The sequence below is a fragment of the Sinohyriopsis cumingii genome, chromosome 5, assembly GCF_028554795.1.
Source record: "Sinohyriopsis cumingii isolate HCF-2022 chromosome 5, ASM2855479v2, whole genome shotgun sequence".
NCBI lineage: Eukaryota > Metazoa > Mollusca > Bivalvia > Unionida > Unionidae > Sinohyriopsis > Sinohyriopsis cumingii.
In genome coordinates this window covers 24,138,642-24,426,999 of record NC_142965.1, presented here as the reverse complement: position 1 = coordinate 24,426,999, position 288,358 = coordinate 24,138,642, and the positions used below count along the sequence as shown (strand labels likewise).

Sequence of the window (288,358 nt, the reverse complement as noted above, 5' to 3'; positions counted from 1 at the left end):
TGGGATTACCAAAGTTTTCCCATGATCTCAGCCAATCAGTAAAGAGAATACTGCACAATAATTGCATGTGTTTATTTGGACCAATCAGAATCACATAAAGTGATATGTTAACATGTATAATATCAAAAATATGAAACTGCACGCACTGTAGGCAACGTGTGGCGACTATGTGATAAACGCATATCTGAAATAAATGACACATATGTCATGATAACAAATATACGCATACCTGAAATACAGGTCATAGATGTGATGAAACAAATACACGTATATTTGAAGTACATCACATACGATGTGATGAAAACAAATACACAAATATCTGAAATGAGGGACATAGATGTGATGATAACAAACACACACGCATATCTGAAAAGAATAGAAGTATCCTTCTTACTTACGATAGCTTTGTCTCAATTGGCGAGTAGGATGAAATCAGTACTAATCGTATGTTTCTTTTCTCTATGACCATGATGACATACTGTGATCCTCTCAGTGTCCCATGTCCACCTATCGTAGTACGAGCAAAGACACACAAACATTTTTATTTATTAACTGAGCGCATAATTTGTTTTGAAGGAATTCATTTCGAATCTTTGGCCGCCCACACCATTCCGTACGGATCTGGGTTACAAAAGAGAGATTGTTAGCGAAGGTGTGTGGTATTTCCATGCATATATGTTAGTACATGTGTTCAAGCCTATTCGAATGAATGCAAAAAGATCCTGTTAGCGTGTCTTGCGCCATATCTTTCCACATGACTCCTTTTGAGAAATACTAATGTATATGAGTTATTTTCCTTACGACGCTATGATCTTAATATATGTAATGGAAAGAACCAAAATCAACAATTTTCTTAAAATTCAACACATTATTTAATTTTCAAAATACAAACTGAAAATTTAAGAGGAAGTTACAGTATTGTGAATTAAATCCCAAATAATACTATATGTTCTATCACAAGTCCAAAAATATAGAATTTTCCTAATGAATTCCAATAATCGTCTTGAATGAGTTGATGTACAAGAGTCTTGAATGTCTTGATGTACCACAATGATATAATCCAGAATTTCTTTGAATGAGTCCTTAATAATCCCAATGTAGTTTTTGGTTCAAAACGACAGTGAGCACTTTTTAATTCCAATGAATAAGTCAATTAAATGACTCCTCTCAAATTATATATAAACACAACTCAGTATGATTCAATATATCAAGAATGGCACACCATTATAATCAGAGACTAGTAACGAAGCGGCGACGACGACTTAATTCTGTATCGCTTGAGAGCGTTACAAAAATTATGGCACATATGCATCGTAGCGATTTTGACGAAGTATGTAATTGTGTTTGTGTCTGCATCTGAGGATGTACCTGATAATAAAAGAGGAATTAATATTTTGTTTATCAAATCGCATGTAATATAATTTTACTTGACCTGAGACACAATATAATTTCCTAGGGACTCAAATTCAAGTAAGCATTTAGTAAACCTCTTAAAACCATGAAGAAAAGTCAGGTTGGCATTTCCTATATCAGGGACACAATTAAAGCAGACAAGATAGATATACATAAAAGCTTTGATACAGTGAAAATATATTAAGGTCCAGATCAACGGGGAATGTAAATGGTGTGTATAAATGGTAATTAGATAATGAAAGATAAATTAGGGTAATTAACAGTACAATTTTTTATTAAAATACTCAGAGAAAATAGGATTACATACAGGTTATATTTTGAAATCAGTGTTAACTTCCTGCAAGAAATTTAAAATACAAGACACATTTACCTATTAAAATGTTCATTCATATGCTGAAAATTGTAGTAACGATTATGTGGTGAAAATTGTAGTAACGATCATGCGCTGAACATTGTTGTTGTAAGGTTTAACGCCATTTTTCAGCACACATGGCGGCCAGTATTAATAGTGGAGGAAGAACCCGGGAAAAGCCCGGAAAGAACCACCGACCCACGAGAAGCTATTGGCAAGCTTTCTTACATACCCACATTGGCTGAATCCGAGACTCGAACCCCACGCAGACAGAGGTGAGATGGCAGTGATCCGTAGCGGACAGCGCTTTAGACCACTCGGCCACTCGGGGCCCCCTGAACATTGTAACAACGATCATGTGCTGAACATTTTAGCAACGATCATATGTTATGTATATTTGATTTACTTGTGTCTGATTTAATATATATTTATTTCAATTTAATTGTTTGTCAGTTTTAATTTTTTATTTTTCATTACATGATATTGTAATGTAAATTTATTTACTAGAGACGATACATTTTTCAGAAAATAGTTTGACCGTGACTGTTAGCATTAAACATCAGAAGTTGATCTAAATCCTGACCTTGTTTCAAAATTTGTAGCAACCATCGTAAACAAGTTCTATTTTATTTTAAAATGATTGGTTGTTGTCGAGGACATGATTGGATGTCGGGTTTAAGATGTAAACAATTTTTTTAATGTTTTATTCCATTGAGTAAAATGATTGGTTTTCGTCAGGGTCACACTGGGTGTACGGTACCTTTAGCAGGTACATGGTTTCTATAAGAAGATGATCACGTGACCCCTTGTTTACGGTTTTGAAGACCATATAGCCTCTACTTTGGAAAATTATTTTCAGTAGAAGCTGGGCTGTTAAACTGTTAGTTGTATGTTGTGCTGTTTGGAGTTATTTCAAATTACGTGGGTTAATTCTGTTATTTTTTCTGGAAAATACGTGTGCTCGTGTAATATTGTGGAACAAGAACAGTTTTTTGCAAAAATTTATTCAGCTTTCAGAAATCGGAGTAATAATTCTTGTTTCTACAAGGAACTGTAGACTTCAACACTACAGGTTGCAGTGTACGTCATTGTCTTTCATGTTGGATTCTTTGTCGGGATTCGAACGCGAAATCATTAGAACATTTTGAAATCTTAGTGAAATCGGCAAGCTTTTTCTAAAATGTCATCAAAAGTATAAATTTTTCTTTCAAATCCTATCCAGGAACAATTAGATCTTTTCAAAAAAGATGATTTGATTCAACTTGCCAGAAAATACGATCTTTCTAAAGTAAAGGCTTCCTTAACGAAGCAAGAAATAAGAAATAGTTTGGTTCAGTGTTTGGTAGAAACTGATGGAATTAGAATTATAATACACGATGGGATTGGAGCTTAGGAAGCTGGAGCTTCAGAAAGATAAAGAAGAAAAACAAATGCAAATGCAGTTGCAATTTGAAAAAGAAAAAAAATAAATGAACTTGGAGAAAGAGAAAGAACATATGAAATTGGAGATAAAAGAAAATAAATGCAATTGCAAGAAAAACTAATGCAGTTACAATATGAGAAAGAAGAGACAGAGACAGGAAAAAGAGAAATAAAAACAAATGCATTTACAAGCAGAAGAAAAATAGAAAAAAAGACAAATGCAGATACAAAAATAACAAATGCAAATGGAAGAAAGAGAGAAAGAGAGGTAATACCAATGTAAAATAAAGGAAATATACTGGAAAGTAAACAGCACATTCATACTTCAAATCCAAATTTAAGTTTTGGCCTTGCAAAGAATATTAGATTAGTGCCCCCTTTCAGAGAAAAGAAGTAGACAAATATTTTACCCGTTTTGAAAACGTTGCTGAAAATTTGAAGTGGCCAAGGGAGCATTGAACTCAGTTATTACAATGTGTACTCACTGGTAAGGTTAATGATATTTACAATTCACTGTCAGTTCACCAAAGTGGTAACTATGACGTGGTTAAAGAATGCATCCTAAGGAGTTATGAGTTAGTCCCTGAAGTTTATCGGCAAAAATTCAGAAACTATAGAAAAGACGCTGGACAGACTCATGCCGAATTTGTTAGAGATAAAGAGCGGTTATTTGATAGATGGTGCTTCGCGAAGAATGTTGAGCGAGATTATGAAAGTCTCAAACGACTTTTATTACTTGAAGATTTTAACAACTGTGTCCATAGTGACATTAAGTCTTATCTTGACAAACATCAGATTGAAACCTTGGAAAATGCTGCTTGAGCTGCTGATGCTTATTCTTTAACTCATAAAGTTCCTTTTGTAAATAAGACTTCTACTCAACAGTCTTTTGGCAGAAAAGTATTTCAGACTTATACAAGCCCTTCTAGAACTCAAACTGGCACAACTTCTAAAAAGCAAATTTCAGAGAAGCTTGATTCAAGATCCTTGTCTCTTCCTACGTGTACCTATTGCAAGAAAAAAGAACACGTTATTTATGATTGCTACAAATTGAAAGATAGGCATCAGAATCAAGCCAGACCTGTTCCAAATGCTCTTATTTCTAAGAGGTCAAGGTCGCGGTCAGGTATTGAAAGCAATACATTTGTTGGGTCTAATAAATCCCAGTCTGATTTGATTATAGAGAATTATGAACCATTCATATCGAAGGGTTCTATATCACCCTTGGATGATTCGGCCAATCCTATCCCTATTAAAATTTTAATGGAAACAGGAGCTTATCAGGGTCTCTTATTGTCAGGCACTCTGCTTTTTTCTGAGAAGTCTTCTTCTAATTACAGTGTTCTTAATCAGGGAGTAGAGTGCGCCTTTGTTACTGTTCCTCTTCATTGTGTAAATTTGTCATCAGACTTAGTCTCAGGACCCGTGACAGTCGGAACAGTCTGTTTTACCCGTTGAGGGCATTTATTTATTACTAGGCAACGATCTAGCTAGAGACAAGGTTGTGATTAATCCACTTCTAGCTGACAAATCTTGCTTGGATCAGAAAGTCGATCCAGTTTAAAAATAATTCCCTGATGTATTTCCAGATTGTGCCGTTACCAGAGCTCTGGCAAAGAAAGCTCTTGAGAATGATGTTGATAAGGAACGTATTCCTTTAGCTGACACGTGTATTGGTCAGGCTTTTGATGAGGTCACTATGACTCATTGTTTGGATCAATTAGGAGGTATTGATCAGTCATCCTTTTTTAAAGACTCATTCTCTTTATTCTAATCAGGGTGATAAACGACAATCACTTGTTGTTGAACAGGAAAAAGATCCCGATATGTCCTGTTTGTTTCAAAAGGCCATTTGTGAAACTGAAGCTACTAATGGAATTCTTATGAGAAAATGGAGACCTCCCGAGGTACCTGCTGATGACGAATGGCCAGTGAACTATCAAATTGTAGTTCCGAAACCTTACAGATAGAAAATACTTAGTCTGGCCCATAACACTCCATTGGCTGGTCATTTAGGGATCAATAAAACTTATCACAAGATCTTAACTTCCTTCTATTGGCAAAATATCAAAAGTTATGTTGTTAAATACTGTAGATCTTTTTATACCTGTGAAATGGTAGGAACACCAAATCAGAAAATTTCCAAAGCTCATCTACAACCTATTCCTGCCTTTGACGAACCATTCAGTAGAATTATGGTAGATTGTGTTGGTCCCTTACCTAAGACCATGTCAGGTAACCAATACCTGTTGACCATTATGTGTGCGTCAACAAGGTTTCCAGAGGCAATGCCCTTGAGGAATATAAAATCTAAAATAATAGTATAAGCTTTGATAAAGTCTTTTACTCAATTTTTGCGTTTCTAACTCTTTCCAATTGGGTCAAAGGTTAAATTGTAAGTCTGGAACTTTCCAGCCAATAATGGTTGTGATTTAACATTCAGCAATTCAAATCAAAAGCGAAGTTATGGTTTGACAAAACTTTAATGGAGAGAACTTTTGGGTTTTGTAATAATGGAGTTGTGTCTCTCTTGCTCATTCTTCAAATTTTACTTCAGATTAGATATTACGGCCCTTACAAGGTTAAGAAGAAAATGAATGAATTAAATTATAATATTAGTGCTCCTGGGATCTGAATAAATGATAGGAGTACCAGTATATTCAAAGAGATATCCAGGTTAAACATGCAATTAATTTAGTTGTACCTGTCCCACTCATTGAAGATTTCAGTGAAGGAGTATCATCAGATTCTACTGACATTGGAGTGACAAATCTTCAGAAGTCAGAAATTAGGAACGGTCTGGACCAGAAACTTTCACATTTGCAAGAGCAAGAAAGAAATGAACTTAAACGATTATTATTTGAATATGAGCACTTATTTCCAGATGTTCCTACAAGTACAAACAAAAGTTTCCATAACGTTGAGATTGTAAATTCCAAACCTGAGAAACAACACCCGTACAGGATGAACCCTCTCAAACAGGAATACTTGAAAAAAGAAAGTCAATATTTGCTGGAGAATGATTTTATAGAGCCCAGTAAAAGTGATTGGAGTTCACCATGCATACTTGTTCCAAAACCAGATAAAACTTTCCATATGTGTTCTGATTATCGAAAGGTGAATAGTGTGACGAAAACAGATTCATTCCCATTACCAAGAATAGATGACTGTATTGATAAGATCGGGAATGCCAAGTATGTCACCAAATTTGACCTTCTGAAAGGATTTTGGCAGATTCCACTAACGGAAAGAGAAAAGGAAATCTCGACATTCGTGACTCCAGATGTACTTTACCAATACAAAGTAATGCCGTTTGGGATGAAAGGGTCGCCAAGTACATTTCAACGTCTCATGAATATGATTACTTTCTGGTCTAGATAATTGTGATGCTTACATCGATGATATCATCATCTACAAAACACCTGGAAAGAACATTTAGCAACAATTTGGAAATTCTTTGACAGAATCTCTGATGCATGCTTGACAATTAATTTGTCTCAAATTGAGTTCTGTCGTGATAGTGTAACTTTCCTAGCACATATCGTGGGACACGGACAAGTTAAACCTATAGATGCTAATTCAAGGCTATCTCTGAATTCCCCGTGCCTGTTAAAAAAAGCAACTGATGCGATTTTTGGGTATGGCCGGATACTATCGAAAATTTTGTTCCAATTTTTCTATAATTGCTGAACTCCTGACAAATTTACTGAATAAGAAAAACAAGTTCCTTTAGACTGAAAAATGTCAGGAGGCTTTTGACAAGTTGAAAGCCATACTTAAAAACTTGCCAGTTCTTAAAACTCCAAATTCCAGCCAATCTTTTAAACTGTCTGTTGATGCAAGTGATGTTGGGTTTGGAGCAGTTTTGATTCAAGACAATGAAAGTTGTATCATCCAGTGTGCTATTTTTCTAAGAAATTAAATAAGCACCGAAGGAATTATTCAACAATTGAGAAGGAATATTTGGCTTTGATATTGGCATTACAACATTTTGAAGTTTACCTTAGTTCAGCTCCTTCCTCAATTATTGTATTTAGTGACCATAATCCCACTTACTTTCATCGGCAAGATGAAGATAAAGATCAGAGACTACTAAGGTAGAGTTTGTTGTTACAAGAATATAATCTTGACATCAGGCACATCAAGGGAAAATATAATTTGATAGCAGAAGCACTTTCTCGTATATAACAATGTATTAATTCATGTGCACTGTGTAATTTATATGAGTTCTTTTTAACTTCATTTATAATTAGGCTGTGGTAAAAGAAAGCTTTATGTATAAATCTTTCTTTTTCTTTATGGTGGAAGTGTTATGTATATTTTATTTACTTGCATCTGATTTAATATATTTACATATAAATATTTCAATTTAATTGTTTTAAAAAAAAATTGTTTCATTACATGATATTGTAATGTAAATTTATTCACTAGAGATGGTACTTTTTTCCGAAAATAGTTCGACTGTTAGTTTATAAACACTAGGTGTTGATCTAAATCCTGCCCTTGTTTCAAAATTTGTAGCAACCATTGTAAACAAGTTCTATTTTATTTTAAAATGATTGGTTGTTGTCGAGGTCATGAAGGGATGTTGGGTTTAAGATGTAAACAATCTGATTATTTTTCGTTAGGGTCACACTGGGTGTACGTGATCTTTAGCAGGTACATGGTTTCTATAACCTTCGTGAAAATGTTCTCGTGACCCTTTGTTTACGTTTTTGAAGACCATATAGCTGGAAAATTATTTTCAGTAGAAGCTGGGCTATTAAACTGTTAGTTGTATGTTGTGCTGTTTGGAGTTATTTCAAATTACTTGGTTTGGAGTTTTTTTAAATTACTTGGATTCAAAAGTATTAATTCTGTTATTTTTCTGGAAAATACGTGTGTTCATGTAATATTGTGGAAAATGAACAGTTTTTGTAGATTGCAGCACACGTCATCGTCTTCCATCCTGGATTCTTCGTCGGGATTCGAACGTGAAATCAGTAGAACATTCTGCTGTTAGGACTACAAAAATGTTATTCTTGGATTATTCTTGGATTGTTTTTGGATTTGTAAGTTCATATTTTTTCATTTTTACAGAATTTTTCCAGGAATATAAATTATTGTATTTTTTCAAAGCTTGTTGTTTTCACTCTTTCTTGTGTTACTGTTTTTTCGAGCTTAAACAAGTCACATAAGATATATGCTGTATTGTGTAGGTTGTAAATCGAAACACTCGATCATAGAGTGCTAGACGGTGAAGGGTTCATTGCAGGTAATGCACACAGATGGGTCTGCGCCCTTTAATATCTAGGAATGGACTATATAAGTGTGACCAATTCAAATTCTTGCAATGACTACCTCATCCCTACGGACGGTTTATTAGCAGGCCGTTCGCCTAAAGTAGGTTTGATCATGTGGGACTTGTTATTCTGGGAAATGGTGTGAAATCGGGACACAGTAAGTTAAACACACTTTTTTTCGCTGTAGTAATAGGATCTTTTCTTATCGAATCCAAGTAAAAGGAACAAATGTTGACTTTTAGTATTTTTATGTTATCCTTGCACCCAAAGTTTCACTTCCACTAGATTCTTATTCGAATTGTGAAGAAAGATGGCTGGGGTTGGGTTGTTGGCGCTGGCGATCGACAAATCTATTGTTGGTCTTATGAACAAAGATTGCTGTACAAAATTGGCGATTGACAAATCAATTGGAAGGTAGGGATTCGGCATTTAATTACTATGTTCCTGTAGCGCACATTTTATAATCGTAGAGAATGGGTGTGGCACAATATAAATATATATTGGCACTCCACTATATAACCAGAGGAAATATTATAAAGCGGATCTACTGAGTACAGAATACAATTAATACACTGATCAAAGTGGACAAAGAAAGGGCGGGTCTTGCGTATATCAACGAGTATAGTGGTTTTTTTTTTTTAAATGTCTAATATATGTAGGGATGACTTTATTCTAACCAACTGAATACAACAATAATAAAACAACACATAAGCGACAAAAATGTATACATTTTAATCACAATGTGTGCATATATATATATATATATATATATATATATATATATATATATATATATATATATATAGCCAATGCTCAAGAGAAACAAGCCATCTATCGGTATGTGGTTTGTAGTGGCACCAGACATTTCATATTCTCAGTGGCCTTTCGTATCAGCTGGCTGAAAAATGTAGTATCCGTGCGGAAAATATCTAGAAGAAACTCTCCACACGTGTCATCATTCATCCTTCTTATGCACTTCATATTTAGGGACTGCATATTGAGAGTATTTGATGCTGTATCAAAGTGGACACACTTACCTGTAAAATAAAGTTGTTTATGAATAAATTATTTTATATAAAGTCATTATGTAATAAAATCATATATCGGAAAATTAATAATGGAATAGAAATCCGGAGGTAATGATTATAATCCAAACTTATAACAGATTGAGGAAAATCATCTCCTCATTGAGAAGTTTCGTCGAAAACCTGGTGTCATTGACTACCGAATAATTAACAAATAAAGAGTTCCGATGAAAGAAATTGATGTGTTTCATGCAAAGGTCATATCAAGTCATCTCACCTTTGCCGAAAATCGTGTTTCCTATAATAAATAAATTGAAGTCCAACAATAAATATATTGAAGTCTTTCAATAAAATAGTAAAGTCATATAATAAATGTACTGAAGTCCTATCTTAAATATATTGAAAGTCCTATAATAATTGTATTGAAGTCCTATAATAAGTATATTGAAATCCTATAATAAATATATTGAAGTCCAACAATAAATATATTGAAGTCATTTAATAACATATTAAAGTCCTAGAATAAATATATTGAAGTCTTTTAATAAAATATTAAAGTCCTATAATAAATATATTAAAGTCATATACTAAATGTATTGAAGTCCTATCTTAAATATATCGAAAGTCCTATAATAAATGTATTGAAGTCCTATAATAAATATATTGAAGTCCAACAATAAATATATCGAAGTCTTTTAATAAAATATTAAAGTCCTATAATAAATATATTAAAGTCCTATACTAAATATATTGAAGTCCTATCTTACATATATTCAAAGTCCTATAATAAATGTACTGAAGTACTGTATTAAATGTATTGAAGTCATATATTAAATATATTGAAATTACTGTGATAAATGTACTGAAGTCCTATAATAAATATATTGAAAGTACTATAATAAATGTATTTAAGTTCTATATTAAATATATTGAAGTACTATATTAAATATATTGAAAGTACTATGATAAATGTATTGAAATCCTATATTAAATATATTGAAAGTACTATAATAAATGTATTGAAGTCCTATATTAAATATATTGAAGTACTATATTAAATATATTGAAAGTACTATGATAAATGTATTGAAATCCTATATTAAATATATTGAAAGTACTATAATAAATGTATTGAAGTCCTGTATTAAATATATTGAAAGTACTATGATAAATGTATTGAAATCCTATATTAAATATATTGAAAGTACTATGATAAATGTATTGAAATCCTGTATTAAATATATTGAAAGTACTATGATAAATGTATTGAAATCCTATAATATATTGAATTTTCATCGACAGCCAGTTTATCTCATGATTTAAAAGAAGACAAAAACGTGATAAAAAGAACCACAAATGTACTTATTCATTTTCAATGGAAGACTATTTACTTTGTTTTTGAACTAGATAAGATTTTTTCCGTTTAGAAAAGCGTACAAATACAATTGTTTATTCCAGCAGAAGATTCTGCACTCTCTCTAATGAGACAATGAAATGCATCATTAAATTTGATATCATGCCACTTTCTTTATCATTATTATTATTATTATTAGTAGTAGTAGTAGTAGTAGTAGTAGTAATAGTAGTAGTAGTAGTAGCAGTAGTAGTAGTAGTAGTACATACGGGCTATCTTTCTTTGCAATATGTTAGAGTTCATTTGGTTCTTTTTAAAAATGCATATCCTCCATGGTTTTCTTTTGAATGTGTAAGAAAAACAATCACGTATGCACAAAATATGCACGGGTTCAGTCTTATTTCATAAAAAAAATATAAACTTTTAAGAATCCCACCCAAAATTATACCCATGAAAAGTAAACTTAGTCAAAGTAGTTTTCGAAGTGTCGATACGTGAATCGAACATGTAAAAAATTGAGCCTACTAATCGATCATTTTTATTTTAGTTGCTAATGGACGTTTCCGCTTCTTTTGTTCAGTAAGAAAAAAATTGAAATGCATTTTACTTCTATTTGACAATACAAAAGGAATTTATCATTAAAATACATCATTAAATTTGATAGATTTCAAAAGAGCGGTTCAAGTGCGTGTTCTGCGTCATCCTCGTTTTACTACTTGTAATCTTGAGCCACCAACGACAACTCAAATAATATTATTTTTAGAGGCTATCCTGTCACAAAAAAGCAAAAGACGGAACTGGGGAGGGGATATATTTTTAACATTTTTGACTTGTTGAAAATACGGATTGCATTTGTAACTATAGTTGAATTTAATGTTACAAGTGCAAAAAAATGTCTAGAAATATTAGCTGAAATTGTTTTTTAACCACCAGTTGTATCAACTACTCACTGTAAATTAGGTTAAGTGTAGTCTTGTGAAATGTCTTTTAAAATGATACAAATTTCAGTGCGATAAATGAACTGGTGCAAATATTTAACTCAGTCACATGTCGTCTACCGACTGAATGCCCTTGTGTCTTTTATCAGCTAAGTGCGGAGGTGACGTAAGTGTCGATTGAAAGTACCCGTAAAATGACCGTTCTTTGGCAATAAATGAAATGTAAAAAGGAAAGATTTTTCGTGTTTTATTTTCACAAGAATATCAATAAATGTGGAAAACAAGTGTAATATTTGTGTATCAGATTGCTTCCAATCGCAAAATCGTAGGATTTTCAATCGATGAAATTGCAAACAACAAACCAAAACTGCAACAGACTGCGCTAAAAGCTCGTCAACAGTCTATCCTTTACGCTTAATTATAGTTTCATATAGATGTGAGCACATCACTCAATGAGATCACGACACGACATTTTGATATATTTATGAGCACATCACTCAATGAGATCACGACACGACATACATTAGAAAGAGGTTATTATGTTTACTTTATTTGAAGACAACTTTTAATTTTATATCTACACTGTCTGATCGAGCTTGACAGCTGGCAGGTTCATAAATCTCAGGTATATTTGTATTACCTGTAATATTTTATTACCTGTAATATTTTGTATTACTTCAATATTTTGTTACCTGTAATGTTTTTATTACCTGTAATATTTTTATTACTTATAATATTTGCATTGCCGGCAACATTTTTATTACCTGTAATATATTTTTTACCTGTAATATTTTTATTACCTGTAATATGTTTATTACCTGTAATATGTTTGCTTCTCAAGCATATATTTATCACCCATTAATCAACAAAATAAAAACAACAAAAATGAATTTCTTTTAAAACTCGATTTTTATGCAGAAAGAAAAAAGTCGTAGGTAATTTGTGTTTCAATTTCATGTATGCTTATTATACGATTAATTTCAAAACCTGGTATTAAATTTTATGTGGATTTTTTTTAACCACAGCCATAGACTGAGCTTCTGCTGTGAAATAAATTATTTTATCTTTATGTTATTACTTCCATTTTCAAGACAAAGCGTGATGAACACAAATGATAACACAAATGATAACGCCATTTTTCAGCACACGATAGGCTATGCATGGCGGCCAGTATTAATGGTGGAGGAAGAACTCGGGAAAACGCCGGGAAGAACCACCGACCCACCAGAAGCTACTGGCAAGATTTCTCACATACCCACATTGGCCGAGATATGAGGAGACAAATGGACAACAACAAAAATCAGTAATTTCTATGGCAGGCAATTCAGGGACATACTTTGATTTTGGAACCAGAAATGCTTTACACCCGGTTAGATTAAAGAAACGTCTTCACTTCGAGACACTATAGCTTTAATCCAACATGAATATTTCTCCAAACTGCCTTTTATAGTTAGCAACCCAAGCGACTGCCGAATTTCTTACAGACAGTGTGTATCTCGCGCCTAATACCAAAAGTTGTTTGCTTACGAACCATTCTGGCAGCTCATGCGGATTATTACATTTCTTATCCAAGTTTGTAGTACTATATAGCTTGGTTCCAGGTCCGTATATGTAGCTACCGTACTTTTGTAGCTTTAGCCAATAGTACCGTTAGGTGGGGCCCGTCTAAGTACTATATGCGGGCTCTGTACAGATATGACTAACTTTGGAGAGAGTAACAGGTATAAGGTTAAAAGTTGTTTACATTTGCAACACGCACACTGGAGAGAATGTTGACGAACCTCTATGTTGCTTTCATGTACTGTCGCTGAAGTTTCTTTGGATATTGTACTTGTAGAAATTGTATATGATATAAGCACACAGCCAACTAAATTGGCCGCTCCTGTGCAGTTCGAAAATCAACCTGAACACTACTAAAGTACTCTATCAGTTATTAAATTAGGGACAACAAATTGTTCCATATTAGACAATACCAGCTACTCAAAGAACAATGAATGAATTATACAAAATATACAGAAGTAAAAACGTTTTCAGCTTTTATTTTTATAATTTTTAAGTCTTTTTTTTTTACAATTTACATCTGAAGTCCAGAAAGTGAAAACGGCCAAGCGGAGCTAGCAGTTTTGGAGAGATACACCTCTGAAGTAAGACCAATCTTTACACTCTATAACCCAAATGACACCCATCAATCATATAACAAAGTAAAGGGAATTAAACGTTCTTTTAGCAATACCTAATATATTCAAGGTTTTCTTTACATAGCCAAAACAACTAGTGAATAAAATCTGGGAAATCATTTTCTTTAAAAATCTAACCCTATGCAAAATACAAAACTGTAGAGCGCCACCTATAGCTTTGCATGAAACGTCAAAATCTAAATTTCATCGCGAATCAAATGATGACGTCTTCGCCGCAGTAGATGGGTTAATGGAACTGTCAAGAGATGATTCAATTAACAGCAAAACACAAAAAATTATACTAAATCACTGATGCATGTCACTATATATTACCTCGATACAACATAGACTCCATTATTGTCTTGTCCCCGTCTTTATGGATAAGGAAAAACCGTTCGTCGGGAGAATTTTTCAAATTTTCATCAATGTCTGGAAGTTGCTGCAAAAGCAAAGAAATTCGAACATTTTATTTCAATATATATTTCATATATCGATGGGCAAACTGAAACACGCTTGTGCCTTTCCGTTTCTGCCGACGATCGAAAAAAAAATACACCTCAGAAATATTACATAAGCCACCATTGCATAATTTATACATCTTTTTCTTCCTTTATGTTCTACCAAAACTGACTGACTAATGTCATCAAAACTTCCATTACAATGGTATATGGAATGAGATGATTTCATGGACACAAGAGTCTCTAGTTTATTTTCAACAAGTTTGAACTTACTGGGCAAAGTTCCTTTACTTAACCTCCTTGAATAATTTCATACAGGTTTCTTATTTTTTTCTTTTAGTATGGTAGAGTACCGCAGCGATTAACTGTGTTCTCCGTCATTTTCAGGCGATTCCGCCGTGATTAAGAATTAATTATTGGTTGTTTTATAGATGAATTGTCATGAAAAGATAGATAAATTTACTACGACAGCAAGAGAACTGCTAGCCTAAGCTTTACATTTTATAGGCTCTCTCCTGTTGTTGGCATTTTGTCGAAAGCAAGGTTAAATTGATGAAAAGCCTATTTGCAAATTTCTAGCACACTGCAGCTTGCGTTGGCTGCATAATTGTCCAAGAAGTACGAGGAGGTGACCCACTGCAAGGAATATGCAAAAGTAAATCTCTTTTGGCTTGACATACACAAAATCTCATGCTCAAACTCTCTGGTGAGAGCCTGGGAAGAAAACGAAATGAAATTAAAACAATGCGTCATTTTTGACGTAATGCACATTATGATGTCTTAATCTCCATGGTATTAACAACTACTAGAGGTACTCGAGAGACTGGATCAAAATGTATTCGTTTGATACATAAGGGGGCGCCATTTTGGTTCTATATTCCTCAGACTGATACCTGAAAATTTTGTCTTTGGTTATTTCATTTATTGTCAAGGGATGGTCCATGTTATTTGAATTCAGAAAAAAGTTCATAAGTGACGGTGATTCATTGGTGTGAAGTGAAGTAAACAAACGACTTAATTTTCATTATGAATGTTCGTGCATTTTCAGGTACGCTGCAAGAGCACTGTTGTTCCCCATCGAGCGGCAACACTGCAAGAAGGTGTCTATCCTGTCTGACTTCGGCACGTCGTGACAATGGCTCATTTCAATGACAAGGAATGGAACACGGACCCAGCCGCTCCCCCGAAACTGTCAATAAAGCTGACTTGTCCCATTTGTTTACTTGAAATAATTCTGCTGAAAGTTGAGTTCTAAACCAATCACAATAATGGATAGTTCCGACCTGTCAATCAAACTGGGTACATTGACCAATCAAAAACAGGCATCGAGCACACTGCGTAGTTACGCGTTGCTATGTACCGTATTTGCTCACAAATGTAACATCCCACTTGATTACTTTCTTATTATATTGCAGAGGAATTTGAAAGATTACGCAGAAAATCGCTGACAATTTATCCCAGAAATGGTTCGCCGTTGTGCTTGAAGTATATTGCAATGCAGATTGTCGTTATTATGAGCGGATTAAAGAGGTATGTTTTTTTTAATCTCCCAGTGAATCTGTTGCTGATGCTACCGGATCAGCCATTTTCACTGTACTTAGTGAGCAATAGTAACTAAGTGGGCGGAGATTATCGTTCAAAATCGGACCTAAGATATAGAAGACCAAATAAACTAGAGATGTTCCGGGTGATATTTTAACTGTGGCATACTATTGATGTTACGATTGTTCTGATTGGCTACTTGGAATAAAAACACTGGTGGGGCTTCTATGGGGATATTGATATGCAGTGGAAAGCTATTTTAATCTGAAAAAAAAAACACAAGGTATGAAAAATCATTATGAAGATTGTTAGAGAAGAAATACATCACACTCATCAGGTGTGTATTATTGCAGACATTTATCGGTTTTATGAGACCAATAGGTTACTGAGCTTTTGGAGTAAGCCCCATTTTGACATCTGACAAAGCCTTGTTAATCTGGGACAATCGATATCTGATGGGTAGGAATTATGTATTAAATACATTAAGCTGATTCAAAATGAGAGAATAGTCGGCATTCAGTTTGGTAAAAATTATCAGTAGACCGAAAAGTTGTTCTCCGCCAGTTTAAGGGGGGGGGGGGCACATTTCTGACATTACCGGCCGTGGCGGAAACTATGCAAAAGGAGATTCATTGGAGGACGATCGTACCCTTAAAAATTCTTGACTTGTGCGGCTCACATCAAATTAATTTAGTTATGCATAGGCTGGACTTTGTACCCAGAAGACAAGTTGAATCCCTCTTCTATCGATCCGCTGCATCACAGGTATTTGAAATTGTACGAATTAGAACACGCTAAAAACAAATAGGAAAAGGACAAACCTATATAGAGGCATCTCTGTTTTGGGTTGTCCTTTTTCTGATTTTCTTTTCTTCAAATATTTATATATTTTTATGTTATGCATATAACAGTTTAAAGGCATGTCATTGCATTTAAACTGTTTCAAACACTCCCCGTTTATTATGAATCCCTCTTAAAATCGATCATCTAGTAGTTCACGGGTTTTTATACTCCTTTGCTAAGGTATCTGTGCATCTTGTCCGCCATTTAACACCTGTTTTGCTCCTAAACGGAAGTCAGAACAGTTTCCGATGACATGAATCAATAGTTTTTAATAAATGTAAGTGCAGTAGAAAATTCGACTTAAATACCAGTGAGTATAAAGTATAAAATAACCAACCAAAGCAATGTCATTTATAAATGATCAAGACCTGAATATATCATCTCAAAACATGACTTGTGTTATGCATATTTAATTGTGTGCTTAACTTTTGTCCATGATTGTAAGTTGTACTTTACATAATATAAACAAATTGTTTACATAGCTAACTTTTGTCTATGAGTGTAAGTTGTAGATAGGATGTTTACATAGCATTTGAGTTCGGAATATTCCATACTCAGTCCTGGTTACAATTGAACTTGAATTTTCCGTTTGAACTATTCGCATCTAGATCAAGTGAAAATGTGTGTAAATAGGGATTTGATAAACAAATAATTCACTCCTGTTTTAGATCAGTCTGTGGAAATAGATTTCAATCAGATTTTACAGTCGTGTTCAGATATAATTCGAGAGGAATTATTTATTTAAAATATTCACTAGAATTACTAAAGTGCTCATGAAAGAACACAAATATTTTGCTTAGCCCTGCCACATGCTTTTTGAATTATAACGTTGAAGAGAAATAAACACAGAACAGAGTTTAAACAGTGATAATTAAACTAAAAATTAAGATAACTGATCATAAGAAGTTTGCATTTCAGTATAGAATGTGTTTAATATGGTTTAGCAATTTTGATCAGAACGGCCAATACATACAACGAATATGTTTGTCTTTTGTTAAAGCTTATAGTCTTAAATAAATTAAAATCAAGATTATTCAAATTTTACTTACCCTAAATACTAATCTATTACTGCCGTTGTTAAGGCAACTTGTCATGTACATAGTGACACCGCCGACGTCAAGATGTATTATGTACCCAAAAACCCATCGCACGTCAGGCATCGCACTGTCGTCATATCCTTGGAATGGCGTGATGTAAAATTTGGATATTCCTGTGAGCGAAAATATTGTATTTGTAAGAGCCCGTATTAACGATATAGACCTTTCAATGAAGTGCCTTTACTTGGCATGATATTATGAGAACTGTGTGCTTAGAAAACGATTGAAAATTATGAAACTATCGCGCCACCCTGCTTAAAAATGGAGAGTTTTGCACAATTGGATGTCATTAATAATTACGTCAAAGAATTTTTCCGGGGGCGGGGAGGGGGGTCTAATACGAATGATTTTAGATCAAGACTTTACTTACTCTGAGAGCCACTATCGTTTTTATCTAACAGTCCGACGATTATGCTCCCTTTGTCGCTCGCCAAAAGATAAGACCCTTCGGATGCCAGCACTTTGATGCAGGCATTTCCAGGAGGCTCGAACTTAATGTTGATGACGTTACCCTTCGGCAATGCCTGTTCATTCTCTTTCGCCTCTTTCTTTCTTCGAACAGTGCTCCCACCACTTCCTAAATCGTAACGAAAATGGTATCAGTGATGAGGATAATAGTTGTGCTAGAAACTCACATTCAGCATATGCACAGTTTGGTATGTATGTACGTCTTTTGCATTCGAAAGAAAGAGCAACTTCAAAATGTCGCTTTGAAGCAAACATAAAAGTCTTAAGACCGACATTTATTTTAATTTCAACGCTTTATCAAATAAAGTCCATAAATTAATGTGAGTTTGTTTTTAAAGCCTGCACTATCGAAACACTTATCATTGAAATTATGAATGTTTGCAGTGGAAATACAGATTCAATAAAGTTACGCAATAAATGAGGATATGATAATGACAAATCTTCGTTCAAGTAAAGGTGTAACGATTCCACATCATGTGACTTGTTAATATAACACTCACGTGCTTTATCTCTCTATGCGCGTTCAAGCATCGAGTTATTAAGCGTTTGTAATAATCGCCATTAGAACATAAAGTTACTAAGTTTTTGTTATCGCCGAACACGAGGTTCATACATAAGAATCATCTATTCTGAAATAAACGTCAGAAATTAATCAGATCTCGTGTCGACATTTGCAGTGATTGACTGAATGTCAGTCTTCTGTTATCATTCATAACAGCAATGATGCACAAGTCTAAGATCTCCAAATATTAGGTAAAGGCTGTCATAATCGGTGTCAGTCTGCTGTTATCATTCATAACAGCAATGATGCACAAGCCAAAGATCTCCAAATATTAGGTAAATCTTTCATAATCGGTGTTAGTCTGTATTCCGTGTATACTGATAGCTTTAATGGTTGGATAAAAATAATCGGGATAATTTGTTTTTCTCCATAAGTAAATAATCAAACTTTCTCTTTGTTTTACCCTTATCTCCTGCTGGTTGCAGCTGTAAATCTAGACGGATTGTAGCTATTGTTGATCGCACAGGACCAGTATTTTGATCTTTCCATAATGATCGCACAGGACCAGTATTTTTGTTTTTACAACATAACTGCACAGAGCCATTATTTTCATCTTTCCAACGCCGAAATTCCTGAAAACATTGAATCTGCATTTTAATTACAGTTGGAGATAATATTTTTAAGCATTATTTTTTTTGCAGTATTAATTATGTCCGTGTATCTTTAAAAAAAAGAAATATGCCTTGAAAGCCACTCTGTTGTTATAAGAACACTTACTTTGTTTTATGCACGGACAACAACGACAACAAAACATTTAATCTCTGCCAAGCCGTTTAGAAAAGATAACTGTGAAAGGATTTTGCCTCTTAGCATCCCCCTTCCTCGATGATAGGGTTGGACACAATGATCAAAGACAGTTGCATATACAAAATTTGTCTTTTCATGTCCAGTAAGTCTCTCTCTCTCTCTCTCTCTCTCTCTCTCTCTCTCTCTCTCTCTCTCGTACCGATTTAATAGTTTATATATCATGACCCAGCAGTAAAGTCTGATGGGATATAAAATGTCTCCATGGCATCAACTGGGGTCAAAGTCTGTCATATGTTTACACTTGGATCATTTATTCTACATGCCATGTTTCAAACATGTACGATGCGCAACTCTGGAATTTTTTTGTAAGGTATGTTAAATCACCCCTTCCATTCTAACCACCCAGGGGCGTAATTAAAACTCCAGAAGTCTTGGCACAATCGCAAATTATTGGCAGTGAATCTTACCAGTTTCAGATCGATAAGACCGCTCGGATTAGGTTTGATCTCCTTCACTAGTTTAATGACGACTTTCTGTTTCATGCCTTCCAGCTGAACTCCATTGACAGATATTATTTCATCATGAGGTCTGCAAAACAATGTTACATACAATGTGTTTGATGAAAAGGTAACATGAGAGAAATAATCCCTGTGTCTTGTATAAGGGAATATGAGAGAAATCGCCCGTGTATTGTGTAAGGGAACATGAGAGAAATCGCACGTGTATTGTATAAAGTTAACATGAGAGAAGTAATCCGTGTATTGTATAAAGGTAACATGAGAAAAATAAGCCTTGTAAGTTTATAAAGGTAACATGAGAAAAACAATCCCTGTGTATTGTATCAAGGCAACATTAGAGAAATAGCCCGTGCGTTGTATAAAAGGTAACATAAAAGAAATAACCTCTGTGCATTGTATAAAGGTAACATGAGAGGAATAACCCGTGTATTATATAATGGCAACATGAGAGAAATAGCCTCTGTATATTGTATAAAGGTAACATGAGAGAAATAATCCGTGTATGGTATAAAGGTAACATGGGAGAAATAATCCGGTGTATTGTATAAATTCAGCAAGAGACAATAACCCCCTGTGTATTGTATAAGGATAAAATGAGAGAAATAGTCGCTTTTAGTATATGTAGATAGCTGCATTTCCGTTATATTCACCGTAACGTTTGCACTGCACGCGGTAAAATTCAATTATTTTACCATTTTTATGTAGCTCAGTTAAAGAACACTTGTCAGATACAAGGAAAATGTTGCATACAAAAATATAAATTATATAATATACTGTAAATCAAAACTCAAAAGTTAAACTGACCAACAAAATATTTGTTTATCATCCTTTGTACGTATACAATACATAAGTATCCGTTCACAAGCAGTGTATACAGTGGCTTTGAATGGAAGAGTTGTACCTCCTATCCATGACAAAATTTCGTACCACCAAGGATAACTTAAATTAGTTTTCTCAGTTTCTTTGTTTTATCATTATTTTATTATATATTAAGTTTGTATTTTGTTGTCTATTAATTTTATGTTGTTTTGTAATTATTTTCATTTTTATTATATATTAATTTCCTATTTTATTGTGTATTTTTATTATATATTAATTTCCTTGCGTAGTACGCAGATCAAGATTCCTTTGCAAAGTTACAAGCGAATAATTCAACCGTAATCATCACACACTGATAAGGATACTCATATTTACCGGAGTCCCATGTCTCCCGTGATGTCTGTCGATCCTTCGATTCGAATTATGTAATGTTGTTTGATCTTCTTATCTTTATAATAGTAAGTGAAGGTCTTGATCTTACATACTCTTGTATTATCGTTGATGTAAAGCTGTTTTTTACGCCTTTTAATTTTGAGTGGTCTTTCCCATTGTTTCTCTCTGCGTTTGTCATCATCCTGAAAATATAAACGAACTGCCATTGTTGAATATAGAACTGTAATTGTATGATATAGAATTGTCGTTGCATACTATAGAACCGTTCTTGTAAGATAGAGAATAGTCGTTGTTGAATAAAAAAAACTGTCATTTTAGAATACAGAACTGGCATTGTAGAATATATCTCAGAATCTGCAATTACTCGGCTAGTAATAATTCCAGTTTGGAAAAAGCTTCCGTGGGTACAGGTATTGCGTAGCTGGTTGTTGTTGTAGGATTTAACGCCATTTTTCAGCACAAGATATACTATACATGGCGGCCAGTATTAATGGTAGAGGAAGAGCCCCGGAAAACCCCGGAAAGAACCACCGACCCACGAGAAGCTACTGTTCAGACACTTATTTTGAAGACGCTTTTGTGTAGGTGTGTGCAGCAATTCATGTGTATCACCTTAACTCCTATACATGTTTTTCTTTAACGATAAAAGCTTTCTTCGCAACACACAGCAGCGCCCAAATCTGCAAATATCGTGCTAATCGAACACCTACATGAGCGTGGCTTGATATTCCATTGTTTCGCCAGTGTCCAATGACCTCAAGACATCAGTCGCTCTCAGCTAAAAACTTTCTAAAAGAGCAAACATTACAAATAAATACTCTAATCACCTAATGACCACACGTCACGAATATCTAATACTAGCACACTTGCATCGTGTTTCTTTGACTTTTTAAAATCTTTCTAAGCTGAATATTAATACTTCATAAAATGCGACACAAAACAAGACCGAAACAATCATTTATATCTCAAACATGTATACATAAATAACAAGAGAATCCCCTCAATAAAGAAATTATGGATAGTCCATTTTACGAAACTAATCCATGTTGTCATACAGTCTCATGAATATTGTACATTATGATGTCTGCTCCGATATATTGGCTAATTACTCGGTTGAGAAATATCTTTCCAACATCGACTCTTCATAATCATCAAAACAATCACGGACTCCCCATAGCCAACAAAACAATCACGGACTCCCCATAACCAACAAAACAATCACGGACTCCCATAACCAACAAAACAATCACTGAACTCTGATTGTCTGAATTGTTATACTTCTCATGTACAGCCTGAAATCTCTTACGCGTTTTGTCGGCTGAGCTCGGCACAATGCCAGAAAGAAATCCATAACCGTGTAAAACGACATCAATGTGTTCGACTCGGTTCTACTTTGATCTCACCTCATAGATAACGTTTCTTTATTCAGTTTCCACGATGGGATTGTAGAATAACTTTATGACAACATATAATGCAGATTTTGGCAACATCTTACAACTACTTCAGCTGTATATAAGATGTACTTTGTATAATTACAAATGAATAGAACATGAATACATCTCATTGAAAACCTGTATGGAGTCCTTACTGCAGCTGCGTGTGTGTGTGTGTGTTGTGCAGAAATTTAGCATCTTTGTTTTATATTTTATCTTTTACTGAATTTTACATTTTTGTAAGGATTTAACTTCCATCATATAAGTACAATTAATCTTTACATTTTTCAAACTAAACTCTTTGTGCGCACTGCATATCTCCGCCTTTGTGATGACGTGCCATAAAACAATACTACATACATTCTTATACATACTATTGTCTCGACCGTTTTCAAGGTATGACATTTAAATCGTTTTATGTGGTTGGGGTGGGTTGGTGAAATTTGCCATGTTAAAAGACTCGCACAACATACCATAGGCTACCTTATCGTTACCTTGTTGTAATTAAAAAATAATGATAAAAAGAAAATCTTACGAACTATAAAATAGACAAGTCTGCTAATAGTGTACGCAAGGGTGGATTCCACAACCAAATATAAAATATTACAAAGAAACTCCATTTTTGTTTTAATATATTTAATCACAAAAAATGAGTTAACTTCCCATATTCCCCTCCCTGACACTTTAACCTAATCCCAGTTTTCCGATCGATTCTTCTAAAAACTTACACTTACGTAGAACATATACTGGAAGTACTCAGTGCATTCAAGTAAGTGTAGAATATCGTATTCGTGTACACGCGCTTCCACAATTTGGAAGTCTACATAACTACATTACGTCATTGGGATGTAAGTCACGTGATCACGTCATTTACTGTTATGCATATACAGATGTAATTAACATCCGCTAAGTCCACTAGTAGTGGCAGTATCAGCTGATGTTTCTTTGTCTCTTTTTCTTGACTCTTAAATTAGTGAAACTCTTTTGGCCGTTCCTGATTAACCAGAGAAATACCCAACTCTCCATAACCCAACCCCTCCATAACCATTAGCCAATGATTTATGTCACATACTCATGATATACGTACTTCTTTCCAGCTATCACCCAATGATTGTATCAGTCATCAGATACCCTACTATTCCCAGCTGTCACTCAATGATTTTATCAGTCATAAGATACACTACTATTCCCAGCTATCACTCAAAGATTGTATCAGTCATAAGATACAGTACTACTCCAGCTATCTCCCAATGATTGTATCAGTCATCAGATACACCACTATACCCAGATATCACCCAATAATATGTATTAGTCATCAGATACACGACTATTCCCAGCTATCACTCAATGATTGTATCAGTCAACAGATACACTACTATTCACAGCTTTCACCCAATGATTGTATCAATCAGAAACACTACTATTCCTAGCTATTACTCAATGATTTTATCAGTCATCAGATACTCCACCACCATCCCCAGCAATCAACCAATGATTGTATCAATCATATAATACAACACTACCATCTCCAGCTACCATCCAATGATTTTGCTCTAATGTTTTACACATCCACCCTTCTCAAGCATTTTAAAAGTCACAAATATAACAGTCTACAGTAGTGCAAATAAACAAAAATGAGTTTATCCGTATGAAGATTCACAAGCCCAACAAAAAAGGTGGTGATGTGTTTAATCCCAGTAATGTACCAATTCGGTTTTGAGAACATGTACTTAATAACTAAATGTAAATTCTGAATGGAATAGATCTTTCTCCAAAATACACTGAGACATGATAGAAAATAGCTAAAGCGAAGAAGAAACCGGAAATAAAAACAAAAGACATTTAGACAAAGTGTAAGTAGATATGTATAAGCACAGTTTACCGAGTAATCACTCGACGATGACGATGATGGAAACGACGATAACGATTCATCATCCTGGGAAGCTCGTGGATTAGGTCCATCGGGGTACTCCTGGTCATTTGGTGTATTTTCTGAACGAGTTTTTGGACGGAGCAATGAGGTGTTAGCTGGCTTTCTACCCACTTCAGACACAATTGTTTTTTCAACTACATCATATATTGGACCATCCACTTCGTCCATATTTGACTCTAAGGTTCCAACACAGTGTTGAATTCTTTGTTGGTGAGACTTTTTGTTGCGTCAAATATCTTCTTCGGCTATCTTGTTTGTAACGTAGGCTGACGATACAGGCTACATTAAAGGAGCAAAACTGGATTATACGCTATTCTTATTTATAACAGATGCCGTGAGTGTTTATTAATAGTGTCTGGGGAAAACCCTAGAAATGAGTAGTATATTTAAATCTGTGGATCCCTTTACCATTCTGCTCATTCTGACTGGATAGTAGAGGCAAGGGCGGTGACATTAGGTAACAATATACCTAAAATATACAATCATATATAATTACACAACATAAGAACTACAAAAGAACGGTCACCGGTGCACATAACAGCAATAGGGAAGTGAAACAAATTCCTCAATACTCAGTGTTTCTCTATATCGCTCTTTGTAAAATTCCGTGGGTATTTTTGGCGCTGTTAATTATTGTTTGCGTGTGTTTGGTGATGTTGCTGAAGTTGATTACTATAAAGTATTATACTTATCATTACAGTAAAAGAAATGTCTAAAATATTTTTTTAAATGTTACAAAGTGGCGGACAAATAAATGAAAACCTGTTAGGTTTCCAGAAGAAAAAGTACACTTCAAATCGTATATTTATCCTCAACGCAATTGTTTCCAATGTGATTCATTCTAGTAAATACGATTATACTGCCCATCCATTGATTGGTGCTTCATTCTGGACAATACAATAATAATACGCATCCATTGATTGGTGCTTCATTCTGGACAATGCAATGATAATACGCATCCACTGATTAAAGTGTTGGATAAAATCAAACGCAATTTGGAATGGGAAAATAAAAACGTAACGGGATTATTTCAGTGATGGTAGAGACTATGCGTGCTATTTTTAATTCCTTAAAATATGGAGTAAGATACAATAATAGTAACTCAGATATTCTTATTCACAATGTGACCTGAGAAAAAGAGAATCTGTTCAGCCATTATTGTTTGCATTCTTTATATGCGATATTCGAATACGATTTTATACCAGATGATACTTTACAATGTGTATTTGGAATGATATTGATTATGGAAACGATGCTTTTACATTACCGAGAAATAATAGAGCTGACCAGTGTAATACAGTTGGAATATCCCTGATAGATATGTATAGTGTATACGACATGCATGTTTTGAATGGCAGATTGTATGATGATGTTGCCGGCAATTTTACATGCATAACTTTCAATGGGAAAAGTGTAGTGGAGTATACTTTATGTTCTACAAATGTATTTGATTTTGTGACAATATTTAGAGTTGGGGAGCAAGATTACTCTTCACATTTTCCATTGTACTGCTCGATGAAAGCGTCAATAACAGAGGCTAATGAGGAAACATTGCATCGATTTGAGCTAGATAGTGTGTACAGTTGGAGCTTTCTTAAAAAATGAGCATGGGGAAGCTTTTAAACAACCATCTAAGGAAAACTTGCGGATGACGAAGGAACATATAACTAATCTGCTAAATACAAATATCGATGATTCTTTAAAACAATTTACATCTTTGTATCAAGATGCGCTTTCCCACGCTATGAAGCAAACAGTAAGAAAAGTAAATTCCAACCTAAAACGTAAATGAAACCACCAAGGTATGACAGAGAATGAGAAAAATCTAAACATGAAACATATGTACGATTGACTAGTTCCAGGACTGATCTGAGGATTACAGAGAGTGCAAGAAACGTTTCAGATCATTGTGTAGGTTAAAGGAGAAACTACTATCAGATAGGTCAAAGGTAGAAACTAATAAAGTACGGAATAGACTCACATTTTTTTCTGGAAAGATTTGAAAACAACTACCTTCAAAAAGGTCACATACATTATCTAAAAAGGACGATTTGGCACCAGCATTTTAAAAAGCTTCTACAAAAGAAAAACTCAATGAAGAGTAATCTTGGGAGTGATGGTGATGATACTGTCGCATCGGAAACTGACATTAACTTAGATGACGTGATAACGGATCAAGAGATCATAACCAGTTTAAATTTGATGAAAAAAAAAACATCTGAACAGATATTTAAATTTTAAATCATGGAATTTACCCTATCCATTATTCCAAGGCTCATTGCGTTTTGCCATTCACAGGCTATAAAGTGAAACAAAAGCTATATCGTGACAATATCTTGTAAGAGTTTAACAAATCTCTCACTCTCTCTCTCTCTCTCTCTCTCTCACACACACACACACACACCGCAAGCGCGCGCTCGTGATCCACAAGTCTCGACATTAATACATGGGCCAGCCCGTGTCAGCTGACTCGATATGTCCTTGACAAAGGAACTTAGCTCCAATTTCCTCCGAATGATATAGCATCATGTGTCTGAAGGACCGTTAAAATCAACAAACAAAAGTTCTGGATGTTTACAAGGACTCGGACATAAATCTGGTTTTTTTTTAATATAATTATTTTATTAAATTACCAGGTATTTGTTTTTATTTGCCACCATATTCAATAGTTTGCTTACATTTTACAAGACATTTCTGCATGCTATGTTTGAACGATCTTATGAGTTTAACGTATCTAATGGCATGACTTGTTTAAATTGTGACTGTAGCAGCTCGTGTATCGACTATTTCAGCTATCAATCTCAATTTTGTAAATTGGATTACAAATACTTTCGAATGACGACTCAGTTTATTTCGTCAATCAGTACTTGTAACATTATTACATAAATGATCTGGAAATAATCTGACGAAATCAATTTTTAAAAAAGAGGCCAATTTTTGTCGAGGCCTAACAAGAAGGGTGATCCAACAACAGTCTAATTAAAATTAGATCTCTACTGTTCAAGTGAATATCTGACAGCGACCTCTTAAGGGTCATATTCTGATGACCCATGCTGTTACCATAATCGCTAATTTTATCAGCCAATCAATAGTCTTATATCTACGCGCTTGGAAGACTTAACACTATAACTGAAAACCATCAATGTGTGCCGAAAGATTTAATTCACTTTCAAATTTCCGAAAGCTGCCATTTCCATGTGCTAAGTCAAAGCTCACCAGAACATGACCCCTAAGCGGTTCCGTCAGATCTATACGTAGAACAACGGAGATATGATTTTAATCAGATTGCCTCAAGATGGACTTCGTGACATCAATATGATTGAAAGTTAGCGTGACTATACAATCACGCGTATATTTACTGATTTTATTTCTTTCCAGTAGCGTAAAAGTTTATAAGACTTGCTTTTCGGGATCCACTAAAAGTAGCGGACTCTTTAACTCTTTAAAGTTATCGAAGTAAACTTGTTTGTAGATCAGATATGAACGTCTTCTTTGCGATCCACATTGCGACCTTTACCTTGAGATGATATATGCCTTTAGAAGCGTCCTTGAGCCGCCAAACAGTGGTACGGCAAGATCCACGATTGATAAAATAGTATATATATATATATATATATATATATATATATATATATATATATATATATATATCAATATGGCTAGACTTTTTTGGTATTTCGTACTTTGTGTTTATCTAGACTTTTTGAATGTTTCGAACGGCAAATGTAATTAGGGCCTTTAAACTGAATGTGTTATACTTTAAGGAAATGTTTGGTAAAGCATGTTGCTGATATCGGGATTAATTTATGTCTGTCATGACAGTGAACGAAAACAGCCTTTTTAAAGAATCTCATTGACCGAAGCATAATCACCACTTTATAAAAATGTGGTTCAAGAGAATACAATGAACATTATATCATACAATGTGGATCGAAAGCAAGCCAATGATTATTATATTATTAAATGTGGCTCAAAAGCAAGACAATGATGACTGTATTATACTGTGGTTCAAAAGCAAGCCAATGATGAATATATTATACAATGTGGCTCAAAAGTAAGCCAATGATCATTATATCATAAAATGTGGCTCAAAAGCAAGACAATGATGATTGTATTTTACTGTGGCTCAAAAGCAAGCACATGATCACTATAGTATAAAATGTGGCTCAAAAGCGAGCCAGTGATCAATATATCATAAAATGTGGTTCGAAAGCAAGCCAGTGATCATAATATTATAAAATGTGGCTCAAAAGCATGCCAGTAATCATTATATTATAAAATGTGGCTCAAAAGCAAGCCAATGATGAATATATTATACAATGTGGCTCAAAAGCAAGTTAATGATCATTATATTATAAAATCTGACTCAAACGCAAGCCAGTGATCACTAAACTTGATTGCGTGGCTCAAAAGCAAGCCAATGAAGATTATATTATAAAATATGGCTCAAAGCAAGCCAATGATGATTGTATTATACTGTGGCTCAAAAGCAAGCCAGTGATCATTATATCATAAAACGTGGTTCGAACGCAAGCTAATGATCATTATATTATAAAATCTGGCTCAAACGCAAGCCAATGATTACTATATTATAAAATGTGGCTCAAAAGCAAGCCAGTGATCATTAAATTATAAAATGTGGCTCAAAAGCAAGCCAGTGATCACTAAATTATAAAATATGGCTCACAAGCAAGCCAATGATCATTATATTATAACATGTGGCTCAAATTGATGTCAATGATCACTGTTATATTGAACGTGGCATCACTGAAATTTCTCCTTTCTATTAAAATGAACATGTTTGAAGAATCATCTTTTAATGGTCGAAGAGGCCGTATCTCTAAATCGAAGAAAATTAGCAAGTTGCAGACCTCATATCTAATCACGTTTTCTCTAGTTGTATATATGGAACTCGTTTCTAATAATTTTCCCTGTCGTTTTCTATTATTTAGAAATCGTATGTAATCATTGTCCCTCTTGTTTTATAATAGTATTATCTTATGATATATATTAGTCTTTCTAAGGTAAGATGTATTATATATTAAAGCCTAGGTACCAGAATTACAACACACAACATAGTCTACATCGTGATATATATATATATATATATATATATATATATATATATATATATATATATATATATATATATATATATATATATATATATATATATAATCTAGATCAGTATTCGCAAACATTAGTTTTCAAAAGATAAGAAAAGGAAAACAAAAACACTAGTAAAGAAGCAAAAGTGACAGCGAAATGAATGCCCAAATAGGAAAGCATGTAGAACTATATTCTGCTGTTAATGTTTCATCAAGTGTATTGACATTAAGAAACGTGATTACCGGTTGAGATTAGTATTTAGACATTAAGAGACACGATTACATGTTGGGATTAGTATTTAGACATTAAGAGACATGATTACATGTTGGGATTAGCATTTCGACATTAAGAGACATGATTACCGGTTGAGTTTAGTATTTCGACAGTAAGATACATGATTACCGGTTGAGTTTAGTATTTCGAAATTAAGATACATGATTACCGGTTGAGTTTAGTATTTAGACATCAAGAGACATGATTACATGTTGGGATTAGTATTTCGACATTAAGAGACATGATTACCGGTTGAGTTTAGCATTTCGACATTAAGAGACATGATTACCCGTTAGGATTAGTAGCAATCATTGCTGACTGAAAAGTGGTACCAAATTAGGCAAGCTAAGTACTGTAACTGTATTAATCTTTACTGAACTTAGTTGCATTTTCTTCGCAGGGTAGGATAATGTCACTATTTAAAATCGCAATTAAATGACTATTTCGTTTTATAAAATATATGAACAACTAGAAGTGCTTAATATGTTACTTCTATTTTAGACAAAATCATGCGCTCAAAATGAAACATTTCGAATGAGTATGCAATTGGCCTGGATGACAAAGCATTTCGAATGAGTATGCAATTGACCTTGATGACAAAACCTTTCGAATGAGTATGCAATTGACCTTGATGACAAAACCTTTCGAATGAATATGTAATTGACCTTGATGACAAAACCTTTCGAATGAATATGTAATTGACCTTGATGACAAAACCTTTCGAATGAGTATGCAATTGACTTTGATGACAAAACCTTTCGAATGAGTAAACAATTGACCTTGATGACAAAACTTTTTGAATGTGTATGCAATTGACCTTGATGACAAAACCTTTCGAATGAGTATGCAATTGACCTTGATGACAAAACCTTTTGAAAGAGTATGCAATTGACCTTGATGACAAAACCTTTTGAACGAGTAAGCCATTGACCTTGATGATGTAAGGTGACTATGATACATTTCCGATTCGAATATAAGAGGGTCAGAAACTGATTTTAAAGGAGGTGAGGGTTTACAGTGGATGGGGAACTAATTTTAAAGTGATTGTTCCAAACAGATAAACGGTTTGCTACAAGGAGTCCCGTATATAATCTATATTATTCATTATGAATCGCCAAAATAATTAAATGGCTTGAAAATTACATCAAATATCACGCTAATTTAAACCAAATGACACGTACGAACTCGTGCAAATTTTAAATTGCAAGTTTTTTTTTTTAAACGTTCTTTGTTATCATTTTACATGCATCTATTAGATAATAAAGAAGAGCCAGAAACAAGGGGGTTACACTGTCCAATAATAGAATATACGTTCTGAGTGTGGGGAACTCGATCAATGGTTAAAGCCAGAATAAGGGTCCAATATATATATATATATATATATATATATATATATATATATATATATATATATATATATACACCAAAAGCAGTACAATCAACTGTACAACAACTGTGTGCATTCCTCAAAATTCAAAGTATTTTAATTTGAACAATCACAGTATCAAGCACAATTTAAAACTATGCCTCAAAAATTTCTGAAAAGAAACGTATTGCGGAGTTATTGAATGGACAAACTAGTTCACAACTATGTGGAAAGTAACATTTTTAAACAAATGGAATTTTATGGATAATCAGGGGGCACCAAGCAAGCTAAATATTGTCACCACCAACGTTTATCAGCAATGAAAGATTTCATTTTTGAGAAAAAAAATTGTATTTTTGTTGTTGTTATTGTTGTTTTAAAATGTTCATTGCGCAATCATAACTATAACTATTGGCTTGTACATTAAACAACTTAATTACACGATAGAAAACTCATCGAACTCACCTCATTGCTGATTCAGTAAGATTCACCGGAGAAACAGATTTGTTTACAAATTTTTTACTTATTCACAAGTGAATAATGTACCTGTTATACTTACGGATTCATAGAAAAGGAAAGCGATAGTTGGAAGGAGTAAGCAGCGTTAAAACAGACCTTGCTTCATTAAATTTATCAGTGTGCTATTTATAGAGTGTGACTAGCTTGTAACGGGAATGTTTCCAAATATAGCCTACACAGGTATTTGTATCGTTTGCGACACATCCAGACATGGTGTAATGATATCTTTAGTATTATGTAGGTTTCCAAAAATATCCTACATGTGTATTTGTATCGTTCACAGATGGATCGAGGTTTAAAAAAAGTCTTGTTTTATTAAGCTGGTTCAGAAATTTAACTGTGGTGATGACATTTTAAAAAAACAAAAACAACCCACCGTGAAATCATATTATTTTTTACATACATTTTCCCTGAGAGTTATTGGAATAAATTACAAGACTGGCGCAGAGCACAAGAATTATTATGAATTCGTACCTGCCAAAATGTTAAGAATCTCACAGCTGCAGGATCCGTTTTACAACAACAACAACAACAACATAATACTAATCAGTACGATTATCAATCACTTCATGCATTAAACATTTTGATCTATCACAACTTGTTTTGCTGTTTTTTCCCTGTTTCTTTCCGAACGTACAGCTAAGGCGTTGTTCGTACCAAAGGACACAAAAAACATGCTACAAAGGTACCAAGTAGTCCTGTAATGTGTAATAAGCTTAGTTTACCACGGTATATTATATTGTTTTGGAGACAGACAGAGGAATGACAAATACTTGTGTTATATATGATTTTACAAGGTCTCCTTATACCCCTACATACTGCGTTTTCCTTTGCGCCGTAACACAAAGGGAGGCATTGAACGTATATTACTTGTACAGTGAACCTTTTTAAAGCGGCTCCTCTCTTCCTTGTTTACCGGCCTCCTCTGTAAACCGGCTTATCAGTAAGCAGGCAGGATCTGCAGACTGGTTGTATAAATTAATCCCAGTATGTGTTTTGTAATGCAAATTAAACAGTCATAAAGTGTCGCCTGCAATGAAGCAGCCAAAAATATTGTATTGGGCAGGAAATTTAGCCTTGAAATATTATTTTGTTTATAATTCACAAATTAAGTTCATTAATCGTAATCCTGAAAAGCAAACAAAAAATACCATGCCACAACTTAATCAAACGAAAACGAACAGTAGAAATTAACATAAATATACTTATGTGATACAATAAATACGAACCGATAATTACAAATTACCATTTCGCCCAGAACAATCAATGACTGGAATTCATTGCCACAAATATTAATCTCAACTACCAAATCCTCAGAAACCTAATCTGAAAACATTTCAAACTTATTACGGACAAACTATTTTATAAAATAAGCTTTTGTTGTAAACGTTGACGCCGCACTGTGCAAACAGATCAGGATCTAATTTAAATCTAAATTTAATAATAATATTATTATTAACAATATCGATCAATCAATTGCTTGATCGATCGATCGAAAACAATACACCGTCATCATAATCATGCAAATAATGTGGTTATTTTACATTTCGCGTTTATTTGTTATTCTGTTATGAATTATGCTAGTTGTGTCTTTCGTTGTGTAAACTGTAGTATTTTCCTCGACGCCATCTTAAATCTGCCTATGTTCGGAGCTAAACTGGGCAAAGAAAATGAATTGAAATGTGATCAATCTGTTACAAGATTGGTGTATGAACTGATTCGCGATTATGATGACGATGTTCACGATTGGTAGTAGTAGTAGTAGTAGTAGTTGCTGTTGTTTATGCAAATATGATTAGCAGAAGCAAAGTGTATTAATCATAGTCCCCTCTTTCTCCTTCTTTAACTTCCTTCTTCTCCTTCTCATCGTGCTATTACCACCAGCATAAACAACAATAACACCAGTACTTGCACTCGTCCAGCACCGGAGAGAAAAAAAAAATCTGCCATGCCTTTAAATTCCTGATAATTCTTGAGTTTGTTTTCTCCTCCTTTAAATGTATTCCTATTACTTTGGGGAGTAGAAAAGTATATCAAAACATACGACTTCGCGGTGTAATTTTGTTCTGCCATCAAACAATAATAGTCAATGAGTCAGTGTAATCTTAAAAGTAATTTTATATATTGATTCGTTTGTAAGCAAAAGTAGAGACACATGTATATACGCCGCATAACACATGAGTGTCCTATTTTTGGAAACATGACTCAAATAAAGGGTGTCGTGTATTAAAATAGCACAAGGAGAAATCTTTATTCAAAGCTAATGTAATAGTTGTCGCGTTGCTTAGTTCATCGAGTTCCCGCTTTCCGTTAGATGAATATATATCTGTATATATAGATGGAAGATCGTTCACTTGTTAAAAGTAAAGCATTGAGTAAATATCTTGGTTTATATCGTGAATTTTACTGAGCCATCCTTGAGGTAGGTTAAATTAAGTTCTCGATAATTTTATTAATTTCTCTAAAATTTAATGTATATTCCAAATCTTCAAGCAAAAGTGCTTAGCATTACGATCACATAATGAAAAATATTCTTAATAAACTACACAAAAGTTAAAAAATGAAAAAAAAAAAAACGATTATTGATATACTTGGGGAAAGGCTGAATTGGGGTGACAGTGGTGTCCCATGACTTGCCATAACATTCAGTTATCATACAATTTGCCATAATCATCAACATTATCGTCATCATCATCAGCTATAAAATGTAACCAGTTGTCATAAGATTTTTTAACAAATACTTGTCAAAATGTTATTTTCCACGACATTGTGAGCTAACTTTGATGTCTAGTTATCTCTGAACAAACTGCTGAATTTTTTAAAGGAAATTTTAAGCTATAGTTTAGATTTTTAGCCTAGTACTGTTGTGATTAAAATTTAAGACTTTCGAGGAATTTAGTACGCATGTGGTTGAGTAAGAGTTAAAAGCTTCAGGTCCATTGTGATTGGCTGCTACCCAGGATAAATCTGTCCTGACGTGCATTTGGACCATTGATGTCAATGCCTACTACCCATGATTAATGTCATGACATGCATTTGAAATGTTGGTGTGAATGTCTACTACCCAGGATTAATATGTCATGACGTGCATTTGGACCACTGGTGTGAATGGCTACTACCCAGGATTAATCTGTCATGACGTGCATTTGGACCATTGGTGTGAATGTCTACTTCCCAGGATTAATCTGTCATGACGTGCATTTGGACCGCTGGTGTGAATGGCTACTACACAGGATTAATCTGTCCTGACGTGCATTTGGACCATTGATGTCAATGGCTACTACCCATGATTAATGTCATGACATGCATTTGAAATGTTGGTGTGAATGTCTACTACCCAGGATTAATCTGTCATGACGTGCATTTGGACCACTGGTGTGAATGGCTACTACCCAGGATTAATCTGTCATGACGTGCATTTGGACCACTGGTGTGAATGGCTACTACCCAGGATTAATCTGTCATGACGTGCATTTGGACCACTGGTGTGAATGGCTACTACCCAGGATTAATCTGTCATGGCGTGCATTTGGACTTTTGGTGTGAATGTCTACTACCCAGGATTAATCTGTCATGGCGTGCATTTGGACCACTGGTGTGAATGGCTACTACCCAGGATTAATCTGTCATGGCGTGCATTTGGACTTTTGGTGTGAATGTCTACTACCCAGGATTAATCTGTCATGGCGTGCATTTGGACAATTGGTGTCAATGGCTGCTAACAAAGATTAATCTGTCCTGACGTGCATTTGGACCGTTGGTCTGAGTGGCTACTGCCCAGAATTAATCTGTCATGACGTGCATTTGGACCATTGGTGTCAATGGCTACTACCCAGGATTAATCTGTCATGACATGCATTTGGACCGTTGATCTGAGTGGCTACTGCCCAGAATTAATCTGTCATGACGTGCATTTGGACCACTGGTGTGCTGGTATGAATGGCCACTACCCAGGATTAATCTGTCATGACGTGTATTTGGACAATTTGTGTGAATGGCAACTATCCAGGATTAATCTGTCATGGCGTGCATTTGGACCACTGTTGTGAATGGCTGCTAACAAGGATTAATCTGTCCTGACGTGCATTTGGACCACTGTTGTGCTGGTGTGAATGACTACTAGGATTAATCTGTCATGACGTGCATTTGGACCACTGGTGTGCTTGTGTGAATGGCTGTTACCCAGGATTAATTTGTTATGACGTGTATTTGGACCATTTGTATGAATGGCTACTACCCAGGGTTAATCTGTCATGACGTGCATTGGGACCATTGGTCTGAGTGGCTACTATCCAGGATTATTCTGTCATGACGTGCATTTGGACCATTGGTGTGCTGGTCTGAATGACTACATCCCAGGATTAATCTGTCAAGACAAGCCGCCCCTAACTATTACAGCCTTTTTTATCTACAGTCACCACATGGCTTCTATTATTAAACTCGATAAACCTTGTTATCGGCTGTTCCTTACGTAAGTTAGGAATTCATATTTAAGTAGAACGGCTTTTGTGTAGGCGAATGTGTGAGAGTTATACTTAAAGAAAGATGAAAGACGTGCAATTAGTAATGACTATGCATGTGACCACATCAATAGGCTCTGTATGTGTGTATGTGTGTGGGACGACGAAAACCAGTTTCAAGTGCATTTATGGCAACTCGTTGTAATTTCCATATTGGGTACATCAATTGAGAGGATAAATCCAGTTACACACTGCAGTATAGATTTCGTACCACAACTATGTTTCACATAGATAAAGCTTCCAAATATAGCACGACCAGTATAAAGGAAGTTAGTCACGCCCTCTACACTATAACACGAGCTCACACGCCTATTTAAATCTGTATATTTACATGTAGTGTTTGACTTCATATGTGTATATATTTACCATTTCAGACTCGTACTCATACAGAAAGAATGGATTGTAGAGCAAAGACACAAATAATCTTTTTAATTTTCAACGTGACAGCGTGCCAGTCTAGAATATGTCCGAGAGTCAGAAGCGAGACAGACGGTAAGGTTACATTACAGCGAGGGGCGGTAGAGGACTCGTTTTTAAGAATGAATTCATATAGTGAAAGACAGAAATTCACCATGAAATTTCCGATCGGAATAAAAATTGAACATTAAGAAAATAAAATACAACTGAGAGGGGGATGTTTAGGAATAGCGAAGAGGTACATATTGTAGTATAAACTGTTAGTGTTTTTAATTTTTACAAATTTTATAAATCCTATTTAGTACATACCGATATATATGATCTGCTCTTTGGAAAGACGTGTATTGGGAAACAAATATATGCTGGTCCTATTGTTATGCTAAATATTATTTTATTGTTTTTAATGAGATCCTGAAAACTTGTAACTATTTTCTGATTTGTATTGCTTGATTTGGGGAGATTGTATTTTTCATGTTGTTTTTGATCGTCAGTCGAATTTCATACTCTTGCGAGAGAGAGAGAGAGAGAGAGAGAGAGAGAGAGAGAGATAATGCAATGAACCAGTTTTTAAATGTTCACTGAATTTTAATTTCTTGATTAAATTTTCATATAATTTGCACTCACATTTAAAAAGTAGTTAGGACAGACTTACAGAAATAAAGTAAGTAAGGAGTTAAAGATTTATCATCTTCCTTTTTCTCTTACTTGAGAGGACATCTTACAAATGCATTTTTTTTGTGCATAGTACGCCATCGTGCTTGTCATCTATGACGTAATGCTGCCAATATGTTACTCTTAATCACCAAAGATGGCATTCTCAACAAAATGATAGCTATCGCCTTTGAATCATTCGGAATCATTCGTTATTCGTCGTTTCTTTTCATACAATATCAGCGAAAGTGAGACACTGTGCCCCTTAGACGAGCGCAATAAATTTCACGAATCTCAATATTTTCATCGCTAGATAACAAAGTAATTTTGAATGAATGCATAGTTTGCATTAGTTATTAACAAAGACCAGAGAAAAGTCTTTCTTTCGGTATTCTGTTAATTACAATAGCTTGATTTAATTACTTAAGTACGCTAACTTGCGGTAATTACATTATCTTGTTGATTCATTAGACCAGAAGATGCTCGCATCTAACGACGTTCTGATGGAGTATGTCAGAATTGGGCACTACTTGACATTAGAATGCTGCAGTTCAAACTACGACATTATCACGTGGTACAGATGGAATCAATCAGCAGGCATATGGATGGATTACCTCCCCTGTAATGATGATGCACAGTGTAGCGAGTACAAGCCAGATATTATAGAAGATGGCCAAGTGCTGGAGATCAAAGAGGCAGACATTTCTGATCAGACTTCTTATAGGTGTATAGTTAAAAGCAGCAATGGCTTCATACAGCGAAATTTTCAAGTTAATGTGGTTGGTGAGTATAAAAAAGAAACAAAACAACAACATCAAAAAGTGTTACGACTCTATGTAGCAGAAGGAAGCGAAATAAACATGTTCAGTAAAATCAGCAAACTATTTATTTCCCTTGACTGCAAAGTGAAAATTCAAAAGACATTTACGGTATTGTGAATTAAATCCCAAGTAATCCTAAATGTTTCATCACAACGTCAAAAGGTCCGCGGGCCGCCAAGCCGTATGATGTGGCCTGCAAAATGATTGGCATCACAAGGTATCATGAGAGGAACAAAGGTAGCGCGGCCGTTAGGGTGGTTTTAGTTTGAGACCCCTGGTCTAAGTAATAAATTGATCTTCCAGCTAAAAATGGAGCAGCGGTGTGTGATTCACGTGCTTTTAAGGGAAGTCTCCTTCGTTTTTAGAACCAAAAAGTAAAATGAGAAGCTTATTAAAACATAATCGATTATGAGTGTCATCAAAAACTATCAAAGTGAAATATTCTTAAGAATAGACTTCCATTTTGAATACGGAGTCTGATTGGATGAGCTCGACACACAGAAAAAGCTCAATGTCATAAAAATGCTCATGTTTGAAAAGGAGAGATTTAAACAACTTGGTAAATTAGACTGCAATTTTGTTGCTCTGTCAGCAATATAGGATCGCTTCGTAACCTGGAGCTATCAAGGTTTCATTTGAGGCTACGATATCGTTAAGTTGGGTACTTTCGATGTGCACGATTGTGTACAAAGAAGAATAAAAGTAACTTTAGCTAATTTGTAAGCTTTCTGTTTACTTCAGCGTGTGATGAGCTTGCCAGAGGTCCATTCGCGATATACCCAAACCCTGAAGATCTGTACATCAAGTCTTTTGGAGAAGATGTCACCTTTCCATGCGTTGGTTATTTTGGGTGCAACGATGGCGACTTTGGTTTTGTGAAATGGTTTGTCCGGGATGACAACTCTGAGAACTGGATTGACGCTTCTTCCATTGGTGATAACCGGTACAACGTGACATTTTTCACAAGGTATGTATCTCAATGTAATTTATAGACATGATTTGTATGATGTATACATATCAGCTCTGTGCGCGTGGGTTCAAGTCTCGGGCTTGGCCTATATGGATATGTGCGAAAGCTTGCCAGTAGCTTCCAGTGGGTCGGTGGTTCTTACCGAGGTTTTCCCGTTTCTTCCTCCACCAGTTACACGGGCCACCATATATTGTCCATCTTGTGCTAAGAAATGGCGTTAAACCCAAAACAGCAATAGCAAGAAGGCGTTGATGAGGTTTTAGCCCAAAATGTTGTGTCCCTTGCTGTCAATGTAGTTATTTGAAACTAATTGGCATCATTGTATATAGGTTATATTATCTCACAACTGAATACAAACCGCAACTCGGAAATTCATGACAAATGCAATCTTCCCAATATTACAAATTAGGTATGTGTAAATCTTATTTTGCACAGCTTTAGGCAATAATTTCCGTCTTAGTTTGCACGCCAAGAGAAGAAATTAGATACAGTCTTAATGCAAAGATTTCCATCTTGGTGTGCACGCAAGGAAGATTTCCGTCTTGATATACACGCAAGGATATGAAATCTGAAACAAACTTAAGGTAAAGACTTCCGTTTCATTTTGCAAAGCAATAATAGAAAATTACATTCAAATGTAGGCTTCCGTATTAGTTCTCAATGCAATGGTACAAAGTTAGATACAAATTTCAAGCAAAGATATATATCAGATAGTTAAATATTTATCTCAGTGCCATTTTGCTCCTTTACGGATATATATATATATATATATATATATATATATATATATATATATATATATATATATATATATATATATATATATATATATATATATATATGTGTGTGTGTGTGTGTGTGTGTGTGTGTGTGTGTGTAACAATGGCGTCTTTGGTCTGGTGGAATGGTTTATCCGGGATAACAACTCATATCCCGTCTCCAATTTATGATCTTCCAGAGCAAACAATATACAATAATGACATATTTACATTTTAAGGTCAGGAGGTTCCATCAGTGGTGCAAATCTTTCAATCTCTAAGGTACAGAAAATAGATTTGCGCAGAAAGTTCAGATGTGTGCTCGCCAATGCCCAAGTCATTGAAGGACAGACAAGTATAGACGTACAAATACAGATGATAAGTAAGTAATCACCCTGGTTTTTTCCCTCTATCTCTCTCTCTCTTTGGACTATTTTCGATACAGAGTGTGTGTATATATATATATATATATATATATATATATATATATATATATATATATATATATATAGGACAATAGTCTCTGCACCAAATAATGTTTCATCAAAATTGATCATTCTATAAATATAAAAGGTACAACAAATAATAAATTTCTTACAAGATCACGTTTATTTAAGTATGAAAATTATAACCTCGTTCAGGCAATTGAAAAGTTTGTTAATTTCTCTCATGTTTGCTCTGTGTTAATTATTGGAATCAAAATTAATCGCTTTTTATTGGGATTTCCGTCCAAGTGTTCTCATAATTTTTCAGAATTAAGAGAATCAGTAGCAGTGATCGTATATCCTTTCTTACAGAATCCTGAAGGCATTGTAAGACTATTGTTAAAACAGCAGTGAATCAGCGCAAATAAAATCGCTGTGGTCTAATTTTTATATTCTTTCATTATTTCAGACTCTACGGACCCTGACAAAAAAGAACTCGTGGTCGCTGTATATACATTATCCACCATGCTTGTGTTCATAATCCTCCTTTTGTGTGTTACCCTTGTTATTCGCTTTTGTCATAGGAGAAAGGAAAACACAAGAAAAGGCGAGTAAACCTGAAGTTAGGTTAATATTTTTAACTCCAACAAACTCGGCTCGGTCCTCTGATGGGCACATACTTGAAGTGCCTTATTCCAGGTTTAGAGTAAATAAACGAAAAATAAATAAAGTTTGGGTTGCAGATAATGACGGAATGCTGTTAGCCTGATTTAAAACTGGTAATTCCAACAAAGGCATAATACCTTCACGCAATCATTATTACATTATAGCTTTTCTTTAAACATTATATCGTAATTAACTGGTAAAGGAAATATGTAAACGTGTCCTTTATTTTATATTTTGTATAATGTTGTTTCTTCTTAACCTTGTAACATACATTTGCAAGATAGGTTCCGATGATGCAAGGCGAAAACCTATAGCTTATAAATTGACCCATTTTGTATGCTTCAATTTTTAGCCAGTCTCCAGTATAGTTCCAGTCTTGTTTATCACCCCAAAAAAGTAAAAATGGTTTTGGATGGGAAATCAGAGGAAACGGGAAGTGCAGACATTTTGAACAACAACACTGCTACATCTAAGACGGGAACGGTCGAACAGCTGCATTCGTTGTTGAGCTACGAACCAAAGTCGATATCGCCTGTTTGAAATCGCAGAGACTTCTAAAACATTTCATTGACTTGTTCAGTTCTAAGTAATCTAGTTCTTCGTATTATCTGTTAGTACTGACAGAAGTATCTTAATACCGCGCTGACAGCGACAGTACGCTCATGGTCTGTATGAAGCATACTGTACGTTCCCATGTAGTACACCCTCAGTACCGATAGCCATTATTTGTACATGCCCGCCACTTGTGACCAGCCGTGGAAATAACAAAACAGGCACGCGTTATACGCAACTGTTATGTGGCGAGGGTAGCCGGGTGTTGTCAGTTGAACGTTTAAAAATTCAGCCGCTGTACCCTCATCCCAAAGCTATTGTTTGTATTTTATGCCACTCGTCAGTCAATTTACAAACGCGCACGTAGGGAGATTGAGAAAGAGATACTGTATGAATGGCATACATTGATTTTCTATGTTGCTACGTACTAGTAAATTTCCATGACACTGTCAATACGTGCCACTACAGTACATATATTACAAGACACTATAACAGTAGGAGACTGCAATGTAGTCAGGCACGTTAATAACGGGAGTGATCTATCCAGGTTTATTAAAATGATGTCTTATATCGATTGGAGCAACTAAAGCAAACATGTGCAGTGTTTAAAGAATGAACGTCACTTTTCTGCTAGGAAACCGTTTGTGTTACACATCATTGTGACCGTCTGAGAGAGAGAGAGAGAGATCTATTTGTTTTGTAGCAATAAAAGAGATGCATCAAATGCCTGGATATTGTTCATAAATACTCACAGAAATGTCATTGTATAAACTCGTAAAATGTACTGACACAGAAAATTGCTCAGGGTAACAATTTTATATTTGTTGTATGGTAAAGTTAATTTAAAAAAATTATTGTTAGCTTGTTCAAATATGAATGTTTTGATGTGTCTTATTAAATTTTGTCATCTTTCCTCCTTGTCGATTCGGTGTTAATTACTTACCCCACCCCTACCCACCGCCATCCGTCGTCATAATTGAGCGTCGATATTGTGGTTGTCAGGGAATTGTATTAATCCTTTTATTTATTAAATACATGTATTGGGGTTTCGCTTTTGTGTACAACGATACCCGAGGGTGATTTATGTACATTGTACAAAGATTTCGAAATAGTGAGTTCGGTTCATCCTATGTCGCACGTGCGAAGTGCTTTCGATGGGAAGAACCGAATACTTCCAGCGCACTGATATGTACTGCGGCATCGCCTGTGTATAAATGTCTCACCGTAAGACAAAATCTTTACATTACGGAACGTTTTGTCAGTGAGCGGTCTACTTTAAGGACTTGCTACATGCAGACGACTGCACAAACTCCACCAGAGACAACTTACTCTTTTAAGCATTTACGATATGAATTCACACAATTTGGAAAATCCTCTGGGTCAGCAATTAATCATGATAAGACAGAAATATTACTGATAGGCAACTGGAGAAGTAATCTCACTGGACCATCTCCCCACTTAATTAAAAAGTATATAAGAGTATTAAGAATATTATATGGGAGGAACTCTACTGATCTCAGCTACCGTGAACTACTAACCAAGATAGAACAGAAGGTTGAAATTTGGTCACACACAACACTCAATATAATGGAGTGTATTCAGGTTGCTAAAACTTACATGTGTAATCAACTCAGCTATATTATGAATGCAGTGCACATAACCGAAGCAATGACGAAGGTCATAGAATGAAAGATTATAGACTTTATATGGAAAAATGAAATGCATTATTTAATTTATATATATATATATATATATATATATATATATATATATATATATATATAAAGAGAAAGGAGGATTAAACGTACCAAACATAAGTGTTAAACAAAAGGCAAATATTTTAAATAAAATAAAATATAAATAGCTCACCCATGGTCCCCTAGGAAGCTATATATATATATATATATATATATATATATATATATATATATATATATATATATATATGGCTATTTGTGCCGGTTTAACGATTCTATTTTTATAAATAATATACGTTCAAAGTTACTGGAACAACCAAGTTGTGGTCAAATAACAGGAGATTTAATATATACGTACAGAGACAATAGTGAAATTTGGATTGGAGATAAAAACATATATAACATACTATACGATAAAATATTCAAAGTGAAACATGAGAGAACTACGGCAACCAAATTTAAACTGGGGGAATATATGGAATAAATGGGCAGTTATACGATCGACCTCCATACAAAGAAGGATGTTCCTATACCTGCATGACAAATGGGTGACTGGAGAGGTGGCCTTCAACAGACACCTAATAAAAACTATACCACCATGCAGGCTGTGTAACAACCATATAGATTCTTTATTTAAAAAATCATTATTTTAAGATGTATCCAAACTTCTACAAACAGGTATAGAATCACGAATAAGATGTGAGATAAATACGGGGGAGTGCAATCTAACCAATTACTATATCCAAGTGACATCACAGATAAGAAAAATATACTCTGAACTGAAACACTTTATTAATAAAATTTGGAAAACCTGTAGAAATGATACGTAGACCTTAAAGTAATTCTTTTTTTTATAAATATGATATATAAACAGAAACAAACACGACACGATAGGTATAAACTCTTCTGTAGAATCTATCTTAAAGGAGCTTCTCTGCATATTTTTGTGATTGTAATCTTGAACTATATTCTTATATCCAGATTATATACTTTTAAAACATATTCCGAATAAAGGAAAACAATAAATTCATTTAATATGATATACAAACAGAAACAGACTTAATGCGAGAGGTTTATCCTAAACGAGCTTCTCTGTATCTTTTTTTGCAACTGTAATTTTTATATTCTCTATCAACATAAATGCTGAATTTAATACTAATAAAATAACATAATAATAAAAACACTTAAGCCCTCGTAGAAACTAATGCAGCAATAACATCAATAGGTACAAAGAGAAACAGTGGGACAGGGATTGGCCTTACTGATTAAGGAAACAGTGGGACAGTGATTGGCCTTACTGATTAAGGAAACAGTGGGACAGGGATTGGCCTTACTGATCAAGGAAACAGTGGGACAGGGATTGGCCTTACTGATTAAGGAGCATATGATGTTACGATGTCTAGGCTACGTGGCTCACGCGAGGTAGCACATATATTATCGGATCTCCCCAAAGGTGAGGTAAAATTATAGAACACTATGAAAACAAACAAGCGGGGTACATATACAATCTACTAAAACTACGAATGATAAAATGCACAACATATACGCAATCACCAATAAAAATATTCGCTTTTCTTTCTCCTCTTGATTATTTTATTCTCAAACTTATACTTTCCCTTTCCATTCAACACAAATCACTTTCACATTAGATAAGGACTCAAAGCATGTGGGCCGCTCCAGTGGCCTAGCGGTTAGAATGTCAACCAAGGATGCCGGAGGTCGTGGGTTCGATCCCCGGCCGAGTCATATCAAAGACTTATAAAAATCGTCCTAATAGCTGCCTCGCTTGGCGCTCAGCATTAAGAGGTTAGTGTTAGGACTGGTCAGCCTGGTGTCAGGATAATGCGACTGGGTGGGACATCATGCTACATGTCTGCAGCATGATGCCCCAGTGCTAGACATCACTATAAACTACCACACTGCATACATCTTAGCGATATGAATGAAAAATTGTTGTTGTTGTTGTTGTTGTTCTTGGGTTTAACGCCATTTTTCAGCACAAGATAGGCTATACATGGCGGCCAGTATAACTGATGGAGGAAGAACACTGGAATACCCAGGAAAGAAACCACCGACCCACGAGAAGCTACTGGCAGGCTTTCCCACGTACCCACGCTAGCCGAGCCTTGGACTCGAACCCACGCAGACAGATGAAAAATTGTTAAAACTACGATAAAAATCCAAATCACACACATACACAAAGCATGGGAATGAAGGTATTGGCCTCTGTCGCGGAAACGTGTGAACAAAACTGAGTCACGTGCCGCCGCAACATGCTAATACCGGACCTCCCTAGTTGGAATTATTTTTTACAAAAAGGAAATCCTCATAACTAAAGACAACTCTAAATGTGATTATAGAGCCAGTCCATACAAAAAGAAGAAAAAGAAAAAAAAAAGAATTTTTGTGTGCATACAGTACATATGGCATACGCATATAACATACACTGGACAACATGGATCCCTGGCAAGGATCACTAAGGTAATTAAAGCTCAGAAACCAGGAGCTATATAAACACTAGGGTAGGACGGTGTACAAAACCCTAATCCAGATTAATAAATCTGTCAAAATTATATTTGAATACACACGCACTACATAAACTATGGGGCAACAAAACACATATACTCATTCAAATGTCGGCACTAGGGGTCCTCTCTATGATGAAGAGGGACCATACCAATACAATTTAAGGACTTGCACATCTTCAGCTGTAGAGGTATGTGAATTATTTAATAATTTCTTGTGTATAAGTTATAACTATTGTACTACCACGTTTAGTTTTGTATATTTTCTATGTAGCTTCGGCTTACGTAGTATCATGCAAATATTCTATATTCTTGTTTGTGACGTAGCAAGAGATTTATATTAGCACTATATAAAGTTGCATTTTTAAGAAAAGTACTGTAGGATTCTTGTCGGGCACTGGTGGGTTTACTTCTGAACTTGTCCATTTTTTGGCAGTTATTGTGCCGATAATGTAATCTTTGTAGCTTACCGTATATAACGTCATTACGTTTTATCGTATATGCCCGTGTCATGCATAGTACACGATGTTAGATGTATTTTGAGCTGACCAGAGTGTTCGGACTGACCGGAGTGATCAGAGTTATCGGAGTGATCGGATTCGTCGTGGTACAAGCTGTAGAGCTAACCATAGGAATTTACCTTAGCAGCTGTGAAGCTGAACCATAGCAGCCGTAGAGCTGAGTAAACAGTGTTACTGGTCGAGTAGCAGGTGATCGGCCGTTCCTGATCGAGATTGGTGGACGCTGATTGCTTGATTGACCAACCTGGAATACATGTACCGACTGCTTGATTGACCAGTGCGACTGGTAGCCAAGTGTGCTGGTGACGGAGTGTGTAAGTCCATACATGTAATATTTTAGCCTTGGGCTAATCTTTGGGGTTTGTAATACCCAATGTTTTTTTGGGACTGTAAAGATATTTTGTAACTATGTCCCTTTGTTTTCATCATTTTTCACTATTTAAGTGCATACATTTTTACTATATGAGTAAAATACCAGTTGTTATTATTTTAGTAAAACACATCATTCTTTCATTGTGTAATCACTGTGAATCATTCACCCCTTGGGGTTGTACTGTGTAAAGTCATTTATTTGTATTTTCATTATTTAATTCGTGTGGATTATGTTAATTGATCCAATATTTGGATATTATACGTACGTATTAATCATAATTCTTTTTTCATTCATCATTAAACATTGCATTTGTATCCCCATCAAAAGTGTTATGTTGTAAATCCGAAATCCCACCCGGTTATCTTGTCATATTGGTGCATAATAAAAAAAATTGTACAACTTGTACGTTGTAATATTTTTTGTTGGTTTATTTTTTAATCGGAATAAATATCAGCTGCGAACAAAGAGACTATGTAATGACATTTGCCATAAGAAACTCGGGTTTGTTTTGACATTTAATATCGCGCGCGCGCGCGCGCGCACACACACACACACACACTTAAACAAAATGAATGTTACAACTATATTGTCTTAAACTAAGCAAAATAAAAAGCAAAACCAGTTTAGTAAAATTCAACAAATTATTTGATTCTCTTGCTTTTAAAGTGAAACTTTTAGACGAACGTACAGTATTATGTATTAAATCCGAAAAGTTCTATCACAAACCAAGACATATAGATTATTCCGAATGAATTCCTGTCTAGAATGTGCTTAAGTGCCAATAACCTTGGACCAATAGTCTTGCTGCATCACAAATATACAATCCAGAATGTCTTCAGATAATTCACAATAGTTCCAAAATAGTGTTTTAGTCCAAAAGCCAATAAACACACTGTAATTCCAATTGAATCATTAAAATAAATAAATCATTTCAAATTATAACTGGACATAATTAAAACTGATTCCACAAAGAATGACGTTAGTTAGGAACCATGAATTTTGATATTAATATCATCATCATTATGTATAGTCACACTTGACCTATTTCGAATAAGCTTTAGTAAACAAAACTCCAACATATTAACGAAGACTTACCCCAAACTGTGAAAACGGTCGAATATAGTCACTTAAATATTTAGAGAATCAACCTGATAAACACATGGTAGATAATGTCCTGAACTCACGTAGAAGTAAACATGGTCATTATATTAAATATAATCTAAAATTATGAACAAAAATTAGCTATGTGATATGTTATTTATAAATGATGATTTAAATCTTCTATCATGGACAAAAGTTAAACGCACAATACATACATACATACATATATATATATATATATATATATATATATATATATATATATATATATATATATATATATATATAGCTAGATAGACAGACAGACAGACAGATAGATACATACATACATACATACATACATACATGCATGCATAGATAGATAGATAGACAGATAGATAGATAGATAGGTAGATAGCACGTGCCTTACATAATAACAAAGAAAAAAAATCGAGATGTTTTGAATATGGACAATATTCATTTATCATCGAAAATAAAAAAATATACATCCATTACTTACTCGTTCGTATGTACGTAGTTTCATTTTGCGTAATGTTGTTTATTTGATAAAATAGAACTCAGAACACACTTGAAACATTTCTTTTAATATAGGCAACTTCAAAAGAATTCATATTTGTTTCAATTTCACATATTGCCTAGTGGTAAACACTTCGTCAGATCAATGCGAAAACTATAACAGATATGTCCTAAAATGGCTTTCCAGTCAAAGGATAATTTATTTCCAGCTCTCATCCAAAACCACACATACGAGGATTTTAAACTTCAACTCGAATTCCACTTGATGCTGTCTTTAAAGTGAACACGCTGACTACCTCTCCAAGGCATTTTCTGAAGTGGTGGCTTACTCTTATCAATATGTTAAGATCAACACTAATAACGACTGATTACGATATTCTACAAAGTCGGGCCGTGGTACAAAGCCTGAGTAGCATCAATTGCCAGTATGTATAAATAAACGTGCCCGAAATGCCCACAAGAAAGCATAAACTAAATTGAGTTTTGGAAAACGGCCAATATCGTTTTCAGCAAAGGACCTCCGAATACTAAATAACGTGACGATTTCTTTTCTGAACCTTGCGTGGAAACAACGTGCAGCGTTTCTTTTCAGCAGCGGATCAGACTATGCATTGCAACTAATATTATTATTGTTTAGCTTCTTTTACAAACCTTTTCACTGAAAAGAGAGCACTTACTAGTTCCTATATATGTGTGTGATTCAGGTAGTAAAAAATATCTACCTATCCAGTATATATATATATATATATATATATATATATATATATATATATATATATATATATATATATATATATACACGGACGCATAATCAATGTATATTTCCAATATATACAAATCATATATTTTGTATTAAAGCTTCCGGGTTGTTTAATAACGTCTAAAGAAGGACAAAAATGGAATATTTGTATACTATTTGAATAATGTGTCTCAAAATCTATCATAAACATTTTGTTATGCAGAGAGCAACACATAAACAAGCAAACGCGATAGATGGCTAAAATATTTATTTATCAAAAAGTCTCACTATGACAAACAGCCATTTCTTCATAACGGAAAAGCCCTTCCTTTAAATAAAACATTTTATTAAATATAATTGTATGCATGTTTGTTCATAAAAATACTTTGCCTCCGGCAAATTGTTTCGATTTTCAGGATTAATTGTTTACACTTTGAATGATTACTTGGATGGAGAATTTCGTTTATCCAAGGTATCTTTTAACCGTTGCAAAACGAACAAATACTTGACACTCTTAAGCAACGTTCATTTCGCTGTCAGGAATGGAATAGAGAAGAAAACATTGCAACAACATGTTATTTCTTGATTATTAATACTACTTCAAGATAAATGGTGTCATCATCTTAATATTGGTGAAATATTAACTAAAACAATTAAGAAGTTACCAATGATTCTTTTTTTTTAAATCATTGGAGTTAAAGTTCCTTCTTTAATTACTTAGACAAATGCTTCATTGCTGAAATTGATCATTTCTTCAACAAAACTATGTAATGTTTAAGATAAATAAAGAATGGCTATTAATTATTTTTCTGTTGTGTGGATATACATATATAAGATCTCGTATGGTGCATATCAAGTGTCTTCTTGGCATCCGTCCGTCTACGGGAGACGATGGCGTAGCTCCAAAGTAAGCTTTTGTTTATCCTTCTTTCTAGCTCTCTTTTCAGCTTGTTTTATTTTTCTCTCTTCCTCTGCGTTTTGAACTCCCTGGCTGACAGCTAGACGCCAGCTGGAACGGTTGTTGGCACAGCTCTCCCAGTCGTTGACATTGATGTTTGCCGTCTTCATATTCTTCTTGCAAACATCTTTGTAGCGCAGATGTGGTCGTCCAGTTGGTCGTGCACCTTCTGCTAACACCCCATATAACAGGTCCTTGGAAATGCGCCCTGGGTCCATTCTCTTGACATGGCCAAGCCAGCGAAGGCAACTCTCGCTGAGTATGGAGAACATGCTGTTCATGTTGGCGCGTTCTAGAACCTCTGTGTTGGGTACTTTGTCCTGCCACTGGATGTGCAGAATACGCCGCAGACATCTCAGGTGGAAGCTGTTGAGTTTCCTCTCGTGTCTTGCATAGGTGGTCCATGTTTCGCTGCTGTAGAGAAGTGAGCTGAGCACGCAGGCTTGGTAGACACCAAGTTTGGTCTTCGATGAGGTTGGGGTTGTTCCAGACTCTCTGGTTAAGTCTGGCCATCACTGCTGCTGCCTTGGCAATCCTGCCGTTCACCTCAGAATCAATGGAGAGTGAGCTGGTGATATTAGACCCGAGGTATGTGAAGTTCTCGACAACTTCCAAGTTGTACCCATCGATGGTGACAGAGGGAGGGGAGTCTGCGTCCTGCGCCATGACATTCGTTTTCTTCAAACTGATGGTCAGTCCAAATTCCTTACAAGCATGGGAGAGGCGGCATACCAGTTGATGAAGTCCATCTTCCATGTGTGATGTCAAGGCTGCATCGTCGGCAAAGAGCAATTCACGGATGAGTACCTATGTGACTTTAGTCTTAGCACGGAGACGGGCGATGTTGAACAGCTTGCCGTCAGCCCTGGTATAGATGTACACTCCCTCGCTGAAGTCCTTGAATGCGCACTGGAGAAGCATGGAGAAGAAGATGGCAAAGAGCGTCGGCGCAAGGACACATCCTTGTTTGACTCCGCTGATGACTGGGAATGCTTCAGATGCTGCGCCATTGAAGCACACTGTGCTGTGCATGTTCTCGTGGAACGACATGATGACAGCAAGCAGACGTGGGGGGACAGCCAATCTTCTGCAGGAGTCTGAAGAGTCCACTCCGACTAACCAGGTCAAACGCCTTCGTCAGGTCTATGAAGGCAATGTAGAGGGGCATGTCTACAGTTGACCTGCCGGCTCGAAATCCACACTGGGACTCTGGGTAGACGCGGGAGGCTAGGATCTGCAAGCGCGTCAAGGCAACACGGGCGAAAGCCTTTCCGACGATGCTGAGGAGGGAGATGCCCCGGTAGTTGTTGCAGTCGCTACGGTATCCTTTGTTTTTGTACAAAGTGACGATGTTGGCGTCACGCATGTCCTGTAGGATGTATCCCTGTTCCCAGCAAATGCAGAGGAGTATGTGTAGGGGCTGGAGCAGTGCTGATTTTCCACTCTTGATCACTTCAGGCGGAATGCCATCGCTTCCAGGAGCCTTCCCACAGGCAAGGCAATCAATGGCTTTCCCGAGCTCTTCCCGGGTGGGCTGTGTTTTAGCTCCTCCATGACAGGCAGGTCTGAAATGGCGTCCAGGGCAGTTCCGGTGACATTGTTTTGGGTTGCATATAGCTCGAGATAGTGCTCAACCCATCGCTGCAGTTGTTTCCCCTGGTCTTTGATGACTTCGCCCGTCTTGGACGTGAGGGGAGCGGTCTTGTAGCTGTGGGGGGCTGTCGCCTTTTTGATACCTTCGAACATTCCTCTTGCATCCCCGGTGTCGGCAGCTGTCTGTATACTGTTGCAAAGGTTCAGCCAATAGGTGTTGGTACAGCGAAGGGCGGTCTTCTGGGCGTCGTTCCTTGCAATCCTGAGGGCTTGTAGTGTTCTGGCGCTAGGTGCAGCCATGTATGCCAGGAGGGCTTTCCTCTTTGCCTCAGTCACGGGCTCCATCTCCTCCCAGTTTACCTCATACCAGTCGACATTCTTTCGCTCCCTCTTCCCGTAAGCTGTGATGGCTGAATTGTACACAGAGTCACGGATATGGGACCACTTAGAGTCAATGGTATCATCACGTGTCACTTTGGTGAGGGCTTCCTTCAGTTTGTTGATGAACTGCTGTGTTTTCTCTGGGTTGCTTGCACAGCAGGTGTTGATGCGTGGGTGACCCTTCTTCTTGGCGTGGTGCAGCTTCTTGGTAATATTCGCACCTTGCTGCCCACGATCAAAATGGTCTGTGTCGCAATCGGCACTGTGGTAGCTCCGGGTGAGGAGGACACTGGCCAATTCTGCACGCCTGGTGATGACGAGGTCTAGCTGGTGCCAGTAGCGTGAACGCGGGTGTCTCCACGACACTTGGTGGATTTCCTTGCATTTGAAGAAAGTGTTGATCACACATAGGCTGTGGGAGCAACACATCTCCAGCAGTCGCTGACCATTCTCGTTGATCTTGTCCCATCCGTAAAAGCCGAGACAGGTGGACCAGGCCTCATGGTCAGCTCCCACTCTAGCATTGAAGTCTCCTAGTAAGTAAAGGCTTTCATTGTTGGGGATACTGGATATTGCCTGATCCAGAGCCTCATAAAGCTTGTCTTTCTCCTCGTGCGTGGAGCAGAGGGTTGGGGCGTACACGCTGAAGATGTTGACCGGGCCTAAGGATGTTGACAGCCGGAGGGCAAGGATTCTCTCAGTACCTGATGATGGAGGTTCAATGAAGGCGATTAGCGTGTTCTTTGCGGCAAATCCTACACCATGCTGCCTAGGTTCATCCGAGGGCTTCCCCTGCCAAAAGAACGTGCAATTGGCTTCCCTGATGGTGCCTCTGTCAGCCAGTCGGGTGTCCTCTAGGCAGGCAATGTCGATGTTCAGTCGGGAGAGTTCTCTGTCAATGACGGCAGTCTTTCGTGCATCGTCGATCTGCTGTAGGTCAGCGGTCAATCCAGGACACATGGTCCTGATGTTCCAGGTTGCAAAACGAAGAGTTGGAGTCTTTTTATTTCTTCTTTTAGTCTTTCCTGGTGCAGAGTTTTGTGGCCCACTTGTCGAGATGGTTCTCTAAGCTCCACGCACCCAGTGAAGCAGGCAGGCCATGGCGGGCAGCACCTTACTGACTGGGGGCTGCCCAGCTTGAGGCGGGCGGTAGCTGTCCAGTGAGACCTGGTGATCTCTCCCACCGTCAGAAGTAACCCCTGGCGCCAAGCTTGACGCCAATCGAGCTTTGACTTAGAACCGGTAAAATGCTACTTCTCATGTTGTGCCGACGCCGTACGACGACGCTGGAGTGTCCTCTCCAGTGGAGCTATGAAACCTGGGCAGGGTGGTATGGAGAATCAGTTGTTGTCCATGCAGCAGATCCCCCTCTCCACGCAGCTGGTGGGTCCAAGGGAACGACGAAGGCCGATACAGCTTGGCACCAACTGCGTCGCAGGAGTTCCCGAAATGACCTTGAAGTCAATGTCAGACCGCCTTAGGGACTCCGTCTCCGGATTTTCTGTCGGGGATTACTCGCTTAGCCTTTCCCATGAGTCGGTATAGCCACAAGGCAGCCTAGGTTTGGAATCGGAGTTTTCCATCTCCTAGATGAGCTACCATCCAAAGTTTACGAGTCCCATCTACCCGAAGCAACTGGTTTTAAGGCGCCAGTGGCCCGCCTTCACCCCTTCTCCTGTTAGTGGAAAAAGTGGTCTGCCGGACTTCAAATCTAAGCCACTCGCGAAGGCCAGGAGCTGGATTTTAGTTGACAGAGGCAATCAGAGACGCAAGCCGTATGGGGCATTTTTGGAGGATTGGGGTTCTTGTCTCCCACTCCCACCCCGGGCAATGTTAACCTTCGACCACATATCAAGTGTACTGTGCTGGAAATACAGTTGTATTATTTGGCTTATTACAGTCAATTTCCAACGCATGGCGTTACTTACATGCATCATCGTGTGCACATCCATTGAAATGACTTTTAATGGTAGCAGTTTTTAAAGATTTACCAGGATGTAGGAAGCAAATACGTGGATAACATAAATATCTTTTCATCAAGACATACATTCTTCTAATCCGGCTTAAACATTTTTGCACATTTTCTGTTCTGATTAGCTACCTAAGACCTCTGTCGAATTCTATTGACATTTAGTATCTAGCGGTATATACCTGTTGTGTTTAGTTTCGATATCGCGTCATAGCTCAAACGGGTCATTAAGTTAAATATTCGACTTTATATTATTGCATTGCGACGTCAGATAGGAAGGAAACAAATCTTGAGCCTAATAAAGAATATTCGATTGTAAACAGTTATGATTGGGAGGTGGTGTTAATGGCGACCCAGTTATGGACCAAATCACTGTGGTTAGACAGATACCTGTGCAGATCTTGAAATATCTGTTCCATAACTGAATCCAGTGGATGTTGAAAAGAATCTCCGCTTCATAAAGATCCTCGTACAGGATAACACTGAGTTAATGCCAGTAAAACTAGGATGTATGATATCCACTAGCCTATTTCGGGAAGCCAACATTAGTCAATCTGTAACACCAATCAGACTATTTACGCTAAAATAAAGCGATGAATTGTTTGTTTCTCTTCATTACCACATAACCCTTGCAACTTAACATCTTAATGTATCAAAGAAAACTGTACAATACAGTGTTTTAGAAAAGACACTAATACCATATTTATTTTCTTATCTCCATCAAGATATACAAATATCTCGATCAATATATACAAATATCTCCATCAAGACATACAAATATCTCCATCAATATATACAAATATCTGCATCAATATGTACGAATATCTCTATCAAGACATACAAATGTCTCTATCAATATATACAAATATCTCCATCAATATATACAAATATCTCCATCAATATATTCAAATATCTCCATCAAGACATACAAATATCTCCATCAATATATACAAATATCTCCATCAAGACATACAAATATCTCCATCACGATATACAAATATCTCCATCAATATATACAAATATCTCCACCAAGATGTTACAAATATCTCCACCAAGATGTACAAATATCTCCATCAAGACACAAAGATCTCCAGCAAAATGTACGAATATATCCATCATGATATACAAACACATTCTACAAAGTTAAGTTGAGAGAACTGAGTTCAACTAACTTTTAGCTTGAAAATAGCTGGCAATGACAATGACTCCACTATTATATATATATATATATATATATATATATATATATATATATATATATATATATATATATATATATATATATATATATATATATATATATATATATATGTATATATGTATATGTATATATATGCATATATATATATATATATATATATATATATATATATATATATATATATATATATATATATATAATTTGCATTGTTTGTGAATTTTTTTAAAAAATGTATTATATATTATGGATACTTGCAATTTGGCCTTGACCTTGTCCAAAATCAAGTTCATGTTGTTCCTGACTAGACACGATGATGGTGTTTTCATTTTGTAAACAAATAATCTTTACTTACTATTTCGTGACCAGAGACCTCACCCCTCATGCTACAGACCGCTCCCATAACAGCAGCCGACAGACCAAAATGGTGCTCCCTTGCTGTCGCCTCAAGCACCAGACGGCGCAGAGAGGATTGATTGATTGAATATTTCGTAATATTAATGTTACACACTACAAATAGTTCGCAAGCAGGAAGATGAGGTATTAGTTCTTACCAAGACGAAAAATAAATTTTGTCTGTATGCAATGCAAACAATTTCGTTGCATGAACTGGCAAAGAGAAACATGGAGAGGAATGTCAAAGGAGGAGACAATTGTGTGAATGTTTTTCAAAAACATCATATCATCACGTCTAGCTCTGTCGATGGAATTGATTAAACAAAATAACACTTTTGATTAGAGTTTTGTCAATTGCCCATTCTTTTGTTAATGAAAATACCGAGCCTTACAAGTTTCAATTTTACAGTCAAGCTAAACACGCTGTTTGTTAGTCAACCAGCTAATCACACTGTTTGTTACAATCAACCAGCTAGTCGCACTGTTTGTTACAGTCAAACAGCTAGTCACACTGTTTGATACAGGCAGTCAGCTAGTCACACTGTTTGTTACAGTCAGACAGCTAGCCACACTAATTTGTGACAGTCAACAATCTAGTCGCACTGATTGTTACAATCAACCAGCTAGTCACACTGTTTGTTACAGTCACGCAGCTAGTCACAATGCTTGTTACAGTCAACCAGCTACTCAAACTGTTTGTTACAGTCAAATAGCTAGTCAAACTGTTTGTTACAAATAGCTAGTCACACTCTTTGTTACAGACAACCAGCTAGTCACACTGTTTCTTACAGTCAGTCAGCTAGTCACACTGTTTGTTACACTCAGCCAGCTTAGTCGTACTGTTTGACAGAGGAAGTGTGTAGTAATCAGGAAGTACTCGTTTCATGATTTCATCAAAATGCATCAATGGCGTAAAAGACAGGATTTTAAATTCGTAAGAGAGTATATATATATATATATATATATATATATATATATATATATATATATATATATATATATATATATATATGTGTGTGTGTGTGTGTGTGTGTGTGTGTGTGTGTATTGGTGAACAAGCTGACCATATTTACCATATTTACAAAATACATATTACATAATAATAAATACACTCTAGAAAAACGATCATACCTTTCAGATCAAACATCATCACTGTCTCATTTACAAACTGTTCTGTCTGCTAGGCAATATTGGGGATTATTGTGGACTGTGTCCTATTTTTTATGAAAAGGTATCAGCAATAGAGCTCATTTACTCGTATTAGACCAAATATAGGCCTAGAATCAATCAGGCTTACGACTCTGTATACATCTGCTGAAGGGTGCATACATTACGATAATATGTAAAATACACTTATTCAGTTCTTCGAGGTCTATATGTTTGTGGCGTCCGGAAAAGTGATCAAAATCAAGTTTGTCAAGTACGATCTTGAGTGTAATGAACCAATACAAGTCTCTTGTTTATTCGTTTTGCTGAATGATAGCAAAAGTCAAAGTTCAATGCTTGCCTGTAACAGTAGCATGCGCAGAGAGCCCGACTATTAAGAGCTGATTTTGTTCCGCAGGGTCAGTTTGGATTATAGCTGAGCATGTTGACAAATGATCTGGGATTTGAGTTTCTGACGTTGGTCCTTGGGACCGTACTACTTACTGAAGGGGCCCCTGTATCGTGTAAGTATATACGTAACTGAAAGCTTAAACTAATATTTTTTTTCTCACACCTTTACATATGTTATAACAAGACAATGCTAATAATAATTAACATGTTACTATGTATGCCATAACACGCCATTGTTAATAATAATTATTACTTTACATAAGGATGCAGTATAAAAAATATGCTCTGTTTCTGGCCTGAACATGACCTATGTATCATGTCTGTGAGACAGGTCGATATTAAGGTAAGTGCTGACCATATCCCCTTTTTGAGACAGGAACATGCATTTTTTGCTGGTCCAAATATGCCACGAGAACAGGCACACGGGCCAGTGTAACTGTATTTCCCACTGAGTTTCTCCTTTATATAAAAACGCGTGTAATTTCCCTCTACAATTCGGATGTATCTTGACATAGGCAATATGTAGAAAAGGTATAACAGTTTTGAATGTGTGCGTAGATATGGAGCAAAATTGTGTGTTACTCGTGCTTTCTCAGAGAAACAAAACTTTAACTTCAAGTAGTCATACATATATATATATATATATATATATATATATATATATATATATATATATATATATATGTGTGTGTGTGTGTGTGTGTGTGTGTGTGTGTGTGTGTGTGTGTGTGAAATGATAAGACTTAAACCTGATACAATTAATTTAGATAACCATGTGAAATGATGGAACTCAAACCTGACACAAGTAATTTAGGTAACCATGTGAAATGATGAAGCTCAAACCTCATACAAGAATTGAGACAACCATTAAAATTGATAAGATTCAAACAGATACAACTATTTGCGGCGGCCAGGAGAATTATAGGACTCAAACCTGATACAAGTGATTGAGACACTCGTGAGGAATGATAAAACGCTAACAGATACAACTAAGTGAGACACTCATGAGAAATGATAAAACTGTAACCTGATAAAATTTTAGTTAGGACACTCATGAGAAATGATAAGACTCGAACCTGATACAATTAATTGCGACAGTCATGAGAAATGATAAGACTTAAATAGACACAATTATTTGAGACATTCATGCGAAATGATAAGACTCGAACCTCAAATAATTGATACAGTGTCGAGAAATGATAAGTTCTAAACAGAAACAATTAACTGAGACAGTAAAGGAAATTGTTGACACTCAAACCTGATACAATTGATTGAGACACTCACGAGAAATGATAAGACTGAAAACTGATACAATTAATTAAGACAGCCACGGGAAATGATACGACCCAGACTGATAATTAACCCAGGCACTCACGAAAAATGATAAAACTCAAACCTGATAAAATTGATTGAAACAGTCATGAGAAATTTTGCATATTCGCCTGAATTGGAATTGTTTAATTTAAATGCAACTTTTGTTTAAAATATTCACGTACTGTTTCCTTTCCTTCATAATTTTCATTATTTAGATTTAGGAATCATACTTAGCTTGTTTTAGTCAAGTTTGCATTATTCGTGAATTTAAATATATAATTCAATTAATTATTCAAAACACTTAAACACGACTAACTTTTGTAGCAGATAATTCTCATTAACTTTTGTTCCACCTTCAGTTGTTTACGATTTTCGAGTGTTCATGTAAATTTATAGTTATTAACTTAATAAATGATAAATGCGCATGAAGACTGCACCCTTACACCCTGCCAAACTCATTGGTGGGCACTGAGAACATGGGCAATCATTGCTTAAATCCGGTTAAACTCCATGGCGGACACTGAGTTCTCGGGAGATACTTGTTCAAATCTGGTTTAACTCTCTGGCGGACACTTAGATCTCGCGTGATACTTGCTTAGATCCGATCATCGCTATGGCGGACACTGATATCTCGCGTGATACTTGCTTAGAACCGGTTATCTCTATGGCGGACACTGAGATCTTGGAAGATACTTGTTCAGATCTGGTTTAACTTTCTGGCGTACACTGATATCACGCGTGATACTTTCTTCGATCCGGTTATCTCAATGGCGGACACTGAGATCTCGCGTGATACTTGTTTTTAAATCCGGTTTAACTCTATGGCGGACACTGAGATCTCGCATGATACTTTGAGATCTCGCGTGATACTTGCTAAGATCCGATCAAGCTTTATGGTCGACACTGGGGTCTCAGGCAGTGTCTTTGTTATTGCCTATTTACCGCTGTTAGTGTATATTTTCCTGCTGTTTATGATTTCGCTGTTTCTGATTAGCTTAATAATACCGTTTAATCGAATCAATTAGTACGCTGACAGCAAAATGGACTCGTTATTTTGTTTCAGCTCATTAGGTTGCATTTTGCCTCCACATATTTCTTATTGCGGCAAAACTATAAGACTGGATGTTGAAAAAATATTTGATTTTTTCACGAAAAACGACACCTACGTTGTGACAAAGAGCATGTTCTATTACAAATATATTAGTTTGAAATTAGTCGAGTCAGAAATTTCTCCATTTTATTAATATGCTTATGTAATTCACTCAACTTTCTGAGCAAATGATTTGATTTCTCTCTCGTTTTATTTTTTTGTTATAAAAGTACTAACCACCTTGGTTCCGTGTTTTCATGCAGCAGATTTGCAACACGTGTGTTATTAAAGATTATGTGAGCCAATCAATACCACTATTATAAATTCAGACAGCGTGTATTGACATAAGTTTGAATCCGTTTCAGTCGCATGCCCAGAAAAATGGGAATATGGACAACTGCTGAAGATATCCGGTTGTGTTCGTGAAATCTCTGATAAGTTTTCTCAGTATGACTGTCTAGAGGGTGGCTGTCTAATTGGTCAGAAGGAAGAAGAAGACGAAGGAGTAGATGAGCTTATTTGTATCCAAGGTAGGCGTTGGTTAAATGTCTCTTGCTTCCGAAGATTGTTTCGTCAGTTTATAAAACTACACATACATATACTTATTTCCAAAATAACTTCGTTTACATCCAGTTTTTTTAATAATGTTTTTCTTATTTTTAAAAGCTTTATTAATTAATCATGAAAGCTGATAGCCAATAAAAATACCCGAGAGCTTATTCAGGAAAACCAACGTAAGACATTTCAGAAATATTTGCAAAATTAGTTGCTTCAAGTCTTTTTTTTTAAAGTTTTGTGGTTGTATCCTAAAGACACGCGGACTTAGAGCTCGATGTTGCTTACAATTTGTGAATCAATAAAAAACAATCGTGCGTTTTACTTACATATTTGCCTCGTTATATCTAAGCATAATATGGCATGACTGTATTCAAATAGGTACACCATCGTCTAAGTATGAGTAAGTCATATATTAGGTACACCATTGTCTAAATAGGAGTAAGTGATATATTAGGTGCACCATTGTCTAAATAGGAGTAAGTCTTAGATTAGGTACACCATCGTCTAAATAGGAGTAAGTCATATATTAGATACACCATTGTCTAAATAGGAGTAAGTGATATATTAGGTGCACCATTGTCTAAATAGGAGTAAGTCTTAGATTAGGTACACCATCGTCTAAATAGGAGTAAGTCATATATTAGATACACCATTGCCTAAATAAGGGTAATTCGTAGGTTAGGTACACCATCGTCTAAATAGGAGCAAGTCGTAGATTAGGTACACCATCCTCAAAATAGGAGTAAGTCATATATTAGGTACACCAGAGTCTAAATTTTCGCCGTTTTTAGTTTGGACTTTGTACTCAGGTCTGTTACTAACACAACTTTCTTGAGATACTTACTCTGCATTTCATTTATAATAAGTATACTCCATTCTTAGAAAAGCAGGTCCTTAAAGTCTGCAAGGTGATGAGTCAGGTTTATTCTTTTGCATTTTGACGAATATGTGTTCGTTGGGTCTTGAAATATGCGAATGAGAACTGAACAAAATAGACAGATAAAACACTGCGGGATCCTGCCCCAGGCAACACAAATATTGTTACTTACCTGTTTGTGGCTAATGACGAGCTAAGCTTATTGAAGACTCGTTAGTTCCTTGAGCCTACGGTTCGTGTTATTTCTATGCGCAAACAAATGAAGAAACCTCAGCTTGATCGACCAAGAAAGGAATTTCGAGAGGGTGGCAACGATCAGCCCATATTTTTCTCCCAGTGGTTTTTTTTTCAACTCACAGTTTGTATGGGATAGTCCGGACTTTCATGCAAATCTTTGCATGCTCAGTGCATTTCTGGGTTACTATATGGATGTGCTTGGTTAACGTCGATTAAAAACCAATCCAGACTTGTCTTACGAGGGACTGGAAGTTTGCTAGCATTTGCCACGCGTGCTTTTTGAAGACAAGTTTTGGGAGATGTGTTGCGACAATGCAGCAGATGTTTGGCTGCACAAGTGGCTCCCACCTGGCGTTGTTATTGACATTCATGGCATACGGTCTGCAGGTTGGAACCTAAGCGATGCAATATATGCATCAGTGCAAGAGGCGTGGTACTGTTGTTTGTACCTGTGTTGCAGAACAGCCATGTTTGTGTTGTGAATAAGGACCTTTAGGCAGCTTTAAATCAATAAGCATGGTTTTGGCACTTAGCGTACGGTTAGCTATAGTAGAAAAAGATAGCTGCCTTTATTCCTCAGACAGCGTATATCGCATGAAGGCATGGGTTCACAATGTTCGACATAGTACGGATGAATAGCAAGCAGGAGATAATGTGCTGGTCTCAGTTATGTCAGGCTGGTGTACTTTTCAATTTTACAACTGCCTATCCAGGCGTTTGAATTCTGCGATGGCTAAAATGTTGAGCTCCAGCTGCGAAGATATACCAATGATGCTGAAGCTCACCCACTTATTAGTGGCCTAGGTCAACCTGCCATAGGCGTTAAACGTCAAGCAGAAGGACAGGTGGGCTGAAAAGAAACGGACTGGTACTGTGACATATAATCATTTTGGGGAACACCGCTTTAATGATTAAATTCCAAACCCAGCCACAACTATTACAAAGTTGACAAAAGCAGAATACATTAACCTGTAAGCATCAGAAGCACATATGATCCATAATACTACTAAATGTATAATTTTAAACGATTTAATAACTTAATTTAAATGTTTTTGATGCGCCTATATGCTGAGCACATGGAACTATGCGAGGAAGCTCTAGTAGTGCGTTGGCAACGTGTTTATAACGAGTATGGGTAGCTGAGAACCCGGTAGCCAAGTAAAACATATGTTAGGTGCAGCAGTTTGGAAAAAAAAGTACTTTTAGACGCACCAAAAGACAACGCTTGAATAGTACAGCGTTTGGAAAACTCGGAGACGCTGGTCTAATAAAGAATTTCTAGCAACAGTTAGAAGTGCTGACAAAGAAAACAAAGAAACGTTAGCAATGCATATTGGCATAACTTTAAAATATTACTGGTGTGCCATTCGGGACCCGCCCGTTTCCCTGTTTATTTCCTAAGCCAGCGTATGCCACACGCGAACTCATAACACATGCCATTTTTTTATATATGCCACGACAAACACACGAGAAGGAGGCACCGCGATGTATTCTGGCCGCATGCAGTACTCGCAGAAATTTGGCTGGTGGTCTGGGGAAGACAAAGTGGCTTCTAAATATCCGTACATGCTAGACGTTTTTTTTTTCTTCTTCTGTTTCCGTTTATGTGACTTCAGACACTCTGTAAACATTTAGACGGGCAGATTTCACTACACAATAAGAACGAAATTATCAAACCGAGTTAAGAGTAACCGACCTGTAGAATCAAAAATCGGCTTTGCTTTTGAATTTAACACTATACAGATTATTTGTTTCAAAGCGGAGTACTATTTTGAACTATTAGTAAGTTAAACTTATATTTATAATTAATGGCAAGAATTTTGGGATTCGTTCATTTATTGTGGTATTTTACTATTGCAAAGTGTTTTTTATTATCTCATAGTTAAGGGCACGTCTGCTTTGTGTTTCTCTTTAACTGTTCCCGATGATCTTGCATTAACACATATCTCTTAATACTGTTACAGTGATACAGATGCAGTCAATGCAAAGGGAGGATGTTCCATTGCCGACAAAGTCAATGCAGGATTTGAAATCACAATCGGGGCAAAAGGAACAGCCTCAAATTCATCCAAAGCCAAACGAAGATAATGTAATATCCTCGACGGTAATGACTACGCTGGTTGATAGACAAGATGGTGGCCAAGGTACTCGCCTGACAAACGTTGCATCTCTTGCCAGTCCCTATGCCTTTGGTGTAGCCGTGCTGCCACCACCACGCAAAAATGGCAGATAACATATCCAGCTTGTCTGTGAAACTCGCACAACTTTTTTGTCATGGTGCCTACCATCATCCCGCGGTGGAAGTAAGGAAGTTTAAACCAGAGGACCCTTTCATGCTGGAGGTCTCTGAGACAAAACCTAAAGAGAAGAGTGGAAAGAAGAATAACTCTATTATTATGTGTTGTAGTTAGAGAACTTTTACTAAATAAGAACTTGACGCCGTTGGCCATCCCGTACTTTTCAAAAGTACCAGTTTTACTTACAATATTCATTACTTTTACGTCAAACCCACATGTCTTGTATTTACCTTGTTGGCTTTTTGTTTAAAGTAAAATAGTTTAAAGATACAAAAAGCGTAGTTATTTTCACTATAATATTTTTTGTTTTCATAAATAAAATATATTCATATTTTCTTCTCTGCTTTCATTTTATTACATTGAAGATGGCAATCATTCTACGGCGTAGATGGAAACTTATGCAAACTTTTTCACATATACCCCATTCACAGCCAATGAACGCAAATGCAAATAAGATCTAATGACAGGCGTGTTCGATTGGCGAAAGCCTGATTTGCAAACAGTGGGAAACACTAGTCTGGAAACTCCTTCAACTGCGTGTAAACATCTAGTTTGGTGAAAACACACAGAAGTGTTGATTTTCACGTAAAAGGTATACTTCTGTAGCTTTAATTTACAGTTCCATTTTTACGAAGTAGGATTTTTACATTACAAATAATATAAATTATCGTTTTATATCCTTGTTAATCTGTAATATTGAAAATTCAGCAAAAGACCGAGCCCGTTTATAATTTTAGCTGCAAACCAGAGTAAAAGGAGCAACACAATTTTTGCATTGATGTCAGATTAAAAATCGAAAAGGATAGGCGTGGATTCCTATATTTGTATTAAAATACACACACAAGGCAAATTTCCTTTCCAGAACAATAAACCAAAGGCTTCACAGAAATATTAGTGAAGAATGGATTAAGGTTTTTAAAACAATTAATTTACTTGACACTTGATATATTTCATTTCTAAGGGATATTTTAAAATTGTAACACATATTTCATTCACTTGCTACTCTCTACTTTTTACGTACGTCCATTGAGTTTGTTGTCAATTTCAGCAGACATGAACGCCAGCAACAACGCTGTTTGTCAAATATCTTATCTTCATTAAAAAGAAGTCTCCCGACATTTTACATGTGTTTAACTACAATGAAGTCTTGAGAATGATGAATCGCTGTAAATGTGTGCCTTAGAAATTCAAGACGTATATTGATTTCTGATAAATGTAAAGGTCAATGACAACAACAACAGATAATTCGCTTTTATCAAAACCAAAATAATTTGGCTCGATGACGTTGAGAGCATGCAAATGACTTGCCGGGCTAAATTTAGTGTCGTGTTGTGATTTTAGAATTTAATATCTCCACCCTTTTTGTGTCTTGGTATAAGTACTAAACTGTCAAAATAATTGATACTGCTAATTATATCAGAACAATTAATTACACGTATTACATATATAATATAGTAATTACATGCCAAGTTAAGAATTTCTACGTACGTGACTATAAATCACTCTAACTGAAAATAGTGTATTGTTGTCCGCGTTGTCAAGCTTTCTGTGACACACAAAAGGCTAATAATATGTTTATTGAAAAGGAAACTTGATCCACTCCAGAATAATACCCTCTGTAGCAGCTAAGAGTCGACGTCAATTGATTCTAAAAATAGTCCTCTTGAATCCCTAAATCCTTTGAACTCTTGATGTACAGTCTAGTCGGACGATTTGAAAGTCGAGGTAATAACGGGATAATTATCATCTCATAAAGACAATCATTTTTCCTTCTGCTCTTTGAGAAATTGAAAAGCAGAGACACTTGACTTGATGCCATTCATAAATATAATCCCAAGAATCAATGACGTTTACATTCAATGGCATAGCCAGGGCCTGAATTTAACAAAGTTTCTTACATGTATTTGTCCTCAAGTTGAGAACAAAAATTACCTAGCTGTGAATTCAAATTGCAATTTATTTCACATGGTTATATATGAAATAATTATGAATTATATTTCTCATCAACTAGCGGAGAGGGTGAACAGACAACTTGCTAGAAGGTCCATTTTTGAAAAATAAAGCTTCCTACGAAAATGAAAAGTAGGTCAATGACGTCAAACCGAAGCCTCTAACCAAAACCGAGAGTTTCTCTAATTGGGTTAGTTAATTTTTGTTACTTCATTTTTGTCGTTCGTGTTTTTCTAAATTTTAATGCGCGTTTTTGTTTACCCGTCGGACACTCATTTTTGGTTGAACCCTCTATGCTGCTGTATTATGTGAGTTATTAAATCATTACCTTATCAATCTCTCAACCAACGATTTTATCAAGACCTATACGATGTCGTGATCGGGGATCATGCAAATGTATCGTGATAAATCAGTGTGGGGTAGATTGTGCTTTTGAAAAGAAGAATTTGAACTTAATCATGACTATGTCCCCACTACACCGAGTCTGATGAATATTTTGCAGAGTATGTGTATCGACTCCATTAAACACAACTAAAATATTGCAGTTATCTTTGATCACTTTGGGTATGTGTGTATATCGCTGAGTAACATAAATTACAGCTGTGTTTTTTTTTGTCTGCCTCGAGAAAATATCCGAGCTGGATTTGATCGTTTGTCCAGCATTACATCATCGTATACTACGAGATTATTAATAAATCCATCGAGGTCATCTACAGATGGGGCTTCATCAATATCGGTGATAAAATTAATAATATCATTGCCGTTCTCATCCAACAATTTTGCATTTTCATTAAAATCTTTAAGCACATCGTAGCATATATGATCATCTACGTATGGTGCCACTAAATATAACTTAACCCACTCGAGCCATTTTATTATCAGATTAAGCAGTAATTGTGTTTTACCCGATCCGGATGGACCTATTATTATCATTATGATGGAATTCGGTAATGCTGAAATATGTTTTACTGGCTCTTGCTTTCGTATCGCTGAGACATCAATGACATCCATGTTATACAAATATAATAACTAATATGGATTTATAGTGTGTTCGATGCAGAGCATTCACCCCCACCAGTGGATAAACAACAATAATAACGGAAAATAAAAAGTGTGCACTTACCGGTAAATGTGTAAAACGTGGTACAAAAATTATAAATTTATTTCGTCTCGTACGAAAACTGGTGCTGATATTGCCGCTTCATTATGAAAATTACCAGGAGCTCCATGGGCTAAGTATCCAGGAGAAACACATCTTCCCGGATATAATTATTGTGGTCATGAAACTGGATTTGATATCCGACTTGACGAACTAGATAAACCAAGACCTGGAGAGTATCCAGTATGTGCAATTGATCAAGCATGTAACGTCCATGATGTAGCATATAAAATTAAGGATCTGCAACAAGAACATATTGCAGACGTGAAGTTGAAATTCCATAAGAAATAAATCTTTCAGAGAATCATTAGCTCATTGGTTGATAAGATCTGCGATGAAAGGTAAACTAGTAATATGGGCCGGTAATTAATCAACCAATTATTAAAATAATGGAATCGATTTATTATAGCCCAATATGACATTGGAAGGTAGAGCAGCGATTAGTAAACTCGATGATGCATCAAATGTTACACGTTCTGTTGCTGCATATTGGTTAGCACTACAGGCAATATGGCAAATGTGGCTACCACCACCTAAACAAATTCAGCATGCATATTTTGATGTCAGCACTCCTAATGGAGTTCATCAGGCAGATATTTTATTTTTGCCGCACGATACTATTACAATTAGTAGACGTCATTCACGTACATACAAATAAGCGCTAACCGTCGTTGACGTTGCAAGTAGATATAAAGACGCAGAACCACTATCAACTAAAGCAGCAACTGAAGATGCATCTGTATTTGAACGAATTTATCAAAAAGGACCCTTGCGATGGCAACAACTATTACAGGTTGATCCTGGCAAAAAATTTCTTGGTGCAGTATCATCTCTGATGGAAAAAAACATAATGTCAAAATCACTAACTATCTTTCTATTTGCAACTATCAAAGCATCTGGTCTCCATAAATTCCAAAAATTGTTGATATCAGTTTCTGAAATTATTTCACGCATTATTTCACACTGAATTTGATTTGGTTGTAGTCTGAATAATTTCCTAAAATTTCTTAATTCTGGATCAAGCGCTGTATGATCATCAGTTATTTCTTCATAATAATCAAAACAATTCTTCTACCTTTCTCGTGGAGACAATCCAACAAAAGGTGGTGGTTGACCATGATCGCCCCACATTATTACTGCAGTATTTTTTGTCAGTAACCAATCAAGAAATATGCTTAATGTTTCTAGCGGAGCTGTACATATTTCATCCCAAAAAATAATCTTTGGAATATATTTTTTCCCCATTCGTTCTCGAGTCCATATATCACCCTTCCACCGAAAGAAGCTATGATAAGTATGAGATTTAACTTCTCGTTCGTTCATTTCTCTGGCGATTATGTGTCTAAGTGTTAAAACAACCATATCAACAAAGTTTGAAGAACTCAGAAGAAATAATTTGATCACACGTGTTGTTTTATCATAACCTCCCAATCCATTAAGATTATCAGTCTTATGTATAGCTACAGGATCATATACCGATGGTGCTGATGATAATTTTGATATTTGATTATTTTTGCAATAAATATTTTTTATTTCAACGTCGGCAGATTCAGAATAACTATCTTTTCTCGTTTTATTCTCCATTTGCTCCATGATGCATAAGTGCCTATACGTAATTGCTCTAACATTCCTGCATGTTTTTTATTGATATAAAATGAATCCGTAGAGACCCGTATGGCAAATTCAGAAAATCTGTTTATCATCGATAATAAATGTATCGAAACATCCACAATCATTAAAGATCTTAAGTGAGTATACTGCAGTGACTCGCCATCATTATAATTCACAATTGTACCTAATTTAGTTCCATTTGGCAAAAAAACTGTTTCTCGACTTATAAGTATGTTTCTCTTCGTTGTATCAGTGATTGTAAAATCTAGTTCAGCATCATCTATAATCAATCTTGCACAATGTCTTTTATGATCATCTCGTGCTGGATGTCCAAATCATTAAAAATATTTAGAACACTCTCCCATTCCAAGAAATCTTTCGGGACAACATGCAACCATATCAACCGAGATAACATCTTCATAATCGTATCTGGTATTCCATAATCCACCGTGTCCGTATTCGACACATCTCGATAGTATATCATCGAGAAAATCAAACTTCGTAGGCTTCCACGAATTTTTCTCTCTAGCAAAATGAGCCGCGATTGATGGAATCGCAAAGCAATTACTGAGCAACTTTTTATGGATGACATCGTCATGGGTATTTTCAAGCGCAAGATTTTTCATTTCTTCGTGGAGAGATTCTGTTCGATAAATCTCTCCATTATTTCTTACAATCTGATCAAACTTATTTTTTTTTTTGATACAGATACTTCCATCAGGTTTTATTAATTCGTTGTGATTTTCTTCAGAACTCTGAAATAATCATACTGATACAGGATCACGTTTTCTTATTTCGTTAATAAAATTAAATGTATCTCCGTGGTAAAATTTAACAGTTCCATCTTGTGGAAATATTGTTACTGCAGATGTCCACGCATGCTCATTATGATCAATAATATTTATCGGAGCTCCTTTTGATTTATATTATATTTCGATTCGTACAAAATGTCTTCTGTTGTTGTTTTCACTATTATTGGGAATTTTAATTTCTTTCCTAATTCAGCAACATCATTTATTGCAGATTCTTTACCCTTGACTGATTCAGCCCAATCATTTTTTACGTCTTAAATCCATTAAACTATTTAAAAATGTTCTATTACTCGTTCGGATACACAATCTATATACACAATCTATGTTCGAAATTTTCATTGGTTTTTGATCATGAACGCTGGGTTTTTCACCCAGCGGATATAGTGCATAAATAACTTCGGTCACAGGATACTCTCTTTCATAATACGGTTTGTCAATACCAGTCAACATTCCTGGTTGTGAATTTTTATTTAATTTTACAGTATCTCCAATGCCGTGGTATAATAGAACAGGGTCACGTTTGTCACTGATAAGTCAAGTATCTTCTGATTCCTTAATAATTTTTACTCTGAAAAAATATGTTTGATTGTCGAGATATTAATAATCGTCGCCGCTCGTAGGTCGTTCATTGTAGCATCGTCGATATCGTTATTGTTAATAATTCTAAATGTTGACCACACATGAGATGTGCCATCGATGCGAAATTCTTCGTTAGCATCAGTGATAATTTTAATTAACTAGTATGTGCTGGTCTAGCTAAAGCTCGTCTTCGTGGGTCAGGGGTTCTTCTATGAAGATCAAATCTAGATTTAGAAGATTCAATTGCAGATAATCTTTCAAACTCCATATTACAATTAAGACAAATATATATTTAAATTAAAATATAATTTTATATATAATGATTCAAACAAAAAATAAATGCAAATAGCTTATGATAGGTTCTACTACTCCTTGTAACAAAAGCTTGCGTAGGGAATTCTGTGGACATGTTTGAAGTGTGGTGTTGGGGTTAAAGGAGAAATGCTGTTGTGTGTGCAATGTTTTGGTAAAAAATATAGAGAACGGAAAAGATATTATGATAAAAAAAAATAACTCCGACAATAATGATAAAGTTATAAAAAACGCTGAAGTTTATCTAGAAAGATTTCCAAAATAATCCTTTAGACAAATAATATTATATACAAATGAAACAAAATGAATTTGTAAAGCATCCTATTAAGAATTATGAAGCATCTCGTGATGGTATGATCAGACACTGTCGACTAAAAATCTAATTGGTAATGTAAATTATAATGGCTATCTCAAATTCAGTACAGAAGGAAAATGTATCGCTGTCACAGGTTTGTGTACGAATGTTATCACGGAGTAATCGAGAAAGGTCTCGTGATCGATCATATTGATTGAAATCCAAAAATAATTCCCTGCATAAGTTGTCACAAAAAGTCAAAATTGCAAATTTGGTAAAACTGGTTGTACCCAGCATAAAAAATAGTTCACTTACCTCTGCTCACTCCCGAATGTACCTCCAGACTGACTGGAAGAAAGAAGTTATGTGCCTTTTGCAATCTACACAGAATGTTTCAGAAATGACTGGGATTTCCAGAATAATTCAATAACGGGATTTCCTGGAATATTCTGCGTGGGTGTATTCATGACTATAAAACACACATAATGCTTCGATAAATTACGGAGATGTCCAGAATAACTCAGTCACGTGATATTCTGGAATATTCTGCGTGGACGTATTCATGACTATAAAAGACGGCCAGAGTTCTCTCTCCCAGTCAGCCTGGAAGTTCAATCAGGAGTGAACTGAGGTAAGTGAAATATTTATTTAGTAATCTATAGGTAGTGTTTGTGCTATGCTACATAATTGTATATCGTCTTGGTTGAGAAATATAATTTTAATATATATTTATAATATAATGAACTACGAAAACATCGATGATATTATTTCTGCAATTAAATGATTAAAACAGGAAAATATAACAATATTTGATGAACTAAATCCTGAAAAAATTATTTGCGATTTTGAATCATTGCTACAACGAAAATTTGAAGATAGATATACACAATCAGCAGAATATAGGTCCATTAAGCTCATTCAGCAAAATATGTTCCAATCCTTGGCTAGAGTGAAAGATTCAGAAGTTAGATCAGGATTAGCTAACGAATACCAAACAAAAAATTTATTAACACACGTGTGAGGCAATTGATTAAGATTATGTCTGATTGTGAAAATGAAAGTGTCAGTAATTGGGAAAGTGAAAGATAGAGCAGCGATCGTTTCAACTTTTTCTGATAATAATATTTATTTATTTTTATTTCTGATAATAACATTTATTCTCATTCATCCTCATAATTATTATTTTAAGTACCATATAACCCATCAAATTATAAAATCAGTCCAATAATTATTATATCTTTTATCAAACAAATTTTATTATCAATGAAGAATAAGATTCTTATTTTTATTCTGATAATAATATTTATTTATAGTTTATTTCTGATAATATTTATCCTGATTCAGATTTATTTCTGAAAATATTTATTCTGATTCTGAAAACAATATTTTTTTTCTTCGGATTATAATATTTATCCTGATAATATTTTTAAAATCTGATAATAACATTTATTAATGATGCTGAGTTTCTTATAAAAATCTGAGATTCTGATCAAAATGTATCGTTTGTTTTATTCATTTTAGTCGATTTGTTAGTAGAAAATCCGTTAAATTACTGACTTTTGAAGGGTCAAACCACATGCAGTGCTCTTAGTGATTTTAGGATTTATTGATAATTTTGTTAATTTTGTTCATTTTTTTTTTGTAGAAATTTAATCAGAATCAGATAAAAAGTTTTAGTTCAGACTGTGTTTCATGATAATTTATCAACAAATCATCAAAATCTATTAGAGAACTGCTTGCGGTTTCAGCCTTCGTAAGTCAGTAGTTTAACGCATTTGCAAAGATCATTCGATGATAATAATAATAATAATAATAATAATAATGATAATAATAATAAAAATAATAATAATATTTATTCTGATAATGATATTTATTCTGTAATTTCTGTTTTTAGTAGGATTTTCAGTATTGTAAGTACCATTCACGTTATCAAATTTGAGAATCAGTGAAGAACAAGATTATAATATTTATTCGGATATTAATATTTCTTCTGAATATATAATTTATTTTGATTCTGATAATAATATTTTGTTATTCTGATAATACAAGTTTTATGTAATTTTCTGTTTGCGATGAGATTTTTATCATTTTAAGTAGCATTCACCCATAAATTTGATGAAATTGTTCGATAATCTGAAAAATTACGGGTAATATACACATCAATTTCATGAAATTGTTTGATAATCTGACATAATATTAAGAAAGATAAAATCAATAATAAAATTATTCAGCATAAAATAGTTAATGAAATTAACTAATAATCTGAAACAATGTGGGTAATAAACCCATCAATTGGATGAAATTATTTGATAATCTGATTTATTCGTGTAATACAGATTCAAATTCAAAATTTCATTTCGTAGCTCAAGTAACCGTCCGGATTGGTCAGTAAGTTCGAAATGTATCCTTGATAATAGCGGATTATAACATCGCAAATAGACCAGATTAATGGGTTCTTGTACGATCAAATATCCAGGAGATACTTGGGGTGTAAATGTGTATATAATATATCCTTGGCTGAACCTGTTTTGATTTTTTTTTCAAGATCGATTTGATAGCTGCCGTCAGTTGCATCACATACAAGATTGACTGCGATCGTTGATGTCATGTTAATGATTCCCGGTGAAATATGTCGGCCTTCACCGTAAGGATCATTGTTATGTTTGATAATACCTACCGGTGGATTTATTCTTTTCCATGGAAAATATTCATTGATAATATCATTACCACATACTTTTATTTCGTCAGTTTCACATTCTGGTATTATAAATGTCGCTATATCTGATTCGGTTATTTTATAATGATTGAGAAATATTTCTTTATAACCAATTTCTTTTATGATGTACTAAAATTGTTGCATTACGTTTTATAATATCAGCGGTTGCTTTATTAATATACGCAAGGTCTGAAGTAATTTGATTTAAATGTTGTATTGTTTCAATGATTTTCATTTTTAGATTTGTCATTAGGATAGTCCAGAATATAATTTTTAAATAACCGTTATAGTGCTGCTGAGATGATTGCATGTTCATCTTTATTTTACTAGATGATGATTTGAATATTCTTTCATGAACAAAATAGAGATTCTTCTTCTCGTTATTGTGGTTCATTTGTATAAAAAAATCGTTAATGGAGAAATCATCTCGTTGAGGTTCTGGCGGTCTTTTCTATTCTGGTGCTATTTCTGGCCATCCTAACACCGATCGGATTGATGAATTATATATATATATATATATATATATATATATATATATATATATATATATATATATATATATATATATATATATATATATATATATATATATACACACAGCATAATCTAGAGAGTGTACTTATATCGCAGTTGTTAATGTTGGTTCATGAACCGTAATAGTGCTTTTGGACTCTTTTTTTTTCTCATAGTAGATTTAATCTGCGATAGAATTAATCGTTGATTTGTTCAGTTTGATAAGTGCCTGTGGGAATTCCAATAACTTGCCAATCGGGAGTTTCATCTGTTTTTTTTTAATCTGCAAATACCAAAGAATTGTTGCCTGGCAATCCACCGAATAAATTTGATCTAATATTTGGCCAACTATGATATACTCGTAATCATCCTAGTGCTATTTCTTTCGCTGGAATTTCAGTTGGAAAATTAACACTGAATTCAAGATTGGTTGAGCTTACTGAACTCATCGTAGTTTTTGACGGAATTGTATTAACGACAATCTGCTGTAATAACTCGTTCTGGTTGAGATTTTCATTATTATTATTATTATTATTATTATTATTATTATTATTGATATTATTATCATCATTATTATTTAAATCAGACGTGGATTCTATCACAGCCATTACTTCTTTGTAAATCTTAATCATCTCCTTGAAGACAGTATCTGATGTTTTTCCATCACTAAGACTTTTGATGATATCAACGAAGATAATTTGAAGTATGCTAGCGTCGCTGTATGTAATTTTATTATATAATCATGTAATTTTGTGTTTGTACACGTGCATATTTTTTGCGATGATATTAAGAACACCAGCAATTGTTGTTGCAGCTGAAACACAAATTGTTACAACTGCTGATGATGTCATTGTATTGGTGATAACAATACGCCAGTTCCAGTGATAACAGCAGACGCCGAATACACAATTATGTCAACGACAACTATACGTCTGCGATATTACTTTTTACTTTTACTGTATACTCGTCAGCGATATTTTTAGTTTTGTTTGCCATTCACGTGCTTGATTGTATCTGTAATGTTGAACGTCGATTGGGGAGCTCATTATAATTTAAGTAGGTGGTAGTTTAGAAACTAATTCAAAACACCAATAATAAATCAAGCCGAGTTTTTTTCTTCGGGTTCCACCACAAACGTTTCCTCGTCGTTTTGCTCCAACATAACTAAAATATATACAGAGGATCCAGTTAGTGGATAACGCCGTGAAATTGTGGAAGATATCGTAAATGTTGTAACGCCAAGTGCTGAGAGCCTGTATATACCGGCAACCTCAGCGCGATGTTTAATGGATTTATTGACGGGTCACCATAATGCTTGTCCAGGATCTACTGTATATACTTCACTGTCGGTAATTTTTTGTGTCAGAGAGATTAATGTCAATAACCGCTGGACATCCAAAAAAATCATCAATAGTTCTATTTGTGTTTCTACGAAAATTTGTAAACGCTTGTACATGATTAGAATATTCAGATCTAAATGTGCTATTCCATCATTGATTGTCATTAACGAGTTCATCATCGGAATGGTGCTATCATCGACATATATCTTCGTTGCAGCGTCATCGCTTGATTTTCGTTCTCCAAGACCAGTAATTTTATCGTTAGTCATATTGACAGAACAACTCAATGTATCATTTGTGTTTAATAAACGATCATTGATCTCAGTTCTGATCATGTTGTTGTTGCTGTCTACATATCTTTTTGTTACCACTTCATCATCTGATTTTAGTTCTCTCACATTAACAATTGTATTTGTACTCATATTGAGATCGCCGTACATAATATCGCCAATTCTTCTGATATGTCCAGCAATTTCTCCCATGATTGATAGAACTGATTTCTCCGAGTTCTTGATTTTTACCTTGTTTAATAAAACCAACTAAATTATATTCTGTTGCATCCGGAACCCGCAGAATAATATCTGTCAACGGTATGTTACTCGTCTTTAGTCGTCCTTGTTTATCCTGAAAAACAATGACTTCAAATTGGTCCACATTTGCAAGACTCTAAAGATTAGAGACTTCATACTTGACCTCATCAAGGGTTGCATATTTAAATAGGTCGCCTTGAGGTTTCCCCTGAGTCTTACTCAGAGAAGATCTTCCGTAAAAAGAAACCATTATGCCTTAAGATCTGTTTAAAATGTTGGACCGTCTGCTTATATATGCGTGCACGACTTTATGAGGTGGTATTAGGGACTTTGACACAGCGTCCAGTACAGCAATTTCTTCGCGGCCTCATATTGGCGGATCTGTTATTGTCTGTGTTGGTAATGTTGAATACCAGACTGGAGTTTTTATTATGTTTACGTAATTTAAAAATTCTTTTAGTGGCGCTAATCTATACGAATCAAAATAAACAATTCCACGTGGATCAGATGCGTATACCACCCAATGAGTACCTGGACCGGAACTTTTATCGAAATTAATAATACCTGTTTCAATATTGTTTGATTGTTTCGGTAATTGATCACGCATAAAAACACCTCTGAAACTTTTGATATTTAATTTTTAGCAGCATCGAGTAAATCAAAATCTGACATAGAAAGAATAACCGAAGTATTCCTGGAAGTCTCGGTCCTTTTCCGTACCAATGAGGTGTTCCTGGCAATCTTTGACACTTCCCTTTTATTTAGAAGTCTTTATTCATTTTCTTGTTGGTTTCTTTAATATCATTCCAGAAGCAGTTTCAACATCACGAAGTGCAGCTGCTTTTGTAACAGCTGGAGCCGCAGTGGCTATTAACACTGGTATAGCTGCAACAAGTGGAAATATACCGCCTGTTTTAAATACGTCTTTGATGGCTTCCGCACAAAGATCAAATTTAACACCGGTATTTGATCGTTTGGCGTTGAGTTGACGTTCCGTCATTGATAGTTCATTTTGACCACCTCTGGTCTGAACTTTTTTGAGTGTTATTTTTGTTCCATAATTCTCTTTTGATACTGATTGAAGCTTCTTCATCTGACCAGGAGTCAGACTGATACTAACAGGATGATATAATATTTATAATATCATGAGCGATTTAATTACATGTTTTCTATTGGAACATCAGTGACTCTCATTCGTCCACCAACACCCTCAAGTAACATTGTTTCATCGCTGAGTATAACAGCGATTGCTCTGTAACAACCAGCGGGTAGTCGAGATACAAGAGCTCGGAAGTGTATATCAACGACTGATTGTCTGAACAAATCCAAATGTTCCAACGAAAAGTAATTGATTGGATATAATGTTGTGAAAACCCGCTGAGATATCTACAAACCAGAATCAACATTCTGGTCACGTCCCATGAATGTTACCAACCAATGATAAGCACATGCAACATGATTTTGATCAAAATTTTGCAAAACTTCTTCAGAAGTTTCCTGATGTTCGTTTATCCTCAAAGCAACTTCAGAAACTCCAAGCGTGTCAAATAGCATTGGATTTCGTTCCTGCGAATCTATTCTAGCATTTTCCTGAAATGCGATGAATATATGTCGTGGTGCTGACACTCCCTGCTGTGATGCTATCTGCCATGTGAATAACCCAGCAGCATTACGTTGAACGCTATTTGTAGTCATTGTCAACCATGACAATTTTGATTTACTTATGAAAGAAAGTATCCGTTGTTCTTCGTCGATCGATGGAGTCATTACTGGCATCCACAGTGACAGTTTTGCTAGTATTGCCTTACCTGCCTCAACTGCGTTGGATCGCTAGATTGTATGATTGTCGGTAGCTTTTCTGACAAGTACCACAGTGTGTTTAGCGCCAAATATAACTTTCCTAACATTTCTACAAAATCCAAATATATGTGATAGTGAATCGCACATGAAAAATTTTCTTCTCAATTTAACATTTATCTACGTTCTGCAAAACCCAAGTTGAAATTGTCATTCATCGATGCATCTGCATCCCTGGCTGCATTTAGTCTCACGTTGCATCTCTCGGGATGATCAGTGGTATCCTTTGCAAACATAATTGATGGACCCGCTGACCTCGAGTAACCTTCATCTGTATCTTGCCAGACCAAATATCGTCGTAGGAATGTCAACATTTACGAGACACGATTCAATATTTGTTCCCTCAATCATGTATATGACTGTTAAATAATGCCATAATACCATTATTAACAACATCGGGTCGATCTAAATGTCCGTATGATGTATCATCTGCATTCAAAGATTTGCCTACTACTTCAATAAATGAATCAGCGGGTAAGAAATATTTACTGGTATCCTGAACTTGCAACTCAATTCTTCCTCGTGCGTTAGGTACACGTGCGTCATAAGAATAATACTGATCATCGCGCATAGATTCACCTTTGAGAACTGGCGCATCCATGTCAAATGCGGGTTCAGATACACGTTTGAACATTTTATTATAATTGTTATCGTCTAACACGAAAACCACTTCCTGCTATTAAACTTGCCGTTATTTTTATTTCTTTTTCTGACATGGGTACACCAGCCAACTCTGCTAATTTTTAATTTGTAGCTTGATCTATTAGTTCGCTAACATTTGCAGGCATAACTTCAGTGTTGGGTAATTTTACTGGTTGTGGTTTTCGTCGTATTAATTGCTCTAATCTATCCTAGATTGCCGAGAACGCTTTACTAGCAACAACACCAATCCCTTTATCACGAACAACGTCAATAGCTTTCACTGATAATTGTTTTGCAATCGGTATATATTTTGGGGCTATCCTTCTAAATAGACCCTGAACAACATCACCAAGTCCTTCTCCGTAGGTACCTTTATATGTTGGTAATTGCGAATTTATCACCCTGACCATTAAAGGTTTAAGATCAGCATTGTGTACGATCATCTTATGTTCTTGTCACTGATCTAACTGTATACCTCAGTCACTGTGGTAATCATCAACTATCTCATCAATGACAGACCGATTAATATTATTGTCCATGATACGGCTTGTAAATAATCGTTGACAAATATCAGCTGCTTCATTCAATATTTCTGGGGAATTATTACCAGCTCGTTTTCCGCCAATGGGAATTTCTAATCGTTCAACATCGGCAAGGACATTATTGGGACATAGAGTAACAAGACCACTTCCGGTTGCTCTTTCTACCTCGCTTGTTGTTTCTTCTGCTTCTTTCTTACTTGGTGAATAATATAATTCCTTCTATCGTCTAATTTCTTCAAATTGCAAATCTTCTTTCTATATTTGTTTCCTTTCTCGTTCAATCTCCTTATGTTTCGACTTCATTTCTTTTTCCCTTTGTTTCATTTCTTGTTTTGCTTTTTCAAATTGCAACTTCATTACTTCTTCTTTTTGTCTCCTTTCCAGAATTGATCGTCTAATACGCTCATTTCCTGTCTGGTTAAAAATGTTAAAATTATTAACATCTTCCTCAGATCTGATTTGTTGAGTATTAGTAGCGATGCGATATATATCCCTAATCCAATCAGCATTTTTTAAGATATTAGTATACTTTGGTTTTACATAGTTTTCTCTTTCACGATATCCATATTCGGCAATATCAAGTATTTTGTTTGGGTCTTTGGTAACGGCAATACCTCCAGGCGTGAATTTATTTGAAATGTTAGTTCTAACTCTTAGCAGAGGTTGTGGTTGAATTTCAGGTTGTGGTTGAGGAGGTTGCTGAGATGGTGGTTGAGCTGCTTGAAGACGGCCAGCAATATCAACAGGCAATATCTCAAGAGTTTTTTGAACCACCTCAGTTGCTGTAACACTTTTCTTTGTTGGTTCGACAATTGGTTTAACAAATTGTTCTGCACATTCTGCAAAATTCACCCGAGACTCCTGACGTGCATGTAGTTGCTGCTTGACAGCATCACTTACAGGGATATATTTCTTAATTTCATATAATAATGATTTAATTACCACACATTACAGCAGCAGAGAAGGTGCAACGAAAAATGACTTTCCAACGGGTAAACAAAAACACGCATTAAAATTTAGGAAAAAAACGAACTTCAAAAATGAAGTAACAAAACAACTAACCCAATTAGATAAACTCTCTGTTTTGGTTAGAGGCTTCGGTTTGACGTTATTGACCTATTTTTCATTTTCGTAGGAAGCTTTATTTTTCAAAAATGGACCTTCCAGCAAGTGGTCTGTTCACCCTCTCTGCTGCTCAACAATTTCAACTTTCAAACGTAATTTATAGAATGTTTAACCGATCAGCCGAAGACTGTTTCTTGGGTGCATGATAAACTTAAAAATAGCAACAGGAAGAATGGCTCATATTGTCATAGAATAGGACAGGAGACACAGCCTGTATTTACCAGTTCAGGCTACATTTGTCATATATATATATATATATATATATATATATATATATATATATATCGAGAGAGAGAGAGAGAGAGAGAGAGAGAGTTTTAAATAGAAAAGCGTTTCTGAGCTAAATCTTTATGCCACCTAATTATTGCAGAAGTACATAATGTTTTTAAAATTAGGAACAAATATGTAACCATAAAAGAAAACTGATAAACATGTTATATTAAGTTCGTCTTTGTATTTTATTTAGCAGATCTGATAGCACCATTCCACGTCATCGTCAATCTGCCGCTCACCTTAATCTATACAACTGCGATCACGAGGTACAATGACAGGAGGTGCTCTAGCTTCATACTAATAACCACTAGCAGCCAATATTTCAAGGGTTGCGAAAAGAAGCTAAGGAAAACATAAAAATGTTAGGCTTGAAACATCAACTTTAGCACCCTTATTGTTAACTTTTCATGGGGAAGGTGGAGAATGCCACGATAAGCCTATCACCGTTTGTAACAGTAGACGGTACTACATGTAATTGTTGACTTAGAGTGACAGTTACACCTGGATCCCGTTGTAAAGCCCTTTCTCGTGTATCCGACGGCCGAGAATATAATTTCATCTCTGTCTCTGAAGGCAGATTGCAAGAGCTGTTTGGACAGCGCAGTACACGATCCCAGGTGCGGTGAGAACTGATGGCTGTCCACTACATCCTAACTTGTCTCTAGACGTATTGACGTGGTCATGCCACTGGTTTCAGGCAGACCTGGAAGGGAATGTGCGGGCGACTCTGCGCAACTTTCCCTCACTATAATCCAACTTACTCGCAAAATATATTACTAAACAACACACCCAATACTTTCAAATCCTGTGGCGATGGGTGAGCAGTAAAACAGCAGGCCTGAATACACTAGGAGTTATAACTGCAATACCTGCACACAAGCAATTCGGGGCATATGGTCGTTTTTCAATGGCCCGAACCAGTAGTAGACTCAGTGGCAGCGCTTTTTAGGATCACACTGCACATCGCCGTAACACGAGGTGAGATGCACCATCCGAATTTACCACTGGAGTCAAAGCAAGTCTTTATGTCGGCCCCAATTGTTTTCAGTACGATGTTCCAGCGGCCTGCTTAATGGCACCTTCCATGATGATGATACTATGGTCGACCTTAGATAACAGGCTGACGGCAAGAACGTCAATCATAGAAGATTACAGACAGTTGAAGCACCAACCTGCAACTGGAAAGCCTTAAATAGAGCCTGCCATCATAGTAAAAGTCCAAGCCATCGTGGCAGTGGACAAGTTCGCCTATCTCGGCAGCACAATGTTACAGGCAATCCACATCGATGAAACCAACACCAGAATTGCTAAAGCAAATGCAGTCTTTGACACAATACGTGTAAATTAATATGTGGGAGCTCAGAGGCACCAGTCTTCAAATAAAACGTAATGTCTACAAAGCGATTTCTTTGTCGACCCTGCTGTATGCTTGCAAAGCCAGAACAGTGTACAAACGCTATGCCAAGAAGATGGATCATTTCGTATGGGCTGCCTGGCAAACTGTTGTGGATAAAATGGCAGGACAGGGTCCCAGACACCAAAGTTCTCATACGGGGAGGCATTTCAATCATCCACATTCTGCTGCTAAAATCATAGTTGAGATATGGAAGGGCCACGTCACCTTCATGTCAGAAGAGCGACTATCATGGACGATCTTCTACGACAAGTTGAACGAGGGAAAGCGATCTCTGAATTGTTAGAAGAAACGCTTCAATGATTCAGTTTAGTCATCCGGAAAATGTCAACATTGATCTTAAGTCGTGGGAAGATCTCGCGCATAATCGCTCCACCTGGCGGAGTCTCCTCCATACTATAGATACAGATATTGAACGGGTAAATTGCAGAGGCAGTGCAAAATCGCGAGCAGTGTAAATCTCAGAACTGCAGGACATGCCCTATAGAAAGACCAAAGACGGTTCAGAGCACAAAATTGGTCTAATCAGTCTAATCAACCGCTCGCTTACTCAGAGAAATCAGGTTAATATGCTAAAATGTTTTTCAGCTTGAACAAACAATCTACGTATAATATATAAAGGCGGTTGGGCGGTTTCGAGTACATGTGTCTAGTGGGTTAATGTATTTAGTGTTACAGATAAAAAAAGAAAGAAAAAAAATACCTGATGCAACTATTTCAGCTATACGTATTGCATGTGGTAATCTGAGCAATATAATCTGTAATATAAATACACAGTCATATTTGTAAAGATAATAAGCATGTGAAGTTAAACAACCACCATTTAAAAAATCAAATAAATTCCTATTTTCAAAGTTATCATGTTTTTGCACGCCGCCATTTTGTTCCAAGTTCACACTACATAACAAAAATGTACTTGTGAGTTCTCGCCAAGAAACGCATTCCGGGTACCATGTTCAAGGTGATCGAGAAATGAGAACACCGCTAAAACGTCTACAGGTGTCATTTCGGTCCAAACTAAATTTAATATGCAATCGTCTGTTTTTGTGCTTTCGATACCACCCCAGGCCAGCCCGTGTCTGCTACCTTATTATTTACTTCGGAAAGGCACTTAGCTTCAATTTACACGGTATAGCCAATAGTGCGTTAAAAGCGCTTTTAAAACCATTCTTCCTTGCCCCCGTCCATCTTTCCGCCCAGAAGGCATGTATTTTTAATTTTCCTTCTTGTTAATATTAAGATATTAATCCAGGTGGGCTAACAATTAGCAAGAAACATAGCCTCGATTCCATTGAAAGAAATTACGAAATTTCAATAAAATTTAAATTTTGCATTGGTCTCTCGTTTGACACAATTTCAAAATTTGCTTGTTTCATCATCACGATACTAAACTGAAATGTTACTTATATCAACTGATCTTTGGTCTTACCATTGGCGTGAAAGAGCCCTAACGACATGTATGCATGCGTAATCCGTATCTGTTTTCTACTGGGTTGATTTTAAGAATACTAAACCTGTATGAAATGTTAAAATATAAGTGTATCACTCGGGTGTTTTATAAATTCGAAGACAGGATCAATCATTTTCATTTGAATATAGGCTTCTGACGATATATGACTTCTCTATCATTTTAAATTGAAAACCTTTTTCGACGCAAAATATCATACGCATAGGGTTTGATCGGTTTCTAAGCATTCTGCTTTCTTTGAAATGCGTTCTACAGAAATGGGTGCACGGAGACGCTCGCTGTGAAATATGCATTTCACTTGTGTAAAGCTTAGCCGACACTGCACTGAATTAGAATCGATAACGAGACAATAAAGTGAAAGGCTGTATGTCGCGAGTGCGATTATGATAATTGGTTTACTACAATTTCATTTCAAAATCACACACACACACACACACACACACACACACACACATTTATTTACAAATATAAACCAATGTTTGTTTGGCTTTAATATCCTGAATAGCGACACGATAACATTTAAAATCAAAGTTGAAAATCACTAGACCAGCACTAATTGGGGATATTTTAAACATCAACAAAATATTACTATACCAGTCACAATGATGTATAAGTAATTAAGGTGTTGTCTGCTAGGACATGGACTTGACTCCTCGACATATTAACCGGCAAGAAATTTAATTTCATGTCACTTATAAATGACAGATTAATTGTTCTGGCTGTTTCAAGGCATTATTTCATTGTATAAACATTCTGCTTGAGCCTTTGGAGTGAACCATTTACAATGTCAAAAATAAGAAACGTTTTAACAGCAACTGTTTTGAAATCGGAGTATCATAAATGAGAATAAATTTGGTTCCCATGCTTACAAAACTTAATCACTTAAAGTGAATCTCTACAGGAGACTACTAATGAGAACTTGAATGAAGTTCTCCGTTGGGATAAGTCTGCCAACATGCAGGTAATTTTCACAGGGTTAGCAAGTAAGACTGGCCTTATTGATGTATTGGGTCTAATTTTAAAGTGAGACGTATGCAGTTAGAATCTTGCCCAAGAACAAAATTACTATATACAAATTCAGAAACATCTTAATATATACAGACTGATCACTAGATATAAAGCATATCAAATACACTTCATGACAGAAATAAGCTCCGCGAGCAGGAAAGGCTTTAAAACAGGGCATACAAAAATATCTTATAAATTTGCATTGTGTGGCCAATGGACAAGAATCACGTGACATATTTACTATGTTTATTCAATACATGAACCGCAAAATATATTCTCGAAGGTAGTTATAATATCTGCTATAAAAATATGCCCACATACTCCCTCCAGCGGCTGGTAAGTCGTGTAGTTCTGATATATCTACTCCATAGTAGTTTGTATATATGTATTATAAAGGTCAAATATTAAAAAATTGAAATCCATCAAAACTGGAAACATATGAGATCCTAACAAATCAGTTTCAAGAAGTTTTCTGTTTACTGAGGTTTTCATAGATGTGAAAAATTCAGTCTTCTAAGCGCTTATGTAACGAGTGAGAAAGATTACATGTTACAGCGCCTAAGGTCAGAATATGTTTGGTCTTTGCTTGGCAAGACGATTGCCGCACAAGCTCATTCAGTGTATCAAATTTTCAGGTAATGTTGAAACGATGATTGTCTACAGCACTTTGTGTCCAGAATTCAATTTCCTTTCTCAAACAGTAGACACCCATACTCTGGTCTTTTCACTAGTTTCGTCAGTGTAGTTTTTGACACAAACTTATACAGGACACTAATTTTATCTTGTACGAATAGTTCAATTCTGCAAGACTTAGCTGGATGTTCAGACTTCTTGACATGAGAGTAAAAATAAATGACAATGACGGCTACTTAAATACATGTACGTAATGAATTTTCTCCATTGAAGATCATTGTAGTGAATCTGGCTTTTGAAATACTGTTTTGTCGGTCTCCTGATCAAAGCATCAAAAGCGAGGCCACGTGCCTGGTTAATAAAGCTCCGGTGTGTAATAAAATCAACACAAAAAAAATGTCATATTGATCCGTAAATGGGTATGAAATATTGGAATGTGTAGACTGGATAAAATCAGCTGACACAAACCACACATTAGTGGGCATTTACTGTGAATGTGTGCTGATGACATCATTCTTGGACGCATTATTGGGCATTTGTTGTGAATGTGTGCTGATGGTATAACCTTCTAACACATTATTGGGCATTTTTTGTGAATGTGTGCTGATGGTATAAAATTTTGACACATTATTGGGCATTCGTTGTGAATGTGTACTAATGGTATACAATTTTGACACATTATTGGGCATTTTTGTGAATGTGCTGATGGTATACAATTTTGACACATTATTGGGCATTTTTGTGAATGTGCTGATGGTATAAAATTTTGACACATTATTGGGCATTCGTTGTGAATGTGTACTAATGGTATACAATTTTGACACATTATTGGGCATTTTTGTGAATGTGCTGATGGTATAATCCTTTGACACATTATTGGGCATTTGTTGTGAATGTGTGCGGATGGTATAGCCCTTGGATACATTATTGGGTATAGATTCTGTCCTAAAGATGCATTATTAAAATACCCAAATGTTATATTATGAACAAAGATGTTCTCATATTTCCTCTGAATGTTTAATACGCTTATGCATTTAAATTAGATTATTTTACTGTGGAATATTACGATAGTGTGTATTTCTGCTTTTCGTGCTCTTAATGGAAGCATTTCATGCATCAACCACTCATTACTTTCACAAAAAATGTCATTCTAGCTTCAAGCAGCCATTATATGTACCATACAACATGAGACTGTGTCACTTCTAGCTTCAAGTAGGCCATTACAGGCCGTAAGTAGTTAAGTGGGACGGTTTAGCGTGGGGGAGGGGGTGGGGTCGTCTGACTTCTGGACCGTAGATGAGAACTCGCTTTAGACACCCTTGTCTCTCCAGATAGATTCTTCTGTTCTGATGATGTGACATACACAGGAAAGTCCGTACTGAACAGCATCGACGAGAGTAAATGATTCAGCTTTAGTCCGCATCTTGTGATGAGAACAGGTGACGGGAATGAAGTGAACCGTGATTATTTATAGTGGAAGAGCGGATCGAAACGGATTGAGTTTTTTCACTAATCCCAATACGTGTTACGAAATTCAGTCACAGGGCGGAGTCTGCTTCCAATCCGAAGAGAGCTCACATTCCCTATACCGACGTACTAGAGTCCGTGCACAGTGAATCAGTGCGACAAAGTTTTCAAACATGACGGAAACGAAGAAGACGATGAATTACGGTGCACTGGCCGTGGAGACGAGAAACGATGGCATAGCAGCAGCTTGAAAAGCGACACTATTCATGACCCAGATTTCTCTTCCCAATGGGACCGGACAACGCAGAAAAGTGTTATTGGTGGACGACCTTCGTAGCACCAAATAGAGCCTCATCCAAGTTAACAATCCTCAAGACAAATTTGTGTTTATCCCGTGTCATCATGGTGGGACCAACGTATGCCGACAAGAACGACACTGTATAATGGTAAAGAGCCTGGAAAACTGTTCAACAATCGGAACGAGCCAAACAAGATAGAGAAGCAGAACTCCCATTACAGCAAGCGGGTCAATCCAAAGACACACCCTGTGGCATTCCTGAAATGCAAAAATTACAAGACGTCTTAGCTCCACTCTACACCTTGAAAGTACAACCTCAAGAAGTGCGTGGATCTCTGTTGTTTCGAGGCAAAGATTTCAAAGACGGAAAATACATTCACATCTATCGTCACGATGAACATTTTGATACCTTTACCAGTATCACTGGATTCCTGGGATAAATATATTACTGTGAGAAATGTGACTATGACTATAGCAAGAGAGTAACACAAGCATTGTGGATCGAAATGCTCAGAATTTTTGGCCTCTAAAACCTGCCTTGACGAAGGACAAGAACGATGCATTGCCCAGCTTGTTAGCGCACTTTTGTCAGCCCTGCGTTACCAGCATCTGAAGACGCTAGTTTCACAGCAGAAAAGTGCTTGTCAATTCCTGAAATTGTGTCCTATTTATGGACAAGGCATACGTACCAATAGTGTCAAAGCTCACGTTTGTCCAAGAAAGAAACGATGTCACATTTGTTGCCAAATCGTGGACTTGGAACATGAATGCTTCATTCAAAAATATCATTCCAAACAAGAGTAAAAAGATGACCGGAAGAAAGGCAATTTCATCTTTTTCAATTTCGAATGCACGCAAGAGACTGTCATTCACATTCTTAATTTCTGCGTGGCTCACCAAGCGTGCGAGAAGTGCACCCAAAAACCTATCTTTAGTCATTGCCCTCACTGTGGCAAGATTACTGTAAGACGTGAAAAAATCTTTTGGAGACCAAACACACTGACCGATTTTGCCCAATGGACATAAGACCCCATCGACGAAACTCAGAGTCAAGAGGACATCGAACTTCACGGAGATTGTCATCGTTATGCCACGGTGATGGCTCACAATTTCTCGGGAAACTATGGATAGTTTCTTTTCTTACGGGGCAAAGTACCGAACGTCTAAAAGTGACTTTGAACTGAGCCAAACTCATTTCCATGTAAGTGGGATAAGTGCAGTTTAAAGATTCGATGAGTTACTTGGCCATGCCATCGAGCCGAATGCCTTAAACCTTTGGAATGACAGAAATAGCCAAAGGCTATTTGCCGCAATTTTTAATACCGAAGCCAATCAACACGCCGTTGTACCTCATCATACGACCCCGACAACATTCGCACCGATACACGAGAAGCTTCCCACGCTTGGTATCACACTCACGCCTCGGTTACCTTCGACTTTCAGGAAGAAATGTTAAAGTATTGTCTTTTTGGCGTGGACATTTTACGGCGTTGCTGTGGAAAATTTTGACAATTACTCATGGAGCACGTAGGGATCGATCCTTTGAAAGAAACCTGCACCTATGCCAAAGTGTCTTCCTTATTGTACCGCCAACGATTCATACCCGAAAATACCCTGGCTGTCAATATTCGGTCAAAGACCAACGCTGGCTACATTACTTGTGCAACAAGGAAAACAAATGGAGCCAACACGCCCGAAACTTAGGAGGCGAAAAGTCCATCGGAACGTATTCGGTGGATGCCTGGCGACTTAGAAAACCCCAAGATCGTGTATGAGTTTAACGGATGCTTATTTCAGGGATGTCCGAGCAGTTACCCTCAACGTGGCACTAAAAATCAGTTTTCACAACGTACCATGGAAGACTTGTACTAGGCCACTTGTCAGCGACGCTTTAAATCAAAACAGCAAGGATACCAAGTGGTGGATATGTAGAAACACGAGAACGACCACCATAAGCGCATCGTGGAAAGTTACAAGTTGGTGGACCCACGGGATAGTTTGTACGGAGGACGGAGGAATGCCACCTGTTTGCTGTAAAAAGCCGACGAGGAGAACGGGGAAGAAATCAAACATAGAGACGTGTGTTTGCTGTAGTCTTACGTGTGTAAATAGTGTCACTTTTTCGCAGGACACCCGCAATTGCTGATGGAACATATCAGTCTGGACAACGTGAAGGATTGATCAAGTGCAAAGTCTTGCCTCCCACGGACTTGTAGCATCCCGTTTTAACTCACCATTGCCAAGGAAAACTGATATTTCCCTTGTGCCGTACTTGTGCCGAAACGTTTAACCAAGACCGACCTTGTCAGCTCACCCAGGTAGAGCGCGCCTCGACGGAAACGTGGATCAGCGTGGAACTGTTTAAGGCTCTGGACCTGGGATACAACTGTTAGAAGTGTACGAAATTTACCACCTTCCTAAGACAGAAGAATACCACAAGGGTGACGAGACTCAGAAAGATATTTTCGCAGACTACGTGGATACCTTTTTGTCATTCATCACCAACAACTTGGATTTTGAGACGTATTTTAGATCACCTGTAGAAATGAACCAAAGACTGAATAATTTTTTTTGTGTACTCTGATGTGTTGGAGTACAATGTGGTGGGACATCTCCGTACCGTTACTGCGAGTCGTTCCTTTCAAAGTGGATTCTGGCACGACCACTGACGAGAAAGGTGGAAACACCTACCACGTTCACCGCAAATTTGTACACCCCCAAGGAGTCGCTCGACAACGAGGAAATGGTTTAGGAGATATTTTGACACGAAGATTGCACGCCTTGAAAAATGGCGCTTTGATGCAAGTCAAGGAATTTCTGCAAAATGTCATTATCGACAAACAAGATCCCAAAGAAGCTTTCTTGAGAGCAGGCAAAAATGTCTTGTTTCAAAAGGCAAAGACATTTTGAGCCGACGAGAAACTTCTATAAATGACGTGGACGCTACCGAGTCAGGCATTCCTGCTTCCCTGACCCACAGCAAGGACAAGGCAGAAAGAGACGACGAAGACACCCCTCCAGATGACTTCGTGCCATCTGAGCACGAAAGACCAAAAATAGAAGAACCGACTGAACCTTAGACGCTTTTGATAATTAAATGACAGAGAGAGAAAAATAATGCACTTAGAATCTTGTGCCTGTTCCAAGTCGGAACTGGATCTGTTTGCCATACCACCCAGCATGATGACGATGCAAGAATCCCATTGGATAGAATTTCATCCCGTCTCCTTTTTGACGGATTCAGCTCCCATTGAGTTTGAAATCAATGCACAGCCCGAAGATTACATCGATCTGTCAGTGAATAGCAGTTACCTGTACCTGAAAGTCAAAGTGCTCAAACGGACGACACCGCTCCAGAAGCTGATTCATTCATTCCTTGTTCAGTGAAGTGGATTTGTAACAAACTCGTCAGCAGTAGCATGAATACTTTCCTTACTGAGCGTACCTGGAAAATCTCTTGAACTACGGAAAAGAAACCAAGAACACTCATCTGGATGATTGCGCGGTATAGAAATCTGACACAGCAGGCGATGACAAGTTTAACGACACAGTCGTGACAGCAGATGACGATCCTCACAATGTATGCTTTAGCGACCGTCAAAAGAAAATCATGCAAGGACGTAGTTTAGAACTGATGGATCGTTTGCATTTGGACATGTGGTTGCAAGACAAGTATTTGATGAACGAAGTGGATATCCGCCTGAGACTGAATCGCAGAAGTACCGTTTTCCATTTGATGACTCATGCCAACGAGTACAAAATCATTATCCAAGAAGTCAGACGTTACGTGCGTTGTGTGGAAGTATTATCTAAAGTGGGAAACATCAGTCACACTTTGAGCAGAACGACTGCCGAGTATCCGATACGACGCGTGGAAGTGAAAATTTTCACCATTGCCTTGGACTGCGATCCAAGATCGAAGATCGTCTGTTCCAAGGACAGTTACCCAAACGATTAATCGTTGACATCATTAGCAATGCAGCCCTCAAAAGGAGCACACGATCAAAATCCCTTCCAGTTTAAGCACTACATAGTGTCCAAAATAGAAGTCAGTCGTGATGGCAAGACCTTGTATACCAGACTTTTCAAATTAACTTTGGCCAGGAGAATTACTTGAGGCCATACTTGTCCCTGTACAAATCCACGGGACAGTTAGTGACCAACACCAGTCACGGCATTTCGTACGAAGATCATGCAGGAGGTTACACTTTGTTGGCCTTTAATTTCACTCCAGACAAAGGCAGCAACGTGGAACATTTCTACCCCATAAAATCAGATCAACTGCATGTGGAACTTCAGTTTGAAGAAGCTCTACCCCACACAGAGAAAGTCATCTTGTATGCCGAAGTCGACAATACGATAGAAATCAAACTTAACTGCATGTGGAACTTCAGTTTGAAAAAGCTCTACCCCACACGGAGAAAGTCATCTTGCATGCCGAAGTCGACAATACGATAAAAATCAAACTTAAGTCATTCTAGACTATTAGAAGCTATGGAAGACATGTATCCCTCTTTGAATGACGGGGACTCTTTGGAAACAGAATGGGAGCATATCGTGAAAGTGGTAGAAGACAAAGGAACCATGGAGGACATAGTGATGAGGTCCAGATGGCCAGAAGAACAACATATATTCTCCTTTTTGGCCAAACACCTGGCATACAAAAAACAGGACTGATCAAGAAAGATGATATGGATGTCAAAATGATCATCCCAGTGAAATTCAACACGATAAATGTCTGATGACAAGTCAAGAAGAAAAATTGGACGAGTATCTGGAGGACGCTTGGGGTCTCATCTTGGAAGAAGCAGTGTTGCATCAGTGGCATAAATACTTGAATGATTCCTCTCCTCCACTGATTGCTTTAGAGATCCATCACATTGAAGCTCTCTTGGCTAAGAGTGGGGTGATGGTTACTTGTCAGATATTTTCAAACAAAAAGTCATGATTGAATAAATGATTTTTCATTACCGGTGAAAAAAACAAATAAAAAAACAAAGAATGAAACAAAAAATGGATTTGTGGGAACATTATTACCTTTTGAACAACAGTTTGTACATTGCTTCTTGGAATCCTGTTGTATATGCTAAAGAGGAACTGCCTCATCACATACCTCATGACCACCAAGCTTATGTCATCAATATGGACGACAGTCATCTCCCAGGAACAAACTGGGTAGCCGACTACTTCCCTAAAGTGGGTTGTGCGGAGCATTTTGATTCGTATGGATTACCACCTTTGGAAGATGACATCATCGACATTATAAGAAATGCTCAGACGACACGATTCAATAATGTGAAATTACAAGGCACAGATTCCATGGTGTGCAAATATTCATTGGTATTTTCTTCATCAACGCAGTCTTGGATATCCATTAGAATATTTAGTGACTTACTTTGAACATTAACTCTTCTAGAAACGAAGACAAAGTACATCGATGGTTTTGTGACCATTATGGATATCTCTTGTCTTTAGATAGGAAACGTAGCGTACATCAATGGCCAAATTACATCCATCTGTGGAAGTCTAACTTGACTTTACAACGTTGTCAACCTTGTCAAAAATGTGTTATTTGAAAAAAATGTGTTAATGTTATATCATGTGTTGGTTAATTGTTGTTTGAATAAAAATGTTAACAAAAATTATTGTTGGTGGTTTGTTTTCAAGCTTTTTTTTATCTCTATGTGTTTTGACTTCTCTCTTTCCCTCACCATGAGATAAGCTATAATGTTCCTACCCAAAAATCGTAGGGATGTTTTCTATTGTGTCCATACTTGAGACATATAAAGTGAGTCAGTCTCCGGTCTGACCAACCATTGTTAATGCGTCAACCTGTGAAGATGTTTTCAAGACTAGCAAAACTGAATGAAGCTCACATGAATTTGCATCATGTCAGACAAAACCTGACACCTAAGCCTGAAGAGATAGAGAATGTCAGGATGATAAAAGTGGCCCAAGACCTGAAAGAAGAGGTCTTCAAAGATGAAATCAAGAAGGAGCAAGAAGAATGGACCTAGAAGTACAGACTTCATAAACAGCAGCAGTAGCAACAACAGCAGCAGGAGCCAGACAGAGGTTTTGTGGACTGTCGAGTAGATACCAAGGAGTTCTCCTTCTCCTTCTGAAGAAGCAGACCTTATCCTGTTGGAAAGCCTGCAGCCAGATGGGGTCACAATCTAAAACAATAAGATATTGCCACAACCCCAAACAAAACAGCCTTTTTCAGGGCTACCCCAACAATCTAGAAAAGAGATAGTAGTCAAATTGCCAAAATTTGTCTGTACTGGTAGGTCAAAAAAACAGAAGTCTGACTATAAAAACTTTGTTTCCATGGCTTGTAAGATAGTATGTGTTTTTTTATATGCATGAGTGGAAATAAAGTGTGTTTGTTGGTAAAAAGTGAATGTGAGTCAGTGTTTTAGGTCCGCGCGTTCCATGTTTTGACGGTGATGTGGGTATTGTTAGTTTTTGTGTAAGGGGGTGTTTTCATTCATGTCCGTGCTTCAGGCATGTAAAGTGAAGCATTCGTCAGTCTGGCCACCCACTGACGAGAGAACATCAAAGAAAATGAGCAGAATCATAAAACTGTTGGAGCTCCAGATGCATCTGGAATATGCTGGGTGACTACTGGACGATCCAGCCATGGAGGCTAATCCAGGAAGAAGCTAGAATTGAAGAGGAAAAGGACAGACAGACAGTCAGAAAAGGGAATTCTGAAATAGCTTCAGATTGAAGAGAGAGAGATGAAAGAAGTTTAGGCAGAAGAAACTGATCCGAAAAATTAAACATAGCCAAGAACAGAACCATGTTAACTTACTTTTAATAATGTTTTAATATTCTGTCACATTTTTCTTTATCTACTTGTAAGATTTGTTTGTTGAAACTTTATCATGTTTACTTTATAAACATTTCAGACTTTTGTGAAAACTTCATCAGGTTTACTTTATCTACATTTTAGATTTGTTTGTGGAAACATTATCCATACCTGTCATACCCTGATGTACCACATGAAGAACATGATTTTTACTTGGAAACCTGCAACATGGTCATGTTTTAAATAACATGATTTTTACTTGGAAACCTGCAACATGGTCATGTTTTGAATAACATGATTTTTACTTGGAAACCTGCAACATGGTCATGTTTTGAATAACATGACTTTTACTTGGAAACCTGCAACATGGTCATGTTTTGAATAACATGATTTTTACTTGGAAACTTCCAACACGGTCATGTTTCAAATAAAACAATTTTCAGTAATGTGAGAGGAAAAAACAAATTAAAAAAGACTTTTTTGATTCCAACTGTATTTGTCTCCAGAATGTAGTCTGTATAAATTGTTAACAGCTCCACTTGGAGCACATGTAAAACTATACAACAGATTGTCATAGAGACAATTAAATAGTAAGATGATCACAGACTACATATATGGTCGAGTGTAATTTAGGTGAAGCCATGTTTGATCCTTTGCTGACTGCTGTGGGAAACCCCATTAGGCTAATTTCCATAGGTAAAATGGAACAACCCTATTTGTTTGAAATTATAGGTAAACCAAAGTGATGCATACCTTAAAGGAGACTGATTATCCTATCTTTATTAAAGATTATTGGGAAGTTCATAATAAGCAACGTTTCTTTGAACTCTGATTTCACTCCATATATAAAATGCAAAACATGATTATTCTGGTAGTCATAATCGTGAACAAGTTGATTCATTTTTTTAAGACAAAGTGAGCAGAACCCAGAAAAACTAAATTTCAGAACTCTAGGTTGATCGAGTTTGACTTTGTAAAGCACAGCGGCAAATGGGAGCATTTGATATTTTGCACACACTGCAAACGTCACAATGATCAGTCATTCTGGAGTGTTCAACATATGTTGACACAGCAATATCACGTAGCATAACTGACACTCTCTCACATTAATGCAAAAAGATCATTTTCGATGCATAGTGAAATTAAACAAGATCTTCGTGTTCAATGTCAGTATGGCTGCTATTAACTGAGTGCTGACATTTGTGTTTGGTGCTGGTATTGGGCAAAGCTAAATTTATGAACAATATTTTTGTTGGTAAGTGTATTAAATGCTTCAAAGAAAAGAGACAGTATTTACTTTTTTAATCTAATATAAATTTCCAGTAATTTTCTGTAAGCTTGTATGAATGATTCTCAACTGGAAAATGTACCTTTTGTGGATCCTCTGCACTGATGCCACCCCACCCCCTTCTCGACTTAAAAACACATTTCTCAAGTCTCTAAAACCCCACAAATACTATTTGGGAATGTGGCGGGTTTGTTCACCATATTTCATTTTATTTGCACTAGCAGACTCATCTCTTCAACTACATCAACAATAATGGAAGCTGTTCTTTATGCAACAATCTATTTATACTCAAAATGATTTAAGAACACTTATACTTAACAATAATCCCCTAGTCACCTTGAAATCAGTGACATGCATTAAAACAATCTATGACAAGTGGACCTTTTAGAATGAATTGAGAACACCTAATTATTTGCCAAACTGTAAGTATGCATTGGCCTCAAGTAATTATGAAGTTAAACAACAAAAGATAAATACTGCTTGTGTGTACTTGAGAAAAGTACATCAATTACACATTGAAAGGTATCCAAAGGTCAAATCATTTAAGTCAAGAGCCTCTTATTTCCAGAAACACTTGTCTAAGAAATCAATACACATGTCAAAGAAATCAATCACATGTAAGAAATCGATATACATGTCAAAGAAATCAATACACATATCAAAGAAATAAATACACATGTAAGAAATCAATATACATGTCAAAGACATCAATACACATGTCAAAGAAATCAATACACATGTCAAAGAAATCAATATTCATGTCAATGAAATCAATACACATGTAATAAATCAATACACGTGTCAAAGAAATCAATACACATGTCAATGAAATCAATTCACATGTCAAAGAAAGCAATACACATGTAAGAAATCAATACACATGTCAAAGAAACCAATACACATGAAAAAATCAATATTCATGTCAAACAAATCAATACACATGTCAAATAAATCAATACACATGTAAGAAATCAATATACATGTCAAAGAAATTAATACACAAGTCAAAGAAATCAATATCCATGTCAAAATATCAATAAACATGTCTAATAAATCAAAACACATCTCAAAGAAATCAACATACATGTCAAAGAAACCAATAAACATGCCAAATAAATCAATACACATGTCAAAGAGATCAATATACGTGTCATCCCCAGACTAATGTGATCAACAATAATCACCCAGTCACTTTGAAATTGTTGACATGCATCAAGAAAATTGCTGAAAATCTGACCAAAAGAGAATGGGCAAGCTTGGCAGATTTTGGAGCCTCCTTTCAAATTGCCCATGTCAAAGTTAGGACTTGTAAGTTGGTGAATTCAGTATATTTAGAAAAATTTTGATTAAAATGTAATTGATAAATATAAATATGTATTCTTTATTGGTCAAAACTTATTTCAAATAGTACATATTCAGAATAAAATGTCTGACACTAACAACAAAATGGAAACGAGAGACCCGGAAAGTGAATCAAGTGAAATAAATGACGATGCTAAAATATTTAAATATAAGGGAAATCTTTGTTATTTAATACCACTGAAAAAAATCAACAACAAAAAATTGACAACATGTGTAGATATGGTAATTTTTGCATTAATTTTACAAGAAACTGTTGCAAGAAAACAGACAGGATTCTTGAAAGTGATACCACTTGTCATAGATTCATTCTAATTTGATACACTATATATGTAGTGGACCAGCCTAAACTGAAAATAAATGGTGCCAGATATCTTTAAAAAAAACGGGCTGTATTGATGTGACTGGTGGATGTTATATGACTGAAAAATGTTAGAGGAGAGGGATTTTGTTAAAGTTAAAAACATGTTGCACCGGACCGTTGTTAAGGGACAAACCATGACAAGTCAAGGACACCACAACAATCATCATTTGTAGACTTTACGACTGACTTTTTGCAAAAGTTACTGTGGACATATTGACTAGTTAAAATGAGTATTATGCATAAATAATTTATCAATTTCCTTTGTATCTGTACTCTTGTTAATAACTATTAATCCATATGGATTTAGCCGATTTGTGACAAAAAAATTTAACTGCAGATCCAGGCAAGTAGTAAAAATAAATGTACATTATATAAAATAAATATGTACGTTTCTCATAGTTTTCTGTAATTATTGCATGTAATATATAGATTGCTCTTTTTATGCTCAGATTATGCTTTTTGCATTATATTAGTAATAAATTACGCTTATACCTTTTGTAGGGGTTGGCATGTGTGAACCTACAACAAAGCAGTTCAGGTTCACATTTATTACAATTTCCCTTTGACTGGGCACCTGGGTAACTGATCATTACAATTGATGGATGCCTGGTAGAAATGTCCCAAAATTTTGACATTTCTAAACATGACCCCTCCCACACTTTCTCAATTTTGTGACTTTCCCAAAGACAATTATATTATAAGCCTGAGCTTGTCCCTGTCACTGTTTAAATAGATTCGTAGTGCTCCACCTGAAGTCAAAGCAGTACATGGCACAATCTGCTTCATACAGTACTGACGAAGAAAATATCACAAAATTTCAACTCAGATAGACTGAAAAGAAAAAAAATTAAAGAAAAAAAAGGTAATCTTGACCACTATTTGATCAGGGAGCACAGTTTCTCTAACATCAACATACCAACAGTGAAGACAGTGGTTGTTGTTTCTTGCGTCCCGAAACAATGTTTTTTCCGTTTTGGTCCCAAAGCGGGTGCATGCACGTGACCAAAATTGACAATTGATAATAAGTTATCTATACAAGTCTGTATAAAATGACTGGAAATTCAACTGCTAATAAAGAAAGTAAAACACTAATTTTTTTTTTAGAACCTAATACATTTTCAAACAAAACTTGTTGGAAAGCACATAAACATACACATATGCATTTGCAATTGATATTAATGAAATGAGATATTTGTTCATGGAACATAAATGTCCTGCAGCAATGTCTAAAATGACCTAAACACAAAATGTGACCAATGTGTGAGTGATGGATAGACAACTGTAACACCATATGCGATTACAAATGTTGTGGGACATAAATATACACTATGTTTCAGTCTTTAATACCCTTTATCAATCAAAATCTGAATTCAGTTAACATCCACTATGCATTATTTATGATTAGTAATGAATTACTCAAAAGTTTTGTGATATATTATTGTGCATGGCATTAGCTGGTTGATACAGGCTTTACTACTTTCATTAACACTTGCCCAAAGGTATTGCTGAGTTTTTGTAAGCAATAAAAATTAATGTTTTGCTTTACTGTGAGGGAGAATCAAAATGCATAATGATCACACCAGTTATCATGTCAAATCTTGCCATTATGGTGAGGGAGTCAAAATACATAATGATCACACCAGTTATCATGTCAAAATCTTGCCATTACTGTGAGGGAGAGTCAAAATACATAATGATCACACCAGTTATCATGTCAAATCTTGCCATTACTGTGAGGGAGAGTCTAAATACATAATGATCACACCAGTTATCATGTCAAATCTTGCCATTACTGTGAGGGAGAGTCTAAATACATAATGATCACACCAGTTATCATGTCAAATCTTGCCATTACTGTGAGGGAGAGTCTAAATACATAATGATCACACCAGTTATCATGTCAAATCTTGCCATTACTGAGACTTTATTATAGCATTGTGTTATGAAAAAGAAACATCACTCTATATGACTCCAAATTTGCAACGAAGGAGTTATCAAATAAACATCAACTGCATCATGTCAAATCTTCGCATTGCTGGCAGTAAAGGAATTGCCTTGAAAATGAAATGCCATTTTGTCACCTAATTCAACTATTCCAACTGCTGAAACAATCAATGCTGTGTACTTCATGTAGAAAGTAATCTTACCAACTGATCAAAAACTAACCAATAATCTTTAACAGAGATGAATATCACTGTCTCACACAAAGTCAATAATGTTTAAAGGAGATGAATATCATGGTCTCATACAAAGCCAATAATCTTTAACAAAGATGAATATCACTGTCTCGCACAAAGTAAAAAATCTCTAATGGAGGTAAATATCACTGTCTGATACAAAGCTAATAATCTTAAAGGGATATAAATATCACTGCCTCACACAAAGCCAATAACTTTTAACAGAGATAAATATCACTGTCTGAAACAAAGCCAATAATCTTTAATGGAAATAAACATCAGTATGAATAGCACAAATACCTATATATACCTCTATATACCTAACTTCAAATGAATTGGGTTGTTCTACTTTGTTTTCTTTACCTATGCAAAAGCCTAATGGGCACTCCCACAGCAGGACTATCGATACAAAAACATTGTGCCCACTGTCAAAACTAAAAAGGAATTTGTGCAATGGTGGTTGTTTATATCGGACTGATATTACTTTTTAATTGCCTCTATAACAATTAGCTGCATAAGCTGTTGCGGGGTGAACATGAAGCATAAATACCATGCAAATCATTACAGGTCAAGTTTATGGAGGTTACAGGTTACAGGCATATAACACAGCATCCAATATGGTCTCTCTCACTCTTTTTTATAAGATCATGTTTTTATGAATATGACCAAGTCAGGAGAGGTTTAGAGTTTTTAAAAAATCTTGTGTGACATGACAGGTGTCGAGGGTGCACAAGAAATTATCACTGTGCTCTCTTAGAACTCTTTAAATGCAAAAGGACCAAACTGGGTGAATGTTACTTGTGAGCATCCAAGTATAGTTTCTGACCCACTGGCATCAGGACTGTACAGCACAAATGAAACATAATATTAGGTTAAACATACAAAAACAATGTAACGTATTACAGATTAGCCTTAGTCACTCAAAAATGTGTCTTGCACAAGGACCAAATATACGATATTCAATTTCTCTTTGATGCTTGTCGTATATCATGCCAGAATTTCATCACATGCTGCCTTTTATTCCAAATCCAGTTTTGGCCATACCTCATGTACCAAAGTCCAAACAGTAGTCCGCCAAGATGGGCTGCATGGTCAAAATATTTCCAGCCAAAAAGCATACCTGCTGTTTCCACAGCAAGCAAGGCATACAAGGCTGACTTGGAACTGAATGAAAAGTCAAAAACTTCACCTATAACTGCCAATGTAACTCTGCTATCTGGCATCATGTAGCAAGTAGCTGCCAATACGGCATACACTGCACCCGAGGCTCCCAGCGATGGTATTAATAGTCCTCTTCTCACTTTGTTGATACAACTTACAAGGGAAGAAACTGTCCCAGCACTCAGGAAGAATGCAAGAAACTCTTCTTTGCTCAGAAACATCTGGATAGGTTTTGAAAAGGACCATAGCACATACATGTTTGCTGCCAAATGAAAACTCCCGACATGGCTGAAGGTGGAGAAAATCATGGAGGTCAGAGAATGAGCTGAAAATTTAAAGAAAAAAATACGTTATTGAAGAATTCAATGGGCTATAATGTGTGTGTGTGTGTGTGTGTGTGTATATATATATATATATATATATATATATATATATGTGTCAATGGATACTTTTATACAATGTTTCACTCCAATCTAGGGTAATACAAGATTTTCAGATAATTAACAGGTTGTTTTGCAAATAACTAAAATTATTCATTTCCTGTAAGTTTGACTTCTACATACAGCAGTCACCACACTATAAGGCACGCAAGCATATGTCACCTCAGATTAATGTACACCAACAAAAAAATAATAATAACAGAGTAAGGATTTAGTACAGCACCTAAACTTTAGAAGATCTAAGCACTTTACAATACATAATAACACATACAAACTTATAGAAGATTACAAAAACAAACACCATGAAATTACAAAACAAAAAATTGCTGACAATTTAAGTAAAAATTATTTACCCTTTAAACTTCTTGCAGTCGAAATAAGTGAGTTTTCATATCACGTTTAAAAACCTGTACCTCCTATATGAAGTACCTATTTAAGTATAAGATACCTCCTATACAAAATACCAAAGTGTAATATACCCCACAATACCTCAGCATAATGCACCCCAATATAAAGCACCTCAGCATAATGTACCCCAATACAAAATACCCCAATGCAATGCATCTCAGTGTAATAATCCTCAATATAACTTAAATCAACATAACATACAGCCCATAAAAATACTTCGGCATAATAAAGCCTTACATAATACTACAGTATAATATACTCCAATATAAAGCACCTCAGCATTATCTACCTAATACAAAATACCTCAGTGTCATGCATCTCAATATAAAATACCTCAGTGAAATGTTCCCCAATATAAAATACATCAGTATAATGTACTCCAATATAAAATACCTAACATCATGCCATAGACATGTAACATGATGTCCCATCCAGTCACATTATCCTGACACCTGGCCAACTAACCTCTTAATACTGAGTGCCAAGCTAGGCCACTGTTAGTACCATTTTTATAAGTCTTTGGTATGACTTGGCCGGGGATAATATCCACGACCTCCCACATCTGAGGCAGACAGACTAACTACTTAGGCCACCGTAGTGGTCCCCGACTTGCATGATAGTTGTATTCCCAAGAGTGGTATGTAAATCAAAATTGAGTAACTAAAAATTTCTAGTTTCAGTGCTTTTGATATTTTCATTGAAAAGTAAGTAATTCTAATAAATTAAATACCATTCATTTTAGCCATTTACAAATCTTAATTTTTATTTTTATTTTAAGCAAATAATTTCATTTTTTGGGGTCTTCCATAAAAATAATGAACTATAACATGAAATTAATCATTATTTCATGTTATGAAATTTTTTAATGAAAATATCTTTCTAATGGATTCTTTTCACTTATGCGCAAGTGATGCATAACTTCAGTACATTGTTTCTTTAGAATATATAATAAGTATATTATTGTTGTAGAACCTATAATGAGGAGAAACTGTACAGCGGCTTACAAACTTAAAACAATATTTCTCTGAAATCAAATCTTCTTTGTCTGTTGACAAACAAATTTTCGGAGCTAAATTATGAAGTTCAGAAACGGTTTACCAGCAGTATTGGTAAATGAGCCTATTATATTGTTTAACTTGTGGTACACTCAATTCTCAGCACCTTTAGCTTTTTCCTATTCATGCCATATTACAATATAAAAATCAGTCATACTTTAAGAAAAGAATAAGTGAAAAAGCGCACAATTTGGTCCTCTTGAACAGAACAGTCCGACATTCTACACACTTGTTTTGATATGGCTCAAAATTTCAAAATATGTCAGTGCCTACTGCAAAGAAAATTTTAACAAGTTCTGACAAAAAGGCACCATCATTGGAGCAACACCAAAGTTAACAGTGTTCGTTTTTTCAATGGTACGTTTTGGCAGACACCATGCATAATGTACACAAGGCTGTTCAACTGAAATGGCTAGACAATATAAGGACCTAACCTATATTAAAGCTAAATCCTTGTGGAAAATGTTGCTCTCTTTCAGAAATATCTATGCATTACATGAAGTTACAGAAAAATAGTTTACCTTTGGTTGGTGCACACTGAAAATATCTCATCATCACTTGCCAAGGTACAACTTTCCAGAGAAGGAAGATTCCACAGTTAACACCAATTATATGAAAAACCAGTTTTCTCCCTGAAGACAGGCTAGTATACCAGTTGATCAACTGCAAGTAAAGGGAAATAACCATTTTACCAGCCCACAACTTGTGTCACCTGGCTCACTTCACCTTTCACTGTTATGCAATGGAAAGCCAAATGAGGCCCTTAGTAAAAAGTGAATGAGAATGAAAATGAGGCAGCCCGAATTCTGGTGTTGCTAGGTAGCACCCTGACTAATGACAAAGGTAAATTATGCATAATAAAGAAAACAAGAGTCCCTCAATGGGACTGATGCTCTAATGACTGTATAAAAGTTCCACAAGTCTGCAATACATGTACAACCAATTCTTCTGTTCTTATATTAAACTGCTGAGTATTCTAACCACCTCTTATACACTTTAGAAACTCCAACATCTGGTAACAGAATATTTCTTACGTGTGCGAGTTAACTTACTGACGGCATATCTGTAACTGCAATATACAAATCTGTCATGACCTCTGACCTTCAGCATGATACGGCACTTGTTTCAGACAATGTCAAGATATATCTATTTACTAATTTAATTAATCATTGCAATGCAATTAAATGCAAAGTCAAAATTCATTTGTATGTGTACTAGTCACTGAAATAATTGTATCATTTTTATGTAGGACAAACTACATATAGTAAAAAGTGAAAACCACAGTCAAAAATAAGACCATCCCTTAAAGCGAATTGGTGACAGCGAGACAATGCTTTTGAAATGGTTTTCTGCACTTTTACCCTTAAACTTTGAAAATAATATTGTTTATGAGAGAGTATGGCATATGTTTTTAAAGGCACGGAAATTTGTACACTGTATTATTTGTTTCACTCTATCAGTGGCCATTCAAGCCATGAACAAAGAGATATCAATGAAGAATACCAAGTTATTTATGTTTTCACTTTTTTCTTGAAATCTACATGCATAGCCAGGCACTGTCTTAAGGAGTGTCTTACTGTGAAGTCAGCCGCTATGCTTGTTACTGCAGCTTCCGGCATCCAGTCAACATCAGTCAGTCAGGCCAGTTCACACATGTACAAGCAGTCAGTCAGGACAGTTCACACATGAACAGGGGCCCCAAGTGGCCGAATGGTCTAAAGCGCTCTCCGTTACAGATCACTGCCATCTCACCTCTGTCTGCGTGGGTTCGAGTCTTGGATTCGGCCAATGTTGGTATGTGAGAAAGCTTGCCAGTAGTTTCTCGTGGGTCAGTGGTTCTTTCCGGGCTTTTCCCGGGTTCTTCCTCCACCATTAATACTGGCCGCCATGTATAGCCTATCGTGTGCTGAAAAATGGCGTTAAACCCCACAACAACAACAAGAACAACAACACACATGTACAAGCAGTCAGTCAGGACAGTTCACACATGTACTAACAGTCAGTCAGGACAGTTCACACATGTACAAGCTACTGTTCAGTGTCAAGCTGGTGCTTTGAAGTTTCAAGATGTACATGAACTATTGAAAGAAAATATCACAAAACCACACAACTAAAGAGATGTTAGTTTGTAAATAAAAGAAACAAGTCTGGACCCAGAAATGCACTTAATGCTATTTTCTCATATTATAATGTAAAAATGGTTATATGAAAAACTAAATTTCATTATTGTTTACTTTCCCAATAGGAGACTAGCCATATTACTTAATTCAGAAAAATAAGTCTAATGGGTTTGATACACACCTAAACTTTGCAGTACTCAAATATCTTTACCCATAGACATATAATACACAAGGCATTATTGATAGATATGATGTGCTCAGAGTAAAAATTTAGCAGGGTGGGGTGGGGGGAGATATGCACAGAAGAAATTCCACTAAGATACAGCTTTAAAAAAAAAAACAGACATACAAAACAGGTGGATTTATGTACAGTAAATACAATCATATCTATCGCAGTTACCAGTTTCACAACTAAGTTTGCATAACAGAAGGCATTTCAGAAGAATTGCAAATGATGAAATGATGTACATGTATGCACTGGAAGAATTGCAAAATATGATGAAATGATGTACATGTATGCACTGGAAGAATTGCAAAATATGATGAAATGATGTACATGTATGCACTGGAAGAATTGCAAAAGATGATGAAATGATGTACATGTATGCACTGGAAGAATTGCAAAAGATGATAAAATGATGTACATGTATGCACTGGAAGAATTGCAAAAGATGATGAAATGATGTACATGTATGCACTAGAAGAATTGCAAAAGATGATGAAATGATGTACATGTATGCACTAGAAGAATTGCAAAAGATGATGAAATGATGTACACGTATGCACTGGAAGAATTGCAAAAGATGATGAAATGATGTACACGTATGCACTGGAAGAACTGCAAAAGATGATGAAATGATGTTCACGTATGCACTAGAAGAACTGCAAAATATGATGAAATGATGTACACGTATGCACTGGAAGAACTGCAAAATATGATGTAATCATGTACACGTATGCACTGGAAGAACTGCAAAATATGACGAAATGATGTACACGTATGCACTGGAAGAATTGCAAAAGATGATGAAATGATGTACATGTATGCACTGGAAGAACTGCAAAAGATGATGAAATGATGTACATGTATGCACTGGAAGAACTGCAAAAGATGATGAAATGATGTACACGTATGCACTGGAAGAATTGCAAAATATGATGAAATGATGTACATGTATGCAATGGAAGAATGGCAAAAGATGATGAAATGATGTACATGTATGCAATGGAAGAATGGCAAAAGATGATGAAATGATGTACATCTATGCAATGGAAGAATGGCAGAAGATGATGAAATGATGTACATGTACGCAATGGAAGAATGGCAAAAGATGATGAAATGATGTACATGTACGCACTGGAAGAATTGCAAAATATGATGAAATGATGTACATGTATGCACTAGAAGAATTGCAAAATATGATGAAATGATGTACATGTATGCACTGGAAGAATTGCAAAAGATGATGAAATGATGTACATGTATGCACTGGAAGAATTGCAAAAGATGATGAAATGATGTACATGTATGCACTGGAAGAATTGCAAAAGATGATGAAATGATGTACATGTATGCAATGGAAGAATTGCAAAAGATCATGAAATGATGTACATGCATGCACTGGAAGAACTGCAAAAGATGATGAAATGATGTACATGCATGCAATGGAAGAATGGCAAAAGATGATGAAATGATGTACATGTATGCAATGGAAGAATGGCAAAAGATGATGAAATGATGTACATGTATGCAATGGAAGAATTGCAAAAGATGATGAAATGATGTACATGCATGCACTGGAAGAACTGCAAAAGATGATGAAATGATGTACATGCATGCAATGGAAGAATGGCAAAAGATGATGAAATGATGTACATGCATGCAATGGAAGAATGGCAAAAGATGATGAAATGATGTACATGTATGCAATGGAAGAATGGCAAAAGATGATGAAATGATGTACATGTACGCACTGGAAGAATTGCAAAAGATGATGAAATGATGTACATGTACGCACTGGAAGAATTGCAAAAGATGATGAAATGATGTACATGTATGCAATGGAAGAATTGCAAAAGATGATGAAATGATGTACATGTATGCACTGGAAGAATTGCAAAATATGATGAAATGATGTACATGTATGCACTGGAAGAATTGCAAAAGATGATGAAATGATGTACATGTATGCACTGGAAGAATTGCAAAAGATGATGAAATGATGTACATGTATGCACTAGAAGAATTGCAAAAGATGATAAAATGTTGTACATGTATGCACTGGAAGAATTGCAAAAGATGATGAAATGATGTACATGTATGCACTAGAAGAATTGCAAAATATGATGAAATGATGTACATGTATGCACTGGAAGAATTGCAAAAGATGATGAAATGATGTACATGTATTCACTAGAAGAATTGCAAATGATGATGAAATGATGTACATGTATGCAATGGAAGAATTGCAAAAGATCATGAAATGATGTACATGCATGCACTGGAAGAACTGCAAAAGATGATGAAATGATGTACATGCATGCAATGGTTGTTGTTGTTGTTGTGGGATTTAACGCCATTTTTCAGCACACGATAGGCCATATATGGCGGCCAGTATTAATGGTGGAGGAAGAAACCGGGAAAACCCCGGAAAGAACCACCGACCCACGAGAAGCTACTGGCATGCTTTCTCACATATCTACATTGGCTGAATCTGAGACTCGAACCGGCGCAGACAGAGGTGAGATGGCAGTGATCTGTAACGGCGAACGCTTTAGACCACTCGGCCACTTGGGGCCCCTGCATGCAATGGAAGAATGGCAAAAGATGATGAAATGATTTACATGTATGCAATGGAAGAATGGCAAAAGATGATGAAATGATGTACATGTATGCAATGGAAGAATGGCAAAAGATGATGAAATAATGTACATGTATGCAATGGAAGAATGGCAAAAGATGATGAAATGATGTACATGTATGCAATGGAAGAATGGCAAAAGATGATGAAATGATGTACATGTATGCAATGGAAGAATGGCAAAAGATGATGAAATGATGTACATGTACGCAATGGAAGAATGGCAAAAGATGATGAAATGATGTACATGTATGCACTAGAAGAATTGCAAAATATGATGAAATGATGTACATGTATGCACTGGAAGAACTGCAAAAGATGATGAAATGATGTACATGTATGCACTAGAAGAATTGCAAAATATGATGAAATGATGTACATGTATGCACTGGAAGAATTGCAAAAGATGATGAAATGATGTACATGTATGCACTGGAAGAATTGCAAAAGATGATGAAATGATGTACATGTATGCAATGGAAGAATTGCAAAAGATGACGAAATGATGTACATGCATGCACTGGAAGAACTGCAAAAGATGATGAAATGATGTACATGCATGCAATGGAAGAATGGCAAAAGATGATGAAATGATGTACATGCATGCAATGGAAGAATGGCAAAAGATGATGAAATGATGTACATGTATGCAATGGAAGAATGGCAAAAGATGATGAAATGATGTACATGTACGCACTGGAAGAATTGCAAAAGATGATGAAATGATGTACATGTACGCACTGGAAGAATTGCAAAAGATGATGAAATGATGTACATGTATGCACTAGAAGAATTGCAAAATATGATGAAATGATGTACATGTATGCACTGGAAGAATTGCAAAAGATGATGAAATGATGTACATGTATGCACTGGAAGAATTGCAAAATATGATGAAATGATGTACATGTATGCAATGGAAGAATTGCAAAAGATGATGAAATGATGTACATGTATGCACTAGAAGAATTGCAAAAGATGATGAAATGATGTACATGTATGCACTAGAAGAATTGCAAAAGATGATAAAATGATGTACATGTATGCACTGGAAGAATTGCAAAAGATGATGAAATGATGTACATGTATGCACTAGAAGAATTGCAAAATATGATGAAATGATGTACATGTATGCACTGGAAGAATTGCAAAAGATGATGAAATGATGTACATGTATGCACTAGAAGAATTGCAAATGATGATGAAATGATGTACATGTATGCACTAGAAGAATTGCAAAAGATGATAAAATGATGTACATGTATGCACTGGAAGAACTGCAAAATATGACGAAATGATGTACATGCATGCAATGGAAGAATTGCAAAAGATGATGAAATGATGTACATGTATGCAATGGAAGAATGGCAAAAGATGATGAAATGATGTACATGTATGCAATGGAAGAATGGCAAAAGATGATGAAATGATGTACATGTACGCACTGGAAGAATTGCAAAATATGATGAAATGATGTACATGTATGCACTGGAAGAATTGCAAAAGATGATGAAATGATGTACATGTAAGCACTGGAAGAACTGCAAAAGATGATGAAATGATGTACATGTATGCACTAGAAGAATTGCAAAATATGATGAAATGATGCACATGTATGCACTGGAAGAATTGCAAAAGATGATGAAATGATGTACATGTATGCACTAGAAGAATTGCAAAAGATGATAAAGTGATGTACATGTATGCACTGTAAGAATTGCAAAAGATGATGAAATGATGTACATGTATTCACTAGAAGAATTGCAAAAGATGATAAAATGATGTACATGTATGCACTAGAAGAATTGCAAAAGGTGATGAAATGATGTACATGTATGCACTAGAAGAATTGCAAATGATGATGAAATGATGTACATGTATGCACTAGAAGAATTGCAAAAGATGATAAAATGATGTACATGTATGCACTGGAAGAACTGCAAAATATGACGAAATGATGTACATGCATGCAATGGAAGAATTGCAAAAGATGATGAAATGATGTACATGTATGCAATGGAAGAATGGCAAAAGATGATGAAATGATGTACATGTATGCAATGGAAGAATGGCAAAAGATGATGAAATGATGTACATGTACGCACTGGAAGAATTGCAAAATATAATGAAATGATGTACATGTATGCACTGGAAGAATTGCAAAAGATGATGAAATGATGTACATGTAAGCACTGGAAGAACTGCAAAAGATGATGAAATGATGTACATGTATGCACTAGAAGAATTGCAAAATATGATGAAATGATGTACATGTATGCACTGGAAGAATTGCAAAAGATGATGAAATGATGTACATGTATGCACTAGAAGAATTGCAAAAGATGATAAAATGATGTACATGTATGCACTGGAAGAATTGCAAAAGATGATGAAATGATGTACATGTATGCACTAGAAGAATTGCAAAAGATGATAAAATGATGTACATGTATGCACTAGAAGAATTGCAAAAGGTGATGAAATGATGTACATGTATGCACTGGAAGAATTGCAAAAGATGATGAAATGATGTACATGTATGCACTAGAAGAATTGCAAGAGATGATGAAATGAAGTACATGTATGCACTAGAAGAATTGCAAGAGATGATGAAATGATGTACATGTATGCACTAGAAGAATTGCAAAAGATGATGAAATGATGTACATGTATTGCAGTAATTGTCATGTAGGTTGAAAGAATGTAATGTACCAAATTTTCATCTGAATTATCTGAAAATAATACCAAGTTTACCTCCTAATGAAAACATTTCTCTTTTTCATTACTTTCACCAGTCCATTTTGTAATATTACATGTAAACTCTTCATCCAACAAAACCAGCAATTCTAAGTATATTTATTAAGCTGTTGGTTATAGAATGCAGCATCACATGGTTCATAGAGTCTGTGTAAAAACAGTAGGTCAACGGTAAAATTAAACTCATGTCTAGTTCCTGAGAAAATGTGTCACATAGACAAGAATAACTGGGTCACAAGTACTAAAGATGTGTCACATGGACAAGCATAACTGGGTCACAAGTACTAAAATGTGTCACGTGGACAAGCATAACTGGGTCACAAGTACTAAAGATGTGTCACATGGACAAGCATAACTGGGTCACAAGTACTAAAATGTATCACATGGACAAGCACAACTGGGTCACAAGTACTAAAGATGCATCACATGGACAAGCATAACTGGGTCACAAGTACTAAAGATGTGTCACATGGACAAACATAACTGGGTCACAAGTACTAAAGATGTGTCATATGGACAAGCATAACTGGGTCACAAGTACTAAAATGTGTCACATGGACAAGCATAACTGGGTCACAAGTACTAAAGATGTGTCACATGGACAAGCATAACTGGGTCACAAGTACTAAAGAGGTGAGCCTAGGAGTAGTTGCATAATGGATAGCGCTGTGTATATTCCATTGAATGGGAACATTCAACCAAACAATTTAAAAATCACTGGTAGAATGAAACTTATGTGATTTCTTTCTCCTCTCTTCCTTTTTTGGGGTTTAAAATCAGAATCTCTCCTTCTCTCTCATATTAAAATTACTATAATTAAACTTTGTATATTTTGTGAAAGTCCTTAATATCCTCTTTGCCTTGAAATCTTAATCTCTCGCAACATATGTACATGACTGGATTTGAGTGGGCGAGTTAAATGGCACAACTCATGAAGAGCAATCCACACACCTGAAACAACATACAAGTACCACGTGCTGTAGTGACATAATTTCTAACTGGGGCAAAAAACATTAATCTGTCCGCCATAAGCCATGACATGGGTAATCCACAATGACCATGATGACCTGTCAGGAACGGACACTGTGAAAAGGATTAAGTTACACCGAGGGAACATGGATTTTCCGTAAAACATAATGTGTATGCTATAACAAGATTTTCAAAATGACTAGTGGTGATCAACCATCACCAGTTTCATTTAGGACTTGCTATATAAGTGATTACAGAAACTGGCTGTAATGTTGCAGATTTGACTGGCATCATTTTCATTTAGTACCAACTAGATGTCAGGAGAGGTTTAACCCCAAATCAATAAACCCATCCTTTCAGGAAGAGTAGTAATTACAAGATTTCCAAGATGGCCATATTGAATGTCCAAGAGGTGTCATTTTCATTTAGGATCTAGAAATGCATTGTAAATCTGAACATCCATTCAGATGTAGGATATTTAAGGAGGCTGCCATGGTAGCCATGCTGGATGTTATATCAGCAGCCTTTTCATTTAAACCTAACTAAATTTATACAATCAGGAAATTTTGTAGTGAAACCTCTCTGTCAATATGACCATCTGGTCTTGAGGAGCCACAATATTTTCACAATGAACACCATTATGGCCACATTGGATATTCAAGGGATAACATTTTTATATAAGACCAACCAGACTGACACCATTTTCAATGAAGATAAACAAGACATCATATGACTATTCATTCTGAGGAAGTAGTAATAACAAGATTTGTAAGAAAGACCCTATGTTAGCAATGTTGGAAGCATCAGCATTATTTTCATTCATGTTGACATAATCACCCAATCTGGTAACAATACCTAATTTAGAAGATGGTCACCATAGTCACCACACATACTTTTCATTCACGAGCAACTAAACATAATAAGGAATCTTTTAATGAGAGCTCTGTGTAGTGATAGCAAATAGGAATAATATTTTCCAGATGGTCCCTGTTGCAGCAACAATGTATGATAAAATGGATCCCAAAATGGCACTATTTTCATTTGGATCAAACAAACATAAGAACTCTTTGAGTGAAAACCCTATGTTGATATGACCATCTGTTCTGGAGAAGTAGTGATAAGGTTTTCAAGATGACCTCCAGAGTGACCAGGTCAGGTCAACACCTTTTTCATAATGAAATAGACATCATAGGAAGTATTTTAGTGAAAATCCCATATCAATATGGCCATATGTTCAAGGGGATGTCTAGCAGGCATCATTTTCATTTAGGATCAACACAACATCATAGGAATCCTTTTAATGAAACTCCTGTGATCATATGACCATTAATTCTGGAGGATTAGTGAGAAACAACAATTTTCAAGACTGCTGCCATGGCAGCTCATATTGAATGTCCTAGGGGCACTAGCTTTATTTCAACTAAACTAGACCTTGGGATGAATGGGTATGTGATGCTTTATCCTCACAGTAGTTTAGGAGGAGCAGTGATACCAAACTTGTGCTAATGGACAGATACCAGACCTAGATGATAGATAGCTGCTGGACAAGAAATGATGGACAACAGGTCATCACACAAACTCTTCTGTCTATGACCAGATGAGCCAAATAAGCATGCCAATTTAACCTACAAGGTAAATGAAAGTAACATTTACATTCATCATGTAAAAATGTGTAAGATCAAATTAGAGTAAATATGCAAAACATCATTCTAACATCATGTACAATATGATGTCATAATCTTAATGATGACAACACAGCATCATGGGATGGGATCATATCTGCTTAATGTAAAAACTCCACAAAAGGACACTTTTAAAATAATCTCTAAAGACTGTTATCTGCAAATTGGCTGGTTGTGACAAACCAGAGCAACTACAATTAAAGGGAGGCAATCATTTCAAGTACAATTCTTCCTGAAAGCATGTCCAATCTCAAAAAGAATTGTTATTAAATTTACAATCCCATCACAAAATATCTTTTTTTTCTCAATAAATACTTTGAAGGCCTTCAAATCAAATTTGTGCCTTATGGTTTTCTATTTTGTACACTAACTTCATTTTATATTGCATGTGAAGACAGTTTTAGAGTTAATATATAGATATTACATACAATCTAGCCAACCATATGCAAGCCACCAACAAGATTGAAAACTTATGACCTGGTAAGAAAGGTGGCTGTTAAAAAGTAGTTGAAAATGACCACAAAATTAAGTGAAGTGGCAAACAGCCCCTGGCAGGATATAGGTTGTTAAAGGAAAAAACCATTATGGAAAGTCACACCGTATTTCTTGGGCATGTTTCAATTGTCATGGTTTGAACAGAAAACTATACAGACTGTTAACTGGCCCCCTTTTCCTCTCAGAAAGCTAACAAATTACATTTATTACTGCCCAGAGAATATGAATAATGTTAGACCCAAAGAAACATGTCTATTTAAGGATTTAATGACAGAAAAGAACATGTCTATTTAAGGATATAAGGACAGTTAACTCATTCACCATTAATTAACTACAAGGAAAAGACTACCATTCAACACTAAGTAACTTTCAAGATGTCGTTATGACTCTTTGATCTTAAAATAAGCAACAGAAAAGAGCACAAGCCAAAAAGTTAAGTAAAATTCAAGAAATAATTTATTTTCTGAGAATACAAAATAAAAATTTAAAAAGAACTAACAGTATTGTGAATAAATCCCAAATAGTCCTGAAAGTTCTATCACAAATCCCAAATAGTCCTAAAAGTTCTATCATAAAACCCAAATAGTCCTAACAGTTCCATCAAAGTTCCAAAAGTAGAGAGTTGTGAATGCACTCCATTGGTGCTCCAAATGAATTCCAATCTTGAATGTACTGATAGCCTGGAACAGTGTAGATGTGCTAACAGTCTTGATGTATTACAATGATATAATCCAAAATGTCTCTAAATGAATTCATAATAATTCCAAAATAATAATTTAGTCTGAAAATATTAAAAATAACTTTGTATTTCCAATGAATAATTTCAATAAATGAATCCTATTAAATATTAACTGAAAGACAACTAAAAGACTGATTCCACTTCAGGTGCAAAGATAGGAATAAATAATTCTGATATAAGCAATCTTAATATAAAAATATAAGACACAATAAGAGGACAAGAATGAGGGTTAAAGGTTTAATTCTTGAATGTTCTAAGTTGTCAACAAGATCAGGTCTTTTACTTAAATTTTAATAACATCTGGTAGACCAGGAATTCTCAAGTGAAAACCAATGTCCTGTACCCAAATCTACAAGTAATAATTATCTTAAATATTATCAATAACCATAGCCAAATGTCAGCTATGTAATATGTTGTATACAAAAAAAAGACATTAGTCTGGCAGGCCCAAACTCATACCCTCAATTATGGACTGAGGTCAATCACACAATACAAATTAAATATACTAAAGAATGTCTAATAAATGTAGGCAATGCATTTTCTGAAATTACAAATATTTTCATTTCTGATAGGAATACATATTGGTAACATTTGTTATGACTCAAAAGTGAAAATTTAACAGACACTTATTGTATTGTGAATTATTTCCTAGATAATCCTAAATGTCCTATCACAAGCCCAAATATATAAAATGTTCCAAAAGAATTCCAATTCTTCTAAATGTCCTGATGTAACACAATGATGCAAGTGAAAAATGTCTTTGAATGAGTTCAGAATAATCCAAAGCAGTGTGCATAAATCCAAAAGTGAATGAGCACTTTAGTGTTGAATGAAAATTTCAAATAAATAATTCCTACTGAATAATATTACAACTGTAAACTCAATGGATTCTGACAAACTAATCTAAAATAGGAATCAATTATTTGCTTATCAAATACCTACTTATACACATTTTTACTTAACCCAAGTCATAAAAGAATATTAATGAATCCAATGTAAAAATCAAGTCTATTTGTAAACAAACTGACCTTGAACTTAAATGCTATAAAAACACTGTATTTACAATATCTTAAGTACATCTTACAATCATGGACAAATGTTAGGTTCACAATGAAGATATACATAAATCCATTGTAAAGAAGACAAATTCATGTCTATTAAAATGTGCTCACAACAAGTTTAGTCTCTCACAGGTGATTATACAGGTAAATTGAAAAACAATTTAAATGTAAATTTCATTGCATTCAATAAATTATGAAGCATTTACAGAGTAATATGTGATCTGTTTGTGATCCATTTTCATGTTCTTAGCTATCATCGCTTGAATAAATGCAATGTTTTTTCACATTTCACGGAAGCCACATGTGGATAATGATATTTCTACAGGTTTTAAATAACTTAAATATACAAGGTTTTATGTTCTTCTGCATGGAAATAAATATGAATAAAAAAATGTGCTTTGACTATGACTGCACAAGATTAATTTAATGAAAGTCCAATAAAGCTCTTTTTCAGGCAAATCTTTACTTGTATCATCACTGAAATGCATTTAGCATTTTTCCTGGACAACCAAGTTCCATGATATAATTTCTCCAAAACTGGATCCAACAAGACTGAATTTTGTTGTTGTTGACCAATACACTCATTAATTCTCTGTCAAACATCATAACTTCCATCAATTTATAAACTCTATAGAAAGCCTATATTTCAGATAATGTGATGCAAGTCCAAGCACCTTTGTGTTGACCTGAGTCTGTCTCTCACTTCAAGTGTGCATCCATATTTGTAAATCTTGCTATTTCTGAAATTACACTGTCACCACAAAATATCTTAAAAATATTCAAAAGGGTGTTCAAGACCCATCAAATGCTCATGCTGGGCCTATGCAATGGTAAAACATGTGAATATCATGCTGGGCCTATGCATTAGGAAAACATATGAATATCATACTGGGCTTATACATTAGGAAAACATGAATATCATGCTGGGCCTAAGCATTAGGAAAACATATGAATATCATACTGGGCTTATGCATTAGGAAAACATATGAACATCATGCAGGCTTATGCATTAGGAAAACATGAATATCATGCTGGGCCTATGCATTAGGAAAACATGAATATCATGGTGGGCCTATGCATTAGGAAAATGTGTGAATATCATGCTGGGCCTATGCATTAGGAAAACATGAATATCATACTGGGCTTATGCATTAGGAAAACATATGAATATCATGCTGGGCATATGCATTAGGAAAACATGAATATCATAGTGGGCATATGCATTAGGAAAATGTGTGAATATCATGGTGGGCCTATGCATTAGGAAAATATGAATATCATGCTGGGCATATGCATTAGGAAAACATGAATATCATGCTGGGCCTATGCATTAGGAAAATGTGTGAATATCATGCTGGGCCTATGCATTAGGAAAACATATAAATATCATGCTGGGCCTATGCATTAGGAAAATGTGTGAATATCATGGTGGGCCTATGCATTAGGAAAACATGAACATCATGCTGGGCCTATGCATTAGGAAAATGTGTGAATATCATGCTAGGCCTATGCATTAGGAAAATGTGTGAATATCATGATCGGCCTATGCATTAGGAAAACATGAATATCATGCTGGGCCTATGCATTAGGAAAATGTGTGAATATCATGCTGGGCCTATGCATTAGGAAAATGTGTGAATATCATGATGGGCCTATGCATTAGGAAAATGTGTGAATATCATGATGGGCCTATGTATTCCAAAAATGTGAAATATCTGGCTGGACCTAAACAAAATATTTGAATATTACAATAAGACTGAGATTTAGTCCACTGATGGAATTCAGATGTAATACACATCAAAGCCTTCAAAGTACTCACTGGCATCACTATTACCAACAATTTCCATCCATTCTTAATGTAAATGATCCCTTTTTTCTTCATGTATATTTCCAAGATCGGAATTTCCATATTTTCAAATATTTCATCACTAGATAATTCAGACTCAACAAGTCTTCCATTTTGAATATACTTAGGTAACTTCAAAATTTACATTTATAGATTGCTAAAATACCCTTTCTTGTCAAACTACCTTAAAGTCATAATGTAGCCTAATGGTAAGCAAATGATTCATCCTACAAATGATTATTTACTAGTGGGCTAACCCCAACATTAACCAATAAGAGAATAAATTGTCAAAACAGGACATATATGTGAGGCTGGAATACTGGTCCGCAAAATTGTGAAGGAGTTATTGTTCCTGGAAAGCTTTACAAGTCTGCAGTATGGAAAGGGTTAAGAGATGCAAGCAAGATAAGGACACAAGGTGTGCTTTGTATAAAGGAATCCTTGGTGTAAATATGTAAACAATTTTAACAAACTTTACAATTCTATTTACAATACACAATCAAATACAGTCCCTGAATGTCTAAAAAGGAAAGAAGAAAGCAGTGGCAAATATGGAGGATCTAACATGTGTTGATGATAACACTGAGCCACTTGACAGGGGTAAATATGGAGGATCTAACATGTGTTGATGATGACACTGAGCGACTTGACAGTGGCAGATGATGATAACAATGAGCCACTTGTCAGTGACAAATATGGAGGATCTAACATGTGTTGATGATAACATTGAGCAAGGACAGTGGCAAATATGGAAGATTTAACATGTGGTGATGATAACATTGAGCCACTTGACAGTGGCAAATATGGAGGATCTAGCAGGTGCTGATGATAACACTGAGCCACTTGACAGTGGCAAATATGGAGGATCTAGTATGTGTTGATGATAACATTGAGCCACTTGACAGTGGCAACTATCTAACATGTGCTGATGATCACAATGAGCCACCTGACAGTGGCAAATATGGAGGATCTAACATGTGTTGATGATAACATTGAGCCACTTCACATGGCAAATATCTAACATGTGTTGATGATAACATTGAGCCACTTGAAAGTGGCAAATATGGAGGGTCTAACATGTGCTGATGACGACACTGAGCCACTTGACAGTAGCAAATATCTAACATGTGTTGATAACATTGAGCAATTTGCCAGTGGCAAATATGGAGGATCTAACATGTGTTGATGATGACATTGAGCCACTTGACAGTGGCAAATATGGAGGATCAACATGTGTTAATAATAACAATGTGCCACTTAACGGTGGCAAATATGAAGGATCTAACATGTGTTGATAATAACAAAGAGTCAATTGTCAGTGGCAATTACAGATGATCTAACGTCTGTTGATAACATTGAGCCACTTCACAGTGGCAAATATGGAGGATCTAACATGTGTTGATGATAACAATGAGCCACTTGTCAGAGGCAAATATGGAGGATCTAACATGTGTTGATGATAACACTGAGCCACTTGACAGGGGTAAATATGGAGGATCTAACATGTGTTGATGATAACATTGAGCAAGGACAGTGGCAAATATGGAAGATCTAACATGTGGTGATGATAACATTGAGCCACTTGACAGTGGCAAATATCTAACATGTGTTGATGATAACAATGAGCCACCTGACAGTGGCAAATATGGAGGATCTAACGTGTTGATGATAACAATGAGCCACCTGACAGTGGCAAATATGGAGGATCTAACATGTGTTGATGATAACATTGAGCCACTTGACAGTGGCAAATATGGAGGATCTAACATGTGTTGATGATAACAATGAGCCACTTGACAGTGGCAAATATGGAGGATCTAACATGTGTTGATGACGACATTGAGCTACTTGACAGTAGCAAATATCTAACATGTGTTGATAACATTGAGCAACTTGCCAGTGGCAAATATGGAGGATCTAACATGTGTTGATGATGACATTGAGCCACTTGACTGGCAAATATGGAGGATCTAACATGTGTTGATAATAACAAAGAGCCAATTGTCAGTGGCAATTACAGATGATCTAACGTCTGTTGATGATAACATTGAGCCACTTCACAGTGGCAAATATGGAGGATCTAACATGTATTGTTGATAACAATGAGCCACTTGTCAGTGGCAAATATGGAGGATCTAACATGTGTTGATAATAACAATGAGCCACTTGACAGTTATCATTTATTTATAGATAACTAATTTACCAGTCTCATGCAGTAAAATAAATGTCAGATTTATTATTAAAAAAACAGTCCACTTCTACACAGATGAATGGAGAAAAGTATTTTTTATTCAAACTAATGACTGTTTAAAAATATGAGTGCAGCCTATCCTTTTTGTGTTGCAAATTTAGTACATAATCTGACCTCCTGATCATGAAATTTGGCAACATACATTTTTAGTAATTGAAGCTTGGTACTTAAGTATACCAACTTTGGCAACAACTGATTTTTTCAATACAGCTTCTGCTCTCAATTCTCTACAATGTTGTGGCTATGAGCGGTTTGCAATTTACAATATTTGGTGGAAAGTGGGCCAGGTCTGAGTGCATAAAGGTACTAGAAGCAATACATTTTCCTTACTTGACTTAACAGGCCCAAATTTCTTGGTGGTATGTGCTTTTTGATTCCAGGAAATTCAAGTATTCCACCTCTTGCCGTTATTCTTTTATGATGGCGTGCTATATTTTCATAATTCCAGATCATGGCCCCAACAAAGCTCAACCCACAAACCTGAAAAAGGGGAAAAGAAATCTGTTATATTAAAATCTTTACCAACTACTTAAAATTTTATGGAATGTGACAAATCCTTATTTTGAAACAAACAGACTCCTATCCTCAATCCAAGGAGATCCTTATTTAGAAACAAGAGGACTCCCATCCTCAATCAAAGGAGATCCTTATTTAGAAACAAACACTCCTATCCTCAATCCAAGGAGATCCTTATTTAGAAACAGACTCCCATCCTCAATCAAAGGAGATCCTTATTTAGAAACAAACAGACTCCTATCCTCAATCCAAGGAGATCCTTATTTAGAAACAAGAGGACTCCCATCCTCAATCAAAGGAGATCCTTATTTAGAAACAAACAGACTCCTATCCTCAATCCAAGGAGATCCTTATTTAGAAACAAACAGACTCATATCCTCAATCCATAAGAATCCTTCTGCAAGTCTTCTGTTTCCCCATGCCACAGCCATAAATGTAATTGATTAATTGTTCTCATATTTCTTGTGAAAGTTGGTGACAGTAAGCCATATTAAAATATATGTGTTTGATATATAATGACTTTAAAATAAACAGCACATTATATTCTTGCCTATTAATCTGAATGTTCAGGGTTTGCTCAAGTTTAAGCTGAATGACTAGAACAAAGTTACACATTAATTGAGAATGTCAGTCTAAAAATAGATACTACTCCTAATAACTTGGAGCAGACAGCATAAAGAGATAATTACCTATAAGCCAAATGTTTACATGCATATATTTTGAAACAGTGCAAGCATATATTACCATATATGACCGGTATTGATCAAATGGTTGTGACTAAATGATTGACTGTGACCATTATGGTTAGTACATTATCTAATTTTCATTGGTACAAAGTTTTGATTTAATTTTCAACCCCAAGTCAGCTGACTTATTCTTAGACAATTTAAACCAAGCATGCCCTCTACTAATGTACTAATGTCTGAAGATGTACTGCATCTGATACATACCAAGCATGTAAACTGTACGTGAGGAAAAAGGCTATTAAATTCACTATATTGTTGCACATTCTTGTTGCCTCTAATATGTTGTCTTGCAGACCTATAAAAATTTCGGAGTTGAGTCTGGAAAGTCCCATATCTTGGCAGTTCAAAATATTGAGCCTTTTTCCCCGTGCAATGATATAACATAGTCTGACCACAACTTCCTTTTCTTGTGAGGAATGCTGATAATGAAAATGACCTGTTAATTAAAGAAATGAGAATTAAGCCAGTACAAATTTCCCCACTTTTAACTCTTAAACCCATACCCCCCCAAGGGCACAGTCATCTACCAATCCTCATGAAACATTATATTAGGGATCATCATGTAGATTAAAACTTTTGCAATTTAAAAAATTCTTGCATCTGGCAATTTTTTGTGTCCAAAAAGTGGCTGCAAAGGATCAAATAGAAACAAAATATATGAATACAGGACCGCTCTGGTGGCCCAGTGGTTAGAGCGTCCACCTTGATGCGGGAGGTCATGGGTTCGATCCCCAGCCAAGTCATACCAGAGACTTAAAAAATGGTACTAACAGCTGCCTCGCCTGGCGTTCAGCATTAAGAGGTTAGTGTTAGGACTGATCGGCCTGGTGTCAGGATAATGTGACTGGGTGGAACATCATGCTACATGTCTGCGGCATGATGCCCCAGTGCTAGACATCACTATAAACTGCCACATTGCAGACATCGTAGCGATATGACTGGAAAATTGTTAAAGCTACGTTAAAAATCAAAATCACATCACATCACATATGAATACAGTAAACAATAGAACATAATGGATTGTCATGCATGACTGATCACCATCTGTCTGAAATAATGAGATCATGTCTGCACATTAGAAGATATAGTGATGAATAGTCATCTCCATTCATCTTTTCATATAGTGATGAATGGACGTTGTGTGTGTGTGATTTGGATTTTTAACGTAGCTTTAACAATTTTTCAGTCATATCACTATGATGTCTGCAGTGTAGCAGTTTATAGTGATGTCTAGGATGAGTGACCATATTTGGCATGAAGGTTTAGAAGGGTAATTGTATGAGTTATCATATTTGGTACGATGCTTCACTAGGGTAATCCCAGGTTCCTGCAATCTTTACAAAAATATAATTCCAAGACATTTCCAAAGCTTTTCCAAGACCTTTTCACAAATTTCAAGAGTACCTACTACATTTATGTACGACTTCTAATACTTACCTAACACATACATTTAACACAAAAACATATGTTACAGCCAGCTTTGGGTGTACCTCATCCTACTGGATAGGTCATTCTCTTTTGAGTGCCATGAATACAATGATTTTGAATGTTGGTACGATCCCTTGATGAAGTCTGACTAAGGGGATCCTACTCTAACAATTCCATTGTTGAAGTTAGGTAAGTTGTAAAACTTTTGTGTCAGTAAACAAAAATTTGATCGAATAATGCAAAATAACCAAATTCCATGACTTTTCAAAAAAAACTTTTCAAGGCCCTTGAAATGCTTTACTGTAATTGCAGTAAAATTTTTCCAGGATTTCCATGACAGCAGAACCCTGGTAATTGGTTGAGTGACCATATTTGGTATGAAATTCAACTAGGGTAATTGAATGAGTGATCATATTTGGTATGTTGCTTCACTCGGGTAATCGGATGAATGACCATATTTGGGATGCCTCATTTGGATAATCGGGTGACCATATTTAGTATGATGCTTCATTAGTGTAATGGGATGAGTGACCATATTTGGTATGATGCTTCATTTGGGTGATCGGGTGACCATATTTAGTATTATGCTTCATTAAGGTAATCGGATGAGTGATCATATTTGTTATAATGCTTCATTAGGGAAATCTGTAAGTGGCAATAGTGCAAATTTATAGTAACCATCAGGAAGGGTAGGCTAATGGTGTGTCCTTGGGCAAGGAACATTAGTTTGATTGCCATGATGATAAACAACCCACCTGTATTCTTGTGCTGTAAAACACCAAATAAAATTTAAATCTGCAATACAATTTTTAAACAAGCAATAATAGTTTATTGAGTGATAACAATAACATAATCAGCTCTAAACTGTTATTTCATATTATAATTCTACTACAACATAACTGGCAGTCAAGTAATTTAATCCCACTGTTACCATATCTGATATCCTGGTACTAACGAGCATTGTTGTGATGTTGTAGGGTTTAATGCCATTTTTCAGTAAGGGTAGGCTAACATGGTGTGTCCTTGGGCAAGTAACATTAGTTTGATTGCCATGACGATAAACAACCCACCTATGTTCTTGTGCTGTAAAACACTAAATAAAACCCACCTGTTAGCCAGTATAACTGGTGGAGGAAGAACCCTGAAAAACCCCGTGAAAAACCACGACCCACGAGAAGTTACTGGCAAGTCTTCTCATGTACCCATGTTAGCCGAGCCTGAGACTTGAACCCACACAGAGGTGAGATGTCAGTGATCTAGAACGGTGAGCACGTTAGACCACACGGCCACTCGAGGCCCCTTGTTGTGATTTAACTTGGCATGGTCATGTAGTGGGTCTGGTTGGTAGAATGACCATTGGCTTACTCCATATTTGATGAATAATAGAGATGTCGAATTATATCTCTCCTTTTGTAACTATCATTCAATCTAGTAAGATGATATACTTTGGTTTAAGATCAACAAAACTGATGATGACATTTAATTCTGAGTCTATGTTCCTACATTAGATTCAAGGTTTATACTAAAGATGAAATTGATATATTTCAGTCCTAAGTTACCATCTAGTGTACTTCAAGTAAATATGTTTTGGATGTTAGATTTTAATGCCAGAACTCATAACATCAATGACTATTTGAAAAAGATGAGTTCCTTCTCAAATACTTTGATTTTGGTCCAGACTGCATTGAGTTCTTTAATGATACTGAAAAAATTCCCAAGTATAAATTGCATCAGAAACACTAGATTAGGAAATCAAAGCCACTGTGAAAATATTGATAAACAAATGCTGAAACAATAATCTTAAATGAAATATGTTGTTATGAAGCAAGTAATGGTTATACAATTGTCCAAAATGTCTCTCTAGATTGAATATTCTGTTATTTCAAGTAATGCTCTGAAATATGACTACAATTTCTGCATGCAAGGAAAATAAGCAATTTTTAACTGTTGATAATAATGCATGATTACAAAAACTGAGATGTCAAGAAAATGAAAGGCTGATTTTAAGAAAAATATTAGATACCGGTAAACCAGAAGACTCTGAGGTAGCAAAGAATAAAGCGAGTGTGCTATTATTCATTTGGAAACAAATTTGCATAGTATTAACTACATGAGAATATTGTCACGTTCCTCCACGGCCATAGTGGTTCTGTGAAGCAGAACTCCGCGTAATTTTCACGTCATGCGGTGATTCTCCGATTATCCGTCTACAATGTCGCGACCGAAACAATCTCCAAGGGAACAAATAAATTGGGGTGGGTGGGTGCGTTTTCATTCCAATCCCGATATTTTTTAAGTTTTACTTTGCATGAATACAGTGAGAGAAATTCGTTCTTTTCTTTATATTTTTTGATTCGAATCCGAGCAAGAGTGGTTTTATCTACTATTTGGAGGTCGAAAATATTCTGATTAAAATCCCATGACCCCCACCCCTACCGCGTCCCCAAAATTGAGTCGGTACTGGGAAGAAAAGGCCTTTGCTACCAAACTGTCTGATAACTTTACCATTTAAACGCATTTGAAATTATTGTTAAAATATGGTCAATAGAGTACCTAGGCGTTAAAATTTGTCGTGTACATAACAGACCATAGGACAGCGCCATTTCGTTTTACTCAGTTATATTTAAAGCTGACTTGAGTTCATTGACGAACTCAACAGCGATTCAACTATATTTGAAATAAAAATGTATTCACTTAATTAGAAATATTTATTTTAAACGTTTTTATTCAATTATTTGTAAATTTTAAGAATAAATATTAATAAAGTTTATTTTGTGGTGATATACTGCTTTCGAACGTTTTCATATATCTTAAAGTATCAACTTCACGATGGCCGACACGTTGCCGTTGAAGGGAATCGATTTGAAAGTCCTACGTGATCGTTTAGCCTCATGGGACACAAAAATCGACCCTAAAGCTCCCCTAACATCCAGACAAAAAGATTTCTTTATTGATCTGACAAATCATGCGTCGGAAAGACCTTTTCCTGAAGAGGTATAAATGCTAACTGAGCGGCTTACACCAACCCACCTAGACGGTTTGCACCAGCACCGTTACTTGTTCAAGTTACTCGAGACAACGTGCATTATTTTTTAAGCTAGAATATGCATCATTAACACACGAGGAATATACCTTATAAATTTTGAGAGAGGTCTGGGATTTTATTTTTTAAGCTGAGATATGTTGTTTACTTTGCCTCCTGACAAGAGTAGTCCGAGTTTTCTCTGACCCTTGCCACCCCATTTTTTGATATTTGGACATTTATGTTGGGGTGTAGGGTCAGAGCGCATTCCCTATCAAAAAGTTGGAATTCGCCGACACCATTTGGTGTCGGCATGGGGTTGCCACCTTCTAGCTGACCCAGCACACTTTAACGACCTTCATCGAGATATACCTGCATGAAATCGATAGGAATATGATTTATTTTCTCAAAAATCGTGAGCATAGCATTCGTCATGTCTTTAATCCCCTGATACACGAGACGAAAGCACGTCGTTGCTAAAATTTGACCTGGATCTGGCCATTTGTATTCCTAGTCACATGACTACACAACTCTCGCAGCCGACATCTGAATGACAGCAGAGGTCATCAGTCACGTGATATCAACAACAAATCTTTTCTAGTGTTGCTGTAGGAAAACAAATCGAACATATAAATAAAAGTAATGTAATTTTTATAGAAAAATTTAAAAGCATAAACTTCCCAAAATATTTATTGTGAAAACAACGACGAAAATCTGTAAATGTTGCATAAATTTTGAAGAAAACCAGATTCACTATGAAGAGCACGTGTCAATGTGATAGTCACGTGACACCGACAAAAACATCGCTGACACGTGTTGGGTACTTCTTGAAAACGGTTTTCTCCACCCTGCTGCGATACCGACAGGTTTCTGTTCGTTGCTCTCAGAATAAATATGTTGAGAATTAAGTGTGCATTATATTTATTGACAAATATTAAGTGACTTCTATATAATATGTCCAAATTCTATGTACAACAACTTGGGAAATTTGTTTATTTCGATATCACGTGACAACATGACCTCTGATGTCATTGACATGTAGGTTCCGAGATTTGTATAGTCATGTGACTCGGAATGCAAATGACCAGATCCAGGTCAAATTTCAGCAACGACGTACTTACGACTAGTCTGTCAGCGGATTAAAAACATGACGACTGCTATGCTCACGATTTTTGAGAAAATAAATCATATTCCTATCAATTTCATGCAGGTATATCTCGATGAAAGGTCGTTAAAGTGTGCTGGGTCGGCTAGAAAGCAGCTACCCCATGCTGACACCAAATGGTGTCGGCGAATTCCAACTTTTCAATAGGGAATGCGCTCTGACCCTACACCCCAACATAAATGTCCAAATATCAAAAAATGGGGTGGCAAGGGTCAGAGGAAACTCGGACTAGACAAGAGGTGCGTAACTCAAACTATAATAGTCCTCCATGTAAGACCTGACGCTGATATTGATGTTGTGGGCGTCACCTAAACAAAATCAACATGTGCTTTGTCTTACATGTAGGACTAAACTCAAAAAGTTACATGGGACATAAATTCATAATCTATCTGATTGGAACTAAGCAAACAGTGTCACGAAACTTTTGTGTCTATAATAAAAGCAAAATTTTATATGGCGCAGTCTTTGGGATCAAAAACCGAAATACAAAACTATTTACATATTTTAGTATATATATATATATATATATATATGTACCTCAATATTATGATTTGTAATTGTAGCGTAGTTGTAGTATATATATATATATATATATATATATATACCTCAATATTATGATTTGTAATTGTAGCGTGTGGCAACAAGGGATGCAACTTTTTCCATCCCAAAAAATGAACCAGCCTCACTTTCATGTCCACGCAGACTGGCCTTTCAGGGCAGTTCCATTATGCCATTTCTTAAGTTTACTTTCATTTATTATTTAAAACTAACATCCAATATAAATTCTTGATACAATAAATTTGTAGTGCAGTCACACTAAGTTCCCAAAACATGCTGGAATTTAGGATTACGATTCTTTTGAAAATTTCATAAACTTGAATTCCATGGTAGTAGCTTCTGCACTGGTCTAATATTATCATAATTTTGAAGTGCAATCAATAAACAATATAAACCTTAAAGGATTTTAAGTGTAATGGCCATAAAGTGTTTGAACTTCGTTTGATTTTAATTGAGGGGTCGTTTACCTGCAAACCAGAAGTTGATATTTTAAAGATGGCGACCGCCTAAGAATTTTTTTGTTTTGGACACTGACTTTAAAAGTTTCTGCATCTGATGCTTCTGAATGACATTTGATTGGTTGATTATTCCATGGCGAAGGAAAGGTTAAACAGTCTAAATTCTTTTCAGTAAGGTCTGTTAATAATTACTCCCTTTTCTGCTGATTTTTAGGGTGTCGGGTCAGAGAGGACTGATACTGAAAAGGCCCGGGTTAAAAAGGCCTGGTCCAGAGAGGCCGGTAATAGGTCAGAAAGGACCATCACCAATAAAGACCGTTATAAAAGATTCACTAATAATAATAATAACAATTATAATTATTATAATTATAGTTATTATTATTATTAATATTATTATTACAATTTAAAAAATTCTTCATCCTTGTTTTTAAATAAGCTTTTAATCATTTTTCTAATAATAGGTAATCTGATTATAATAAGCAGTGAAAACAAAACACATTTTCTCCATTTTAAACTGTTCTCAATAGTTTGATTAAATAATGCAACTGATTCTTATTACCAGTTAACATGATAACCAGTGTCTGCTGTGTTTGTGTGAGAGAGAGAGAGAGAGAGATTTGTATAAAATACTTGGTAGATGTCATTTACTTATTTGTTATCCATAACTACAAAAGACAAAATAAGCTATGAATCACAAGTGAAAAATTAAAGTTTGTTTCGTTTGTATAAGGATTCTACTCTCTTTTCTTTTTTCTGCTCTTAACCAACACTTCTCTTGATAGCCTTATCTTTCTTTGCTAATTTTTTTTGATGGTTCTATAAGACTTTTTCTCTTTGTAACTTGACTTTGATGTCATTCTGTTTCAGATTTGTCATCTCTTATCAGGATCCATTTTCTCGTCTACTGTGTCTTCAGTATCAATTAAATCTTTTAGATACAGATTTTCTCTACTTCTGAAAAGTGACTTGTACTGAACCATCGTAATTTGAATGTATGTTGTGCATTGTCTGTTCTTCTTTCTGTACTTCCCTGATTAAAAATTTCATGAAGAGTTCATTATTCAACTTCTACTTGTTTTGGTTCTTCTCGCATTTTGCTAAATGACATTCTTTTTGACACTCATTTTCTTGCTTTAAAATATCCTCTGTGTTTGGACTTAACGACCCATCACTAAAAAATATTTTAGGCAGCTTGTTCTTCTCCTTTGACTTTCAAGATTCTTACTTCTGCTTAACAACCCTTGTATCCATCAAGTCCATCTTTAATGGTTTTAGTCAGTTCATTGTTTGGTTTCCTTTGAGTATTCATAGATATTTTACAATAAAAAGTAAGGAGTTGTTATTTATTATTATTTATTTTGATTAGTATACATGATAATTAGTAATGGATACAGAAATGGGTCTTTTTGGACTGGACCTTTTAAGTACAAGTCCGTTTTGGCCATGGACCTTTTTCATAGAGGTGAAGAAAAAAATAAAGCGGTTCCCTCCCACACCTCTCCCAGCTCCACCATCTCACATGTTACCTTCCAGATTGCAGCTAAAACCATGCATCCATTCACAAGTACTGGTCAAAATTAAGCACGTCTCAGACTGAATCAGTGAGTAAATGACCTATACTTTTGTAACCATTATACTTGTAAGAAATGCTAGGTATACACTACCATAGATAGAGTTCTGTATAAAGTACTGTGTTCACCTTTTAACTTAGGTAGAGTACTGTATAAAGTACTGTGTAGATCTTTTATCCTAGGTAGAGTACTATATAAAGCACTGTGTTCACCTTTTAACTTAGGTAGAGTTCTGTATAAAGTACTGTGTAGATCTTTTATCCTAGGTAGAGTATTATATAAAGCACTGTGTACACCTTTTATCCTAGGTAGAGTACTATATAAAGCACTGTGTACAACTTTTATCCTAGGTAGAGTACTGTATAAAGTACTGTGTAGATCTTTTATCCTAGGTAGAGTATTATATAAAGCACTGTGTACACCTTTTATCCTAGGTAGAGTACTATATAAAGCACTGTGTACAACTTTTATCCTAGGTAGAGTACTGTATAAAGTACTGTGTACACCTTTTAACTTTAAAATTTAGATTCAGATGGTAAATTTTGTGAATAATATTCACAATTTGTTTGCAGATTAATATATTCTGTGACACTAGTTTAAACAGTATTTGCCAAGTATGACAGTGAATTTAAGTCCTTTTGTTGCCCATAATCCATATTTCAGACAAATCGTAGCAATATCAAACCTTGTATCCAATAACTTTCCTGTGGTATTTCTAATCATTTCATCCTTGATTGACCAGCATGGAAAAATTAACCTAATTTGACTTTGTTTTTGACATGAGGTGTGAACATTCCGCACTTGCTCTGTTGTTTAAATTGTTTGGTTTTTAAAATGCAGGGGAAGGCCCTTAGTCGTTTCAAAAGAAACGTTTCTTCTGACTTTTGATGTGTGGGTATATTTAAATTAAAAAGAGTATTTAGCAAAGTTGGTAGCTGTCACATTTGCTGAACAGTATTTTTGGATTGGAAAAAATGCCTTACTTATGTATCCCACTGTAAATGGACAAAGAACCATTTACAGGTTTTATTGAATATTGCATTTCTAGTTCAGTGACATGCTATGACTGAAATGACAACTTTTGTCGGATAAGAGGGAGACAAACACAGTGTAAAAGAGAAAAACACTCTAAAAGGTTTCAACATCTTGAACACCATTTCCTTGCTCTTTTCATGCATTGTTAAGTGCTAACACTGACTTTTGAAACAGTGGAAGTTCAAATATTTTGTCATTGTTTGACTACATAAAAGTATCTAGAAAATCAATTTTTGGTCCAAATTTAAAAAGAAAAAATAGAATTCTGTAAACAGTTAAATAATATTTATGAATATGCCAAATTTGGTTTTGATGTCTCTGCAAATATAAAAACGGTGGTTATAGAACCACTTTTTGACACAAAAATAATTGTTAACAGGACTAAGCCGATGTTGTTAGAAAAAAAATCATACAAAATACAATTGCAGACATAGTTTCATAAAATAAACTTTTATGTGCTTCATTGTGATAGCAATTACATGTGTGTAAATTTTGATTGATTTATATTTCAAATTAAACAAATCATTGGTTCACTTAGTGATTGTTTTAATAATAAAATATGGTTCTGCCAGGTTCTTTCTCCACCAGTTATACTGAACGTCATGTATAGTCTATCATGTGCTGAAAAATGACATTAAACCCAACAATAACAAAACCAACATAAAAAGCAAAAGACTGATTCAAGTGATTTTGATACAAATGATTTACTTGTTATCAATTTCTAGCACAGTTCATATAATAAATGTTGTATTTGATTTGACTTGATTGGATATGATAAGTGGCAAATCAGACAACTTAAAATATAAAAAACATTGATTAAATGGTATTTGCTTTGCTTTGTTTTGGGTATTTTCACAAATGTCCGAAAACAACTTTGATCTTACAGCACTTCTTGAATCCCACAACACAGCATTGTCTCCGATGTTTTTGAACTACATAATAGTATTTTAAAGCTAAATCTTCAATAAAGTGGTATTTTCCAGACACAGCGATGTCTGCCACCATTATTTCCCCATGACATGTTCACTTACAGTTAAACCGACTTCTTCAAGAAAATAATGTACATGCAGCAGTTAAAATATTCATTTTACCAATTTTATTCTTAAAATACAAATTGTTATTTACATAAGTTTGTATGTCTTTATCATCAAAGGATAACTTGCGGAAATCAGGCAGTGATAGTTGCTAACTTGGGAAAGTGTTAATTTTCAATCAGCTACCAAAATTCATGCCAGGATGTGCAAGAGTTTGTTTGTTACAGCTTTTGATGACTTGGTGCCTACATTTCGTTTTTAGCTTGAATATAACACTGGAACTGACCTGGGCTACAAGACGAGGGAGCATCTCGTAATTATGGTTGCTGTAAAAGGATCACAGGGTGAAATTGTTTTGACTTTTCTAACAAAAGAAGGCAAAGTTTACCTTTTTAGGGAACTTAGTCACCCACAACGCCCGGTAGTGTGACACCTGTGAATGCATTTTTAATAACGTGAAAAACCTTGAAAAGAGATGAATCAGTGGGAAAAGTTCTCTTTACAATGACTGGTATGTAGAATAATTTTGCATCCCTATAATCATACCATATTCAACAACTGGTCAAATGGCTATGGGAGTGGGTTTGCTAAGAATATTTTTTTTAATTTATCAAAATCAGTATTATTAAAAACTAGAGTAAGTATACAGAATAATATTGGCTAACACTTTTGGTACATTATACTACACTTTCATTCTGTATATATATAATACAATTCACCTTTTTATCCTAACCATCGAGTTAAGTATGACAGAATGACTTCATTGCATGAATTCAGCTATAAATAGAAAAATGTAAATAATTCATACAAAAATCACCTTAATCAAATGTTATTGTTTTTTTATCATTTTATTAAAACACATGTTAATCAAAATACATTCTCCTTTGTGAGTGTTATGTAAGTTGTGAGTATTTCGGCTTTTGAGCGTATTTCAGTGTTTCTAGCACCTCTTACATTGATCCATTGCATTAAATCGTTTAGAACTCTTACCTTTTTCTCATGATAATCCCAATTCATAACAAGTGGACCTCCAGAATGGATTATGTCTTTATACAATTGTTCTCTGCCACCAGTCATGTCAGGAAATAAAAAAGGCAGTGAACAACTTGTTGGTCTATTTTCCTCAACATAAATTCTTATTTTATTTTTTATAGCTATTTGAGGGCAGTAGTTTTTCTCTCAGATAAATCCCAGGTTTACACCCCTTGAAGATTAAATGGTTGGCCCTAACGCATCTAAAACACCACATAAAATTTAGAACAGCTGACAATTGTGCATCATCTGGTGCAAAGGTGAGCACCCCTAATACCCTCTACCCCTTGTACTTGGATTATATGAGCACCCATTATACCCTCTACCCCTTGTACTTGGATTGTATCAGCACCCCTTATACCCTCTACCCTTTGTACTTGGATTATATGAGCACCCCTTATACCCTCTACCCCTTGTACTTGGATTGTATCAGCACCCCTTATACCCTCTACCCTTTGTACTTGGATTATATGAGCACCCCTTGTACCCTCTACCCCTTGTACTTGGATTGTATCAGCATCCCTTGTACCCTCTACCCTTTGTACTTGGATTATATGAGCACCCATTATACCCTCTACCCCTTGTACTTGGATTGTATCAGCACCCCTTATACCCTCTACCCTTTGTACTTGGATTATATGAGCACCCCTTGTACCCTCTACCCCTTGTACTTGGATTGTATCAGCATCCCTTGTACCCTCTACCCTTTGTACTTGGATTATATGAGCACCCCATGTACCCTCTACCCCTTGTACTTGGATTGTATCAGCACCCCTTATACCCTCTACCCTTTGTACTTGGATTATATGAGCACCCCATGTACCCTCTACCCCTTGTACTTGGATTGTATCAGCACCCCTTGTACCCTCTACCCCTTGTACTTGGATTGTATGAGCACCCCTTGTACCCTCTACCCCTTGTACTTGGATTGTATCAGCACCCCTTATACCCTCTACCCCTTGTACTTGGATTGTATCAGCACCCCTTATACCCTCTACCCTTTGTACTTGGATTATATGAGCACCCCATGTACCCTCTACCCCTTGTACTTGGATTGTATCAGCACCCCTTGTACCCTCTACCCTTTGTACTTGGATTATATGAGCACCCCTTGTACCCTCTACCCCTTGTACTTGGATTACATGAGCACCCCTTGTACCCTCTACCCCTTGTACTTGGATTATATGAGCACCCCTTGTACCCTCTACCCCTTGTACTTGGATTGTATCAGCATCCCTTGTACCCTCTACCCTTTGTACTTGGATTATATGAGCACCCATTATACCCTCTACCCCTTGTACTTGGATTGTATCAGCACCCCTTATACCCTCTACCCTTTGTACTTGGATTATATGAGCACCCCTTGTACCCTCTACCCCTTGTACTTGGATTGTATCAGCATCCCTTGTACCCTCTACCCTTTGTACTTGGATTATATGAGCACCCCATGTACCCTCTACCCCTTGTACTTGGATTGTATCAGCACCCCTTATACCCTCTACCCTTTGTACTTGGATTATATGAGCACCCCATGTACCCTCTACCCCTTGTACTTGGATTGTATCAGCACCCCTTGTACCCTCTACCCTTTGTACTTGGATTATATGAGCACCCCTTGTACCCTCTACCCCTTGTACTTGGATTACATGAGCACCCCTTGTACCCTCTACCCCTTGTACTTGGATTATATGAGCACCCCTTGTACCCTCTACCCCTTGTACTTGGATTGTATCAGCATCCCTTGTACCCTCTACCCTTTGTACTTGGATTATATGAGCACCCATTATACCCTCTACCCCTTGTACTTGGATTGTATCAGCACCCCTTATACCCTCTACCCTTTGTACTTGGATTATATGAGCACCCCTTGTACCCTCTACCCCTTGTACTTGGATTGTATCAGCATCCCTTGTACCCTCTACCCTTTGTACTTGGATTATATGAGCACCCCATGTACCCTCTACCCCTTGTACTTGGATTGTATCAGCACCCCTTATACCCTCTACCCTTTGTACTTGGATTATATGAGCACCCCATGTACCCTCTACCCCTTGTACTTGGATTGTATCAGCACCCCTTGTACCCTCTACCCCTTGTACTTGGATTGTATGAGCACCCCTTGTACCCTCTACCCCTTGTACTTGGATTGTATCAGCACCCCTTATACCCTCTACCCCTTGTACTTGGATTGTATCAGCACCCCTTATACCCTCTACCCTTTGTACTTGGATTATATGAGCACCCCATGTACCCTCTACCCCTTGTACTTGGATTGTATCAGCACCCCTTATACCCTCTACCCCTTGTACTTGGATTGTATGAGCACCCCTTGTACCCTCTACCCCTTGTACTTGGATTACATGAGCACCCCTTGTACCCTCTACCCCTTGTACTTGGATTATGTGAGCACCCCTTGTACCCTCTACCCCTTGTACTTGGATTGTATGAGCACCCCTTGTACCCTCTACCCCTTGTACTTGGATTGCATCAGCATCCCTTATACCCTCTACCCCTTGTACTTGGATTATATGAGCACCCTTAATACCCTCTACCCCTTGTACTTGGATTGTATCAGCATCCCTTGTACCCTCTGCTCCTTGTACTTGGATTATATGAGCACCCATTATACCCTCTACCCCTTGTACTTGGATTGTATCAGCACCCCTTATACCCTCTACCCCTTGTACTTGGATTATATGAGCACCCATTATACCCTCTAACCCTTGTACTTGGATTGTATCAGCACCCCTTATACCCTCTACCCCTTGTACTTGGATTATATGAGTACCCCTAATACCCTCTACCCCTTGTACTTGGATTGTATCAGCATCCCTTGTACCCTCTACCCCTTGTACTTGGATTATATGAGCATCCATTATACCCTCTACCCCTTGTACTTGGATTGTATCAGCACCCCTTATACCCTCTACCCTTTGTACTTGGATTATATGAGCACCCCTTGTACCCTCTACCCCTTGTACTTGGATTGCATCAGCACCCCTTATACACTCTACCCTTTGTACTTGGATTATATGAGCACCCCTTGTACCCTCTACCCCTTGTACTTGGATTATCTGAGCACCCCTTGCACCCTCTACCTTTTGTACTTGGATTATATGAGCACCCCTTGTACCCTCTACCCCTTGTACTTGGATTATATGAGGACCCCTTGTACCCTCTACCCCTTGTACCTGGATTATATGAGCAACCTTTGTACCCTCTACCCCGTGTACTTGGATTGTATCAGCACCCCTTGTACCCTCTACCCCTTGTGCTTGGATTATCTGAGCACCCCTTGTACCCTCTACCCTTTGTACTTGGATTATATGAGCACCCCTTGTACCCTCTACCCCTTGTACTTGGATTGTATGAGCACCCCTTGTACCCTCTACCCCTTGTACTTGGATTGTATGAGCACCCCTTGTACCCTCTACCCCTTGTAATTGGATTGTATGAGCACCCCTTATACCCTCTACCCTTTGTACTTGGATTATATGAGCACCCCTTGTACCCTCTACCCTTTGTGCTTGGATTATATGAGCACCCCTTGTACTTGGATTGTATGAGCACCCCTTGTACCCTCTACCCCGTGTACTTGGATTATCTGAGCACCCCTTGTACTTGGATTGTATGGGCACCCCTTGTACCCTCTACCCCGTGTACTTGGATTATATGAGCACCCCTTGTACTTGGATTGTATGAGCACCCCTTGTACCCTCTACCCTTTGTACTTGGATTATATGAGCACCCCTTATACCTTCTACCCCATGTACTTGGATTATATGAGCACCCCTTGTACCCTCTACCCCGTGTACTTGGATTATATGAGCACCACTTTTATCCTCTACCCCGTGTACTTGGATTATATGAGCACCCCTTGTACCTTCTACCCTGTGTACTTGGATTATATGAGCACCCATTGTACCCTCTACCCCGTGTACTTGGATTATATGAGCACCCCTTGTACCCTCTACCCCTTGTACCCAATACCCCTTGTACTTGGATTGTATGAGCACCCCTTGTACCCTCTACCCCGTGTACTTGGATTATATGAGCACCCCTTGTACCCTCTACCCCTTGTACCCGCTACCTCTTGTACTTGGATTGTATGAACTAAAAACATCAGCAACATTCAAATTTTTTTATGAAAATAAAAAAAATCACTACTTTATGAAGTGACTGTATAAAACATTTATACTGTGTAACTGTATGACACACAAAGTAGGCACACTTAATTGAATCTTACAGGTATGGTAAAGAAGGGTGGAGTGGGATTGGTGGTACTAGGACATGTAAATATAGATTGCAGTATATGCTTTCAGTATGCATGTACTGTGGTTTTTTGTCAAACAGTAAGCTAGCCATATAAGACATAATGACATCCACATCACTTCTTCCATTATTTTCCAGGTATGGGCTATCTGGTGATGGGAATCGGTCAGAATTTCGTAATCGATAATCAGTTCCACTTGACTGAGTGATACTCGATTATAATTGGTCACTAATTTTAATTTTTGTTTGTCATACAACTATACCTTTGCTCAAGATTTCAAAATATTAATAAATGTACAGGAGTAATCTTTTTTAATGATATGTTTACTTTAAATTATATTATTTTACATTTTTCTTTTGTGTTGTGATGTTTTTGTTCTGCAGCTTTGTTAAATGAAAGCAGTTTTTTAAGGCTGATCAGTCTCTTGTAACTGAAATATTGTTGCAATACCCCCACCAAATTCCTTTATTTACAAATACTACTATGGATTTTACATTTAGACTTAAACAAATCATCCAAATGTCTTTAAATTTATTAACTCAATAATTTTACAGCTTAATCATGTAATCATGACTATCTGCTCCTAATTTTGAATGTTTGCATCTACGGAATATGGTATGCTTTTATATTTGTAAGTTGTGAAGGGAATAAATAATTTGAATCAAATTTAGTCAGTTGGAAGCCCTATTTACAAAGAAGTTTTACTAATCTTGGTGTTCTGCTTGCAACTAAAAAGAAGTAGTTTCCCTTGAAACATGATCAGTTATGGAGTTTCACAATCGATTATCTTATTGGTTTGCTCAGCCACCTGATGATCGATTATAATCGATAATTGGAACAACACTAGGGCTGTCAATAGTTTTCCATTGGGAACAAGGGGAGTGGGTGATATCAATAGTATTCCATTGGGAACAAGGGGAGTAGGTGATATCAATAGTTTTCCACTGGGAACAAGGGGAATGGGTGATATCAATAGTATTCCATTGGGAACAAGAGCAGTGGGTGATGTCAATAGTATTCCATTGGGAACAAGGGGAGTAGGTGATATCACTAGTTTTCCATTGTGAACAAGGGGAGTGGGTGATATCAGTAGTATTCCCATGTTTTATTGACAGAATGGAGTACCTGTGAATACACTGAACTGAAATTTAGCAGAGAACATAGAACAGTTGTGTTAAAATTGTATATGAATGTTATGTTGTCCATTTCACCAATTAATGAAACATTGTTGAAAGTTTATATAGCACTAGGTGTCAGAAGAAATAGTTCCTTTCTTGTTCTTGTGTTTGTTATTGTGTTCTATCTCATTATTGCAGTTGTCTAGTTATTGGTTTATGTCTCTAGTTATTCTTGTATTCAGAATTTCTGTTAGACTCAGTTTTGGGATGCCTTTTCTTTCCCCATTGATAATGCACATAAAGAGAAGATGTCAATATGTGAAATTTTTGTAGTACAGATTTTCACTGTTGCAACTAGGACCCACCCACCCTCCAAAATTAAAGGGACATTCAGGATTTTAAATGGACAAAGGAAGATTTAGTACAAAATCCACTGGTAGTCTTAAAAAAATGAGATACCTTGTTTGCTTTGAAGGTTTTGCCACATTAACTTTTTTGTCTGCATTGTGCTCTCATACTTTCTGTGGACACTTATTTATTATAATAAACATTTTTTATGTCTTCAAGTAACTCTTGAAAACATTAACATATTGGAATATCTGGTCAACCTAAAATGAACCGAACCATGAAACTTTCGTTCAGGATCTTACTGTCATTTCATTTTAGTGTTCTGTCATTACTACCAGTACTTTTACCTGTACCCATTTTTTCTTTAAACTTTTCTTTTTAAAATAATGAGTCAGTAATTAAATGACAAATTGTGTATTTGCATACATTTTGTCTCAATTGTCATTAATTGAACATCAAAATACATCAAATCTTCTTTGGTGTAGGTGTGATTTGAAATTTGAAACTTTTCACTGATGGCCATCAAACACTTCATATTGCATGTGGGGGTTATTTGGTTGAGGTGGGGTGCTCCCAATATTTTATTTAAATTATTATAGAAGTCCCACCCAGGCTCGACTTTGGTTGGAAGAGTCAATTAGTGAAAGATAGATATAAAGCTTCAAGCCCCAAGTCAGCAATGCCAATGGTTAAATGAATGAAAATACAAAAAAGGGTGAAATTCAATGAATAACAAATTAATTTAGTAACAATTCAATAGTCAAATAATTCAAATTTCCCAAGTACTCTTCTTCCGCTCGACCCTGTAATAGCATATTGCATCACTTGATTAGTAGTGTGAGATAAGATTTCCACCTATCTTTGTATTCTACTGATCTGTGTATCTTCTCTCCTATTCCTCCCAATTCCTTCTCCTCTTCTTCCTTTCTCCAAATTCCTATCCTCCTTGACTTCTCTATACTCCTCCACTTTCTCCTCCTTGACTCCTTTTCCCCCTCCTCCACCTTCTATACACCTTCCCTCCACCGACTAGACCTTGGTCGACTCTGACTGCTCTGCTAGTCTCACTTCTTTCTCCACCTCTTGGAGACTCAGGACTCGACTGAACCGTAAGTTCTGTCCGCTAAAATGCTTCCTGTGAAAACACAAGAACAGTACAATATTTTTCCTTAGCCCTTTCATCTCACACTACACCCAGCCTATCATCAGATAACGGTTATTAAATTTCTTCGGTCACACATTCATTCCCATCAAAATACTTGTATCATCTAGTATGGTCAAACAATGTTGTAGTAAAAGCACGGTATCAATTACTTCTCATACATACATCAATAAATTGCATCACGTCAATACATATTCCTATTCCCATTATACTAAACAACATCACAACAATCAGATGCATTTATTTACATTACAACTCGTACAAAGTACACAAATATTCAAATATGCATGCTCAGATATATCCATACATCCATAGTAACTAATCCTACACACTAAAACCATTTTTCAAATTCACAATACAAGCGTGTGTAAATTCTAACATAGCACATGAGTAAATGCACTAGTTTACTACGAAGTAACCTAATAGAAATTACAGAATTCTGACCACAAGTGAACAGTCTACATAATTCTGTCCATAATACTCAAGCCCATTTCTCAAATATGCATGGAACATTTGTTTGGCATTTGTCTGGCATGTCAATTCAGTAATCACAAATGCATGCATAGCATGACATTTGGATACAAAATAACATGGAAATAGTTAATGGCATTTTCTCATGATTTTTGAACTGGTGGAAAGAGGAAGTTGATGTGTAATAAAAGTATTTATCAGAGAATATATTCCTACCAACCAACCTGAGCAATAAATCATTAGTAGTTTAATTTCAGCCTTCCCATCCCCAGGACATTTCAAGATGACCTGACCCAACTCTAGATTTTTTCAACTCACTTCATCAAATGTATGTGCACTGTTTGTCCCTATGTTTTCAACCAATGAACAATAAAATAAAATATTTGATGCTCTCAGCTTTCACTTGCTAGGTATTTTCATGAACTTTATGATAGTGCAAGATTCAAGACAGTTGAATGTCAGATAATGCCAGTCACATGGTGAAACAAATTGGCCACAATTTGGTTTTTTTGGTTGGTTGTGTTTTTTATTGGACATAATCCCAAGCCAACTGTGAGCATTAAATGTACATTTACAAAAGGTTATGATAAATTGATTATGTGTACTGTATAGTGCATCTATCATTACAGATAAGGGATGCAAAATGAAACAGGAAGTTACATTGATATTAGTGTATTAAATCCTGTTTTGACTTTTGACATAATGTTTTTGGATGGTTAGGCAATAAACAATATGTTTGTGTCCAGTCAGCCAACTGTCTCTGCTTTCCTTTACCTACCCTAGTCCCCCCTCACAAAAGAAATAAATTTTAAGAAAATGAACAAAATTTCCCGAAATTGTTTTGTGCATCCAGTTGAGCTGCTTCAGCCCAGTGCTTAAAGTGCTTAGCACATTATATATACTAATCATTATTGAAATTGATGGCTTTGTTGACATTGGTAGTACTGCTTGTCACTTCTTGCCATGTTTGTCACTTCTCTGTCCTTATCAGTCCACTCTTTAAATATCCTGTCATTCAACTTTGGTGATCTTGCTCCTGTTAAGCATTTCATAATCTGTTTTCTTTCATTAATTGAAGTCTAGGTTGGCTGGGCTGGGCGATCCATTCATCATTGTCTGCTCTTCAGTTTCTTTCATTACTTTTGAAGGCATGGATAGTATGCTAAACTTGTTAGAACTCTTCCTGGACGTAGAGTGTAGAAAAGGTCTTCCTCCCTCATTATTGACATCTGTGGGAGCATAGCAGGTGATGGTTGACATCTTGGTGGATTTTTATTTGAACCTGGGATACATCTGTTTTCCGTTGTTGGGTTTCCATTGTAGAAATTTTGTTGTTCAGTTGTTTATTAATGACTGTCTTGATGTTGGTCATCATTCCTGCCTGATCAAAGTGAACCTGTGCTAGTTTCCTGGACTGATACAAAGTCATCACTTTCCAGTACCTAATGTTAGTTAAATCTATTCATCATGTACTGGATTACTTTTCCAATACCTTAAATATACATATCATGTACTGCATTTACTTGTCCAAGACCATAAATCTATACACGGTCACCTTGTGCTAGATTACTTGTCCAAGACCTTAAATTTATACACGGTCACCTTGTGCTAGATTACTTGTCCAAGACCGTAAATTTATACACGGTCACCTTGTGCTAGATTACTTGTCCAAGACCATAAATCTATACACGGTCACCTTGTGCTAGATTACTTGTCCAAGACCTTAAATCTATACATGGTCACCTTGTGCTAGATTACTTGTCCAAGACCATAAATCTATACACGGTCACCTTGTGCTAGATTACTTGTCCAAGACCTTAAATTTATACATCTTGTAATGGATTACCTGTTCAAGACCATGCATTTATCCACCAAGTAATGGCAGGCTGCCAGTTGTCAGGATTATTTGATTTTAATCCTGAATCTGCAAAATTTGGCTTAAGCCCTGTTTATTGAGTCTTTATTTAGTTTGTTTCCTTCACAAAATAGTCTTAGGTCAACATACTTTTCTTTACGAGAAACGAAGTCACTGTACAGTTAGGTCAAAAGAAATTTTTTTTCTTTCCTGTTGCACTGGTTTTAAAATTAGTGTAGGTAGGTTTTTTTATAACATTATATATATTATTATGATTAGTATATATCATGTACTAAGTACTGGGCAAAACTGGCTCAGTTGGATGCACATATCAATTTCAGGCACATCGCGGTGGGATGGGGAGGCTTATGTTCATTCACAATTAACTTAAATTTTTTACCATTAATTACTGTTAATATTGTTATTATGATATATCTGCAGCATGCATTTGATAAAGGTATAAGTAAAAATTACATTATCAGATCATGCATCAACCAGAAATACTATGTCATATTTATAGTTCATATTTGCCACCTTGCTTGCGACAGAGGAGACAGTTGGTGTGACTTATAAGTAAATATATTTGTGTTTAGTTCCTTGGAATAGGGATTTGAAACTACATCACACCTATTGTCGAACAAGCATATTTACATGCAGTAGTCTGCTGAAAATGCAACATTTCCAATTGAATGTAGCAATTAGTCGTAAGTTTGTACGTTGATTTCTGTTATTAAATTCTTTTGATCTTTTCAGAGTTCAGTAATTGTCATTGGAAGAATCAATACAATAATTAGACAACTTTGAAAATTATTATCAACAAATCTCTACAAATACGTGTATAAAGCCTGCAGTTGAATTATGCAGGCTCAGTTTTTAGGTACCTTATATACCCATTTATAAGTTGGATCCAAATGAAAGCGGCATAGACCCAGATCTGCCATTATGTATGCTGGCATCTTTTGGGTTATGCAGTTTCCTAGGTGTAATCAGAGGAACAAATAACACAGACCTTAATTGGCCAGTGCATTATGTTATGGCAGATCAGAGTCTGTATTGTTGGACTGAACTTGTATATGAGTACATACAGTAGACTTCACAAGTTTATATGCTGTATACATGAGTACATACAGCAGACTTCACAAGTTTATATGCTGTATACATGAGTACATACAGTAGACTTCACAAGTTTATATGCAGTATACATGAGTACATACAGTAGACTTCACAAGTTTATATGCAGTTTACATGAGTACATACAGTAGACTACACAAGTTTATATGCAGTAATATATGAAAATATACAGTAGACTTCACAAGTTTATATGCAGTTTACATGAGTACATACAGTAGACTTCACAAGTTAATATGCAGTAATATATGAAAATATACAGTAGACTTCACAAGTTTATATGCAGTTTACATGAGTACATACAGTAGACTTCACAATTTTTTATGCAGTTTACATGAGTACATACAGTAGACTACACAAGTTTATATGCAGTATACACGAGTACATGCAGTAGACTTCACAAGTTTATATGCAGTAATACATGAAAATATACAGTAGACTTCACAAGTTTATATGCAGTATGCATGAGTACATATAGTAGACTTCACAAGTTTATATGCAGTATACACGAGTACATACAGATTTCACAAGTTTATCGGGGCCCCAAGTGGCCGAGTGGTCTAATGTGCTTTCCGTTATGGATCACTGCCATCTCACCTCTGTCTGCGTGGGTTCAAGCCTCGTATTCGGCTAATGTGGGTACATGAGAAAGCTTGCCAGTAGCTTTTCGTCGGTCGGTGGTTCTTTCCGGGGTTTTCCCGGGTTCTTCCTCCACCATTAATACTGGCCGCCATGTATAGCCTATCGTGTGCTGAAAAATGGTGTTAAACCCTACAACAACAACAACAACACAAGTTTATCTGCATTATACAGGAGTACATACAGTTAACTTCACAAGTTTATATGATGAACAACTACAGTTTTACAGATAAAAGAATTCTGACATAAAAAAGTTATTGTCCTTGTGATCTTGTGATAAAATGTGGAAACTGCTGACAGGGTATAATTAAGCCATGTCCTGAAAGAATCCCATGACTCACTAATTGGTAAATAATATCATACAGTTACTGTATGTGAATGCACATTTCATATATAAATTTACGAAATGAAGTTTTATATTAACATTGGATATGAGCACACAGGTCATGACAACATTTGTTTTTGGTTAAGAGACAGCTTAGCAGTTAATTACCATTTGTATCACTAGAGATACATCATTATTTCTTGGATTTAAATGTCATTGCATTTAAATACATCTGGATAGTATGACGGGTCTATCAATGATTTCATATTATAAATTCATTTTTGTCAATTAGCTGCCAGCTGAAGATGTCTTGAGTATTATACCACATAAATCACCACCCAGCAGCCCAGGTGTAGGGATGGCAGGCAGGTACTTTATTCAGGAGTCATTGGAAACCACGGGGAAGATAGAAAATGCTCAGCAGGTAGGGAATGGTATTATCTTATTTGTTTCAGTAGATGGAGTGACACAGGTACCATGTATATTCACACGTAGAGTGACACAGGTATAATGTATATTCACAAATAGAGTGACACAGGTACCATGTATATTCACACATAGAGTGACACAGGTACTATATATATTCACACATGGAGTGACACAGGTACCATGTATATTCACACATGGAGTGACACAGGTACCATGTATATTCACACATGGAATGACACAGGTACCATGTATATTCACACATGGAATGACACAGGTACCATGTATATTCACACATGGAATGACACAGGTGCCATGTGTATTCACACATGGAGTGACACAGGTTCCATGTATATTCACACAGAATGACACAGGTACCATGTATATTCACACGTGGAATGACACAGGTATCATGTATATTCACACATAGAGTGACACAGATACCATGTATATTCACACATAGAGTGACATAGATACCATGTATATTCACACATAGAGTGACACAGATACCATGTATATTCACACATAGAGTGACACAGATACCATGTATATTCACACATAGAGTGACACAGATACCATGTATTCACAAATAAATCGGGTCCAACTACAAAAACATAGACCCTGATCTGCTGTCATATATGATGCTGGTAAATCAGGATCCATGTTTGTTTTACTGATCCATAAACACCTTTCTAGTTAATGAAAGTTTTTGTAACTCCTTGCAGGGTTTGAAAGTTCAAAAAGCAAAAACTTTGTGGTCAAGTGAATTTTCCAGTCACTTGATTCAGGGCTGTCCACTTTCTCTTTACTGAAAAGGATGCTTAGTCAAGAATATTGCTGACTTTGTTCATTGAATCTCCATACTTCCTTTGGAATTTTCATTTATTTTGATCAAGCTCATAGAAACAGTTCTCAGTCTTCTGTACTAATAAGCACATACTAGAGGGAGAGAGGACTTGTCGCAATTGTAATTTCATGCAACTGATGTTAGAGGAGTCATTGAATAAGTTTAAATTAGGTCAATAACATAAATGTATAAATTTCTATAATAACTGGTTGAGTATGAGTTTATTTTGGGCAAACAAATATTTTTAGTACTTACCTGAGTGGGCAAACAACCTGTTTTAGTTCTTATCTGACTGGGTGAATAAACATTTTAGTACTTACCTGACTGGGCAAATAAACATGTTGAGTACTTACCTGACTGGCTGAATAAATATTTTTAGTACTTACCTGAGTGGGCAAATAAACATTTTTAGTACCTACGTGACCTTGTGAATAAATATTTTTAGTACTTACCTAAGTGGGCAATTAAACATTTTTAGTACTTACCTGACTGGGTGAATAAACATTTTTAGTACTTACCTGAGTGGGCAAATAAACATTTTTAGTACCTACTTGAGTAGGCTAATAAACATTTTTAGTACCTACCTGACTGGGCAAATAGGGGCCCCGAGTGGCCGAGTGGTCTAAAGCGCTCACCGTTCCGGATCACTGCCATCTCACCTCTGTCTGCATGGGTTCGAGTCCAAGGCTCGGCTAGCGTGGGTACGTGGGAAAGCCTGCCAGTAGCTTCTCGTGGGTCGGTGGTTCTTCCCTGGGTTTTCCAGGGTTCTTCCTCCACCAGTTATACTGGCCGCCATGTATAGCCTATCTTGTGCTGAAAAATGGCGTTAAACCCTAGATCAACAACAACAACGACTGGGCAAATAAATAGTTTTAGTACTTACCTGAGTGGGCAAATAAACATTTTGAGTGCTTACCTGGCTGGGTGAATAAACACTTTTAGTACTTACCTGTCTGGGTCAATAAACATATTTAGTTCTTACCTGAGTGGGCAAATAAACATTTATGTACATGTACTTACTTGACTGAGATTTGTTACCCTTGCCTTGGAAAAGCCCATTGATTCCCAAATAGAAGCTTTATAGGATGGCATATTTGTCACCATATAGAGTAATTTAAAGGTGGCGAAAATTTCAGCATTTTTGTTGTTTATCAAATTTAATTTTTCTTTGTTATAGCACTGAAAACATAAAAATCAATAAAGCACCATTTTTTTTTTCTTCTTGTATCACATCTAAATTAGCTCTGCTTTGTTTTATAAATTTGTTTTGTCTATATTCATGTTATGACATAATGTAATACCTGATTCTTCTATTTATTTTTGTGCCATCTCTTTTTATTTCCAGTTCTTCTCTTGGTTTGCTGAAGTTGAAGAAGAAATTGAAAATGAGGAGGACTTACCTTATAGGTAATGTGAAATCTCTTATGAAGTTGGGAAGGGATATGCAATAGTGGTTTGCCTGTTTAGTTCATTATTATGAAGTTGGGAGGGGATATGCAATAGTGTTTTGCCTGTTTAGTTCATTATTATGAAGTTGTGATGGGATTTGTTGTAGCAGTTTGCTTGTTTAGTTCATTATTATGAAGTTGTGATGGGATATGCTATAGTAGTTTGCTTGTTTAATTCATTATTATGAAGTTGGGTGGGTATAAGCTGTAGTGTTTTGCCTCTTTAGTTCATTATTATGACATTGGGAAGGGATATGCTGTAGTGTTTTGCCTGTTTAGTTCATTATTATGAAGTTGTGATGGGATTTGTTGTAGCAGTTTGCTTGTTTAGTTCATTATTATGAAGTTGTGATGGGATATGCTATAGTAGTTTGCTTGTTTAATTCATTGTTATGAAGTTGGGTGGGTATAAGCTGTAGTGTTTTGCCTGTTTAGTTCATTATTATGAAGTTGTGATGGGATTTGTTGTAGCAGTTTGCTTGTTTAGTTCATTATTATGAAGTTGTGATGGGATATGCTATAGTAGTTTGCTTGTTTAGTTCATTATTATGACATTGGGAAGGGATATGCTGTAGTGTTTTGCCTGTTTAGTTCATTATTATGAAGTTGGTAAGGGATATGCAGTAGTGTTTTGTCTGTTTAATTCATCCTTATTTTTGTTTTTACTATGCCCGCAAGATGTTGAAACCCATTTCATCAACATAAAAACTGGTAAGTGGAAGCATCTCAGGGAGAGTAACTCCGGCATACAAAACTAGGTTACTTTGACCTAATGTTTGCATTTGAGTGACTGTTGAATGAAAATGTTAATTTATTACAACCACATTATCTTGGATCTTGCTTCACCTATGTAGGAAAATTGGTATATGGCTGCACCACAAGAATAACTCAGCAATAACAAAACTAGATCAGTTTGACCCAGTTTTCATACTTGAGTGACTTTTGTATATTTGGCTGTTTGTTGCATGAACCCTCAATATCATAGACTATGTTTATCCCTTACTGATAAAATTTGGCATACGGATGCATCTCAGCAAGTTGAACTCAACCATACTTGGACCAGGTCATTGGGATGCTTGAATGACTTTTATGTTTTCAGCTGTTCATTTATTACACACTCAGTATCTTGGACTGTTTTCTTTACACACATGAAAACTGATAAGTTGATGCACCTCAAAGAAAGCAACTCAACCCTTAGTACCTTGAACTTTTTATTCACTGACACTCAGGAAATTTTGTACTTGAATACATTTATGAAATTAACTCAACCATACACAAACTATGTCACTATCGCCCAAAGTTTTGCATTAGAGTGACTTTTGTATTTTCTTTTTATCATTTTTTTACATTGACAGTATCTTAGATCCTATGCACCTTCACTCTTGAGATTTGAAAAAGTATATGTACATCAAGGCAAGTAATCCTATCATGTAAAAAAACTAGCTCATTTTAATTTAGTTTTCACACGTGTGTGATTAGGATTTTTAATGTAGCTTTAACAACTTTTCAGTCATATCGCTATGATGTCTGCAGTGTGTCAGTTTATGGTGATGTCTAGCACTGGGGCATCATGCCACAGACATGTAGCAAGATGTCCCACCCATTCACATTATCCTAACACCAGGCCGACCAGTCCTAACACTGACCTCCTAATGCTAAGCGCCTAGCAAGGCAGCTGTTAGTACCATTTTTGTAAGTCTTTGGTATGACTCTGCTGAGGTTCAAACCCACAACCTCCCACTTCCAAGGTGGACGCTGTAACCACTAGGCCACCAGAGCGGTTTTCACACTTGTATGATGTTTGTAATTATAGTTATCAGTCCATTGCACCCTCAGTATCTTGGATCCTGTTTTACCTACACTCATGAATATTGTCATGGGGATGCATCTCAAGAAGAGTAAAAGTTAATTGTTCTGACCTAAATTTCAGGTTTAGAGTTACTTTTATATTTTTCCCCCTACATGATTATTGTTTGATACTCCAGATGTACTCCTGCTGGCAAGGGTATTCATCTTTACAAATAAAGTTTGTTCTTGTTTGAAGTTTAAAACATGCAGATGGACTAGAGAGCAGCTTCACTGTCACTGCTACCAGAGAATTTTTAATCTTGATGATTTTAAATGAAGTATTATCTTGTTTATAAATGGTGATTACAACCTACAATCATTGGCAAAAAGTAAACACAGTATAGATATACATAACAATTCCTACCAATTCCAGACAGAGTGTCTTGACCTTGGGGTTTTCACCAGAAGACTTCCTATAATGTCTTGCTATTCCTAACTGAAAATGGTGCTGACCTGACATCCATTATGGCTGCTATTGCAGCTTTCTTGAAGCTTGTTACCATTACGCCTTCTAAATGGAAAGTCATATCAATATAAGGCTTTCACCAGAGTCCTTCTAATGATATCTAGTTGGTCCCAAATGTAAATGCTGACAATCTTAAATCCAGTTTGACTGCTGTGATCATCCTCTTGAAAGTCTTATAACAACCCCTCTTGAATGGATGGTTGTATTGACATGGATGTTGTCTGGCTGGTTGTAAATTAAAGAGTTACTGAGTAGCCAGTTTGAAATCTTTTCACTCAAGAGTATCAGATATTGTACCTATAGTCAGCAATTAATAACATCAGGAATTTATTTATATTCTTCATTTGATCAGTACAAACTATGCAATTAGAACAAGTTTCAGATATTCTGTGCATGTTTGAAAACACTTGACTCAATTGCACTGAGCATATTTATTACATACAGTCATAATACTCCACAACACTCTGAGTTTGTCATTGTCATTAGACCTTTATATGCATTCTTAAAGGCATGATTAAATGTTTAGATGAATAAGACCAAGTCTGGTATAAAATGCTTTGATGAGTAAGACTCAGTCTGGTATTTAATGCTTTGATAAATAAGATTCAGTCTGGTATTAAATGCCCTTTGAGGTATAATGCTCAATCTGGTATTAAATGCTTCTAAAAATAAGACTCAGTCTGTTATAAAATGCATTGATGAATAAGACTTCGTCTGGTATAAAATTCCTTGATGAATAAGACACAGTCTGGTATAAAATGCCTTGATGAATAAGACACAGTCTGGTATAAAATGCCTTGATGAATAAGACACAGTCTTGTATAAAATGCCTTGATGAATAAGACTGAGTCTGGTATAAAATTCCTTGATGAATAAGACACAGTCTTGTACAAAAATGCCATGATGAATAAGACTCAGTCTGGTATAAAATTCCTTTGAGGATTATGTCTCATATCAAATGCTTTGATGAATAAGATTGTCTAGTAGTAAATGCCCTTTGAGGTATAAAGCTCATTCTAGTATTAAATGCCCTTTGAGGTATAATACTCAATTTGATATTAAATGCCATTTGAGGTATAATGCTCAATCTGGTATTAAATGCCATTTGAGGTATAATGCTCAGCCTAGTAGTAAATGCCATTTGAGGTATAATGCTCAAGTTGGTATTAAATGCCCTTTGAGGTAAAATGCTCAATCTGGTATTAAATGCCCTTTGAGGTATAATGCTCAATCTAGTATGAAATGCCCTTTGAGATATAATGCTATATATGATATTAAATGCCATTTGAGGTATAATGCTCAATCTAGTATTAAATGCCCTTTGAGGTATAATGCTCAATCTAGTATGTAATTCCTTGAAAATAAGACTTGTTCTGGTATAAAATGCTTTGATGAATAAGTTGTTGTTGTGGGGGTTAGCACCATTTTCCAGCACATGATAGGCTATACATGGCGGCCAATATTAATGGTGGAGGAAGAACCCAGGAAAACCCTGGGAAGAACCACCGACGTACAATAAGCTACTGGCAAGTTTTCTCACATACCCACATTGGCCAAATCCTAGACTCGAATCCACGCAGACAGAGGTGAGATGGCAGTGATCCGTAACGGAGAGCGCTTCAGACCACTCTGCCACTCGGGGCCCCCGTTTGATGAATAAGACAGTCTGGTATAAAATGCCTTGATGAATAAGACTCAGTGTGGTATAAAATGCCTTGGCAAATAAGGCTTGGTCTCATATTAAATGCCTTGATGAATAAGAATCATTCAGGTATAAAATGCCTTGATGAATAAGACTGACTCAGTTGGGTATAAAATGTCTTATTGAACTGTTTAAAAACCCAGTTTGTTTCAAATCCATGGAGTAAATACCCAGTTCATACAAATCTTACAGAGTTGATTCATCATGGTATGGTAATCATGTTAATATGAGTCATCATTGTGTGGTACATAGAAATCTTATAGAACTGAGTCATCATGGTATGTACATAGAAATCTTATAGAGCTGAGTCATCATGGTATGGTACATAGAAATCTTATAGAGCTGAGTCATCATGGTATGGTACATAGAAATCTTAGAGATGAGTCATCATGGTATGGTACATAGAAATCTTAGAGATGAGTCATCATGGTATGGTACATAGAAATCTTAGAGCTGAGTCATTATGGTATGGTACATAGAAATCTTAGAGATGAGTCAACATGGTATGGTTCATATAAATCTTAGAGATGAGTCATCATGGTATGGTACATAGAAATCTTATAGATGAGTAATCATGGTATGGTACATAGAAATCTTAGAGATGAGTCATCATGGTATGGTACATAGAAATCTTAGAGATGAGTCATCATGGTATGGTACATAGAAATCTTATAGAGCTGAGTCATCATGGTATGGTACATAGAAATCTTAGAGATGAGTCATCATGGTATGGTACATAGAAATCTTATAGATGAGTAATCATGGTATGGTACATAGAAATCTTAGAGATGAGTCATCATGGTATGGTACATAGAAATCTTATAGAGCTGATTCATCATGGTATGGTACATAGAAATCTTAGAGATGAGTAATCATGGTATGGTACATAGAAATCTTAGAGATGAGTCATCATGGTATGGTACATAGAAATCTTATAGATGAGTCATCATGGTATGGTACATAGAAATCTTAGAGATGAGTCATCATGGTATGGTACATAGAAATCTTATAGAGCTGAGTCATCATGGTATGGTACATAGAAATCTTAGAGATGAGTCATCATGGTATGGTACATAGAAATCTTATAGATGAGTAATCATGGTATGGTACATAGAAATCTTAGAGATGAGTCATCATGGTATGGTACATAGAAATCTTATAGAGCTGAGTCATCATGGTATGGTACATAGAAATCTTAGAGATGAGTAATCATGGTATGGTACATAGAAATCTTAGAGATGAGTCATCATGGTATGGTACATAGAAATCTTATAGATGAGTCATCATGGTATGGTACATAGAAATCTTAGAGATGAGTCATCATGGTATGGTACATAGAAATCTTATAGATGAGTAATCATGGTACATAGAAATCTTAGAGATGAGTCATCATGGTATGGTACATAGAAATCTTATAGAGCTGAGTCATCATGGTATGGTACATAGAAATCTTAGAGATGAGTCATCATGGTATGGTACATAGAAATCTTAGAGATGAGTCATCATGGTATGGTACATATAAATCTTAGAGCTGAGTCATTATGGTATGGTACATAGAAATCTTAGAGATGAGTCAACATGGTATGGTACATATAAATCTTAGAGATGAGTCATCAAGGTATGGTACATAGAAATCTTAGAGATGAGTAATCATGGTATGGTACATAGAAATCTTATAGAGCTGAGTCATCATGGTATGGTACATAGAAATCTTAGAGATGAGTCATCATGACATGGTACATATAAATCTTAGAGATGAGTAATCATGGTATTGTAATAAGAATCTTATAGAACTGAGTCATTATGGTATGGTACATAGAAATCATGGTATGGTACATAGTCAAAATTTAGTATTCTGCAGAACCCTTGTGTCATGTGTTACAGGTGTCACCTAGAAGAGCTAAACGGATACCAGCAGCAGTGTGATACTGTACTTGAGGAGGTATCGTTAGCATTGGACTACCTGGTCAACCTTAATCAACAGTATGTCAATGTGTCCACCAGGACCAATGCCCTGCATGAGGCATGTGAACATCTGCTGGAGGAACAGGTACATACAGTTCTCACTCAGTGTACAGACATTATCGTTATGATGTGTACAAGTCTTTTATTGTATATTTCATAATGGTATATTGAAATATGTCGGTAAGGAAAAATTTATATCACCACAATGGCGATATCATTTTTGAAATTGTTTTCTCTTTTGATTTAGAAAATATATATGCCCATATGTATATTATTCAAACCTGTATTTTCTAATCTCATTTTTCTGTTTTTGTATTCTCTCTCTCTCTCTCTTTCTTTTTTTAAATATATTTATTTTGGCTCGTTTATCATGTGTATTCTCAAAGACTGAACTTGCATGGCCTGTTGCTTTTAATAGCTTGTGTCACCCATTCTTTATAGTGTATCTGTTGCACTTCATGAAACGATACACATTTTTAGGAAATTCTTGTGTTTAAAGATAGTAATAATAAGGATTGTTTAAGTTCCAGTTATAACTCTCAGTCATGTTTGAAAGTGTTGGAAAAATCAGGCATGATGAGTGTTGATTGCAAACTGAAATTTAGTAACAGTTAAAATTTGTTAATAAACTAAGTTGTAAGATTAAGAGGGCAGTTCACATTTACATTTGAATGCAGAAATAAACAAAATAAAGAACCCAAAGTCTTACTGGTAAACACACAATCATTAAAATCTTTTGTTTCAAGATGTTGCACTCTTTAAGTATCTCAAATACAAGCACTTTCAGAGGCCCCGAGTGGTCTAAAGCGTTCACCATTACGGATCACTGCAATCTCACCTCTGTCTGCATGGGTTCGAGTTGCGGGTTCGGCCTATGTGGGTATGTGAGAAAGCTTGCCAGTAGCTTCTTGTGGGTTGGTGGTTCTTTCCGGGTTTTCCCGGGTTCTTCCTCCACCATTAATACTGGCCGCCATGTATAGCCTATCCTGTGCTGAAAAATGGCATTTAACAACAACAACCACCACCCTCCAATGTTTCTACAATATCTCCATCCCAGCAATCTTCACTGTATATCTCTCTGAAAGAAATGTGTTAATGAAAACAAAACACTCCTTTTTGTTTGAAAACAGTTGTAATTTGAAAAGAAATGCTCAGATTGAAGCATCATATAAACAGGAGCTAAATCTTTAAGAAGAAACTGCTGTCCAAAAATTATTGTAAAATTGTAGAAGATCTTTCTTTTGATGTAATTTGAATTGGCAAAATATACAGGAAAAATCCTTTCAAATCGATAGTTTTTATCTTTTTTCACAGTACGAACATTTTGTACTGTCACTTGTGGCTTTGCCATTTGAGACAATGCAGTGTTTCCACATCACACATGAAATATTTTCTTATAATGTACTCCCAAAAAATGTTGATTGCTGTGGTAACGTTTTGGTTTTGATGTTGCTGTTTCAGTTTGCAGTACATTGTTGTGGTAGTGTGTTGGTTTTGATGTCATTGTTTCACTTATTGTGTAATCTCTTAAACTATTCATTTTTGTTATAGTTAATCATTTTAGTGACAACAATAAAAAGTTAGAATAGTTTGAACAAAACAAATCGCTTTAATGTAAGAGAAAATGTATTTGTTTTTGTAAATTTTGAATCAGAAAGATTTTTGTCAACTTTTGGTAAATGTCATCATGCTGATACTTTCCTGGACTTTATATAGGTGACTGATGGTCATCATGTTGGCACTCACCTTCACCTTATATTGATGACCGATAGTCATCATGTTGGCACTCACCTTCACTTTATATTGATGACCAAAAGTCATCATGTTGGCACTCACCTTCACCTTATATTGATGACTGATAGTCATCATGTTGGCACTCTACTGCACCTTATATTGATGACCGATAGTCATCATGTTGGCACTCACCTTCACCTTATATTGATGACTGATAGTCATCATGTTGGCACTCACCTTCACCTTATATTGATGACCGATAGTCATCATGTTGGCACTCTGCTGCACCTTATATTGATGACCGATAGTCATCATGTTGGCACTCACCTTCACCTTATATTGATGACCGATAGTCATCATGTTGGCACTCACCTTCACCTTATATTGATGACTGATAGTCATCATGTTGGCACTCTACTGCACCTTATATTGTTGAGAGATAGTCATCATGCTGGCAGTCTCCTTCACCTTATATTGTTGAGAGAAAGTCGTCATGCTGGCAATCTCCTGCACTTTATATTAATGATGGATAGTCCTCATGCTAGCACTCTTCCACATTATATTGATGACTGATAGTCATCATGCTGGCACTTGACAAAATATTAATCTATTACCTAGATTTCATGCTCAGTGACTTTGTTCAGATTTTGTGTTAAAAGTTAATTTCTTGAGTGCTGTGTATGTTCAAGATCTGCCAACCCTTAGGATTTTGCCACAAGTCTTACATAAATGACCCTTAGAATATGGACTAATGGAATAAAGGCAGACATTACAGAAATATGATCATGTATGGTAAAATCCAGATACTGGTTTGCCTATGTTTGATTCGTGTCTGGCTTTCATGTTAGATTCAGTGAGGATGGTAAGGGAACCAGACCAACTTTTCAGGAGTACCCATGACTTGTACCCAGTAAAATCTGTATTATGGGGTGGACAGTGCATGTGTTAATGTCATTCAGTAAAATCTGGCTTATAGAGGTGAACAGTGCTTGTGTTAATCTGTCATTCAGTAAAATCTGTATTATAGGGGAGGACAGTGCTTGTGTTAATGTCATTCAGTAAAATCTGTATTATAGGGGAGGACAGTGCTTGTGTTAATCTGTCATTCAGTAAAATTTGTATTATAGGGGTGGACAGTGCTTGTGATAATCTGTCATTCAGTAAACTCTGGCTTATAGAGGTGGACAGTGCTTGTTTTAATCTGTCATTCAGTAAACTCTGGCTTATAGAGGTGGACAGTGCTTGTGATAATCTGTCATTCAGTAAACTCTGGCTTATAGAGGTGGACAGTGCTTGTTTTAATCTGTCATTCAGTAAATCTGGCTTGTAAGATTCGTCAATGATAATGGCTTCTTAAACAGATTGTAAGTACAATGATTCATACTCTGTTCTATAATGTGTTCTATATTCATACTGTTCTGTAATGTGTACTGTATTCATACTGTTCTGTAATATGTATTATATTCATACTGTTCTATAATGTGTACTGTATTCATACTGTTCTGTAATGTGTAGTATATTCATACTGTTCTGTAATGTGTTCTATATTCATACCATTCTGAAATGTGTACTGTATTCATACTGTTCTGTAATGTGTAGTATATTCATACTGTTCTGTAATGTGTTCTATATTCATACCATTCTGAAATGTGTACTGTATTCATACTGTTCTGTAATGTGTATTATATTCATACTGTTCTGTAATGTGTAGTATATTCATACTCTGTTCTATAATGTGTTCTATATTCATAATATTTTGATGCAAAAACAACATTAATGTCTGCATTTTTTGTTTTCAACTCATTGTGGTATGTCTACTTTGACATCATTAGTCAATAATGTTTTATTTAAGTGTTTATATCTTTTATGCCCATTAGGTAGATTATGTGGGTGGGATTGGGTTGGTAGGTGTATAGGTAGTTAGATAGGTATTGCAATTAAAAAGTTATAATTTAAAATGTTAAAAAGATCAGGTTACAATGTAAAATAGAAAAAGCACAAAATTGCTTCAGTAAAATAAGGAGTTTACCTTACTGTCAAGATTATTTATGTCTGACTGGGTAAGTATTATTGAAGAAAGATAACTTACTCCAAATTTTATTTTTTCCTACCGTGTTTTACTTATTATGTTCTTTGTGTTTTCTGATAGTTGTCACTTATTAATCGTTTGACTGGGTAGATAATATATGTTGCACATGTGTGCTATAGTCATACTATGTTCTGTAATGTGTACTATATTCATACTATCTTTGTAATGTGTACTGTATTCATACTATGTTCTGTAATGTTTACTGTATTCATTGTTTTGTAATGTGTACTCTATTCATGCTGTGTTCTGTAATATGTACTATATTCATGCTATAATCTGAAATGTGTACTGTATTCATACTGTTCTGTAATGTGAAACTGTGTTCATGCTATATTCTGAAATGTGTACTACATTCATACTGTTCTCTAATGTGTATTATATTCATACTGTTCTGTAATGTGTACTATATTCATACTGTTCTGTAATGTGTACTGTATTCATACTATGTTCTGTGATGTTTACTGTATTCATTTTGTAATGTGTACTCTATTCGTGCTGTGTTCTGTAATATGTACTATATTCATGCTATAATCTGAAATGTGTACTGTATTCATACTGTTCTGTAATGTGAAACTATGTTCATGCTATATTCTGAAATGTGTACTACATTCATACTGTTCTGTAATGTGTATTATATTCATACTGTTCTGTAATGTGTACTGTATTCACTGTTCTGTAATGTGTACTGTATTCATACTGTTCTGTAATGTGAAACTATGTTCATGCTATATTCTGTAATGTGTATTATATTCATACTGTTCTGTAATGTGTATTATATTCATGCTGTTCTGTAATGTGTACTGTATTTATACTGTTCTGTAATGTGAAACTATGTTCATGCTATATTCTGAAATGTGTACTATATTCATACTGTTCTGTAATGTGTATTATATTCATAATGTTCTATAATGTGTACAATATTCATACTCTATTCTCTGATGTGTACTATATTCATCCTGTTCTGTAATATGTATATTCATATGATCTGTAGTGTTTGCAGCATTGTGATGCAATTCATTGTTTCTGTAAAATGTGAAAATTGTGTTTTATTTTTATGCCTCCACTGCTAGTACCAGAGATCCTTTCATACGTCTGTTTCTCCATCAGTTTCAAAAAGCATGTTGGCAAGATTGGATAAAACCACCCTGCATAGACGAGTGAAATATGGGCATCTTATCTGTATGTAATTAGATGACCCAATTAGATTTTCAGGTCATTATAGTATTCTTTCACTTTTTTTACACATTTTTTTAAAACTCCTGTGTCTGGACCCTAAAGAAACCTTGCTGGCACTAATAATCAACTGATGAAAAATTTCACGAATTCTACGTTTTTCATCTTTCTTGACTTTTTACCTTTTGGTTGTTAGCCATGGCATATGTGTTTTAAACACCATAGTTCTTGTCTTTCATGTATTAATGCCTATACAGTTAATTTTTTTACTCAGTATTGTGTACATAAGTTTTGCAAGTGACCAATAATGTTAAACACGATTTTTTTTCCAGACAAGACTCATGAATACAGCAGAAAGTATCAGCAATAAGTTGTCTTACTTCAATGAGCTGGACAGTATATCAAGTGTAAGTCATTTTTCTCCATCTGTCAGTGTTATCTTACTTCAGTCACCAAGGCAGTATATCAAGTGTAAGTCATTTTTCTCCATCTGTCAGTGTTATCTTACTTCAGTCACCAAGGCAGTATATCAAGTGTAAGTCATTTTTCTCCATCTGTCAGTGTTATCATACTTCAATGAGCTGGACAGTATATCAAGTGTAAGTCATTTTTCTCCATCTGTCAGTGTTATCTTACTTAAGTGAGCTGTACAGTATACCAAGTGTAAGTCATTTTTCTCCATCTGTCAGTGTTATCTTACTTCAATGAGCTGGACAGTATATCAAGTGTAAGTCATTTTTCTCCATCTGTCAGTATTATCTTACATCAGTGACCAAGGTGGTATACCAAGTGTAAGTCATTTTTCTCCATTTGTCAGTGTTATCTTACTTCAGTGACCAAGACAGTATACCAAGTGTAAGTCATTTTTCTCCATCTGTCAGTATTATCTTACTTCAGTGAGCTGGACAGTATATCAAGTGTAAGTCATTTTTCTCGATCTGTCAGTGTTATGTTACTTCAGTGACCAAGGCAGTATACCAAGTATAAGTCATTTTTCTCCATCTGTCAGTGTTATCTTCAATGAGCTGGACAGTATATCAAGTGTAAGTCATTTTTCTCCATCTGTCAGTGTTATCTTACTTCAGTGAGCTTGACAGTGTATCAAGAGTAAGTCATTTTTCTCCATCTGTCAGTGTTATCTTACTTACCAAGTATAAGTCATTTTCCCCCATCTATTAGTATTATCTTACTTCAATGAACTGGACAGTATATCAAGAGTAAGTCATTTTTCTCCATCTGTCAGTGTTATCTTACTTCAGTGAGCTGGACAGTATATCAAAAGCAAGTCATTTTTCTCCATTTGTCAGTGTTATCTTAATTCAGTGAACTGGACAGTGTATTAAGAATAAGTCATTTTTCTCCACCTGTCAGTGTTATCTTCAATGAACTGGACAGTATATCAAGAGTAAGTAATTTTTTTTACATCTGTCAGTGTTTGTCATTTATTTGTGAGCAACATCTTTACAGCTTTATCTTCCAAGCCACTTATATCCATCTGACATAGAAGATTAATTACAGGTCAGATACGTCCGAATGGCCCAGAAATGTATTACTTTGTAGCTATATCCCTTTCCCAAGCTATTGGTGTGCTGTGGGGTGTGATGTGAAGTGTGGTGTTGAGTGTGATGTGAAGTGTGGTGTTGAGTGTGATGTGAGAGCTCTCTTTTACAAATGCAGTCATCAAAAGGACAGCACACACTTTGTGTCTTATATTAGGAAATCATTTTTACTGTACACCCTCTTTATTATGCTGTCTGTGGAAGCCATTTTTACTGTACACCCTCATTATTATACTGTCTGTGGATGCCATATAGATCATACAGACTGAGCTGCATTATGAGGAAATAAACGATACAGTACTCATATTGTAGTCTATGGACTAGAAGTACAATTGCCTTATAATGAAGTAAACAATACAATACTTGTTTATTATAGTGTCTATGGACTGTTAGTAAGACTGCCTTATATAGAAGTACTGGATACAATACTCACTCATTATATTGCTGTCCGTGGTCTATCAGTAAGACTGCCTTAAAATGAAGTACATGTGTTACGATGTCTTTGGACTTTTTGTGAGACTGCCTTATAATGAATTAAAACATTGTTTGTAACTTAATATATATTGTTTTGTGGTTATTACATATTGTTTTGTGGTTATTACATATTGTTTTGTGGTTATTACATATTTCTTTGTGGTTATACTTATCATTTTATAGTTATTACATGATATTTTGACTATGAAACAGGAGCCATATTGTCTTGGTTGTTAAAGTGTCGAACTTGCAATCAAAATGACACAATTTTCGAATCCTATCTTCTGTACCACCTGGGTCAGCTACTGCTTTGGAGCGTTGGGCTTATCACTTTTCTTCAGTTGCCTCAGCACGAAATAACTTACTTGTGCCGCTGTGCTGTAAAACACCAGCATTGACATGGAAGCATTTTATATTAGTCAAGTTAATTCCTTGTGTACATTTATGTTCACATCTTAAATGAAATACTAATCTCATAATCTTAATTGTTACTCTTATTCCAGAAATTAGGATCTCCCACTCTAGCAGTGACAAATGAGTCCTTTGTACCAATGTTATCCCGCCTTGATGAATGCATCCACTACATAAAGTCGAATGTAAGTGTTGACTTCTGTTCTGATATAGCAAGTGCATGTATAAATTTATGACTGTATGCTTGTATTACCACTGCACCTGGAGCATGGGATCACACATTTGCAACAATATTTTGCTCAATATTCCCCAAATCTTGGCTCCCATGCACCCCAAGGTACACTCTTTCAGCGGGAATAAATAGAAAAATACAATTCATTTTAGTGGACAATTAATACCCTTTTTAAAATAATAATTCTGGAAATGAAAACATGCAAGGTTTGTGGTAGTCAGCCAAGTTGCAGTGAAGAGTTCTTGATGGGTGCTCGTGTAACACATTTTAAAGTTGCGCCATCAGTGATGAAAATTTAATTTATTTTGAGGTTTATCTATTGACGGAAGAGACTAAATTTATGCAAATGCACAATTTGTCATTAAGTGAATGATTTTTCTGTAAAAGTCGGTATATATTATAATAATTGCAGGTATATATTATAATAAATTCAGGTATATATTGAGTGAACATCAAGTGATATAAGAACTTGATCCAGAATGGAAATTTATTTGGTGATGCTGACTTCAGGTTAAAATGATATTCAGTGATGCCGATATTTTCATGAATTAATTGATCCCATGTTAAAATTATTACAATAAGTGTCCAAGGATAATATAAGACAATAGTGCATTATGCTACTAGTGTCCAAGGATAATATAAGACAATAGTGCATCATGCTACTAGAGCATTATGTACCACTGTTTTCCTTGTCCTTTAAAATGTCCATCATCTGCATTTAGAATTTGGGTGTAACACTGATATATCTCTTTCTGCAGTTGTGTATTCTTCTAAAACATTTTACAGTTAAACCTTGCTAACTCAAACTCACTTGAATTTAACATCCTGTTCAAGGATTGACACTTACTGAATTTTGTTCAGTAGCCTTGGCACTTGTGCATTGTCCTTGCTAGTGGGCAAGTTAGGCAAAATATCTGCCCCAGTGCTGGTCATATCCCCCAATTATGCCTTTCTTATGACTTCATACCTAGCCACCCTTTTCGGCCATTGAATGCCTTCATATTCTGAGTACACTATCAAAACATTTTGGCCATTTAATGCTTTCGTGTTCTGTGTACACTATCAACCCATTTTGGCCATTGAATGCTTTCATGTTATGAGTACTCTATCAACCCATTTTGGCCATTGAATGTTTTCATGTTATGAGTACTCTATCGACCCATTTTGGCTAGTGAATGCTTTTTTGTTATGAGTACTCTGTCAATCCATTTTGGCCATTGAATGCTTTCATGTTATGAGTACTCTATCAACCCATTTTGGCTATTGAATGCTTTCATATTCTGTTGTACTGTCTACCCATTTTGGCCATTGAATGCTTTCAGTGTTATGAGTTCTCTATCAGCCCATTTTGGCCATTGAATGCTTTCATGTTCTGAGTACACTATCAACCCATTTTGGCCATTGAATGTTTTCATGTTATGAGTACTCTATCAACCCATTTTGGCTATTGAATGCTTTTTTATTAGTAGTACTCTGTCAATCCATTTTGGCCATTGAATGCTTTCATGTTATGAGTACTCTATCAACCCATTTTGGCCATTGAATACTTTCATGTTATGAGTACTCTATCAACCCATTTTGGCTATTAAATGCTTTGTTGTTATGAGTACTGTATCAATCCATTTTGGCCATTGAATGTTTTCATGTTATGAGTACTCTATCGACCCATTTTGGCTAGTGAATGCTTTTTTGTTATGAGTACTCTGTCAATCCATTTTGGCCATTGAATGCTTTCATGTTATGAGTACTCTATCAACCCATTTTGGCTATTGAATGCTTTCATATTCTGTTGTACTGTCTACCCATTTTGGCCATTGAATGCTTTCAGTGTTATGAGTTCTCTATCAGCCCATTTTGGCCATTGAATGCTTTCATGTTCTGAGTACACTATCAACCCATTTTGGCCATTGAATGTTTTCATGTTATGAGTACTCTATCAACCCATTTTGGCTATTGAATGCTTTTTTATTAGTAGTACTCTGTCAATCCATTTTGGCCATTGAATGCTTTCATGTTATGAGTACTCTATCAACCCATTTTGGCCATTGAATACTTTCATGTTATGAGTACTCTATCAACCCATTTTGGCTATTAAATGCTTTGTTGTTATGAGTACTGTATCAACCCATTTTGGCCATTGAATGTTTTCATGTTATGAGTACTCTATCGACCCATTTTGGCTAGTGAATGCTTTTTTGTTATGAGTACTCTGTCAATCCATTTTGGCCATTGAATGCTTTCATGTTATGAGTACTCTATCAACCCATTTTGGCTATTGAATGCTTTCATATTCTGTTGTACTGTCTACCCATTTTGGCCATTGAATGCTTTCAGTGTTATGAGTTCTCTATCAGCCCATTTTGGCCATTGAATGCTTTCATGTTCTAAGTACACTATCAACCCATTTTGGCCATTGAATGCTTTCATGTTATGAGTATCTATCAACCCATTTTGGCTATTGAATGCTTTTTTGTTATGAGTACTCTATCAACCCATTTTGGCTGTTGAATGCTTTTTTGTTATGAGTACACTGTCAATCCATTTTGGCCATTGAATGCTTTCATGTTATGAATACTGTATTAACCCATTTTGGCTATTGAATGCTCTCATATTCTGTTACATCATCAACCCATTTTGGCCATTGAATGCTTTCATGTTATGAGTACACTGTCAACCCATTTTGGCCATTGAATGCTTTCATATTCTGAGTACACTAGCAATCCATTTTGGCCATTGAATGATATCATATTTTGGTACACTATCATCACTTGTGTAGTTTAGTCCTAGTTATTGAGATGCTTTATCTTTGCATTCTTGACTTGAAACATAGTTGGCTATATCCTGCAATGTTAAGTGGAGTTTTACTTTGAATTTAAGTTCAGTTATTGTTAGTTTTTTGCCATGACTGGACATACTGGGTTGTATCCATTTCTTTGATTTCTTTTCTTTTGTTTGTTTTACTTGCTTTTGTTTTATTTTCTTGTTTTCACTTGTCAGATTGACTACCACAAATTAAATTTCTGAGCCATCTTCAAGCAGTTCAGCTGTAATAAGCTTGGTCGCTGGGGTCTCTTTTAATTGTGTGTAAAGGAACGTGTAAACTCAACCTTGACACCTTTGAGTTAGGTTTAGTCAATGGCACATTCATTGATTGTCTGAAAACAATGTGTAAACTTGACCCAGACACACTTTGAGTAGGTTTAGTCATTGACACCTTCATTGATTGTCTGAAAACAATGTGTAAACTCGACCCAGACACCTTTGAGTAGGTTTAGTCAATGACACCTTCATTGATTGTCTGAAAACAATGTGTAAACTCGACCCAGACACCTTTGAGTAGGTTTAGTCAATGACACCTTCATTGATTGTCTGAAAACAATGTGTAAACTCGACCCAGACACCTTTGAGTAGGTTTAGTCAATGACACTTTCATTGATTGTCTGATAAAGAAACAATCTGTTAGCTAGACATGGAGTCCTTTATCTTTGACTTCACTATGGCAATTAGGTCAGTTTCATGTATAAAGAAATTGACATTTTAATGTGACGATAATTTTGAATAAGACCCGTTTCCTCTAGCTTAGACCTAGAGGCACCATTTCATTAAGCACAAATGGCATTGTGACCCTATTATATAAAGTCATCAACATTTTAGTAGCTGTGCCATGCATGTACCACCCAACCCCAGCATCAGCAAGATTTATATGATACAGCCACTCACAGAAGTGTATCATATACCAGTGCCTGGTGTACATTAACATTTAATATTTTCATCAGACAGTTTCTTGCTGGAGCCAACTTCCTGAAAGGTTAGTGCAGTAACAGCTCCCAACCTAGAGTTCATCAAATTTGCCATACAGCACAGGCTATTTAAGGAGCTGACCATTTAAAACTTTGGAGGGAGAGGGAGTCCAAAATTCTTTTTAAACAAAATACAATCAATCTCATAGATATTTTTGCTTTGATTTATAACAATAACAAAAGAATATCAATTTTGATCCATTATATTTAAGTTGAAAATTATTTTGAGGTAAAAGATTAACAATATCCAGGCTTGGAAGGAAATACCCTTCTTCCTGAAAATTAAATGGTCAGTCCCAAAGTACATAAGATAATGAACTTATTTGCACATTGTGGATACTATAATTAAATTATTTATATAGTGTATATGTATGTATGTGATTTTGACAAAATATATTCCACCCTACCCAAAGGCATAATGTTCTGTCTTGGTTGTTTATGTCTGTCCAGCAGAAGTTTACCAAGTATTATACTGTAGAAAAGATGAATAGAAAACCTCCATCAAACATTGGCCATTTTGCTTGCACTGTATAATTAATTCTGTGCTGACAGAACTGTGTGCAGGACTGTTTTAATATGTGAGGATGATCAAAAATGAAAAGACAACAAAAGTGGCTGTCTCGTTAAATGAATATTTCTCATTCACATATGTAAATCTTAAAACAAATCTGACAATATTTCGTAAAAATAGTAATGACTTTGAGGAGAATCAACTCTGCCATTGCAGTCACTAAACTGCTAATCTCAATCATTTTTGTCTAACTTGTATCCGATAACATTGGAATGAGGCAAGCTCAACTCTTGCAAGACTTAGTTCAGTGTTAATAATTGTTATTTGTTGTAATCAGAGTTTTTACCAAATCTTTTAAGATTTCCTTTTTGAAATTAGAAGAAATTTTGTATGTTAAATACAACTTTTCGATTTTGATTTATTTGCATACATTGTTAAATTAATGGTTGCCTGTAATTATTTGGCTAGTATAAGTAAAGTAATGCATTAGTTTAATGGGCTGTGGACCAGGTTGCTGTTGTGACTCCATGTTTTGATTGTTTACCTGAATATATTTATAGCTGTCCAATTTAAACATTTTTTTTATCCATCCAATCAGAGTGATATACTGTTTACTCCTTTACAGCAATGCAGCATAATAAATTTGTTTCTGATGGCTGGATTTCTAGAGAGGAAGTTTGAGAATATGTTTGGCTTAAATGTTTATGCAGACTCCCACAGCCACAAGTAATTTTATGGAATAAACAACCAGAAACAGGTAATTTTGGACTTGACTACCCAGCATGTTCTTGGGAAAACTGCTGTCTCCAGTCTGATATGTGATCTGCTGGAGGAGCTGCAAGAAACATTATGTACACCATTTAGTGAGTCCCACTCTTGTATTGTTTTTCTTGTGGCTTTGCTTGTACCTGTCTCTCATTTTCTTACAGCCACGGTATAAAGAATCCGATGTTTATTTGGCCAGATTTAAACAGTGTTTATCACGAGCTCTGAACTTGATAAAGTCTCATGTTGTCAACATCCTGCAAAATGCAACACAACAGATACTGCCTAGGAAGGTAGGACTCTTTCTCTACTTTGATGTGCTTTTACATGTCAACTTGAATTAAATATTTGACTTTCATATGCTGCATGGCTATGGTGTTGTTTCATATTTAATATTTCATTTTTGTTGGTATTTGGTATGTAATTTATATGCCTAGCAAATGATCTTGTAAGAGTAACTTGTGCATGATACATGGTTTCCATGGTTTGCTGTTTGCAAATGTTTGACAGTGCAGATGGAAAAGATTTGTAACCCATGAGCTCAAACTCTTTCCTCATGTTCCAGCAAATGTTTGCACATAGCAGACTCTGTACCAGGCCTGGTTTGCAGAAACAAACTACCTGTTCTTGATCCTTAGTATTATAGTCCCTTCCAATTTGATTAAAAATTGAATCCATTTTAACAGCACTTTCCTTACATTTGATCCGACCTGAAGTACTCCTCTCAGCCTGAGTCATCTGGTCCACTTTGACTTTAATTGCTTTGCAGTGAAAATCCAAACCAGATCGGGGTGTGTGGGGTGTGGTGTATATAATTTATGTATGTCTGCCATAGTGCATAGTAAAACTATGTACTGATGTTATTTGTCTGTTACAAATATTTTTTTTATGCACAGTAAATTGAGTTCCACATTCTCTCTCACCTACATAATTTTGGGAGTTAGTCTTATTTACCAAAGATTCTGTCTCATCTGCATTGGTTTTGGAGTTAGCAGTCTTATTTACACAATATTCTGTCACATTTACATCAATTTGGGAATTAGCAGTCTGATGTCAACTTAGATTCCAATTGCAGTAATAAAAAAATAAAAAAACCATTTTGGACAGTATGTACTGAAGATGCCTCTAAAATCAATCAAAGCAACTCTGCTAAAAGTAGCTTTGTTGACCTTAGCCCCCCTCCCCATCAGTGTAACTTGAGGCCTGTAGAGCTTAATTAACCTGAACTAGATAAATGAGAGAAAGTGCTTTGAAATCTCCTGGCAACAGTGAAAATCATAAAAAGAATGATATATCAACAGTTGGAATGAATTGAGAATAGTTTTGCATGAAACATGGAAAACTCAAAAAAGAGACAGAATATTTGGCAAACAAGACTGCTAACTCCCAAACTGATACAGGTGAGATATTATATTTGGCAAATAAGACTGCTAACTCCCAAACCAATGTAGATGATATATAATATTTGGCAAATAAAGACTGCTAACTCCCGCATTGATGTAAATGAGATAGAATATTAGCCAAATAAGACTGCTAACTCCCACATTGATATAGATGAGATAGAATATTTTGTAAATAAGACTGCTAACTCCCAGACTGATATAGATGAGATAGAATATAAGGCAAATGAGGCTGCTAACTCCCACATTGATATAGATGAGATTGAATGTTTGGCAAATAAAGACTGCTAACTCCCAAACTGATATAGATGAGATAGAATATTTGGCAAATAAAGACAGCTAACTCCCAGACTGATATAGATGAGATAGAATATTTGGCAAATAAAGACTACTAACTCCCAAACTGATATAGATGAGATAGAATATTTGGCAAATAAAGACAGCTAACTCCCAGACTGATATAGATGAGATAGAATATTTGGCAAATAAGACTGCTAACTCCCAAACTGATTTAGATGAGATAGAATATTTGGCAAATAAAGACTGCTAACTCCCACATTGATATAGATGAGATGTAATATTTGGCAAATAAAGACTGCTAACTCCCAAACTGATTTAGATGAGACAGAATATTTGGCAAATAAGACTGCTAACTCCCACATTGATATAGATGAGATGTAATATTTGGCAAATAAAGACTGCTAACTCCCAAACTGTTATAGATGAGACAGAATATTAGGCAAATAAAGACTGCTAGCTCTCAGACTGATGTAAATGAGATTACTACACCTCTACCCTGATGCCAAGACCCCTAGATTTAGTGTCTTCAATTAGGCCTAGTTTAAAAGAACGTATTGTGGAGTTCTTGCTTAAAAGTGAAAACTTAATTATGAAATTTTTTACACATTATATATCATAATCAACATTCTTCCCAAGTTTATATGCAGTTTCTTATAGTTTTGGAAAAGTAATTTGTTTGGTCATTGAAAAGCTTTGGAAAGTGCTGGAATTTCCTAGTGAAATATCTGTATGAACCATAGCTCCTGTGCCCAACCCAACCATGGCTCCTTTGCCTAACCCAACATGGCTCCTGTGCCCAATCCAGCCATGGCTTCTGTGGCCAATCGAACCGTGGCTTCTTTGCAAAATTCAGCCTAAACAAATTTCCATCTTAATCAATCATGCTCAGCTATGTGTTGAGAATTGTTTGCCGCATTTTCAGATTCTCAACAGTTTTCAGTTGGGTAAATTAGTCCTGTCATGTTAATCTTCATCTCACCTGCATAAACATGGTGAGACATAGGTATTGCTATTGTGGCTAGGACAGTGCCCATGGTGTCATCAAATGCCAGTTTTGCATTTAAGTATTTTGTAGCTTGGACAGTGCACATGGTGTCAACAGTGGTCAGGTTTTGCCTTAGCTGGGACTTGGCCCATGGTGTCAGCAGTGGTCAGGTTTTTCATTGAAGCATTTTGTAGATGGAACAGTGCCCATGATGTCAGCAGTGGCCAGGTTTTTCATGGAAGTCTTCCTTCGCTGGGACAGTTCCCACAGTGTCAACAATGATCAAGTTTTGAATTGGAGTCTTTTGTTAAAATTATTTTCAAGTCAGTTATAGAGAGCACATGGATGCAGATATGGACTGGATTCTGTGGAACAATTCATGGCTGCAGACACAGCACCAGGTTCAGTGGAACACTTCATGGATGCAGATGTGGCATCTGGTTCAGTGGAACACTTCTTGGAATCAGATTTGGCAGCAGCTTCTGTGGAACATTTCTTGGATCCAGATTTGGCACTATCTTCTATGGAACACTTGCTTTCCTGTAACAGTTACCAAGATTTATTTAGTTCATGTAGCTTATTCTATCGGTCAACACTTTGTCCATCTTTATTGTGGGTGACATTTATGAAAATCATGTTCAGGAAAATTCTGCATAGTAGGTAATAAGTTAAGAGAGGTTTTATTCCATTCAATGGAGAGAAAGTTTCTTATTTTTTTGCAACATGAAAAGCAGACCTCCATGTGAGATAGTTATTTATATCCCTGTATCCTCGAAGATTATGACCCAATGATAAACATTCTAAAAAGAGTTAACAAATTCATACTCTAAAACAATTTATTATTCTTGGGTTTGAAATTTTGCGTGAAAAAATACATATTCATGGGTACCTAGTTGTGTGAATTTGTCATTTACATTAAACAAAGTGATGCATATGTCTCGGTATTTGTATACCGACGTTCAGTTGTATGTGTGAGCAAACAGGTTCAATTTTTACTTCATTAATTAAGTTGAGTAACTAAGTTATTTGATGATAACATAGGGTGTAAATGCAGAGATTCAAAATAAAATCCTGACTTTTTCCACACATGTTTAAGTAAACACTATTGTATTCTTAACTAATAGGTTCTCATGTGTTTATGTTTTTGTAATTGTTGTTGTTGTTGTTATTATGGGGTTTAATGCCAATTCTCGGCACAAGAAAGGCCATACATGGTAGCCAGTAGCCAGTATAACTGGTGAAGGAAGAACCCGGGAAAACCCCAGAAAGAATCACCTACCCACGGGAAGCTTCTGGCAAGTTTTCTCACGTACCCACATTGGCCAAGCCCAGGACTCAAACCCATATCTGTTTTTAAAGCCTGCTATGAAAGCATAAAGTTCTGAACAATTAAGGATTAACCAATTGAACAAAGCCAATCTGATGAGCTTGCCATCATCACTGTATGGGAACCCCACTTTTTTATGTGACCTTGACCTTGTGGTACTAAATTTATTCCAAGAAGTTTGTGATGACTGGTGCAGACGGTATTGTTACTAAATATGATATCAGAAGTGGTATTCAACACAGGTGATCTGATCATTTAAATCAAGTGGAGGATAGTGGAGATGAACATTCAGATCAGGTCCTAGATGACTTAAAAACTTCTACATATAAGACAATTTGCATAGGGCTGTTCCAGTAAAACCTACATGGGACCCATGGAAGGCACTTTTCATTTGGGGATTCTCACCCATATATGCAATTTAGAATTTTCTTATCATTTTAATATGAACTCTTTGAAATCAAAGTACCCTGGCATATTTTTTTTTTTTAAAACCTACCTTCCCTGGGTATCATGTGAGTTTAAATAGAACAGCCCAAACATTTAAATCAGGTCTTCGTTGAGCTACCCTTAAACCAATTTATGCAAGGTGGCTCATCTACACACATGGCAAAATATTACCATGGAGAGATCTGATTGAAATAGACTTTGCGAAAGTGGCACTAATCTGCTGATTATTTAGTTTGTAGTTAGTTGTGCAAATATGTATTCATAAATGGAACCGTTATGTACTTTGAAATGAAGACACAGTCTGTAAATCAGCTTTTATTACTATACTGTACATCAAATAGAGTCATTAGAATCTAACACAAGTTTTCATTGTCATGAAATTTTGCATTCAGATTAAATTGTAATCATTCAGTTTCTTTGTTCTTCTTCATGCATGTACTTATCCTAATTATATTTCACATTCTCAACAGTACAGATAGACATGGAAACAGATAGTGCTTCTTCATTGTGTATGATGGTTGGGGGTAGGGGTGACTGTTGGCTTGGTTGATATTTTATTGGGACTTTAAATTCATAATCTGGCTCACCCACAAAAACCACAAAAATTGGAACCCTATGAATTTAGAGTGTTTCACGGTAATTATATTTTTTTACCCGTGTTAATTTATTATTTAGCTATAGACTAATGGCTATTGTTGCAGAGAAAAGGTTTCTTCTTTTCAGCTTTTAAGTTGGATGTTGTATTAGTAAAACATACAAGTCTGAAGACAGAACATTGTCATTTGAGATTTCTCTAAATAATTACCACTTTTTTATCTTCAGGATTCCCAAGGAGCTGGAGACAATGCTTTTACATTGTTTTATGGTAAATTTCGAGCCAATGCTCCAAGAGTCAAAGCACTTATGGAACAGTTGGAACAGAGAGTGGACAAGAGTCCTGAGTATGTCCTCTGAAAAAGTGTTCACTACAAATATACATGAAATATATGGTCCACTCACCATCACCAACAACAGTTACCTTTCTCTAACAGCTGTTCCTCATATGAAACTAGTTTTTCCCCTGTATGTTTTTAAACTTATTGTAAATAGCTACCTTTTTAAATAGTCAATTTGTTTGACCCAGTAAGTAATTGCATCGGATTAGTTTCACTGTACAAAGAAGTGATTAGTTTCATTGTCTTTTCTTAAGTTTTAAACATTTCAGTGACACTTGCTAGTACTTCTTGCCAAACCCTAGCATTTCACATTCCATATAGACTTTATCATTTTTTGGTTAATTAATTAGTTTTATTAAATTAATTAATTAGTTTTAGTTAAGATGTGTATTAGGCTTTTCAGTCTCCTAAAAATAGCATTACTTGAACATTGCATTAATGACTTTATTTTCCAAATTAAAAAGGTTTGCACTGACAGAACAAGGTTTGGTTTGAAATCTGTAACATTTAAAGGAATTTAATGATCTTCAACTTGGCTTTAATTGTGCCAGGTAAATACTTTTAAAGATGGCAGGTGGGGTACAAGTCATGTTGGAACATAGGCAGGCCATTGCTATGTTATAGGATGATGTAGAAAATTTAATAGTTAGGGCAGGTTATCATATGAACTTGACATTCTCTTTACTAGTGAAGTTGATAATTAAATCATGATACATTTAAAACCTCAACATATTGACAAGTTTTTAAATTTTAGTATGTCTTGATTATGGTGGCATGAAATGGGCAGTGCTACCAAATGTTTCTTTCACTTTCATTCATTCTCCAATTCATTTACATTCCATTCATGTTTGCATTTCAACTACCATCTCATCATTTTTTATTTATTTGCAGTCTACAAATGCATTCTGGATTAGTGTTATTTGCTCCAATCCTCATTTCCTTTCATTGTCACTCACATGGAATGCATTTACCAAAGTGAAGGTTAATATTTTTGATGGTATTAAATGGAAAAAAACAAAAGATTTTCTTGTTTCTTATTTAAAGTGTGCTTTAGTAAAATAAGAAACACAAGATTTTAAAAAGCTGGATTGAATCTATGATAAAAGTATAACCACAACTGGAATAAATGTAAAAATATAGTTGTAAAATATTTTAAAGCAAATGTTATTTTTCATTTAATTTTATTTAAATTACCAGTGTTATGTCATCAGCAGCCATTGTTAGACATTTTCATGGCCTGTAAATAGTGAAAAATTGTAAGTGTAAAGAATAAAGAATCCGATCTCAGATTATCATGCAAAAATGGCATTTGACTATAAATTCACAGTTTGTAAAAATGGAACCCTTGTTTTTGTTTCTTTGTCAGTGAAAATAGCATTTTAAAGTCAATCAGTGTGAATAAATGAACAGTATTATCTCCTTTACAGTTACCAGCAGATCTTGTCAGACTGTCATCAGTGTTACTTTGCACAAAGAGAGCTACTTCTGGGTCCCAGCATTGCATCCACTATAGCAGACTTGGCTGCCAAACATGTCCGGGACCACTGCTCACTGGTGAGACTTGTTTTATTTTAAAACGATGTCCATGTTTTATATGAAACTGGTAAAAACAAACCCTTAAACATGACATTCCCCATTGAATACATTCCCCAATGAATAAATTCCCCAGTGAATACATTCCCCATTGAATATGTTCCCCATTGAATACATTCCCCAATCACATTATATTAGGAATATTATCAAGTTACCTTGCGAATCCAGTGCTACTAAAAGATGCAAATGTCTTTCCATTTCTGTAGACAAAGGGCAATAACTTTTGCAAATTACCTCCCCTTGGCACCACCAGGTGTCGCCTTTTGTAGCTTCGCTGCTGTACTGGATAACATTGTCCAGTTTATCCAGCGACAATCCAAGCCATTTTTATATTCTAATTGACTTATCCAATGGTTCTTTTTGGATTTATTGTGTAGATTAATCATTCTGCTTCAGGTTGTAAAGATGTTTTTACAGTTTCTGCCAAATTTGAGTGATTTTGTCACCTTTAGGGAATTTGTCCTTTTAAGACCACATCACACCACAATATTGTTGACTTCTGCAAGGTCTTTATAAGGGCTATTCCATTTAAACATACCCCTGGTGGGGGGGGGAGGCACATTCAAAAATGGGTGACCACCCATAGAAGTGATTTTTTTCTACCACCACCAGTCATAGCAGTGAATTTTGGACACCCATGGCCATGCATCTTTTGATATGACATGGCACAGAAGTGATTATTGTTTATTGATGACCATGCATGGAAGTTTTTTTATTTTGCCGTCCGTGGGGTAGTGGTATGTTTAAATGGAATAGCCCTAAGTTACCTTGACTTTGTCTTTTTTTTTGCTTGCTCAGTTTGTAACGGAGTTGATTTTAGTTACTTTATAACATGCTACATTGCTAATTTATGCTTTGTTTTTCCCTTCTTGTGTAGGTTCAGTAGAAAGATCAACTATACACTTGAAATACATAAGTTCAAAGCATATAGTCTATAAGTTTCAATGCAACACTGACTTTTTTTATTCTTTTCTTAGTAATGGAAATATAGTTATATTAGCGAGTTAGTAACTTGATGAATTACTAATTTATGCTTTGCTGTCTCTTGTGTTGTTTCAGCAGAATGTCATTTAAACGCTATTTATGCAACTTCAGAGCATGGAAGTCTACCATGATTCTTGTTTTGTTTATACTAAGTATTCACCGTCTGTGAAATGCAGCATCTGTAATATGTGGTCAGAGTAAGTATGGCTACCATATTAACTAGTTAGTCACATACTGGTTTGCTAATCTATGCTCTTAGCTAGTTAGTCACATACTGGTTTGCTAATCTATGCTTTGTTCTCTAGTTTTGTTTAGGAGATATGTTTACTAAATGCATGAAATGCACATTCAAAGCCCTAGTCCATTTGACATTCAAGGGAAGGAAAGACGGAATAAGTCAAGGAGGACAATCTAGAGTTCATTCTTGGGGATTACGACTCCCCAATTTTAGGCAGCCCAGTGGGTGTAAGTCTTCCTGCATGTCCAGGTATGGCCTTCAGGCCAGTAAGTCAAGGCGCATGGTGTTTGTATTGGATCAGTTGGATCCACCTCCTTGAACCACTGCACAATTACCAGCTATCACTGACTGTCCAACTTGGGAGACCTTTTGAGATGACATCCCAGCCAACTCCAACTCATTGGGGCAGTGTTCCCTAATTTTAGGCAACCCAGTGAGCATAAGTCCTCCAGCATGTCCAGGCATGATCTTTGGGTCTATATGTCTAGACGCTTGGGGTTTGTACCAGATCCATTGGATCTAATGCATCATAAAATACTGCTGCTTTTAAGAATCGGTAGATATCGACAAGGACGAAGAGACAGACTTAAGGTGACAGATGACTGTTTACCATACCCTCTGTTTCCGAACAACCCTGTTTGGGTCACAGTTGCTAAGACAGAAAATAATCCAGAACGTACAGGTTCAGAATGGTAAGATGAGTTTGATATTCCCTATCAGATGGGATAAGTCCTGGGTTACCGATCTACTCATTCTAGCAATAGATATGCCCAGGAAGATTCTGCCCAACCTGAATCGTCTCCAGCAACCATGGTCACAGGTAGTCCTTCCCTGCCCAGACTGTCCTCTCCTTCTACACACTGTTATCAAGAAAGCCTTGTAAGAAAAAATATTCAAACCATCGATTGTGGAGATAATCTCAAGAGCAAGAAAGTCCTCCACTCTGAAGGCTTACAAGAGAAAATGGCATAATTTCAGGGACTGGTGCCATACCAACAGCATCTTATTGCCCTTTGTCTGTTAAAACTAAAAAAAAAATGATTTTAATATTTTAGTAGGGCTGGATTCGCAAGGTAGCCAGCTAATATTCCTAACATAATGTGATTAGGTGAGTATTCTCAGAGAAACATAATTTACTTTAAAAAAATTTTCTTGAAAAATATTACACAATTTATTAGTTTTAATTGTCCTGGAAAAAATTTTTGACAATAAGATTCCAATTATTTTTGAGGCATGTATTCTTCCATTTATTGTGCATATGGCTATGACAAGAAATTTTATTAAATTGAAAAATATTCCCAAAATATGAAAGCAGATAAAATCACGAAACAAATATGCTTCATGTATAAACAGCTGAACAGATCTGGATGAATAGAGTACAGGGTGACATCGGCGTGACTACCTTTACTGTCTGAGTATATACAGTGTGATCACGATTTATGCGAGAGTTACATTTTTGAAGCGTGAGCATAATTTGAGATTCGCATAAATTGAAATCATTTTTTTTGGTATTGTTGTTGTTGTTGTTGTGGTAGGGTTTAACGCCATTTTTCAGCACAAGATTGGCTATACATGGCGGCCAGTATTAATGGTGGAGGAAGAACCCAGAATAAACCCGGAAAGAACCACCGACCCACAAGAAGCTACTGGCAGGCTTTCTCACATAACCACATTAGCCGAATCTGAGACTCGAACCGACGCAGACAGAGGTGAGATGGCAGTGATCTGTAACAGTGAGCGCTTTAGACCACTTGGCCACTCGGGGCCCCTTTTTTTGGTATAAATTCAGTATGTTAAAATTAGGGAATGCTTCTGCAAAGTAGATTAAAAAAAAAAATAATAAAAGTTTTCATAAAAAGCATAGGGAAACGAATTTAAAACATAGGAAACATAAAATAAAAACATGATATTATGAATTTTAATCAATAGAACATATGTTCATGTAATTAAAAAATGAAAGCTGCATTGAACAGTAGTGTTCATCAAGCCACGTTGCCAGCATCCTTTCCATCCTGTCCTTTATAATGGGGTGAGTATAGCAACTTTTCTGGTTCGAAAGGGAGGTTCCAGCTTTCACACTTGCTTTTATTTTTTCCGCACTGTCATGCATTGTTCTACATGTACTTTCCATAAGGTTCAAAACATGCTTTGTCATGGCGGTACTCTGACCAGCTTCATACCTTTTCACTACTTCAAGTTTAACCTCTAAAGAAATAGTCTTCCTTGGTCTCTTCAGACTGTCACTTGCTTGTCTTTTAGATGCCATCACTAATAACGTTCCAAAATTGTAGCAAACAATTTGTACATGTACATACATACACAGTCCTGAGGCCACAATAAACAGAATGGTGGGGGCGCAAGAGCAGGGCATTATGGGTAATGTTTGTGACGTTGGCACAGTCTATATGTATGAGAGAGTTATCTCAATAGTAGTGATCTTTTTTGCATTTTTCCACATCTAGCGTTATTTCGAATTGGCATAAATTGAGATTGCGTAAATCGCAATCACACTTTATTACAATGAAAATATGTGCGCTTTTCATCAAACTAGGAGACAACTCAAAATTCAATACTGCCAAATGGAAAATGCAATGCTCTTGAAATGGTGATCTTGATAATACCCTCTATATCATAAAAAAATTAAAATAAGAAAGCTTATTTTTAAATATGTCTTGTTTTTGCTGGTTTTAAGGGCATTTTAAACACATTATTTGCTATATCTTGCCAAGGAAATGGGTGTTAAGTGTAGGTAACAAGGACACACTGAAGCAGGTAACATGTGTTGACATGGTGTGTATAAGAACCTGTGACTCTTGGATTACAAGTCTGGTATCATTTCAGCTACTGCTGCTCCCAGGACATGTTTGGGATTTTTGTATATTGCATGAATTCAATTCTAAATATTGATTTATCGGAAGTAACAATGTCAGAGCTAGATTATTACAACTTGTGCAAGAGATACATTACAAACCATAAGGCTATGACTTGAGTCCATCTTGTGCAAGAGATACATTACAAACCATAAGGTTATGACTTGAATCCAACTTGTGCATGAGATACATTACAAACTATAAGGATATGACAAGAGTCCATCTGGTGCAAGAGATACATTACAAACTATAAGGATATGACTAGAGTCCATCTTGTGCAAGAAACATTACAAACCATAAGGATATGACTAGAGTCCATCTTGTGCAAGAGATACATTACAAACTATAAGGCTATGACTAGAGTCCATCTTGTGCAAGAGATACATTACAAACTATAAGGCTATGACTAGAGTCCAATAAGACAGAAGGTATTTTTTCAGTAAATAGGGAATATTTTCATTGACATTTATTAGAATTTCATTTCAGATAGTGATTTTTAAATCATAATTATTTACCAGAAACATATTATGTTTGAATATACAAAATCTTAGTGGCCATCTCCCATAATTTATTCTGTAATGGTATTATACTTGCTGGAAATATTTTGAAAATGCTTGTAAGATCCATCTTTAGCTCAACATTCATAAACAATGGAGGGATTTTAGGACTGTCTTCAGTATTAGCTACCTTGCATTGTTTATTTCAAAGACAACATTCAGTTTTGCATGACAGTGTGATGTCCATTTTCCTATTGTTGGTACATTACATGTAGAATATCCATACTTTTTGCAGGGTTGGGTAGTGGGTGTTTGCTAGTGAACTCAGCTTTGGGTTTAGAGTCCTAACAGAGGCCTTTATTTGAGTATAAATGGACTCCATTCCAGTACAGGTGGTTTCAGATTTATTTATATTACTGACTTTATCCATTTACTATTTTATTCCCAACAGATAATTCTCACCCAAAGTATTGGCTTCATTCTCATCACTTTGTAAAATTCATAAAGTCCTTTTATTTGTTACAGATGAGAAGTGGGTGTACAGTTCCTAAAATCCCTTTATTTGTTACTGATGAGAAGTGGGTGTGCCTTCGTGGTTCGTGTTTTATTTGTTACAGATGAGAAGTGGGTATGCCTTCATGGTTCATGTTTTATTTGTTACAGATGAGAAGTTTGTGTAAAATTCCTAAAGTCCCTTTATTTGTTACAGATGAGAAGTGGGTGTGTCTTCATGGTTCATGTTTTATTTGTTACAGATGAGAAGTGGGTGTGCCTTCATGGTTCATGTTTTATTTGTTACAGATGAGAAGTGGGTGTGCCTTCATGGTTCGTGTTTTATTTGTTACAGATGAGAAGTTTGTGTAAAATTCCTAAAGTCCCTTTATTTGTTACAGATGAGAAGTGGGTGTGTCTTCATGGTTCATGTTTTATTTGTTACAGATCAGAAGTGGGTGTGCCTTCATGGTTCATGTTTTATTTGTTACAGATGAGAAGTGGGTGTGCCTTCATGGTTCATGTTTTATTTGTTACAGATGAGAAGTGGGTGTGCCTTCATGGTTCATGTTTTATTTGTTACAGATGAGAAGTGGGTGTAAAATTCATAAAGTCCCTTTATTTGTTACAGATGAGAAGTGGGTGTGTCTTCATGGTTCATGTTTTATTTGTTACAGATGAGAAGTGGGTGTGCATTCATGGTTCATGTTTTATTTGTTACAGATGAGAAGTGGGTGTGTCTTCATGGTTCATGTTTTATTTGTTACAGATGAGAAGTGGGTGTGCCTTCATGGTTCATGTTTTATTTGTTACAGATGAGAAGTGGGTGTGTCTTCATGGTTCATGTTTTATTTGTTACAAATGAGAAGTGGGTGTGCCTTCATGGTTCGTGTTTTATTTGTTACAGATGAGAAGTGGGTGTGCCTTCATGGTTCATGTTTTATTTGTTACAGATGAGAAGTGGGCGTGCCTTCATGGTTCATGTTTTATTTGTTACAGATGAGAAGTGGGTGTGCCTTCATGGTTCATGTTTTATTTGTTACAGATGAGAAGTGGGTGTAAAATTCATAAAGTCCCTTTATTTGTTACAGATGAGAAGTGGGTGTGTCTTCATGGTTCATGTTTTATTTGTTACAGATGAGAAGTGGGTGTGTCTTCATGGTTCGTGTTTTATTTGTTACAGATGAGAAGTGGGTGTGTCTTCATGGTTCATGTTTTATTTGTTACAGATGAGAAGTGGGTGTGCCTTCATGGTTCATGTTTTATTTGTTACAGATGAGAAGTGGGTGTGTCTTCATGGTTCATGTTTTATTTGTTACAAATGAGAAGTGGGTGTGCCTTCATGGTTCGTGTTTTATTTGTTACAGATGAGAAGTGGGTGTGCCTTCATGGTTCATGTTTTATTTGTTACAGATGAGAAGTGGGTGTGTCTTCATGGTTCATGTTTTATTTGTTACAGATGAGAAGTGGGTGTGTCTTCATGGTTCGTGTTTTATTTGTTACAGATGAGAAGTGGGTGTGTCTTCATGGTTCATGTTTTATTTGTTACAGATGAGAAGTGGGTGTGCCTTCATGGTTCATGTTTGTGAAGATGAGTATCAGCTGTACCTTAACTTCTTTTCGAGATCGACTCCTTTGCTTGAGTAAGTAAATATCTACTGAGATTACAGGCATTGTATAATTTCAGGAATCAAAGCTGCATTTGAGGTGTTTTTAACCAGTCCATCATCTAATGACTTTCCATCAGGTTTGCATTTGAGGTGTCTTTAACCAGTCCATCTAATGACTTTCCATCAGGTCTGCATTTAAGGTGTCTTTAACCAGTCCATCTAATGACTTTCCATCAGGTCTGCATTTGAGGTGTCTTTAACCAGTCCATCTAATGACTTTCCGTCAGGTCTGTATTTGAGGTGTCTTTAACCAGTCCATCTAATGACTTTCCATCGGGTTTGCATTTGAGGTGTCTTTAACCAGTCCATCTAATGACTTTCCATCAGGTCTGCATTTGAGGTGTCTTTAACCAGTCCATCTGATGACTTTCCATCAGGTCTGCAAATGTGTTTCTGTTAGTAAACATTAAAAAATGTGCTTGTAACTAAAATTTGATACATCAGACATCTTGATCCCTCTTTGAGAATTTAGGTGACAAAACCAAAATGAATACCATTCTTTCACCTAATTGTTGAGATTTTAAGATTTTGTATACTTTTGTTCATGCAATACAATACAGAAAGGAAAGTATGAGATATATGAGCTGGAGATTGTAATATTTCTTGCAATTTTACTTCAAGACGGATCATTTCATGAACTTTGATGTCATTTACATGACATCATTGACACACATAGTTGGCATGTTTCTTCAGTGTTACCTCATCATAGAGAACTACCACTGCTTTGCAGATCCAGACATCCCAGCTAGAAGTTACCAGTCCACATAGGTAGCAGTTCAAGAGTGATTTCCCTTGATACAGGGATTAGCAGTAAATCCCATGAATACTTCAGTTACTACTTTTACTCGTGACAAGTAGCACACTCTCCCGACAAGAGACCTTGAAAACCATCTACAAGACATTTGGATGTTATTCTATGTTAAAGCAAGTTGGAGTAGTTTTCTCATAGAATGGAAGTATACTCCATCCATAAATAATTTTGCAACTTATTCTTGCAATTTCTTTTGATGACAAAGTTTACTGTCTTTTTGTTGAATTATAACTTTGTCATACTGACACACTTTGCCACCCTTTACACATACCTCCATGGGGTACTGGTGCATACTGTCAAATTGGTTGAGCATTATTTTTCAGGTACGTTTTCTATACGGATTGATCAGTAATAGCATCTACTTTGACTTTACCAGAACAGGCAGCCTCTTTTTCCTTTCCAGCCACTGAGTTTTTATTAGAATTTATTTTATAGCAGACCACTCCAGTGTCCTAAATGGTTAGAGTGTCCGCCTCGACTGTGGGAGGTCGCAGGTTTGAACCCTGGTTTAGTCATACCAGAGACATATAAAAATGGTACTAGCAGCTGTCTCACCTGAAACTCAGCATTAAGAGGTTAGTGGTAGGACTGGTCAGCCTGGTTTTAGGATAATGTGACTGGGTAGGACCTGATGCTACCTGTCTACAGCAAGATTCCCTAGTGCTTGGCATCACTGTAAAATTCCATGCTGCAGACATCATAGCGATGTGACTGAAAAATTGTTGAAGCTACATTATAAATCCAAATCACACATGTTCATACAGTGTGCATTAATTCTGGCTTATAATATATAGATTACACTTTTTATGTCCAGTACACTTTTTTTCCCATTTATATTCACAATTGTTTTGCTTATACTTCAAGTGGGTGGAAATGTATGCCAAACTGATTCACATTCTGTTTGCAGCTCTTTTAAATATTAAGAGAAACCTATCAAAATCTTTTTCATTTAAATAATTGATCACCTTTCTCCTATTTATATTACACCATGATGACTTCATATATAAAAGAATTTTTATTGTACTTGTATGCCTTATACGTATAACTGAAATTTTTTCTGTTCTGTTCTGTAGCTTTATGTGTGTGATTTGGATTTAACCATTTTTCAGTCATATTGCTATGATGTCTGCAGTTTATAGTGAAGTCTAGCACTGGGGCATCATGCCGCAGACATGTAGCATGATGTCCCAACCAGTCACATTATCCTGACACCAGGCTGACCAGTCCTAACACTAACCTTGTAATGCTGAGCACCTAGCAAGGCATCTGTTAGTACCATTTTTATAAGTCTTTGGTATGACTTGGCCAGGGTTCGAACCCATGACCTCCAACATATGAGGCAGATGCTCTAACCACTAGGCCAAGAATAGTGCTTAGCAACAAATGAGTCTGAAATACACCTGCAAACTCCAGTGAAATCCTTTTTTACTCATAGTGCTTTCTGTTTTCAGTCATTTCTGCAACTCTTGATTAAGAACAGATAACCATCACAGTATCTGACCCAATGATGTATCTACTGATATGCAGAACTAAAGTAGTAAATCTCTGAACCTCAGCACATTGGGCTTGCTTTAATTTGGATATTTCAGGTTTTACAACTGCTTATGAAAACAGCGTTACACATTATCAGTATTTAGATCATTAGTTCCTGGAGGTTGAGGATGTCTTTCACCACAGCATAGATATACATTGTAGACTGGATGTCTTTTAATGACACACAACATTTGGTGCAGAACATCAGGCTGTGTGTTCTTTGTTGGAGTTTGTCACTTAGCCTTTCTGAAAGACTTCCATAAGCCACACTATCATCACAGGTATTATCTTCAAACCTTTTCCTCATTGGTCAGGTGGAGAAAATATATAAACAGGACACCAAATTTCCCCCAGTCCCAGGAGAGGGATTTTTAGGGAAGTAAACAAAAGGATAGGCTGCCCATAGAACAGAACAGACATTGAAGCAGTCCTACCAATCATATATCTGTAAAAGATCAGAGTTTTTAAGAATGAAAGTGGACAAGAGGCAAAGAGAATGTTCTTCATGCTGGCCCTATAACAAGAAATGACACCATTTTCACACCGTTTTCAGATGTCCAGGTTGGGGGATTGCTCATATTTTCTTCGCTGTTGAATGGGCAGATATTTGCCAGGATGATCAGTGGACCCAGCAAGTGTTTTTCAGAGGGCATGAACATCATGTTCAGTTCACTTTCTTCATTATTCAGGGTCCCTTCAGCTAACGATGTCCACAAAGACCTGATCAAAGCAGATGTAAGGCAGTGAGAAATTAACAATCTTCTCTTGAAAAATGTGGTAGAAATTGTTCACAATATAAAATCTCCAGGTTTATATTCAAGAATATTCCTTGTCACAGAGACCAATGAGACTCGCTGAGAAGTTGTAGACCTAAATGCCCTCAATCAGTTTGAGCATTTCTAATGGTTCAAAATGGAAACAACAAGTTTTTTTAAATACTACTCAAGAGGGACCTGCAAAATGCTTATATACATGTCCCATTTCACAGAGATACAAGCAGTTTGCTTTCAGGTAGACAATTTACCAATTCAGACAATTTACCAATTCAGACAATTTACCAGTTCCACTATGGACTCAACATCAGTCTCAGGATTGTCTCTCATCTTATGGAAAGAGTAATAGCTCATTTCAGGACTAGCTTCACAGCAGCAACATCATGTTACCTTGATGAGATTCTTCAACAGGTGAGTTATATTTTGTAAAATGATCAAATATACCTTGTTACTCTCCTCAGCCTTGGTTTCTTTGACAGCTTGGAAAAATCAATGAATGTACAAACTCTGTGTTTTATCCGTTTGGGTATGGAGTTAAAAACACACGTAAACAAAGTTTCTGTCTCCCTCAGGAACATGCATTAAAAGTGAGCTCAATGGTCACTTCAGTTCAATTGTTCAGCTCAAGAATTCTTTCACCTTCAGTTGTTATATATATTTAATTTAATTGTTTGCTTGTTAGATTTAAATTTTGTATTCAGTTACATGGTATTGTAATGTAACATTGTTTACTGGATTTGACATTGTCCAGAATTGAAACATTATAACTAGTTGATGACCTTGTTCCAAAATCAGTAACAGTTTTGGTAAACAACTTTTTATAAAAAGATTTTATTATCCTTCTCAGAGTAATAATCATTAATTTGAGTCAAGGTCATACCTGGACTACATGATATAAAGCAAGTATCAGTTGGTAAACAAACGTGTGTTTTTTTCCAGAAGAATGAACTTTTGACTCCCATCCAGGAATCTGTTTTGCGTTTTAATTAGGTGTATAACTGATGTTCTGATAAAAGTTCTATCAGTCGTGCTTTAACATTTGACACATTAAGTTGTATTATTTTGTGACCAGTTTGGGCTGAATTTTATTTCTTCAAATTATTGAATTCAAGTGATTCTTTTCCCTGGAAATACAAAAGTGCTCTGATAATTCTTGGACAAAGACATTTACAGGAATTTATATGGAATTTAAAAACTGGAATAATATTTTCTGAGATTTAACAAGAGACTGTTGACACATTAGTTCAATGCTGACTATTACTGATGCCATCGCCTTGTGTGTGTGTGATCTGGATTTTTAATGTAGCTTTAAAATAATTTCAGTCATATTGCTACGATGTCTGCAGAGTGACAGTTTATAGTGATGTCTAGCACTGGGGCATCATGCCACAGACATGTAGCATGATGTCCCGTCCATTCACATTATCCTGACACCAGGCTGACCAGTCCTAACACTAACCTCTTAATGCTGAGTGCTAAGCAAGGCAGTTGTTGGTACCATTTTTTAAGTCTTTGGTATGACTCGGCTGGGGTTTGAACCCATGACCTACCGCATCCAAGGTGGATGCTGTAACCACTAGGCCACTGGAGCAGTCCATCTGTATTTGAACTGAGATTCACTTAGAACTTTTCATTGATAGGATTGTGTTTTAATTCTTGGTTTACAATTTGGATTTATTCGCAATATCCTAAGTTCTTATTTCTCATTTTTCACTTTGTTTTATAGGGAAATAAATTATTTGTTAAATTTTGCAAAGCTTGTTGTCATCACTCTTTGTTACTTATTTTAAGACCATAGACTTGTAACACAATGCTGTAGTGGACCTTATTGCCCTAAGTGACCTTTTTTTGATTGCAAATGATTTTTTTTTCCTAGTTGAGACTAAGACTTTGCCCCATGGATATGAGGTTTCATCTCAGAAGACAGGAGAACATCATTTAGCTCATGTTGGGTGTGCAATTCCTTGCAGGTGCAACTTCTAAAATTCATGGCTTGTATGTATGCAAGCACTGAAGGTTGGGGTGCACATCTCATCCAAGGATGCAAGTGGGGTGGGGATACCTTTTGCATCCTGAAGATGTAATGATACTGAAAGGATTTCATTTGTGGCAGGAAAAGCTACATCAAAAGGGAATTCTCACTCTGTATGACAGCTCCAGTAGTGAATTATCTCAGGATACAAAATGAAACCATGTCCCCAGACCTTTGTATTCTTGTTTGTGGTTTTCTAAGGTGGTGTCATAGACAAGAAATCAATGTACATGTTTGTCATTTTCCAGACTGACTAATTAACTAATTAACACAGTCAGAATGGTCACGTCTTCCTTCATGTTCACTTGCATCTACCATTGTTGTTACCAGTCCTAGATCTGAAGACATGGGTGGAACAGTTTTGACACATGCTTATCCTCTGGCACCCCTGTTTAGGAAGGAGATACAAAAAGCATGATAATCAGAGTGTCACTTCATCCTCATTGCTCCATTCAAGTTGGAAAAGTTGTGGATAAAGGACCTAATAAATTGAGCAGTGGAAATCCCAAGAAAATAAAGATGTTTACTCATCGGCCCAAGCTACCATGATTGCTGGCATTTCATCCCAAACACAGTTGTTGAATGAATCTGTCATATCTGAATCATATTAAACTAGCCCTCAGGAACAGACTGTTCTTCAACAAGTGTAGGAGAAAATCACTCAGGTGAGAAATCCTTTCACTTTGAAAGCATATGGAATTTCCTTGCAGTCATTTGAGCTTGGACACATTTCACTGCTGGAGGCATCAATACCTGAATCAGCCAACATCCTTCTTGGGCTCTTTGATGCATTTAGCTCCAATCACAATGAATGGCTACAGTTACATGATTTCTGACATTTTGCAGCATCATAGAAGATAGGTGATGGTTCCAGGCCCAAAGTGGATTTTATCTTGGGTGTTAACCTGGCTGAATAAGACAACCTTTGAATTGCTCAAGAACTTGATCGGTTCACCTTTTATATAAGACCTGCTTCCTACTCACTTTAGCAATGGCAGGCAGAATCTGAGAAATGCATGCCTGCCTACTTACAGTTCAGATGGGATTGGTCATTGCCAAGAACAGGTTCCCAGCTAATCGGAAATTAATCTTTCTGTCCTGGACACTTCAGTTCAAGGTCATTTGCATGACCAGGTGAGAACTTGGAAGTGGTACATGGTAGACAACATCTATTTTTACCTCACAAAGAGGGAAAGGATGATGTATCAACACAGACACTCTTGTCCTGGATTAAATGGGTTATCCACTATGTATATCGAGTGCTGCTTACAATATTTAGGCAGTTGTAACAAGCACTGCATTCAAGTGAAACTGTTCCCTAGCTGACATTATACAAACCCTGGGAGGTTTCCATGAGGTGGTGGTGCCAGTATGTGTATCAAGCAGATGTAATTCTATGTAACTGTTACACTTGTGAGCAGGTAACTTTTAGCTTCTCTTAAGGTATTATGATTGTGTAAGTATCATCAGGGAAATGTACTTTACTAGGACAAAAATAGTATCCATTTTCTTAAAAATGTTTGCACCCAAACATATTGCATTCAGGCAGCAAGAAACAAATTCCGTGGAGTTTTGACTTCCATATGTCCATGAATAAGAGGAAGATGCTTTTTATTTCTGATGTATTTAGCTGATGTATGATAATAAAAACGAAAGATTTGTGCAAAGTTGATATTTATATGTTACAGTGAGATGCTTGAAAAGCTGTGTACACACCTGTATGATGTGTTTCGGCCTCTCATTATCCACGTCAATCACCTTGAGACCCTTGCAGAACTATGCAGCATCTTAAAGTTGGAAATGCTAGAGGAACATGTTCAACATAATTGTAAGTAGACGTTTTTTAATCATTACTAAATTTCTCTTGTCTAGCCATTTGACATGTTTGACCTTTTCCTTGTACTATGGGTGTATTTTGTAGAATTATTGGATGTGTGTGTGTATATGTTTATCTTTTTTTGAATTTGGTACATGTGCATATGTTAACAATTGACAATAGTGCTAGTAGTACTATTCGCTCCAGTTTGTGAATGCACATATTCTTTTTGGGATAAAATCTGCACATTAATTGGAACTCAAAAATCCATAAAAGAGGGTTAATTGTATTTTAGTTTTATTATAACCAGGAATCGATTTACTTCCAGTGAATGGGCCCCAAGTGTCTGAGTGGCTTAAAGCAGTCACCTTTACCAATCACTGTCATCTCTCCTTTGTCTACTTGTGTTCAGGTCTTGAACTTGACTAATGAGAATATGTGAGAAAGCTGCCAGTAACTTCTTGTGGTCAGTGGTTTCTTTTGGGATTTTCCCCAGGTTTTTCCTCACTAGTTATACTGGCTGCCATGTAGCCTATCTTGCACTGAGAAATGGCATTAAACCCCAAAATAAGAACAGCTTCCTCTGAGAAAACATTACCTTGCATCGACAAGACCCAAATTTAATCTTGTTTTGCATGACAAGTTTCACATACAGTGAACAAAAGCAGATTTTTTAAAAACTTGACTTTATGCAGTTTGCTATTATAGCATTTTTAAAAAGACAAGATACAAAGTCTATCATTCTCCCCTCAATAAAACTGAAAGGAGAAAACTTTGATAAATACATTTCCATTTTGTTCCAGATGAGCAAAATGAAGGATGCATGAGATTTATGAGAAAAATACCAAACCTGAATGCATTTCTGATTTAAAAAAAAACTAAAATCTGATAGAGTCAAATGGAATTCACACAAAAAGCAAACTTAGTAAAATTACACCTACATAAGTATACAAAAGCAAATAGACATGCATCATATATGAATATCACTCTGTCTTGTGCTGTATTAATTACAAGAGCAGATGCCCATGGTTGATTCATCATACTGAATGCTATATTTTCTTCTTCCTCCAGCACAGGAGCTGAAGGCCTTTGAGACAATATGTAGACAGATGTTGATGGATGTACAGGAGCGTCTTGTCTACAGAACCTACATTTACATCAAGAGTGACATTCTTAACTACTCGGCAGCCCAGGGTGACCTGGCATATCCAGAAAAACTGGAAATGATGGAGGTTGGTGTCTGCTTTAGTAACTTTTTTTATCGCACTAATTAAACAGGCCAGACACGGGGTATCACATCGATAAAACATAGACTAGACATGGGGTATCACATTGATGAAACATAGACCAGAAAAAGGATATAATATCAGAGAAACATAGACCAGACACAGGATATCACATAGATGAAACATAGACAGACACAGGGTGTCACATTGATGAAACATAGACCAGACACAGGATATCACATTGGTGAAACATAGACCAGACACAGGATATCACATAGATGAAACATAGACCAGACACAGGATATCACATAGATGAAACAAAAACCAGACACAGGATATTACATAGATGAAACATAGACACATAATATCACATAGATGAAATATAGACAGACACAGTGTCACTTTGATGAAACATAGACCAGACACAGGATATCACATAGATGAAACATAGAGACACAGGGTGTCACATTGATGAAATGTAGACAGACACATTGTCACATTGGTGAAACATAGACCAGACACAGGATATCACATTGGTGAAACATAGACACATAATATCACATAGATGAAACATAGACAGACACAGTGTCACATAGATGAAACATAGACCAGACACAGGATATCACATAGGTGAAACATAGACCAGACACATAATATCACATAGATGAAACATAGACAGACACAGTGTCACATAGATGAAACATAGACCAGACACATAATATCACATAGATGAAACATAGACAGACACAGTGTCACATAGATGAAACATAAACCAGACACAGGATATCTCGCTCATGTGTGATGAAAATACCATCTGTACAGCAGCTTCAGAATGTATCAAGTGACTGATAGCATGTTACAACTGGACCTGTACTTTCTTTTGTCCTCGGCCTTCAGTTGGCAACATAATTTCCATCCATAGATATGCGAGTCAGCCTTCAAATGCTAAAATCATTTCCATCCATAGATGTGCAGGCCATCCTTCAAATCCTAAAATCATTTCCATCCATAGATGTGCAGGCCATCCTTCAAATCCTAAAATCATTTCCATCCATAGATATGCAAGTCAGCCTTCAAATCCTAAAATCATTTCCATCCATAGATGTGCAGGCCATCCTTCAAATCCTAAAATCATTTCCATCCATAGATATGCAAGTCAGCCTTCAAATCCTAAAATCATTCCCATCCATAGATATGCAAGTCAGCCTTCAAATGCTAAAATCATTTCCATCCATTGATATGTAAGTCAACCTTCAAATCCTAAAATCATTTCCATCCATAGACATGCAAGTCAGCCTTCAAATCCTAAAATCATTTCCATCCATAGACATGCAAGTCAGCCTTCAAATCCTAAAATCATTTCCATCCATAGACATGCAAGTCAGCCTTCAAATCCTAAAATCATTTCCATCCATAGACATGCAAGTCAGCCTTCAAATCCTAAAATCATTTCCATCCATAGATATGCAAGTCAGCCTTCAAATCCTAAAATCATTTCCATCCATAGACATGCAAGTCAGCCTTCAAATCCTAAAATCATTTCCATCCATAGACATGTAATTCAGCCTTCAAATCCTAAAATCATTTCCATCCATAGATATGTAAGTCAACCTTCAAATGCTAAAATCATTCCCATCCATAGATGTGCAAGTCAACCTTCAAATCCTAAAATCATTTCCATCCATAGATATGTAAGTCAGCCTTCAAATGCTAAAATCATTCCCATCCATTGGTATGTAAGTCAGCCTTCAAATCCTAAAATCATTTCCATCCATTGATATGCAGGCCATCCTTCAAATCCTAAAATCATTTCCATCCATTGATATGCAGGCCATCCTTCAAATCCTAAAATCATTTCCATCCATTGAAATGCAAGCCAGCCTTCAAATCCTAAATTCATTTCCATCCATTGAAATGCAAGTCAGCCTTCAAATCCTAAAATCATTTCCATCCATTGATATGTAAGTCAGCCTTCAAATCCTAAAATCATTTCCATCCATTGATATGCAGGCCAGCCTTCAAATCCTAAAATCATTCCCATCCATTGAAATGCAAGTCAGCCTTCAAATCCTAAAATCATTTCCATCCATTGAAATGCAAATCAGCCTTCAAATCCTAAAATCATTTCCATCCATTGATATGCAGGCCATCCTTCAAATCCTAAAATCATTTCCATCCATTGATATGCAGGCCATCCTTCAAATCCTAAAATCATTCCCATCCATTGAAATGCAAGCCAGCCTTCAAATCCTAAAATCATTTCCATCCATATATATTGAAGTTACAATTTCACTAATTTTTAGGTTGGAGTCTTCTCGCTAACCCGCAAAATTACAGCAGTCACAACTATAAATGCAAAATGAATTATATTAACAGCATATTTTCTTTTTGTTTGATATTACCTTGACACACGGTATCTTTTTCCAGTTTTATTTACATACCTATACAGGTTACCACGACAGTTAGTCCACACTTTTTTATGTCTATTTGAATTGTTCATGAAAAACCCTCTCTAAATGACCTTTAAATACCTCTTTAAATGACCTCTAAATGCCTCTTTACATGATCTCTAAATGCCTCTTTAGATGGTCTCTAAAATCTTTTAAAATGGCCTTTAAAATCCTCATTAAATGGCCTACATAATTCTCTTAAAACAACCTCTAAAATCCCCTTAAAATTGCCTTTAAAATCCTCTTTAAAAAGCCTCTAAAGTCCTCTTAAAATGACCTCTAACATTCTCTTTAAATGGCCTTTAAAATCCTCTTTAAATGACCTATACAATTCTCTTTAAATGACCTCTAAAATTCTCTTTAAATGGCCTTTAAAATCCTCTTTAAATGGCCTTTAAAATCCTCTTAAAATGACCTCTAAAATCCTCTTAAAATGTCCTCTAAAATCCTCTTAAAATGACCTCTGAATACCTCTTTAAATGGCCTTTAAAATCATCTTAAGATGACATATAAACAATATCTTAGTGCTGAGGATTTAAATGTTTCCTGATGCATTGCCTCACATTCCCATCATATGCAAGATAAATTGACTTATTCGGAGTTGATAATCAGGAAATCCTTACTCTACCAGTGCTTTCAGCTGTTGCTGTTTGACATGAACACATCTGAGCTGCAAAACAAAGCTTGCAAGGTTTTTTTTCTGTCTTGAATTAAAAAAATAAAAAGTTTAACAAAATACTTCTTTTGGTGGAAAAGTATGTATGTACATATACAACTTCAGTTAGAAGTGAGATATGGCAGCACACACTTTTATATATAGTGGAACCCCTCTATAACGCGATAATTGGGGTCCCAAAAATTGGACCGCGTTAATATCGGGGTCGCATTAATGTAGGGTTTTACAGTATTTTACTTTTTTCAGAGAAAAAACTCATTGGCACATATGTGTGTATTCATGTCTAATGTATATGATGAATAGGGTATCAACACCATTTACTATTGTGTCGTCGTGGCACACAGTTCATCTATAATGCATGTAATTCCATTGAAAAATTGCACACATATTTACAGTATTCAGTAATTTTTTTCCTAGATCATTATGTCTGAATTCAACATCTAATATACAGCACGAAGAGAGTATCAACACCATTTACTTGCCGTCTTATATTGTACCGTCGGGGCTTGCAGTCAATCCATAATATATGTAATTCCATTGCAAAAATTGCATATATATTTAAACTATTCAATAATTTTGTCACACATCATTATGTGTCTGAATTCATTGGGAATAATTAACAGCAAAATTAGGTTAAGAAGGACGAAGCACGTGTACGGTTCATTATGTTCCAGGGTCTATGAATGGTGTCTGTACAAATTTCAGACTGCTAAACTTTTCTCATATGCATTTCCATGTACATTTATCCATTGCAAATTTCCTTTAATTAACGCTTGTACACCTGTTCATTTGAATGACTACAGCAAGAATAATTAACTATCAACACATGCTTTCAGCGTGCATATAACTTTTACTTCAGATTTTGTGAATATCAGAAGAATTGTGTGAAAACTACTGTACTAATCATTGCGCAAAGTGCAAAGAACGACTTGCGTTTGTGAACTTGCTTTTCCATAACGATAAAATATTTTTATAAAAAATTGGAAATTAATGAAGATTTCATAAACAAACACCATACACATGTAAAACCAGAGAACTAAGTGCAGTAGGCCTGCAATGGTCACGAGTCACGTTTATAATTTTTTTAAAGCTGAACGCATGTACAATTTCATACCCTTTCAATTTCCATCTAATAAAGCGGACCTTATTTGCTGGTCAACTAATTGCGTCTAATAACACCGCCAAGCCCAGCAAACATGTTGGCAGCTTTCGTTTTTTGATGTTTATTAAATTGTGAGTATCTTTTATCAACCACCGCATTGTCTGCTGCTTGGTTGTGTATGCAGTTAAAGAAGAAACACATGTTGGCTATTGTTTGAGCAATGATTGTATACAGAATTAATTGAAGACAATCACAAAGACGACTTACTGACTTTACTCATGGACTAGTAATAAGTAACAGTTCCGATAATGTTTATTTTGGCATAACACTTCAAGAATCTGGTGATATTGTTAAATTTCAGAAGCTACGCCATGATCATATTATATTAAAATTCATACACGAACTCTTCCTCAAAATGATAATAAACGTTTTACACACTATTTCTCTTACTTTAAACATATTTTTTGGGGTACAAGAAAAATACACATGTATTTAAAATTTCAGGAACCACGCCACGATCATATTAAATTCAAATTCATACATGATCTCTTCCCCATAATGATAATTTTTTTTTCCTTCACTATTTCATGTACTTTGACCAGATTTTGTTTTCTTCTTGTGCAAATGAATATATGAAAATTTCAGGAGCCACGCCACAACTGCTTTATATCTGAATTTGCATTATAGTAGGGTTACACTGTACCTTCATTTTTTTATTATATTGAAAATTTGAACAAAATCAAACACAATCCCTTTAAAATTTTATGAATTCAGCATAACAGATATGCTATTTTAGCAAGATATAGCATTACATGAACCCAGTTTGTGTATTTATAGAGTATTGCAGAGAGTGTGAAGAAGGGCCAGATAAAAACTCACTCCAGGACACCATCAAATGCCTCTAGCACCAGCCAGGAAGTGGCAAGGTTAACATCTGGCATGGCTGATGTTCCTGATGCATCAGCTGAAACCAATGCAATGGAAAGAGTGGATGGAGGGGCAAGAGCCGTGACCCCACATGATATGGAGACTGTGCCCTTGGTGGAGGACCCTCGTTCTGGATGGCAAAATGTCTCTGCTACATCAGGTACATAAGTGCAAGTGATGAAAAATAATTGTTTTTCTCGAGTGTCTTGGAACAGGTAACAAAAGAAACTTGTCATAGTGACAAGATACTTTGGTATGATTTTGTAAATATCTTCATTCTGGGCAAGTTAAAATTCAGCAATCACTTCATGATTTAATACCATCTGTACTCGCAGTCCAACTGCAAACTGCACAGACCCAGGTCTCCAGTCGCAGGCAGATCTGGGTCTGTGCCATTTGTTATTAGTAATACCTAAAACAAACAAAATAGACCCTGATCTGCAAGCACATTATGCTACTGCACATGAGATCTTTGTTGTTTGCAGTTTGACTTGACTTAGAGGTGAATAGATATGGTACATAAACTTTCACTCCAAGACAGGTAAATCAACTTTCTGTTTAAAGATAGAATTCTGCTTTAGGAATTGTCCACAATAATTGGATATGTTAATAGTTACAAGTCTGCAGAAAAATATGGTAAACATCCTTTGATTATGTAACCTGTTTTTGGTAAGAAAGGTCTTCTGCCTGTAACAAGGTGTTATTAGCATCTGAATTGCTGAATAAGGAACAGTCAGTTTGTCTTCACATATTTCAAAACATAGGTTTTGTGAGGAGTATTCAAAACAGAGATATGGGTTGAAATAATTAATATGTTGATATCATAGTGATACAAGAGGTGACAAATTGAGGCAAAATAATGCTTACCCTGTAGAAGTTGCTTTAGCAGTCACTAAAAACTAGCTGCTTCCTTTTGCGGGGCCCTGAGTGGCCGAGTGGTCTAAAGCGCTGTCTGTTATGGATCACTGCCATCTCACCTCTGTCTGCGTGGGTTCGAGTCTCGGACTCAGCCATTGTGGCTATGTGAGAAAGTTTGCCAGTAGCATCTCGTGGGTCGGTGGTTCTTTCCGGGGTTTTCCCTGGTTCTTCCTCCACCATTAATACTGGACGCCATATATAGCCTATCATGTGCTGAAAAATGGCATTAAACCCTACAACAACAACAACAAGCTTCCTTTTGCTTTCTTTAATGTTTAATAGTCACTAAATAAATACTAGTTGCTTCCCTTTGCATTCTTTAATGTTTAGCAGACAATAAATAAGTACTAGTTGCTTTTCTTTGTATTCTTTCAATCAAGAATTCAGCTGCGACAACCAAGCAGGTGCATGCATTTATTTATGTCAGTTACAAAGAAAAACTAGTGACAACACCCACTAGCCTGCTACAAATGAGCAAATACAAGGTGACTAACTCACATGGTTTGAAATCTGCTTCTCCCCACTTCCATGCAGATATATTGATTCTGTTAGTATAGTATGCTCAGTTACTGGTAACATATATGAATGTAATGAAAACATTTCTGATTTCTTAAACGCTTTGCTGGTCATTTAGTAACAACTTTTACATGAAGTTTTGCTGTTGTTTTACATCTTGTCTACTTGTATTGAATATGAGGGCTGCACTTCCAGTGTGTCATGCGATGAAATATGTTGCATTCAAGTCTAATTTTTTGTGTTTATTGTTTGTTCAAGTCTGTAGTTAAATGGTAACCACCAATTGGAACTAACTGTATTCACTGCTTGACACACCAGAAGTATTTGGATTCAGACTCAATAGAAATAGATAAACAGTGATAGAGAAACTTCATACAAAAGTGGTTGTTACATGAAAAATTTGTATGTAGGGAACAAATTTGTAATGCTATATGATACATTCATCAGTAACTGAACATGCCCATTGGATTTTTTTTAAAAATTAGCACAGACTCTGCAAGTTTTCAGATTCCAGAAAGCACATGAGTTATAGTAACCTTGTTAACTTGTAGAAAGGGAGTGGATGTTTTTAATAATATCTTTTTTCGCTCACAGAAATGTGTGTCTTTGTCAACGGAAGATCATTGTGAAGGATTTGGCTATTAGTCATCTCCACTCCCACTCTCATACTAGTCATCTCCACTCCCACTCTCATACTAGTCATCTCCACTCCCACTCTCATACTTGTTCTAGATTAGATTTTCCTTACATGTGGAAACTAGACTATTTCTTCTGTTTTGAAGAAAACATCTTAATGCCAGATTTAAGTGAGGACATGAGATTGGTAATACAATGTTTAGAAAGCAGACATGCAGTGCAAAACAAAGGGTGTGGTGACCAAGATGAACCATGCATCCTGTCAAATGGAGCAGTTGGAAATGGGCTAAAAGGTTAATAAAGATCACTGACACCTAAAAGTTAGTCAGTTTGGAAGTATTTTGTTTTATCTTGTTAAGAATGAGATTTGTAAGAACAGATGATAAGTCAGTCTGGCTGTAATCTTCATACTAGAAATAATCTAAAAGGTCAACACATAAAACAACAACACCCATACTGAGAGACCTTTTAAAGATGAAAAGACCATAAAGTTTATGTGTGTATCAGTAATGTGTTGTATTTTGAATTATATCAATACACAGCACAGGTGTATTGTTTCACCCTTATTAGCAATGTAATTTATTTGAATGAGCCAAGTGTTTTCTTTTTTTTTTTTTCTATTCTCTTTGTTTCCAGAGAATGGGAGTAACTTGACCACCACCATGCCAATGTCTCCAGCAGACCTGCATGGAATGTGGTACCCTACTGTCAGGCGAACATTAGTCACGCTGTCTAAATTATACAGGTGTATTGATGTAAGTACCTGTCCAAATCAAATTATGTTCTTTTTTATTATGTTTTAAACCAATTTTACGTAGACTATATTCATTTATTTCATCATTTTATTATCAGACCATCTGTATACTAATATTGTGTGTAAGTGTAAAATTGAACCAATGTACCTTGTTTGCTTGCTTATAAGTTACATCCAAGTACAAACTGCAGAGAGAAAGATCTGTTAGCACATGGCACAAATCATGATCTGCTGTTGCATAATGCAATGGCAGAGAGCCCGATCTGTTAGCACGTGGCACAAATCATGATCTGCTGTCGCATAATGCAATGGCAGAGAGCCAGATCTGCTAGCACATGGCACAAATCATGATCTGCTGTCGCATAATGCAGTGGCAGAGAGCCTGATCTGTTAGCACATGGCACTGATTATGATCTGCTGTCGCATAATGCAATAGCAGAGAGCCAGAGCTGTTAGCACACGGCACAAATCATGATCTGCTGTTGCATAATGCAATGGCAGAGAGCCCAATCTGTTAGCACATGGCACAAATCATGATCTGCTGTCGCATAATGCAATGGCAGAGAGCCCGATCTGTCAGCACATGGCACAAATCATGATCTGCTGTAGCATAATGCAATGGCAGATCAGGATCTCTGCAGTTTGTTAGGAGTAGTCACTGGAACAAACAACATAGACCCTGACACCATTGCATTATATGACAGCAGATCAGGGTCATTGTTGTTACAGTTGGACACAACTTAAATGCAAGATTTTATATTGTATACTATATTCAGTTCAGTTGTATGTGACAGTGTATTTAACAGCAGTTCTTTTAATTTATATCAGGTTTATCTTTGACTTGTCGAGGCCTACTTTGCACAACTTGCAAATTTCTGTCCAATGCATTGGGAGGGGATGCATAGCTTGTGAAATTTTATCTGATGCCAACACATTTGGGAGGGGATCCATAGATAACGAATTTCTTTCCAATGCCAACACAGCTAGGAGGGGATGCATAGCTTGGGAATTTTTATCCAATGCCAACACAGTTGGGAGGGGATGCATAGCTAAGGAATTTCTATCCAATACCAACACATTTGGGAGGGGATGCATAGCTAAGGAATTTCTATTCAATGCCAACACAGTTGGGAAGGGATGCATAGCTAAGGAATTTCTATCCAGTGCCAACACATTTGGGAGGGGATGCATAGCTAAGGAATTTCTATCCAATGCCAACACAGTTGGGAGGGGATGCATAGCTGAAGAATTTCTATCCAATGCCAACACAGGTGGGAGGGTATGCATAGCTTGGGAATTGCTCTCCCTTGGCAACACATTGGGATGGTGCATTGCCTTTTGGACATTCATTGGTGTGAATTTTTTTGTTCATTTATATGTTTATTCATTTATTTGTTAAGCCCTAAATATTTTAGTATGTGGATGCATCTTGAGGAGAGTAACTCGTACCCAAACTAGAATAGTTTGATCCAATTATCATGCTTGAGAGACATGTATTAATTGCACCCTCATTACTTTTGACCCTTTTTTTCCCATACACAAATGAAAATTGGTATTTTGATGCATGTAACTGAATTTGTCCAAAACCAAATGTTCTAATTATCACACAAGTGACTTTTGTATTTCTGGCTTTCTGTTCGTTACACTCATTATATTGAATCCTATTTCAACAACAGTCATGAAAATTGGTATGTTTTTGCAGCACAGAGAGCAATCCAACCATATCATATTGAGGTCGTTGTGACCTAATTTACGTGATTGATTGGCTATTTTATTTTCAGCTGTTTGTTACACACTAAGTTTCTGTGAACTATTTCAGCTGGATCATATAGATGCATCTCAGAGTAACTCGTCTATACTAAAACTAGGTCACTGGTTCAATTTCACTCTTGAGTGATGTATTTTCTGTTGTCTGTTCATTACACCCATAACATCTTAGGCTCTCATACCTATTGATGAAAACTGGCACATAAAGAAAGTAACTCATCTAAGCAACTGCTAGGTTAATGTGCTATAATTTCCATGCTTGAGTGACTTTTCAGCCATTGGTTTGTTATATTCTCTGTATCTTTGACTCTGTTGTATCTAATCTAATTAAATAGACTTATTATCAATTAAAACATTTTTTACCTTACCCTGCTACATCTGAACAAATTAAAATATTTTTTTACCCTACACTGTTACATCTGGACTATTTAAAGCATTTTATAACCCAACATTTTTACATCTAGATTACTTTTAAAAATTTGACCCCACACTGTTAAATTTAGACTAAATAAAGCATTTTTTCCTACACTGTTACATCTAGACTAATTAAAGTATTTTTTACCCTACGCTGTTACATCTAGACTTATTAAAGCATTTTTTACCCTACACTGTTACATCTAGACTACTTAAAGCATTTTTTACCCTACACTGTTACATCTAGATTAAAACATTTTTTACCCTACACTGTTACATCTAGACTAATCAATGCATTTTTACCCTACACTGATACATTTAGACTAATTATAGCATTTTTCACCCTACAGTTACATCTAGACTAATTATAGCATTTTATACCCTACTGTTACATCTAGACTAATTATAGCATTTTTTACTGTACAGTGTTACATCTAGACTAATTATAGCATTTTTTACTGTACAGTGTTACATCTAGACTAATTATAGCATTTTTTACTGTACAGTGTTACATCTAGACTAATTATAGCATTTTATACCCTACACTAATGCATCATAATGAGTTATGCAGTAATATTTCGTCTTCACAGCGGCTTGGCTGTTAGCTTAGACTTGTAACTAGTGATGAACAGGCTTAAATCCTGTCCTGATGAGCATGGGTTGGTTGTTGTGGCATATCTAGACAAGGACTTTAACTCCCATTACTTGGTTTGGTTGTAAAGGGTGCAAGGGAGAGTTTTTATGCACAAATTAAATGTTGCATACACGTGGCTAATATACATATTCATACAAATAAAATAAATGGGTGAGATCACAAAGGTCCATATTTTTGGATAGATATAAAAAAGCAAAACATAAGAATATCATTCTCTTGACCGACAAGTCAGTGGAAATTCAAAGAATAAAAGTTCATTCACACACCCACACACCCCAAATGTATGCATGCATTTTTTGTGTCTGAAGGCCGTTATTGAGAAACATGATGCTCACACTGTAAAAACAAGCCATTTGCCTGGGTGATAGTTTTGAAAAACACTGTGCACTCCATAGCTTGCTGCAATTCAAACAAAATAGTTGCCATCCAGGCAGTTTTTGAGATATTCTAATTGACTTGTACCAATCTGTCTACTGCTTTAATTGGCTATCTCTGCTTTCTAGGCTTGTACCAATCTATCTACTGCTTTAATTGGCTAGCTCTGCTTTCTAGCCTACTATTTATATTTCACTGGCTACGTACTGTGCAGTGACTACATGAACATGCTTCACATCACTTTCAAGAACAACACAAGTCGGAAAGACAAAATTCACAATATATGCATATCTTTAATTATTACACAATAATAGCTCAAAAAGTCACACCATAGCCTTATGTTAAGAAATTTGCCAGCAGCCAATTTACAAATTTGTCCCCTGCCACATAAGACATATCTATGTAAGGGATTTAACTCCAGTTGTCTTGGTTGGCTGTTATGGCATATCTCTATGCAAGGAACTTAACTCCAGTTGTCTGGGTTGGCTATTGTGGCATATCTCTATGCAAGAACTTAACTCCAATTGTCTTGGTTGGCTGTTATGGCATATCTCTATGCAAGGAACTTAACTCCAGTTGTTTGGGTTGGCTGTTATGGCATATCTCTATGCAAGAAACTTAACTCCAATTGACTTAGCATCAGTTATTGATCACTATTTTTGTTACAATGGTAGGATCAGAAAATGTATTTTTCTTTTCCTCAAATAAAGAGTATATCATCCAGATACCTGAAAGCCTGTAGATGTTAGCAGCATGTGTATGTGATTTAGATTTTTAACATAGCCTTAACAATTTTAACAAAACTTTTGCTACAATGTCTGTATTGTGGCAGTTTATAGTGATGTTTAGCACTGGGGCATCATGCCACAGACATGCAGCATGATGTCCCACCCAGTCACATTATCCTGACACCAAGTCGACCAGTCCTAACACTAACCTCTTAATGCTGAGAGCCTAGCGAGGCAGCTGCATTTACCATTTTTTATAAATCTTTGGTATGACTTGGCCAGGGTTGAAACCTGCAATCTCCCACATCCAAGGTGGATGCTCTAACCACTTAGTCCACTGGAGCGGTCTGATAGCAGTGTAATATCCATCTACTTAAGTTAAATTATGCTTGGAATAAGACTTTTAATACTCAGTTTCTTTTCTTAACCTCCAAATTACAAAATGGATTATACATAAATCGTAATGATGGTTGTAATATTGCCCATGCCAGATATTTTGATAAAAATTTAGACGACAGTGTGTAATAAAGTACATGAAACTAATATTTATCTAAAACAGTACTTATCTTTATTTGCTGTTGTTGTTGTTGAAAAAAAATTGCTAGGTGAGATTAAAAATTGATTACTTCCCTTTCCTTTTTCAGAAGACTGAAAATTGATTACATCCCTTTCTTTTCCAGAAAACAACTTTCCAAGGTCTGTCCCAAGAAGCCTTACAGTCTTGTATAGCCTCCTTGATAAATGCCATGGAAGGAATTGCAAAACGCAAGGTCAGCATACCATTCTTTGCTCAGTTTCATTCACATATTAATTTTACAGTTTTGTTAATTATCTTTTAATTATCATCATGTGGTAATCAGAGATTTACATTTCCAGTTTCTTGACTCCTTGGACAAGCTCAAATTTGGTTCAGGCAAACTCAAGTCCACAAAATTGAGAGAGGGATACAAGACACAAGAAACTCTATTGAACGTCAGTGGTCTGGGTTAAATACAGTAACTCTGTTTATGTCGCTGACTCTTCATCTGCATACCTGGCTGCACTTTCTTTCATTTATTTTGTCATTTTCATCTTGTAGTTAATGTCAAGATCAGTCTCGCATTTTATTGCCCAGATGTGATAACAAGAATTGCTACTATTGAAAATAAGTTTTGACAAAGGAGTAAAAAAAATATTATTTTAACTTTTCAGTTTCATTGTAATCATAATATTTGTAGATAGCAGGGATTCGTTGACTTACCATCGTAAATTCATCTCGGCAGTGCTGCCTCGAAACAAATGGCTTTGCAGAGATTGGAAATTAAAGGCATTCATCTGCAATGATTTTAACTACCAGGAGGATTTTGTTGAAAGCATGATTGATTTTAAGAGAATGTAGCACCCACATGCAGCCTTTGTAATATGTTGTTTTTAAAGGTTTAATACAAAATACTTTGAAAACAATTAAATGGAAAAAAGTACATGTTCTTGAATTATTCTCAAAGCTGGATTCTCAAGTATTTGATGCATTTTGCTGAATAGAAAGTGACTTGAACATAATTATTAAGTAAGTGGATAAGATAAGTGTTTTCTGTGAAACTGCTCAGAACCAAAATCACCAGGTCCCAAGATAAATTGTGTATTAAGAAGCTGTTAGTTTACTGCAGTTCACAATTTTCTTATTCAAATACGTTAATCATAATACATGAGGAAAACATCCACAACCCTGCAGATCCAGTCCTTACAGATGATGAAGCTCTTACAGATGACAATGCACATATACCACATCTTTTGGCTTATTATAGAAATACCAATTCTCAAACATCATCTTGTTACTAAGACAGTGGTCAGAGCAGAGTTCTCTTCTCCTGCAAAGAGGGATTGGCCTAAGACCCCATAATTTGCCAATTACTACTTACATGTGTGTCTAGTCCTGCATGCACTCAGAAGAGGTCTTGCAAATACGTGTATCTTTCATTTAGTGCTTTTTCTTAAGTGATGTATGGGACTTTCATCATTACAGGTAAGTATACTACTGTATCAGTTACTTAACTTTGTTCTCTCTTCATCAGAGACAAATATTTTACAAATCCAATGTTTCCATCAGGCAGTGCCTTCTTGAAATTATGCAAAATAGACAACATATCCACCAAAAAAATAAGTTCAGTGCACCAAAGGTGTCCAACCAATTCATAAATGTACTTATTTCTCAATGATTGTTTAATAAAAATGAACTAATTCCATAAGGCAGACTTTTCTAATTGCTTCTGTGCTCGGCCTATCTATCTTACCCATTTTTCTAATCCCATATAAACTATAGTGAGACTAAGATCATCTAGGAATAATGTGGGCTTGATATGTCCCAGAATACTTACTGCATGCTGCCATTTGTAATAGCATCAGTGAAAATTTGATTTATAATCACCTGTTTTATTAGCATAGATGCTAAAGAAAAATGTTTAGTCTCTGGAATTATCATGGGTCATTTTCTACCAGCCACATAATGCAACCTTGACATAGTGCTGTTTGCATTTGTAAGGATGGCCAAGTTCTACTGGGAGGCAGATAACAGATTTCATTTCCCCAGGATCAAGTTTGGACCATGCCAGCAATCAGATGACCATGGAGATTGGACAATGCCAGCAATCAGATGACCATCGAGATTGGACAATGCCAGCAATCAGATGATCATGGAGTTTGGACAATGCCAGCAATCAGACGACCATGGAGATTGGACAATGCCAGCAATCAGATGTCCGTCGAGATTGGACCATGCCAGCAATCAGATGACCATGGAGTTTGGACAATGCCAGCAATCAGATGACCATGGAGTTTGGAGAGTGCCAGTAATCAGATGACCATGGAGTTCGGACAATGCCAGCAATCAGATGACCATGGAGTTTGGACAATGCCAGCAATCAGATGTCCATCGAGATTGGACCATGCCAGCAATCAGATGACCATGGAGATTGGATCATGCCAAAAATCAGGTGACCATCAAGATTGGACTATGCCAGCAATCAGGTGACCATGTGCCATCAGGTATGGATGAAGATACAAATGATGTTCATGTGCCATCAAAGTATGGATGATGATGTTCATGTGCCATCAAGTATGGATGAAGATGCAAATGATGTTTATGTGCCATCAAGTATGGATGAAGATACAAATGATGTTCATGTGATACCAAATGTGGATGAAAATGCAAATGATGTTCATGTGCCATCAAGTATGAAGATACAAATAATACTCATTTGCCATCAAGTATGGATGAAGATGCAAATGATGTTCATGTGCCATCAAGTATGTTTGAAGATACAAATGATGTTCATGTGCCATCAGATATGGTGAAGATGCAAATGATGTTTATGTGCCATCAAGTATGAATGAAGATGCAAATGATGTTCATGTGCCATCAAGTATGGATGAAGATACAAATAATGTTCATGTGATACCAAATGTGGATGAAAAGCCAAATGATGTTCATGTGCCATCAAGTATGAAGATACAAATGATACTCATTTGCCATCAAGTATGGATGAAGATGCAGATGGTGTCCATGTGCCATCAAGAATGGATGAAGATACAAATGATGTTCATGTGGCATCAAAGTATGGATGAAGATGTAAATGATGTTCATTTGAAACCAAATGTGGATGAAGATGCAAATGATGTTCATGTGCCATCAAGTATGGATGAAGATGCAAGTGATGTTCATGTGCCATCAAGTATGGATGAAGATGCAAATGATGTTTATGTGCCATCAAGTATGGATGAAGATGCAAATGATGTTCATGTGATACCAAATGTGGATGAAGATGCAAATGAAGTTCATGTGTAATCAAATATGGATGAAGATACAAATGATGTTCATGTGCCATCAAGTATGAATGAAGATACAAATGATGTTCATGTGCCATCAAGTATGGATAAAGATACAAATGATGTTCACCTGCCATCAAGTATGAAGATACAGATGATGTTCATGTGCCATCAAGTGTAGATGAAGATGCAAATGATGTTCATGTGCCATCAAGTATGGATGAAAATACAAATGATGTTCATGTGCCATCAAGTATGGATGAAGATACAAAATGATGTTCATGGGCCATCAAGTAAGGACAAAGATACAAATGATGTTCATGTGCCATCAAGTATGAAGATACAAATGATGTTCATGTGCCGTCAGGTATGGCTGAAGATATAAATGATGTTATGTGCCATCAAGTATAAATGATGATAATCATTTGCCATCAAGTATGGATGAAAATACAAACGATGTTCATGTGCCATCAAGTTTGGATGAAGATACAAATGATGTTCATGTGCCATCAAGTATGGACAAAGATACAAATGATATTCAGGTGCCATCAAGTATGAAGATACAAATGATGTTCATGTGCCATCAAGTATGGATGAAGATATAAATGATGTTCCTGTGCCATTAAGGTTGGATGAAGATACAGATGATGTTCATGTGCCTTCAGATATGGACAAAGATACAAATGATGTTCTTGTGCAATCAAGTATGAGATACAAATGTTGTTCATGTGCCATCGAGTATGGATGAAGATACAAAATGCTGTTCATGTGCCATCTAGTATGGATGAAGATACAAATGATGTTCATTATGTCATCTAGTATGGATGAAGATACAAATGATGTTCATGTGTCATCTAGTATGGATGAAAATACAAATGATGTTCATGCACTATCAAGTATGATTGAAGATGCAAATGATGTTAATGTGCCATCTAGTATGGATGAAAATACAAATGATGTTCATGTGCCATCTAGTATGGATGAAGATACAAATGATGTCCATGTGCCATCAAGTAGGGATGAAAATACAAATGATGTTCATGCACTATCGAGTATGGATGAAAATACAAATGATGTTCATGTGCCATCTAGTATAGATGAAAATACAAATGATGTCCATGTGCCATCAAGTAGGGATGAAGATACAAATGATATTCATGTGTCATCAAGTATGAAGATACAAATGATGTTCATGTGCCATCAAGTATGGATGATGATGTTCATGTGCCATCACGTATAGATGAAGATACAAATGTTAATGTGATACCAAGTATGGGTGAAAATAATAAAATAGACAAACCTTGAAATAGTAGTATTTATAGTAGTCATTTGCACAAAATCTTTAGAGAAAACATCCATTTGGCTTGTTAAATGTGAGACAAGTGATCAATCTCAAGCCACTTTGGGTATCTTATTTTTATATTAAAATACTAGCAGACCCATTTGAACTTATTTTGCATTTACACTTTTTGTTAAGATTTGAGTGTATTCAGTACTGATTCCATTACTTTAATATTGGTACGAGTCTCACTAATGTTTTATTTGCAGAAGTTATATGAGGAATGAATTGTATATTGAATAAAACATTTACATGTATGAATTAACATAAGAATTAAAAAAGCTGCAGCCAAAATAATGGTGATCAATTTGCAAGTGTCCATTCAACTTTCATAACTTATACTTTTCCATCATTCTTTTTAATGGTCAGATTGAATCTTCACATTGATATGTTCTCAGAAGGTTTTGCATTCACAATATACTGGGAATTAAGCCAGTTGACAGGCAGGTCAGAGGTTAAAAGGAAAGGTCACCAAGCATCATTTGATAAGGATAGCATCATGCAATGTTTGTCCTGAATGGCCTGACCACTTGTGTCTTTTCTGTATGCATCATGTTGGCATTGTATTGAATTCTAGTTTTGAAACAATGCTCTTCATTGACTGACAAATAAACAATACCTTATGAAATGTATATTTTGTTATCTGTTTCAAGTAAATAGAAATAAACACATCAGGCAAATGACACTCAAGGTAAATTAACCACATATCTAGTTTCAGTATTCAAGTCTCCTTTGGTGAATTCTTCTGTAAGTGAAACAATTTTAGCATGCATTATTTGTGGTGATCAACCTCTCACTGTCAGCTTTTATCACCTGATGCCACTCTTTCTAACAGCACTGCCTAATGCCACCCCATGGCAGATGCTTGTTTTCCTTTACAATTGTGTTTGGATACTTCGGCAGTCTACTGTGGAAAATTTATGTAAACTACATTGAAACATACCTGTTTTTCATTCAGTATATTTTTCCATTGATAGAACTTTTCAAAATAGTTTATTTAATTTTCTTGTTTTTTTTTTTCAGACAAGCCTAGATGGTCAGCTGTTTATGATAAAACATTTACTGATTTTGAGAGAACAGATTGCACCATTCCATGCTGACTTCTCCATAAGGGAAACTTCTCTTGACTTCAGTAGATTTAAAGGTATTCTTTTTCTGTGGATTTGTAGTGGTGATACGATTTGAAGCTTTTCTTTCCTAATTTAAATATGTGATATTATTTTCAATTAATTACATACTGTATTCATTCTCACTGACTACATTTAAAGGTGCCTGATTGCACACAAATGAAGAACATGTCATTTTACATTTATGCCCTGCCAGATATGATGAAGAGATGTACAGTATTACTTTTATACATATGTATGTCTGTTACTCCTTGGTTAAGTAACTTAGGACAATTTCTTACCTACTTTGCAGGGTCAGTGAAGAAAAAGATTGGTGATGGGACATTTACGTTCTGTCAGCACACTTTTAGTGACGTTGAGAATCAACCGCTCCGGTGGCCTAGTGGTTAGAGCGTCCGCCTTGGATGCGGAAGGTCGTGGGTTCGATCCCCGGCCGAGTCATACCAAAGACTTACAAAAATGGTACTAACAGCTGCCTCACTTGGCGCTCAGCATTAAGAGGTTAGTGTTAGGACTGGTTGGCCCGTTGTCAGGATAATGTGACTGGGTGGGACATCATGCTACATGTCTGCGGCATGATGCTCCAGTGCTAGACATCAGTATAAACTGCCACATTGCAGACATCGTAGCGATATGACTGAAAAATTGTTAAAGCTACGTTAAAAATCAAAATCACATCACATCACAAAATCATGTTGAGAATCATTTCAATAATGCTTTTTCACATTTATGAGAGATGGATACATTTGTTTTTGACAGTCCTGCTTGTCAGTTACAAATGCATTAAATTAAGTTAAGCTTTTATTAGAAGTACCTAATAGTCTTCTCACACATTTGTATTTTTTCTGACTACTAGCAGTTAATATCACCATGCCTACCTGTAGATATGCGATTTGATGGTCATAGTGTTTTCAGTATTTTTGATATGTATTACTTTGGATCTAAATGGGGAATTTGGGGGATAGGTAATCGCAAGGTCACTCATGTTTTGGGGGATTTTTTTGGTCTTTTTTTTTTCTTTACTCTTTTCATTTTTTTCTATTTCTAGAATCCTCTTTTGGTTTGAGCTCCCTTTTTGGTAGGTTGGGCGTGGTATCCAGCTTTTTATGTTGTCATTTATTGATTAGTGTTTTTGTTCTTTTTTAAGACGATACTGTCTTACAGAAATTGCATGCCTCAGCCTGTGTATGTTAATATTCGTAGTATTGGACCCAGTAGTTTTCATATTTTGTCAAGAACAAAAGGGTGGACTCTTTTGCCATCACTCTTCAGGTTGTCATTAATTCAGATCCTTTATCTGGAATGTAACCATACATTTGAATAGTGAAGAAAGACTGCATTAAAACTGCATAGAATCTTTTTCTGATATGAGACTTTCATAATTCATGATGTCAGCCTTCTTTTGATATATTGGGATTCATCACATCAACCTGTCACTCAGTCCATTTGTTCATGCATCTCTTTATCCATGGATCAGTATGTAAGTCTCTCTGTTCACCTTGTACAGAAGGGGAGTGGTCATATTTGGCATCCTGTTGCTGGGAATAACTAGATTACGACGGTTTGAAGGCCTTGGGGAGGACTTGAATTACGCCATTTACAATGGCAGTATAGACTTTTCCTTGTTCCATGAACTCTGTATAGACTGATTAAGGAAGGATATACAGAGTTCATGGTTTTTGAGGATGAGTAAATCACAAAGAAGGTTTAAAGACCTTGTGGGTTGAGGGGTATGAAGGTTTAAAGGCCTCTTGTGGGTTGGGAAGTATAAATGTCATATTTGCATAGGTAATATAGACTTTTTCCTGTAGCTTGTACTCTATATGCACAAGTTGAAGAAAGGTGATCATATTTGGTTTGATTTTTCATGAGGATGACAATGTTTAACACCACCCCATCCCTGGGGTAGAGGGATAAAATGTCACATTTTCATAGGTAGTATAGACTTTTCCCTGGAACTCTGTATAGACCATTTCTGAGGAAGGTATTTTGGTTTAATTTTTCCTGAGGTTGAGTAGATGACAATGAAGGGTTCAAAGGCATGCACACACACACACACACACACACACACACACACACACACACACACACACACACACACACATGCATTTGGGGTAGGGGATGAAAGATCACATTTACTTAGGTAATATAGACTTTTCCTTGGAAATTGAACCTGGTAGTAGCCTTCAGGCAGGGAGGGGAAGGAGGTGTAAGCACATTTTCATAGGTACTGTGGACTTATCCATGTAGCATAAACTCAGTCTGCACTAATTGAAGGAGGTAGATAATATTTGGTGTGACTTTTAACAATGATTTGTGTATGGTATCATGCATTTAAGATTCTATATTCATAGTTACCAACTGTACAAATCAGTGTAACTTGATTTACAAGTAGAATTTTTTAAAGTTTGGATTAAAATACATCCATATATGATATTGTACCTGTTTGTTCTCTGTGGTGTTGGTCCTTCTTATAGAAACAAATGTGATCTATCTTGCTTTGTTGGGTAACAATTTATGTTGTTCATGGTGTTGGGTAACAATTTATGTTGTTCATGGTGTTGGGTAACTATTTATGTTGTTCATGGTGTTGGGTAACTATTTATGTTGTTCATGGTGTTGGGAATTTTGTCTTCATAAATTATCATTCATATTACCAGCAGAATTTTTAAAAATATTTTTTCATTCACTATGTCCAAATTCAAACTAAGAATGCAGATTGCAGAAGCATTGTGAGGAGTTGAAAATTGAAATGAATAATCAAGTTATTTCAGCATGGTTCAATGAATAATCAAGGTATTTCAGCATGGTTCAATGAATAATCAAGGTATTTCAGCATGGTTCAGACGTTTCACAGACATTTTGTATTAACATTACCATTGTAAAATTAATCTTCTCCCACTGTTAAGAACCACTAAAGTATTGGAAGCTACTTGGAAGCTTTCTCACCTACCTAATTATGTTGGTTGAGCTGGAGACAAAGGTGAGATATCAACATTCTGTAAAGGTGTGCACCTTTTCCACTCAACCACCTGCAGCCCCTTTGTTGTCTCTGTGAATACTATTCCCAAAGAATATGATACCCTGTATGTATTTGTAATGAACAAACTCAAGAATTGAGACTGTAATATGTTCTGAAAGATAAGGATTTGTTAAATTAAATTAAAATACGATGCAGAAGTTTCAGTCCTTTGTTTGTTTTCCCATTAGGTGTGGTGGGGGTATCTGGTGAAATCTGTCAGACAAGGATGCACATTTCATTAGTGGCAATGCAAAAATTATTAAGAAATTATTGTACTTTAATTTTATAAATGTTGAAACTGATGAAAACATTTCCTTTTATCTGTGACCCATGTTTCTATTTTTATGAAAGATCAAGAACTACCTGGTCCAGCCTCTAGTTCATATACTGACCCAAAAATATAATGCATGACTCATTTAAAGTTTAATGTTTGACTTATAATCCAAGGGTCATGTTTTTCACACAAAGGCTATAACATTTGGCAAACGTTTTAAATGTATACATGTTATACAACAAGTACTAAAACAATGCCGCTTAATCAAATATATATAACACTGTACATTTCCCCCCATCTGCTAGTGAGGTTAAATGTTGACACCTACTTCAATGTTACAGATTGAAAATGTGCTTGCTCTACCCTAAACAACTCGGGCTTTTTTCTTTTTCTATACCTCTTTTACCTCTTATTATGACTAATTCAGTCTTTCGTAAATTTCTGCATATTCATGTGTGACAAATTAGGTACTGCATCTTCCAAGATGCTGCAATGTTACATATATCTGAAGATGGAAAAATGAATAACGAGGCTGGACATATCTCCTGGATATGTGCAGAATTAAGCTGACATAAGATATGTAATGACGACTGAACTGTGGAATGGCATTTAAAAATGTTACACATCAAAAGTCCTGTTAACAAGCATGCTTTTTAGAGATGAAGAATGCAGGTTAATGAAGATTTTGTCAGCATTATCAAGAAACCAACCTGATGTATAATGTGAGGATACAACCAATTCTTGTCAACAAAGGCAAATTCCAATCAGTTCTGTGTGGAAATCAAACATACTTTAAGAATTCAGAAAAAACATCCAGCCAAATACCCCAATCTAAGGAGAAATGTGGAAATATTATTTACTTGGAACTGGCAGTTACTGCTTTACTGAAATCCATGGGCATGTTCATTTACACATTTACCAGATTTGTAAACGTTTACGGGCAGAAAACTAAACTAAGCCATTTACATGTGTAAACATTGCAGCCTTATTTGACACCCACCAGCTCACGTTAACTGACTCATTGCAGCCTTATTGACACCCACCAGCTCATGTCAACTGACTCATTGCAGCCTTATTAACACCCACCAGCTCATGTCATCTGACTCATTGCAGCCTTAATGACACCCACCAACTCATGTCCACTGGCTCATTGCAGCCTTATTGACACCCACCAGCTCATGTCAACTGGCTCATTGCAGTCTTAATGACACCCACCACCTCATGTCAACTGGGTTATTGCATCCTTATTGACACCCACCAGCTCATGTCAACTGACTCAGTTTCCCAGGAAATTCACTTAGCTCCCATTTCTTTGGCATTATATAGCCAACAGTGTGTTAAAAGTGACTTTTAAACCAAAAAAACCAAATCTTTGAAAGTCAGTAGTCTTGATTCATATGTCATAATGTCAGAAATTAATAGAATGAGAAATTTATTATCATTTACAAAGTCTTGCAAGATGCTAGTGATTTGAACTCTTAAAAGTAAGCAGGTCATGTTGGTATAGAACAATTTTTACAACAAATAGTCATTTTATTGGAAGAAAAGAGCTATAACTGCTTTGTGTAATGTTGTGTAATCTCAAACTTATAAACCTTTAAGCCATCATAAATAATTGGGTGTTTTGTAAATTTTCTCATTTTTAAAAAAATCATTTTCCATATTAGTTGGACTTGTGGGATCACTCAGTTGTTTTTTTTAGATAGTTGAGAAAGTAGTGATGGTGGTGGTGGTGGTGGATATGAAATTTTATTGCATTTTGTTTCTTCAAGTTAGAATAATGTGATGATAGTTTGCTGTGTGTACCCATTTTCTGGAACACAATAGACTATCGCAGTCTCATTGCATATGGAACTAGACTATTCACAGTATTGGTTTTTTAGAAGGAATTCCATATAATTCTTGTAAAAGATGAATAAATTTCTATTTAAGAATGGATTTCTGTCCAAATTTTTGTTTCATAGCTTTGAAAGGATTCATGGCTTGGCTGGTCATGGAACAGAAAAGCTTATGGTCTGGTCTGTTGTCTGTCATTTGTCACCTGTCCATCATCTCTCTATTAGCAGCATTTTGTTACCGTTGCTCCTTCTGAGCGGTAAGGAGGATTGCCATAAAAGTTTAAACTGATGCCATCTGATGTCCAATATGGCCACAACAGTGACCATCTTGAAAGCATTATTGTTATTCCTCTAGAACAGGAAGTAATACTGCCATTGGCTTTTCACAAGATGTCTTGTTAGTGCTAAATTAAAATGGTGCTGATCTGGTTTCCATTATGGCTACCATAGTGGCCATCTTGAAAATCTTGTTATTGTTACACCTCTTGAAAGAAAAGTTCTTTTGCCGTGGGATTTTCACGAAACGACTTCTTTGATTAATTGTTCCAAAATAAAATTGGTGCCAGTGTGTTGTCTAATACAGCCACAACAGTTAAAGCATGGGAAATTTATCATCATTTACAAAGTCTTCCTGAAAGATGCGATGATTATAAGTTTCAAAGACAGGTTTGTCATGTTGGCATAAAACAAATTTTACAACAAAATAAAGTTGTTTTAGTTGAAGAATTGATGAATAACTGGTTAAGTCAGCATGTATTTGTAATGTTATGTAATCTCAAACTTATTAACCTTCCAATCTTCATATATGATTGGGTGTAGATTTTCCCAGTGTTGTCATTTTAATCTATTGTAAAATCATATTAGTTGGACTAGTGGGATCACTCAGTTGGGGATTGTAGATAATTGAGAAAGTGATGGTCGTTTTGGTGGTGGATGTGATTTTTGTTGCAGGTTTTTTTTTCTGTTTTTTTTCTTCAAGTTAGAATAAAGTGATGATAGTTTGCTGGGTGTACCCATTTGCTGGAACACAATAGACTATCCATGTCTCACTCCATATGGAACTAGGCTGTTCACAATATTGGTTTTTAGAAGGAATTCCAATTAATTCTTATAAAAGAAGAATAAATTTCTTTTTTAAGAAGAGATTTCTGTCCAAATATGTGTTTTATAGCTGTGAAACGATTCTTGGTTCTGCTGGTCATAGACCAGAAAACTGAATGGGATGATCTGTTGTCCATCATTTGTCACCTGTCCATTATCTCCTTCCATTTAACACAACTTTGTTATATTGTTACTCCTTCAGAACAGAAAGTCATATTGCCATAGGGTTTTCACCAAAAGGCTTCTTATGATGTCTAGTTAGTCCTAAATGAAAATGGTGCTGATCTTTGGCCATCTTTAAAATCTTGTTAACGCTTCTCTTCTTGCACAAAAGGTTATATTGCCATGGGATTTTCACCAGAAGATTTCTTATGATAACTAATTGTTCCAGAATAAAATTGGTGCCATTGTGGTATCCAATTGTGACCACAAGAGTGGCCATCTTGAAAATATTGTTATTGCTACTCATCCTGAATGAATGGTTATATAAACATGTTTTTTTTCTCCAAACAATCAACCCCATTTTCATTGTAAAAAATTTGATGGACAGAATTGAGGTGTGTGAGTGATCTGTAAAAGCAAATGCCTTTGACCACTTGGCCACCATTTTGTTAGTGATCTGTAAAAGCAAACGCCTTTGACCACTCAGCCACCATTTTGTAAGTGATCTGTAAAAGCAAATGTCTTTGACCACTTGGCCACCATTTTGTAAGTGATCTGTAAAAGCAAATGCCTTTGACCACTCAGCCACCATTTTGTAAGTGATCTGTAAAAGCAAATGTCTTTGACCACTTGGCCGCCATTTTGTAAGTGATCTGTAAAAAGCAAATGCCTTTGACCACTTGGCCACCATTTTGTAAGTGATCTGTAAAAGCAAATGCCTTTGACCACTTGGCCACCATTTTGTAAGTGATCTGTAAAAGCAAATGCCTTTGACCACTCGGACACCATTTTATAAGTGATCTGTGAAAGCAAATGCCTTTGACCACTCGGCCACCATTTTGTAAGTGATCTGTAAAAGCAAATGTCTTTGACCACTTGGCCACCATTTTGTAAGTGATCTGTAAAAGCAAATGTCTTTGACCACTCGGCCACCATTTTGTAAGTGATCTGTAAAAGCAAATGCCTTTGACCACTCGGACACCATTTTGTAAGTGATCTGTAAAAGCAAATTCCTTTGACCACTCGGCCACCATTTTGTAAGTGATCTGTAAAAGCAAATGCCTTTGACCACTCAGCCACCATTTTGTAAGTGAGGCGGATGATCTGGTTTCATTACAACACATGGTTGAAGTTTTATGTATGGTTTAATCCTCCGTAGTAATTTTATTTCCTGGTTATTGTAATATTTTCAGAACATTTGGTTTAAATGCATACCTTTCTTTGGGGCATAATCTGATGATGCTAAAATATGACACAAAGATATCCTCATAATAAAATAATGTTCTTGACACGATGTACAAAGGTTTTTAAAAAATTATAAAGTTGTCAAACACAGACACTTTTAGACAGTGAGTCCAGAGATTATTCAAGCGGTAAGATATCGAAGTTATAAAATATAAAATAAAAAATCTATGTTCCAAAAGTGATAAAAAATAATTTTTATTAGAAAGGAATGGTAAATGTAAGCTGAATACAATAATTTCATTCATGAAATCACTATGTTATGCAGATAAAAATAATTTTCTTGAGAATGATTTTATGGAACAAAGTTTATATTAAAAAGAGCATTTTGTGTGTGTGTGTGTGTGTATATATATATATATATATATATATATATATATATATATATATATATATATATATATATATATAATGACCATAAAAATGTTAAGCTGCCAGTGTTGTTAAAGTGTTTAATGAAATCTCTAGAATGTTGTCTTTTTCTTCTGCATTGGTCCATTTTCATTCCATGTTTCTAAATAATCTCTGTTCCATAATTACAGTGCAGTATTATTTGAATGACCTCTGTCCAAACAGCTCTTGTCTGTGCTTCAGCAATGGAAAGTTTTCATCAGTGTAGAGGATTATAAGGCTGTGCTACAGCAATGGAAAGTTTTCATCAGTGTAGAGGATGATAACGCTGTGCTACAGCAATGGAAAGTTTTCATCAGTGTAGAGGGTGATAAGGCTGTGCTACAACAATGGATCATTCTTATCTTTGTAGAGGGTGATATGGCTGTGCTACAATATTGGAACAGTCTCATTGGTGAAAAGGGTGAGATGACTGTGCCATAACAATGGATCATTCTTATCTTTGTAGAGGGTGATATGGCTTTGCGACAATATTGGAACAGTCTCATTGGTGTAGAGGTTGATAAGGCTTACATAGATCCATTCTCCTATGATTCATTTCAATTTTTTTTTTTTTTTAAATTGACAATAGTAGGGCTTTTACTTTGGATAATATTAATCAGATAACTGAACTGTGCAACTTGGTAACCTGCTTACCTCTCCCCATATTCAGCATTTGCCTCATCTTGGTTCGTGGGTCGTCTTTTACACAGAACAGTTATCTAATAATGCAACAATTGTCTATGTATTAATCTATTACATAATAATTGATAGCATTCTTTCATCTCCTGTTTCAGATGCAGCCTATGGATTGATGTCCAGGAAGTCACATCTGTTCTCACTTAATAGTAGCAATTCCATATTACAGCTTATACTAGAGGTTGTAAATTCTATTCTGTTCTCACTTAATAGTAGCATTTCCATATTACAGCTTATACTAGAGCTTGTAAATTCTATTCTTATCATTAGCTTTTAAAATTTCATATAGCTGACTTTTCAGATAGTTTATTATTTGAGACTTTACTTTTGTGCAGATGTATAATATAGATGACTAGACCATACCTGCATTGTGTGGATCAGCTTCAGTGGAAATTAATGAATCATTTAGCATGTATGAAAGACTTCAGACTTTGACGGCTAATACGAAACCACTCTCACCTTCACATGACCTATCCTTCATTGTCAGGTGGTTTGGTTAACTGCCCATTATGATATAGATTAAGGTACTAGAACAGAAAGAAAGCAGTTATAATTTTTAAACATAAATCTATTTCATAGCAGTGTCATTCCCAAATAACAAACCATGATAGTCAGACACGAGTTAATTCATACTGAATTTATCACCATAATATTTAAGTTTATAGCTGTGGTTTTCATTACTTTCTGATGTATTATATAAAAAGTGTAATTTGTAAACTTTTGGGTATAAATTTGGTTTATAAAATAGGCATATTTTTATCCCATAGAAGAGTTGTGAACCTTCACTTGTTTTGCACACTTTTTATTCCACAGGAATCATTGAAAACATAAAATAAATAACACTATCATGGTTTCAACTTTATTCCATAACATATTGCTAGTACCTTTCTAGAGTTGCTACAAATTTTACTCAATCTTTACATGATCACAACAAAAGTTTCTGTTCATAAAGAAAAAGTCACAAGTCTAAATGTATAGAGTTTCAAATGAATTCCATTGGCATTCCAAATAAATTCTGATATTGAATGCCCTGATGTGCCTTGGGTCTTGAATGTGCCAATGGCCTGGAATATGGTGATGTGTTAACTGTCTTGAATTAACAAAGTTATATAATCTTAAAAGTCTTTGAATAAATTCACAATAATTCCGAAATAATGATTTAGTCCAAGAAATGTTGATGAGCACTTTGCAATTCCAGTGAATAATTGAAATAAACACACCTAAATTGAAAACTGACAACAACAATAAGACCAATTCCACTTAAGACATTAAGGTAGGTATGAGTAATTTTGAGGTAAAAACATTAATATAAAAAGCTAAGACACTATAATAGAGCCAGTATATAGGTCAGTTTCCTTTCTAAACATTCTAACTTTTCAACAAGATCAGGAATTTCCAAGTGAAAAGCTAATGTCCTAAACTCAGATACAAGTAAACATGTTTACAATTAATAATTATCTGAATATTTAATCCATAATTAAAAAGAAATATTAGCATTGTATTATGTTGTTTACAAAACAATCACTAAATATTAGACCTTTAACTTGATTTTGTAAAAAGGTCTTAAACAAAATACAGACACATAACACAGGACCAATGAATTATTGAATGTGTGGTGGGACAGATTGTATTAAATAGGACCAATGAATTATTGAGTGTGATGGGACAGATTGTATGACACAGGACCAATGAATTATTAAATGTGTGGTGGGACAGATTGCATTAAATAGGACCAATGAATTATTGAGTGTGGTGGGACAGATTGTAGTAAATAGGACCAATGAATTATTGAGTGTGGTTGGACAGATTTATCAAATAGGACCAGTAAATTTTTTACTGTGGTGGGACAGGTTGTTTTAAATAGGACCAATGAATTATTGAGTGTGTGGTTGGAGACATTGTATTAAATAGGACCAATGAATTACTGAGTGTGTAGTGGGACAGATTGTATTAAATAGGACCAATGAATTACTGAGTGAGTGTTTGGACAGATTGTATTAAATGGGAACAATGAGTTATTATTGAGTTTGTGGTGGGATAGATTGTATTAAATAGAATCAATGAATTATTGAGTGGGTGGTGGGACAGATTGTATTAAACAGGAACAGGATTAATGAATTATTATTGAGTGCATGGTTGGACAGATTGTATTAAATAGGAACAATGAGTTATTATTGAGTTTGTTGTGGGACAGATTGTATTAAATAGGATCAATGAATTATTGAGTGTGTGGTTGGACTGATTGTATTAAATAGGAACAATGAGTTATTATTGAGTGCGTGGTGGGACAGATTGTATTAAATAGGATCAATGAGTTATTATTGAGTGCATGGTGGGACAGATTGTATTAAATAGGAACAATGAATTATTATTGAGTGCGTGGTTGGACTGATTGTATTAAATAGGAACAATGAGTTATTATTGAGTGCATGGTGGGACAGATTGTATTAAATAGGAACAATGAATTATTATTGAGTGCGTGGTTGGACTGATTGTATTAAATAGGAACAATGAGTTATTATTGAGTGTGTGGTGGGACAGATTGTATTAAATAGGATCAATGAATTATTGAGTGTGTGGTGGGACATTGTATGACACAGGACCAATGAATTATTAAATGTGTGGTGGGACAGATTGTATTAAATAGGACCAATGAATTATTATTGAGTCCGTGGTTGGACTGATTGTATTAAATAGGAACAATGAGTTATTATTGAGTGCGTGGTGGGACAGATTGTATTAAATAGGATCAATGAATTATTGAGTGTGTGGTGGGACATTGTATGACACAGGACCAATGAATTATTAAATGTGTGGTGGGACAGATTGTATTAAATAGGAATAATGAGTTATTATTGAGTTTGTGGTGGGACAGATTGTATTAAATAGGATAAATGAATTATTGAGTGTCTGGTGGGACAGATTGTATTAAACAGGATCAATGAATTATTGAGTGTGTGGTTGGACAGATTGTATTAAATAGGATCAATGAATTACTGAGTGTCTGGTTGGACAGATTGTATTAAATAGGAACAATGAATTATTATTGAGTTTGTTGTGGGACAGGTTGTAATAAATAGGATCAATGAATTATTGAGTGTGCGGTGGGACAGATTGTATTAAATAGGAACAATGAGTTATTATTGAGTTTGTGGTGGGACAGATTGTATTAAATAGGATCATTGAATTATTGAGTGTGTGTTTGGACAGATTGTATTAAATAGGAACAATGAATTATTGAGTTTGTGGTGGGACAGATTGTATTAAATAGGATCAATGAATTATTGAGTGTGTGGTTGGACAGGTTGTATTAAATAGGAACAATGAGTTATTATTGAGTTTGTGGTTGGACAGATTGTATTAAATAGGATCAATGAATTATTGAGTGTGTGGTTGGACAGATTGTATTAAATCGGAACAATGAATTATTATTGAGTTTGTTATGGGACAGGTTGTAATAAATAGGATCAATGAATTATTGAGTGTGCGGTGGGACAGATTGTATTAAATAGGAACAGTGAGTTATTATTGAGTTTGTGGTGGGACAGATTGTATTAAATAGGATCAATGAATTATTGAGTGTGTGGTGGGACAGATTGTATTAAATAGGATCAATGAATTATTGAGTGTCTAGTTGGACAGATTGTATTAAATAGGAACAATGAGTTATTATTGAGTTTGTGGTGGGACAGATTGTATTAAATAGGATCAATGAATTATTGAGTGGGTGGTTGGACAGATTGTATTAAATAGGAACAATGAATTATTATTGAGTTTGTTGTGGGACAGGTTGTAATAAATAGGATCAATGAATTATTGAGTGTGCGGTGGGACAGATTGTTTTAAACAGGATCAATGAATTATTGAGTGTGTGATAGGGCCAGTTGTATGAAACAAGACCTATGAACTATTGAGTGTGTGGTGGGAAAGATTGTATTAAACAGGACCAATGAATTACTGAGTACTTGATTGGGCCAATTGTATGAAATAGACCAATGAATTACTGAGTGCTTGATAGGGCCGACTTTATGAAATGGGACTGATGAATTACTAAGTGTTTGATTGGGGCAATTGTATGAAATTTGACCGGTGGATTGCTAAGTGCTTGATGGGACAGTTGTATGAAATGGACCAATGAATTACTGAGTGCTTGATAGGGCCAATTGTATGAACTGGGACCAGTGAATTAATGAGTGCTTGATTGGACTGATTGTATGAACTGGAACCAATGAATTAATGAATGCTTGATAGAGCCAATTGTATGAACTGGGACCAATGAATTAATGAGTGCTTGATTGGACTGATTGTATGAACTGGGACCAATGAATTAATGAGTGCTTGATAGAGCCAGTTGTATGAACAAGATATATAAGAAAGGATATATTGTGCTAAATAACCTGATAGACTAGCCTTCTTTATGCCAACAGGGGACCCCACAGGTGACAGAACATTTTGTGGATTCTAAGAAAGATGTAGATGGACAACTCAAGAAGACTTGTGAGGACTTTATCCACCATGTGACAGATCTACTGACCGAACCGCTCAAGAATTACATCACAAGGGTAGGTCCTTTAGTATGGCAAAACTACTTGTGCATAGCTGTTTTCTATTACAATTGAGTCAGTTTCTGAAGAAATTTAGAGATAGCATAATATATATTCCAGTCTTGTAGTACATTCGGATGGGATAGTACTTTTCCTCTTGGTAGTACTTTATAGTACTTAGTACTAAGCCAGTCAGATCTCAATCACTGAAGTGCTTGCTCATCCACCATTTTTTCTTTCTTCTGCTCATAATCTTTAATGTACTTAATTCCGTCATTGACAGCGACTCAACAGAGCATTAATTTAAATCTTTCAACCATCGGTCCTCTACATCAGATTATCTTCTCAGAATTTATAATTTTGCAGTTACACTCTTCCATTTGGACAACTCCAGTGGCCTAAGTGTTTAGAGCTTCTGCCTCAAATATGGGAGGTTGCGGGTTTGAACCTTGGCCAAGTCATACAAAAAGACTTATAAAAATGGTACTTGCAGCTGCCTTGCTTGGCATTCAGCATTAGGAGGTTAGTGTTAGGACTGGTTGGCCTGGTGTCACGATAATGTGACTGGGTGGGACATGATGCTACATGTCCGCAGCTTGATGCCCCAGTGCTGGACATTACATAAACTGCCACACTGCAGACAACATAGCGATATAACAGAAAAACTGTTAAAGCTATGTTAAAAATCTGTAACACTCACACACAAACACACACACAGACACACACATACACACACACACACTCTCTTCCACCTGCTTTCCCCCCATTGGTCTCAACATTTGATGTGTTTTCTATTTTCCATTCCCTTAGAGAAAAGCAAATTGATATTGACCCTGTGATCCATATACTATTTTCCATTCCCCTACAGAAAAACAAATAGATATTAACCATGTGATGCATCTACTGTTGTCCATTCCCTCACAGAAAAGGAAATATTGAGCCTGTGATACATGTACTGTTTTCCATTCCCTCACAGAAAAGCAAATATTAAGGCTCTGATACATGTACTGTTTTCCATTCCCTCACAGAAAAGGAAATATTGAGTCTGTGATACACGTACTGTTTTCCATTCCCTCACAGAAAAGGAAATATTGAGTCTGTGATACACGTACTGTTTTCCATTCCCTCACAGAAAAGGAAATATTGAGTCTGTGATACACGTACTGTTTTCCATTCCCTCACAGAAAAGCAAATATTGAGTCTGTGATACATGTACTGTTTTCCATTCCCTCACAGAAAAGCAAATATTGAGTCTGTGATACACGTACTGTTTTCCATTCCCTCACAGAAAAGCAAATATTGAGTCTGTGATACATGTACTGTTTTCCATTCCCTCACAGAAAAGCAAATATTGAGTCTGTGATACACGTACTGTTTTCCATTCCCTCACAGAAAAGCAAATATTGAGCCTGTGATACACGTACTGTTTTCCATTCCCTCACAGAAAAGCAAATATTGAGCCTGTGATACATGTACTGTTTTCCAATCAGGATGAATAGAATGACATGTCTATTTCAGTCATTTCTCATAGCCAGTCATTATACATGATGTTTTGTATGCTGGAGGATATTGTGGGCAAGAGAAATGTACATGTGAACACTATATGATACAGGCAAGACAATAAAATCAAACTGTACCAAAATTAATTTGCATCATGATATACCCGCTGTTTTTTTGTTTTTTTTTCATGTCCTGTTGCATTATGATATACTGCTGTTTGATTGTATGTCATGTTGTGTTATGATATACTGCTGTTTGATTGTATGTCATGTTGTGTTATGATATACTGCTGTTTGATTGTATGTCATGTTGCAATATGATATACTACTGTTTGATTGTATGTCATGTTGCAATATGATATACTGCTGTTTGATTGTATGTCATGTTGCAGTATGATATACTGCTGTTTGATTTTATATCCTGTTGCATCTTAATATACTGTATGTATATCTATGTTGTTTGTAACTCCTGTTACATGGTTTTTATATAATTTGTATCACCTTAATTCATGGTTGCTTTGTGCATAGAATATCTTTTGTTTTGCCTATGTGACCTGAGTCTGTTAAGAACATAACATTGCAATGGATCTATAAATGGATGATTACTTATGCATTCATAATATTGATACACATGTGCATATGTCCATTTATTTAGACCGTGTCAGCTTGTAAATTCAATTTTTTCATCCAGTTTGCATTATTGTTTATGGTAAGATGGCAAAGACATAAAGAGTTTGTTTGAAATCTTTTAAAATTCAAATTCAGAAATGTTATCCTTCTTGCCATGAGTTTTATGCCATTTTTAGCATAATGTTATCCTTCTTGTCATGAGTTTCATGCCATTTTTAGCATAATGTTATCCTTCTTGCCATGAGTTTTATGCCATTTTTAGCATGTGTGAGGCTTTACGTGGTGGCCAGTATATGATATCTGGTGGAGGAAGAACCCAGGAAATTCCTGACAAAAACCACTGACCCACAGGAAGCTACTGGCAAGCATTCTCACATTCCCATGCTGGCAGAGCCCAAGACTTAAACCCATGTGGACAGAGGTGAGATGACAGTGATTAGTAATGATGAGTGCCATTGACCACTTGGACATGCAGGTCCCCTCTTGTCTTTGTAAGATACGACATTGTGACAAGGAACCCATTTTGTAATAGCTGGTATCTTAGGCTTGCATCTGTTCAGTGACATTCGAGTTTTGAAGAGAGTTCATCGTGTGACTTGAATTATTTCTCCGTGTTCAAAAAGAGAGTTCATCCTGTGACTTGAATTATTTCTCCGTGTTCAAAAAGAGAGTTCATCCTGTGACTTGAATTATTTCTCCGTGTTCAAAAAGAGAGTTCATCCTGTGACTTGAATTATTTCTCCGTGTTCAAAAAGAGAGTTCATCCTGTGACTTGAATTATTTCTCCGTGTTCAAAAAGAGAGTTCATCGGTGTTCAAAAAGAGAGTTCATCCTGTGACTTGAATTATTTCTCCGTGTTCAAAAAGAGAGTTCATCCTGTGACTTGAATTATTTCTCCGTGTTCAAAAAGAGAGTTCATCCTGTGACTTGAATTATTTCTCCGTGTTCAAAAAGAGAGTTCATCGTGTGACTTGAATTATTTCTCCGTGTTCAAAAAGAGAGTTCATCGTGTGACTTGAATTATTTCTCCGTGTTCAAAAAGAACCATGTTTAGGTCTCAAATTCGTTTAAGGCAATACTTGAAATTCATGATTATTGTATTGTGAGTATTATTTTGTTGCCATGATGACAGTTTGGAAATACACTGAACTGATGCCTATTATGTAGTTGCCATGATGACAGTTTGGAAATAAACTGAAGTGATGCGTATTATGTAGTTGCCATGATGACAGTTTGGAAATACACTGAAGTGATGCATATTATGTAGTTGCCATGATGACAGTTTGGAAATAAACTGAAGTGATGTGTATTATGTAGTTGCCATGATGACAGTTTGGGAATACACTGAAGTAATGCATGTTATATAGTTGTTATGATGACAGTTTGGAAATACACTGAAGGGATACCTGTTATATGGTTGCCATGATGGCAGTTTGGAAATACACTGAAGTGATGCATATTATGTAGCTGCCATGATGACAGTTTAGAAATACACTGAAGTGACAGTAACAAGGTGTCCTGTCAGAGAGTATGGAATGATGATAGCAGTCTGAATCTGGGAGTCATCTTACATGCACAGGCCATATTAAATCTGTGACAGTAACAAGGTGTCCTGTCTGAGAGTATGGAATGATGATAGCAGTCTGAATCTGGGAGTCATTGATATTTTCAGCCTGGGTAAAAGGTCCTGCCAACATTGCACTTGTGGTTAGATCTGTGGTATTTCTTATCAATTTTAACCAAATAACAATTGATGCTGTATTCTACAACCACTTTTCTATTTGTTTCAAGTGATTGTAGGTGCAGCAAGGCCAGATATCTATCAGTCTGAACCTTTTGTTTTCATTTACCATGATTGTTATACTAGTTGATGGTAATAGCAAAAAGCCTCTCAATGGTGGGTAAGGATGGTCAGAATCCCAGGCACATATCTGGCATAAAAGGTATGTTTGTGCCATAAAACAAGCACCTGTCTGGCACATTAGTATCATACAACAAGCACCTGTCTGGTATGTTAGTGCCATAAAACAAGCACATGTCTGGCATGTTAGTGCCATAAAACAAGTACCTGTCTGACATCTACATTGTAAGGCATGTCAGTGCCATAAAACAAGCACATGTCTGGCATCTAAGGCATGTCACTGCATAAAACAAGCACATGTCTGGCATGTTAGTGCCATAAAACAAGCATCTGTCTGACATGTACATTGTAAGGCATGTCAGTGCCATAAAACAAGCACCTGTCTGGCATGTTAGTATCATACAACAAGCACCTGTCTGACATCTACATTGTAAGGCATGTCAGTGCCATAAAACAAGCACATGTCTGGCATCTAAGGCATGTCACTGCATAAAACAAGCACATGTCTGGCATGTTAGTGCCATAAAACAAGCATCTGTCTGACATGTACATTGTAAGGCATGTCAGTGCCATAAAACAAGCACCTGTCTGGCAGGTTAGTATCATACAACAAGCACCTGTCTGGTATGTTAGTGCCATAAAACAAGCACATGTCTGGCATGTTAGTGCCATAAAACAAGCACCTGTCTGACATCTACATTGTAAGGCATGTCAGTGCCATAAAACAAGCACATGTCTGGCATCTAAGGCATATCATTGCATAAAACAAGCACATGTCTGGCATGTTAGTGCCATAAAACAAGCATGTGTCTGGCATGTAAGGCATGTCGGTGCCATAACAGGACTTGGATACAATTCTGAGATATTGACCCTATGAAGCATAGAGTGTGTTCCATTCAGAAAACTGTGATAACATAAGTATATAGCTCATTTCCGTCTGAGGGTGAGTCAAAAAAGTTACGTGTTTGTCTCTCCTGTAGTGAATGTTGGACAAGAAAAACAGTGTTAAGATATGTACATGTATATTAACCAGTGTCAGCTTATGAATTGAAGTTCTCTGCTTATCATGTGTTAGTATATGCAGCAAGATGATCAAGGCACTGTCAAGATTTTGTTTGAAATTTTATAAAATTCACATTTAGGATAGTTCATAAGTATGACACATTATTATGGGGAACTCTTGTTTGTAATGGCTGGTGTCTTGGACTTGCAACTATGCATTGACGTCAGAGTTTTTATGAAAGAGTTCATTATGTGACTTGAAATATTTCTGCTTGTTCATGGATCCAATAGCAGGGATCGTCCTGGGCTTCGCCAATGTCGCAAATTGCGATTTTTTTTCCTTATTGGCGACAAAAATATCCCATCTGGCGATTTTTTTGGCGACATACTTTTTGGTTATTTAACTTGTACATACAATCATGGATTTGGACTGGATAAATTAAAAGGCAGAACGAAAGGAAGCCACAAACTTGACTAAGCAATGCATTGGAATCAATCTGTTACACAAACGATCCTTTGTTCTTATTGTCAACCCCATCTTTACAGTGCATTGTTACATCATAATCTGCTTATGCTGACATCTGGGCTGAGGACTGTATGCTGCGATACAGTCAATCATGCTACCGCACTATACCTACAACTGTCCGACTTCTGAAGACGCGAATAGAACAGATACAATTAATTGTATGGCTAATCCTTCTGGTTTTTTTATACATATACCAATACAATAGTTTTGCTGAACCTTGATAGAAAACTGATAACCTTTGAAGTACCGACTACCGTGTATAAATACAAAGCAAATGGAAAAAATCTCAATCACAATTACATCTGTCACCAGTGGAGCATTTTACTCATTGATCTTTTCCTTTTGCCATCAGTCCCGTGTTACGGCTGCAGAGACTTAAACTCTGCAACAAGAAATAGCAACAAAAAAAAATAACAGTTTTGCATAATTAATAATAATAATTAATAATAATTATTTATTTCTCAAAATACAGGAGTGAAAGAATCCCTAAATTGGGTGTGAATTTATGCTTATATATACGGTCCAGTATTGCCAGGTGTTGACTCGTGTACGTTTCATTCGTGGGAATGGAGATCCTATTTTGCTTGTCGAGAAAATTTATACAGCATTCAGTGGTCATTCTTGGGAGTTAGGAAGCAATTCGCTACAAGCTTTGTGAAGCTAGCCATGGGGTGGGGTGTGTGTGGGGGGTGTGTGTGCTGCTGAGAGACCACTAGTGTCACCTGTCAGCACTGTAGACTGTGAACGTAGATTCCGTATGATGAACCTCATAAAAACTGACATCAGAAACAAGCTCTGCATCTCATCTCTCGAGAATTTAATGAGAATCAGCATGTACAGATGTGAAAAATTAGACTTTGAAACTGCATTCAACAAGTGGGCAGCCCTAAAATCGCGACGGATCTTCATGTAACACTTTGTAACATTTTGTTAATGCTTGTTGTAATTAAAGTATTAACTAACCCATCTTTTGTAATTTTCATTGCCTGTTACATTAATAGACTAAATTAACACTTGGAAAAATGTACACTACTTGCTTTGGCGACACTTTTTGAAAATTGGCGACAAAATATTGAGGTTGGCGATTTTTTTTGCGACAGCTTTTTAAACGCCAGGACCATCCCTGCAATAGAGTCATGTTCAGGTCTCAAATTTCATTTATGCAATACCTGAAAGTCCAGATGTTTACATTGTGTTTTAATGAGTTGCCATTAAAGATGTCAGACTTTTAGGAAAAGTCACCTGGATACCCATGGATCCTAATGACCTGTTTCCTGGGTATTTCATGAAAAGGAAATTATATGTGAACTTGAATAGCTTTGTTGTAAGTTCATATGTGTTAACCTCTGAGTGGTATAAGCATAATTATTACTAATATGAGTGGCAAAAAAGCGCAATCTGAGTATAAAAACAGTAATCTATATATTAATAAATCCACTCTGAAGGCCTAAGTGGTTAAAGCGTCCACCTTGGATGCGGGTTTAAACCGCAGCCAAGTCATACCAAAGACTTATAAAAATGGTACTAGCAGCTGCCTCACTTGGCACTCAGCATTAAGAGGTTAGTGTTAGGGCTGGTCAGCCTGGTGTCATGATAATGTAACTGCATGGGGGCTACATGTCTGTGGCGTTATGCCCAAGTGCTTGACATCGCTAAAAACTGCCACAATGCAGACATCGTAGTGATATGACTGAAATTTTTTTAAAGCTATGTTAAAAATCCAAAACACAAACACACAGATTAAATAGGATCTCTTGTTGAAATCAGAATTTCTGGTATTTATGTATTATCTAAAAATAATGAATAAATAACAAATTAACTTCAGATAAAAATGGGTACCTCAGATGTCACAAGATTGGTGGTAACCAGGTGGAGCATCATCCATATTCTGTAGTGGCACACTAAATGTGTGGATCAAATGTCACAACATGGGTGGTTACTAGAGATGTCAAGATTTTAGAAAAAGTCAACCAGGTACCCAGCAGTCCTAATGATCGATTACCCAGGTACCCGATCAAAGGGAAATTATATTAAAAGAAGTTCATATGTGCCATGCACCCCCCCTCCAAGAGGTATAAGCATAGGTATTACTAATATGAGTGGCAGTGCAATCTCTCCTAAAAAGAGTGATCTGTATATTACATGCCATAATGACAGAAAACCGTATGAAAAAGTATTAAATTTACTTATGCTACTTAATTAGATCTGCAGTTACGGTAGTTAAAATGCTTGTCATAAATTGGCTAAATTCATGTGGATTAGAACGAGAATGCAAACAGAAAGCAAATTGATAAATTATTTATATCATTTTAATTAGTCTACATGTTTAGCATTTGCTCAATGGTAGTAAAGTCAAGTCCACAAATTCTGAATGCTGTATTATATCACGGTAAAATTCCTCTTTCAAAATTTGTAAAGCACTTTTCATTTGTCCTTTTCCTGGTGCAACATTTTCTTTACAGAATCTCTATCCTCTAATATTTTTCAGTTATATAACATCCATGAGTCACATCAGTAAAACTCGTTTCACTTCAAGATATTTGGTGCCATGTTTTTCAATACAGACTGGTCTGCTACCTCACTGTTTATAAAGCTATAATTAATCTGTGACACATGGTTCAAAATTCTTCAAAACATGTTATGTACAGTTAATATAAAATAAGGCAACTGTTCGAGTACTTAGCCATATAGTCGCACACATTGACAATATGAAGATCATTAGACAGAGGTCTATAAGTGATCAATGTCACATGACACAAGCCTCGAACTGTACTTGTTATTTTGTGTCTCACTTGCTCCTGACATCGCCAGATGTAATCTTTGAACTCAGAAACTTTTTTTTTTTCTTCACATGAACTAAACAGGTACCCTATAGCTAATTTTCTTACCTGGGTAATTATGAATGTATGGGTACCCGACACACCTTTAGTGGTTACCAGGTGGAGTAGCATAAATATTATGTAGTAGCACATTAATGAATTGTGTGTGGTTTCTCAACTTTTGTACCTAATTATTTAGTGGTAAAGTAATATATTAGGAGAGTTGGATTTTTTATTAGAAAATATTACTTTGGGAATTTCTTTTAAAAAGTTAAAAAGTCCTTGAAAAAAAACAACACCCAGTGGCCGTATGAACAATGTTTTCTTGGTTTGGGTTTGTGTTTAGGTCATTTTTTCACATGCTATTGCCAGTATTTAGATTGTAATGTGGAGCATTACGGCTTTCAGTTAAAACTGGCTCACTGACAAATATATTTCATGGTCCAGTGATTTTGGGTTAACCTTGGTTTACAGCTGTACACATTCACTATTACCTATAGAGTTGTATAACTTGGTATATTGCATTCATGTGTACTACAGCCTTGAATGAAATCTATGCCACTGTGACTTATATTTAACCGATTCGGCCCCGATCCCGTCCATAGGCGTGATGAGGCTATACCCTATTTCCAAACTCTGCAGCATCAAGGTCATTTAAGATACACCAACGTGGGTGGTATTTTAGAAAAAGCAGACACATATAGCTCTAAAATGATACCAAATAATCTGGAAGTTCTAGTTGCACTACAAAATATAGAGGGAAAAACCTCACTTTTTGGACCCGGTTTTATTTCACCCGAAATTTGCTCGTGGTCAGAATGCGATTTTGTGTCCGGATTTTAAATTGTCTCCATATGAAAATGATGGGTCCATTAAGCAAAAAAAACACACAAAAAAAAGAAAAGAACTCCAACTTTTACCCTTCTGCTCATGTGCAAGCAAAATAACCAATGGAAAATGATGTTTCTAATACAGCTAGGCATTAGTCACATGGAAAATCTGTTGAAAGCCGATGTATTACGATGTATTCAGAAATAGCCCCCCAAATGTCTTTCCTACGCACATTTCAGGTGAAAACAACAAAAAAATGGGAAAATTTTGGTGACATCACCAAATCTGAATAGTACTTATTTATTTCATCATTTGTGCATCAGTATTGCACATAAGTTACAAAAAGAGCCATTCTTTGACAATTTCTAAGAAATTTCCATAAACTTGATTAACCGATTCGGCCCTGATCCCGTCCGTAGGCGTGATGAGGCTGTACCCTGTTTCCAATCTCTGCAGCATCAAGGTCATTTAAGATACACCAATGTGGGTGGTATTAAAAAAAAGCAGACAGATATAGCTCTAAAATGATACCAAATAATCTGGAAGTTCCAGTTGCACTACAAAATACAGAGGGAAAAACTTCATTTTTTGGACCCGTTTTTTTTTCACCCAAAATTCGCTCGTGGTCGGAATGCAATTTTGTGTCCGTATTTTAGACCTTTTGGCCTCAGATCTAAGGCAAACCGGTCTTAACTGCACACAGACAGGTGATTCTTTGCAAAAACTACGATAAGGTGGGCATTCGGAATAAATTGTGGTCTCCATACAAAAATGATGGGTCCATTAAGCAAAAAAAAAAAAAAAAAGGACTTTTACCCTTCTGCTCATGTGTAAGTAATTTAACCAATGGAAAATGATGTTTCTAATACAACTAGGCATTAGTCTCATGGAAAATCTGTTGAAAGCCGATGTATTCAGAAATAGCCTCCCAAATGTCTTTCCTACGCACATTTTAGGCAAAAACGACAAAAACCTCTGGGGCCGAATGAGTTAATGGTTCAGTGTTTTGTGCTTGCCATTGCATTTGTCCCCATTTTTTGGGGTTAGGATTTGAATTTAGACAGTTTTATCAAATACAATTGCATGTAGAGTTACACAAGTTGGTATTTATGTAATTTATTTTCAAGTAATAGACTTTTTCCCAGAAATTTTTTCGCTTGCTTATATTTCACAGTCTGATAATTTGGGTTGACCTTTGCATTTAGCTATTTTATCCAGCTACTTTTCCGTACAGATTCATTTCACTGGGACATATATATCGTAAGGAATAATACAGCTGTTGGTGATTAACTGTGTTACTGTGACCCATATTTAATGGTTCATTGATTTGTGCTTACATTGCACTGAGTTAATTTTTGGACCATTGTGTTTGTTATTTCTCAGACTCTGTGGCATGTAGTCATGTAAGTTGGTATTTAGATGTGACAATCCACATTCAGCAAAGATGGCTATCGCAAGAATACAAATGAATTTACAGTATTCATGGATTGCCACAAGCCATTTGCATGTATGATAGCACCCATCTTGAAAGACCATCCTTTCTACCCTCAAAACATATTCTTTCAAGACAGGTGGTCCCTCAAAATAGTGGTCTTTCAGGACAGGTTTGACAGTACCACTGTTCGAAGTTTTCTTGTTCTATCTTATATGTTGCACGGCCTTAGCATTTGCTGCATTATACAGTTGTTGTAATCATTGATTGCAGTTCTTTCTTCCAACTTTGTTTTAAGTACTGTAAATAAAATTAGTACAAATTTCCAATTGAACAGAGTGTATGATGTTACACAATGTGTCATGTCAAAGCAAAAGCCGATGCTGACATCACAACTTTGCTGATGCTCTAAAAAATTACTGTTGGATTATAGCATGCATTCCTTTCATAGCTGAATATATTGCAAGTACATATATACAGTATTTGTTATATGTTAGACAGCTTTTTGTTTATGCTTCGATAATTCTTCTGCCATATTTTTTTAATGTGATCCATATAATAAAATTAAAAAAGTGTATTTTGAGACAATGCTACAGAAGGTGTGCCCACATTTGGTTATTGTCCTTTTCAGATGAAAAACTGGGCTGTAGCATTGTAAGAAATTTTCATCTTTCATGTATTGATTTATTTTGTTTCAAATGAAATAATTCTGTAAACAATTTCCATGGTAATAAATTTTACAAAACATTTCAGTACTCATGAAAGTCAGCAAATCAGTTTTTTAATTTGTGGAAGAGTTTTCCAACTGGAGCTGGTCTAAAGTGGTGAAGTTTTATTGTTATATATACTTGCCAAATACATTTATGATAGAAACTGTCTTGAAAGACCATCCATTCAAACCCCAACACATGTTCTCTCAATACAGGTGGTCCCTCAAAGCAGTGGTCTTTCAGGACTGGTTTGACAGTATGACTGTTGGTGGGATTTTTTTCATATACATTGCACGTCCTAAGCATTTGTTGTAATTGGTTATTGCAGTTCTTTCTTCTTTGTTTTCAGTACTGTAAATAAACTGAGTACAATTTCCAAATGAACAGAGCGTATGATGTTACACAATGTGTCCTGTCAAAGCAAAACCAATGCTGACATCCCAACTTTTCTGATGCTCTAAAAAAATTACTGTTGGATTATAGCATGCATTCATTTCATAGCTGAATCTGTTGCATGATCATATATACAGTAGTGTTATTAGACAGCTTTGTTTATGCTTTGGTAATTCTTCTGCAATATTTATTTCATATGGTCCATATAATAAAATATGGTATATAATATTATACTATCTTCTTCTTGTATTAAAGAAAGTATCCCCATATGGCCTTTGTCCTCTCCAGATGAAGAAAGCATTCAAATGAAATAAGTCTGTTATAAATTTTCATTGTAATAAATTTTTGCCAAACTTTTCATTACTCTTGAATGTTTCCCACTGGAGTTGGTCTAAAATGGTGAAGTTTTGTTACGGTATATGCTCACTTATAATTCAGGTCCAACTGCATTGACCGTGATTTGCCAGCACATTATGCAGTGGCAAATGATGGTCTTTGTTGTTTGCAATCAGACCTGACTTGTAAGAGAACATATACAACATCATTAGTTTTGAGGGGTTTTAGTTCCACTTAGTAAATTATGTTTCAATCTCATAGTCCTTTACACATTTCAGGAGATTATTTTCATTCATAAATAAAATTGCTCAGAAATTTAAGTCCATTAAAATTTTTGCCAGCAATTTTTAATGATATTAATTTTATTAAATAGAGAAATTTTTGATGAAGTTAAAAAAGACCACATGCATATGGAAATATTTCAGGTCAGATTTTTGAAAAATCTAGCCCATCTTAAAATACTTTTGGCACCACCATGTTGTTGAAGAATCTCTGAAGGGTTCATTGTGTCATGAGGTCAGTTTATGTTCACTACATTACCGTATGCATTGCCGCTAAAAAGGTTCAAGTGAAATATTTCAATAAAATAAATAATTGAACCAAAATAAACCTTGTTATATATGCTTTTAATAATTAATCTGGGATTTGAGGTTGTGATAATTTCCAATATGAGTGAAAGAAAAAGACGATTATATAATCAAAAAAGACGATTATATAATCACTGGATATATCACTTATAATCAGATAAATCATGCATTATTTGGGCTGAAGTAAGTAAATAGTGCTGTTGTTCAACATGTAAGAATCATAGGTTCATCTGTGTCGTACATGTAGCTGTTGTGAACAAACTGACTTTGTGACATTGCATACCATTTTAAATGTTGGCCAACACTGACAGTAAAAATATGGTCCTTGCAAATGATTTATCTCATTCTAGCTTGGAGATTTTATAAAACCTATCTGCTACATAATACATGTAATAATACAATACAACATGCTACATAATGCATGTAATAATAAAATACAACATGCTACATAATACATGTAATAATACAATACAACATGCTACATAATGCATGTAATAATACAATACAACATGCTACATAATACATGTAAATAATACAATACAACATGCTACATAATACATGTAAATAATACAATACAACATGCTACATACTACATGTAATAATACAATACAACATGGACTTTCTTCTTTAAGTCAAAATCATGTTTGCAATCATGAATAAGTACCCAATATATTAATTTATGGAGAGGATTGAGTTTTCATTACAGCCCACAGTATTTTATTCATGGGCTACCATTATTCATGAGAGACTATTTTTCATGGGCTACCAGTTTTCTTTGGCTACTATTTTTCATGGTCTACCTGAAGTCATGGGATACCAGTTTTCATGAATTTCAAGTTTAAAGACACTTTGATCAATGATCAGTCTGTAATAAAAATAGGAAACCTTTCCCAATCAATGAATATAAGAACTGATAAATTTTTTATACTTTGCAAAACAATGAAAGTTTAAACATTTAAACTTTTGAAAATAAATGAATTTAAAGTAAGTAATCAGTCCTATGATGTCATTTCCCACTATACAGGAAAAACTTGCAAAAATGCCCTCATGTTTTTGATTTGTTGTTTTCAACATAATAAATCTACCTGGCCTTTCAGTATCCTGAAAGTGCTACAAACAGTTGCCTTCCCAGTCAAAGAGCATCAGTTAGGGTGACCCTCTCTGTTTAACACAGTATTGGGACCCATGCACCTGGATTCTCTTATTGCTAATAGATCTGTATGACTTTGTGCAGGTGTTAATGACAATCTGTATGACTTTTGACTTTTTGCAGGTGTTAATGACAATTTTTGGTGAATACCATATGGGGCACAAAATATAACACCATCTGTACACAAAATACAACACCATATGGGTCACAAAAAAAACATTATCTGGGACACAAAATAGAACACCATCAGGGACACCAAAGACAACACCATCTGGGACATTTTGTGAGCTATAGCATTACATGAAAACTGCATAACATTTGTGATCACTGCCATCTCACTTATGTCCATGTTGGTTCAAGTCTCGGGCTCAGCCAATATGGGTATATCAGAAAGCTTGCCATTAGCTTCCAGTGGGTCTTCCCGGGGTTTGCCTGAGTTCTTCCTCGACCTGATAAACTGGCTGCAGCATATAGCTAATCATATGCTGGAATACGACATTAAACCCACAACAACAACAACTTTCATTTTGTTTTTCTGTGAAGTTAGTCTTCTGTACTACAATATTAACAGTGCTACAATCCTAATATACTGAATCACTCCATCAAACTTTATTATCAGATGAGTTAGGAATAGTACACAAAATGGAAAGAAGGCTGTATCTTGTAGTAGCTAGTAACAAACCTGAGAGACTTTATATTGTATCAACTAGTAACAAACCTTAGAGACTGTATCTTGTAACAACTTGTAACAGACCTCAGAGACTGCATCTTGTAACAGCTAGTAACAAACCTTAGAGACTGTATCTTGTAACAACTTGTAACAAACCTCAGACACTGCATCTTGTAACAGCTAGTAACAAACCTCAGAGACTGTATCTTGTAACAATTAGTAACAAGCTTCAGAGACTTATCTTGTAACAGCTAGTAACAAACCTCAGACTGTATCTTGTAACAACTAGTCACAAACCTCACAGACTGTATCTTGTAACAACTAGTAACAAACCTCAGAGATTTTGTATAGTAACACACCTCAGAGACTGTATCTTGTAACAACTTGTAACAAACCTCAGAGACTGTATCTTGTAACAGCTAGTAACAAACCTTAGAGACTGTATCTTGTAACAACTTGTAACAAACCTCAGAGACTGCATCTTGTAACAGCTAGTAACAAACCTCAGAGACTGTATCTTGTAACAATTAGTAACAAGCTTCAGAGACTGTATCTTGTAACAGCTAGTCACAAACCTCAGACTGTATCTTGTAACAATTAGTAACAAGCTTCAGAGACTGTATCTTGTAACAGCTAGTAACAAACCTCCGAGACTGTATCTTGTAACAACTAGTAACAAACCTCCGAGATTTTGTATAGTAACACACCTCAGAGACTATCTTGTAACAATTAGTAACAAGCTTCAGAGACTGTATCTTGTAACAACTAGTAACAAACCTCAGAGACAGTATCATGTAACAGCTTATAACAAGCCTCAAAGACTTGTAACAACTAATCACAAAAGCCTAAATGTTTCTTCAGGCCAGTGTCATCATCAGTATGATGTCAGAAGAAGAAATCAAACAAGTAACGTTACGTCAGCAGCCATTTGCCACTCCAGAAAAGGTGCATGACAATGTGGCAGAGACATACAAAATCATGAAGACTAAGCTGGTTGTAGTGAGGCGGAGCATGTCACTTTACCTGGCCAACAGAGACACAGAAATGATCCTCTTCAAGCCCATCAAGGTCAGTTTGCATGGGATATATACACAGGTAGGGTAGTTAAAATGTATTTGCCAGAATTTCTGAGAGAAGATTGTGAATCCGTAAGCTGTCTGAGGTTTAAAATTCGTTCCTTATTTTGTCAGCAAATTTTGAAACTTTCCAAACTGTGCTTCATTGTTATTCTTACATGATGATTTTTATTTATTAGTTTTGAAAGATATCCAGAACTAATTGTTTCACAGTGTTGATTTCTGGAGTAGATGTAAAACAGTTTTACAAATGTAATCTGCTTTAGGATTATGTGTCATTACTAATGTAATACTGTCCACCTTCAACTGGACAATGTTTTTCTCCGTTAGAGTTTCTGCTTCAGGTCTGTGTGTGTCCACCTACAGCTACATAATGTCTTTCTCACATATCTATCATGAGATGTCTGCTTCAGGTCTGTGTGTGTCCACCTACAAGTAGATAATGTTCACATATCTACCATAAGACGTCTGTTTCAGGTCTCTGTGTGTCCACCTACAACTAGATAATGTTCACATATTTACCATGAGATGAATACTTCTGGTCTGTGTGTGTCCACCTACAGCTAGATAATGTCTTTCTCACATATCTGTCATGAGATGTCAGCTCAGGTCTGTGTGTGTCCACCTACAACTAGATAATGTTCACATATCTACCATGAGATGTATGCTTCTGGTCTGTGTGTGTCCACCTACAAGTAGATAATGTTCACATATCTACCATGAGATATATGCTTCTGGGCTGTGTGTGTCCACCTACAACTAGATAATGTTCACATATCTATGATGAGATATATGCTTCTAGTCTGTGTGTCCACCTAGAACTAGAAAATGTTCACATATCTACCATGAGATGTCTGATCGGGTCTGTGTGTGTCCACCTACAAGTAGATAATGTTCACATATCTACCATGAGATGTATGCTTCTTGTCTGTGTATAGTTAATAATGTCCACACACAATTTGATACTGTCATGCTACCATCATTACTTAGAGATGTCAGTTTCAGGAATATGTATAATTAACAATATCTACCTACAAGGTGACCCTGACTTCCTGTATGTTATTAGAGATTCAGGACTGTGTATAGTTAATAATGACAACCAACAACTAGACCATACCTTCCTTCCATATTTACCTATAGCTGTCTGTTACTCATGTTACACTGCCTTCCTTCTATATTTACATATGGGTGTCTGTTACTCGTGTGACACTGCCTTCCTTCCATATTTACCTATAGGTGTCTGTTACTTATGTGACACTGCCTTTGTGCCATTTTTTCCTAGAGATGTATGCTACTCGTATGACACTGCCTTCCTTCCATATTTACCTAGAGATGTCTATTACTGATGTGGCACTGTCTTCCATATTTACCTAGAGATGTCTGTTACTCATGTGCCACTGCCTTCCATCCATATTTACCTAGAGATGTCTGTTATTCATGTGCCACTGCTTTCCTTCCATATTTACCTAGAGATGTCTGTTACTCTTGTGCCACTGTCTTCTATATTTACCTAGAGATGTCTGTTACTCGTGTGCCACTGTCTTCTATATTTACCTAGAGATGTCTGTTACTCATGTGCCACTGTCTTCTATATTTACCTAGAGATGTCTGTTACTCATGAGTTACTGCCTTCTTTCAAAATTTCTCAAAGATGTCTGTTATTCATGTGCCACTGCCTTCTATATTTACCTAGAGATGTCTATTACTGATATGGCACTGTCTTCCATATTTACCTAGAGATGTCTGTTACTCATGTGTCACTGCCTTCCTTCCATATTTACCCAGAGAAGTCTGTTACTCATGTGCCACTGTCTTCCATATTTTCCTAGAGATGCCTGTTACTCGTGTGCCACTGCAGCTGACAAGTATTGCAATTGTTATCAAAAACACCTGACATTTTGTTCTTCAAAATAGCACATGCCACAAAATACAAACCTTAAAATAGCTGGTGACATCCAAGTTATGCAACAAAGTCCATTTGATACACTCTAGCACAAGTGTTACATTTGTGGAACTTAATTTTTAATTGACATTGTTAGGCAGGATTGTACTTGTGTACTGTTTACTGTGTACTGTTTATTCATATACATACACAAAGATACACATTCATATGCATGCATGGACACAAACATACAACAATGCCTAAATGGTAAGAGCAAGAGTAGAGATACACTTGTCAGGGAAATGAGAATGAGTTTTATTGACAGTGTAGATATCAGTATACCTTTGTCAGGGGAAAGGGAATGAGTTTTATTGACAGTGTAGATATCATTATACCTTTGTCAGGGGAAAAGGAATGAGTTTTATTGACAGTGTAGATATCAGTATACCTTTGTCAGGGAAAAGAGAATGAGTTTTATTGACAGTGGAGATTTCATTATAGGGGCCATCCATTTTGTACATATGCATGGAGTTTTTTTAAACCCAAATGCATACACTTGCATATGGGGGGGTCTACTGATAATGTACATATGCATAGGAAATGGGGTGGGGGTGAAACATCAATAATAATTTGTCTAATACATAACCCATTCAACTGGGTTCAGTTGGCTACTGAATTTTAGCGGACACTAGACAAACTTTTTAGAGTTATGCAGCTTATTTCTTTGATGCAGCCAGGCATTCAACTTTGGTGGACTATCGTGTTTATTAAACACATTAATATTATTAACCCTTGATCGTTTCTGCATGGATTAAATATTAGCCATTCTATAGAATTGGGGGGGGGGGGGCATCAAGCTTACATAAGCAGGTGGATGGGTGTAGAAAAGTATGCATGTGTACACGGATGGGGAAGGGGTCAAGCTTTGGCAGATTTGTGCATACATACTAAATGGATGTCCCCATTCCTTTATCAGGGGAAAGAGAATGAGTTTTTTTGACAGTGGAGATTTCAGTATACCTTTGTCAGGGGAAAGAGAATGAGTTTTTTTGACAGTGGAGATTTCAGCATAACTTTGTCAGGGGAAAGAGAATGAGTTTTTTTGAAAGTAGAGATTTCACTATACCTTTGTCACGAGAAAGAGAATGAATTTTATTGACAGAGTAATGAATGAGTAGATAAATACAGAAATATACTTTCCTGATGTACAACAACTCCCAGTTAATTATGTCTTGTTTGTATACATGTTTGTATGGGGATTTTGCCATTTAAGAGGACAATCCAGACTATATAAAAATATGTCTATAAAAATATACAGATTAAAAACTGCACAAATCTTTGGAAAGACAAACACTTCCAAATAAAATAAAACTAGTTTGAATGATTAAAACGCAAAAGGTACAATTGTTGATATTCTTTAATAAAGAGATAAAAAAGGTAATATTGTTGATATTCTTTAACAAAGAGATAAAATAGGTAAAATTGTTGATATTCTTTAATAAAGAGATAAAAAAGGTAAAATTATTAAAATATTGGGTCAAAATTTGTTATATAAACTGCATGGTCCTGAAGAGTCCAGTATTTTGCCTTGTGTCCATCATCAGAAAGCTTCTTTATCAAGCCTACATAAAGCAAAGTCTCTCAGGGTGGACAGAATCTACTACACTGTAAGTGCACACTCTGAGGTTCACCATTAAGGAACTATGGATGTGTTAGATACATGTGTCCTACATGCAGACAAAAGAATGCTACCTCATCTCACGGTTTGTTCTATTTGAATGGTGCCACTCTTCACTAATAGGTTGGATGTTCTGAAACTTACATGAGAGTTTTCTGTCTGGGTATTAGACAAGTAGACAGAACAGATTAATATCCTACCTAAAGATACTATAGGGGATCTTCCATTCAGAAAAGTGATGGCAAGATAGCTATGGCTGCTTCATCAGCCCTTTCATTACCCTTAATACCAGTGTTACAAAGAAGCCAACAGGACAATACAGAATTACTTTTTTTAGATGTTGTAATTAGATCATGCTTCAGCACAACTTGGGAAATTAACAGATTGTCAAATTTAAGATTTTAAATGACATTACCTGTGGAAAAGGAATCTGAAAATGTAATGAAACAAGGGGTTGATGAGTTTAGTATTCTATATATAATTCATTGATTTGAGAATGGCTGTAATTTCTGTGACAAAATTGAGGCTGTATTCAGTATATGGATAGAGTTGGCAGCAGCAACCTCGTTTCTGTCTTTAAAACTATCTGTATACAGGGACATATGGCCACAATATGAGGCCCAGGTGTCATTGAATTTACTTGGAAGAATGTGAGGAATGGTAGAAGATGTTTCAAATTGCCAAAGGTCAAATATTGTTATGGGTTAATAGGCAATATGTTGATTTGGGAATAGATGACTTGGCAGTACTGGGTGTGGGATTTAATAACCATGTTGGTAATTTGGGAATAGACAACTTGGCAGTATTGGGTGTGGGATTTAATAACCATGTTGGTAATCTGGGAATAGACAACTTGGCAGTATTGGGTGTGGGATTTAATAACCATGTTGGTAATCTGGGAATAGACAACTTGGCAGTACTGGGTGTGGGATTTAATAACCATGTTGGTGACCTGGGAATAGACAACTTGGCAGTATTGGGTGTGGGATTTAATAACCATGTTGGTAATTTGGGAATAGACAACTTGGCAGTATTGGGTGTGGGATTTAATAACCATGTTGGTAATCTGGGAATAGACAACTTGGCAGTATTGGGTGTGGGATTTAATAACCATGTTGGTAATCTGGGAATAGACAACTTGGCAGTATTGGGTGTGGGATTTAATAACCATGTTGGTGACCTGGGAATAGACAACTTGGCAGTATTGGGTGTGGGATTTAATAACCATGTTGGTAATTTGGGAATAGACAACTTGGCAGTATTGGGTGTGGGATTTAATAACCATGTTGGTAATCTGGGAATAGACAACTTGGCAGTATTGGGTGTGGGATTTAATAACCATGTTGGTAATCTGGGAATAGACAACTTGGCAGTATTGGGTGTGGGATTTAATAACCATGTTGGTAATTTGGGAATAGACAACTTGGCAGTATTGGGTGTGGGATTTAATAACCATGTTGGTGATCTGGGAATAGACAACTTGGCCATATTGATGGAGATTAATAGCCAAGATGATGGTTTGAGAATGGACAGCTTGGCAGTATTGGGTGTGGGGTTTAATAACCATGTTGATAATCTGAGAATAGACAACTTGGCAGTATTAGTGGGGTAAATACTGGTAACCAAGATGGTGATTTGAGAATAGACAACTTTGCAGTATTGGTGGGGGTTAATAACCAAGGTAGTGATAAGGGAGTTGACAACTCTGAAGTCTTGGTGAGAATTAATAACCAAGGAAGTGATTTGGGAGTTGATAACTTTGAATTATAGATGGGGATCGATAACTAAGGTAGTGATTTAGGAATAGATAACTCTTACTGGCAGTATAGACATTTGAAGCATCTAAAAGAGGACATACTTGTGTGCCTGAAGGTGGAATGGCGTTTGGTTTCTGACTGTACAAAATTTGGTATTTGGGCTTAACAGACAACAAAATTTGGTATTTGGGCCTACAGATGACAGAATTTGGTATTTGGGCCTACAGATGACAAAATTTGGTATTTGGGCCTACAGATGACAAAATTCGGTATTTAGGCCTACAGACGACAAAATTTCAGTTTGAATGGATTAGAGGATAATTTGGAAGTGTACTAAAGAGCAAGTTTAATTTGTCTGAGGTTGTCTTCGTTCATTTGTTTCATTGTAGAGGCTTTCTGAAGGGGAAGTTCTAAATACTCCCAGACAAAGTCTAAGTCCCTGATTGTGTATCGGATCAGGTATCTGAAGCCCCAATTAAATGACCACCTATCAGACTTAGAAATCATTTAAATTTGTAGATGGTTCTTTTCATGTAAAGATAAGCTGCTGTTTTGCAAAACAAATTGGAATGCCTTGATCAGGTTGTTACTAGAAACGGGTCTTATTTCAAGGTTGGTTGAAAGGATAGGGTTGTACTGTTAAAAAAAATTCATATAGTTCCTTGCTATGTTCCAAGTAGCAAGTCTATCATGATAATTAATTCTGTGTTAGAATTGTTACGCTGATTGTAAGCCTTGGATATTTCCAAATGTTTAATGCCATTTTCAGCACCACTGTACCAACATTCATATTGACATTATGGTAAATTCTGGAATATTGCTCTATTGCATTTTTATATTGTCCACAAGGTGTTGATTGTCGTCTGTCATTCCAGGTGAATATACAGCAACGGTTTCAGCAGATGATGACTATCTTGACTGAGCACTACACAGAGGAGGACCGACAGATTGTGGCCTGCCCCAGTTTAGAACAAGTAAGTAATGGTACTGTCATGACAGACTAAATCATAATACAGTAGTAACAGTAAATTCTTGTGAATCCATACATGTGATATATCCTGGATTTACCAGGAATATCCTGGAAAATTGACATAAAAATCAAATTTTCCCATTTATTTTTGTCATACCAGCTGGTTGCTGCAAGGTAGAGTAGTTCCTGCCCATCATCTGCATCCATACATATCTAAAGCCTTGATGCATCTCAGTCCTTCTTTTTCATTTGGTCCTGGGGCCCCAAGTGGCCAAGTGGTCTAAAGCGCTCTCCGTTACGGGTCACTGCCATCTGGGTTTGAGTCTCAGATTCAGCCAATGTAGGTATGTGAGAAAGCTTGCCAGTAGCTTCTCATGGGTCGGTGGTTCTTTCCGGGGTTTTTCTGGGTTCTTTCTCCACTATTAATACTGGCCGCCATGTATAACCTATCGTGTGCTGAAAAATGGCGTTAAACCCAACAACAACAACATCATCATTTGGTCCTGGGCAGCAGTATGGACTGGGTTTCATAGTACCCATTGCCTAGGGAGGTGGCTAAGGGGGCGAAAATTTGTACATATACGTTACATTATTTGCACAATCCTGGTCAGATTTTGTGTAAATCTCATGACCACCCAGTATGCATACAATTATACCTGAAAACTTGAAACTTAGTGGGGGGGGGGATGCATCTTGATGGGTACTATACCTTCATCTCAAAAGTCAGTCACTATGAGCCACACTTCTTGCTTCACTGACTTTGGTTAAATTTTTTATGTTTGAGGTTTATTTCTCAAACGCTGTTAAATACTAGAATTTATTAACTGTTTTGTTGTATGTATCTATTTTAGAACCAACCATTACAACAAATTAAGGTAATTGACCTACATTTCACATTTTACTATCTTAGATTATGGTTGCCAGATTTGTGAAACTTTGTCGGGATGCAGATTGGTAAATACTAAACTCTTAAAGCAAAACGAGGTCTCTGTAAAATATATTTCATGCTCCAGTTATTTATATTTGAAATTTAGTGTTCATTTTAGTAAAATTCATATTAGAGTGATAAAACATTCAGAATTAGATGCATCTCTTACATTTTACTTCTAAAAATGGTCACTGTGATCTACATTTGATGCTTTAAATATTTGTGTTTAGCTGATGACAACAGCTCTATACATACACACGTGCTTTTTATGTTGGAAACTGCTAAAAGTTTTCTTAGGGTGAGCTGTGGAATTGATTACATCCTGGTGTGATAGCCAGTAAATTTAATATGTTAGTGGCATAAAACTTTTAATGAAGTTTTGGCATACAGCGGATCAGAAGTATAGAGAGTCATGTTTACTCATCCAACTTGTGGACATTTGACTTTCCATGTAGTACAATGCCATGATCAGAGAGAGTAATTTGTGATTATATAAACTTGTGTTTAGCTGACATGGTTAATCCAGTAAGTACCAGGCATGGCTTGTATTTCCTGAAAAGGCTATATCAGACACAGTCTGCATTTCATGAAATAGTCTACATCAGGCGTGGTTTTAATTTCATGAAATAGACTATACCAGGCTTGATTTGCATTTCATGAAACAGACTATACCAGGCTTGGTTTGATTTCATAACAAAGACCATATTACATTAACTGTTATACATGTTTCATCTTATTTTCAAACAAATATCATTTCAGGGAACATGTGCACAATCGTCTGGCCTATATTATCTACTGTGGTATCTCAGGCAAGATATAAAATTATTGTTGAAAATTATTGAGAAATGACTTAAGAGAATGTTTAATGGCTGAAGTAGACAAACACTTGTGTCTTATAATTGATCAAATTCTCATCTCTTATGATTGGTATTTTTATCTGTTTCAGATCAATCTTCTTCTGTCTTCAACAAAGGCTTAGAGAATGCTGAAAGCAGTCATTATTTTGAACTGGAGTTATCTCCCATAGTTCATCATTGGACCCTTATTTGACCAGTTTCAATTTTGCAACGGCGGATCCAGACCTCTATTCTTCAGAGCCTAGGACAGAGAGGGGGACCAATCATGTAATAATGAAATCTGGATTTATCTTTTTTTTTACATTCAGATTAGTAATTAAAACATCAGTCTCAGCCCTATCAAAGTGATTGTTGTATTTAGAATGTATTCCCCTATAGAGACACTTCATTAGTAAGAGGTGCTCTCTTGTCTAGGTTAGGGAGAGGTGGAAACAGCAGTGTGGCATGCAAATAATTGATAAGTAAAAGATTATATCCGTTTCTCTAATAATGTAAACACAAAAATTAGAATGTTAGTTTTACAGGACAAAAGGAATCTGCATTTGCCATTTTAAAGTTCTTACCACCAGATCATTTTCACTAAGCAACCTAGCATGCTGGTCTTTCAGTTTTTGTATTACACATTAAAATATGGCCATCATTACTAAAGTAAATTCGTCACAAAAACTGCTGAACAGAATTTAAGCAAATTTACTAATTGTGTTGATTCACCATCAAATAGAGCAGCTGTGACCATCTTGAAATTTTTTTTATGAACAAGCCTCCTAAGTGGATTGTTGTATCAATATGAGGTTTACACTGAAACATTTCTTTTGAGATTTAGTTTGTCCGTAATGAAAATGGTGTTGATCTGACCTTATTAAATGGCTGTCATTGGTGTCATCTTTAAAATCTTGTCATCTCTTCTCCTTCTCAGCAGATAGTCTTCTTAACATGGGCTTCAAATTATTTTTGAATTTTATCTAGTTGTTCCAAAATCAAAATTGTACCCGTATGACTTCCCAATATGGCTTCTGTGGTGGCCATCTTTAAGATATTTGTTTCTTTAATTTTCATCAAGGGTTGGTTGTACTGATTTGGAACTGTTACTAAAACACTTTTTACTAAAGATTATTTTTTCTATATTAAAATGATAACACTCTTACCTCGAAAATGTCTGCTAAGCAGCCATCTTTTTATGGCTACAATTGAGTAGCAGGTTTTGTTGACTTGGAGGTTTCTATACAACACAATAATAATTTGTAGGTGGTCGTAAACTAAAATGGGACCTGTAGTGACTCATTGATTAGCATGCTGGACTCGCATTCAAATGAGCATTGGTTCAGATCCTATTAATGAAGTATCTTGGTTAGGCTGCAAACTTGACCAAAAATAATGCTGAATTGACCTCGGTCATGGCCATCTCCACAATATCTTGTTACTACAAATCCTCCTGAGTGAAGGGTGGCTTTGACATGGGGTTTTCATTAAAACACATCATATCATATTGTCCTGCATAAATTGTGACTTGGACATAGGATTTTGATTAAAACACATCATTTGATAGTAACTTGTCCTGCATCAATTATGACTTTGACATTGGATTTTTATTAAAACACATCATCAGATAGGAACTTGTCCTGCATGAATTTTGACTTTGACATTGGATTTTCATTAAAACACATCATCTGATAGGAACTTGTCCTGCATGAATTTTGACTTTGACATTGGATTTTCATTAAAACACATCATCTGATAGGAACTTGTCCTGCATGAATTTTGACTTTGACATTGGATTTTCATTAAAACACATCATCTGATAGGAACTTGTCCTGCACGAATTTTGACTTTGACATTGGATTTTCATTAAAACACATGATATTATAAGTATCTTGTCCTGAATGAAAATTATGAAGATTTGACTTCAACATTTCCATACTTTTGGGAATGAGGTTGAAAACCAGATTTTCTTGCATTTTTGTACTCCACTGAGCAATGAAACACAATGACATATACATAAGCAAAAGAACTTTTGAGATATAAACAAGTTGGTAGCAAGTCATCTGACATTGATCTCAAGGTCACAGGCCTTGACTTCAGTATTAATGAGTGGATATTAAGTGGTCTGTCATTGATCTCCATGTCAGAGGTCTTGACTTTTGGTTTTAATCAGTTGATAGTTAGCACTCTGGCATTGATCTCGAGGCCTGACACCTTGACTTAGGGGTTTCAGTCAGAATTGATCTCAAGGTCTGAGGTCTTGATTTGAGGTTTTAATCAGTGAACTGGTCTCAATGCCTGAGATCTTGATTTGAGGTTTTAATCATTGAACTGGTCTCAATGTCTGAGGTCTTGATTTGAGGTTTTAGTCAGTGAACTGGTCTCAAGGTTTGAGGTCTTGATTTGAGGTTTTAATCATTGAACTGGTTTCAAGGTCTGAGGTCTTGACTTTACATTTTAATCAATGGATTGTTAGCATGATAACACATATTAGCATTATTGTAATTTATACAATCCAGTTTATCTCAAAAACTTTGTAAATGGTGCCAACTTAGTATTTTCATTTTTTTCCTCAAAACAAATTTTTCTTTTTTTAACCAATTTTGGCATGTGGTTATTTTTTAAACCAATCATGGTATGTTGTTATTTCATGACAGCATATGAGACCAGATCTCGGATCTTCTCCAGTATCCATGACATCTTGTTAAAAGTCAAAGGTCTTTGATATGATTTTTTTTATATGATTTTTTTACTGCCGCACTTTTTTGTGAATATGTTGAATCAAACATATATGGAAACATTTTGGTTATCAAATTAAGTTTGAGTTTCACAAGATGATGGTGTCATTGGATAGCAGTTACAAGGAATAAAAGGAGGAAAGACACAGACTTGATGTAGATTCCTACAGAGTCCTTTAGGAAAGAGAGCATCACTCCCTTTAGGAGACTCCTGCTTTTTTTGTCTGCATTACCTACATTTTAAAATATTCACACGTGTGATTGTTTTTTAATTAGAGATAAAACTTTAGTAAAGTAAAACCCAGATCGAATAGTGAGCAGATGAAATTGCCAAATTGTCAAACGAATTAAAGGATTCTGAACTGAAAAAAGAAATCAGATGTTGCTCATATGCATTTTTTTCCGGAAATACATTTTAACTGTTCTGTTGCACTTGTTCTTGAGAAGCACTGTACTATGCAAAAGATATTTGCTTTTGTTGTCTTATTAACCCCGCGAGCACAGGTGGCATCTGTCAACCATCCCATAACACAGATTCCATTGAACTGCTGACCAATTCATTTCCCAGCACGGTGTTAATCATTATATAGTTGAGAGGCTAAACACGAACTTACCCAACTATAAACACGAACTTACCCAACTACAACCATGCCGAGTTGAAGGTCTATATAACTTTGACTTTCATATCTTGCTAATGATATACTGTACACAGTTGTAGGTCTATATAACGTTGACTTTCATATCTTGCTAATGATATACTGTACACAGTTGTAGGTCTATATAACTTTGACTTTCATATCTTGCTAATGATATACTGTACACAGTTGTAGATCTATATAACTTTGACTTTCATATCTTGCTAATGATATACTGTACACAGTTGTAGGTCTATATAACTTTGACTTTCATATCTTGCTAATGATATACTGTACACAGTTGTAGGTCTATATAACATTGACTTTCATATCTTGCTAATGATATACTGTACACAGTTGTAGGTCTATATAACTTTGACTTTCATATCTTGCTAATGATATACTGTACACAGTTGTAGGTCTATATAACTTTGACTTTCATATCTTGCTAATGATATACTGTACACAGTTGTAGGTCTATATAACTTTGACTTTCATATCTTGCTAATGATATACTGTACACAGTTGTGGGTTTATATAACTTTGACATTTTCATCTCATGTTTATGATATACTGTACAAAGTTGTGGATTTATATAACTTCGACATTTTCATCTCATGTTTATGATATACTGTACAAAGTTGTGGATTTATATAACTTTGACATTTTCATCTCATGTTTATGATATACTGTACAAAGTTGTGGATTTATATAAATTTGACATTTCTGTTCCATGTTTATGAATTTTCCAATACAATATGGATCCTGTTTCAATCAGTGGAACATATGTTAACACAAAAATGTCAGTTTAAAGGGATGGATATGCAAATAAATATGTGTAGTATTCTCTATTTTTCCAAGGGATCAGTCACATTACTAATCCAATACATTACTATCAGTCACATTATAATCAGATACATACACTATCAGTCATGTTACTAATCAGATACATACACTATCAGTCATGTTACTAATCAGATACATACACTATCAGTCACATTACTAATCAGATACATGCACTTTCAGGTACAGATGCATTACTAATGAGATACACTACCAGATACATTACTAATCAGATACATATACCATTAGATACATACACTATCAGATACATTATTAATCAGATACATACACTATTAGGTACATACACTATCAGATACATTACTAATCAGATAAAAACACTATCAGTCACATTGCTAATCAGATACACTATCAGTCACATTACTAATCAGATACACTATCAGTCACATTACTAATCAGACACATGCACTTTCAGGTACAGATGCATTACTAATGAGATACATTACCAGATTCATTACTAATCAGATACATACACTATCAGATACATTATTAATCAGATACATACACTATTAGGTACATACACTATCAGATACATTACTAATCAGATAAAAACACTATCAGTCACATTGCTAATCAGATACACTATCAGTCACATTACTAATCAGATACACTATCAGTCACATTACTAATCAGACACATGCACTTTCAGGTACAGATGCATTACTAATGAGATACATTACCAGATTCATTACTAATCAGATACATACACTATCAGAAACATTATTAATCAGATACATGCACTTTCAGGTGCAAATGCATTACTAATGAGATACTCTACCATACACACTACTAATCAGATACATATATTACCAGATACATTACTAATCAGATACATACACTATAAGGTACATTACTAATCAGATAAACTATCAGATGCATTACTGACAGATTACTGTTGTTATTTTAGTGCAAAAGGTGATCATTATTTGTGGGCAATTTGATGGGAATATTAACATTTCTTATTGTTCATTATTTTGAAGAAAATATATTTATATGGAAACATCATGACCCTGACCATTCTGTGAACTTGCCTGACCTTATATATATATATATATATATATATATATATATATATATATATATATATATATATATATATATATATATATCAGTATGTAATATCACTTTGTAATTACTGACTTGATCTCTTAATTGAATGTGGGTGTGTACAGATATGCATATGTTTAGTGCAACCCTTTTAGGAGTGTGTTTACAAGTGTGCATGTGTTTAGTAAAGTCCTTTTTGCAGTGTGTATACAAATATATATATGTGTGTGTGTGTACGCCCCCCTTGGGCTGGGTGTAAAATTTGGGATTGTAATGACTGATTAGGATGATTAAATATATATCTGCCCAGATTTCCTGGAGCTCCATGGTCTGGGGGTTTCTGTCTATCTTTCAGCACCCCCTGCCCCCCCCCCCCCCCATTAAAATTGTCAGCAATTTACTGTTGGCCCTTAGACTGCAAGTCTGACCCAGCAAGTATGGGGACAATGCTGTTGTATAGAAAAATTCTAAATAATGAATTGTAGAGCATTTGTATTGTACAGAATTTGCATTGTACAGGATTTACATTGTTGTAGTATGTGTTACAGAAATATTTTTATTCTTAGGTTTGTGCTGGATTTTGTATGGGGTTATCATTTTACAAACTGCCTTTAGTGATGTACAATAAATTGAATTACCGACAGCTGTATTGTTTGTTATCCTTCTTCTGTCCATTGATTATGGCTTTTCACTCCTCTGTTTACAACATTGATGCGTATACAATCTGAAGATGACTAATTAGTTTTGCTAAAACATTTAATTGTAACCCAAGGTAGTACATCAAAGTGTAAATGTATCATGTGCTCTCTTTATCTCTCTTTTAAGAAGAGCATAAGCACGGTGCTGGCACTAGGGTTTGAGGCAACAGGGGGCACGGTTCTATAGTAACACACCAACAAGACACCGGGGGCAGTGTTCTATAATGACACCCAAACAAGACACCAGGGGGCAACAAGTCACCAGGGGGCTGCATTCTATAGTGACACCTAAACAAGACACCAGGGGGTAGTGTTCTATAGTGAGACCGAAACAAGACACCAGGGGGCAGTGTTCTATAGTGACACCCAAACAAGTCACCAGGAAGCTGTATTCTATAGTGACAACCAAACAAGTCACCAGGGGGCAGTGTTCTATAGTGACACCTAAACAAGACACCGGGGGCAGTGTTTAATAGTGACACCCAAACAAGACACCAGTGGGAAGTGTTCTGTAGTGACACCCAAAAAAGGACAAATTGGCACCCCATCTTTCCTACAGAGAACAGTATTTTTTGTCAGTTGCAAACCTCTCTCCTCCACCCCACTTCAACCTCCACCTCCTCACAGTACCCCCATAATTTTTATGAAGAATGCCTGAGTTACAGAAAGGTGAAAGCGAAACTTTGAAAATGTCAACTGCAAAAAAAAAAGCTCCTGATGACACAACTTTGCCTGATGCACAGGGGCAATTGGCCCCTCCCGACCCTTCAAACCCCTTACACTGCCATGGTATAATCAGTATGAAAGATTTTAGAGTGCAACCCTATATGATGGTCAGCCATATTTTTTTCCATCCCATTAATGATGGATTAAAAGTGGCAGTGCTATATTTTAATATTACATTAACTATTAAGTGTAGCATAATAAATATAATTAGTCAATACAGCAATTACTCAATTGCTATAAGATCCTTTGTTATAACACAGCTCCTGTTCAAAGGCAAGTATGGTCATGGATCACCTTGTATTATAAAACAATTGCTTTTCTAAGTCATGTTTAGTCACCTTTTATTATAACAGTTCTATGGTAAGTATGTCATGGATCACATTTTATTATTACACAGTTCTTGTTCTGAAGAACATTTTATTATTACAGTTCTTGTTCTTAGGCACACATGTCATGGATCACATTTTATTATTGCACAGTTCTTGTTCTAAGACGCATATTATACCACAGTTCTTGTTCTAAGACAAGTATGGCATGGATCACATTTTATTATTACACAGTTTTTGTTCTAAGACAAGCATGTCATGGATCACATTTTATTATTACACAGTTCTTGTTCTAAGACAAGCATGTCATGGATCACATTTTATTATTACACATTTCTTGTTCTAAGACATATTATAACACAGTTCTTGTTCTAAGACATGTATGTCATGGATCACATTTTATTATTACACAGTTCTTGTTCTAAGACAAGCATGTCATGGATCACATTTTATTATTACAACAGTTTTTCTTTTAAGACAGTCTCGTATCAAGAAATACTTCTAGCATCTTTGGACACTATTAGAATCAGGGAGTATTGTATCATACTTGTTATAAGGCAGTCTCACTATAAAACCTATACTCATGCCCATGGACAGCACTGTATGGAAGGAGTACAGTATCATGTTCTACTTTTCACATGGTCTCACTATCAGACTGTATACACTGTGGCTCCTATAGACAGCATTGCAAGGAGGGAGTACTGAATCATGTTCTAGCTTTAACATTGTCTCAGTGTAAGACTATACACTGTGGCTTCAAGAATGCTGTCTCAGTGTTAGACTATATACATTGGCTCCCATGGACAGCATTGTAAGAAGAGAGTACTGTATCATGTTCTCTTTTAACATGGTCTCACTTCAAGTCTAAACACTGGCTTCCATAATGCTGTCTCACTGTAAGACTATACACTGGCTCCCACGGACAGCATTGTAATGAGAGAATACTGTATTTTGTAATATAAAGTAAGATAATATAAAGTGAGATATGTTGTGACTTGTATGGTAAAACAATTAAAAAATAGACACATTGCATGGTTTATTTATACAGGATGAATTTCTAGTTTCCAATTTTATTTTGTTACTAAAGCTGACTATGATATTAATTTTTTTTTGATGGCAATGAAAATACATGAAGCAAAATAATAAAAACAAACATTCTAGTGAGAAACAATATTTTGATGTTTAAGAAAAATTTTTTGATGCAGACTGATAGAGGTTATCTAATTAAAAGACAAGAAAATAATGAATAATTGAAATCAGCATTCATAATAACAATGGGGTCCCCGAGTGGCAGAGTGCTCTAAAGCGCTCTCCATCACGGATCACTGCCATCTCACCATAATAACAACGAATCATGTTAAAAAAATTCCCTTGTATTTGTTTCACTTGTGCTAATAAAGAAATAATATCTATATTGCTGTAGTCAGAGTACCAGCTATCTAGATTATATTTTCTGGATGAAGTACACCAAGCACGAGATAAAAGAAAATGTGTTAAACTTTTTGTGCTATAACAAATTCATTTCTTGGGGGTGGCGGTTAAAAATTAGGCATTCTTTAATTCAGAAAATATCAACAATAATATAATTATTTCAGACTTTTAATGAGGATACGTAATTTGCCAACTTTCAATGTTTGGTGACTGAAGTAAAGGAAGATATATATATATAAAGGTGTACCAATTTAATAATTTCCTATTTTTTATAATTATTCGAAAAGGAGATATATAGCTTGCCTTTTTAAAGATGCATACTCTAAAATATAAATTGTTAAATGCAGTAAAGAAAAGCCTTATTCAAATCTTTTTTACTGTACACTGCCAATTTTTTACTTCATAAAAATGCATATTGCTATCATGTGTAAGGGGAAAAATCATGTATGACAATCATGCTACATTGTAACATTGCCCATTTCTATATATTATGGTGGCAATCATGTTACATTGTAACATTTCCCTGTTCTGTAGACTTAAAAACAATGTAACATTGCCCTGTTCTGTATACTACAGTAACAATCATGTTCCATTTTAACATTGCCCCGTTCTGTTTACTACAATAACAATGATGTTCCATTGTAACATTGCCCTATTCTGTATACCACAGTAACAAATCAATGTGTATCAGATGTGGTCTTCCTTCTTATAGCCTACCTCTTGAAACTCTGGTTCACCCATTGTACACGTACTGCAAGACCTTATTCCATCAGGCCAGACATGTATATTCTTTTTTTTCTTCTTCTTCCGTAGTATGGATGGATCGATTACAAAGGATCATGACTAGGATTTTTGAAAATTGAAATCTTGAACTCTTCAACCACAGCTGTTTTGTCTGTTTGTTTTGTTCTTTTTAAACAAAACAATGTTTTAAATGAATGAAAGAACGGATTAGCTTCTATATTGTGCAGTCAGCTAAGATGCTAGTTAAGATGCTAGTTAAGTCATGGCTAGGGCAAAGCTAACAGGGTTGAAACTTCTCATCAGATTCACAGCATGACATTCGGTGGAATTCTCGCACCCAGTTTCATGTAATCTTCTTGTTTCTCCATCTGTAGTACAAAATCTGTAATGTTAGAAGAACGCCAAAGAACCCTAGTACCACTGCATTGGCTATCATGACACAATCACCGGTCACAATGATTGACGTGGTCAGTCGGCCAAAGCACTGAAACATGCACAGGAAGGAGGAAGTGGCTGAGAGCTGACCAGGATCCTTGCTTCTATATACCTTTACTATCTGTATAGCCTGAAAGGTTACAAATAAAGGCATTGTTTGAATGTAATATCCAACCACAATTTCGTTGTGATGTCTATGATCAGATTAAAGGGTCTCTTTTGTAGGTACATGTTATTGCATTTATATGGGGAAAATATGAACAAGATTTTCGCATGGATACTGCATGACCTGTGGGAGTGCAGTATCCATCCAACAAAACGAGTTCATATCTTCCCATACAAATGCAGTAACCTTGTTATTATATACTCATTTTCTTATTCTACCTATATAAAAAAATACACTTCAAGAAACAAAGGAATTTAATTTATGCTGTATTCCCAAATAAATACAAAAGCGCAGATTCATAAATACACAACAACTGTATTAATGCACACATAACTCCACCCAGTGAAATTTGAACTTAGTCGCACGCTTGACATCACTTGAAAAAAAGGACTGTCATTTTGATCTACTTAAAATGTAACTTTAGAATTATATTGTGAATGAATGCGCACTGCAACAGCTTTCCAAGTTGGTCTGGAATTAATGGATTTTTGTTGTTTTTTGTGTCGATTCTACTTAATTCCACTGATATTGGACGTGGATTTATCAGCTGTGTTAATCCCACTTAAAATACACGTGTCTCTGATTTGAGCAGGAGGGACGAGTCTCGACTCAAATGTATGTGTGTTTCTGTTCTGTTACTAAATGTTTGGAATCTTAATGTGTGAAAAATATGAACTGTTTCAATTGTAATCATCAAAAGGACGTTATGGAATATCTCATTCATTTCATTTGGAGTGCAGTAAGGAGAATGTTATTGTATTTGGAAATGTATCAAAATTATAGTACCATTTCGAAATGTGTAATCAAGCTTCAGAACCCATGACATAGCTCTTGTAATTCGGATTTGCAGAACTAAGGAAGTAATTCTTGAGAAAATTCAAGATGCAAACATAAAAGTATATGTTTTGCCCTTCTTATTACGAGCTAAAGAAGACACATTTATGCCTGGAAACTTGCATTGTCCACAATGCACCTGGTGTGTGACAATCCATTCAGCGGCGGAAATAACAATTCCTGGTCGTCTTCCCTTATTGGCTCTGTGGCCCTTACTTATCTACAAAAACCTTCAGTTGCATTTTTTCCCACGAATTTAGTACTTTCACTCATAAAATGGTACGTATCTGATATATATGCGATGGCCCTTGCCCTCTGTATGCTTTTCTGTGCTATTTTTATATATCCCAAAGAGCACTGGTGATAGTCTCAGCCATTCCATTAAAGAAAAGTTACGAACATTTCTCCTAAATAATTGTTTAAATGGTCGGAATGGTATTTTCAATAATGCGTCTCTCACGTTTGCTGTTGACAATGTGAATATGATGCTCATCATATGCTTGCTTGAACGTTTCATTTTTTTACTCAACAAAACTCAGCCACATTGTTCACATTATCATCTCTACTTTCAAATAGACGAAACAGCAGGGTTTTTTTTATTATCCACAAACAAATCTAATAAAATGAAACCGAAAGTCTACTACATGAGTGTACAACTTTGTTTACAAAGTAATTCGTATTATTATATGCTCATTTTTTTATCCGTTAACTTTACATTGTCAGAATCGATCAGTATTTTATGATATTGAACACCTACATATTGCATTCACGTGCATAAATGAACTACTTTCTATTGTAAACAATGGACGCAGACGCCAGAACGTTTGATTTGTAAACAAATCATGTACACTCGCGTAGTAGGCGCTTTAAGTTTTACTTGATGAAATTTGTTTCTGAATGAACTAAAGCAGATGTTTCGTGGACTGCCACATACCAGCTGCTTTGGGACATTCCGCGTTTGCTTTTTTGATACAATGTTTTGAATTTAGGCTAGCTATACAGTAGACGCTAGACAGGATCCTTACAAATAACATACAAGTGACAAGGCATAAACTTGTCTTCGTTAGCTGGTAATAAGAATGGCAAAAAATATACTTAGTTTTACATCCTGAATGTCCTCAAAATGTACTTTCTTAGTTCTGCAAATCCGAATTACATGAGTGATGCCATATGTTCTCAAGCTTGATTACACATTTCGAAATTGTTCTGTAATTTACACTAAATTCTAAGTGCAATTACATCCTCCTTTCTGCACTCAAAATGAAATAAACATTAAATTCCATAGCGTCTTTTTGATAATTGCAATTGAAAGACTTCATATGTTTCCCACATTATGATTTCGAACATTTAATAACAGAACAGAAACACACTTGCAGATGTCAACACGCTTCTCCCGCGCTGCTTCAATCCGGTGTATTTCATGTACAGTTTGCACAGATGAATCCAGTCCATAATCAAAACATTTCGTAGAATGGACACAAATACCAAAATCTATTCATTCCAGATCAGATGGAAACTTGTTGCAATGCGCATTCATTCACAATATGGCTCCAAATTTCAATTTTAAGTTGACAAAAACGACATTTTCTTTCGAAACTTATGTCTAGGGCAGAGTTATGTGCGCATTAATAATGTTGTTGTTGTGTAATGATGAATCGGCGCTTGTGTATTTAGTTTGGAATACGGCATACATTCAGTTACTTTGTTTCTTGCTGTGTATTTTGTTAATATAATTAAGCATTAGGTAGAATAAGAAAATGAGTATATAATAGAAAGGTTACTGCATTTGTATGGGAAAATATTAACTCGTTTTGTCGGATTGATATACTGCACTCCCAAGGTCGTGCAGTATTCCATCTGAACAACTCGTTTATATTTTCCCATACAAATGCAGTAACCTATTAAATACAATATAGACTTTTTTCAGGAAGTCGAATTTGGGTTTTTCCACTCCAATATTTAACGCATGCGCAATCAACGTAGGACAACTTTTAAGCGATTGTCGTTAACATAGTGTATGTTCGTGAAAAAAGTTTCAAACAAATTTGTAAAGGTTTGACATCTGTACACCCTTCACAGAAATAGTATCTTTAAAAATCATGAGTGAATAGTTCAGTAATCTGCCTAAAAGAGAAAAGTAGATATGAGCACAAAAAGCACCAGAGAGGACCAGAACAGCGGACAGGATTTGTGGGCCTTAGGAACAACTATCCAGTAGGCCACAATGAATCACAAATTGAAACAACAGTGGACCCCCTGACCGTAGTGGTCCCCCGTAATTTGTCCTACCTTGTCTGCGGTCCTGGACAGGACTTACAAAGTTGGATGATCCATTTCTGAAAGGAAGGGGGTGGGTGGACGATTTTCCTATGTGACCAGAATTACAGTTTGTACAAATCTACGTGTATTTAGATGACTCTTCAAGACTATATACTCACGAAAACACGAGGACTTACAAATCTCTTTGTTGCATATAATTAATTAATTTCATAGTGGATGGATGCATACAGGTGAACACAGCATTATCAATGCCAGCGTAATCAGATCCCAAGCCCAATCCGCGAAGCCACACGAGTTACACATGGCTGATAGTACTGTTGCAACTGGCCATTGCTAATGTATCGCAGGATGAGTTAACTCATCATTATTATCCATATTTGTTCAAGGAGTTATCAAACTAAGAAGAGAGAGAGAGAGAGAGTAAATTCCTTAGCCAATCCAATGTACCATAAGCAGTTTTGGGATTCACGTTCATTCCCATTTAATTTATTAACTAAATGACAAATCTTTTACGAATCTGCTTAATATGTGATGTGCCGCCTTGGTGTTCATTGTTTGCTGCTAATTAGACAAGTTAACTTGTTTATTTTCGGATTATTCATTACCATGCAGTCATGGGGGGGGGGGGGGGCAGAGTTAAGATGAGAGTCACGATGCACTAATATAAAACAATAGGTATTCATTTATTGTTAAAAATACTTGATGAAAACGTACAGTTCAACTCTTATACTTGTGGGCTGGCATATTATTACTACTATCTGCGGCGATCTATAATGACAAATGTTCTATTCATGTAAGAAGTGTAGGCCACTCGAGTTGCCCTACGTCAGCTGCGCATGACCGTACCGGATGCGGCTATTGGATAGGTTTGGCCAGCTAAAAAATAGTATATGAAAATGATCTATACTATTTAAGGCACACGTGTTACACACGTGCGTGCAATATGAACTCCTTCTGGTTCCTTACAACCATGCTAACTGTGAATGACATAGTTATATACTGCAAGTATCAAGGGTCGAATTAAGGCCTTTGCGAGCCCTGGGCACATCCAACAAAGGGGCCCATGGCTATCCTGCCTTGTTCATAGATATGCTTACATTACTATTAACAACAATTTCTGTGAAATCAGACGATTATATACCAGGCCCCTTGAGCTTCCGGGGCCCTGACTGAAAAATCAGACGATAATATACGGGGTCCCTTGAGCCTCGGGAGCCCTGGGTACGTTGCCCACTTTGCCCTATGGATAATCCGGCCCTGCAATTATCATATCTGATTTTAGAAATTCAGCTTGATCTCGAGTTAATGAGAATGTGGCAGCACAGTTTTTGAGCAAATTATTGCTTATTGAAAATCTCACACTAATTAAAACATATCACCACAGTCTTTCGTAGGGATTTAATAGATACCGATAAAAGTTAATGTTTCGGTGACCTTTGCAATTCCCTGTACGCTTAGTAGCCTATCAGATAAAGCATTGCATTTCGTGTTAAAGAAAGTTATAATTTTTATGTTTCGAATGACGTATAAATTTGAAAGCTGTGATTTGATTGGTGAGTCACAAAGTCGACATAATAGGGCCTCTTATATGTGCCTATAAGCTCTCAGCTGAGGAATATGGAGACCTGATTTTAATCGGATTGGGGGAGACTTAAACCGTTTAATTACTGTATAATTATTATTTATCAGTAATCATGACATCCTAATTATATGAAAGTAGAACCATTGTCTCTTGTGGCCTTCTTACTACATTAGCAGATAGTATTTCATATTTATTTGTACGATTTATTTGACTTTCACTCATGTACATCAATCCACCCATCCATCTCTGTACCGATATATATATATGTGTGTGTGTGTGTGTGTGTGTGTGTGTGTGTGTGTGTCCTTTGTTAATAAGTGTTTCTTACCCTGCTAATGAAGACAGCCGGCATGGTGCTAACATAAAGATACCAGATGGCGTTGGATGAAACCAAGGGCATGATGACAATGAGCGTGAAACAGATGTAAAGTAGAAGGAAGCCGAAAGAGAACAGGAACCGGTTGCTGTAGCGCAAAAGGAGGCACACCAATATAACGTTCATATGCATTACTACCAAGTGCTCTCCCCAAGCACTAAATATAAAAGAAATGAAAAAAGCATAATTAGCATCAGCTAAATAATTATCGTAATCATCGTCACTTTTGTCACCGTCTTCATTCTTGTTTAATTGGTATTGTCATCATTATTGTCGTAATGGTCTTTTAAATAAATGCAATTTTTAATCATGAAACGCGCATTACTTTGAAGCTGATGCAACCCTTTCCCCATGCGTCACCATTCAGATTTATCGTTCTCGTCTTTGGACATATTTTGAAATGCATGTGCAAACTTTGCATTTTTATACAGCCAAATAAGACACTTTTGTAAATGCCAGCCGTAACTCCGTGTCAGTTTTAAATGGAAATGCAACGACACAGTAAAGCAAATGTTTTTCTTTTCCATATGGAATGACAACATAATACCTGGAGTTTTTTATTTTTATTTCGTCAACAGTCTTACTCTAAAGCGATACAGCTGAATGTGTTTGCATATAGTCTTTCTTCTCTCCACGTGCGTATAACGTGGACATAGTATGATGTACAATGCTTTAATGCAGACTTCAGCTGTATAAATTTAAAACAAAATACCTGACTGGATATCCTTGGAGTAAGGCGTATGCTACAGTGGCGGTCGAGGCCTCGAGCAAAAGAAGCATGCTAGCAAAACTGACCCCTGACGCACTCCTCTTTCGTAGTATTTTTATTATCTGTGGAATCTGACCTAAAGTTGTAATACATTAAAAATAAGATCTGTTTATTAGCGTTAAACACCGATCAAATGATTTACATATAATACATGCATATAATTTATTCACTGAGCTATAAACAAAATATTTCAATCTTTATAAGATATATGTAATTTTCTCGTGAAAAGTTAGTCCTATGATTCTGCAACACAATCATTATCGGTACATTGTAACTTACAATGTTATTATCAACCGAGTCATAGATTTGAAGAAACACGTCGAACTTATTGTGATAATAAAGGCAGTACTTAATATATGGCCCTGACAGTGATGTAGTAAATGAGATTATACACCTTAAAGTTTCGCACACTCTCAAGGTCAGTTTATCTATTTTTGCTTAAAGAAGGTCATACTGACGTACTTAAAGGTACCGTTGAAATTCTCTTTACGTTAAAACAAGATGCTTATTTCAAAGACCCCTTCCACCAACCCCGAGCACCTAAATATTCGTTACAAATAGAACATTATGAGATATCTTTCCACACCAGCTACGTATTCCTGAAGAAAAGAAATAGGGGGTATGATCATTTCGCCTCCTTGCGTCCTTTGCTGAAATGCGCTAACTGTTGGATGGCCTTAAAATATCATATTCATTCTCTGTACATAACTTTAATCGTCACGTATATTAAAACATGCAAACAATGTGTAGTGGGTTCCCAGAAATTGCGGAGTTTAGTTCACTTTCTATATCAAAGCAGACACGTCATGTTTCGTAGTTTCCCACAAATTGCGGAGTTACGGTCACTTAACGGAATTTTCAGCGGAAATATCGTTTAGCAGGCTTTTTAGAACTCCTAGTATACTTTACTCAGTCGTTATGTATATTCGGATTTGGTTGTTTTTTGTGATTTCTTTAGGGAAAGGGATTCTTTTCGGTAATATATCCAGTGAAGTGAGCCATTCAGATTCATTGGGTATTAACACGTTCCAGTTAATAACAACTCAATTAAAATTTTTTGGATTCGCTCGCCACAAACCTATGTTCAAATAAAGAAAACAAAAAGTAAAAAAAAAAACTGCCTCTATCCCAAAGAAGAAGAACGCGTTAAGCATAGCGGGGCTCTAGCTTGACCAATATATATTTTGTTGAAATACTACTTACCAATGGTGATTGAGACAATCAGGAAATAACCGAGAAACTTGGTGAACACCGCTAACATGCACGGCCCTGCAATAATTAGGCACACATTAATATACAGCATATAACAATAGACACGCTTACAAAGAAACCAATAAAAGAAAATCTGCTGGACGATCAACAGATGATGAGCTTATTAATTTATTGTATAATTTGACGTTCAAACCCGAAATCAAGCACAAAAATACCTATAAATACCCTTTCCCAAACACAAAATTGGATTTTCAACTTATTTTTTTATAGTATAGGCTTTCATCAAAAAAAGGGTTCTGTATCTGGCAATTGAAACAGGTTAACAGAGTTTCGTGTTTTGTGAAATAAAGCTGTATATGACTTAAATGATTGTATGCATTAGTCTTAAGTCTGCAAAATTTATTTTCTTTGTTAATCATAGAATACAAAACTATGTGGTTCTTCCTCCACCATTAATACTGGCCGCCATGTATAGCCTATCGTGCTGAAAAATGGCGTTAAACCCCACAACAACAACAACAACAAAACTATGTTAATAACTAAATACGTTTCCTTAGTAAATCTAATTCACCTATTACGTTACAAAAAATATTAAAATGAAACCAACTATTACTGTATCATTTTCAGTTAAAGTTACATAGTACATTCCATGTCAATGCAGCTCAAAGCGCTTATATATGATCAAGGTACTTTGGCTTCATATGGCATCACCTGTTCTATATTTATTATACAATTTTTGAAGCGAAACAAATATATGCAAGCACCGTTCGCACACATTATATAATATCAATTATTCCATAAACAGAATAAGCCTATTTCAATTCATTTTCGTGTACACAAATTTTTGTGGACCGCGATCAATATCGCTTTCGTGTACACAATTCCTTGTGGACCGCGATCAATATCGCTTTCGTGTGCACACATCTTTGTTGACCGCGATCAGTATTGCTTTCATGTACACAAATCGTTCTGGACCGCGATCAATATCGCTTTCGTGCACACAAATCGTTCTGGACCGCGATCAATATCGCTTCGATGCATTTTGTTTTAATATACAGCATATTAGTTGCATTTACAATGTGCAATGTGCTAAAGTGCCCTATGTTAGCAGAAAATGGCAAGTTATTAGTTTTTTTATTTGCATACTAACACAAAATAATTAGACATTCTTAAGCAAGTTTATGCGGTACATGTGCACCTGATTTCAAAGGGATTGCTTGCTGGGGATATGTTTGAATTCGTCCTAAAATGATGTATCAACACAATTTTAATATGTTGCATTGCTAACGCCAACAACGAGACGATCGCATGGTAACTTGTAATGTATTACGAGTATTTATCCATGATCCTTTCCATGCAATAGCTTCTAATGTTTTACAAGTATTTGTCCCTGGTCCTTTCTACCCGATTGCTTCTAATGCATTACAAGTCTTTATCCCTGGTCCTTTCCATGCAATAGATTTTAATGTATTACAAGTATTTATACATGGTCCGTTCTACGCAAGAGCTTCCACTGTATTAAAAATATTTATCTATGGTCCTTTCTATGCAATAGTTTTTAATGTATTACAAGTATTTATCCCTGATCCTTTCCATGCAATAGTTTTTAATGTATTACAAATATATATCCATGGTCCTTTCTACGCAATATCGTAGCCTTCAACTACAACGGTATGAACTCCATAACGGTATCGAGGACATCCGCCACATCACAGTCATCATTTAATAGTCAGTAAACCACACGCATGCTTCAGTAAAATCTCCAGTGTTTAAAGTTTATATTGTTTTCTTTGGGTCGACAGGTCATATTTTTTTTTAATATTTCAAATACCGAATATGTGTACTTACATTGGTTTAGCACGGTGGGTGTGGGACACGGCAACACATACCATTTGCACTTTTCGATACTTTCGAAGGATCAGTACTACTGATAACTAATTTAGCAAATATAAGATAAATTAACAAAAGTATTCCTACCATTCACTGTATTCCTGTTCAAGAATACACCATCAATACACTGCGTTGGCAATAAGGAGTTCCACATTGGAACAGCTCTGGTGGCTACTTCCGCCATCGTTGTAATTATTTTTGTCTGAGTTCTGTACAAGCAAAAACCTGCTGCCGTCGAGTCTCCTGAATGAAATCGATGAGGAGATGTCAGCTACTTTTGTCTGCCCAAAAGTCATCTGTTTATTAGTCCTTGTTTTCCTTGTATACATAGATAACCGTCATATCAGGAGCAGACAGCTGGTGGTTATGCGAGGTCACCCAGTGGCGTGATGGAGCTGGAGGCAGGACTTGAATAGGTCGACTCGACTGAAATGCAAACGACGAGTCGGACATTGGACCCAAACAAGGCCACCACGTACACAAAACAAACGAGTGTATTTGAGGGAAAAACGTTTAAATAGTTGGATGATTCATGGATGGACCACGTATGGAAATTCCATAAAACTTTCTATTTCTAAACTGCCAGTTCGTATATGTGTATGTATATATGCAGCGTGCATATCTGTATGTGTGTGTTCATGTCCAGCTGGGTAGCTAAATGGAACTATTGACAGACGAACGGACGGTCAGGCAGGCAGATATATGAGTGTATGGATAGATGAAAGTAAACAGGCGGATACCTGCTGTAAAAATGTTAGATATGTATAGTACAAGTATAAAGTTACACCAAATAAAAGGAATTGTGTAGTGGTTAATAATCAGCTACAAGTTTCCACATTTTAAATGATGATTTTAATATGATCTATTTTGAAAAATTCTTTCTTTTTTTGAATTTTGGAATAGCAAATGTAAGGAATGTATACAATGCACAACGGGGAACATTATACAATATCCAAGGGGGAACATTATTTCATCAAGATAAATCTATACTGCAAATCCAGAACAAACATACCGTACAATGTTGGGAAAATGACTGGGGAGTATGAGTTACATTTTGCATATATTAAAGGCAATACCAGTATGACCACTTTTTTTTACCAATAATTGGAGAGTACGAGAAGGGGGGGGGGGGTCTTCCCAGAGTACATTTTGCTCGCAGTATCATAAAGTGCCCATATTCAGAATGATGTAAAGAGGCTCTTTAAACGATGAACATAATACAAGAAATAATAAAGGTCACCAGAAATAAAGAGTGAAACATGGGACTGAGTACACTTTGTCCTAATGTTATGTTACCTGCAAATCTGTAAGGAAAAGAGGACAAAACCGTAATCAATTTTCTGTTGGATGCACATCAGTTAAGAGGAAGAGAAACCACTTTTATGTTGTATGCAAATGCGGTAGGAAAGAGGGACACCACTTTCTGCCAGCTGCAGAAAAGTTCGGAAAAAGAGAACCACTTCCTGTTATCTGCAAATCATTTATGAAAATTGAAAGCAGGTTAGTGTTAGGACTGGTCGGCCTGGTGTCAGGATAATGTGACTGGGTGGGACAACATGCTACATGTCTGCGGCATGATGCCCCAGTGCTAGACATCACTATAAACTGCCACACTGCAGACATCGAAGCGATATGACTGAAAAAAAATGTTAAAGCTACGTTAAAAAATCCGAATCACACACACACACACACACACACACACACACAAAATAATTAGTTTGCTGTTTACAGCGATAGCATCATCAGTTTGTGTCGTTCTTTATTTCGAGAAATCTGATGTTTACGATCCATGGCGGTTGCTTTGTATTTATTAACATGTATCTATGATGGATAGTGCTGATCAAGGGCATATGCTTGCTATTATATCAATATAGCTTTCTCGAGACCATTCAAGTCCCAGTTTCAAGTATATAATAATCTACATTCCCCTTCGTGACCCTTTCGTGTACTAGATGATGAGGACTGGCTGTTCCAGCAAACATTAACAATTGCCTGTAATGAATGAAATGTGCATGAATCACAAAAATAGTACGAAGTCCACAACATCAGCCAAACAAACAGGCCCAAACAAAAATGAAACTGAACCCACATAAAAGACCGGTATCATTAACGTCTTCTATGTTTGACTGGAATTTTTCGTTAAAGAGAACTAAATATGCTTTTCATGACAGAAAATATGAAGAATCGATAAATAACAAAGATTATTTTAGGACACAATATGAAGAATTGATAAATAACAAAGACCGATTCAGTGTGACCCACTTTTTGAAACTTCCGAATAGCTCCATCTTGTATTATTGCAAGAGACGTTATGCTACGTTTTAAGACTTGTTTATTTACTCTTTTCACTTTAAGGGCTTGTTGTTGTTGTTAGGCATGAATTCTACTTCTTTCACTGTTGAAGAAGGACCATCGTCCTGATTCGCGTGATTCATTTCGTCACAACTCAATCATTACGTAGGGAATAGAGTAACAACAGAATAGATCACACATGGGGTTCCGACTACGAAGAAAAGCTTGACTTGTTAAGTTGCACGTGCTTGTCTGAATGCCCAATCGGACTGAATTAAGATTTTTGTAATTTGACCTGTGAATCAAAAGATCAACAATGCATGGCGAGGTATTGGCGTTTATCAGATTGCACAACTATGTCAAGGTCATCAAATGTAAACGTGGGCTCACTGTTTTTCGTGGGTAACAAAATTTTGTTGGATTTAGAAGGTGCCAACTTAATAGGAATCAAAAAACCAAATATTAATGTATAATTCCGTTTTTAAAACAAAACATATTCGCTCTAAGATACAAACCAACAAAATTTAATTACCTACGAAAACATCGTTTGTGGTCAGTTAATAAATACATAAAATCCCAAAATGAATGAATGACCCTATTTTCAACCTTGTACAAAAATAAGTTTCTGCTTGCCCTAAGTACATTTTTTGACTTAGTTCGTACCTACTTTGGCCTATAATGTACGCTGTTTCCACCCAGTTTTGACTTAATTTGGCCAGTAATGTACTCTGTTTACACCCAGTTTTTACTTAATTTGGCCAATAATGTACATAGTTTCCACCCAGTTTTGACCTAATTTGGCCAGTAATGAACATTATTTTCACCCAGTTTTGACTTAATTTGGCCTTACAGAACAGTATCAGTAAGTGAAGTAAAATAAATCATTAACATTCTAAACAATTGCAAATCATCTGGCAGTGGTCGAATTTTGCTCTGAACATTTGATATATGACTGTGATTAACTCATGGTGTGTCTGACAATTTTATTTAATCAGATGATTCATCAGCTTACATACCTGTACCCTGGAAAAATGGTACTTATCCTAACAATCTGCAAAAGCTGATAGCTATCAAATAAGTCTACAGTAACAAGTGGCGATTTGAGCTTGGTGTCAGTCATACGTTGTTATCTTCCGTCAAAGCTTACGTCACACGACGTAACCTATAATTATTACATGACATTACATAAACAAGTTGTTATAATTATAGGTTACTGCATTTTTCGGATGGAAATACTGCACGACCTTCGGAGTGCAATATATCCATCTGACAAAACGAGTTCATATGTTCCCATGCAAATGCAGAAACTTTTGTATGATATGCTCATTTTCTTATTCTACCTAAGGCTTCATTATATAACCAAAAATAAACTACAAGAAACATAGTAACTGAATTTATGCCGTATTCTAAACTAAATACACACGCGCAGATTCATCAATACACAACAACATTATTAATGCGCTCATAACTCCGCCCAGATCAATTTTAACTTCGTCGCGCGCTTGACATAACTTTCGAAAGAAAACGGCGTTTTTGTCTACTTAAAATTGAAATTTGGAGTCATATTGTGAATGGATGTGCATTGCAACAACTTTCCCATTTGATCTGGAATAAATTAAGTTTGGTATTTTTGTCGATTCTTCGAAATTTCGTGATTATGGATTGGATTCATCTGTGCAAATTCTACATGAAGTACATCGGATTTCAGCAGCGTGTTGACATCTGCAAGTGTGTTTCTGTTCTGTCATTGAATGTTTGAAATCATAATATGGAAAAAAATATGAAGACTTTCAATTGCAATTATCAAAAATACTATGGAATATAATGTTTATTTCATTTTGAGTGCAGTAAGGAGTTTGTAATTGCACTTGGACTATAGTCAAAATTACGGTACAGTTTCGATGTGTGTAATCAAGCTTGCGACACACGACATGGCTCATGTAATAACTAAGATATTGCATTTTGAGGACATTCAGGATGTAAAACTAAGAATTGTTTTTTGTGTGATTGTAACTGTAAGTATATTTTTGGCCATTCTTATTACCAGCTAAAGGAGACAGTTTATCCTTGTCACTTGCATGTCATCTGTAAGGACCCTATCTGGCGTCTATAGCTAGCCTAAATCCGAAACACTGTATCAAAAACGTTAACGCGGAATTTGTCAAAGCAGCTGGTATGTGGCAGTCCACGAAACATCTGCTTTAGTTCATTCAGAAACAAATTTCATCAACCAAAACGTAAAGCGTCTGCTACACGAGTGTACATGATTTGGTTACAAGGTTGTTCCTAATACACTATTGTATGGAACGCCAGAGCTGTTTTAAGATGAGAATATTTATTATATGCTGTGCTTTTGTACTTATATGATGTGCAAACTTCTTTATATGCTGTGCTTTTGTACTTATATGATGTGCAAACTTCTTTATATGCTGTGCTTTTGTACTTATATGATGTGCAAACTTCATTATATGCTGTGCTTCCTTCTTTATATGATGTGCAAACTTCTTTATATGAAACTTCATTATAATGAGATGGCCGATAGCTGCCGCCAGAATACAACATCAAAGTAACATGAATCTGTCATCAACTTGTTGTTAGCAAGTGTGAATTTCATTCATGTCAAAATTAATTGCTTTTAGACTCCCAGCTAACTGTCCAGTTAGAATGCCCCTATTTCAGTTCCCTGTGTTTGAAAGCTAGCTTTAAATATGGGATTTCTATATTGTATTGTGCATAATAGATTGTAGGTGATATTTTGTACCAAAATAAGATTAGCTGACTGTTATTGTGATGTGTTTGATTGACAGGCACTCCAAATACATTGTCTGAATAGTGTTGTGATTTTTTTTTTACAAGAATACTTAGCTTTATCTTGAAGACACGGAGTATGTAATATAATCAAGAATTCCAAGAGGAAGAAATGATAAGAATTCTATATTATTTGTATTCAATATTTTGTAATATCACATATTCAGTGTATCACATGCCTACACATACTAATGTGAGCCTCAGTTATATATATATATATATATATATATATATATATATATATATATATATATATATATATATATATTACATAGCTTTATACCAGAGTAAAAAAATTATGTTTATAGTATCAGTTAAGTTTAAGTTCAATAACAGTTCAATAGCAATAAGTTCGATAACAATTCTCTGTTCAAAATCAATTTTGACAATTTGTTTTATTTACACATCATCAATAGGAAAATAAAATATCAAGTTCGTTAATTGGATGGGGAGGTAACATAAATACGTAAGCCAAGTCGGCAGCTCATTTGCAGCCCAAGTTACGCATTTGATCTCCAATGCTCATCTAACTGTGACAGGCAGTCACCAACATGCCAACCTGTTTTCAAGCCTAACTCAAAGTAAATCTAAACCACATTATAGATTTAGCTTATGTATGAATTTATAAATGCTAGGCTTGTGATAATTAGGTTCATGCTTTCTACCTTAAAAATTGGCGGGGGGGGGGGGGGGGGCAAAATACGAAACTATCCAGTGAGACCTTGAGCTAACTCAAACATACTATGTAAGGCTGCATCTGATTGGAGGTTGAATTCTTTGGCTGGATTTGCAACTTGCAAGGTTCGATATATTAACTCAAATTTGATTGGTAGTTTAATACTCTTGTAGAAATTTAACTTGTAATATGCAGCCAAGATTGAATAAATGTAACTGAGGGCTGAATTCACAATAACTTGATTCTTTTAGCTGGGAATATTTGGTGTTAACTATTATTGGAAATGCTAATTGAATTCAATAAAACGCTCTTATTAGTTGGCAGATTGGAAATTGTTTGTTTGGTGTTGAGGGTCTATCCTAAATTTCTTTCCATTTTTGCCTTGTCCAGACAGACCAATTAAGAAGTGTGACACTCAAACATAAACACGGAACTGTAGTGGTACCATTCATACAGTTCAGAATCTCGACATTCGAGACTTAACCAGTCGCAAAAGCACCCGATGCATAGGCGACTTTAATTTTTTTTTTATCATTCATTCAATTCCATTGCTAGCAGTAATAACAAGATTTCAAGATGCCTGCTGCGGCAGCCATATTAAATGTCGGAGTAACACCATTTTCGTTTACAACCGAGTAGACCATAGAATGAACATGTGTGCATAAAGTGTCATGATAATCCTCCAAATTAGATTACGATAAGTGGTGATAAGAAATATACTAATGGACAGACAACGTGCCATCCCAAAAGCTCATCTTTTCTTTAATAACTTGAAGATAAGAAAGGAAATTATGCACATATAATAAACCTTTTGAAGACAAAAAAAATCATTGCTCTCAATTAAAGGTTTCGAAAATATGCAAAAGTAGTATTCATTTACTAGTTTGATTGCAGTTCAGCAACAAGATTACATTACACATGATATATATATATATATATATATATATATATATATATATATATATATATATATATATATATATATATATATATATATATATATATATATATATATATATATATTCACAGGCATCAAAATTACTGGTAGTCGTCTAGTCCAAGACTAGTACATTTTCTGTCCGACTAGTAATTTACATAATTTCAATAGTTCAATGGCTAGTTCTCTTGATACCTGTCTGACAGTATGTTGTGTGAAGGACTAGTGAAATATTGAAAGATCAGCAGAACAAGTAAATTTTTCACTCTACTAGTCCTTATGGCTACAAAGAAATTTGTTTCCAATTCTAAGCATGTATGTTGCTGATTTCAAATGAACTTCATGAATCAAATAATTTGAAATGATGAGACTTTTTAAAATGTATTTTCTGATTTTTATTTCCAAGTGAGCAGAAGTAACATTCTGTTTCAGATGTGTAAACAATCATTGCTTTATTTAAAATGCAAGCTAAAATAATGATGGCTAGTAGGTGAATAGAAGAGAAAGGAGACCCCTGTCAGTGTTCTCAGCCAAGTTCTCATAAATGCCTAAGAAATGAGAACAGGTTGAAATGCAAAGTATAGCACTCTACCAACCATGTAATAACTATTTTATGCTACTGCAATATACATGGGTGCATAATCAGTATCTGCTATTTTGTATTGTAATTTATATATACCGGCCCGGATTAAGGCCTTTGGGGGCCCTGGGCACAGCCAACATAGGGGCCCATAGCTATCCTGCCTTGTCCATATATATGGTTACAGTACTATTTTAACTATACTGCCTGTGAAATCAGACGATACTATACAGGGCCCCTTGAGCCACGGGGGACCCTGCCTTTGAAATCAGATAATATACGGGGCCCCTTGAGCCTCGGGGGCCCTGACCATGTTGCCCATTTTGCAATATGGATAATCCGGTCCTCTCTCTCTCTCTCTCTCTCTCTCTCTCTGTGCTATATAATGATTTGTGTGTACGCATGACATGTAAAAAAAAATATGCTGTTGAAATAAATTTTGTTTGAAACATTATTTCCTTCTATAATGCAAATAAAAATAAATATGCTGTACATTAGTAGTATTTCCGGTTTGATAGAATTCCCTCTCGCTCTTACTCCATTTATGATTATACAAATATTACATTTGTGGACTTGCCTATATCTTAATACATCTCTCTTCACTCAATAAGGCAACACAATTATATTCTAAACTCTAAAATTCTTACCTATTCATATCACTCCCTGGATATCACAAATACCAAGAACATTGTACTTATATGTTGACAATAAAGAAACTTTAAATGATTATACCACTAAAAATTTACAAACATCCAGTACTTAAGGCTGGGACATCGAAACCAGGGAACACGAGAGACCTAGTGGTTTAAAACGATTGCCATACTAGCCGCCATGTATAGCCTATCGTGTGCTGACAACTTGTGATAAATCCACAAAAAAAACGTCCAAACCAATAACCATGATGTGACTGGCTGCCTGATTCACGAACTATAGTCCCTATTACAAATGTGTAACATAATATACCACGGTGATATTAAATGTTACCTCCCCATCCAATTACCGAACTTGATATTTATTTTCCTATTGATGATATGTAAATAAAACAAATTGTCAAAACTGATTTTGAAGAGAGCATTGTTATTGAACTTATTGCTATTGAACTGTTATTGAACTTAAACTTAACTGATACTATAAACATAATTTTTTTACTCTGGTATAAAGCTATGTAATATATATATATAAATATATATATATATAAAACTGAGGCTCACATTAGTATGTGTAGGCATGTGATACACTGAATATGTGATATTACAAAATATTGAATACAAATAATATAGAATTCTTATCATTTCTTCCTCTTGGAATTCTTGATTATATTACATACTCCGTGTCTTCAAGATAAAGCTAAGTATTCTTGTAAAAAAAAAAATCACAACACTATTCAGACAATGTATTTGGAGTGCCTGTCAATCAAACACATCACAATAACAGTCAGCTAATCTTATTTTGGTACAAAATATCACCTACAATCTAGTATGCACAATACAATATAGAAATCCCATATTTAAAGCTAGCTTTCAAACACAGGGAACTGAAATAGGGGCATTCTAGCTGGACAGTTAGCTGGGAGTCTAAAAGCAATTAATTTTGACATGAATGAAATTCACACTTGCTAATAACAAGTTGATGACAGATTCATGTTACTTTGATGTTGTATTCTGGCGGCAGCTATCGGCCATCTCATTATAATGAAGTTTCATATAAAGAAGTTTGCACATCATATAAAGAAGAAAGCACAGCATATAATGAAGTTTCCACATCATATAAGTACAAAACCACATCATATAATGAAGTTTGCACAGCATATAAAGAAGTTTGCACATCATATAAGTACAAAAGCACAGCATATAAAGAAGTTTGCACATCATATAAGTACAAATGCACAGCATATAATGAAGTTTGCACAGCATATAAAGAAGTTTGCACATTATATAAGTACAAATGCACAGCATATAATGAAGTTTGCACATCATATAAGTACAAAAGCACAGCATATAAAGAAGTTTGAACATCATAAAAGTACAAAAGCACAGCATATAAAGAAGTTTGCACATCATATAAGTACAAAAGCACAGCATATAAAGAAGTTTGCACATCATATAAGTACAAATGCACAGCATATAATGAAGTTTGCACATCATATAAGTACAAATACACAGCATATAATGAAATTTGCACATCATATAAGTAGAAATGCACAGCATATAATGAAGTTTGCACATTATATAAGTAGAAATGCACAGCATATAATGAAGTTTGCACATAATGTAAGTACAAAAGCACAGCATATAAAGAAGTTTGCACATCATATAAGTACAAAAACACAGCATATAATAAAGTTTGCACATCATATAAGTACAAATGCACAGCATATAATGAAGTTTGCACATCATATAAGTAGAAATGCACAGCATATAATGAAGTTTGCACAACATATAAGTACAAAAGCACAGCATATAAAGAAGTTTGCACATCATATAAGTACAAAAGCACAGCATATAATAAATATTCTCATCTTAAGACAGCTCTGACGTTCCATACTACTGGGCACATGTGTCCTGCACGTGAGTACAATATGAAGGTGTGCCATATCGTAAAATTCTTAACGATTCTGACAATGTAAAGTTAACGGAAAAACAAATGAGCATATGATAATCGAGATTATTGTATGACGTTAGACTAACAAGTTGTTTGATGCGGGAGGTCGTGGGTTCGATCCCCGGCCGAGTCATACCAAAGACTTACAAAAATGGTACGAACAGCTGCCTATTATTGAATTATTTGATAATATGTGCATGAATTTAGTTTGCTTAAATTCGTAAATCAATTCTCTTGATATGAGTATAACTGTGTTGAGTTTATATATATATATATATATATATATATATATATATATATATATATATATATATATATATATATATATATATATATATATGAATTCGTACAATAATCTTCTTATATATAAGATTGTCGAATTGTTCGAATTTGTCGTCTTGTTTGTATAGGAATTGGGTATTCTAAGAATTCATGTATAACCTTTATTGATATGAGTTACGGGAATCTTTTTGAATCCACCGATCTTAAAAGATTTCACGTATCATAAAGACTTGAATGTTTGTATTCGTTGAAATAGCGTAATTACGACCTGTAATGAATTTAATTCTTTCATTTGTGTAATTGAGACGAGAGTGGAACCTTTACAGCCATCAGGAAATACATTAATTTTATGAAACTAGGATTATTTGGTCTGCCATGCGTGGCCCGACTAAATAGCCTTTGGTATCTGTTTGAATGCCGATAGTAAGATCTGATAACGAGAAGGGGTGGGGGGAATGATATATTCCCAGTAGGATAGCCGACGGAAAATTTAGGTCGCTTTCTGTTTATTTTAAAAGGGGAAAATAAGTCTTCCGACGTATCATCAGATGTACTTACGCACTGCGTAATCAATTAGCTGTGTATCTACATGCTTACATAACCACCTACCCACACAAAGAAAGAGGACCGAAGGGAGGTGAAGCAGTAAGAAGGATGGAGAGAGGAAAGAAAAAGGAAGGAAAGAAAGGGCGAAAGGACAGAGAACAGCTACAGTGAAGTTAAAGGGAACCAGAGCTAAGCAGGTTATGCAATTGTACAAGGCAACGACTTCGATTGTTCACTCTATCGAATGATGAACTAATTCTATCAGTAAAAAAGATCAGCTATTTTCATAAATATATTTATGTTTTGAAATTCGGTGAAAGATTTATTCCAAAGAAGTGTAACTGCCTAATGTATTGTATTATCTCCAGTGTTTATGTAATTGATTAAATTTTGATTTTCTATGTATGCGGGCTCGTGTCATTCTGTTCTTCATATCTGTTCAGATCTCTATTTATTTTACCTATAAGTTTACTCGATCCGGGCAATAACACCGAGGGCGATCATTTCCTAGATAATGATAACCGAATAGAGTGGACACCTTGAAAGAAGGTATAATCCGCCAATCAACCCACACCCCTTGCAAGTGAGGCACGTACCTTTACAAAGTGGGGGCTCGTTCCGAGATCAGAACATTTTTATCCGACTAACATGTCCGAGCAAATATAGAATAGAATAACATTGACAATTTCCATAGTACTTTTCAAGAAATAGCGATCAGAGTGAATCGAATCATTGTCTGCTTATTTTTTTAAAAATATTTTTGTGCATGCAACATTTTTTTGCCATTTTTATTTCATATTGTGATGAAAATATTGTAAAAAATTGAGGCACATACCTTGCTGTCGGGTCGTATTCTAAATTTGTGAAGTAAAGTGACCTTTGTATTCCCTTGAGAGAAGATATATTTAGGCCAAACCTCGCAGTAATAAATTCCGCCTTGTTAGTGTGGGAGCGTTATGCTTGATTTGGGGGAAGACATTTCAGTTGTGTGCTGCCCGTTTATTGACTGTAGTGAAGGAATAGCTTGGTTTAATTGAGTAGACCCTACTAGAGGTAGGATAAATACGTGGGGAGCTATTTCCGACTATGACAATAAAACTTAAGTATAGGTAAATGACTATTTTTTCTTGTGTCTCCGTTATAAGTAGACCAAGATGGCGACAGACAGACAATTAGTTAGAGAATTTAAATCAATTGGTAGGGAAGAGTTAGGGTATGATGGAGCCCATTTAGCTGAATTTGTTGAGCGAAGTGTTAGAGAACACAAGGAGCAACTAGCAGCTGAGCGTGAACGAGAGAAAGACAGACAAGCAGCTGAGCGTGAACGAGAGCTCGAACTAACCAGATTGCATGCCGAAGAAAAGTCTAGAGAACGCGAACATATGTTAGCCATGGCGAGACTGAGGATCGAAGCAGAGTCCAGAAAGGTTGAAGACCTGAATGAATGTTCAGGGTCCACAAGTAGGCGACCTGAAGACAGACGAACCATACAGATCACCATGCTCATGTTCAACGACAAGGACGAGATCACTGACAACTTTTTGACACAGTTCGAAAATTTGGCTCTGAACAGCAGCTACCCAAGGACCAGTGGGCTATCAATATTTCAGCATTCTTACAGGGAGCCCCGAAAGACGTCTACCATAATATGACACCGAACGAGATAGACGGTTACGACGTTCTGAAGAAAGCGCTACTACAGCACTATGAGCTGTCGGCAGAAACATTTCGTAAACACTTTAGAGAATCGTCGAAGAGAGCTACCGAAACCCACGCGCAATTCCAGAGCCGCTTACGCGTAATTTTTGAAAAATAGATGAAAATTTCTGGTACCGCGCTTACGTATGAAGGCATACTCGAGCAGATTTTGAAAAGAGCGCGTCTTAAGTACATACAGAAAAGACTTGATAGTGTTCTTAGCGGAGCGTGAATTCTCAACCTTGGATGCGATAAGCGTGATGGCCGAGCTCTATGAGAGCGCGCACTCGCGTCCAACCACCTGGCGTGGCAGGGACTGGCCTGGCATCGGCGAGCATAGAAAGACCACTGAGGTGGTACCCCAAAGACGGAATGGCCAGAATGGTGAGAGGCCAGGGGCGGGAAATCTCAGCCGAGAAACTGTATGTGGGTTGGGGAAGACTCAGAGGGCAGAGAAAGATACCACGGGGAGGAAAGGTGAGCCTGTGTGTTACGGCTGAGACAGACCAGGCCATGTTGTTAAGGATTGTAGGAAGTATCGTCCGACAACGATGAATTCGTAACTCCAAATACTGTTAAAAAACAGGAAACAGTGGAGTTGACTAATACAGCGGTAGCTACGGTTAATGGTGAGATGGCAACCGTGTTATATGATACCGTTTTGTAGGATGGTGGATAGTAGATATGTCAAGCCTGGAGATTACACAGGCGAGACGGTTGAAGTCCAGTTTGCTAGCCGGACGGACGATTCCCTCCCGGTCGTTAACATTGATCTTGAATCGCCATATGTAAAGAGACGAATTCAACCGGCGTGTTTGTCGGGACTGTCTTATGACGTAATATTAGGGTGTAGGTATGTGTTGCCACAACCTAACCCTGTGACGTGTTCCTCTGCACACGTCGGGTCTGTTGAGACGAGGGCTATGAAGCGAAGGTCAGGGTCAAAGCCGCTACCACCCACGACTTCGCCCATAGACAATTTGCTACCTGGCGAGTTGAGGAAACTTCAAGAGGAAGATTTGTCTCTCAACAAGGTACGAAGGTACACAAAGGATGGGTCCATACGGAAATTGCCAGACGGCGAGGTGGAATTCCCGACGAAACGCGGTATTTTGTATCGGTACGCCAAGAAAGGGACCGATATGTTCAGGCAAGTTGTTGTGCCCAGAGCGAAGCGAGCAGAAGTGCTTAGGCTGGCACATAAGGGTCTACTTGGAAGCCACATGGGCGTGGCGAAGACCAGAGATAGGTTGGTGAGGGAGTTCTACTTGCCAGGTGTGTACGGGGATGTTCGGAGGTTTTGTTTGTCGTGCGACAAGTGTCAGTGGGTGGCAACTAAGACCTCCCATCGCCCGGTGCCACTAGGAACTACCCCACTGATTGACGAACCTTTCTTGAGAGTGGCGATGGACCTGGTAAGTCCGATAAAGCCGGCGGCAGAAAGCGGTAATCGTTATATACTAAGGATAGTAGATTACGCCACCCGGTACCCGGAGGCCGTGGCCTTAAAGGACATTGACTCAGTCAAGATGGATGAGGCCTTGTTAGGAGTTTGGTCGAGAGTTAGTGTCCCTGAGGAGATACTGACTGACCAGGGACGCAGTTCGTGAGTCAGGTGATGGAAGAGGTAAACAGATTGTTGTCCATTAGACACCTGACGACTACCCCGTATCACCCGCAGTGCAACGGTTCGGTGGAGCGTTTCAATGGAACAATGAAACAGGCTCTGAAGAAGCTCTGTGAAGGTCGACCCAGGGATTGGGATCGATACCTTTCCGCGATAATATTTGCGCATCGAGAAGTACCACAGGCTAGTTTGGGTTTTTCGCCTTTTGAATTGGGCTATGGGAGGACAGTCAGGGGACCCATGGCTGTATTAACGCATGCAAGTGATCCACGTCCACTTTGTAGAAACCTTACACAAAGTCCTCTCTTCTTGCAAGAGGTTTGTGGGTTGGCGGATTGTACCTTCTTTCAAGGTATCTGCCTCATTTGGTTCTCGTTATCTAGAGGTTGACCACCCTCGATGTTATTGCCCGGTTCGAGTAAATATAAATATAAGTGGTGAAATTTATAGGTGGAATAGATAGAGATCTGTGCAGATATAAAGAACAGACCAACACGAGCTCCCGTACATGTAAACAACAATTTAATCAATTGCATAAAACAACTGTGAGAATTCATTACATCAGGAATATACTCTGCTTCTAGAAATAAAACTTTCACCGAATAACAAAACACAAATATAATTAAATAAAGTAGCCGATCTGTTTTACTGATAAAATTAGTTCATTATAGGATCGAATGAACAATCGAAGTCAATGCCTTGTACAATTGCATAACCTGCTTCTCCGGTTCACTCCACTTCCACTGTAGCTGTTCCTTCGACTCCCCTCTGTCTTGCCTCTTTCGGTCCTCAACTCTGTGTGTAGCACATAGATCCATAGATACCTGGATCTCAGGATAATACTTCTCACTATACGTCTCAGAGATAATACATCACATGATACGTCTCAGAGATACGACGTTACAGGATATGTCTCAGAATACGTCTCAGAGATAATACGTCGCAGGATACGTCTCAGAGATAATACGTCACAGGATACGTCTCAGAATACGTCTCAGAGATAATAAGTCGCAGGAGCTATTTTCTCCCTTTAAAAAAATGTAAATAGAGACAACCTAAATTTTCTGTTCTTTATGATAACACGGGCTTGCATTATCCCCCTCTCGTTATCAGATCTTACTATCGGTGCTAAACAGATGCTAAGGCTGTCGGTTGGCTCCGCATATCCTATAATGACCCTAGTTAGTTTAATGGCTAATTCATTACGCATTAACACCACACGAGGCATAACGGTTCCGAGCCAGCCTCAATTTACACAAGTGAATGAATGAGATACATTACATGCCTTACTACGTCTTTTCAGTCAATACACACTCAACCTTAATCATACGTGAAATCTTCTAAATTCGGTGAATTCACACGGATTCTCGTAACTCATATGAACTAATGTAATGCTTGAAATTCTTAGAACCTAATTCTTATGCAAACAAGACGACTAATTCAAACAATTCGTCAAACTTATCTAAAGATTAATATACGACTTCCTATGAATAAAGTCAACACAGTTATACTTCATAAAGCAAATTGATATATGAATGTAGCAAATAGATTCATGCAAATATAAGTAAATACATTCAGCAAAACATTATATATGGCATCAACAAATTACATGGAATTTCACAAATACCTTTGCCCTTTGAGCTTTCAGCGTTCCTCGCTTCTACAGCCAAATTTGTTCCTCGGTTGTCTTCGACAACAGTCCTCTTGGACAACAGTTTTACGAGAGAATTTCTCCCAAATTTACTCTCAGGTTTCTTACACTTATTTTCTCTTGCAGAAAAGCTTAGACTAATTCAAATTAATATTAAACTAGGAAATTTAGTGTGTGAAACACATCCCTTATTTAGCGTAACCAATCAGAATCAAATATATCTGCTAACTTTTTTCCAGAGGCGCCAAAGTCGTGGTCAACTTGACTTTGTAGTTTGAGTAACAGTGTTCTGCGATCTTTCAATTCTGACATTTACACTATGGAATCAAAGTTAGCTTTTGTCTCCACCAGTCTTCTGTTGGATAAATAAACCGATGCTTAATTAAGAATAAAATTCTCCCCTCGAAAAGACATTACCGATCATGGCAGTATGGCGATTTGATACGCGCCTGTCCCCATAAATCTAATTAATTGTTCTCTGCCCCAAGTTAATGTGTACTTCATAGATCGCCGGAAATTTGCCCCTTCACAAAGCAATTATGGACGAATGAACAAGCATCCGAGGAAGTGTGGACATACCAATATGTTATTGACCTCCGCAACAGGCTGGAAGAGGTTTGTAAATTGGCTCAGGAAAATTACCGCGACGCAAGGGGACATCAAGCCAAATATTACAATAAAAGACGAAGGAACGTCACTTTGAGGTGGGTGATAAGGTGTCGTTGTTGCTGCCGTTAGAGCACAACAAGCTCCAAGTCTCATGGAGGGGACCATTTGTGGTAACGGAGAAACAAGGTGGGCAGAACTACCGTATCCGGGTAGGAGACAAGAAGTTGTACCACGTAAATCTCCTGAAACGTTACCGTGAAAGGGAGACACCCACAGAGTTCGTGGTTGCTACGGTTGTAACTGAAGAACTTGACGACAACGGAGGAGACGCGGAAGTACTCCCTAGTTGTCCTTTGACGAGGGAAGAAACCTACGTCGACGTTGTCCTTAATGGGACGTTAACATCAGAGCAACGTAAGGAAGTGGAGTCTTTACTCCAAGATTACTCAAGTGTTTTGACAAAACGACTTAGCAAGACGGAGTTGGAGGAGTTCACCCTGAAATTATTGCATGATAAGCCAGTGAAGTTGAAATCATATCCGCTACCCTATGCGAAATTAGAAACTGTCCGAAATGAAATTCAAGCTATAACTTGAGTTATAGAACTGAGTCGGCGTATAGCTCTCATGTTTTGTTGGTACAGAAGAACGACTGTACACACAGCTTTTGCGTTGATTACAGGAAGCTGAACAAGGTCACGGAATTCCATGTAGAACTTTTACCTGACCCTGGGTCAATATTTGCCGGGGTGACCAATGTTAAGTATTTTTCGAAAATCGATCTGTCCAAGGGATACTGGTAAATTCCAGTTCGAAGTGAAGACAGCAAAACTTGCCTTCGCAACTCCAGATGGGACCTACCAGTGGATAGTCATGCCATTCGGAGTCCAGAATGCGCCGAGTGTCTTCACGCGTATGATGAGAAAATTACTTGAACCGTTAAGGGGGACTGGAGTTTCGAACTTCATGGACGATTTACTCTTAGCGACAGCTACTTGGGACGATCATTTTGCTGAAAAACGTTTTAGAGCGACTTCGACAAACGGGACTGACAGCACGGCCGTCTAAGTGCCATAGAGGGTTTAGGAAACTAACCTACCTAGGTCATACCCTCAGCGAAGACACGTTAACCCCAGATAGTTCAAAGGTCGACCAACTTAGGGACGCAGTACGACCGACCACTAAGACGGAAGTTCTATCTTTCTTGGGACTGGCAGGGTATTATCGACGATATGTTGCTAACGTCAGCGCTATAGCGAGGCTATTGACTGACTTGACTCGGAAAAAGGCTCTGACGAATGTTATATCGAAAGACGCATGTGAACGAGCATTTCAGACGTTGAAGGACAGATTGACGTCAGATGCAGTAGTGAAATTGACAGATCTGACACGAGCTTTTGTTCTACGTACTAACGCTTGTCATAGAGGTTTAGGGGCAGTGTTATTACAAAAGCACGACGGAAACTTATTCCCAGTTGCATACAGTAGCAGGAAATTGTCAACTGCAAAACTCAATTACTCAGTCTCTGAGAAAGAATGCTTGGCAATTATCTTTGGGATATCTAAATCCCAACGTTACCTGTATGGACGAAAATTCATTCTAGAAACTGACCACCCACCACTCGCCTATTTAACTCACGCTAAGCCAACTAATGGACGATTAATGAGATGATCATTATTTCTGCAACAGTACCAAGTCCAGGTACGGTATATTAAGGTCAGTGAGAATGTAGGGGCTGACTGCTTAAGTAGACTAGGGACGTCTGAGGGGAAGGGTTCACCTGATAAAGTGTAAATGAATCAGATTAGATCTCCAAAAAGTTTGGAGAGTAAACTCCCTGATTTTACTCTTCAAGGAGGGGCCTATGTGAGGGGGCAAATTTCTGTCGATCTATGAAGAACACATTAGTTTGAGACCAGAGAACAATTAATTAGATTTATGGAGACAGGCACTTGTTAAATCGATATACTGCAAGAATTTCTAAATCTCTGGTCGGGGACGGTAGTGAGGCTAATTACACTTTTGTTTATATAGCAGCCAGACGGACTATTAGGGACACGGTTAAGCTTCGATTTCATAGTGGAACTGTCAATAATTGAAAATTTCCATAAACCGTTAGTCGCAACGTGGAAGGTCAAATTGACCCCAGATTTGGCGCCTATTATAAAAGGCGGTAAATACATTAATTCCTGATTCCTTACACTAACAAAAGGGGCGTGTTTCCCACACTAAGTTTCCTTGTTTTAAATATCGCCACATCGAAAAAATCTAATTAGTCTAAGCTTTGCTGCAAGAGTAAACGTACGTGGATGCCGAGAGGAATTTGAAGGATATTCTCTCTCGTGAAACACTTGTCCAAGGGACCAGAGGAATGAAAGTTCAACGATCACAATTTGGCTGTAGGAACGAGATAAACACAAGGTATCTGCATCAAAAATTTCCTGAAATTCGTTTATGCCAATATAATGTTTAGCTTGCATTATTTGATAATATGTGCATGAATTTAGTTTGTTTAAATTCGTAAAGCACTTCTCTTGATATGAGTATAACTGTGTTGAGTTTATATATATATATATATATGAATTCGTACAATAATCTTCTTATATATATGATTGTCGAATTGTTCGAATTTGTCGTCTTGTTTGTATAGGAATTGGGTATTCTAAAAATTCATGTACAACCTTTATTGATATGAGTTACGGGATTCCGTTTGAATCCACCGATCTTAAACGATTTCACGTGTGATAAAGACTTGAATATTTGTATTCGCTGAAATAGCGTAATTACGACCTGTAATAAATTTTATTCATTCATTTGTGTAATTGAGAGGAGAGTGGAAACGTTATAGCTATTAGGAAAAACATTAATTTTATGAAACTAGGATTGTTTGGTCTGCCATGTATCACCCGACTAAATAGCCTTTGGTATCTGTTGAATGCCGATAGTAAGATCTGATAACGAGAAGGGGAGGAATGATATATTCCCAGTAAGACAGCCGACAGAAAATTTAGGTCGCTTTCTGTTTATTTTAAAAGGGGAAAATAGCTCTTCCGACGTATCTTCAGATGTACCTACGCACTGACGCAATCAATTAGCTGCGTATCTACATGCTTCCATAACCACCTACCCACACAAAGAAAGAGGACCGAAGGAAGGTGAAACAGTAGGAAGGTTGGAGAGAGGAAAGAAAAAGGAAGGAAAGAAAGGGCGAAAGGACAGAGAACGGCTACAGTGAAATTTAGAGGGAAACAGAGTGTGAAGTGTCGAATTTTGAAGTACAGAAAATTTAAAGTTGAATGCATTGAGAAATTAAAGTTTTCGCAGTTAAGCCAGGAAAGTCTTTGTGAAAGGTCACTTCGAACTTTCGTCGTTAGTCTTTCCCCCCCCCCCCCCCGTTAGAGTAAACTTCAAAGGAACAATATTTCCGACCCAGTGAAATTGACCGGGCTATCTTAAAACGGTCTTTGGAAGTAAACATTTGAGCTACCGACCCTAACTGCTTGGTAGGAACGTATGTCCACTTATCATATTTTCAAAGGGAAAATTGTCATGCACTGTCGTACACAGATTTTGGGCTGTCTAAATCTGATGAAAGACATTTTTGGGGGGGGGGGGGGGGAGATCAGGGACCCTTGCCTACGATTGGGTGGAATAAATTAGGGCGTACACTTTAGAGCAATCTGACTTTAAAGTGACGACCCTAGTGTAAATTCTTTAGTCTGGGAATTTCCTAGAAGAGGAAACTTTGTCTTGACTCCGTGGAAGTCTAAGATTAGCGCTTTCCTCGTGAAACAAGAAAGGGACCAGTGGTCGTCGTGTAAAAGGAAAAGGCGTGTTTAGTGCTAGGACGCGCAAGTCCTGAGGAAATACAGCGATGAGAAACAGCTTTCAGAGAGAAGGACGATACAGTCCGAATACAGGAGTACGGGAAAAAAAGAGAAAGAAGGACGAGGTCAGAGTAAAAGGACCAGGAAGTCCATGAAAGGGCAGAATCTAGAATCTTGGAAGGATGAACTAGGAGACGTTGAGATACGGTCAAAGTGAATGAAGGTGATGCAGTCAATCGTGGATATTGCGCTCTTTCACCTCTCGTTATGATGATGTAGTAATTCCAAATTGGTCACACCTGTTAAATTCTACTTATATAACCTAACTTGAATTTAAATTACCGTTTTAGTTTGTCCTGATTAAATTTGTTATTTTCTTGTCAAAGAGGGCTCGTTATTGTTTATTTCTGACCAGCATTCTCGCTCAGTTCTCTGTTGAAATTCCATTCTTCTTTCACTCCCGCCAGGCTATAATATCGAGGGAGGTCATCCTCTGGATAACGCAGCCAAACCCAATTAACCACGCCTCTTTCTAAGAGGGCGACGTTACACAGAGCTAAGCAGGTTATGCAACTGTACAAGGCAACGACTTCGATTATTCACTCTATCGTATGACTAATTCTATCAGTAAAACAGATCGGCTATTTTTATAAATATATTTGTGTTTTGAAATTCGGTGTAAGATTTATTCCAAAGAAGTGTATCTTCCTAATTTATTGTATTATCTCCAGTGTTTATGTAATTGATTACATTTTGATTCCTTTTTCTTACGGGGGCTCGTGTCATCTGCTCAGATCTCTATTTATTCCACCTATAAGTTTACTCGATCCGGCAATAACACCGAAGGCGATCATCTCCTAGATAACGAGAACCGAATAAAGCGGACACCTTGAAAGAAGGTATAATCTGCCAATCAGCCCACACCCCTTGCAAGTGAGGGTCGTACCTTTACATGTATATGCGAAATAGAAGTTGTTTTATTTCACGCGAGGCGTTCCTCTGCCAAAAATAATGCCAGAATGTGGAGCACTCAGCCATTAATTTTGTACCTCCTAAGTTCTGCGCTGAATCCTAGATAAGGTGGTGCTAGGTTTCCCATATTACGCCGATTTTGTCAACATTGTAAAATACTGAATATTCATATCATATGCAATATCCATAGGAGTGTCTGACTCAAAAATCTAATCTTCAGGTTGCAGGTTTCAAATTCAACTCAGATGCATACGGAATGATTATTTTTCTCAAACTCAAAAACGATGAATGAGCGCCGAAATAAAAATGGTGCGTGATGACCTCCGAACACAGATCTATCAGCGTTCAAAGCAGTGATTAGACCGCCATTTTCGCACCAGTCTGAAATGTGTGCTGCTGACAGCGTGGCGCAATGATACCAATGTGAACAAGTAAAAATTAATTCCACCGTTATCCTTAAGTTTAATTGTGAAAATTAATTAGGTAGTCCTCAGTTCAACTTTAATCTAGAAATAATTTATCCTGCATTATTAATATTGAGACAAAAATATTTTATAAAAAAATAACACTTAAAACAACGGTTTGTGTATTCGACTCGAACCACAGAAGCTACATAAATAAAAGCAAACAATCCTCTTTGCGGAACACTTAACTTCAACATCTTGTTTAAGCAGACTGAGTGTGTTTCAGCTAATTTTTCAAAGCTGAAAAATGCATAGGTTGTCATTTCTGGAGTTTACCCATCTTCGCTAGCCAAGGTTCTGATGTGATGACCCTATATACACCTTGGTGGATCGAACAGATATATTGGTGTTTTGTTCTAGCGACATCTATTGGATTCCTTGAGTTGCCTCTATTAGTTTACAATGCCAACAAAACAAAAGCGTGGTGCATTGTACATCAGCCGAAAATGGTGGGGGCAATTGACCTAGAAAGGATATTTTGTAAGTTTAACATCAAAAGTATGACTATGTAGCAGAGGTAAGCTATTATAGGTGTATTTAAGTGAAAGGTATTTGTACAAACACAGACCGGCACAGGAAAATTGCTTATTTATCAGTTCATTCAAGTTGTGGGCTCCGCTTGTCTCGAACATGTAAGAACAGTGTTCAAATTTGAACAGCTTCATTTTGAGTAGATGAGTTGGACTGCTGCCGCATCCAGTGAAATTCACAGACCCGAAGCACATAAATATCGACTCGATACGCCAAGGTGTAGATAGGATTATCCTATTGGAACCTTGGCTTGCGAAGATGGGGTTTTCCCTCACCAAACATTCTGTCCGCTATGCATCATAACCTATACTATGCGCCGAAAAATGGTGTTAAACCCACAAAAGTGAAACCAGCTAATGTTTATTTTGATTAATGTGAAACAATGCTCAAGTGATGAAAATCGTGGAATTTTTGTTTTTAATGTAATGAACAGTATATGCTCATTAGAAGTGCGTGTGATAAAGACAACCAGTCATGTGATCAAAGACAAGCAGTCATGTGAAGAAAGACAATCATGTGATCAAGTAGTCATGCGATGTTCTACGTTTGGAAAACACTATCAGTATCATACCCCTATAGGAATGCAAGATAACGATATTCACTGGTAAACAAATCAACATTAATACGACATCGTAGTAACTACAAATGTACTGAATGAAGGATGGGTAGCCAACATGGGGTGATATTGCCAGTTGGCTGTACTTGACTGCCTGGAAGGGTAGCACACCATTCAACCACGCAGTATAATACGTAACGAAATTAATAATTTTATGGTAAATTGAGTCCTCGTCATTTATAGCAACTAACACAAACATAGCAACACAAAAAGAGACCTGCTCCATTCGAAATTGGGTAATATATTAGATGTTAATACGTTCAACTTTCAATTTAATTTTCGAAACTAATATTTCTTTAAGTTTTACATCTAAGATGCGTATGAATGATTCCGTAGAACTATAAAATCTGATATTTGTTATAGGCAATGCTATTACAATTAGTCCTATGTTGCAAGTTAACAATTCAAAATTTGATATCACTTATTTGAGAAATTTTCTGAAATAATTATTTTTTTTTTCTCCAAGAAATCCTATTCAGTGTTCCCATTCAGTTGTATATCACTCACGTCGAACCTTTAATGATGTCGTTCCCAGTGAGCATGCAGACTTCAATATCTATCCCTGAATGCAATTTCTGAAGCATGTTTCCAAAGTCTACAAACAATTCGGACGATATATATTTGGTTCCAGCACCTGAGTTAAAATCTCTATCTTCATTCTAAACTAATCAATAACATGTTTTTGCTGTTATTTAAGTTAAATGATAATTCAGCAGTTTACCAAGAAATTCTGCGCCCAAATCAGATTCTGTCAGTTATAAGTATCAACTCGCTTACATTAGTGTATACATGGAAGAAAAAGCAGACGAACTTCGGTGTTAATCGAATCGAGTGACGCGTATATAAATAGGTCACTAATAGCTATCCCAGGTAACGACCTTGGTCATTTGCGAACTGAATTTTGACACCGAATATATATTTACCTGTATATTGACTAAGTCGTAAATTGTGCATCTCTTGACAGGCCACATACAAACTGATGATCATGATGACGATTATATATATATATATATATATATATATATATATATATATATATATATATATATATATATATATATAACGGTGTAGATAGATGAGAATTAATTACTATGTCGTCATGCGAGTGTGTCTGCTACACACGAGTTCATATAACACCGACTAAGTTGCATCATTTTTTGGTGATGTATGCTTAGTCCTGATGGAATATGGGCTGGTGTGTGCTGGCAAGGCGATGGGTGCCGTTTACCCGCAGACCTAGGTCACATGAAGTATCTCAGAAGGATCACATGGCGTATCTCAAAAGGATCAAAGGACTAATGACACATATATAGATATGACCTCTCAAACAGAGTGTATTTTTTCGAAGAATTAAAAAAAAAAATATCTGTGTTTACATATTTTGTTTCAAATTAACGTTTTTCATTCTGTTGCGTAATTTCTTGACGACATCGTTCATTGCTAAGGATGTGTCACCAGTGTGAAGGTCTTAACAATGCCAATGTCACCCGTCTCGTCCCAATGATCAGAGTACCGTGAAGTTCTGTAATATTCTTATGAAACTCTACTGATATTGACGTTGTTTTCTCGTACATTGTATGTATACATATTTAAATGATAAGTAGTAAGCACTTTTAAATTGACAGACCCATACGATCAACTTAACAATGTAAAACCACGATGCCCCGAATTCACATATTTCATCAGTAAATTAATACAATCTAAACTTTTTTGCATGAAATTATTATTTTGCTTGGATCGGCATATGCAGAGGAATGTGTGTTATTTGTGCCTTCTCTGGTTTTCTCTCCGTTTCTACTAACATGCAAACTGCCTATGACGTTATGGACGGATTGAAAAGCATTACTAAAATACTGAAATACATGTAATGGTGACCTAGTTTTTTTTACTGAGGGCGTAAAATATATAACTAACAGTTACAGTACTATCACAGTTAGATGATGTTACTGATGTAATATTCCCTATTTGAAGACAACCAGAGGTTGATTACTTGAATGGTGTTTGGTTATCTACAATGCCAGATTATATCACGATAGTAACTTCCTCTTAGGGGCCGTCCATTTAGTACGTACGCATGGGGGGGGGGGTAATCCAAATGCATACGCTTGCGTATGGGGGGGGGGGTCGTCTGATAATGTACGTACGCATGGGAAACGGGGGGTGAGGGGTGGGACCTCGATAATAATTTGTCTAATACGTAACCTGTTCGACTGGGTTCAGTCGGAGTTTGAATTTTAGCGGACGCTAGACAAACTTTTTAAAGTTACGCAGCTTATTTCTTTAATGCAACCAGACATTCAACGTCGGTGGACTATCTGTTTTATTAAACACGTTAATAGTATTAATCCTTAATCGTTTCTGCGAGGGTTAAATATAGGCCGTTCTAAAGAAGGGGGGTGGGGTGCGTCAAGCGTATGTACGCAGGTGGGTGGTGGTGTAAAAAAGTACGCATGTGCACAGGGAGGGGGAGGGGTCATGCTTTGCCAGACTTTTGCGTATGTACTAAATGGATGGCCACTTACTAACTTATTCTAACTTACTGCATACAGGGGAAGTCAGCATTTTTGCTCTTCATACACATCTCCTGGCATTTATAGTTTGCAGAGAGCGTGATCTGGCTTTATAAATAGTTGACTATCTTCCATTTTACAAAGTAGATGGACACCTAACTGGAACTATACACCGTGGCGGATGACTCCAACTTCTGCACTAGCAAGCATCGTTGTATATTTTATGGAAGTCTTAAGTAAAATGAGAATTCTTGCTGTGGCTAAAGAAGAAATTATCAGAGCTATCTGTACAAGGCTTTCTTACGACCTCTTTATTGCTGAGGGCCAGTGACGCAAGGCAATATTTTAGATCGGTTGGGCTAAGTTCAATGACTTTTTAAACATCTGTAGTACAGAAACAATTCAAGGCTCAGAAGTCGGATCTTGGTCCCAATTTGTGGTGTTTTTCTCCCATACAATGTGCAGACTTGGCCCTAATTTTCTACTTCCATGCATTGTGCAGATTTGAATCCACTTTGTATTGTTCAACTCCTACACATCGTGCAGACATGGACCCAATTTCGCAGTGTTTTACTCCCCACGCATTGTACTGGCTTGGCCCCAGTCTGTGGTGTTCTACTCCCATCCCTTGTGTAGACTTGGTACCAATTTGTAGCGTTCTTCTTCCATACGTTGTGTACACGCGTCCAAAGGCACAAGAACGACGGAGAACAGAATAATACATTGCACAGATAAATATTTTCGCACAGTTTAGCGTCTCGTCACACCAAGAAAAGAGCGCATGAAGGAAAAAAAAAATGAAAGCGAAATAGAAACAGTAAATAAAAATGGTTCCATGCTCTCTTAAAAATGGAGAGACACACAGTTCTGCTTATCTTCAAGGATATGAATGAAGGCCTGTAGACTTTGTTTGAAGAATTATCTTGAAAGAGCTTACTGCTTGTAAAGAACTTCCGTATAGAGCAATATTTTGATTGTGACTTGTGTTTTGTGGGAAAAGCACCATTTTTTCAGTATATGATAGACTGCACATGGTGACTAGAATAATTGGTGGAGGAAGAATTGGGAAAACCCTCGGGAAGAACCACCGACCCACTGGAAAAGGAAAAAGCTAACGCGTTCACTGCGAGGTTAGATACTGTATAACTATATGAGTAGTTTGAATAAAATACAGGAGTAGAATCCAGAATTATATCCACAGTGTTATCGTCGATGTATCAAGTGTATTAACTAATCAATCAGAAGTCGACATCCATTTATTTAATAAGGTAATTGGCTTGGCATTTGCTAATATAGGTCCTATAACTTTTATTGTACGCACAATCATTATACCGTACTTTATTTAAAGGGATATGTGTTTCACTTAATAGCAAACAATATATTTGCCCAGTTTTGTAAGCTTTGTTTCAAATGTGAAGGACATTTATTAAGGTTAAGAATTCTGGCATGGGACTGAGGATAAAAATCCGAGTAAACCGAGTGATTCAACCTATGGGAAACATAATTCTAACTCATAGGCTTAAAGTTCCACTCTACCTTTTTGTACCATGTTCAGGGAATTGATATGTTAAAATAACTTACTTTTCCTTATCCTGGGGTATAATTTATGGGTATACTTTGGGTTATATGGTATACAACTTGTTCATACTAGCTCAGCTTTATCGTTTTTACTTCCTTTACTTATTTATGTTCCTTATATTTTGTCATGAGTTTGTTGTTTTCTGTGGTTTGTTTGTTTTTGTTTTTAGCTTAAACTTCAATTTTAAGTCATATGTGAAGATTCAAGGGTCGCGGATTGATACCGGATTGATACCGGTCAAAACTAGCCTGGGTCGGCTGTTTTGGTTTGTCTATGTGAAAGGAATTTAGCTTCCATTTCCTTGGCATGATACAACCAACGACGTGTTGGAAGTTTTAGTCTGAATTAACCAAAAATAACTGAATTTATTTAATCTCGACGTAAACGCAAACTTTACACCCAAATGCAAACCCTCCAGAAGCCACCTTTATGGTATATACCCTCTAACTGACAGTTTATCTGTGCATTCAGTACCCCCACCCCCAAAATGTGGACCTAAAAGGCCATGGGCACTGCGTCTACTACTTGTATCTGCGATCGGTCCATGCGAGTCATCTTGACAGCAGTCCATTCTCGTTTAATCAACGTGACAGGACATGATTCAATTCTCCATATGCATTTTTGTTATTGGTTGGTTCAGATTTGAGTTGCCAAGGTATCCATACTTGTCCTATGATTTGTGTATATGTCTGGTCCCGGATATGGTGATATATTCTAGAATACCAATGTTCAGGTCATACAGTTTCTCCTAACAGGTAATACCGTTCGAGATAAAGGATACAATATCGAGTGCATGTTCATATCCAGTCGTCTAGACATTCAGTGATAAACTCAGCGTTTTTTCGAGTGTTGCATAATCTGACAGGCCGAAGAGCAATCAACGTACAGTGGTGACTGTTTAAGAAGAACTAAACGTTTACAGTGTGTGTGTGTGTGTGAGAGAGAGAGAGAGAGAGAGAAAGAGAGAGAGATTTGGATTTTAAACGTAGCTTTTACAATTGTAGCATATCGCCACGATGTCTGCAATGTCACAGCTTATAGTGATTTCTTGCACTGGGGCATCATGCTGTAGACATGTAGCATCATGTCCCACCCAGTCCCATTATTCTTACACCAGGCCAACCAGTCCTAACACTAACCTCTTAATGCTGAGCGGCAAGCGAGGCAGCTGTGAGTACGACTTTTATGTCTTTGTTATGACTCTGTCGGGGTTCGAACACACGATTTCTCACATTCGATTTGATGAAGTATGTAGCAGAGTACTAAGTTGAGCGAGTCTTTATTATATGCATTTGTTTGTTGCTGTGATATTTTGTAGTTTCTTTTCTTTTCGTTTTAAACAAAATGAAAACAAATTTTCATTAAGTCCTTGGAGTTTGCTGAACACTTATTTCACTAGGGGATGATTCATAAACGTTGGGGCGTTTGATGGAATTGATAATATCTATTCAAACGCCACAACGTTTATGAATCATCCCGTAGTGAAAGATACACACACACACACATATATATATAGTTCTTATACTCGATAAGGTTATTTACTTTTGTTCGCAACTCTAATAATTCCGTAAGATACTCTCTTATTCCCCCTCTCTCTGTTAAAAAGAAAATAGGGATGGTGGCATGAGATCTAGTAAAGTACCTGAAAATACGCAATACTTGCTTTCTTTAATTTTTCTCTCACTCAGATCGATTCCATACGATAATATGTATTTCCATATTCGATCAATCATGTTATAAACACATGGAGTACAATAACTCGAAATTCATTTCTAATCGATCGCAGGGAAATTTATTCATGCTTCAAAAAACCTTAAGAGCTTGAAGACTGCCAGTCCCATTGTCACGTACCTCTTTTCCGGAAACCAAACATTGAACTAGAATGATTAACACTAATATGAACGTTTTTACAATTAACATACGGAAAATTCACAAATCTCTCTCTCTGATCATGTGATGGTCAAATTAATTTTCATTCCTGCCATTCATCGCTGAGAGAAAGTCAGCTCGTTAACTTTTTGATATTTTACATATTTACAAATATGGCGAGCACAAAATACGTCTTGGATCATTCCTGTATTGGACATGGAGAAGTAAATGGCCTATAACAATAATTATGGTCATGAAAAATTAAAACCAGGCTCCTACCCACGTATCACTGAGATATTTCGCTTCTAAAATGTAACGAAAAATCCCTCTTGGCATCCATTTATTAATTGACGAAATTTAAAACTTCCACAGAGATTCCTAAAGTCTATATCCCTTCACCAAAATTTCCCTTTTCATAGTTTCTATATAAACATATCCCACTCAATACATTTTTCAGAACATACCATAACTTGCTTTTATCTTGGCCTGTGAAAGGAATAGCAGAACAACACGAATTCTGCAGAATGCT

The 288,358-nt window shown here is 36.0% G+C and overlaps 6 protein-coding genes across 8 annotated transcripts; 3 read left to right on the top strand and 3 right to left on the bottom strand.

The window, feature by feature from the left end:
• Positions 1-9,186: 9,186 nt before the first annotated feature.
• LOC149798800 (uncharacterized) lies at positions 9,187-32,083 on the bottom strand. The gene is made up of 9 exons (XM_089957689.1): positions 31,990-32,083; positions 24,726-25,055; positions 21,393-21,592; positions 20,148-20,268; positions 19,337-19,505; positions 18,274-18,480; positions 17,856-18,016; positions 14,297-14,402; positions 9,187-9,506 (listed from the first exon to the last, which is right to left on the bottom strand). The coding sequence occupies exons 2-9, from the start codon at positions 24,942-24,944 to the stop codon at positions 9,301-9,303; spliced, it is 1,389 nt and encodes a 462-aa protein (XP_089813815.1). The 5' UTR covers positions 24,945-25,055; positions 31,990-32,083; the 3' UTR covers positions 9,187-9,300.
• Positions 32,084-34,315: 2,232 nt separating this feature from the next.
• On the top strand, positions 34,316-42,735 carry LOC149798799 (uncharacterized). The gene is made up of 7 exons (XM_089957688.1): positions 34,316-34,465; positions 36,938-37,055; positions 38,103-38,414; positions 39,194-39,419; positions 40,420-40,562; positions 41,075-41,212; positions 41,624-42,735. The coding sequence occupies exons 2-7, from the start codon at positions 36,959-36,961 to the stop codon at positions 41,809-41,811; spliced, it is 1,104 nt and encodes a 367-aa protein (XP_089813814.1). The 5' UTR covers positions 34,316-34,465; positions 36,938-36,958; the 3' UTR covers positions 41,812-42,735.
• Positions 42,736-57,174: 14,439 nt separating this feature from the next.
• LOC149798798 (uncharacterized) lies at positions 57,175-64,056 on the top strand. The gene is made up of 3 exons (XM_089956984.1): positions 57,175-57,460; positions 60,117-60,281; positions 63,388-64,056. The coding sequence occupies exons 1-3, from the start codon at positions 57,379-57,381 to the stop codon at positions 63,654-63,656; spliced, it is 516 nt and encodes a 171-aa protein (XP_089813110.1). The 5' UTR covers positions 57,175-57,378; the 3' UTR covers positions 63,657-64,056.
• Positions 64,057-93,551: 29,495 nt separating this feature from the next.
• Positions 93,552-123,429, bottom strand: LOC149798797 (presenilin-associated rhomboid-like protein, mitochondrial). 2 transcript variants are annotated; one of them, XR_016421029.1, is made up of 6 exons: positions 123,355-123,429; positions 119,578-119,809; positions 118,442-118,591; positions 101,852-101,993; positions 98,630-99,752; positions 93,552-98,566 (listed from the first exon to the last, which is right to left on the bottom strand). XR_016421029.1 is itself a non-coding variant. In XM_089957687.1 (5 exons), the coding sequence occupies exons 1-5, from the start codon at positions 123,402-123,404 to the stop codon at positions 99,226-99,228; spliced, it is 1,101 nt and encodes a 366-aa protein (XP_089813813.1). In that variant the 5' UTR covers positions 123,405-123,429; the 3' UTR covers positions 93,552-99,225. The 2 variants fall into 2 exon arrangements, 1 of the variants encoding a protein (XP_089813813.1); XM_089957687.1 differs by having other exon boundaries at positions 93,552-99,752.
• A 200-nt stretch (positions 123,430-123,629) lies between these two features.
• On the top strand, positions 123,630-246,328 carry LOC149798796 (conserved oligomeric Golgi complex subunit 3-like). 2 transcript variants are annotated; one of them, XM_089957684.1, is made up of 22 exons: positions 123,630-123,795; positions 142,288-142,419; positions 144,614-144,675; positions 150,617-150,782; positions 156,026-156,100; positions 158,230-158,322; positions 163,610-163,738; positions 168,727-168,845; positions 170,267-170,393; positions 177,065-177,156; positions 184,021-184,160; positions 185,220-185,380; positions 190,440-190,689; positions 193,236-193,354; positions 197,973-198,062; positions 203,456-203,576; positions 204,608-204,637; positions 212,386-212,468; positions 216,715-216,849; positions 232,139-232,345; positions 238,546-238,644; positions 240,515-246,328. In XM_089957684.1, the coding sequence occupies exons 1-22, from the start codon at positions 123,631-123,633 to the stop codon at positions 240,545-240,547; spliced, it is 2,628 nt and encodes an 875-aa protein (XP_089813810.1). In that variant the 5' UTR covers position 123,630; the 3' UTR covers positions 240,548-246,328. The 2 variants fall into 2 exon arrangements, with proteins under 2 accessions (XP_089813810.1, XP_089813811.1); XM_089957685.1 differs by lacking the exon at positions 204,608-204,637.
• A 2,130-nt stretch (positions 246,329-248,458) lies between these two features.
• On the bottom strand, positions 248,459-259,621 carry LOC149798795 (mannose-P-dolichol utilization defect 1 protein-like). The gene is made up of 5 exons (XM_089957686.1): positions 259,242-259,621; positions 257,256-257,321; positions 255,996-256,128; positions 255,236-255,440; positions 248,459-250,175 (listed from the first exon to the last, which is right to left on the bottom strand). The coding sequence occupies exons 1-5, from the start codon at positions 259,336-259,338 to the stop codon at positions 249,954-249,956; spliced, it is 723 nt and encodes a 240-aa protein (XP_089813812.1). The 5' UTR covers positions 259,339-259,621; the 3' UTR covers positions 248,459-249,953.
• Between the last annotated feature and the right edge of the window lie 28,737 nt (positions 259,622-288,358).

Bases quoted from the DNA above. Each gene is read 5' to 3' on its own strand.
- LOC149798797 (XM_089957687.1), bottom strand. From the start codon at position 123,404: ATGGCGCTGTCCTATGGTCTGTTATGTACACGACAAATTTTAACGCCT. The intron at 118,592-119,577 runs GTATGTATCAGA...CCCCTTTTTCAG, and splicing joins ACGTACAGTTTACATGCTTG to GTTTGTGGGTTGAGCTTTGT. The intron at 99,753-101,851 runs GTAAACTATTTT...TTAAATTTTCAG, and splicing joins TCAGTGTGCACCAACCAAAG to CTCATTCTCTGACCTCCATG.
- LOC149798799 (XM_089957688.1), top strand. From the start codon at position 36,959: ATGGATTGTAGAGCAAAGACACAAATAATCTTTTTAATTTTCAACGTG. The intron at 37,056-38,102 runs GTAAGGTTACAT...TTGATTCATTAG, and splicing joins AGTCAGAAGCGAGACAGACG to ACCAGAAGATGCTCGCATCT. The intron at 40,563-41,074 runs GTAAGTAATCAC...TCATTATTTCAG, and splicing joins CGTACAAATACAGATGATAA to ACTCTACGGACCCTGACAAA.
- LOC149798796 (XM_089957684.1), top strand. From the start codon at position 123,631: ATGGCCGACACGTTGCCGTTGAAGGGAATCGATTTGAAAGTCCTACGT. The intron at 123,796-142,287 runs GTATAAATGCTA...TTTGTCAATTAG, and splicing joins AAAGACCTTTTCCTGAAGAG to CTGCCAGCTGAAGATGTCTT. The intron at 203,577-204,607 runs GTATTCTTTTTC...TTCTATTTCTAG, and splicing joins TGACTTCAGTAGATTTAAAG to AATCCTCTTTTGGTTTGAGC.
- LOC149798798 (XM_089956984.1), top strand. From the start codon at position 57,379: ATGTTGACAAATGATCTGGGATTTGAGTTTCTGACGTTGGTCCTTGGG. The intron at 57,461-60,116 runs GTAAGTATATAC...AATCCGTTTCAG, and splicing joins TGAAGGGGCCCCTGTATCGT to TCGCATGCCCAGAAAAATGG. The intron at 60,282-63,387 runs GTAGGCGTTGGT...ATACTGTTACAG, and splicing joins TGAGCTTATTTGTATCCAAG to TGATACAGATGCAGTCAATG.
- LOC149798800 (XM_089957689.1), bottom strand. From the start codon at position 24,944: ATGGACGAAGTGGATGGTCCAATATATGATGTAGTTGAAAAAACAATT. The intron at 21,593-24,725 runs GTAAACTGTGCT...TTATATTTTCAG, and splicing joins CATCGTCGAGTGATTACTCG to GATGATGACAAACGCAGAGA. The intron at 9,507-14,296 runs GTAATATATAGT...TTTATTTTACAG, and splicing joins GGAGTCTATGTTGTATCGAG to GTAAGTGTGTCCACTTTGAT.
- LOC149798795 (XM_089957686.1), bottom strand. From the start codon at position 259,338: ATGGCGGAAGTAGCCACCAGAGCTGTTCCAATGTGGAACTCCTTATTG. The intron at 255,441-255,995 runs GTATTTTGTTTT...TTTTATATTTAG, and splicing joins CTCCAAGGATATCCAGTCAG to TGCTTGGGGAGAGCACTTGG. The intron at 250,176-255,235 runs GTAAGAAACACT...GTAACCTTTCAG, and splicing joins CGGCTGTCTTCATTAGCAGG to GCTATACAGATAGTAAAGGT.